This window comes from Petromyzon marinus, chromosome 16 (assembly GCF_048934315.1).
Source record: "Petromyzon marinus isolate PM22_M1 ecotype Great Lakes invasive population chromosome 16, UKy_Petmar_22M1.pri1.0, whole genome shotgun sequence".
NCBI lineage: Eukaryota > Metazoa > Chordata > Hyperoartia > Petromyzontiformes > Petromyzontidae > Petromyzon > Petromyzon marinus.
In genome coordinates, this window is record NC_133682.1 from 6,041,321 (window position 1) to 6,329,678 (window position 288,358).

Sequence of the window (288,358 nt, forward strand, 5' to 3'; positions counted from 1 at the left end):
GATTCCTTGCACCAGAGTCCGTGGCAAACACGCCACGCCACCCCTGGGATCTTTTTTACAAGGGCGATTTGGGTTTATGAAGCATCTCTACGTGGCCACATCTCAAGGCGCTGCAGAAATAGGCAAAGCGTGCAGACATGAGACGAATTGAAGATTTGTTTCGAATTCGTAGTCGTATGCCAGAGAGGAGAGAGCGAGGGTTAAAATGCTGACGGGGGGGGGGGGGGGGGCGCTGAGAAAGTGACGAGACGGCTGTTTGGCAAGAGTGTGATACACGGAGACACTTCACAGGGAGAGTGGGCTTGAGGCATTCACTCAGAGCCCGCGGAGAAGACGAAGGCACTTTGCGAGTCTGGAGTTAATCTCGCGGAGCGATCGCCAGTGAGGATGGGCGCACGAGGGGAGTTCCAGACATTCGGCCCAGCGGCAGGGAACGAGGAGTGACTTCCCGTTGAGCGTTGTTTGACGGAGGGCCTTGATTGCTGGGCCAGAGAGAAGAGAGAGCGTGGGAGTAGAGCGAGGTGAGAGGGGCCGAGGTGGGTGGGGGTGAGTCCATGGAGAGTCTTAAAAAAGGGCAATCTTGCAGCTGATCCAGTATTGCGATTGCGAACCAAGTGCAAGGCTCGGAGTTTTGGGGTGTCGTGGCATCATTTTCAAGTGCTGGTGGGGAGGCTGGTGGGCACGTTTAGACACGCTGATTAAATGTTTGCATTGAAAAAAAACATGACTAACTCACCGGCGTGGTGGCCCGAGTCAACATGATAGGGGCACGTGCCCCGGCAGAAATGAGCACCACCAGTGTCGATAAGACTCTTCACGGTGTCAATTTTGTTTTATACGGTCAATAAAAAAAACTAATTTGTCGGGCGTGGTGACACACGCCTGTCATCCACACGAGGGTTGACGAATCACCTAGATTGGTGAAGCTCTCTGACTTGCTGCGCTGTAAGGTGGCTGGGAGACCGTGGCACAGGAAGTGGGTTTGTGAACCACACTGTCTTAAAGTATTATCTCCTTAGCACGCACCGCTTTTCTCAGGGTACTCCAGTTTCCTTCCACTTTTTAAATGGGCGACATATATCGTGGGCCCATGGGGTATGACGGACTAAATGCTCGGGGTGCAAGTGACGCTCACCAAACCCCGTGGCAAAGTGATACATTTTCATGATTGGGGGGACGTGATTTTCGATTTCGAGAATTTATTCTCCCTTTTACGTTGCGATGAACACAGAATCATGGGTAACACGATCCTATGAAATAAACGGCATGTATGCGAATCGAACAGAAGGACTCTAACGGAAGAGATTCCACGTAGAAAGGCATCGGAGTAAAAAATATGCACACGTGTTGTTCAGCATAATGATCAATGTCCACAAATCGACGCTTTGATACACCGAGTAAACGCCTTGATATCGTACATTGCTGTGCTATAGATGGGTCTACAAGAATTCACACCGGCATTTTGTAATGTAATAAAACAACCCACAATGACCTTTATTGAAAGACATGAAAGCCCCGTTGAGACTCATTATCTGTTTACACAAGAGATGAGCAATTGCGCTTCCGCAATTGCTTCCAGTTTACAACGATATGTTTGCGTCATTGAGTTGGGAGCTCAGTCACATAATGACATTGGTCAGAAATACGAACGTCGTTTCATAGTATTAATAATACTCATTGTTTATTTTACCCAGGAAAGCCACGATTTGGTCCGCAGACTCATTTCCAGGTGGGTCCTGCATTGAAATGTGTTGGCCAATGCCAGTTACATTGTATAGTTTTTTTTTAGTTGTGGGAGAAAACTGGAGAACCCGGAGGAAACCCCATGCAGAACAGGGGAAGAATCGACAACAAACTAGTCAGGAATCGAACCCAGGAACTTGTTTGCCGTGAGGCACAAGTGTTACCGCTGCGCCACCCTTGCCAGGCCCACAACGCGTCTCATTCCGTTGAAGGGATGGCCTCACTCCACTCGGCTCGCGAATTCCGCCGGCGCCGACCAACATCCAAAGCTCTTCCCACCCCCTCTCCTCCCTCGCTTGGCAGGCAGCGGCAGTGCGTGGCTGGGCTTGGTGTCGGAGCTGTCGGAGCGAGACTCGCGCCGCCTCGCCGGCTCCCTGCGCCTGCGCCGCGCCACCCTGCAGTCCCGGGGACGCTCGGCGCAGCGCGCCCGTTCCTTCGACACCGACCCCGGCGGCACCGCCGCCGCCGGCGGCGAGCCGACCCCGTCCTCGTCTTCGTCCGCCGCCACGGAGGGGATGATGGCGGCCCTCGCGCACTGGCGGGGCGGCCTGCCCGCCTGGGCGGACAAGCGGGCGCTGCTCGCCGAGCACCTGGCGCGCGCCGGTCGCTGGGACCTGGCCGCTTCGCTGCAGAGGGGCGAGCTGCTGCCCGGGGTCGTGGCGAGGGGGATCGCCGGCCGCGCCGTTTCGGCGGACAGGGTCCTGGGTCACGGCGTTGCGCTCGATCGCGTGTAGCCGCGGCGTGTGGGTGGGTCGCTCGCGTGTAGTCGCGGTGGGTGGGTGGGTCGCTCCGGCCGCAGAGATTTTAAAAGAGGTGGAAGAACAGTCGGTCGCGCGCGTAGATTCCGTACCGCTTTGCAACACGCATTCGTCCTCGGAAGTATTTGGTTAGGGATGACGATGCTTTATAAAGCCGCTGCTCAACGAGACGATGTGATGTGGTGCTTGGCGTGTGCAGCCGCACGATCATGTCGCACGTAACTATGCCATGGGGTATAGACGAGGCCCACGCATGACGTGTGAAGTCATGTTCGCTCTGGCTTGTAGCTCTCCAGATTTATCGCCAAGTTTTGGGCAACCCTTTGATCAATGTGTTTTTCCTGCAGGTGAAGTCCCTGATAGCAGCGCAACTTTACACTCAAATTTTCGTTCAGGTTGGATCATCTTTGCGAAGAGTACCGCGACCGCCCCGCATTACACAGAGAGACGCACACGCAAAGGTCATAGCTAATGCATTCACACTCGCACCGTGGGTAGTGCGCTCAGTGTCGCCCCAACGGGTCTTTGGAAGCCAGGGGCGAAATGCCAGATGAGGCCTCTTCTGCTAAGGCCCTCCTGGCGCCTTTTTCGAGACCCCATTGGGAATCCATGGCCTCGATTCCACCGGCAGTTGCGAGTGGTACGTCTATTATGACTGAACCTGCAACAATTCCCCTAACCCCCCCCCCAGCCCAGAGTGATTTGATGAGTTGTCATTTTCCGGGGTTGTGATTCGATTAAATGAATCGGCTTCGTTTGTCTCGTCTTACTGGTATAGTTCCCAATTTGCGCCGAGAGCCCAGATGTAAAACGAGTGCGTTTTCATTCGTGATGATTTACAACACTTTTAACGATCTACGAACGGTATTCCCACGCGCTTGCTTGCCATGCACGTATCGCGAGCATAGAAAGAGATTTAAATCGATCAATTGGTGCATCGTTATCTACATGATTCGCAGCCTGGCTTTTGATGGCTAAGGTGTCACAGCACTGAGATGTAATGCAATGTAGAGAGTCAGTGAAGAAGCACATCAAGATGCTGGGAGCATCTCGAATGCGCAGTGCCTTCGCATCACGCTGTGCACTTAAATGCATGTGGAGGTCTCGCCTAAAGCGATAAGATGGCATCGCAGAGATCCTGGGTTTGAGATCCGGGTAAATACCCACGGTTAGACTGGGTTCTCAAGTGTAGTCCGTTAATGGTCTTCGCAGGTTGCATTTAGATACTGATATGACTCGAAATTGTAAAGTGTTAGATGAATAAATTATTTTCATGACCCTTCTGAAAAATCGTGAGACTCAGCGAGGACTTCCTGGGTGAATACATTTTGAGTTGTTTCACAAAAAATAATAAGATTAACTTGCTTATCTGAGCTCGAAAACAAAATCTGGCTAATGATCAGCATCATCATATGTAGTCAATATTATGATTTAATGTGATACTAAAATGCATTTGCTCACAAATGAATGTGTGGACTTTTGATGACACTGTGAATGTGTACGTTCTGGTGCATCGCTGGCAGTCGGTGTCTCAACCTGCCCACGGACCTATTCCTGGTCGACTGGGCACAGAGATAATTGTACGTTGCGAAAAGACGGCACTAGGCGAACAAAGGTGGCCACACGGACATGGTACCGAATATACCAGCCCCCCCCTCCCCCCCCATCATTGTCAGATAAACAGAATCAGAATATGTATTTATACCGGAGGAGTCCGATGAGCTATAAAGCTCTTTCACAGATGTCCAGTCGGGGCGGGTAAGAACGTTACAACAACAAACAGTACAAACACACGCTAGGAGTGCAAAGTGCAAGAAAAGTAAACAAATCGCCCGAACACGTGCAAATACAACACTAAACACAATCCCCATCTTACCAGGCAAATCCCACTGACCTATGCTTCTCTTAACAGGAGCTCGCAAAGAAGCACCCTGGCAATTTGGGGTGGGGGGCGGGGGCCACGTGAGAGAGACATTTGATCCACGCACTTTCAAACTTGGTTTCCAATTATGATTAAAAAAAACGACTCCGCTCGCACGAGTTAAAGTAAAATTTTGCTTTCTCATTCACCGTCACCGTTTGTGAACGCGCTGTGTTTTGTTTGTTTGTTTTAAATGTCGACAGTAACGTGGGGACGCGCGCGATTGCTGCCCCGTCGCGATGGGGTGAAAGGCTTTTCGGTTGCGCCATCTGCCGCCTGGTATGAGACTCGGGGCCCTATGAGCAACGAGCGAAACCGCTCGCTCGCTCTCTGTCTCTCTGTGTGTGTGTGCGCGCTTCGCGAAGCAAGGAGGAAAAACCACGCGTACGCATGTGCCTATTGAACGCTTTCCAGCGCGTGCGCGCGCGTGTGTGTTTCTCTTCGGACGTGCTTTTTCTTGAGCCGTATGTAAGGAAGCTGACTAGTAGCTGTATAGTTTGTAAATAGTCTCTTCCTCCGAAAATGCATTACACGGTCGTTGTGGAGAATACATAATTGACGACGGTAGAGTGTGTCGCTGTCGCACGTCGGATTCCTCGAGTAAAATGAAAAGTTCTTCTCATTCTGATATCCGTCTCTCCACACACGCAACACACAAACGTTATTTTTCCACAACCCATCGGCTCTATTGGCTCGCGGGAGCGCATCATTTTCGGCGGGCGTCGTTTCAGTGCAAGCAAACTCGCGTCAGCACCACGGCGTTGTTGTACCAAGCTTACCGATGAGACACGCTTTGCCGTACGTTGAAACGGGTCCCAGAAAGTGTGCTCTTTGTAAACAAACGCGACTGGGGTAATGCGCCGCTAGCAGGCTATGCGACCAGTGGGTTTTTTGTTTGTTTGTTTTTGTAATGTGGAGGGACAGACATGTATGAAGGAGACATTGCCTCATTATCGGTATTGCTCTGCCATGGTTCGCTTTGTTCAAGCTAGGGGGCAAACCTTTTTGATCCATTTGGCAGAATTTGTATTGGGGTCAGTCGAATAGCGGCGCAAGTTACGAATCGAACAAAACAACTTCTTACACCAGCGCGGCGATGGGCTTATGGGCGCAGATTCCACTACGCCTGTTGTATCAGTCACGTGACAGATTCTGAAGGCTGAAGTGGAATGCCTCTCAAAACTACCCACGGGTTCATTCGGACCAACAGTTACACACGAAAGTAAATGGCGCCTCATTTTTTTTGTACGCGCCTGGAATGGTGCACCGCAATAAAATCTCGCATCGGCGCGTGCCGTCCAATTGCACAAATGAGTGCCTTGAGTGTTGACATCCCACCGCACAAAGTGTTTTTTTTATTTTCTTTCCGGGCACTCCACTTTCCTCTCGTACGCAACATAACGGGTTAAGTAACTGGGCGAACATCCCAAGGTGCATGCAGCACCATCCTGAGATGTCCAGATGTGTTGGGACCCACCCGCCGCTTTAATTCTGTAACACTTAAAAAAAAACATTTTTTTGAAAGGTTTGTTTAAAACATACATTATTTTGCAAAGGGGAAAAAATGTATTAGGCTTCAATGAATAATTGGGGGGGGGTCACAATACATTTGGACCATTACCCTGTACATGGGCTTGGGCTGCACACGTCGCTCGAAGGGAGTTTATGGTCGAGACTTGCGACGGAGCGGCAGCAAAAGGGAGGAGAGCGACACGACTGAGAGGGCGGTTCCACCGCGGAGATGGAGTGATGAAAGCAGCTCTCGCGTGCAGGTGGCACGTGAGTTAATGCGTCACGAGACCACGATCGAGGACGCACAGCTCATGTGAATGTCTTAATCAGAAAGGGTTTTATTCGCCATGAAAGTTCACACAGACACGGAATTTACTTTGGCAGGATGGTGCATACATTCAACATGTAGGAATCTGTTTAACACGTAGGCTTTCGCGACCAATATTATTAATAATAAAGGTTTTTGGGTTAGATCGCGTTATTTATAAATGTGTCGTAACCCTCCACCATCCGACACGGCCAATCAGCAAAAAAGTGTCACGTTGACAAAAGACAAATAATTCACTACTTTAGCCTACCGGTGTGTTGAGGAGTGAATCCACAACATTTACAGTTTGAGTACGACGTTTCGCTGGTAAATACATCCAGCATCATCGGGCAATTCGCCAGAATGGTAAAGCCCTCACTTGCTCCCGGTCTTAAATAGAGCAGCAGGGTGACGTCATCATTTAACTCATATCAGGTGCAGTGATTAGAGGCGGAGGGGGGAGGTATTGTAATTATATAATCGATTAGTAATCAGTCATTGGTTATGATTAGTAATGAGTTGTAGATTAGTAATTAGTTGTAATGTGTGTTAGTGATTATATGCTATGTTAGTAATCCGTTAATTAGTATGTGTTTCCCCTATAAGGAATTGTAATGTGCATTCATATTCTTAGCTTCCTCGGCAAAGCCACGCCGAAGGGAAACAACAAAACAACAAACATATATATTCTATTATTTTATTGCTTCCCCCCCAACGTGACTCCACCGAAAGAGCCAAGAACATGAATCACTGCAGTCACGAAAGCTTTAACTCAAAATGTAATGTGTATTATTTAATAATACGCTTCCAGGCCGCACTAAGCCTGTAGCTGTCAGAGCGATTAAAGTTATTCTTATTCCTCTCAATTTCAATGGATTCTCTTATTAGTCTTTGCCAGTAATAATTAGTTTTACACAACACTGCAACATTGTCAAAATCAATTGAGTGTCCTTGTTGACAAGCATGTTCTGCCACTGCCGACAGTTGTGTTTGAGATAATTTAATATTTCTCTGATGTTCTTTTAGTCTTACGCTGATGTTACGTCCTGTCTGTCCAATATAGCATCTGCCACATAAACAATTAATCCGATATACACCTTCTGTTGATAATTTAGGTAATGCGTCTTTAGTGCAAGATACTAGTTTTTGAATTTTGTGTACTGCACCAAATCTTACTGTAATGTTTTGCTTTTGCAAAACACGGGCTAATTTGTCAGTTACTCCTGAGATATATGAAATTTTTATTGTTTTAACAACTTTCGTCGCTTTTCGCAAAGCAATACTGCTGAAAGCGACCAGATTGTTAAAACAATAAAAATTTCATATATCTCAGGAGTAACTGACAAATTAGCCCGTGTTTTGCAAAAGCAAAAAATTACAGTAAGATTTGGTACAGTACACAAAATTCAAAAACTAGTATATTGCACTAAAGACGCATTACCTAAATTATCAACAGAAGGTGTATATCGTATTAATTGTTTATGTGGCAGATGCTATATTGGACAGACGGGACGTAACATCAGCATAAGACTAAAAGAACATCAGAGAAATATTAAATTATCTCAAACACAACTGTCGGCAGTGGCAGAACATGCTTGTCAACAAGGACACTCAATTGATTTTGACAATGTTGCAGTGTTGTGTAAAACTAATTATTACTGGCAAAGACTAATTAGAGAATCCATTGAAATTGAGAGGAATAAGAATAACTTTAATCGCTCTGACAGCTACAGGCTTAGTGCGGCCTGGAAGCGTATTATTAAATAATACACATTACATTTTGATTTAAAGCTTTCGTGACTGCAGTGATTCATGTTCTTGGCTCTTTCGGTGGAGTCACGTTGGGGGGGAAGCAATAAAATAATAGAATATATATGTTTGTTGTTTTGTTGTTTCCCTTCGGCGTGGCTTTGCCGAGGAAGCTAAGAATATGAATGCACATTACAATTCCTTATAAGGGAAACACATACTAATTAACGGATTACTAACATAGCATATAATCACTAACACACATTACAACTAATTACTAATCTACAACTCATTACTAATCATAACCAATGACTGATTACTAATCGATTATATAATTACAATACCTCCCCCCCTCCGCCTCTAATCACTGCACCTGATATGAGTTAAATGATGACGTCACCCTGATGCTCTATTTAAAACCGGGAGCAAGCGAGGGCTTTACCATTCTGGCGAATTGCCCGATGATGCTGGATGAATTTACCAGCGAAACGTCGTACTCAAACTGTAAATGTTGTGGATTCACTCTTCAACACACCGGTGGGCTAAAGTAGTGAATTATTTGTCTTTTGTCAACGTGACACTTTTTTTTGCTGATTGGCCGTGTCGGGTGGTGGAGGGTTACGACACATTTATAAATAACGTGATCTAACCCAAAAACCTTTATTATGAATGTAGGAATCTAAAATCTTAAATAAGTGGTAAACAAGTCTTACTATAATAAGGGTTCAAAGTCTAACTAACACCAAGGGGCTCAAGTATATTAAATTTAATAAATATCGAAATTAAAAAAAATCAAATAGGGTAACATACTTAATATTGGCAAGGTGTAATTTTGTAGATAAAATGTTAAAGTCCGTGTAAGCCCTTGGCCTTGTTTAAGAGGCCAGCAGCGGATGGGAAGAAACTGTTTTTGTGGCGTGAGGTTTTAGTCCTGATGGACCGCAGCCTTCTGCCGGAGGGTAGTAGCTGAAACAGGGAGTGTCCAGGGTTGGAGTAATCGGCCACAATCTTCCTCGCTCGCCTCATGGTCCTCGTGGTGTGCAGGTCTTCGAGGGTTGGTAGATTTCAGGCAATCACCTTCTCAGCAGTGTGGATGATACGCTGCAGTCTGCTCTTGTCCTTGGCAGTGGCAGCAGCGTACCAGACGGTTATGGAGGAGGTGAGGATGGATTCAATGATTGCTGTATAGAATTGCACCATCATTGTCTTTGGCAGGTTGAATTTCTTCAGCTGCCGTAGGAAGTACATCCTCTGTTGTGCTCTCTTGGTGAGGGAGCTGATGTTCAGTTCCCACTTGAGGTCCCGGGAGAGAATAGTGCCCAGGAAGCGGATTGATTACGGTTAATGATGATGATTCTGATCCCTGGGGAGGAGGGGGGGGGGGCTATTCTTCCACGAAGCTCATGGTCCACCCTAAATCGCATTCGCACAAACTATGGCGGTAGATGCGGATACCTGATGGTGCACAAATAGAAAATGTAATAAAAAAAAACTCTCCAGCAGTGGTGCGACTGTGGTCACCGAGAACAGAGGCCGTCAACAACGCCCCGAATCCACAAACACCGTAGGTGGCACTAATCCGCGACTCCTGACGCGGTTATCTGTGCTTAACCACCTGGAATGTGAAAATGTAAAGTTGTTTTGCTCTGCATCTACGCCAGCGGCCGCTGCGATATGAGACGATTCTGCAAGTGGGCGAGCGGTGGTGGAGCAGTCCGTGGCTTGCGCTCGGCGCTATGAACCCCGTGACCAGAGTATGTTTCAAAACTGCGGTGAACATCAGTGGCGAGTGACATGCGACGGTCGTGCGTCTCACTCTCCGTCACCAAGCCACGCACACCAGCGTGGTGAAGTATGGCAAAGCAATACCTCGATGACCCACACGGAGAGGGGAGGATCTCGAGTGAAGTGTATTTATTTAAGCAGGTGAGAACTCAAGAGACCAGGACGAGCCTCATTTTCAAGGAGTGTCCTGGGCCTCATCCAGCAGTGGATTGACAAAAGGGCTGTACAGGTAACACGTGTAAATTCTGACTACAATCTACTCTCTCGTGATGAATTAAAGGCTGGCGATTAGCGAGTAAAAAGCCTCACGTTGTACGGATCTATAATTGGTTTGATGAAATCACGCGTCGATTCACACCACTCGACCGCGCTGCAATAATGCGCGTGCCTAATTTAAGCCTAATTGTGGTTCTATACCTTCACGACGGGGGTTGTTTGTTGTTGTTATTGTTGTTTATTTGGACTAATCTTTTTTTACGAATGATCGGTTATTGCAAAGGACGAGGCTCTAATCACCCCAGTGTTTAAAAGCCACACTCACAATTAGCCTCTTATCAGTTAACGATAATTCTTGGGAAACTAGCCTTTTGCCCGTCCAAGGACGGGTGTATTGCAGTAAATCTGAAACTTGCAAGCGAAAATCAGACCGCAACGTGATATATTCATTGCATCAATGAGTGTGCAATTTGTAAGGCCGCGGTGATACAGACTTATTTTATTTTAAGGTTATAATCCCTTGTTTATCACGACGTCCTTTTTACTTCTATGTCTCAACAGCATTACGGAGATCACGTGACGTGAGGGTTCTGCCTTTGTAGTGAGGGTTGTCAGTTGACGCTGAGGAGGGGGGAGGAGGCGCCTCGCCTCCCCATATGGAATGACGTCACCCGCGAATTATTATGAATGGGGGGGGGGTGTTAATTTGGAGGACGTCACCTTATAATGATTATTAATGAGGGGGGCTGTTCTATGTGGAGTGACGTCACCAGCTCATGATTATTATGAATGAGGGGGGGGGGTCCATTTGGAGGACGTCACCTGCTCATGAATATTAATGATGGGGGCTGGTCGATGTGGAATGACGTCACGAGCGTTAAGGACAGACATTCCTGGGTGATTATAGTAGGTATGTGCAGTCCACTGTAGGCTATATGGGGGCAAGTGCTATTAGCGAACACCTATTAAAGCCGGGACGGGACACGAGGGGGTGGGTGGTCAACACCATGCCCGGCCATCTTCGTCTCCCGATTGCTTATTTCTCTTTTACAAATCGTACCAGATACTCATTTGTGGTTGAGTTGACCTAGGGGAGTCCCAGGACCGGTTCAGATAATCGTCGCTGGTGTTGGTGGCCGTGAGCGAGTATCAAACTCTGGCCGCCGGGTTCGTAGCGCAGTGCGCTCACCGCTACAGTACCACCCACATCCCTCCACCCACCCACCCACCACCCACACGGACGGACACCATCCACTCGCTGTCGCGCATTACGCAAGGCGCTACGGGGGCGTTTAATTAGATCGGCGGCATCCTTCGGACTCGAGCAAAACCGCAGGATGAGAGGCGAGGCGTGAGACATCGTCGAGGAGCGGCGCGCCGAGGATCGCGTAACAAACAGCGTCTTCACGGCACATCCGGGAAGACGCTGGAGCGGTCGCTGCACGCGTAAAGCGATAACGCGCAGTGAGGGGGGGGGGGGAGAGGAGCGAACACAACCCACGCGTGCACACGCGCGCAGCCCTAACACGCCAATTGCAGTCTCAGGGGGAGGCGGTTGTCACAGAATCACCCTCATCACGATTGCGTAATCGCTCGTCTTCGGTCGGGTCCGGGGGTTGTGTGGAGGTGTGGAGGTGGGGGTCCCTGGCCAATTCCACCGACGAAGAGACGGAGGCGTCAAAATGCGTGCGCGCGCGTGTGTCTCTATGTACATGGTTGTTGTTTATTGTGGGATTGTGGTGGAGTAAGGGTTAACGGGATACGCTACCAACCCGGCGATCCGAGTTCCATTTCCGCTCTCGAACCAATAACAGTGGTAATTATATTAACCAGTTCCGGCCTTCCCCTAGGTTGACTCAGACTTGAGTGAGTACCTGATGAGACGTGTAAACATCAGCACTGGGGAGACAAAGGTGGCCGGAAGTAGCGCTGGTCACCCACCCCCTCGAGTGCCGTGCCGGCCTTCATAGTTGCTACTCGCTAACAGCACTTGCCCCAACAGTCTGTTCAGGCTATACGGGGGATCTTGGTCTTTGCACGCGTGCACCCAGCCAGTGCACATATAGTGTTTGCGTCCACACACACACACACACACGTGCTCAACGCACGCGCACACATACACACGCACGTGCCTTACGCACGCACACACTGACACACGTACCCCACGCGCACACACACACGCGTACCGCACGCACACACACACACACGTGCCTGACGCGCACACACGCACAAACACGTGCCGAACGCGCACACACGCCCCGTGCACGAATAAAAAGCGCGCGACAAGACGCGCCCCATCTCGCTCGCCCGCAGTCCCCCAGCGGTGGCGCACAGGCTCAGAGCGGCGGCGATGAACCACGCATCTCTGCTGCCGCTACTGGGAGCGCTCTGACTGGCAGCCCGCCGTTAAATAATAACACTTGATTCATCGTCACCATAATAATATTAATATATACTGTGCTCTCGATATATTTCCGTGAGCGAGAGGGAGAGCAAGGCAGAGAGGGTAGAGAGATCGGGATGGGGCAAGCGTGCGGACATTCCCTGCTCTGTCGAAGCCATCACTACCACCAGACGGACGAGGCGTGAGTGAGATTTATGTCCCCTCGTAAATGTCTCCGGTTGTGTCTGCGCGCGTGTGTGTCTTAACGCACAACCGCGCGTGCGTCTGTGTGTGTTACGCTTTATCGTGTGTGTGTGTGTGTCAGTGTATGCGTGCGCTTGGCACACGCGCACACGCGTGCATGCATACACGTGGACGAGCACATGATGCACATACGCACGTGCGTACACGAACGTTTCTTGGTACACGTACATACAGACACACGCATACTCACGCACGCACGCATGCACACACGCGCATATATATACGCACTCGATGTAAATGCCATGCACTTGTGTTCATGCCCCCAACAGTCTGTTATTCGTGCATGCAGACACACAGACACACACACACGCCTGCGTGAACACATAAACGCTCGCTCGCGCGCGCGCGCAGACGTTACCGTCTAATTTATACACGGAGACACACACACGCGCGCGTTTATAACGCACACGTGCATCCCGCTCACAATGCAAATGCATAAACACGCACACGCAAACGAGCAATGTCCACGCGCTCGCCGGCACCCTTGCGCGCGGGAACACCACCGTGCGGTGAAGTGCAGCCAGGAATCCGTGCAAGTGCGGCCAGCGCGGTGCCGTACACGCGCGAACGTGCATGTAATAGACCTGTCAGCTGTGAAAGCACAAAGCCGCGCGTGCACAAATACACACGCATCGAGACACAGCCCACGGTGGCAATGCGACGGCACAGCGTAGATAGGGGGGGGGAGGGACGTTTGTCGAGAACTAATGACATCGCTCGCTCACGCTACGAGTCGAACCCGGGCGTGCGCGCGGTGGGGTAAGCGGAACAGCGTCGGCGGCTGTGAACGTGCGTGGCGGGGTCTCGGTGCGAGCAGTCAGACACCGCTTGCCGTGGCGTTGACACGCGGGCGCGCTTATTGCGGCGCGTAATTGAGGCGATGCGCTCGGAGTGGGGACAGTGTGTCTGCGGTGTGTGTGCGTCTGTGCGTGTTGTCAGTGTGTGTATGTGTAGCGATTTGTAATCATTGCCACTCGGGAGACAAATGCGGCCGGGTGTGGTGCTGGCCAACCCCCTCCCCCCTCACCGTGCGCTGTGTCGGCCTTAATAGGTGCTCGCTAACAGCACTTGTCCCAACAGTCTGTTCAAGCTATACGGGGGATCTTTGTTAATGTTTAGTATGTGTATGTGGGGAGCGGTGTCGCAGTGGTTAGCGCACTGCGCTACGAACCCGGCGACGCCGGGTTTTACGATTCGCGCGCTCACGGCCAACACCGGTGACGAATATCCGAACCGGTCCTGGTTCGGACTTAGGGGAGGCCCAGTACCAAACCCCCTCGTGTGCCGTGGCAGCCTTAACGAGTACTCGCTAATAGCACTTGCCCCAACAGTCTGTTGAGGCTATAGGGGGAGGGATCTTTGTCTTTGTACCAGTATGTCGGTACGCATGTGTATATGTTGGCCTTAATAGCGAGGTAATGGGGGAGTTGCGATGCTTTCGTTACAAAGCGGCCACCTGGTTACAATACCCGGCCACGAATGACACCCGATTGGCAAGTGATATGTGAACGTGTGGCATGGCCTCCCCTAGGGTGGCCTCAGACTAAAAACGAACACGAGGGCCGTGCGTAAACATCGATAACAATACAGGAACTCAATCTAATTACCTCAGCCGCTCCTAACACACGCGTCGTAAACAAAGACGGGGCCAAGGTGGTAATTAGCGAAGACCTATTCAGAGTCGGCACGGTGTGCGAGCGTATGGTGTGACGAGCACCACGCCCGACCGCCTTTACCTTCCCCAGTGCTGTCTACCGTATTTACACACGACGCCAGACACTCATTTAAGGCTAGGTAGACTTAGAGCGGGTGGGGGGGGGGGGAGGTTCGGACAAGTTCATAAGAGATCACTTGCCAGACACGATCAGACTCACTCCCGCAAGTTTTGTAGTTCCGGTGCTAATAATAACCACTGCGCCACCGCTCCCTACAGTGATTACGAATGCAGAGAATCATTTCAGCCGCGTCTGTCCGGGGTAGGCAATCCGGAGCAAATTTACGCTCCCGGCACACCACAGCCGGTAGACCTCTCGCTTTGGCGGTGGCCGCTAGTTACGTGCCTCCTGCATGCTCTGACTGATCTTGAATATATTGAGTGAGAAATCCCGTTGCCCGGGTGATTGCGCAGGAAGAGTGGCGTCGCTGTCATCCTGCAATCGCTTGCATCGCAGGATCGTGAGAGATGGCTGCTGCTTGGGGAGGAGGGGGCCTTCATCCAGCAGTGGATTGCCCATGGTTGAAATTTGTTCAATTGCGGCGATGAGAGCGCCCGTGTCGCACTTCGATGTTGGGGGAAGCGAGCGAGCCGTGCCTGGTGGTTGTCCGGCTCAAAGAGGCCTGCACTGCGGGTAATGGAGCGATGTGCATTTACGTGCCTAATGCTGGAGTATAATGTATCGGAGGGATCGATACACACGCATGCACACACACACATACTGTGTAGACAAAGATCCTCTGTATAGCCTGCAAGTGCTGTTACCACCAGACACTCAATGTCATGCTCAGTCGATTGAGGGCTCAGAAAGAAAAACTATTGGATAATCACCACCGATGTTAGCCGTGGTCGGGAATCGAACTCGGATAGCGAGGGTCTGTATGCCACTGCCGCTCCCCACATCTATCGTTGCATGCATGTGTGGGAGTGAGTGAGCGGGCAGTGGTAACATCGTGGTTAGTGCACTACGCTACAAACCCGTCCACCTAGATTAGACTGCTGGCCACGACTAACAGCAGTGGCGAGTGATAGTCAAAACGATCCCCGTGCTCCCTCGGATCGACTAAATAAGTACGCACTGTGGTGTGTAAAACAAAAAAAATCTCAACACTGGGAAGACAAAGGCGGCCGGGGCGTGAGTGTTGACCTGCGCGGTGTTTCGGGCTGCGCGGTGTTTCGGGCTACGTAGTGGCGGGGGTCTTTGTGTTCCTTGGACACATCACGTGGCCTCAACGCGCACCTAGCCTGGCATGAGAGCTGCGGTGATGTCACTGTTACTTTGTTTTTTGCTTGCGCACTTTGCCCCTGCAGCAGTTTGGCAAAAGTGCACCGCAACTTGCAACCCCAGTGCTTTGCTCAAGTCCATTAAAGGGAATTTCCAGGATTAAAATTGTTTATTATTTTTTTAATTCTTTCGTAATAATTTTTGTCAAGTTATTATATCTTCTTTGGTTCTTTCGGTAAAGTCACGTAGAATGAGAATAAAATAATAAAATAACACAATAAAATTCTCACAACGTTTCGGCCACAACGCAAGCGGCCGTCTTGTGGCCGAAACGTCGTGAGAATTTTATTGTGTTATTTTATTATTTTATTCTCATTCTACGTGACTTTACCGAAAGAACCAAAGAAGATGAATCCTTGCAGTCACGAAAGCTTTAAATCGAAAAGTGATTATAAGGCGAGATTTAAATATTTTTTTAAAGATTAAATATTGCAATTTAATATTTTAAAATGGAAGCGTGAGGGCAGTGGTTGTTGCACTGTGAATCCAGAAAGCTAAATTCGATTCCGGGTCATGGCTAACATCAGGGGCGCGTGAAATATCTGAACAGGTCCTGCCTCCACCTTTCCAATCTCTTCAACTCGCACTGGCTAGCGTGGTGAAGCATGGTCAAACAACTTCGGTATAAGGAGGCCCTCATCCAGCAGTGTATTGACTGCACGTGTACACAAGCCAAAGACAAAATTCCCCGTATAGCCTGAACACAGTCTTGGGGCAAGTGCTGTTACCGAGCACCTACAGTATGAAGGCCGGCACGGTACACGATGGGGTGGGTTTCCAGCACCACGCCCGATTGGCTTTAGTCTCCAAAGTGGAAATGTGGCGATGTATTTACACACCGCACCAGGTACTCATTTTATGCTGAGTCGACCTAGGGGAGGCCCATGACCGGTTCAGATAATCGTCACCGGTGTTGGTGGTCGTGAACGAGAATCGAACTCGGAGTCGCCGGGTTTGTAGCACAGCGAGCTAACCGCTCCCCATTCTTCTCACGCACGCACGCACGCACCTTTGGTCATGTGACGCGCGTTGCACGCCAGACCGTGGGATTGGTGGCCGAGACGGCAACGCGGCGAGAAAGTTTCCTTGCGAGTTGACAGAGAACGCACAGCGGGGAACCACCAGGCAGCTCTGCCACGCTCATTTTATATTCCGGCTGGAAACGTAGAGGCCCATTATTGACAGCCAAATTGCTCCCTGCATCCAGATTTTCCCTCCACGTTAAAATTGGGACCGCTCTGCTCGGCGCGATGTGATAGATTTGACGTTTCACGCAATGCCCCCTTTGCAGTGAATGTTGTGAGTCGGGAACAGGCTGCCCTGCCACCCATGTGGCGCAAGCTGATTCGCTGGAATCTTCACGCAAACGCCTCCATGAGATTCTAAACTCGATCTGCCACTAACAACCGAAGGAGCTAGATGGACCGAATTCCCGTCTCTTCTAGATTTAAAGCTTTCGTGACTGCTAGGATCCATACTCTTTGGTTCTATTGGGTAAAGTCACGTAGGTGAAAATAAAATAACAAAAAATCACGACGTTTCGGCCACAACACAAGCGGCCTTCATCAGGTGAAGGGACGAGCCTGTCTGGAGGACAGCGCTGGAGTGGAAGAAGCCACGCTTAGATCACGACCTTTAAGCTGTGTGAGAAGATAAAGAAGACCAAGCGCCTTGACAAAGGAATTAGCATATAATTTAGCATTGAAATGGCTCATTGAAATAGCTAAGTTAAAGTATACACATCCGCAGAGGTGCCCCTTGACAAAGGAATTAGCATCGAATTTAGCATTGAAATAGCTGAGTGATTAGCTAGTAACTGGTCACAGAAATAGCTATGTTAAAGTTAGAGTATATACATTCACCGAGGCACCTAGTACTCATCAAACAGGAGAATTTAGCAAAACACAACCACGCTCAGACATCGGACCTGTGTGCGAGCAAACAAGGTGTTTTGACAAAGAAATTAGCATAAAAATTAGCATTTGATTGGCGTCTCTTGTTTATTAATATTGCTCACGTTCTTATGTTCTTACATTTGCCAAGGAATGCATCACCGAATCTCGGCGCACTTTTTCAGGAGGGATGTTTGTCCGTAAGTGGGAAGAAATCGGAGGCAGAGACACTCAGCACTGCCATCTCCTGACAACACTTCCACAGCCCTGCACCTACAACACCGGGCAAGCTCTGGCCACCACCCATTCAAGTACCAGTCGCGGTCAATCCAACTTAGCGTGAATATATCTGACAAGATCACGTGCATTTCAGGGTAATTCGAGTAACACACTTTTAAAACAATTTCACACAAGCACGAAACGCGCAATGACTTAAACTGATATGATATTATGTCGTCAAGTCTACTGCCGGATGAAGGCCTCGCAGTGGTGTCCGTAACGGCAATTCAACAGCCAGAAGCAGAAGAAAGAAGGAAACTCTCAAACACATTTAAATGCAATTCTAGATTTGAAGCTTTCGTGACTGCAAGGATCCATACTCTTTGGTTCTATTCGGCAAAGTCACGTAGGTAAAAAAATAAAACAATAAAAAATCACGACGTTTCGGCCACAACACAAGTGGCCTTCATCAGGTGAAGGGACCGGACTGTCCAGAGGACAGCGTTGGAGTGAAAACAGCCAAGCCCAGGTCGCGTCCTTTAAATGCACTTACACCTTGCGTTGGAGTGGGCAGATTGGCGGACGGCGACTTGGGCGCCACACACGCACGCAACCTCGATTGGTGCGTCTCATTTAACCCATGATGATGATGATCCATAATACAGATAGGTTTTTTGTCGGTTAGATCGCGTAAATATACATTTGTCTTTAAACCCGCCACCACCCGACACAGCCAATTAGTAAGGGTTGTCACGTAAACGGAACATGCCAATTCGTTACTAGTACAGCAGCACCGGTGTGTTGGAGAGCCAATCCACAACATTTGCAATCTGAGTACGACGTTTCGCCAGATTTGTGGAGAAATCCTCCTGTTTCGTTCCTTATCATCATACATGTTCCTCATCCGTTCCTCGTCGTCATAAATGATGATGGTAATGATGTTGTTATTGTCGCTTTGAACAGGGGGATTTTAATGTTGACACACATAGCAACGACATATGCACACTCAAAGACAAAGATCCCCCGCATAGCCTGTAACAGACTGTTGGGGCAAGCGTTGTTAGCGAGTCAGCACCTACGAAGGCCGGCACGGCGCCACGATGGGGTGGGGTGTCCAGCGACTCGCCCAGGCCGTCTTCGGCTCACTCGGGGCGACGTTTACGCACCGCGCGAGGCCGAGTCGAGCCTAGGGGGAGGCCCAGGACCGGTTCGCACTGAGTCACACGGGCAACGAGGCTCGCTGCATCGCCACCCAACCCCCACCCCCACTGCTCCAGTCGCGCTGTTGTTCAATTTTCACTGCGCGCGCGCGCGGGCGGTGGCAAATTCGCGCAACTTCCACTCCACCAGCCCCCTTGTTTAGTCGGGAATCCATGATGAGTTCGTCATCATCCAGACGGGACACGGCCACCCGTTGTGGTGGTGGGGGGGGGAATAGAGGGGGGGTAGTGAGTGTGGGAGGGATGGGAAGGTGGGCAACAGAGATGCAATTATTTAAAAAAAGGTGTTAATTGGGAAACGCACGTGCGGAATATTTCGTTATCAATCCGGGACGTGGTTGAGTTAAAATAAAAAAATACAGCGCAAGGAAGAAGAATAGGAAGATGCGCGCGTGGTGTGCGAGAGGGGGGGGGGATCAGTGTCAGCATTGGCCATCGCGTGGGTGGGTTGCGCGCGACAAGGTGAAAATGACACCCGTTGTTGAATTTTAGTTCCAGGACGAAATCACCACCGCGGCGAGGAGTTTGGGGGCGGGGGGGGGGGTGCACTGCCATGTGGGCTTCGTTGTAATCGCCCGGGAGAGCGCCCGTCCTAAGCCGAAAGGTCTGGAGAAGGTCTGTCAAAAAAATAAGAACCGTTGGAGCCTCCGCTAACGTGTCTGCACGGACGACGTCTACGCACCGATACCACCACCACCAACCAACCACCACCAACCACCACCAACAACAACGACAACAACCAAAAGGCACAGGTGTCGTAGGCGATGTGAGCATCAGAGGGCACTGCAGCATAACCCGTTCCGTAACTCTCCACCGTCTTCACCAACCAGCACTGACCAGCGTGGTGAAGTATGGTCGGATAACCTTCGTGTGGCGGAGCCGCCCCCGACCCCCTGCCTTCATCTAGCAGTGGATTGGCAAACGTGATGTCTGCACGTCCCACGTGGTGAGGGTAAAGCTTCGCACTACACGGCGCACAGTTTTCCCGAACTTGTTCATCTGTCTTGTCCCGTAAAGTACGAACCACATCGTTACGCGCTTGCACGCGCCCGATGATAGATACGGAAGTAATTCTTAAATCAGCAGTGGCAGAATCGATTGGTTATGACTCAAGTGTCGGCGGTTCAGTTGGCGTAACACATGGGACGCAATGTTATCCGTCAGTTGGCAAAATGCGAATCAGTGTGAACCCTTTGAGGAGTCCATACTCTTTGCTTCTTTCGGTAAAGTCACGTAGGTAAAAATAATAATAGATTTGTTCTACCTACGTGACATTACCGAAAGAACCCACAAGTATGGATTCCTGCAGTCACGAAAGCTTCAAATCAACTTTGAGGAGTCATTTCACTCACGGACTTTGATGCTGGCCACTGGCGTTCAACAGCAACGTGCCAACAAACCACGCAATGACAGCACGCGCGACGTGCGGTAAGAAAAACAAACAACACTCACAGCCTCAAGAAATATGCGAAACCACCACAACCACCAGTTCCCGAAGAACTGCACCGTGGTCATCTTGTTGGAAGCCGCCATCGATACGCATTGAGCAAGGGTGACTTAACCAACAAAGGCAACAGAGAGACACGGAGAGAGCGAGATTAATGCAGGCCGGGCTCGCGTGACGGATAACGTTCAGCTCGACCTCGGATTGAGCTCGGGCTCTTCCTGCAAGATAAAAAAAAAACACGTATAATACTCCCAGCCTCAAGAAATATGCGAAACCACCACAAGCACCACTTCCTGAAGAACTGCACTGTGGTCATCTTTGTTTGAAGCCACCGTCGATACACATTGAGCGCATTGGTGACTTAACCAACACACGGAGAGAGCGAGACGAACTCTCGGCCGGGTTCGCGTGACGGATGCCTTTCAGCTCGTCGTCGGATTGAGCTCGGGTTGCTGCTCATGCAACTTCCCGCACGGTTCAATAGGTGGCGATTGCTCGCCTCTGTCTTGAGCAGAGGGTGCACGGAGCTCTCGTCCACTGGCCCACCCCCAACATCGATCATTCGCTGACCGCTTGAGAGACATTCGTCAAGTTACGCCTGGGAGGTTACCGATCAACTCTCGAACTAGGAAAAGGAACGGAGAAGTTGACGGAGCAGAGGAGGCAGCCAGTTCGCGTGAGCGGTTCACGTCCGTCGCGGCCCTGCATGAGCACCCACGTGCCAGGGACGAGGCGGTGTTCATTCCTGACACGGACTAATCCCGTTGTCAAGCCACTGTTGTATGAGGGCGTTCCCAACTCGTTCTGGGCCGTGGCGTTTTATACTTCACCCCGCTGGTCAGTATGGGCTGTTGAAAGCGGTGTTTATTTATTGATAGGCCAATATTAATAATAAAATACAATCAAAATATTGTTTTGTTTTGTGTAGACAAGCCGAATATTTGCAAATCAACAGCAATTAGATTACACCCATGCGTCTTACTTTGTGGAAATAAAATAATCAATCAATAGGGTGTGCATTAAGAAGGAAGTCGCGCAACACGTGCTCATGTGTGAGTATTCCGATCTCATATCATCATCATCACCATCATCACCATCATTGCCAGCCGTGATCTATCCACTGCTGCAATAAGGCATTAAAAAACATGGGAGCGCTAAATTTGACGTTCGTCGCGAGGATCAATGGGACTCGACTAATGGGATCAATTAGAGGATACGCGAGCACGTGGACAATCCGGGTTGAGTAAATATTTTATTCTACCGTCGACCACGCGCGTTAGATAAAAAAAATATATAAAGGAATCGGATAAACATCCCGAACACTCCTCAAATTAGTCTCGAGGCTCTGCGAGGCTTTTCAGGGTAAAGACCATTACGACTTATGCGTACACACATATATTCAACGACGACTCTTTTATTTGGTGAGGTTGCGGATGGACCGCTTGATGCCTTGCGCCGTATATATCACATCACGTACGCCAGGAAACTCACCCCACAGCTCATACATCTCACGTCTTTTTCGGTATAGTCTTGTGGATAAGGCTATGCATATTAACAGCTTTACAATAACCGATGCTATGAGATGAAATTAACGCTGCTGCTTCTGCTGCTGCGTATCTGCGGCGATAATCGCGCTCATGTCTGCGTGGTGTCCGAGGGTAACATGTCCCTTCGGTCGAATTCTCACAAGGGAAGGCTCTATTAATGGCCTGGCTTAGCAGCTTGTTTAAATTATTTTAGCTGCGTGGGGGACATGGCGGGGGGTCGGGGGGGGAGGTCATACGGTCAACGTCAGTTCAGAGCTGAGCGTAGGGACACCAACGCTGTGACAGAAGCTACGCAGCGGTTGAGCCAGGGGGAGAAGTGGCTCATGCTGGTTGTGTTGGGGGAACAGGATACCTACACCCGCCCCCTACCACCACGAGGTTTATATTTAACATCAATGAAGCGAGCCGCGCGCAGTCCCCTAGAAGGACGCGACTGCGCCTCGATCCTCTTCCCGTGGCACTGCGGAATTCTCGCACCCTCGCTTCACTCCACCGCAAGCTACCCTCAGCAGGTTTCCAATGCCCCCCTCCGCCCCGCCTGCATGTGAGCGATTATCACCATCGTCATCAACAACGACAATTTGTCTATGCAATGATCAATACTTTGCCACGCTTGTGAGTACAGATGGGTGTTGGGGTGGTGAGGGGAGGTGGTTACGACCGGTTCAGATATCACTCGCTGCTGATGTTATCTGCAGCCAGGAATCAAATTTCAGGCGGTCGGTTTCGTAACGCAGTGCGCTAACCGCTGCGCCACTGCTCTATCCCACCGCCGAATGCATCTTCATCATCGTCACGCTCCACGGGCCGATAGCCCGTTAGGTGTCCACTGCACATTCCGTTATTTGTTTTCACTTTCCTCTGCCTCGTGCCAACACGCGCGAGTCGTGGCCACATCTTTCTGGCACCAATCTCTCGTGATGTCGTCAGGCCATTCCCTGTGAGGGTCTTCCTCTCACAGATGTATACATCGCGTCCGAAGACCTTAGAGCGTCTCAGGCCTCCGCGTAGCTTAAGCTCGAGATGCGTGGACGTCGCTGTGCAAACAGCGCGAGCTGAGCAGCGGTGTGACACCGCGCGCAAGAAGCCACCACCGCCACCCGCCTCGAGTCCCACGCGCACGCCGAGTGCTCACCATCATCGTCGGCGCTATGGGTTTTCCGTTCTGATCGCGAGATGCTCGCACTTCGCCCCGGGAGAGTCCCTCGATGTTCAGTTGGAGGGTCCTTGTCCCAGGGCCTATATCTGGCACGTCGCTCTTTGGCCCTGGAGAGGAGCCGTTGGCGTGGCTTTGTGTTGTTGTTGTTGTTGTCGCTCTGGAGACCCGGAGATCGATTATCGATGATCGATGTTCGGTCCCCGCGTTGATGGCATTCGTCGTGATTTCTCACCGAGCAGAGTGGGGCCCAGTGATGGCTGCTATCTTCTGCTCCAAATGTTAACTGCGATGCGTCGTGATTGAGGTAGCGATTGGGATGGAGGTGGAAAAGCAACGAGAGTTTGTGGGAATTTTAAAATATATATTTTAAGAGTGTTATTGGGACGTGACTAGTCAACGGCACAAGAGAGAAGTAAGGTCTCAAGTTTGGCATTGAATGGGAACGAGGAAGATTCGTCCACCGCTGTTGAGGAAGCGGGTAGAGATGGAGTGAGTGTGCGCGGGTGAGACGCACACACATAGGCGCGGCTGCGCGTGAATCCACCCTTCCTTTCGGAGCAAGGTCGCGCACCCTACAATTAAATTAGGTTGTGTCCCACGCAATGGCCGACCGCTCGCTACCCCGCAAATGTAATATTTTTGGGGAAGTTATTTGCCAATTCACGAGGAGACAAAGGCGGCCGGGCGTGGTGCTGGCCACCCACCCCCTCGTGTGCCGTGCCTCCCTTCGCAGGCGCTCGCGAACAGCACTTGCCCCAACAGTCTGTTAATGGCTATACGACCACGGACTATGAATGAAGCATGGCTTCATTTGCAGGGTGCTCGCGACTCCATTGAATGCTGCGCTCAGTGGAATCGCACACAGTTGAGACGTTGTGTTGTTAATTAATGACATCATAAGCGCGTACGCCTCGCCTTAAAACTCAGATTCTTTTTAGCTTTTCCTCCCTTTAGGCATGGATTTATGAATTTATTTTGGCGCGATGCACAGCGCCTTGAGTGCCTCGTAGAAGAGGCGCTTGTTGAGTGGAAATTATTATTATTATTCGTGTTTTGCAGAAAAGGGAAATGTCGTATCAGTGGGAATTCCACCCTAAGGCATCTAATAAAGGATGACGCGCGTGTGTATGTGTATGTACACGTGCGCACTGCTGTACGAAGGACCTCTCACGCCGCGCAGCTTGTGGGTGTGTATTTGACCACGCTACACCAAGTGGGGGTGATGAGTGCGGGGAGCATAGACGCTGGAGTCATATAATACAGTACAACGATGGAACATGCTGCACTGCCCTCTGCTGCCCACAACGTGGTGACTCAGCAGCCTACAGCGACCTGTTCAGGCGATAGTCAGGCTCAACAACCCCCCACCCCCAACCCCCGGCTTAGCATCGGAGATCTGATGGGATCCGAGAGCAATAGCTGCGGGTGATTTGGTCACGGGCGCGCATTAATTGCACCGCAAGTACAAAGTGCGATCTTCTTGCTCGTGAATGTGAGAAGCGGGGCGTGGCTAGGATCACACCGGAGGATGGGTGAGCACGGTGGTGTGAATACGAGCACCGTGGGAGACAAAAGCGGCCGGGCGAGTGACTGGTCCGGCCGCCGTAACCACCAATCCTTGCGCAAGCAAGTTCTAGGCCACATCAGGTGCTCCGCTAACGACGCTTAGCAAATAATCCGAATATTTGTTGAGACTTGAGGAGGAATCCGATGAGCTCTGAAGCTCTTTTCCCAAAGATTTCTAGAAGGGTGGGGGTGGGTGGGGGGGTCAGAACGTTACAACAACAAAGCAGTCTGTATGACTGGATATATAGGGGATCTTTGTATATTGGTTTGTGTATACTAGTCAGGACACAGGGGTTATTTAATTTATTTTAACACTGACATTAAACCACTGTAATTGTTTATTCGTAATGTTTTATTATCTATTATCATTATTAATATATTTTTTTCTTCTTCCCTTTCACATGACATTTCAAAATGGAAAGAAAATTGACAAAAGACGAACGAGTTGAATTAGACTTGTTTAACGTCTGTTTAAGTAGATTTTTTTTTAATGTATGCTAAAGTAGGCAGCTGTAATCTCACAAAAGTCATCAATTCATTGAAAAATGAGAATGGAAGTCAGTTTGAACATTTGTTAAAATAAATTGGATAAACCTTTGTGATTTTTTTTTCTTTCAAATAAAATATAATAACCACGTGTGTCCCGACTTATGGGCCACCCTGTTATATTTAAACTCAATGGTCACCGCTGGATGAAGGCCACCTAGGCGAGTCGTAGATATCACCCACCCTCCTGCGATGTAATAATCCGCACATAGCCGCTGCACTTCGGCTGATTTAATCGCTCCATCTCCGCGGAGAGCGTGTGACTTCCGGCGCGTTTCTATCCCTTGGCTGTCACTCCATCATCATTGTCCACAACCGGCCATCATCCCTTCTAGCGACGTGTCCTGCCCAAACGCTTTCAATTTTTTTTCTCAACAGTCAAAATAACGAACATTCTTTGGACCACGTTCTTTCGTATGCAATATATGGATGTTGGACTTTTTTCGCACCGTACGTAGCCAAACCCTGTCAATCTAAATCTCCCCAATGGTAGGTAAGTATTGTTTAAAACTCCCTCCGCCCTGTGCTATTGAACGTTATTCTCTCCATTTCTTTGGACACCTCTATCACCTTCCTTCCTTCTCTCCAGCCGTTACACCGCATCTTTCTTTATCTGCTGCTTGGCCTCTTGCCCGGCCTCCTTCCTGGCATGAGTTCCTTCATCGATTATTGGCCTCTGAGAATTGCGTGATCCCCGCTCTGGATTGTTCTAACGATACGGCAACATTCGACATACCATTGGGACCTCCTTTTGCCAGTAGCAAAATATGAGAATTGTTTTTTTACCCTTTTAACTGGAAACAAAACTGACACCTTTTTTTTCAGTGCGCCTTTTGGCGTCATCTGGTCCAACACCATGTGAGACAAGGCTTTAAGGAAAGCTGTCTCGGGTGTGGACCAATACATTTCAAGGACAGTGCATACATTATCAGAGTTATGTTTTTTGTTTGCATTCCGACCGCAGGTATTGTGGTCAATGCAAACATGACTCCTTGTAAACAAGGTGTCAGTTTTGTTGCCAGAGAAAAAGGTAAAAAAAACAATTCTAACATTCAACACGTTCGTTAATCACACTTTGGTGGAATTAAATAAAGCATATAATACGTGACGTTTTGGGCAATGGCCCTTCTGCATTGCACATACACGCTATATCATTACTATACACACTTCTTCTCTCATCCTTAAATTGCTCTGGAATTTGACTCGTTTTTCTGTCTCGCCATCTCTATGCATCATGTTTAACTTCAGCCGGGACACTCCGGATCGCTGTCCCGGGAATTAGTTTGCCACACCACATCCATCTCTCCTTATTTGGGCGTCATAATTTTTCGTATAAATCTGTTTATAGACCAATAAGAATACAGAGCACAATAATTAAGCATTATTATGGACACGCATAGCTTGCACTCTCGTGGTAGTGCCTTACGCCGACAATTAAACTAAACTAAAGCTATTTTTTTATTTTACCAAGTAAGGCCCACTGAGCTACATAGCTCTGTTCAAGAAGCGACCTGGCCACAAAAGAAAGCTCAACGAAGTGGCTTATCACGTGAAATTTTATAGCAGCCAGATACTGTCAACGCGTGTTGATTCTAAATGTAGAGGGAAAGCCGGAGGACCCGGAGAGAAATCCACGCGACCACGGCGAGAACGTGCAAACTCCAAATATAAAGGTGTCAGGATCGGGATCGAACCCACGGACCTCCTGCATACCATGCGGGGTCAGTTAACATATCCTACTCTAAGCCAGCCTATAGTAGTGTAACGACGACTTAACACACTTCTTTTGAGATGGCACTTTATTGAAGACACGTTCATTTGACATCAGGCGGAGACCCCCACTGCGACAGCCCCGAGTCTCCTGCACATCTCCCTAATATATATCAACACGAGGCCACGCCCCCCTTCTAGATCATTCTCGCTGACTCTGGAAGCTCGCTCCACCGGCAGACTCCACCGTTCTCTTCCGTCACCTGACCACACTCCCTTCTCGAAAATTCCCGTAGCCACCAATTCCTTCGCACTCACAACTGATACCCCTGCTGTCATTACCTCCCGTGGCCACTAGTGCACTCGTACTGAAGGCTGACTCCTCTGTCATTACCTCCCGTGGCCACTAGTGCACTCGTACTGAAGAAGGCTGACTCCTCTGTCATTATCTCCCGTGGCCACTAGTGCACTCGTACTGAAGGCTGACTCCTCTGTCATTACCTCCCGTAGCCACTAGTGCACTCGTACTGAAGGCTGACTCCTCTGTCATTACCTCCCTTGGCCACTAGTCCCCACACACCGCATGCAGGCTCTATTGTCATTATAGTGGCATTCCGGTGGGTGAGAAATGTAATCCCTGTGTATACAAATGTGCAACACGTATTGGGCTGTGAAATGGAATTGGAGGGAGGGGGGGGGCATGCCTGGCACTATTTAAAATACCCCGCCCCTCCCGCCCCTGCTCTTTGCAAGCCTCTTCCCGCAGCTGCCCTACGACAGCGCTGTGAGTGAGTGGACGTGAGCACCTGTCGACACGAGGATTAGGAGAAGCTTCGTGGCGGTTGTAAGAAGTGGGGCGACCGCGCGCGTGGCAACATTTTTTTGCACACACACACGTGGTAGCGTTAGGGCAGCGGTGACGCAGTGGTTAGCACATTGCGCTGTGAACCCAACGACCTGCGTTCGACTTCCATCCACGGCACACACCGTTGGCGAGTGACGATCTGAAACGCACCGACCAGCGTGGTGAAGCATGGTCAAACCCCCGCCCCCCCCCCCGCCGCCGTTGCCGACACGATGCAAGGGAGGCCTTCGTCCATTGTTGTACCGAGAGTGACTGGAGATAGATTTGTTTTCCTCCATGTGATGAAATGTTGCAATATCCCTGCATTGGGGCAATTGGCCGGCGGAGTGATTTGACGGTATCAAGCTGAATTTTTCAAGAGGGCCCTGGCTCCCTTTGTGGGTTTGGGGGGTGGGGGGGGGGCAGTCGCTGAATTTGTCGTCGTGAGCGCCAGGAACCTGGAGGGCCCCCAAGAAGGAACCTTCCCCCCGAAGGGAATAAGAACACTCGAGCAAATCATTGTGTTTCGTTTTGTTCTCGCAGACAGGCCCCCCAAAGATCCAAGGCGCCAAACAGCCAGCAATGAACGTGACTTGACATGACGCTGGATAAAGAGTTAATACGTTTCTTCGATTGAGCACGATTACAAGGACATTTTAAAATACAGCAGGAAAATAACAAGATGCTGTCTTCGTGTGCCCGTCTTACGACGCGGGGAGCGGTAGTGTAGTGGTTAACGCGATGCGCTAACGGAACCAGCGACCCGAGTTCGATTCCCGCTCACGGCCACCAAGACCAGTGACAATGACCTGAAACCGGTCCTGGGCCTCTCCTAGGCCGACTCGGCATTAAATGAGTACCTGGTGCGGTGTGTAAACATCGCCACTCGAGAGACAAAGGCGGCTGGGCGTGGTGCTGTCCACCCACACCCCCTCGTGTGCCCGTGCCGGCCTTCATAGGTGCTTACTATCAGCACTTCCCCCAACAGCCTTCTTAAGGCTATATGGGGGGAGGGGCACCTTTGTCTGTGTGTCTAATTTATGATACCCGATGTTTAAAAATGAGAAGTCAATTGGTGTACTTCCACATTTTAATCAGCAGGAACTTACGGGTGTTTTTTATGTTGAGGAAATTCCACTTCAGTCTTTTGCAGTCTGCCGCGTGAATGATAAAAACACACACACACAAATACTCACCACGTGACCCCCCCAAGCGTTCCCCGCAGACCTCGCAGTGAGACGCGCACATGCGCGAGTGACAACGTTTCGGGCAATGGCCTTCTGCATTGCACATACATGCTATACAATTACTGTACACACGTCTTCACGCGTCATTAAATGTGCACTGCTGCCTATTCATGTCTCTGCCTCCCCGTCACTGTGCACAATGTTTAACTTGAGCACTATAATTAAGGATTATTATGGACAGGCATAGATTGCACTCTCGTGGAGTGCCTCACGCCGATAATTAAACTAAAGCTATTTAAATTTTACATGGCAAGACCCACTGAGGTGTATAGCTCTTTTTCAAAAGCAATCTGGACACAAATGATAGCTCAACGAAGTGGTTTATCACGTGGAATGTTATAGGAGCCAAATTACTCTAAACGCGCGTTTTTTTTTTTACGTGGAGGGAAAAACCGGAGGAACCGGAGAAAAATCCACGCGACCACAGGGAGAGAGACACGCAAACTCCCAATATGCAGCGGACATCATGGTCGGGATCAAACCCACGACCTCCCTGCATACCAGGCGAGGTAGTCAACATCTCGCCACCGTGGCTCCCCTGTGTTTTGCGTACCCGGTAACGCTTTGGGTAAACAGCGGCACCGGGAAGACAAAAGCGGCCGGGCGTTATTGCTGGGGGGGGGGGGGGACAAGTGAAGCCGAGGCGACAGGCACGGTGGGATGGGTGGGGCAGTGAGGCGTGAAGCGAGGCGTGGATTGCCACGTGTCGATGCGACTTGGACCACGTGGGTTTGGATCGCTGCACGCAAAATATTAGTTTTTACAGGAATTAGTGGTTGCTTTCTACAGTTCATGCAGGTTCATCTTTCGCTTGTAAAACGCGTATTCATTTCCCGATAGCATCTCACTATACAGAGGATTGCAGAGCTTGGGCAATTGTTGGCGTGGGATAACCGTATGACTGCTGCTTCCCTCCTGTCTGTGATTTCTCGACACGCATCCCCATTTCATAACCATACGCAGACAACGCGCACAGACACAAACACGCACACACACGTGGATCAGCAAATCGAGAAACGCAGGCAAAGGCATGTCGAGAGAAGAGCGCGTGCTAACGTGTTTCTGGATGCTGTCCACGGAGACTTGCGGTGGATAAATAATTATTGGTTTATTGATTTAATCCTGATCGCTTCATTGATCGTCGTGATTTATGTTATGCATGTAGTGGTGCAAAAAGCTGATGATTATTTTGATGATTATGCTGTTAATAAATTGTGGTAGTCGTGGATTTATTTATTTCACATATGAGCATGTCAATGGAATATCGTAGATTTTTTTCCCCATTGGATGATGATGGTAATGATGGCTGATTGATTCATTCGATGATGAAAATTATTTATTGATTTGTTAATGCTCAATAAAAAAGAGATTTTACCAAAAATTTCCCGTAGATTGTTGATGCTGTTGGTTGTTTGATCCATTGAATGATTATTACTCATTCATGTATTGATTATCATAGCAATGATAGTTTATTTTGTAATATGATGATGTCATTTATGAAGATGATCATTATTGATTTAATAATTTTAAAATTATTATTACAGCCATTAAGATTCCCTAACAACAGCTGCATCCACTCATTCACCACTCCCTCCCCCGTGGAAACTTCTGGGTGAATCGCGAAAGGCGGCTTTGCATTGGCGCGCCTCTCTGTGTGAATGCGTGTGCGAGTGTGTGTATTTTTGTGTGTGTGTGTCTGTGTGTGTGTGTCTGTATCTGAGAGTGTGTGTCTGTGTCTGAGAGTGTGTATCTGTGTCTGAGAGTGTGTGTCATCATCGCTTGCGGCTGGGATTGGCATCGTCCCCGACTCCTCCTGATGTCGAGGGTAAATGGACGAGGTTTAGGACTGTGACTCATGCAGCTGCAATGGCTGCTTTGGGTACGCGGTCCAGACCTCCCCAGAGACCCTGGCTGACAGAGGAGGTGTTCAGGATGGTTGAGAAAAAGCGACAGGCCCACTGTCATCGGTTACAGAATCCCACGTCAGAGAATGAGGAGGCTTACCACAGCCTTCGCTCGGAGGTTCGGAGAGCCGTGAGGCGCTGCAAGGATGGGTGGTGGTCGCGGGTTGCTGAGAAGATGGAGTCTGGCTCAGTGGCCCGCGAATACAAATCTCTATTTAACTCCATCAAAAAAGTAGCCTGCAGCGCCACACCTATTACCATCATTAGGGGAAAAAACGGTGATCCAATCTCCGACCCCCAGGAACAGGTTTGCAGATGTGCTGAGCATTTCTGTGAGGTCCTGGGGGAGGGAAAATCACCCAGCCAGGAAAACATCGTGGCACAAAGTGAGGATGACTCTGCTGAGGCTGCGGTGCCTCAAATATTGGAAGAAGTCACCCCCTGTGAGTGGCTGGCTGAGGTGCCATCTGTTGAGGAAGTACTGAAGGCAATCTGGAGTATGAGACCAGGAAAGGCAGTGGGCAGAGATGATCTCCCAAGCGAATTGCTGAGGGAGGGTGGCGTTTGTGCACAGACTGCCCTATATGACATCATAACAACAGTCTGGACCACTGGACGGGTTCCGCAGGATTGGAAGGATGCCCTGGTGGTCCCCTTCTTTAAGAAGGGGGACCGCACAGACTGTAACAACTACAGGGTCATCTCACTCCTCAGTGTGCCGGGAAAGAACCTGGTGAGGATTATTCAACATCGCCTTGCCAGGCACGCTGAGGAGAGGCTTCCGGAGCCCCAATGCGGTTTCAGGAAAGGGCGGTCCTGCACAGATGCCATATTTTCTGTCCGCCTGCTACAGCAGAGGTGTAGGGAATTCCAGCAAGACCTACATCTCTGCTTTATTGACCTGGTCAAGGCCTATGATACCATCAGTAGGCCTGGGCTCTGGGTTGTTCTTCGTGCTTTTGGAGTACCTGACCCTCTGCTCACGATCATTAAGGACCTTCATGATGGTGAGCGGGCCCGGGTAAAACTACGTGGCCGGGAGTCTGAGCCATTCCCTGTACACCTTGGGGTGCGACAGGGATGTCCTCTGGCTCACACATTATTTAACATCTATTTTGACCACGTAGTTCGTGAAGCCTTCAATAGCTGTACCGGGAGAATCTCCATATGGTACAGATATAATGGGAGGCTGATCGATGCCCGGGTGCGGTCAAGGGATGGCTCCCTATTGCTCAACCACGTTATGTTTGCCGATGATTTGGTAATAGCTGCTTATTCAGAGCAGGAGTTGGAGACGCTTCTGCTGAGACTGGAGTGTGCCACTAAGAGATGGGCCTTACCATCAGCCCCACCAAAACGAAGCACCTGCCTTGGTATTTTGTACCATTGGACACTCCACCCCCACAACTCCCAATCGGTGATGGGGCAGTTGTGGAGAGAGTGGAGAGTTTCCCATACATGGGCAGCGTGCTTATGACCGGCTCCAGTTTAACAGCAGAGGTCTCACTCCGAATCAGTCGAGCGGCAATATATTTTCATCGGTTGCGTAACGCTGTGTGGAAGCTACCTGGTCTGTCGCTCCGCACTAAGCTTCAGGTCTTCTCGGCCACGGTCATTCCCTCCCTTCTCTACGCTTGCGAAACGTGGACCCCCCTAATGGAACATCTTTGCCGGTTAGAAACATTTAGGCTGGCCTGCCTACGATCCATTCTGGGTTTAACCAGGCTGGATTGTGTCAGGATCTCACAAATCCTTGAAAGATCTGGGCACGGTTCCATCGGTGAGCTCCTCCGGCAGGCAAGGCTGCGTTGGCTGGGTCATGTAGCCCGCATGCCCAGCCACCGCATGCCTAAACAGCTTTTGTTCGGCCGGATCGAGGGGGCTAGACGGGCGAGGCACGGGCTAGAGAAGAGATGGAGTGATGTGGTACAGGAGGACGTGGAGCTGAGTGGACTTGCCGATGACTGGTACCAGCGGTGTCAAGATCGGCCTCTATGGAGGAGGCTCGTGAAGGACGCTATTCGGCAGTTGGAGGCAGTCGCCCTCCAACAACAACGGAGGGCGGAGGAGCGACGCTCACAACAACGAGCGGAGCGCCGGGTGGCTAAAGCACAGCAGGTTGGCACAGTAGGGGGCACAGGTGGTGCATCAGCCAGTCATGTCAGTCAGTCGACCCGTGGCACCTGGGTCTGCCCCGTGACCTCCTGTCAGCGGGCGTTCGACACTTCACGTGGCCTCAAGGTGCACATGGCCTGGCACAAGCGTCGTGGTGACGTCACCGCCACTTAGTGGCGAATGGCGGTTGTTGTTGTGTCTGTGTCTGAGAGTGTGTCTGTGTCTGAGCGTGTGTGGGGAGTGGGAGTGCAACGGTTAGCGTGCTGCGCTACGAACCCGGCGACCCGAACTAGACACCAGTGACGATTATCTGAACCGGTCCTGGGCCTCCGCTAGGTTTATTCAGCCTCAAATGAGTACCTGGTACTGTGTATAAACATCGTAACTCGGGAGACAAAGTCGGCCGGGCGTGATGCTGGCCACCCACCCCTTCGTGTACTGTTCCAGCCTTCATAGGTGCTACTCGCTAACAGCACTTGCCCCCGAGAGTCTGTTAAGGCCACACGGGGGACCTTCGTCTTTTGCGCGTGCGATTAGCGCGTCTGTCCGTCTGCACGCTCGCGTGCCTGTGTGTCTGTCGGCGCGCGGTTCACGCGCCCGCCGCGAGCTGAGCGCTTCAGAGGGGAGAGACGGAGCGAAGGGATGGATGGTGGGGAACATATGGAATGGAGTGGAGGAGCGGCGGGTTGGGTGGGGTTGAAGAGATTGAGTGAAGGGATGGGGGTAGGAGGTGGTGAGGAGATAGTGAGGGGTTTGGAGGAGGGGGGTGGTATTGATGGATGCAGTGAAGTGAGGTTTGGAGAGATGGAGTGAAGGTGGAGTGAGGAGGTAGGGTGCAGAGGTGGAGAGACATGCGAAGGTGGGGGAGGAGGAGAAGGAGTGGTTTTTACGACGAGTCTCGCCCTGACTCGCCCGGCCCAGCAGTGACGTCAGCACATTTCGTATTTAACCGGGACCGAGACGCGAAAATGAAACTCGACCTCACTCACACCGAACCATGCGCGCTGCTGCTGCTCCCGCGTCTCCTCTCCGCTGTCCAACCTCCTCGGCGTAGCTCAGCGAGCGCCTGCCGCTCTTACCCACTGCGCACAGCGAGGGGGTAGCGGGGTGTCTTCGAGGGATGAGGAGGGTTGGTAAGGGGGTATCGTAGAGACGTTCACTGAAGGCGGTGGTGGTGTTGGGGGGGGGTGTCAGCAGGAATATAAAAATAGTGGCAGGAGGAAGAGGCGGCGGTGGTGGATAGCACACCACACCACACCAACCCCCACCACCACCACCACCCTCCCCATCCGTACGTAGCGAGCCGGGGGCCAGTCTGCGCACGAGACGCGCAGTACCCCTCCGCTTGGCGGGCGGCGTCGTGCGCGCACGGAGCGCGTGGGGGGTGGCCACGGAGCGCGGACAGCCATGGTGCTGGTGCTCCACCACTTGCTCATCGCCGCCGTGCATTGTTTCAGGAGGGGGCGGCAAGCGTTCGCTGCAGCGGCTGCGGCGGCTGCGGCGGCGGCGGCTTCTGGAGAGAGGAGAGCGGTGGAGGCTGCCGAGGGGGATGCCGAGCCGCACCTGCCCGACTGCCTGCAGGTGAGCCTCCACCTCGATCCCATTGTCGCGTGCGCGCGCACGTGCGCGCGTGTGCGCGCGTGTCTGTGTTCGTGAGCCGTATGTGGGCGTGTATACGCGTCGCACGAGGTGCTCGTTTTGAGGCTGAGGCGACCTAGGGGAGGCCCAGCACCGGTTTGAGATAAATCGTCACTGGCGTCGGTGGCCGTGAGCGGAAATCGAGCTCGGGTTCGTGGCGCAAGCAACGCACCGCTACACTACCACTTCTCACATCAGCACCGAGAAGACAAAGGCGGTCGGGCGTTGTGATGGCAAACCCCCTCACCCCCCCCCCCCACCCTCGTCGTGTGCCGTGCCGGCCTTTATAGGTGCTACTCGCTAACAGCACTTGCCCCAAAAGTATGTTAAGGCTATGCGGGGGATCTTTGTCTTGCTGTGTGCGTGTGAGCTGCGCGTCCAGGTGCTGCGCGTCGCGGTGCAAGAGCGCACTTGAAAATCATTCACAAACTCGTCAGCCACTTAGAGGCAGGTGTTGCGGCTCGAACAAGTGTGTTTGTGTGTGTGCAGACACAGGCTTGAGTTGTGCTAATAGTGCGTTTGATTTCGTTGGTTCGTGAGCCCTAAACGGGTTTCGTCAGTACTCGCCACACGGCCGACACGCTTCGTCTCTAGCGGGTTCTTTTTTAAGCAATCCACGTCTGTGTTGCACGCGCCTGATGATCGCTAAACGCGTCCCACGTGAGAGTAGGCGCTGTTTCGTGGCGTGTATGTACGTGTGTACATGATCATCGACAAGTAGGTGCCCGATTACTGGACATCTGTGGAAAAAACGAGCTTTACAGCTCATCGGATTCCTCCAACCTCAATAATTACTCTGATTCTGACCCTGGTGCGATGCGTAAAAGATCAGCACTGGGAGACAAAAGCGGTCGGGCGTGGTGTTGGCCACCCGCCCCCTGTGTCTGCTGTGCCGGCCTTCACAGGTGCTCGCCAATGGCACTTGCCCCAACAGTCTGTCGGAGGCTACACGGAAGATCTTTGTCTTGTGTGTCTGCGCGTGCGGACCGCGTGACGCAGGTGGCACAGATTTAAATGAAGACTGACAGCTGTAGTCGCGTCTTCGATACTACGCGTATAGCGATCATCAGGCGCGTGTAGCGCATCACGTACATTCCATCTCGTTTCTACAATGGCGTTGCCCAAATGCAAACATCATCACGCATTTGCATACTATTTTCAAATATCAAACATGTGTGTGTATCGTAAGCCTTAAGTGTGGATGTTAATCGCATTTAACCGATGAGTTATTTACACCCTTAACTACAAATGGATGTTACACCACCTCAGACCAGTGAGTACCGAGTCCAAGGTTAGATTCCGTGTTGCAGTCGATCGGCGTTGAAGTGAAATGATTGCAGTGGGTTGCAAATTAAAGAGGTGCATTGTCTGCGGCAAAGTGGCAAGGCACTGTCAACAAAAGATGGCCGTCGCGAACCAACTTTTGAATGCAACGCATTGTAAAGACATTGCCCAAATACTCTTTTGTTTTTTCGGTAAAGTCACGTATGTGACTTTGTGACTTTACCGAAAAAACCAAATAGTATGAATCCTTGCAGCCACGAAAGCTTCAAATCTAGAATTGCCCAAATACCCCAAGTGCAACGGAGGCCACTCATGAAAAGGGGAGTATTTTCCTGATATTGTTTTGAAATACAGATACCCGGGCTGACCTTGACAAATCATAATAAACAACATCATCATCATCGGCGTCAGCCACTGCGGGGGATGAAGGCCGCTCAAAGCCGTTACCTTGAAACAGCCGTCGACCTTGACAGATAGAGATTCAATATTCCAGTAATTGGGTTCCACCTCGAGAAAGTAAAGACATCGGGGTCCGATTCAAGTGTCGTTGGCCAATATCCCCTTTCCATCGGGATTACATTTTTATTTTGGCGAACTCCGCGACCTCTGGTGTGCTTTTCATCAACTGGCTCGGGACCCTGCTGCTGGATGAGCGCTCGCAAGCGGTGTAGATTTCTACCTGCGGGGTGGGGGGGGGGTGCTTCTCCTGGTCTAATGGTTAACACACGCTCACACACTGGGGTCGTCGGTTTGATCTCCATGCGCGGCAGTTGAATAGGTGGGCAATTTTCTTAATTCCGCACCCCGCTCTTCCCCCCCCCCCCACACACACCTTCCCGCCCCCCCCCCCCACACACACCTTCCCGCCCCACACACACACACACCTTCCCGCCCCACACACACACACACATCTGTCCACCAAGCAGCATGAGTAGGAACACCGCAGTTAGTCGATGGACAGGTCGCTTGTGATTGGTAAAAGTCTGGGTACTCTGACCTCTTCCAAGACGTCTGCCCACCATGCATGGAGGAATAGGCCAAATGCTCTCGAAAGAGTCTTAAAGGGCTATCCAAAGCGCTGCTCTATCGGAGGCCCTTCAACCGGCAGAAATAAGTTGTGGGACCGCAGCTTAACTTGTGTGAAGTCGTATGGTGATTTGCCCATAAGTGTGCCACCCCCCCCCCCCCCCCCCTATGCAGCTTGGCATGAAGTTAATTGAGCCACGCATATTGCATGGTTCGTTATCACTCGGACGCAATGAGTGATCAATCCCTTTTTGATGAAATCGGGTTCTCCGGTGAAACGAGTTGGTTGTCTCAGTCAGTCGTTGCTGCACAAGAACAAACCTTCGTGATAAATTAGATTCTTAACTTTGCAAAAAAAGATACAGTCCAGCTCTCAGAATAAAAACACATCGGTTCGTCTGCCATGCGATGGACGTTGTATTGCAGGGGATGTATAACTATGCACCGCCCCTCGTGTTCATAAGAGGTCTCGGAAGTAGTTCTACGATATCTGCTTCCACAAGCCGTTCTCAAACACATGGGCTGTTGCATCACTCTGCTAGAGTTCTAAAGTGACCCTTTGTTTCGCAGGGCGATGCCAAATGAGCCTTGATTGGTGGTGAGTGTATGATACGATCGTTTGAGAGAATCAATGGTCGAGTCAGCGTACGAGATGTCAATTCAATGCATTTCCCGACTCCACCCACGGGCATATAGACAAAACACACGGGCGACACACCCACACACTCGTACACTCAACCAAACGACCATTTCATCAGCACACCCACCTACACACGGACTCGCAAACTCACCAACACACGGACATCCATACATACTCGTACAAAGACAAAGATCCCCCGTATAGCCTTAACAGACGGTAGGGGCAAGTGCTGTTAGCGAGCACCTATGAAGGCCGGAACGGTACACGAGGGGGTGGGTGGCCAGCATCACGCTCAACTGCCTTTGCCTCCCCAGTGGCGATGTTGACACATCGCACCAGGTACTACTTTGAGGCTGAGTCGACCTAGGGGAGGCCCAGGACCGGTTCAGATAATCGTCACCGGTGTTGGCCGTGAGCGGGACTCAAACCCGGGTCGCCGGGTGCATAGCGCAGCGCGCTAACCGCTACACTACCGCTCCCCACCCAACCATACATACTTGTACGTACACACACACAGAGTCATGCGGCCAACCCATCCACTCGCACACACTCGCCTTGCACACTCATCCCACCAACACGCCCACACACTAAATCAAGCAACCAGGCCCCCACACACACGAACGTACTCATCCACTCAACCCACTCACGAACGTACACACAAAGACAAAGATCCCCCGTGTAGCCTTAACATACGTTCGGGGCAAGTGCTGTTAGCGAGTATCTATGATAGCTGAAACGGCACACGAGGGGGTAGGTGGCAAGTACCACGCGCGGCAGACTTTGTCTCCCTCGTGGCCATGTTTACACACCGCACCAGGTACTCATTTGAAGCTGAGTCGACCCATGGGAGGCCCAAGACCGGTTCAGATAATCGCCACTGGGTGTTGTCCGTGAGCGGGATTCGACCTCGGGTACCCGGGGGTTTGTAGCAAAGCGCGCCAACCGCTAAACTACCGCTGCCCACACCCACACATCGACACCCACCACCAAAATATCATTAACGCATCTGTGCGAAATACATTCATTACTCAAGGCCACGTTACGTAAATTCAGAGCTACAGCATACAAGTCAATGGATCGCATTGTCGAATATTTGACCACTTTTATCAATAGCTATATTATATATATTTATTGAAGTGCTTTCACTGCATACTTTTAAATATATAAATGAAACATGCCAGTTCATGGTTTTGGACAAAGGAGCCACTTCTTTTACAGAGACAATCCGTACCGAATGAGGCTCCTCGTGACTTTAAGTTTAAACCCTGACTGCGGGTGAAGTCACGACGAAGTGCAATTTAAATAAATACACACAACTTGCATCAGTCGATTCAACAAAGTAACACATGCGGGGTTTTGTTGTTGTTGTTGTTGACCATCAGCCAATCAACTTTCAACACCGGTAATGCCCAGTAGCCTTTTTAGCGGCAAACTCTGAACTGGCCCCCGACGTTAAGGGTTTCATCAGCCGAGTCAAGCTTAGTCCACGAATGCTGCCGGGTTTCCAGATGTTGTCTGTTCAATTTAACACAAACCATAATGTGTCTCAAAAAGAAGAAGCAACTACCTGTTTGTTGTGGCACAAGATGGGTAAGTAAGGCCACTATTCCTCAACGATACTTACTGGATGTCTATAAAGCACAGCGCTTACAAACCTCTTCTGAAAAAGGGCCTTGGCCCGAAACAGCGGCCCCTTGCATTGACACGCGTGTACGACCGAGTCGCAGGGGAATGCGCTCGATCTCGTCAGATAGCAGAGAGCTAAGCAGCGTTGAGCCCGGATAATGCTTTGATGGGTGACCGCCTCTATACGCAAAAGACAGATGTGTAGTGGGCAGTGTGTGTGGAAGTGGGGGGGGAGAGACGGTGCAGAAACATGCATCGTCATTCCGTACTCCAAACCTTTCTTGAGCAACCTGCACCGACCAGCGTGGTCGGTCATGGGTCGAAATAACTCCTCACGGACCCGCAAGGCGCCGGGAAGGCCCTCGTCCAGCAGTGGATCGACAACATCAATATTTCTGGCCGTGAGCAGCCACGCATTTACTTCCAGTCCAAAACCCAGCGTGGGCCAATCGCAGTGGTCGCAAGGGGCTTTTATTTTCTGGCCTAGCAACGGCGCAAATAAACGCTGTGATGAATGCGCAGGAAAGCCCTCGTGCATCATGTTCATGTTCTGCACAATACGGCATGTGTTGTTCCGTGCCGCCCGCGCGTGCCTGTTGTAACTTGCCGTGCACCTGGTGTGTATGCTTTATTATAATATATATTTTGGAAGGGGGTGCCGTCCGTGGCCCGTGTCTGGTAATCCTTGATGTCCATCAGAGGTTTTTTTTTCGGTTAGATCACGTAAATATATGTGTCGTTAAACCCACCACCACCCGACACAGCCAACTAGTAAGGGTTGTCACGTAAACAGAACGTGGCCAATTCGTCACTAGTACAGCACTAACCGGTTGCGTGTTGGAGAGCCAAGCCACAATCCTAGATGTGGCTACGGTGCCGCGCGGTTAAATTAAACAGCGCTTGATTTGCAGTGGAAAGGTTGCGGAATCCAAATGGCCCGGTCGAAGATAGACTCTGTGTTTTAACCACAATCTCCCCGTCCGGCTATTCCCCAAAGGGAGTAACCACTTTGTGGGAAGTCGTCCAAATGTGGTTGTCTACTTGAAACACTCGTCTTAGTCGTGGGAATGTGGAATGTCCACTTGTTTTTTTTGGATGCCACGTCTGGAGGAGATAGTTTCATAGTTTCATAGTTCATAGTTTAATTGATTTGGTATAGCCCTGTGAGCCATTCGGCTCTTGAATCGGGTGCAACCGCAACAAACTAAAAAACTAAACCATGAACAAGAAAACATCTTAAAGTGACTTTGTGCATGTGCAAACAGAAAATCCAGGAAAAAACATCAAAATATTCCTGAAATAGCACCGTACACCAACGCTGTGTGCAAAAATCCCAGTGGGATGCAAGTCAAACAACAAGAAAACTTCGATTAAGGCCATCAGTCTAACTCCGTACTACAATAAACAAAAACATGGCCAAACCAAAAAACTTTTAGAAATCACCAAAATAAAGACATAAATGCAATGTAACAGTGATCATAGGAACTGTCACCGAATTTTTAACAATAAACTACATAAATAACATGTAACACCAAACCCTAGAGCCACAGCTGGGTGCATGAGTCACTCCATAAACAACAGGAGCATCAGTCGGAGTATCACATTTTTCAATGCACCTTTAAGATCAGCACACTAAATCAAAATACAGATAATACTTTGCAGCCGTCATCCGGAGCGAAACATTTTATTTTATTTTAGGCCACTGAATAGCAGTGGCAGCTAGGAGTGTACAACTCCTCTAGAGCAGTTTTGAGTGACGATCTCATAGGTAGTGATTCAAGTTGCAGTTTATTGGCAATAGCATTCCAGACCCTGGGGGCATCAATAGCAAAGGCCCTTCCTCCGGTTTTTGTACGGCAATAGGGAATGTGAAGCTGGTAGATGAGCAAAGACCTGAGGTCAAATTTGTTCTTTGAAACAGAGAGGAGATCCAGCAGGTAGTCTGCGGATTTTTTTGTAAGTACATCGTGAATAAATAAGATCTGGTGTACAAGCCGTCGAAAATTAAGAGATGTTAAGTTTGACCCAATGTAGAGATCACAGTGGTGAGTCCTATATGGGCAGTTCAATGCAAATGTTAAGGCCGAGTGATAGATGGAATCAAGCTTCTTCAGTACAGTACTTGGGGCTGATTTATACACGATATCACAGTAATCAAGTAGAGGCAGTATGGTAGCTTTTATCAATTCCAAACGGAACATAGGGGGGAAGCAGTGCTTGTGTCGATACAGAAAACCCATTTTTATTTTTGTCTTTTTACCAATATAATCAATGTGATCTTCAAAATTAAGTTTTGAATCCAGGATGACCCCAAGATACTTATAGATCTTGACTTGCTCTATTTGATAATTATTTAAGGAATGTAATTTGGGAAAAATAACTTCCTGCTTTAGTCCCGGTGAGAAGCATAGCACCTTGGTTTTGGAGGTATTTAGGACTAGTTTAAGAGCAACTAGCTGATATTGTAGTTTGTTGAAATCACCCTGGAGCTTAGCAATCACGTCATCTGGAGAGCGGCCAGCAGTAATCAGTATCGTGTCATCTGCAAAAAGATTTACCCTGGAATGATCCAGGTCAGTGCCCAAGTCATTGACATAAAGAGAGAACAAGAGGGGGCCGAGGATGGAACCCTGTGGAACCCCTTTTGTTATCTTAACACTGTTTGACCTCCAACCATCTGTGAATACAGTTTGGGTGCGAGAAAAGAGGTAATTTTTTAACCATTTTACTGTGTTTTTGGAAAAACCGAGGCAACTTAGTTTACTAAGCAGGGTGTTGTGGTCTACTGTATCAAAAGCTTTGGACAGGTCAAGAAAAAGACAGGCACAGTACTGCTTATTATCAAGGCTACTGTAAATTTGATTCAGAGAGTCTAATGCAGCAGATGTGGTGATGTATTTTTTTCGGAACCCAGATTGTTTTAGATGTAGTAGATTGTTGGTGGACAGGAAACTGCTAATTTGGTAGTTCAATAATTTTTCAAAAATTTTCATCAATGGGGACAAAATTGAGATAGGTCGGTAGTTTTTGGGATCATCTTTAGGGCCCCCTTTGTGAAGTTGACGGACATAGGAATGTTTCCCTTCTAGAGGAACTGATGCTTCTTTGATGGACAGGTTGAAAATATGAGCTATAGGTTTGTATATTAGGTGACCAACAGTTAGTAGAGCAAAGACGGGAATACTATCTGCTCCGGTAGAGGATGACCCTTTGAGGTAGGACAGCTGTTTCAGACCATTACTTTCATGGATTGGCTGGAAACTAAATTCGTTTAATGTTTGGACAGGGGTGTAGGAATTTGCATGAGCAGGGGTGACTCCCAATGCATTATCAAAAAGATTACCAGCTTCAGAAAAATGAAGGTTAAAATTGTCAACAATTTTTTGGGGATCTGAAAAATATTCCCCATTTCGGTTTAGCTCAACGGGCAGATTGTCTGTTTTAGATGCTTTTTCGATACATTTGATTGTTTTCCAAAAAATCCTGGCATTTCCATGTGATTCCAGGAGAGTGGAGGAAAAGTAGGCATTTTTTGCATGCCGTATTTTTTTGACGCATCTATTCCTTAAAATCCTGTACTCTAGCCAGTCATTTACTAAACTACTTTTCTGAGCACATGCCCAAGCCTTGTCCCTAGTTTTCATGAGCTTTGTAATCAAAGGATCATACCATGGTGGGCGGTTGCCTTTAGTTTTAAATCTAACCAACGGAGCATGTTTGTTAAGAATTTGGAGAAACGTGCACCTCAAAGTCTCCCAAGCCGTAGTCAGGTTGGGGATATCACAGACCTTGTCAATATCCGAGTGAAGCACATCATTAGTAAATGCCTGAGTGCTGAAGTGCCTCAAAGAGTGCTTCTCAACAATTTTAGGGGGGGCTTTGGGTCTGGCTGATGATCTCACCCCAAAAATAAAGGAGTGATCACTAAGGTTATTACCCAGAACACCAGTCAGTGCGAAATTGTGAGGGGCATTTGTCAATAGGACGTCAAGCAGAGTTGACTGTTCCGGATTTTTTAGGTTGGGTCTTGTGGGGACATTTATTAATTGAAACAGGTTAAATTCATCTGTAAAATTTGTGGCCACGGCCGGCAGGTTTAGCCAATTCCAATTTAGATCACCCACTAAAACTATTTCACCTTTTGGGAGGCCCTCAAAAAGCTCTCTCAGTGCAGATACAGCTTCAACATCCTTCCCACTAGGCGGTCTATAGCAGCACACTACCAAAATCTGTTGATTATTTGGGAGAGTTATTCTGAGAGCTAAACCTTCAAAGCAACATTTTTTAAACAAGGTGAGCTGGTGAACATGCAATAGTATTACGAACATAGATGGCAATTCCACCTCCTTTAGATCCTCGGTCAAGCCGAAAAAGGTTGTAGTTGTCAATCGTAATCTGCAAGTCATTGACGGTAGGAGTGAGAAATGTTTCTGTTAGGCAAAAAATGTCCGGGTCAAGATTTGCCACTTCTAGTTTTAGTTGACATAATTTAGTCACAAGCCCTCTGATGTTGACGTAGAACACCAACACCTTTTCTGCCAGAAAAAATCTGCAGAATTATACGAGTTCTTTACATTTGGGCCAGGATGAAGCTCAATACCACCCAGAAATAAGAAAAGTTGAATTAATAGTTTGCACAAGTACTTTCTGTGAAGAGCAGCGAACCTTGGACGAATAGCAGCAGCTCGCAGATGGTGTTATTTTTAAGATGAGAGCCGCCTCACCAAATCTTACGTTGCATTGCAACATTATCTACCGAGCAAGGTCAGTCTCAAGACTATTTTGTGGGAAGGTTCTGCTTGCATTGGGACGTGTGTTTTGGCCAGTTCCATTGATGGTGGCAGGATGTTAACTCCATCATGAAAACAAAGCGGTGACCCTCATCACTGCCATCTGCCGGCCACTTTGCAGTCTCGGGCCTACAACGCCTGTCGAGCCATGATGGTTGTCCACCCATCCGAGTACTAACCAGGCTCAACTCTATCATAGCTTATGGGATCCGACATGCTCGTTGATCACTGTACGGCCAATGAGTGCAAACCAGGCGTCCCTGATGCCCACAAACATTTTCCTTCCGCGTTTTCGTTGAAGTAGCGCAGGTTAAAATTGTGTGTGTGTGTGGGGGGGTCAACTTGCGTTGCTCGTCGACGTGTTTTCAAGTTGCGCCGCGCGTTCTTTCGGAACGATGTCCGACGTTTCGCTGCTTCCCCAAGGCTTGCGCACCCAGCCCCGTGGAGCGTTTGCTACACGCAAAGGGCATCGTGCTGAGAGCGACGCGCAGGGTGGTGGGTGGGTGGGTGGGGAGGGGGCAAGCTGAAATTATATATTTTTAAAAAACTTAAAACCGCGACAATCTGACGCCCAGGTAAAATAACAACACCCTTGTGACGTTGCTCCCTCCTCCTCCCCGGCCCCTTGTGGCCCCGCGGGTGATGTAAGGCGTCTGCCGACGGTCTGGTTGAGCGTGTTTTGGCGAGCGCGACTTACCTAACACTCCCAGAGTCGTCTCGTCGCTGTGTGTTTCACCTCCCCACCTCGCCCGATGTCACGTTCCATCTTGTTTTGTTCGTTTCTGCGTGTCTCTCTCGCCGTTGTTTATGTTTGCGTTCAAGGGTCGAATTCCAAAACGGACACGTACTAGTTGAGCACAATATATTTTTTTTTAATAGATGAATAGGTAGGTAGCTTACGCGTTATACGCTATGTACTAGTTGAGCACAGTAATTTTTTTTAATAGATGCATCTGTGAATAGGGACGTAGCTTACTCCCCGACATCTCGAGCCAGGGTAGCTATTGAAGTGCGCAGGCTCTGCAACTGCACCCGGAACCACGGGGCCAGAGGGGAGCTCAGGCGCCAAGCTACAATGTATTTATGTTGGACTTCTTTCGCACCGTACCTAGCCAACCTGTGATAATCGGAGGTGCGCGCGCGGGGGGTGGGGGCAACAGCAATAAACAATTATGCAATAATGACCGGCCTTTAAACCCCACTCCGAGAAGGAGGCCTCTTAATGGTTGCACTTCACGCTAAGCTTAGCATTCACTGATGTAACAAAACAAAAACCTGTGCTGTTTACACGTGCGGCACACTCTGCAGCATTGACATCTCACGCTCCAGACCACCGCCGCCGCCGCCCACACCCTACCACGAGTCCCACCCTCTCTATCCATCATCCCTCCTCTCCCTGCCCACTCTCGTCCTCCACACAATTTTTTTGGCACCTGTCCTGCGCCGCCGCGATTCTGTGCGGTTATTCGTGTGGGAGGTGCAGGTTTGCTCGTACATGTTGTGTGTGTCGTTTATTGTTAAATTTGAATCAAGGTTCCCATGATTACTGTTGTTGCATTGTATTCTATAGCTTTATTTTGGTGATTTCGAAAACACATGGTTAAGCTATGTTTCTTGCGGAAGTGCGGAGTTGGCCTGATAGCTTGAATCTAAATTGTCTTATGGTTGTTTTTGTTGTTGTTTGACTTGCATCACACTGGGATTTTTTTGCACACAGCGTTGTAATACGGTGTTTTTTTTCTAGAATATTTGCTGGTTTATTCCAGGATGTTTCTGTTGCGTGTCGTCGCTTTAAGATATTCTGTGTTCAAATTTTGTTTGTTGCAGTTGCACCCGACTCAAGAGCCGCATGGCTCACAGGGCTATACCTAATAAATGAAACTTGAAACTTAAAACCCGGCTTGTTTGGCGCCACAGGAGTGGGGGTTGGGGGGGGAGTCAATCAATGAGGGGAGTTCAAGCGGGTGGCGTGGCTATCCAAGTGTGCAGGGCATAGGTGCATCTGCACAGGGTGCCCCAAGTCCAATTACACACATACATGTACAAATGGAACATTATCAATTCCTCCACGGTCCACTTAAATGCACGTATCACGAGAAATAGACAGTCGGTTTACGTGGATGAATCATTGCGTCATTACTTGGGTACTAAACACGCACGCACACACACGCGCAGTGGCATAGCTAACGAGTGTGAAGGCGGTGCAACTGCGCTGAGGCTCAGGGCTGAATCGACCCCCACCCCCATCTCATTCCTTGCTGCTACGGGCCTCGAGCCAGCCACGCTACGTCACCTGAGGTTGAGCTCCACAGTAATGGCACGCACGAGAACTCATTATTAAACACGGAACGTCGCCGGGTCTGTCGCGACCGTAAATGCAGTTTGACAATTTGCAAAGAACACAATGCAACGGGTACAATGCAACGAGCACAATGCAAAGAGCACAATGCAAAGAGCACAATGCAAAGAGCACAATGCAAAGAACACAATGCAACGGGCACAATGCAAAGAGCACAATGCAAAGAGCACAATGCAAAGAGCACAATGCAAAGAGCACAATGCAAAGAACACAATGCAAAGAGCACAATGCAAAGAGCACAATGCAAAGAGCACAATGCAAAGAGCACAATGCAAAGAGCACAATGCAAAGAGCACAATGCAAAGAACACAATGCAAAGAGCACAATGCAAAGAGCACAATACAAAGAACACAATGCAAAGAGCACAATGCAAAGAGCACAATGCAAAGAGCACAATGCAAAGAGCACAATGCAAATAGCACAATGCAACGGGCACAATGCAACGGGCACAATGCAAAGAGCACAATGCAAAGAGCACAATGCAAAGAGCACAATGCAAAGAACACAATGCAAAGAGCACAATGCAAAGAGCACAATGCAAAGAGCACAATGCAAAGAGCACAATGCAAAGAGCACAATGCAGCGAGCATAATGCAGCGAGCATAATGCACGAGCACTTTACGTGGCGTGCACGTGCAGCCAACCGCATCGCGAAAGTCGACGGGCGGGGCGTGTATCGCGTCGAACAATCGGAATCAGAATTTGTATTCATGCCGGAGGAATCCGATGAGCTATGAAGCTCTTTTTGCACAGATGTCCGGTAGGGGGCACGGGGTAAGAACGTTCCAACAACAAACAATTAAAAAACACGATAGGAGTGTAAAGTATAGAAAGGTAAACAAATCACTTTAGAAATAAAACTAGACAAAAATAGTTTTTTATCTTACCAAGTAAAGCCCTCTGAGCTATTAGATTATTTTTCAGAAGCGACCTGGTCACAAATAATAGCTCAGCAAAGTGGGTTATGTGCAAATGTATAGCAGCAGAGTAATAGAAATAATCTAAATGCATGTTTCCAAATGTGCAGGCGTATGCACTCTTGTGTGTGTTGATATAATGCACGGTATGTAGTGCGTGTGTGTGTGTGTGTATATTAAGAGATGAGATCGTCAGCCATACGCATGGAAGATTGAGGAAGGTCCTTGAGCCTGGCCTTGAACTGGAGCATGGAGCAGAGAGCACGGATGGCTGGGTGGAGGGAGGGCTGTTTCAAGCTATGTAGGAGCACGCGACCTCACACTGCGTGATCGATTGAACGGCGTTTGGCCGGTAGTGCCTGGACTGCTTCCTTTCCATAGCTCAAGTGGTATATTATTGCAATGATACGAGCCAAGACCGTATGGGCCGTTGCTTCCCCCTCCCACGTTGCCGTTACTTGTAAATAGGTGCGAATGCAAAGGGGATTAAGGTGATGAAAAACAGGAATCTGGAAAGTACATTGAGGTGGTTTACACAGAGATGTACTCCATGGTCAGTCTACTGATACACTGAGGTATCTCATGGCCATCGGGGTTCTTTGACTTTACTTTACCATGCCAGGTTCATCGGCAGCGCAGTGCGCTAACCTCTGTCCCACCGCTCCATGCAGGCACACAAAGACAAATATCCCTCGTGTGGCCTCAACAGATTGCTGGGGCAAGTTCTGCTAGCGAGCACCTAATGAAGGCCGGCACGATACACGAGGGGGTGGGGTGGCCAGCACCACGCCCGGCCGTGTTTGTCTCCCCAGTGGTGATGTTTACACACCGTACCAGCAGCTCATTTGAGACTGAGTCGACCTCGGGGAGGCCCAGGACCGATTCAGATAATCGTCACCGGTGTTGGCCGCGAGTAGGAATCGAACACAAACGCACGCACGTGCTGAAAAATTACGACAATAAACTGTTGACCCGCGTGTAGTCACAGACGTGTAACAAGGGCAGGCCGTCTCTGAGCAACCTACTTGCGTATGAAACGTGCATGCCACGTTTTATTGTGTGTGAGATGGTGCACTCAGCGTGCTCGGAGAACTCAATTAAATCTAAAACACCCACGTCCGTGCGTGTGTGTGTATGAAAACAAAGGCAAAGACAAAGATCCCCCGTATAGCCTTAACAGACCCTAGGGGCAAGTGCTGCTAGCGAGCACCTATGAAGGCCGGCACGGCACACGAGGGGGTGGGTGGCCAGCATCACGCCCGGCCGCCTTTGTCTCCCCAGTGGCGATGTTTACACATCGTACCAGGTACTCATTTGAGGCTGAGTCGACCTAAGGGAGGCCCAGTACCGGTTCAGATAATCGTCACTGGGTGTTGGCCGTCATGGTTAACACACCCGCAGTGGATTCCAACTGCGAACTCCAGAATGTGTATTTGTACTGAAGGAATGAGCTATAAAGCTCCTTTTGACAGGTGAGCTTGGGCGGGGCCATGTCACCGCGCCACCCCAACTGGTTGGGCACTCGATCGTTCACGCGTGAACCTGGCTTTCTAACCATTGAAGCGCTGGAATTTTTCGACTGCATAACTTTACCAAGCAATCCCAAACCATGCAGTCAGATCAACCAAACCCTTCCCCGGCCACACTCATGACAGCACAGGCTCTGCGGCGAACCTTTTAACCCCCGAATAAAAAAAAAATATTTTTTTTTATTTCTACGTGACTTTACAGAAAAAAACAGAATAATTCCTGCAGTCACGAAAGCTCCAAATTCAAGTTTCAATATATTGTTTAAAGTTAGCGGCTTCACTGGCGCGAGAAGGCAATACATCACACACACTCGCTCGCACGTGTGTTTATATACATATACAAGGACAAAGACACCCCATATAACGTCAACAGACTATAGGGGTAAATGCTTTTGGCGAGCACCTATGAAGGCCGGCAAGGCACGCGAGGGGGTGGGTGGCCAGCATCACGCCCGGCCGCCTCTGTCTCCGTAGCGGCGCTGTTTATGCACCGGATCAGGTAGTCGCTTGAGCCTGAGTGGACCTAGGGGAGGCCCAGGACCGGTTCGGATATCCGCAACTGATATTGGTAACGAGCGGGAATGGAACTCGGTTCGCCGGGTTCATAGCACAGCACGCTAACCACGGCGCTATCACCCCCCTCCCCACACACACACACACCTACACACGCAAACAGAAGGGATCCCGCTCGTAGATGCAATCATTGCAGGCAAGATATATGTGCATGGCTGCGCTATTAAAATGCCTGTGTTTCATTTCTATGACAACAATACCATCCCATCCTGTGACTCATATCCTTGCAAGTCAGAAGGCTCTGCAGCGCAGTTCCCTCCAGTCAAATAAGCTGTGGGTTTGACTGAATATTGCAAAAAATAAAGCACCCCTCCCCCCCTTCTCAAGAGTCGCACATTTACGACAACGATCCCCTGTGTAGCCTTAACAGGCTGTTGGGGCAAGTGCTTTTAGCGAGCACCTATAAAGTTCGGCACAGCACACGAGGAGGTGGGTGGCCAATACCACGCCTGGCCGCTTCTGTCTCCACAGAGTCGACCTAGGGGATGCCCAGGACTGATTAGGATAATCGTCACTGGTGTTGGCCGTGAACGGGAATTGATCTCGGGTCACCGGGTTCGGTGCGCAGCGTGCTGTCACGCTATACACACGCACACACACACACAATATTTAAGCCAATTCATCCTAAATGTGCCCGATCTCAGAAGCCAAGCAGGTTTGAGTCTGATCGGTTATTTGGGTTTGGTGATCAAAGTGGCTTGTCAGGTGTCGCAAGTAGTTGGTGCCAGTGTTGAGTTGCAACCTGTTCGAGCACGTGGTGGTGGTTTTTCTCCAATCCCCGGCACTTGGGTTAACTTCTCACGAAGCCGAAACCTCAGTCGTGGCATTTTCCCAAAGTCCCAAAGTAGCGGGATCCACCTTGAAGAAAATCGTCTCGAAGGATTCCCTGGGTAAATAATTAACGTATCCACCGGTGTAGTCCGTTCCGTGGTAACGAACGCACATGGCGAGATACTGAACCTGAAAATCCTAAAGATTTAACACGATCGTCATCATTTTTTTATAGTAGTTTAAAATTGTTCTTACACAGCAGGTAGTGCAATGCAGTGAAGATCCGATTTCATCAACTCTGTCTTGCATGCCTGCATTGGTCTTGTATTTCCATTCCCGTGGAATTACCTTTGTGTGTATGTCTGTAAAAAAATGTGTGTGTGTGTGTGCGAGCGAGCGGGCGTTCGACACTTCACGTGGCCTCAAGGTGCACATAGCCTGGCACAGGCGTCGTGGTGACGTCACCGCCACTTAGTGGCGAATGACGGTTGTTGTTGTTTATGCAGTATAAGCGGTATGTTTAAGGGGTCTATGTCACACTGCTTCGGGGGTCGATTGGAAAAATGACTGCGCTTGGATGAATAAATCCGGATGTGCAAACATAGAGCATGATGTTGTGACCCGGGAGTAATCGTTTAAACACGTGTGTGCACACGCTCGTGCGCACGTACATATGTGAGCGTGCATGCACATAGACGCACACACACACGTGTACATGTGTGTGCATGTGTGGAGTGGGTGGCGCAGTGATTAGTGCACCGCACTACGAACCCAGCGACCCGGGTTCAATTCCCCCTTCTGGCCAACACCAGTGACGATTATCTGAACCGGTCCTGAGCCTCCCTAATGTCGACTCGGCCTCCAACAGGTACCTGGTGCGGTGTGTAAACTTCGGCACAAGGGAGACAAAGGCGGCCGAGCGTTGTGCTGGCCACCCACCCTCTTGTGTGCCGTTCCGGCCTTCATGGGTGCTCGCTAACAGCACTTGCCCCAACAGTTGGTTAAGGCTACACGGGGGATCTATGTCTTTGTCACGTACATGCACAAATGCACAGACATGCATGGGTATCACCTTGTTCTGTTGGGTTAAGTGCATTGAGTGAGCGTCTTTTGAAGACCGCTACAGCACACAAGAGAGTTGTATGGCCAGCATCACACTTGGCCACCTTTATCTCCCCTTGTGCTGATGTTTACATGGGAAATCATTTAAGGCTGAGTCAACCTAGGGGATGCACACGACTGGTTCAGACATTCGTCACTGATGTTGGCCGTGATCGGGAATAGAACCACTGCACTACTGCTCCCAACCACACTAAAGACAAAGATCCCCCGTATAGCCTTAACCAGACTGTTGGGGCAAGTGCTGTTAGCGAGCACCAATTAAGGCCGGCATGGCACACGAGGGGGTGGGTAAGCGGCCAGCACAACGCTCGGCCGCCTTTGTCTCCCCAGTGGCGATGTTTACACACCTGCACCAGGTATTCATTTGAGACTGAGTAAACCTAGGGGAGGCCCAGGATCGGTTCAGATAATCGTGACTGGTGTTGACCGTGAGCAGGAATCAAACTCGGATCGCCAGATTCGTAGCGCAGCGCGCAAACCGCTACACGACCGCTCTCCACCATACTACACGCACACACATACGTGTATGCATTGACATACACACGACAGACACGCACACACACAGTGCCTCAGGACACCACCAATGAGTGCTCATAACATCCTGGGGTTAACGCAAGATGATGCTGCAGTCTCCGCCGTATCTCACCCAGGGTTTGAGTGTCTCATTTGAGTACAAATGCAGGCTGACTTATTAGAACATTGCATTTCCATTCTATTGGGAGCAGGTCTGCTTATGCAAGCAACGTTGAACAATAACATTGATAGCCGTGCAGTGCAAGCAGTTTCAGGCAGTTGCACCTTTCAGCATAAAAAAATATTCATATTTGCAAAATCGCCAAATCATCCGGGATGGGCCCTATCTCTTCAGACCTCAGAAGCTAAGCAGGATTTAGCCTGCAGAGTACGTTGATGAGCGACCACCAAATTATTGCGATAGATTGCCGCGGGCCTACATGACGGTTGGCAGAGGACAGTGTAGGGGGAAAAAAACAACATAGTTGTACTTTACTTCTATGCTCCACTGCCTTCATCAACCCGTGGTGCAGCCTTGTCAAACGACCTCCACGACCTGCATGGCATTTGCAGGGGGGGGGGGGGGAATGTGGAGGGGGGTGGTGGTGGTGCGGCGGGGGGGGGGGTGGAGGCCACCATCGAGCAGTGGATTGACAAGATAGCCAATTTCGCACGGAAGCGTCTTTGCAAATTTGCACGGAATCGCATTTGCAAATTTGCGTCGGTGAAACATTGCTTTTTGAGTTTACGACAAAACGTGGGTCGCCGTTGATTATATATCGCAAGGGCGGGCGGGCGGGCGGGGGGGAGTAAAAAGAAATCCGCACAGCTAGAGGGCGACAGTCAACGCACACTTATTTTGACTGGGAGGTGGAACCCGAGACGTTATCCGCCCGAGATCAAACGGACGCATAGGGCAGCGGTGACGGCAGTGGCAGCTGGCAGCTGGCGTGCGTCCGTCCGTTGCTGGTGGAGTGGCTGGGCCCCCGTCTCTTCCGTGGACATTGGTGGCTGTCATCGCGCGACTTAATTTGACTCCCGCTGACGTCAATACCTGGGTCCGGCCCCAATGTCATAAAGGGGAAACGAGGGGGCAATGCTTTTGTCCGGTTTAACACGTGGCAGGCTTTCGCGACCGATATCATTCATAATGAAGGGTTTTGGGGGGTTGATCGCGTAAATATACATGTGTCGTAACCCTCCACCACCCGACACGGCCAATTAGTAAGGGATGCGTCAGGTAAACAAAACGCCAATTAGTTACCACTGTTGGAATGTAAATCCACAACATTTACCATTTGAGGAGAACGACGTTTCGCCGGTAATTACATCGAGCACCACCCAGGGGTCGGCAAAAACATGCAGGTTCCGGAGCCACGTGCTGCTCTTTTAACTGAATGCTTTGTGACGTTTATTTTATTGAGGACCCAACCGTCTCACATTCACCCACAGTGCATTGCAGTTCTTGCAATGTAGAGGGGGGTTTTTTTGTTTGTTACCGAATTCGAAAAAAAAATACTCTTTTTGTTATTTTGGTTCGACCCGACCCCCTGGGGTCTCACAGCCGCTGTTGTTTCTCAGTCGAGGGATGCAAGTATCTTCCAGCTGTGGGCGATTCGCTGAATTGTAGCGGTTCGAAGAGTCGCGATTCGATTTACCAAACGAATGCCCGGCGTCTCGTATTTTTTAAATCTCTTATCATTTGTACAGTTTTGTTCGCGCTATTCGCCGATACGTGACTTCTCATGGATCATTTGTATGCAGTTTAGCTTTGTCGAAATAATTGATTACAATTACATATCGCGCGATGGTTTGAATGGATGTCCTTCGGCTGTATAAAATTGGCAGTAATCGACGAATCAATGCGTCCCTGCTAAACTTGTCACGGTTTATCGAGGCCACATTGGTGACTCTTTGCAAGGCTGCCACTGCTGCTGTTGTTCACTCAAAAAACACCTGGGCGCACGCTTCCTTGCAATGCTGCTCATCCATCTGATTTCATCCCATGGACGTGCACCCATAGCCATTAACCACTCAGACGACAACAAGAACAGATAAATCATGAAGGGAGGCTCCCGCATTAGTTCCAGCCACGTGCTCTACTTTGTTGAGCGTGACATGTTAATGCTCGCTGCATCCTGTAATGATTCATGTTTATTTTATTTTTGTGAGATGCATCTATAATTTATCATCTCTAAAAGCTTGGCTTTTTTCTTCTCGGTGGTGTTCAACCATGAGGCTGTGCTCCTGATAGGCGAAGAAATGAATTAGTTTTTTTTTGCGCAAATTTTTAAAATCGTTACCCTCTTGTCCTGGTGAAATGGTGATGGCCTTTGTAACAATGCCTTGAAGATGCGCGCACCCGTCTGCCTGGATGATGGCTCCTTGATTACTTGATGATATGCAGACTCGCCTTGTCGTTCGGCGTGCCTTGTTAGGCATGCTGCGTAGACGGACGTTTACAATTAATTTACCTCGCAGATCGACTGCTGATCAAGCCATTTGTTGGGCGGCGGGGGGTTGGCCGGGTGGTGCCACGGGTCAGAGCGTTGAGCCGGCATCGTATGTCTGAACCACCAGCGATTAAACCGGGTTCTCAAGTGTAACGGGTTGAAGGGTCACCAATGACCACAGAAAATCCCGCAAATGTGGGCTTCCACTTAGTTTGCCTACAGTCCGTCTCTTACATCTCAAACACGTTTTTGCTTTGCCATGAGCTGAGCGCAACTCTGTGGCGGTAGCGCACGAGAAAGCGCACGTGTGGATAAACGAGGCCACTGCAAAAGGTCTGAGAAGTAGTTCTGCAATATCTGCTTCCGCAGGCCGTCCTCTCCAAACGCACAGGGCTGGCTCACGGCCATGCGCTTATTGCGCCGTGGGCGCTCCGTCCCGTGGCGCCAATGCCAACGGCAAGCAAACGGATGAGCGGAGTTGCCATGTGTTCCACTTCATTTTTCTCAAGTAGTTTTGAAGGTGAACTTGTTTAAATGGTTTAGGCAACAGAAGCTCAAGCAGTGGCGCGTGTTGCGCATGCTTCTCGATGGGAGATCGCTTCTTCTCCGCTCTTGCTCCCGGGGTCTGGAATTGCCATGTCTGCGGCCAGCTGCTTCGCCGAAAGCCTAGCTCAAGAACTTCCTCCGCTCCGCTCTCCCTATACAGCATACATACACACATATATACACACACATACACACATATACATACACACACATACACACACACATATACACACACATACACACATATATACACACACACACATACACACATATACATACACACACATATACACCCACATACACACATATGCATACATACACACATATACACAACAACAACCGCCAGTTGCAACTAAGTGGCGGTGACGTCACCACGACGCTTGTGCCAGGCCATGCGCACCTTGAGGCCATGTGAAGTGTCGAACGCCTGCTGGCAGGAGGTCACGGGGCAGACCCAGGTGCCACGGGTCGACTGACTGAGATGACTGGCTGATGCACCACCTGTGCCCCCTACTGTGCCAACCTGCTGTGCTTTAGCCACTCGGCGCTCCACTCGTTGTTGTGAGCGTCGCTCCTCCGCCCTCCGTTGTTGTTGGAGGGCGACTGCCTCCAACTGCCCAGTCGCGTCCTTCACGAGCCTCCTCCACAGAGGCCGATCTTGGTACCGCTGGTACCGGTCATCGGCAAGTCCACTCAGCTCCACGTCCTCCTGTACCACATCACTCCATCTCTTCTTTAGCCCGTGCCGCGCCCGTTTAGCCCCCTCGATCCGGCCGAACAAAAGCTGTTTTGGCATGCGGTGGCTGGGCATGCGGGCTACATGATCCAGCCAACGCAGCCTTGGCTGTCGGAGGAGCTCACCGATGGGACCTTGCCCACATACACACACACATATACACACATACACACAGAATACACACACACGTCTCTCTCTGGGTGTCAATTTTGTCACCGTACAATCATCTCCATTCTCTGCCTGAAAACCCCTGCCATTGTTCATCTACCATCTGGAGATAATTTAACGAGCACCCTTCTCCCAACTCTCATTAATAGGTTCAAAACATCTCACCGTATCTTCTTTGGTTCTTTCGGTAAAGTCACGTAGAATGAGAATAAAATAATAAATTGATAATTTATTGATCAATTTATTATTTTATTCTCATTCTACGTGACTTTACCGAAAGAACCAAAGAAGATGAATCATTGCAGTCACGAAAGCTTTAAATCGAAATCTCACCGTATGTCGAGGACAGCAGAATCTGGGCAATTGTTGGTAGCTCAGGCTGCTGCCTTCCCGCTCGTCTGTGATTCCTCGGCAATTGTGAAATACACTTAGCATGAACGGTGCAAATATACTAAACTAAACATTCTCATCATTCTTTTTTTATATATATTTTATTGAGGCCCATTACATCACGTTGTGACGCAGGTACACACCATCAGCTAAAGCCAGGGGATGTAAAGATGGGGAATGGACTCGCTGCCTCTTATTATTATTAATTATCGCTGCTAAGAGTAGCATGTCCCCCAGATTATACATCAATCTGAGATAATGCAGCCGGGGAGAGTACCCACACTTTACCCCGCCGCACATGACCTCATAATTGACCAACTGGAATTTAGTAACGAACTGATTGCGAGTCTCTTTGGAGCAAACGCTGGCTCTCGAGGTAGACAGAAGGCTTCTGTGATCTCACTGTTTGCCTTGCGATGTTGTTGTTTACCTTTACGAGGTGAATGCTTTCGGTTATCTAGACTCTCAAATCGCTATTTTGAGGCCTCTGTCAATCCACTGCCAGATGAAAACCTCCTCGCTCGCAGCGTTGTCGGCCGCGGGGTTTGTTGGACCATACCTCACCCGCACTGCTCAGCGTGGGTAGATCTGTTTTCAACTGTGGCCGGGAGTCGAAATTCGCGCAATTTACGATTCGTAGCGATAACCACTGCACGTGTCGTCCTTCATTGCTATCGCCTGCAGTGATTAATCCACTGCTCGATGAAGGCCTCTTTAAGCCTTCTCCATCCCCCGGCCGTCCCGCGGAGCAAAGGATACACGTGGCGCCTGCGTACGCGCGGATCCCGTCGCTCTTTCCCTGGGCTGGAGGGCCTTCTTGAGGGCTGTTCCCCTCGCCCACGGCCAAGATGGCCTTCTAGCAGCGTGTCGACGAACAGAGACAAAGATCCCCCGTATAGCCGAAACAGGCTTTCGGGGAAAGTGCTGTTGATGAGCATCTACGAAGGACAGGCATGGCACACGGGGGCATGGGTGGTCAGCACCACGCCTGGCCGCCTTTGTTTCCCCGGTGGCAATGTTTACACACCGCACTGGGTACTAATTTGAAGCGGAGTCAACCTAGGTGTAGGCCGTGAGCGGGAATCGAAGGCGGGTTGCCAGTTTCGCAGAGCCGCATGCTAACCGCTACACTACTACACCGTGTCACACATACATCCTGCACGAAGATCACAGGGAGCTGAAGACCAAGCTACCATGTGGAGCAGGCAGTGTTTTGGAAACGCTTCTCTACCATCTCATCACAAGGGCCTTTAAATAGAATCAGTCCCAGATGGATATTTTAATAGCAACATCTGCAAGATGTTCCATTTCTTTATTTATCAAATTATGTAACAAAAACTATTTCCAATGAAGAGCCTCACTGAGTCTCATGATTTTTTTTCAGGAAGGTCCTGCTACGTCTTTGTATGTTTGGCCAAATTTGTAAATTTGATCGAGCACTTTGAGGATAGTCCGACGGCCGTAGGCTCAAACGAAAAAAAAACTAAATATGAGAATGAACAATAAAAGTGTACAAACGCAGCCGTGACATTGTACCACCGTGTGTCTGTTTACCTTCTTGAGAGTGAGCTCGCCTCGAGCAAATACTGGCTGACTGATGGTCTGAAACGCCGAAGCGGCATCAAAGGTTTCAAATCCTCGCAGCCTTCCCCGAACATAGTTCACTTGATGGGCACGTCTCTGGGTGTTTTTACATTTCCCTTGATGTGGTAATTCAAATATAAAAGCATGCCTCCCATTTGAATGGAGTGCCTCCATCTGTGTGTAAAGTCGAGCGAGCATTTTATTTGCCTGCTTGTGTGACCAAGGTGCCAGTTGCCACAGGACTTTGTCAATCCTTGTGTGGGGGTGGGGGGGAGGGGGGGGCTCTCGGATCCATACTTGTGATCAGCGATGGGATTATCTGTCGGGAGCAGAAAGTTCAAATGGTGCCTGCACCATTTTAGCAAAGCATTCAATTTTCGTCTTTAATTGCCCAGCGCTAATTTCCTTCGAGTTCCACCCCCCCTCGCCCGCACCTCCGATTTGAGCACGGTTGCCCACGTGCGGTGCGAAAGAAGTTCAACGTACACATATACAAATCGACCATTGTGTGTTTTTTTTTCAAAGTCAGCCTCGTGTTTAATCGGGTGAAATATAGGGTAGGTGGGGGGTGGAGGATGGGGGCAAGAGTTTCTCTCTTCCGGTCCGGTAGGAGAATTGATTGATCGATCCGTTACGACGACGTGCTTCAGTAGTGAGGGGGGGGGGGCTGACACGATATGCTCACATCATCACCCCTTAACTGAAAAGCGCGGGTTTGTAATTCCGCCGATGGGTCCCCAGAGGTCGGGGTACAAGCGACCGATGTGCGCGCTGGACCGTGCACGTGAGTGCGCACGCTCCCACGAGGTGACATGAGAGGAGGCCTTGGCGTAGTTGGGCACGAGCGAATACATTTTTTTTTTACACGGCCCTCGTGAGAGAGAGAGAGAGTGAGAGAGCGCAGAACTGATTGATTTTTTTTCTAATCATCTTGCCGGCCGTTAGCTATTGATTAACTGAACGATGCTAATGTGTAATAGTCCTTAAGCCCAGACGAAGTTATTTCACTCCTAATACAACCTGAGGTGGCAAGAACATTTTTTTGCAGTAATCTTATATTCACATTCTGCTGAGATTGGCACAAAAAAAATCTCATTAAGTTTATGGGATTCCATCGACATTATCTGCAGCAGCTGGATCTTCAGCATGAGAGTCTATTCCGTGTTGATTTGTGTGACTTGCATGTCGTATTGCTGCCTGTCACATCTCAATTCCAGAGTATGTTTTGGATTTCTCGAGCGCCATTCGAATGATTCTGACAGATCGAGGATGAACATTGACTCAAATGGTATTCTAATACCATAAGGCTATTTATTGTAACTTCTCCCACTGGCTGTGTGACAGATAAAGTATAATGTTGACTGATGCTCTCTACTGGTCATCAGCAATAATGCCACTGCCTCTCAAGGCTTATGTAATCTTCAGGAAATCACTACGGAAGGCTCTTATCAATTGGGGATGTGTGGGTGGAAACTGGAGCATTTGTAGGAAATGCACACTTACCGGGGATAACGCACTCGCACATCTACGCAGACAGCTTCATGAAGCCACGCATTGCATCGCCATCGCCTGGCCACCTTGCAGCCAAAGCGGGTTTGGGAGTTTCACAAATGTGCATGTGATCCACCAACCCTTGCCTCCAAAGTGCTGGGTCAAAGGTGTACATCGTAATATTCAGCTGATAAATTCAAAATGTGTACAAATGCACCATACTAATTATGTAAACTCCCCTCTCCCTCCCCCCCCCGCGCCGGTCCATCATGTACCTCCCCGCGCCGGTCCATCATGTACCTTCCACGTACATCATGCTCATTTTTATGCTAATTCCTTTGTCAAGGCGCTTTTGTTTCCTCCCACACAGCTCAAAGGACGCGACCTGGGCTTGGCTGTTTTGACTCCAACGCTGTCCGGTCCGGTCCCTTCACCTGATGAAGGCCACTTGTGTTGTGGCCGAAACGTCGTGATTTTTTGTTGTTTTATTTTTTACCTACGTAATTTTACCAAATAGAACCAAAGAGTATGGATTCTTGCAGTCACGAAAGCTTCAAATCTAAAAAAGATGACGCCAATGTTGACGAAATGCATTCTTGTGCCATCCTCCTGAGGGAGGATGGCCACGGGGGGGGGGGGGGGGGCGTACGTGGGTTTCTTGGGACTGCCGTGATCGCAGGGATTGAGGTCGAGCGCTGCGATTGGAATGGACAGGAAGCGATTTGCTTCAGAATGAGGTCGCCTTTGGTAATCGGGCAGGTCTTGCTTTAACCTTTGGAATCTGCACATGATGAGCCGTTTATGCATCACCGATTGTTTGCAGGCCAGCTGTGAACGCAAGATGGCTCTTGAGTTGGCAAATGCGCTGTGTCGATGTTCTATGTCCCCTTCGTTGTCTTCGCGGCTTCATGCCAGGCAGGACCTCCTTTGAGCTGGGGCTGGATGGCTCATTTTCAATGGGTCCATTTGGAATGGGTCTATCCCACACCTCCGATTTAGTACGGTTGGTTACCTACGGTGCGAAAGGAGTTCTACATACATACATCTGCAACTGTCGAATGGGGCACCTTGACAGCTAGGAGGTAAATTTAAAGTGAAGGAATGTCCTCTTCTCTTACAAAAAATACCGCAGGGTCAATTGTGTCCCAGTTGCTGGATTGTATCACAGAGGTGAGGCTATGATAATTAAGATGTGAATCATAACAATAAAAAAGCCCTATGCCAATTCACTGCTGGATGACGTCCATCCACACTAAGTTAATCATGGGAGTTGTTTGATCATACGACACTACATTGGTCAGTTTGGGTTGGTGAAGTGGGGGCGGGGGGGGGCGGCCTAGGGCTGGTTCAGGTAACACTGGCCCCCCGATGACAAAGACCCACCTCTCGTATGGCCTGATGGACTGTCGAGACAAGAGCCGTTTGCGAGCCTTTATATGTTTCTAAAATCCAGCACTGTACACGAAGGGGTGGTGTGACCAGCGGTACTCGTGTTTATACTCACTCCACCAGGTACTCATTTAAAGCTGACTGACCTCACCTGGGGTGGGAGGCCCAGGACCGATTCAGATGTTAGCCGTAGCTGACAGCAAATCTCGGGTCGCCGGGTGCAGCACGCTAACCACTGCACCGCAGCTCCACTCCAGATGGAATCGCCACCACCCCCCGCCCCCAGAATATGCGGTACGCTTATTCAATTTTGCTCCCACAGCACTATGCCCTTAGGGCAGCCAGAGATGATGGCTACAACTGGGTTATGGACCAGAAAACATCCAGGCTTGACCTTTTTGACCTCTGGGTCGCTTTGTTTGCCACCCTTTGTTTTTTTGGCTAATAATGCGACGCCTAACCTTTGATTGTTCACAAAGAGGATCTGTAGCGATAGATTGTTGGGGTAGAGATTGAATTCACAGTGGCTTTTGTGGCTGTATATTGGGTTTGGTGATGCTCAACCCTTTGGTCCCGCACTTTGGATATGCGGGTATTGGGGGTCGAGCAGAGTCCTGAAATTGCACCCTAAGTCCATGAGCCGCAGACCAATTATTTCGCTCGTGGGTGCCACCTGAGGTGGCAAAACTTTAGTGGTTCCAATATTTTATTTCTGTGACAATGATGATAATAATCATCATCACAATTTGTATTTTACGCAGCACCTCTCTCATCGATAGGTCACAAAGCGCTCTGAGTGGGATAATGTCAACTCTCCATACGAAATAAGGGTCGACCAAAGGCAGAGAAACGAAGAGTGCCATACAAGACGATGAATGTCAGAGTGGAGGGTGAACAGACTGCACGCAGTCATCGGACTCCTGCTCCACGAGCGATCATATAAGAAGTGAGTTGTCCATGAATTTTTCGTGAAAACCCAGCTCCGTTCAAATAGTTACATTGCATAATAATTAGCCGTATAATGCATTGGCACTGCTGAGGTTTTTACTACCTCAAGGTAGACAGACATCACTGTAGAAAAGTTGATTTAATCCATCTGTGCAGTGCTGTAAGTGTTATCCCATTTGTATGCATGGCTGTCTCTCTGGGTAATCTGTCTTCATACCCTTGCTTTTTAGTAGGGTCTATGAAAAAAATTTGGTGCATTTGACCAATTCATTTTGGAGACGAACATTTTTTTACATCTGGAAGGAAACCTGAGCACCCGGATAGAATGCTCGCACACATCGAAATATATATATACTCAAACTTCCAAAACGATCGCTTCAAGAAGCACACTTGCTGGACAACAACCTCCAGGCCACCTTGCAGCCTCGCGTGTTAGAGTGGGGGTTTGTACGTACGTCTGCTGAACTTTTTTCGCCCGCCGTACGTAGCCGACCGTGCCAATCGGAGGTGCGGGTTTCACAAATCTGCACGATCCACCAACTCTCGTCGCTCTCTCAATGCCCGCCGTATCACAGACGTGCGTCACCGTGAAAGCCTGGACACATGTTCTCGCATACGCCTAGTTTAGCGCGGGTGAATGGGCAAAGGACTAAAATATCCGCAACGGCCGTGCCAGTTAATGTTCTGGAAAACAAAAAATCTGCTCGATTTTATAGCGGAGCAGATGCTGGCGGATTCGTTAGGGCCGGAATTTATCAGCGGTTCATTCCCCACAAATGCGTCGCGGGCCCGACTTGAGTTACATAAATCTCGTGACCAGCGAAGGGGAGTGATGACTCCGCTCACCTCTCCTCCTTGTCGCTTCGGGGGCGGTGGGGGGGGGTTAAGGGACTCAATGGCACCGACGAGGGTTCAAACCCTTTGGGATTTTTCAGCCGTGGCAAATGTTCCACAGAGCCCGCCCCCACCCCCCCACCCCCCGAACTGCTGCTTTGCTGGAACTGCTGAGGACATTGCATCCGTGCGTGCGTGAGCGTACAGCCCATTGTGAACTCGCCGCTTGATGAGGGCATTATCCATGTAATAATTCAGCCCCCGCCACCCTGCAGTGAATTCGTGAATGATCGTATTTGGGTCGTTTGGTGGAATAATCGTTTGCTGTTTGTAATACTCTCTTACCATCTTATTCGTATTGTTAGTAGTTATTTTTAGGTGTTGTCGCATCTGTGAAGTTTTATTAGCTCACGTGTGACATTGGCACCTCATTGGCTTAACGTTTGCATCCATCGCACGTTATTGATTTGTCACGTGCGTCGATCGGCGCTCGTAACGTGAGCGTGACAATTTGATTCTAATCGCCGGAGCGAAGCGCCGTGAGCACTCGGCGAGGAGGGCATGGCCTCATTACCACTGATGCCAGGCTTCGCTGCCACCGTCGGTCGAAACCGCCAATGCCGAGGAGGCTCTGTGTACCTGGTGTGAATTTTAAACGACTGCCTACGTTGGTGCTGCCAACCGGTTACGCTAACCTTGAGAGCGACCGACAATACGAGAGGGAAGTTGTGAGCGACTGTGTTCATCATGGACTCTGAGAAAAAATAAATTATTAATCGAGGCACAGCTGGAAATGCTTAATATCCATAAATATTTTGTCTGTAGGGATTTTATTTTTTACTTCTCTCTCTCTCTCTTCCTTTCTTTTATAAACAATTGCCGGGTAACAGAGACCAGATATTCCACTCGAATATTACGACCCCACACCTCGAGGTCCAAGACCGGCGGAACAAATTTGTTTTCAGCAGATGCGGACATGGGGACCCCTGCAGCATTGTAGGGCTCGCTGCACTTACAGGGACTCGCGCAGGAAATGGGACACACTCGTACGGAAGAGATGATTTCTTTGAGTTTACACTTTTCGGCAAACGTAATTTTGAACACGTAAAACCAACAAGCCACTCTCTCCGCGTTTTCACCGAAGGGCCAACGGCGGCCCTTCGCGCATGCTCGCATCGTTCCTAGTTTCCACGGCGAGCAGTCTGTGTTGGTGGCACGGGGACTCTCGGTTACGTAACATCGCCGCGATGTGGGCCAGTCAGAACACGAGGCTGCGCACTGCAGCGGTGCCAAACGATCGCTCTCCTCCATTGCTCCGTAAGCCGATGTAATCCGCAGTTTGTGGGGGTGTGCGTATGTCCGTGTGTGCGTGGGTGAGGGGGATGGAGCGCTAGTGTGTGTGTGTGTGCGCAGCGCACTCCGCTGCCATCTCGTTTCGGATCCCGGCCATGGTAAAGACCCAGTGGTAAATATTTGAAATGGTCCTGGGGCACCCCTAGGTCAACTCGGCCTTACATTAGTACCCGGTGCTGTGTGTAAACATCAGAATTGGGGAGATGAAGGCGGCCGGGCGTGGTTGCTGGCCATTCACTCTCTTCGTGCGTTGTGCCGGCCTTTATAAGTGCTCGCGAACAGCACATGCCCCCCCCCCCCCCCGTAGTCTGTTGAAGGCTATATAGGGCATCTTTGAATTTTAAGGGGGTGCATTAGGACCGAGTCACAGTTGGTGACGTCACGCAGAAGAGCCGTCTCGGCCCATCCTGAGCATCGCTATGGTTGGTTGCGGCGATGGCGGTGTTGGTGATCGACAGGAGGTGACTGTGTGGGTCATGTGCTCGATTACCTGCGCTCAAGATTTGTTCGATTCGTTGCTCTTTTGGCAGTCTCACTCCGAGGGGGCATGCATACCATCGCACGCGGGGACGAAAATGTGGCCTGGTTGTATCAGGATTGTTATGTATTTATTGGCAAATTGACGTCTGAAGTGATGACGAATCACCAGTTTCTGCCATCCAAACACGCGCCTGGGAGTTAGGGAGAAAGAATTGCCTTATTGTGGCAACGGTGGAATATTACTCATAAATCAATGGCTCTCCAACTGTGCCTCCCTTTGCTGTACATGGTTCTTTCTCCAATATTCCCACTTCTGATGTTAATTAGGTATTGACACATTAAGCAGAGACGTTGAGTTAAGAATGTTAAAATGACTGCGTGGGAGGACTGCCATGTGGCAGCTGCTGGCGCGCACTGATTGGTCAACCCAAGAAAGACCCTTAATGTCACGATATGCGCTCGGGGAGAATTTTGGGGTGATTGTTTGCCGGGCAATATATGTTTTCGGAAACACGTGCTCCCCGATTATGGACAAATCTGATCGCCTATTGGAATCGGTTCCTCCAGTAACATCACTGATAGGTGTCAGATGGCTGCCTGAGATTGCATTCCCCGTAGGCCAATCGCTGCTCATCAAAGGCACGTCGCAACAAGCTTGCGTCCGTCCATGTGCCAAGTTGCCATCGTTTCTCATCGCGGATGTATTGCCGTTAAAATGTCCCCTGCGCATCGTGGCGTTCGAGAACATCAGACAGATATGCAAGGTTTGTGTCCCGACTGAAGCGAATTGAACACTTTAAGGCCCACAGCCAACTCCACGTCGTGCTATTCGAATGCTGACGCGGTGCATTCCGAGACTAAACTGAACTGCTCTGGAATGTAAGAATGAATGAAACACAGACACGGAAACAACATAGGCAGACACACATGCAGAGACACAACGAGCGAGACACACACCAAGATGTGTCTCTGCATGTGTGTAGCTGGGAGCATGAGTCACTCCATACCAGCAGGAGTATCAGTGGGAGTATCAACATTTTTCAATAACGGTTCGCACACTTCACCTACGATGCGTAAGTTTCGCCGGTTCCATTCGATCTCCCTTCGCTCGCCGGGGGGGGGGGGGGGGTTGGGGGTGCGATTGAAATTACGGGGCCGGGTTTCTTCCATCGCTCACCATATCGGTGCGCGCGCCACTGCGGCACAAACGTTCAGCAGCCTCAGCGGGCTGCACCTGGATATTCCCACCGCCCCTTCTAACAAAAATGTTTGGCCAGGGGTGGAAGTGTAGGCCAAATACACTCTATGGAGGGGGTCCCCCGCGAGAGCTCCCCGCAGTGGAGGCCATTCTGCCAACAGCGGCATGAGAGTGATGCCACCGCCTACGAGACCGGGAGAATTTTGCCCGACATCGAAAGCCGCCCTCGTCCATGGCCCCGTGAAGCGGCTTTGCGGCAAGGGCGACAGCATTGCCACAATGCCGCGCGGTGGTCACATGACATGCATGCAAGGCACGACGGGAGTCGTCGTCGGCATGCTGTTAAACCTACGGCGGGGGGGAGTGGTGGGGTTTGGAGACCTCGAAGGCGAACGCCGCCGGTTTTGTGTTGGTTTTTTTCCATGGGGCTCATTCTCAGAGCCGGTTGTTCCCTCCAGAGGCGAGAGCGGGCGGTCCCGCAAAAGCGCCGAACAAATAAACGTTTGGTGGGGGGGATGGGGGCGGGTTTAGGGGACAAGGAGGCAAGGTGGAGCGTCGTCCTGAGTGACACCCCGTTAAAATTAAGTGGATTTCCTGAGCACACAAAGTGCTGCGAGGGGCTAAATTGCATGCCGGGCGCGTACCGCGTCGGCTCAAAGGAAAAAATTGTAAGGAACAGGGTTTTGGAATTGAGTCGTTTCCACGACTCGCAAGCGGTAGCAAATGCTGCGTCGATACGCAGCCCTAACCCTCAAACCGTGGACGTTATTTCATTTCCTTTCTCGCCTCCTCGGTGGCGATACGCCCCGGGACGTTTCCAGCGAAACGAGGAATTTTGTGTGATGTGTGTGTGGTGTGTTTCTTTTTTCTCCCCCTGTCGTGATAATTGACGTTGGCGTGAGCGCGGTTGCCGTGTGTGTTTGTCGAGTGTCGTCGCCGCGAGGCCCCCGGTGCTGCCTTGTCGTAATTTAACTCCTTCCCTGTTGCTCGGCGAACTATATTTGGCGAGCGCGCGAAGAGATTCCTTCCCGTCCTCTCGTTATCGCCGCCTTCGTCCGTCCGCAGAGAGCAAATGCGACGCTGGGGGGTGTAACGTCGAACAAGAACAACAACGAGGACCCCGTAACCTCGTCGGCGCCAGTGAAGCTGCATTAGCGGGGCGGCCAATCGCGGCGGCTGAGCTACGTTGCACATTTTTGAAATGTAATTCCTGAATTGATGAGTTTGTTCGTTTAAAAATATTTTTGGAAAAAATATATATTGAATGATTCCACCTTTCTCGGCAATATGAAATAACAAACAGACGAAGATGCCCCCTCCGTGTAGCCTTCACAGAGTGCTGTTTGCGAGCACCTATGAAGGCCGGCACGGCACACGAGGGGGTGGGTGGCCAGCACCACGCCCAGCCGCCTTTGTCCCCTAGTGGTGACGTTTACACACCGCAAGAGGTACTCACTTTGAGACTGAGCCGACCTAGGAGAGTCCCGGAACCGGGTCGGATAATTGTCGCTGGTATCGGCCGTGAGCGGGAATCAAACTTGGGTGACCGGGATCGTAGCATAGCACGCTAACCGCTACACTACGGCTCCCCTACATAAATAAAACATACACATAAACCACTGGGATATTTTGCACGATTCTGCTGTTGCATTTTACATCCCACAAATGTCATTGCCTCCGCTGGCAAATATAACAAGCGCCGAATGACATTGTTTACAAAACACATTGGAGAACACGTGCAAGTTTGGATACATCTTATTGCCTGTTAAGAAGAGTACATTGGGCTTAGTCGGAACACGTCACTAACAAGAGTTGATGGCCGGTGGTCGAGAGACCAACGAAACAATGGCAGCCAAAGAGGGAAGACCCGACAGCACGTCCTCCGCACAGATGGAACGTTGACATCTGCTCATGTGCGGGGAGCTAGATGGATTGCTGCATCGCAAGACCGTGAGAGATGAAGACAGCACGGGGGGCAGGCCTTCATCCAGCATTGGATTGATCATGGCAGCCGGTGTTGCCGATGCACACAGCCACGTGTACAATACGGCGACGTGCACCGGGTTGGAGTTACTTGCGGCTGAGAACTAATGGTGACCAGTAAAAGCCGGCAATTACGCCGCTCATCTTTGTTTGCCCTGTAGGGCTAATGGCCTCAAAAAGTACACTCTCTCGCTGTGCTTCATTAACCCCGGGGAAGGGGAAATGCTTCATAAAGCGCGGATTGTCACCAAATGGACGGCGCTGCCTGCGAGCAGATGCTGGAGGAGGCAATCCGAGTTTATTCCGCAGCTTTATGGGCGGGTTCGTAGAGCAGCAGGGCTCACAAATTGCGAGGGCGTGAGTTTGAATCCGAGCCAGGTCAATCGTGTTTAGTTTTATATCGCGGCAGCGTTCGTGCGAGTTGCATCGCACGATCGGAACTGCCGGAAGCCAACAATTGGCCAAGCTCTGCGGTCCTCTATATATCAAGATGTTTTCAGCCGATGAATGCGTGTTTCATACATGTGCGAGGAAACCGGAGAGCACCCGGAGACAACCCACGTGTGCGAGTGGGGGGGCAACACTCCGTCCCATACAGAGAGGCATATATGGTATGAGTAGTGTAAGCACTTTTGCTCGACTGCCTTCACCTGATAAGCTAGGGTATGGGCACCTCTCGACGCCCACGGGAAGGGAGTTTGGCAACATTTGTGCGATCCACTTACCCTCGCTGCTGCCTCGCCCGGCTCGGGAAGTCTCGCTCGTACGGTTTTCATCGTCAGTGACAAACACCATTCGTTGTCGCTTATGACCTCTCCCTCCCCTGGTCTGCCATTCCATAACCCATCTCCTCGTTCGGCCATCAATACCTTCCAGCCATGAAGTGTCCTTTAAACTATTAAACTATTTTTTTTTTAATTTTATTTTACCAGGTAAGGACCGCTGAGCGATACAGTTTATTTTTTTTTCGAAGCGACCTGACCACAAATGATAGCCCAACGAAGTGGCTTATCACGTGGAAATTTTTTTATAGCAGCCGAATACTCAAAACGCGTGCGTTCTAAACATGCCTTAAGGCACACGGCGCCCTGCCCAAGCCCGCAGAGACGAGATGTTACTGTGACCTTCCTCGGAGCAGCAGCTTTGGTGGGCGACGCCGCCGCCGATGACGCAGAGCGTTACACGCGCTCACATGCGTCACGAGGCTGGCGGAAGGGCTTCCATTCGAAAAAAAAGCTCTTTGAGGAGCTCCTACAGATGGACTTTTGGCCTACTCTTCCACGCTGGCCTAGAAGTACTTGGAAGAGGCGGATGTACTGACACTCTACTCCACTCCGTGCAATACTGCCGATTTGAGTAATTGGTTTATAGATGTCGAGTGGGGGGGGGGGGGGGGGTTGTGAAGATTTAAGATACTTGCCCCATTGTATCAACCGCCACGCCGAGGAGATGGATATGGAACGGGCGATCTCTGGTTTGCGAATCCAGCGTGCTAACCGTTACAACATGGCGGCTGCATCCGTTACGTATATTATCAAGAGTAGTAAAAAAATAACTTTTATATAAGCAAACAATGGTTCTGATTTGATATTCCAAACGCGATGCTGGAAAAAGCAATCATCCGAGCATTTAATTGCTCAAATTTCTAATAATAACACTATACGTTCGTTTACCCAACTCCTCGTTCTGATTAGATCGCTTAAGATCGTGGAATTTTTGCGGATTGGGTTGCCCACGAGTGAAGTTGCCTCCGGCACATGGTGTCATGAGCTTGCAAGTCGCTCCACGAGATGCATCTTGCGTCTTGCACCACATGCTCCAGCCGCACATATCTCCCTGACGGACATAGGCAGGTGGGATGGAGCCAGGTGGGATAGACGCAGGTGGGATAGAGCCAGGTGGGATGGAGCCATGTGGAATAGTGGCAGGTGGGATGGAGCAGGTGGGATAGATGCAGGTGGGATGGAGCCAGGTGGGATAGAGACTGGTGGGATGGAGCCAGGTGGGATGGAGGCAAGTGGGATGGAGCCAGGTGGGATAGTGGAAGGTGGGATGGAGCAGGTGGGATAGACGCAGGTGGGATAGAGCCAGGTGGGATGGAGCCATGTGGAATAGTGGCAGGTGGGATGGAGCAGGTGGGATAGATGCAGGTGGGATGGAGCCAGGTGGGATAGAGACAGGTGGGATGGAGGCAGGTGGGATAGAGGCAAGTGGGATGGAGGCAGGTGGGATAGTGGAAGGTGGGATGGGGCCAGGTGGGATAGTGGAAGGTGGGATGGAGCAGGTGGGATAGATGCAGGTGGGATGGAGCCAGGTGGGATAGAGGCAAGTGGGATGGAGCCAGGTGGGATGGAGCAGGTGGGATAGAGGCAAGTGGGATGGAGCCAGGTGGGATAGTGGAAGGTGGGATGGAGCCAGGTGGGATAGAGGCAAGTGGGATGGAGCCAGGTGGGATGGAGGCAGTTGAGATGGAGCCAGGTGGGATGGAGGCAGGTGGGATGGAGCCAGGTGGGATGGAGCCAAGTGGGATAGAGGCAGGTCGCACCACTGACTGTCCAGCTGTGGACAACTGAATGCATGTATGCCGAACTTCTTTCGCACCGTACATCGACAACCGTGCTAATGGGTGGTGCGAACCAGTCGACGATGGTCACTGGGCAGTGAAAGGGGATGTTGTGTGACGTTGCTGCGGTGAATAGTAGGCCGCATGCAACATCTGCAAGGGCGTGTTGACAGTGCGTATCCATGCGTTTGTGACCTGGTTGCGCCCTTCTGCCCGTCAAGTCATATTTTCTTTGCCCTGGTTGATGCCCATTTCAGAATCTACCTCTAACCTATAAATTCATCAAAATAATAATAAAACAATCACTATAAATTACAGCCTCCAATCCACTGCATCTACATCTCTGTCGCAAGCTCGCACATCCCAATACACCGTGAGCTCCTTTTCCCCCTGGCACTTTTCGCCCTCTGCCTGCCTTGCTCGTGAAGATGCCAAGTTTCGCCCCTCTTAAGCTGTGGGTTCTACCCTATTCTGACCCTTGACTTGTCCAATCAGAGTGTCCGGGGTCGGTGTAGGCTAAAACCCAGGCTGTACAACCCAGCGTGAAGACTCGTGACCCCTGCCAGCGGGTCCAACACCCACACCGGTGCCCCGATCCCCCCAAGCCTTAACCAGCGACGTGTCGCGTGTTCGTCGGCGCTCGCAGAGTGGTCGGATGGTCCGTCCGGCACCCGGTCGTGCAGCTGGTGAGTCGGTCTTTCAATTCGGTCAGTGACGAAATCAATTTAGGTTGTCAGATAGCCAGTAGAGTGTCAGTCAAACAGTCAGTGTATCAGTAGGTCGATTGGCTAGTCTTTAAGTCGGTCAGATGATAAGTCAATCATTTTTCTTCTTTGGTTCTTTCGGTAAAGTCACGTAGAATGAGAATAAAATAATAAATTGATAAAATAAAATAACACAATAATATTCTCACGACGTTTCGGCCACAACACAAGCGGCCTTCATCAGGTGAAGGGAGCGAGACTGTCTCTGAAGGGAGCGAGACAGTCTCGCTCCCTTCACCTGATGAAGGCCGCTTGTGTTGTGGCCGAAACGTCGTGAGAATATTATTGTGTTATTTTATTTTATCAATTTATTATTTTATTCTCATTCTACGTGACTTTACCGAAAGAACCAAAGAAGATGAATCATTGCAGTCACGAAAGCTTTAAATCGAAAAGTCAATCATTTTGTTGGTCTGTTTGGTCAGTCAGCTAGGCAGCCAAACCAAAGGACATACAATCAATAACCTTTATAACCAATAACAAGCTGAGAGCCCATTGGGACAAGAATGATCTTTTGAACGGGAGACCTGGGGAAACCTCTTTATAAGTGTTCACCATATTTGTGGCCGTATATCAGCAAGCAGCTTCAGTCTGTGAGTGTACCCGAAGTGTAGATTAAACCCTGCATTGTGTTGAACTTTTTTGTTCATATCGCCAATGTACTCTGTAGGTCATAGTACATCGGCGATATCCATCTGTACAAATAGCATCTGAAGCTCTCCGTGTCGCGCACTCGAAGAAACTTTAGCTGGGAAAACGAGGCGGAGACCGAGTGCTGAATAATGCAGCGAGAGGCATGCCGATGAGACGCGGGTTAAACAGAATGGGCCGGTGACGCAGGGTGAACATTACGTAGGCTTTAATAAACACGCAGCCGTGAAAAATGCATTGCGGTTTCCCAGTGTGTTCATTGCTTTATTTTTATGCGTAACCAATTTCCCCATTCCTGCAATAGCTCGCCCTTCCTTCATTCCACTGAAATGTTCATGACATTCCAGTGGGTCGCAACGCAGAGCGTTCTTCACGACAGAGAAAATTATGGGACGGCTCGAAAAATTTGCCCAAACTCGAAAAGCACCGCAGCGCGCCAATGGATTTGGACGATTTTCGTGAGCGAGAGGCTATTGATTCGGCGATACTCGACAAATGTTTTTTTTTTTCACGGAAAAAAATCACTACTTGTTTCACCGACGTCGTGGTGCAATCTCGGCGACGATCGCGCGGAGACGGATTGTCCTTCCACGCATCCCGGACATCGCCGCGTGCGCCGAGTGCGGCCGAATTGTGGGAACAACCTTGAGCGTAAGCGAGATATCCACCCCGCCACCCACCCCCCGCCCCCCGCCCCCCGGATTCTCACCGTGACATTTCGCCTTCTGTGATGTCGTAAGCTCCGCTTGCGTCATTCGGGCCGCGGCCCGCGACCTCCGCGCGTGTGCGCAAGATGCCTCGGCCCTGCTGACCCGCGCACGCGGGCGCTAAATGATAAAACCGTGGAACGATGATGATAAAGAATGAAAAAAAGAAATAAAAATGACATCAAATCCCCTGCCCCCCCCCCCCCCCCAAACCGTGGCGTCGTGGCGTGTCCATCTCACGTCCCCCGCGTGTTGCCCGGCAGAGATATTCATGGCGAGCAAGCAGTGACGGCGTAAATCGCTGCAAATTCGCGCAGGCATCGCGTTTCCTTCCTAATCGTTTGGGGCAATCCAAATCGTGCGAGGCGGGCGGCCCTTCCGTGTTGTGCCTGCACGCTTCGTCGCCACGACGCGCTGTCAGTCGAGGAACGGAGGCACCGAGCGGGAGCGTTTCGTTTTGTTTTCCCGCGGACGCGAGCGGCAAACGAGAAGCGGAGCGGACCCGCAAGCAACATCACCAACGTTGTCCCTTCGCCTGCGATTTTAGCACGGTTGGCTACGTGCGGTGCAAAATAAGTTCAACGTGTGTTAATACGTGCGTCCGTGCCCTGCCAATGTGCCAAGCAAACCTCTCTCGTGTGCTCGGAATCTTCCGATCTCCAGGCGTGGTCGTAGTCAAAGGTGTTGCAATTAACCATCATGGGGCCGTGGTCCCAACGACCAGAGTTCCATTCCTGGTCGTGCTCCGCTACGTTAGAAATTGCTGCCCAAAACCAAGCATATGGGCCTCTCTCCGTGGTCCAATCGGCCTAAAAACAAGTGCCCGATGTGATGTGACAACATCGGTTACTCGGAGAATAATAGCCCATGGGCCTGACTCAAATATTGTACTTGGTGGCACCGCGTGACACGGCAACACTTGAGCTGAACCATGGTCCATGATTACCAGTAAAAATGAATTGTGCAGTTAACCTTGTTCAATACGTATGCTATCACATAAACCATTCATACTGGCCATATGTATTGACTAGTATATGGTAATATCTGCAACCTCTTGGTGTTTAGTCGTGGCTATTTTGCGCCGGACCACGGACGATATCAGCCAAAGGGCATGTAGAATGTTCGCCTTGTCGCCATGCGGTGTACAGCACTGACATTAATAGGTATTTGCTAACAGCGCTTTGTGGTTAAGTGGAGGATCTTTATCTCGGACGGTGAGCAGAATGCAGATGGCCATCTGAAACGCCATCGGCTAAAATGAATGTTGAGCGATCCAGCGAATTCCACACTCGTGGACGATGTCAGCGAGACTTTCAACAGCAACGCCCTGTCGTGTAAAGACTAGTGAGTCACAGTGCTTTATTATGCATGATTTAATTACATAAAAAAACCTAAATGGTGTTGGTAATTATTTCGTTATCCAGCTTGGCATAGTAATTGGATTAGAGACTAATTAATTATAGATAAGCAAATATTCTCTATGTTTTGATGGAAGGAATATTTGAATAGCATGCACAGGAGGAAATTGTAGCACATTTAATGTGTTTGTAATTAATATTCATTGCTGTGGGCGGGCGTGCGAAAGTGCGCGTGCGATGCCATACAAATTATTTCGCAGATAATCCGAAGAAAAATAATCTAGAGAAAAGGATAGTTGTGCCAGCCGGATATGAAAACCCTTCGTTACTGATGCAGAGCCGATATTACATATTGCTACCGAATGGACGAAATGGCAATTATTATTATTATTACGTAAGCATGATTCAAGGGTGGTGCTCAGACACTTAACAGTTAAGATGGATAATCTGTTTAATATGGCAAGCATTCATATGGGCAAGGCATAATGGCAAGGAACTAAGTAAACGAGCGCTGATTAGCCTGTTTAGCATCCGCGAGTTTGTCGGTCAGATATTTTCGGGTGAGGCCTATTGAGCTCAGAAGCACATTTTTAATGGTGACCCAAGAAGGGATGATTTACAGGGATTGCTTAGAAACAAAAGCAGGCACATTTTATAAACAAGCCTAATGAATATTTATTAATCCTAAACCACCAGATCTGTGTACAATCTAAATCTAGGAAGCAATTCAAAATAACATTGGACGTGACGCTGGTGGCAGAGACTCGCATATGGAATTTGAAATGTCATTTATAACAGTACAGGGGGGATTTAGATTTGTTTGCATTTGTTTTATTTATGCAAACAAAAAAACGTTTGGCCATTCTTGGAGTTGGTGACAACTTAACGATGCAGCAGGACCCTCCTGGAAAGAGTGTCTTGAGACTCGGTGGTGCATCTTACATGGAAGTAAATCATAAACAGGCTGGCGTGGTCCAACGCGTCGTAATGGGCACGGTTGTCATTAACCAGAGCCGTGCGGGGACTGGCAATGCAAATGAGACGCAAACAAACTTCTACTTTCTGGGTCAATGTCAGTCACCAGTAGATCACACGTGGACGTATGGGCTACTACACATTTAAGGGTTCACTATAATCTATCTAAAGTTGTCGTTATTCTTAATTCAACAACAACAATTGGGTTTTAATATCATTCAGGGTTGCAGGGTTGTCAAATGTCGACCTTCAGGCCCAAGTGTAATTCACAGTAAAACATAAAAAGTCCAAGGAAATCAAAAATGTGGATTCATTTTCTTTTTATGCAGCCTTCAGCAATGCTTATGCCCCCGGAGTGTGGGATGAATGGGAAATTATGGCGTGAGTTTAACCCTGGGAAAAACAATGCCTCGGGCCCAGCTTTGTGGCCTCTTTATCTCAGAGTCTTCCATCTGCCTCTCTGTAGAAAACACTCCACCCAAGCCCTTTTGTTTCAAAGGTCCTTAAGCTTCCTTTAAAATATGCAATTTCGTTGTTCCTATTATGTACGCAATTATGTAAGCATGTTACAGTATTTTTTTGGCTCCTTTAAAATATTTTAAAAAGGCATTCTTGAAAGTGAAGCGGGCGTCTGAAGGCTATTCCTCTTTCTCTTTCACGCCCTTTCTCCGCACTTCACGTGGCCCTCTAGACGAGACAGCGTCTGGCTCTGCTCCACATTTTTGAAGTGGGAGACATCCGTTTCCTTCCGTGCTCGGAGATGCGACCAAAGGAAGGAATGGCTACCGCGGGAAGACGAAGATTTTCATCTGTCAATTACACTTGGGCCTGAAGGTCGACATTTTCATCTCCGTCTTCCCGAAGAATCCCGTGGCCTCGACGCGCACGCGATCGCGTCGGCCCGAGCCGGGTTTCTCGCAACTCGCCGCCGTAAATTCCATCGGCGATTCGTATTTTCAAATGGGCTCGCGTTTTGGGGAAACCTCTGGCAGCTTATTAACTCGGTCATTAAAGCTGCCGCGGCGGTTTGTGTAAGTTTCGCTGATGGGATCGAATCTCCACCAGCCCCCTCCCCCCCCCCAGCCCCTGTTTAACAAATTAGCGCGCTAACCCGCGACTTCTCAATCCGTGTCGTGGGCCGCACGTGAACCGTGTGGATGAATAACGAACGAAGAATCGTTGGCCAACGTGGCCGTTTATGAATTTGTCGGCCTGGCGGTCCCGCGCGTTGCACTTATCTCATCCGCATGTGACGACGTGACCGAACGGAGGTGAGCGTGCGCTCGTACTATAGCCCTGGCAGCGTCGCGCGTCCTGTATGTGTGTGTGTTTAGGATATGGGTTGCGCACGGCTCATTAGTGAGTGTATTGAGAGGCTCTGTCAGCCCGACTAATGCGGCCCTTGGGGCGGCGAGGGGGGGGGGCAGAATCATTTTCTTTGTGTGGATTAATGGTGTTGCAAGTCCCACCGGCTCGGATATATATGCAACGCGTGAGCAAACACACGGGTGCGTGCACCTAGCGTGATTGTTTATGTATATGTGCACTCATATGCGCTGTTTGTCAATCCGCTACTGGACAGATAAGGGTCTTGCCATGCCGTGCGGGTCGTGCGGGATGTTTGACCATACAACCACCACGCTGGCCAGTGAATGAGGGGGGCATGAATGTGGGAACATAGCAGTACAGTACAACAATGGATTTCGCTGTGCTGGCTGGCCTCTGCTGCCCACCTCAGAGCCCCGCATCGGTCTACAGCAACCAGCGATGCATGTTGGTTGGTCTCCTGTCCAAGCAATGGACAGGTTCAATACCTGCTTGGCTTCCGAGATCTGACGTAATCATCGGACACCTGCCAGGTGATATTCAGGACCAGTTCAGGTGTCACTCACCACTTGAATTTAGCCATGGTCCGGAATTCCGGTCACCGAGTGCGGAGCACTAACCACTGCACCACTACTCCACCCTTTGTTGAACCTGTGTTTATTAATGAATACCATTGCCATGCTTGCCTGATTGTGCTCATGTTTAGTCAATTAGGAGAATATACTCCCGTTTGTTTGATTTCTACGCTTCAAAAGCCACGACATCATATTGCAATGCCTTGCATAACTATGATATCATATCTATGAATGCATGTCGAAGTTTTTTTGCGCCGTACGTAGCCACCCGTGCTAATCGGAGGTGCGACAAAGGACAACATATGCACATATATATAGTATTCATGAGATACACGTGCAATGGTGTGGATGGTTCGTGCATTATGTTTAGTGCCGGATTATCCTAATATTAAAAGTAGCTACATATGCTACGGGCCCCGCGCTAAATGCTTTCAAGCGATCAATTCCGGTTTTATTGATTCTGCACTTGCTCTATTATTATAGTACTATACCGTCTTCAACTTTTATGAACGGCTGGGTGTTTAAGGTTAGCGATGTCGTATTATCTGGCTGTATAGGAAATCTAAAAATTAAATTACTTAACTGTGCAAGTTGAAAATTTGTGTTTTAATATTTACGTGTTTTTCTTATTTATTTAGGGCAAATTTATAACATATGCTACAGGCCCCGCACTTAGCTTAATCCGCCATTGCCCCTGCACCAACTTGCACTGACCAAACCGGAGAGGTACAGGGCAACCCCCACGACCGACACAGCCGTGGCGGTTGGTCTTCATCCAGCGGCAGATTGACAAAGTCCTTGAACGTTTTGATGAGCAGGCAACGTCTGGGGTTTCAAACTGTTTGTTTAAACAATTCATGTTAATGATGCCTTTGCTGGCGTGCGTTCCCTTGAATGCCCCTATGTTTGTATGTGGTGACCTACTTTTCCACTCGCCACCTCACAATGGTGTGGTGCTGATTTATTTCATCCATAAAATAAACAAGACGTCGTCACGATATCCTTCGTGCTGACACCAAGAGGACGGCGCTGAGAGACGGACAATCCCCTTTGACGACGCGTCGCGTGTCTGACGTGTCGGATAGACACTCGCAATCTCTCGCGGTAACACCCGGGCCAAGGTGAGCATCTTTTAAAAATAAAAATTCCGCACAAGCGAAACCAAAACAACAACAACAACAACCCACGATTCTGGGTTCATGCGGGCCACGCGTCTGAAATAATGAGCACGCTTTAAGCCCGGTTATGGCTGGGTGAAGAAAAAAAAAACCTCGATAAGCATACATTGCACCGTTTGCTTGTTTTGATGTATGGACCGTCTAAATGAGCACGGTTTGTATGCCGCGTCAAAGTGAAAAAAAATGACGCTCTGACAAATTCAATAAACACTGTCGTTTCTGTGCGATCGAGCCAACGACTGTTTAATCTTCAACATTGCGCTTGAGCGGTGGCCGATTTGTTGGTATCGGCGCGTCCCGTTGGCTGTGACGCTCGCGCACGAGAGCGTCGACTTTGTGCCGTCCGTGGGAGCTTGTAATGAGACGCACGCTCGTGGAGAATCATCCCACGTCGGCGCGCGGAACTCCGCGGACGCCTGACGATCACCGTGGTTCACAGCGGTGACCGTCACGCTCCCTGGGGGGGGGGGCCTCTCTGCGTCGCCGTCTCGTCCACGGCCCAATCCGTCGGCCCGCTTAGATTTTGCCTCCATCGCCCTCTCGCGTGTGCGTATGCACGTTGAACTTCTTTCGCGCCGTGCGTAACCAACCGTGCCGATTGGAGGTGCGGGGGAAGGACAACAAGCTGAATACACAAAAGAGCGAGGACGCGGCACGTGCGCCAGAGACGACAGGTGCTGTGGGTGTCGCGTGTGTCCAGACAACTTAAATCTCTATCCACACTGTGGGCGCTGCACCTTTATTCACACGCACCGTGCTACTCGCGTGTTCCTTAAATGGCAGCTGAGCGAACATTGTAACTTTGCAGAGCTGCAATTTTAGCAAACTAAGTGAAAATAATAATTTCAAATTAGGTTTATTATTTTTTTTTTCGCCTAATCGTGAGTGACTCGCCAGAGGCTGTGAACTCGCTAGAATTCAGAAGCCGGTGCAATCACACAGAGATCTAAATCAATTTCAAACCGAGCATCTCGGCCGTGCCAGCTTGACGCTTTGACCCCCGAGCCACCCGGCCACCTCCATCGTTCTAACTTACACTTACAAGTCACTCGCTCAGATGTCTCTTTTACACGGTTCCCTTTTGTCCTTGGTCAAATTGGTACCAACTTGTGCTCTGGCCCCATGACTTTGTGCGAGGGAGCTTGTCTGACCTTGGCTGCGGTGCACAAAGAGCCGAGGCTGCCTATCTCAACTTCCTCCTGCAACGACAATGACATTCGCAAGTTTTGTCTTCCGAATGTCTTCCCTTTTTGAGGATTCCACAATTATGGAGCGGGTAAAACACAAGTTTAAATATCTCTCTCCTCCTCCTTGAGTTCACTTTTTTTAAGGGCAGGTTCCTGGGTTCAAGGCCTCTCTGTACTCGCCAACCGTGGCCTTTCCTCTTCATTCATCATAGAGTGGCCCCCCTTTGTGTCACGTTGTTAATCAGTGCCTTCCTTTCTCTATCCCCTTTCCCATTGCCACATCTTTCCCTTCTCGATCTTCCTTCTGCAAACCTTACCCTCTGACAGTGTGCCACATTCACCCGGATTTGACTGCTGTGGATCGTTCCTATTAAATGTCTGCTTACAATGCCTTTGTCTTTTGGATGTGTCCGGGCACGACCGTTTTCTTCACTCGAATCTCCTGGCAATGGCCTCTTCACTTCTCTGTCTGCCGTTGCATCATTCGACTCACTCGAGCGTCAATTATTCCTTGTTACTATTTATTTTCGTCGGACTGAATTCCTTCATTCGACGCCGCTCCCACACATCGAAACGTTCCAGCCTCCTTGCGACGACTCGAATTCAATTAAAGGTTCTTCGGCTGAACATCAGAGACCGCGGAATTCACTGTAATGTTGTCGGCATGCATCTGACATTTGCATTATCAGAGGTTGAGGCTGGAGGGCCCCTAGAGGATGGGGTCCCACGTTGGGTACGACCGTGCTGTGGTTCCTATATCGCTGATCATCGGGCAGGAAATGGGGTCATTACGCCCACTCGGCAGACGGGTCAGCCACAGAGCCTGCTCGCGGGAGAGGAACCCAGGTGACTTGTGGGAAAGAGCGACGACTGACGGAGCAGCTGAGAAGCAAAAGAGCAAAAAAGCAAACACGAGAGAAACCTCAAAACCTTTCTTCAGCGGCGATTTAAGTCGGCCTCTCCTGTTTCATGCGGCCCATGTGAAGCATGGCTATTATATGCAATGTGGTTTGCGTGTATATCTTATCAATCATTCAATTAAGTGTATTGGACATGCCTGACGTGGGCAGTGCCATTTCCAGAATTCGGAGTGACGGCCTCCGTGGGGGAACAATCTACTTCTATTAGGTTTTGCAGAATTAACTAAACCGTGTTGGGCCGTTAGACGTAATTGAGGTATGCGGTCTGCCTCGCGCTTACAAAACGTGAACGTGACAGCAGAGGCGATCGAACGAGTAAGCCCAATTCAGGCAACGAGTAGTAACGATTAATCCTTGTTTCTACTTATTTTTTTGTCGAGCGCTAATTATCCCTGGTGGGGCCCCAAATGCCTTGCAGTGCCCAGTTGTTCCTGGTTTGTGATATATAAATATATATTTTGGTACCAAGAATATTGACATAAGGGAGGTGGGAGAGGTTAAAGCCGCTCCGCTATGGACCCGGCAACCTGAGTTCGATTCCTGGCTCTGGCTAACATTCCACCACTGTAGCAAGATGCTAACTACCTCGCCTGGTATACAGGAGGTAGTTAGCAAGATGTTAGCAAGATGCTAACTACCTCGCCTGGTATACACGAGGTAGTGGTTTTGATCCAGACCCTGACGCTTGTATATTTCAGGGTTTGCGTGTCTCTCTCCCCGTGGCCGCGTGAATTTCTCTCTGGGTCCTCCGGTTTTTCCCTCCACATTTAGAAACATGCATTTGGAGTATTTGGCTGTTATAAATTTCCACGTGATAATCCACTTCGTTGAGCTATCATTTGTAGCCAGGTCGCTTCTTAAAAAGAGCTAAATAGCTCAGTGGGCCTTATTTGGTAAAATAAAAAAAAGTTTATAGTTTAGTTTTTAGCCGTCTTGAGCGATTATATCCACTGGTGTTCTTGGCCACCTGGGTAAACCAACCCGCATTGACCATTGTGCGGTGAAGTATGGTCAAACAACCCCCGTGACCGGCACAGCCTGGTAGAGTCATCATCCAGCATTGGATCGACAAAGATTGTAAATGGTGTGGATTTGCTCTCCAACTCACCGGTGTGCTGTACTAGTAACGAATTTGCATGTTCTGTTTACTGGACAAACCTTACTAATTGGCGGTGTCGGGTGGTGGCGCGTTTCACGACACATTCATATTTATGCGATCTAACCCAAAAAAACCTATATCACGGATAAAAAAAAATTGTTCGATGAAAATCTTTAATTTAATCAATGATAGCACTTCTATAGCCACAGTGGAATAGATGCAAGTTATTAATTACGTACAACTTGACATACATTACGTATTCTCCCCATGCTTACAAATAGTGACTTGTGCAATCTTTTGGAAACTTCAGCTATCTCGCGCAACTCAACCGCGATATTTTTTTTTTGTTAAAGCAGGAAGTGAGTAGAATTGGTTTATACTGGTAGGAACGAAGTTGTAAACTGAGTGTACCAGCCTGCAATATATTAATGTGTCCGTCCGTCCGTCCCCTTTCAATACTTTAACGAAGTGAAATCTCGTGCTGTTGGGTGTAAAATCAGCAATAGACAGCGCAGAGACTTGTCCTACCAGCCCACCCCGCAGGGACCTGTTTTATTCTCTCCACCTCTCGGCGTCGTCGCGCTGGCCGGCTTTCCTCCAGAGATGACTGGATATCTGTGGGAAAAAAAATAAAGAACTTCGTAGCTTATCGGATTCCCCCATGTCGAAATTAACACATCTGATTTCACCCCAAGCAGGAAAACAATGTGCGGCGATGACGGAGGGCGAGAGAGCGCGTGCCGTGCGCGAGCGCTCGCGTGAGTCACCGACAAACGGCGAAGGCTCGAGGCCCGTCAAAATCCACACAATGAGCGAAGCCGTTATTCATTTTTTTATGTTATTGCTCGAGAAGCATTCGTGAGCCGTGACTCACGGACGGTGTCGAGCGGACGTTGGGAGGGTTTTTTTTGCTGCTGCTGCTGCCGCTGCTGCAAACGGGCGACCTTAAAAGGAATCCGCAGAAGAAGATTCACCTCGCCCTACCTCTCACTCCCACCGACGTCACCTCGATGGTATCGGGGCAGAGGGATTGTGCGATCGAGACAGTCGGCATTCGCAAGCAAGGGTGAAGCTATTGACACAATACATGTATGTTATTGGGTATTACAGGGTTTGGAAGCTTAGGCGGTGTTTGGCTTTCATTTTTTTCTTTCGGGGGGGGGGGGGAGGTAGGGGTTCGCTTTGTCCCTCACATTAGGAATCGCGAGTGCATATAATTAATTACTTCACTTTTTTATCTTAATTGTAAACTACTGAAAATAAGTTAATAAAGGTGTCCAGTTTTTGGAAGGGGGTTACTCCACCCCCCCGCGTGCCCCCCCCCCCCCACAAACTCTGTCCATGTTTGCAAGATACACGCACGTTGGGTGAAGAATCAAAATTCACAACGGAAACCGTCGGTCCACAACAATATTATTATGATGCTTATAGCAGAAGAAACAAAAATGAGATTCTGATGCGTTTGTCCCTTTTCCCTTCCCCCTAGTGCTTTGGCGTCGTTTTGATCAGCCGAAGTGCCCACCTGGGATTCAGCAGCGGTGCATTACCCCCCCCCCCCTCCCGTTGTAGGGAATGGCCCACAGACGTGGGGGTTGCCGCACTTCCCCCCCCCCTCCTTACAGCGCTCCTCGCTCACCGCCCTGAAACCCCGAGCAAGGCGACCAACACGCATTGACAGTTTCTTGATCGCAAAATACTGCGGCGGCGACGAAGGAGGGCCGTTGCCCGAAACGTCGCCTTTTCTATTCATTGACAAGCGAGGCGAGTCCGTTCGTTGTTAAGCGGTTGTGCACCACTGCCGATGAGTGATTCAACTGTGAGACGGGATTTCGCGGTCTGTTAAGGGCTTTCATGAAATCCTTAGACGCTGAGGTGGGCATGTGACTCGGAGGGTCAGTGTGCAGGGCCAGAAACCGCTGGGAATCCTGGATTTGAGTCTGGGCGTGAGCCACCCGTGATTCTAGCTGGGTTGTCAGGTAGAGCAAGCGCCGATGGTCTCATAATGAACTTGCTTCTTTGGGTTAGATCGCGTAAATGTAAATGTGTCGAATTTTACGCGATCTAACCCAAAAAAAAACCTTTATTATGGATAATATTGGTCGCGGAAGCCTACCTGTTAAACTATATACAATTACCTTTTGTACATCATTTGCCTAACTTCCATGCACAGGAAGGGAAATATAGGTCTGATTTTAAAAAGTGATCATCTCAGAGCTGAGCTTTGTTTAATATGGGAAAGTGTGGTCCCTACGACTGTGAAGGAGCAAGAGTGTACTTGAAGAGGTTTTTTTTTTTACAGAAGTGCTCTCAACAATCTCGGCCTCTTCCGTTCTCTAACGAGATTTCCAAATGGATCTGTTTTCTCATTTTTCTTCCTCCTGAGAGAACAATTTGTACGGGGTTCTGGGGGGGGGGCGTTGGGAAAAGACTCCACAAAATTAAATATAACAATAACCCTTAGCTCTCTACCTCTCTATCAAAGGACGTGTTTCTGCAAAGGTCACGCTGAACAAAGTGCGAATGTAGCATTGTTTGCCTTACGACCCGCGGTGTCAACGTGCGATTTATTTTTGTATTAGCTTCGCGATTTGTTTTTGTTTACATCATTATATTTTAAAATCATTACCAAGCTGGCATTGCTGCTGACCAGGATCACTTTTTTACCTTCAGAATTCATAGGGTTTCCTCTTCCTGGGAGGAGCGGTAGTGTAGCGGGTAGCGGTAATGTAGCGGGTAGTGCGCTGCGTCACAAACACGTTCGACCCAGGTTCGATTACCACTCGTGGCCAATACCAGTGACGATTATCTTAACCGGTCCTGGGCCTCCCCTAGGTCGACTCAGCCTCGAATGAGTACCTCGTGCGGTGTGTAAACATCGCCACTCGGGAGACAAAGGCGGTCAGGCGCGGTGCTGGCCACCCACCCCCTCGTGTGCAGTTCCAGCCTTCATAGGCGCTCGCTAACAGCACTTGCCCCAATAGTATGTTAGAGGCTATACGGGGATCTTTGTCTTTGTTGTGTAACATCTATATGAACTTGTTTAGAATCGGGTCACCGTAGGGAAACGATGATCTCGGCACACTCTTACGTGGTAAAAAACAACGGTCATCATGGTGCGAGCAACTGGAGGTCTCGAGCGAGCCCAACTCGGGACCCCTTTTGGCTTCTCTTCTCCCTATTGGTGCCGCGGGTGTTGTGACCGCTGGAGCAACGGGCCTGCGAAATCCAGGGGTCGCCAGTTGCGCTACGATCTCCCGTCGTGGCAGTTTGGAACAAGGGCGCGCAAGCTTTCCTGCGTTTGCCCCCCCCCCCCTCTTCCACCCGAGCGGTGTTGCCACACTTTTAAAATCTCAATTGCTTTGTTTCGTTTGTCCTTCCTCTCCGCACCTCCCCATTAGCACGCTTGGCTACGTGCTGCGCGACAGACGTTCAACATATACACCGCGACCCCCCCCCTTTACTGGTGACATTCACGTGGGTGATACTTGCCGAACACTACGCGCTCAATGGGCACCGCCGTGTGTAGGCCCCGCTAAAATAAGAACATTTTCGAGCGATCTCTGTGCACACGCTGACACTTATTACAGTAATCAGGTTCGAGGCGTACACCTAATTGGGTCAAATTGAGCAGATAATCTCAACAAATGTACCAGGCACATGCACCAACATGCGCGCCTCCGTCGGCGCAGCCTGTGAAGGGTTTAAATTCGTACCGCTGACGCCGTTGCGGCCTCGCCTGATGCCTGCAGCTCTGTTAAAAATACGCGGTAATGTAACAACAACAACTACAAAAAAAACACACGCGCGGATAAAAATATCAGCGCTCGTTTGAAAAATAAAAACGCGCCTTTAAATATTACTCAGCAATTTAGACTTCGAATGCTTTTGTAAAAAAAAATCCTCTTTTTATGATGTCGATTGCAATGGTAATCGAGTATCAGGATGTGTAATTATGCCTGCTGTCTATACTTCTTCATACCATTCGTCAACCGTCGAGCTTTCATTACAGCTGGAAGTAATACCCGGGACCGTAGCTGCATTAATAGATTGCTTTGCTTAATCGTTATATATACATATCGGGGAAATATTACACGGTCAAAACACGTGGATTAATGGGAACGTCATACTTAATTTCGATACGTGCATCTCCTCCCGTGTATAGCTTATCGACGTTTTGCTGGATCCTCTCAAATGTTATTAAGTCTCGTGTCCTCCACCCGCATTGTTATTTATCGTGATGCTGTGCCCTCCTGTGTCGTTTCGTGTCGTTCTCTGTTTAGATATTGCACGCTCACTACGTCACGGGGATGCGAGAGATGTCAATAGTTGGGGGGGGGAGGGGTTGGGGGGGAGGTTTTCGCCCAGCAGTGGATTGATCATGGCTCATGATGGTGATGATGATTCCACATTGTGTTGCTGGGATTGTACCACACACCCAGCCTGTTCTTGTTGGATATGAGAACTGTACCTGGGCCGAGTCCTTTGTCTGTGTCGGCGGTCTCATGGGTGAAATGCGCGGCCTCGTCGGATCTCGGAAGCTGAGCGAGCTTGAGCCTGGTGAATACTTCTTCGTTAAGACTGCCTGGGGATACCGAGTATTGTTGGCTTGGGCCGCGAGGTGTCCGTAAGATAACAGCACGGTGATGGATTCTTGAATCTGTCCCGTGCAGGATTCGGAGTGCGTTACTCCTTCCTCGGTGGCACGCCGGTCCCGTGCAGGATTCGGAGTGCGTTACTCCTTCCTCGGTGGCACGCCGATCCCGTGCAGGATTCGGAGTGCGTTACTCCTTCCTCGGTGGCACGCCGATGCGCTTTACTGGTTTTTGCGGCGCGTCGCTCGGCACGATGTTCCGCTCCGCGTGCCGGGGAGCTTGTACAGGAAGAAAAGCGTCGGACATCGTGGCGACCGACGTGTGGGACAACTCTCCAAAACACATCGGAGAGCTGTACAGCACAACTGCAAAACACATACGCAGCAGTAATAAGTAAACAAATCATCTTTTTTTTTTCAGCTCCCCAACGCTGTTTTTTCACATTTAATGGAGAAGCCACACAATTCCGTTGAGAGTGCTTGCTGGATATTGCATGTGAACAGACGCACAACCACGCGTGTTTCGTATCCAGGCGGCACTATTAATCAGTTTTATACGTGAAAAAAAAAGCCGAGACTGAGAACACTAATGTGATGGGTGGCATAGTGCGGCGGGTGGCCAGTGCTGACGGGGCTTGGCTCTCGCAAAGCTGTTCCCCGGCGCTCGCACGCAAACGCGGACTCGGCGAGAAGAGCAGAAGGTGTGGTGGCGGTCACTTGCAAGAGCGCGTGGGTGAGCGGACACAGGGGTTGGAGAACCCGTTCCCCTCGGGGGGACATTGGCCTCGCTGCGCGTGCCGCTCAACGAGCACCTCTCTTGTTTTCAGACATGAATGTTCTGAATAAGCAAATAAAAAAACGGATCGATTTCATTTATTTTTGCAAATAATTGAGCCCGATTATGAAAAAAATATATTTTGGTGCCCTCTCCTCACCAACCCCCCCCCCCTCCACCCACTACGACCACCGATGCCCGATTGCCAAATCCCCCTGGCATTTCGGATGCGAGCCTCGCTGCCGCGCACACTATTTACATGCCGTTCCGATCTGCCAGTTTAAATTAGTGGCGACGGAACTGCCCAGGAAGCATGCAGTGAAGTCGAGCCCTTGCCGCGCGCCCCATTCTCTCGGAGGCTAATGACGTCTGACAAGTCGCTGCTAATGTTTCTCGGAGGTTAAAGTTTGCGGGGCAGCGATATTAGTCGTGGCGCATCGACGTCGCGGGTATTAACGGTAACGCGGGTGGACAGGCATGCGCTGCTGTCGTGAGGACGAGATGCAGACTGTCTCTCCTACGGGGATCGCAGCCCCCTTATCTCGCCTGTGAAGCCACGGATAACAATTATAACAACAACAACAACAAAAACGAGAAATCGGAGGGAGAGAAAAAAAATCAAAATACTTAACAGCGGGAGACAATGAGAAGTGGCATCAAGTTCGAAATGCTTACGACTCGAGCCGAAACTTTTCCCGTAATAATCCGTTCGCAGAGGGCGTCGCCATCCATCTGTTTTCAAGTCGGCAAAGATTCGCTCCTCCGCCGAACGCTTTTAAAGGAACATTATTTTACTTTTCCCCCGACGGAAACTCGAGCGAGTTTAGTGCCGTTTTGCCCTCGTCCCCCGGAATGTCTGCCGGCGCCGCCGCAGAGGAAGACGGCTCCGTGATTTTTGGGGAAAATTGAGGAGCGGCGGGGCTGCACGCGTCATCTGCTTCCAGAGTTGGCAGTTGAAGAAAAGTAACTCCGGAGAAGGACTAACAATTTACTCGGGCAAATTGGCGCAAACCCACGCGCGCGCACTCTCACTCGGCTGCTTGGCCCGGCGGTCTTTGCTTGCCGATTTTAATCTTGGGGTGGTGAGATCGGAAACCAAATTAAGAGTAGCAGTTTGTTCCAAAAGGATTACAGCTGTTCATCAATCCACTGCTTCGACGAGGGCTGCCCGTGCTGTGGCTGTGTCATGGTTGTTGGACCATACTTTACCACGCCGAATTAATGTGTAGGTTTGATGAAGGGGGGAACGCAGGGCCAACTGATGTTACTCGCCACCGATGTTAGCCACGGGTGGAAATTCAACTCGGGGCGCCACGTTCACAATGACTGTCTCCTCAGCTACATCCCATACACCTGTTCACCGACAGATGGTTGAATAGGCCGGCATTTCCATTCGCATACTAAACGCAGGCAGCCAACGAGGTCTACGATGCAAGCGCAAAGAAATGAATCAGAATATATATTTTTTTAATCGGAGGAATCCGATGAGCTATAAAGGCTTTTTTTTCCAACAGATGGTCCAGTTACAACAAGTTCTGGTCAAGGAACACACAGGTCGCACGAGTCTAATGTCAATCACGAGCACAATACGTTACATTAAACGGGGCGCAATAATTCGATGAAGTCAATTCGACTTGCGATTTAGATAAACATTTTTTATACTTAAACCGTTTCCAAGCAGACGATCTCGTTGGTCGTAAACAAACCGATTTTTACACGCAACGGACTTTATTCGCGACCCATCGGGCGGGATGCTTGATCCCAGGTGAGCGCGGCATTGTGGGGGTGATAAATCGTGAAAAGCCAAATCCGGTATCATATCTCTCGGTAATAAAACATGAAAAATAAGCAATTAGGAAATGAAGACAATGTCGGTGTGTAAATAGTGTAAGCAAGGCGCGCGTGGCATTTCCGAGCATAAGCCGAGGAGCCAGCGATGAGGATTTTGAGCATTTGTCAAGCAAGGAGTGACGCATGTCTATACATCGCGGGGGGGGGGGGGGGTGGGGGGGGGCGTGAATGTCAATGTGAAGCATGGAAAGGGAACGCGGTGAGTCATTATGTCCACTCCTCTGATTTGTCATCTAAAGACAAATTACAATAACACAAAGCGCACTCCCGCGATAATCCACGGCAATGCGTTGGTGCTCGCCGGCCCTTTTTATTGATCAAGGCCGATGTTTTGACCGCCAGCATCTCTCAGCCGTCTCCCACGCAGCAATCTTTTGGAACAACAACAACAACAATTGCTAATCCCGCTTGCATTGCTGCGGCGACTGCCAAACGCACGTGTGCACGCGTTTATCTCTGGGCCAGAGAGTCGGGGACGTCCGCCGTCCCTTGCGAGATTGCGTTAGAAATTGAGGTGTGTGTGTGCGCTCAACAGTTCCACCCTGTTACCAACCTCCTCCTCCTCCTCTCTCTCTCCCCGTGGTGGGCTCTGCGCCTGCTTATTAAGCCGGTCGCGCTGGTGGGGAATTTCTGTCTCGCAGCGGCGACTAACAACATCACTGCTGTGGTGGTCGAACCGTCTCGCTTTAATCATTAGTTCGTTGCTGTGCCCCAGGTTTTTTTTTTAAATGAATATCCACGGTCCCGGCTACCCACACGGTGTTACCCCCCCCCACAACCCACCCACCCACCACCGCATCGTGTGAGTGCTGCATAAAAAGAGGTGAATTTCAGCATCTGCGCGTTTGGGTTATGATGGTCGGGATGGACCACATCGTTCGTCGTCACACGCAGCATCAAATCTGCCCTACTCGTGCCTTGTTTTTATTTTTCTTTCGCGTTCGTCGTGTCTGTATGTTCCGATTTACATTCGGATGCTTACCCTATACTGGGTATGTACATTTTAAATGATTGCTATTACTCAATGTTGTGTGCCAGACACGGAAATTACTCAAACGAAACTATTTTTAGTTTGCCAGGTAAGGCCCACTGAGCTATATGGCTCTTTTTCAGAAGCCTGGCCACAAATGATAGCTCAATGAAGTGGTTTGTCACGTGGAAATTTATAGCAGCCAAATGCTCTAAATGCATGTTTCTAAATGTGCAGGGAAAAACCGGAGGACCCGGAGAAAAATCATCGTGATCACAGGGAGAGAGACACGAAAACTCCAAATATACAGGTTTCAGGGTTCGGGAGCGAACTCGCTACTTCCTGTATATGAGGCGAGGGTGTTAACATCTCGCCAACGCGGCACCCCTGACACATTTCATGAGTGGCTGACCTGACCCAAGCTAGTTCGAAATTAAGCCTCTGCAGTTACTCACATTCAATGGAATTGGGCAAACATCCCAATGCAGGAACCTCCTGAAAAAAAGCATTTGGACTCGTTGAAGCCTTCCTGGATAAATGGAGGTCAACGATAACACGCAGTGATTTCCTGATCAAATAGGCATCGAGGTATTCCCCCCCCCATCTCCTGTTTACAAATCTGGGCCAACAGTGATGGAAATTCCACATTCCCATGACGAGGACAATTTTACCCATGTGCCGACCACTGTTGACTTCCCCCACAAAGTTGTTCTCAATTATGGAATGATGATCCAAGCCAACTCCCCCTCAAGGATTTTAACTCGCAATCCACTTGCTCTACCCCTAGAGACACCTGGGTCAGACGTTACATAAAGAGCATTTTTATCATTATTATTCTTCCTACAAACACATTTGTGAGAGTGATGCAGCCAAAAAGTTTTACACGCATCCCAGCAGCACCTACTTTCACGACATGGCCATTATCATGCAAATTCCGTCTTTCAATTCATTTCCGCAAACTTCCTAATGGCACAGACGTCGCTGGCGGCGGTCCAGAGATAGAGGTCGTAGCACGGAGGGCAGGGTGCGGAGGTGGGGGGGGTGGCATCAGTGGTTCTGGCAACGGATGCATTTCACTCGCGCCCCCCCCCCCGTTCCACACTTTGACGGAGGAGCCCAGCCTCTTTCCCCAAACCCCTGCCCTCCCCTCCCTGCCCACCCCCTTCCCGTGCCAAGTCGCTCCCGTCTCTCGTTGTCTCGTTTTGTCGCTCGGCCCGACGTGCCCGCTTGGCGGAATGCAAAGCGAGCGGCTCCTGCTGCTCCTGCTGCTGCTGCTGCGTGGAGATTTCGCCCGCCCCAGCCACCTCCTCCCCGGCGCTCTGAGTGATGCTGCGCTGAAGTTCCCACGAGAATCGGCCACCGTTGCCGCACCGTGTCATTTCGGGCTGATTGGCCGTTTGGTATTTTCTGGAGGGACCCGTCTTGACGGTCACACAATCTCAAAGCGCCATTCCGGACCTGACATATTCTCAAGGCTGCTGTGCCCTGTCAATACCCGCCAACATCCGCCCTCGCCCTTCGAAAAAAAAAGCCCTTTGTCCGAGGCAATGAAAATGATTCATACCTGCTTACCGCTGAGAGGGAAAGTGTATTTTTCTTTCGGGAATAAATTGCAGGAAACACTGTGTGTGTGTGTGCGTGCATAGTGGGGTCCCATTGCCCGCCGTGGAAATGGACTGGTGAAATTGGCGGTCGCGCCGCGGGCGGCTTTATTGCACCGCGACACCACGAGAGATGACAATGCCTTCGATGACGCCCTCATCCAGCAGTGAACAGATCATGGCAGATGCTGGTGATCCCATTGTCCAAAGATATTTTTTAGCATCAAATCCTGTAATGATCCCCCCCCCCCCCCCCCCCACATGCACGCCATTTTCCCACCAGCTCGGTCGCTCGCTCTAAATATTTCACTTTTACATTGCAATCATGATTTAGTAAACGTGAACACGTGGGGGGGTGGGGGGGGGGGGGGGTGGCGCCGCGCGGTGGCCTTGTGGCCCGTTGCCTGTTCCCGTGAGGCGTCGCCTTTGCTCGGCGCACGCTCCGTTTCACGGCGAGCGCTCGCTTTTCCGTATGGCTCCGATAACGCCGAGGGTGAAAAATTGCTGCGGGAGTCGTTGGGGGGGGGGGGGGGATTGGCGATGGGTTCTCGGTGGTTATAGGCTACATTACAGATAGCATCCGTGAAGTTGACCCCCCCCCCCATCCACTCCACCGCCAAAAACTTCATCACGGATAAGAGGAGTTTTGCTGGCGACTGGCTCGGTACTAAGCCTCCTGTTCATGCGCTAACGTGTATTTAAAGCATCGTCAGCACGTGTCACCTTGTCGAAGGGAGAACAACACGGACTGAAAAATAGCACGATTTGGTGAGGTCCTTGGAGAATGGTGATTTTCTGGAAAAAATGTTGCTGCTGTTGTTGTTTTGGAAAACGTATACGTATACGTGTGTGTGTGTGCCACATGACAGCGAAATTGTAAGATTTTCATGTTTTTATTGTGCTAGTTGTGTATTGCCCTCTGCAAACCCGTCGCGTATTTGAGCCGTGCTTCTCATCTCCCGGCGAGCCTCTCCGCTCTCTCTTTCTCGCTTTCACGGTAAATTCATCACGCGCGGCTGCTCCTGTCTCATTGAAATATGCTGCGCGTGAGCTTCGCGCGGTTAAACGTTATTATTGATGATGCCCATGATGATGATGATGATGTTCGCTGCCTCCGTGTTAATGCCGGCTCTTGCGCGGCGTGCAAGCTCACAGCGCTCCGTCATAACGCCGTGCCACTTCGGAAAGCAGGGGCTGGGTTCGATTTCCGACCTCGGCCGCCTTTTCTCCTTAGAGTTTGTGCATTCTCCTTTTTTTATGCATGGAGTTTCCTCCTGGGTTCTACGGTTAACTGCTATGGTTAACAAAAAAAAACAACCAACAATGTAATCGTTGTTGGCCGGACAAGATTGCATTGCTGAAATGTTACCTGCAAATTATTCACTCGTGAGCACACGCAGTGAAGTGTGCCCCGACTGCGAAAAATTGGCAGGACCCTCCTAAAAAAAGTCTTGAGCCTCGGTGAGGGCTCTCCTGAGTAAGCAAGTAGTACGGTAAAAAAATAATAATGATAAAAATTGATACAGCCAATTTTCAAACTTTAACTCACTGGGCTGAAAGCACATTTCACTGACCACTGTGCCAACACTTCAACCCCCAGCTCTAGAATAACCGATGGTGAATAACTCCAACCAGAAATGTCGATTATCTCATTCTTTGGTTCTTTCGGTAAAGTCACGTAGATAGGAAATAAAACACAAAATAATGAAAATACAAATCAATAAACACAAGCGATCCTGATGACGATCGAGTTTTTGTTATTTTATTTTATTTTTACTTTTTCATTTAATTTTGTATCTACGTGGCTTTACAGAAAGAACCAAAGAAAATTAATTCCTGCAGTCACGAAAGTTTAAAGTCAAAATTTGTCGATTATCTTGTGTTTTTTTTAAATGATGTCCAAGGTAACCTTGCAATCCTGCAATCGCTTGCTCGCTTACGCCACCAGAGTACGAGACGTAAGGACCTGCACTGGACGAGGCACCTGGTGGGTTATTTGATCTTCTGTCCCACACTTGGAAAGGCCTGCGAGTCACCCACACTCTAACCCCACGACACGTGGTCTGCCCATCGACCTCGCCGTGGTGTTAACAAATTTGTAGCGCTGCGTCGACGGAGGCTTGGGCCGGGGGGGGGGTCAAGAAACCTGCCCCCCCCCCCGTTGTTTCAGTCTCCCTCGTCGGGAGACCGAATTGGACTGGCGACATCTGGATTTGCAAGTCCAGTGCGCTGCTAACCATTGCACACACGGCATGTTTCAAAAAAGGGAACGCGGAGTGTATTTATTGTTGTAAAACGTTCCGTGGGCTTTTGCGAGTATCGAGTGCCTTCACAATACGATCGTTTCAGGCTTTGCTAACCATGTGAGGGGGGGGGTGGGGGTAGGAGGGACCTCACAGGGAACCGGAGCCAATTATAAAGTCTTTTGAATATTTCGGCAGGGTTGCCAACTTTTTAAATCGTTCACGTCTTCACTCGGTTTAAAAAAAAAACACTGCAATTTAAAAAGTAAATCTATAGCGCGAGGAGTGAAATTTATTGCAACGGTGACCGTAGATTTATTTACTTTCCGAGCCAACGTTGACGGGTTTTTTTTTCTTTTACTAACGAGAGCGATACAAAAACACGCCCTGTTTCATTGCCCTTCAGAATGGGGGGGGCGGGGGGGTGGGGGGGTGGGAGATGCATTGGGAATTCTATGAAGTAAAAGGAGAAATAAACACGTGAGATTACAACGCCTCTCAAATGGACACACATTCTCGAGAATAAGTCAGCGCCTGGCGCTCAAGTCAATGCAGGCAAAAAGTATTACACTTCTGTTTTGCAAGGCGTTTAGCGAATGGAGTCTTCTGCGTTTATAGAAGGAGGTGCTTGGGCAGCCTGTCCGCACATTACCCGGGCCGCAAGCCAAGTCTGTCAGCTGCATTGCGTCCCTGGACCTGTGTAATGCTCCACAGCAGTCTGGGGGGTTACGGCCCGCACCAATTCGCAACATTTATTTCGAGGCTTGTAATCGACGGACGTGTGAGCTGCGGTGATTTTGAGTCAAAGTGATTTATTTCCCCAATGAGCGCTGATGCGGCGCTAATCTCCCGTTTACAGCACTCAGCAAGTAGCAGAAATTCCACATTCCCATGGCGGGGACGAGTCCATGTGAAAACCATGTTGACTCCTCCACAAAGCGGGTAATGGTTGTGAAGAGGAGTCGGAGAATGGATAAAGCACTTCTTTATTTCTCCAACGCACAGCAACACTCGTTCCAAGACCAACCCCGAAAACACATCCCACAGCCCCTTTTAACCCCTCCATCTCCGCTCCCAATACGCACGCCTGGTCTGAGTGACGTCACTGCCCTTTAACCCCTGACCCCCCTCCAGCACATTCCCATGCGTGTGATTGGTACGTGTTATCGTGAGAGCGGAGATGTCGTGTCTGCATGGTGCGTGTGCGTGAGGGTGGCTCGCAGATCCCTTACATCACCCCCCCCCCCTTCCTTGAGACCAAGCCGTCCTCGGCTCAACAAATGTATGCCTCGGCCGTTCAAAGCCAACTGCGGCCGGGCGCATGCAATCCAAACGACAACAAAAAAGTGCAATAAGCAAAAGTAACACAACACAATTCGCCCTCCGTCTCCTTGTTAACAAGAGTGCCACCTCTGTCGCCGACTTCCCCCACGATCCGATTCCTCGACCGAATACAACAGGGTTGCAGGGATGTTCGTGTACACAGCTGCGACTAGGCGGCGTGAGCATGAGCGGGCTAAGGGGCCCCGTCCTGTGGCCAAGTCCTCTGCTGCGGCTGCGTCTTCAGCCACGGACGGTGACGGGTCCAGTGCTGGCGTTCCGGTCACCTGTAGTCCTGCAGGATGGACCGTGTCTGCATTGTCAGTCAGTCGCGTAGTAGGCCGTGAGTGTGACAACCTCTTCCCACCCGGCCGAACTGATGATGAAGGGGTGTGAAGGTAACGATGCTCGTATGGGCAGCTCGGCCGTGACGTAACGTTTTAGCCTCGATGGGTGAACGTACCACCTACGCTTTCCCATCTGAATGCGAACACACTGAGGTCGCAATACCTGCAGCACTGTGACCGGGCTCTGCCAGGGCCGGTGCAGCTTTGCTGATGTCTGCAACGGTACCTGCGGGCAGTGCAGCCAAGCCAGGTCACCCACTGCAAAGGGATCCGCGACCGGCGGCTGGCCAATCTCCCACATGCGGCGGCTGGCCAATCTCCCGCATTCGATGGGACAGGGCGCAACTGTGCCTCAATTGGAGGGCTCGGCTCGCGTCCATACATCAAGAAAAATGATGAATATCCCGTTGATGTATGCGGAGCCGAGCGATGAGCCGTCAAAACCCCATGGATGTGCAAATCCAAGTCTGTCTGCTGGTCATTGACCAAGTGACACAGCATCCTCGAGATGGTGCGGTTAAAGCATCCCACCATCCCGTCCGTTTGTAGGTGGTCCGTCAGCAGCCGCTCCGGAGCCCCCTTGTCAGCGACATAGCCATTTACAAAGGTCGTCCGCTATGGACGCCGCCGTCTGGTCGGGCAACGGGCAGGCAAAGGGTCATCGTGTAAAGTACTCCATCCCCACCAGTAAGTATCTACACCCTCGAGGGGTGGCGGGGAAGGGGCCCAAGATACCGAGGCCCACGAGCTCGTTTACCCGGGAAACTTTAATGGACTGCAGGGGAGTGGTTTGCACGACCGGTGGGGGCTTCCTGCGCGCACAGTCCGGGCACGCCACTACCCAACGGTGGATATCGGTGGACATGCCCGGCCAAAAATAGCGAAGGCGTAGCTCAGCCTCGGTCTTATGGCTACCTAGATGGAGCAACTGTCGGACGTGAACATCGGAGCATAGCTGGCTCCGCAGGAAAGAGGGCACCACCAGAACTTTACGGTTCAAAGTCGCGTCCCAGCGCATCAACAAACCTTCCCACGAGGAAGAACTTCCCTGACGTGGGAAGATCGTCAGCGCGTGCCGTCTCCGCCAGCCGGCAAAACGGTGCCAAAGACACGTCTGCCTGCTGCCGATCCCTCCATTCCCGTAGGGTGAGCCCTAAGTCGCTATCAAGTGATACCGGTGGCCCCGCCCGGCCCGTGTCCCCGGCAGAAACCGGCGCCACGATCTTTGGTTGCGCCCCGGCCGGCGGTCTACAGCGCGTGGATCCGTCGCCACAAGCGCACTTAACGGGGGCTGCCAGTCTGGACAAAGCATCGGCGTTCGTATGCCCTGATACCTTTCCGATGCACCACTCGATATGTGTACTCCTGCAGCCGCTCCAACCATCGGGCCATCTGACCGGTCTCTTGCTCGATGCGGAGCAAGTACAGCAATGCCGCATGATCCGTCCGAACAGTGAATTCGCGGCCGTACAGGTAGGCCTGAAACTGCTGCACAAAGTGGAGGACGGCAAGCAGCTCGCGGTGCGTGACGCAATACCGCTGCTCGGCCTGTGACAAGACGCGACTTCCGTAGGCAATGAAAACCTCTCTCCCCTTCTGAATCTAGGAGAGAACGGCCCCGATACCCACATCACTCGCATCCGTGTCCAACAGGAAGGGAATAGAAAAATCGGGGTATGCCAGGCTGATTCCTGCGCACGAGGGTGTCAGCTGCTGCTAAGCAATGGCGACCCACCACCGACGATACTGCGGAGACAATAAGCGGTGCATCCGACCAGGAAGTGATAAGCGGGGTGCAATATCGGAGCGGCACCAAGGCCTGCACACCAGGCGGGATCGAGACCGTAGTCCTGACCAGCGCCTGAACTCGCGGAAGCTGCTTCGGTTCCCCGTCTGGGCGCAAGATATACAAGCGACCCCCCCCCCCCCAACGGGGTCTCGTTCTTCTGTCAGAATGCGCAGGGGCATGAGACCCAACAGGTCCGTGCCCAGCATGCAGGGAACCGTGAGAACACTGGAGACCAGTACCGGAGCATGTACCTCCAGCTCCCCGATGCGGACCGGCAATACCACTTGGCCCACTATCCCCATACTTCCCAGATTTGCGGCTATGTACCTGGCCTGCACCGGCGTGAGATGACGCTGTCCCTCCGGTAACAAGTTGAAGATACGCAGGGATATTACGCTGGCCGTCGCACCCGTGTCGACCAACACGCGGACGCTAACCCCTGCCACCGAGCCTACCAACACGAACGTCCCCCTCGTGGCCGCCACCACCATTCTGGCCAACCGAGGGCCCGGACCGTCAGTGGGAATCCTAGCCGCCACCCCCGATGAATGAGATGCGTGATGGGGTGAGTCGGAACGGCCGCGGACCGAGGCTTACGATCCTGGCTGGTCATCTCCGGTGCACTCGTCCTGCTGCGGCATCCGCAGGCGATGTGTCCCTCCCGCCTGCAGAGAAGGCGTTAGCAGTTCCACATGTGCCGCTCAAAGCTGCCTCGCAAACATAAATATAAACGAGTGTACAGAAGTAGGGCTAGAGGCTTTCGGGCTGCTCATTTTGTCAATTCGTAACCGTGCATTGGTCAACTTTTGTTACATTTTCCAGTTTTCTGCGGGCCCAACGGTGGAAAATGAGATCTGGAGCTGCAAGTCGGCCAATCTATCTCTCTCTCTCTCTGCTCTGTACTCGGAGGTAGGATCGTGGCTGAGAAGTCAGCCTGCAATATATATTTTTGTTGTCATGAGCTGTGCTTAATTTAATCAGGAACGGTCTGGAACGCTGTTCCGGGAATTTATTTTGGTATGCCACATCCGTGTGACCTTATTTTCTCCAGCGGATTGTTTTTAACATGAACGTGTTCATAGGATTATGGAAATATAAGGTTCAACAATATAAGATTGTCGTGCATAGGCGTAACTCGTATTGCCGTGGTCGTGCCTTATTCCAAAAACCGGGCAGCGGTAGTACACACCAATAACCAGATAGCTGTGGTACACACCAATAACCAGGTGGCTGTGGTACACACCAATAACCATGTAGCTGTGGTACACACCAATAACCAGGTAGCTGTGGTACACACCAATAACCAGGTAGCTGTGGTACACACCAATAACCAGGTAGCTGTGGTACACACCAATAACCAGGTAGCTGTGGTACACACCAATAACCAGGCAGCTGTGGTACACACCAATAACCAGGCAGCTGTGGTACACGTCAATAATTTTGCTTTTGTGTCCTGGTCACAAAAGCACAGTTAATAATCCACTCGATTAAGAACACTGTGTAACAAATTTATTTATTTTTTGTTTCCAATTGCGTATACCTCAAAAGTACAGAATATGGCTATTCCCCACAATCTTTGCTTTTGTGACCAGGACAGTGATATTTTGAAATGTACATATTTCCAATGAGAAAACGTGGTGTGCATTTGTCTCATTCCTTTACATAAAGGCCTGGTCACAAAAGCAAAGTTTGCGGGGAATAATAGACATTTTCTATACTTCAGAGGCATAACCAATTAGAAAATAACACTTACTACCCCGGAACAAAAATCGTGTTGCAGCGCTGTGACTCTCTGTTCCTTCGGCAGATTCCTGCATCATCATCATCATCATCCTCTCCCCTCCGAGGAAACAAATCCCAACAACCAAATTTACGCCTTGCATCTCTGCGCACTGCGGGAGTAGACAAATGAGCCAATAAATGTATTTAATACCACTTTACTCTCAACCCCCGTTGCAACGGCCGTAATCTCTCGTCGGGAGAGGAATTGTTGCCACGGTGAACATTCGCCGACCTTTCATTATTGCCTTTTCCAATTCGGCCGAGCAAAGGCGAAGGCGGGGGGGGGGGGGGGGGGCTTGTACTCTTTGAATGCACGGAGGTTGGAAAAACTGATGACTAATGTGCGACTCGTAAAGGACACAGGAGGTGTGTGTCGAGGGAGGGTAACGGGGGGGGGGGGGGGGGGGGCAGGAGGCTGGCCGGGGAGGAAAGGGGAGCGCTCGGAGAGAGAACAGTGGGGATGGAATTGAAAGGGAACCACTTTATTGGCCCTGCAAAATGAATCCAATTTAGCAGAGTGGCTGCCGCCGAGTGGCCACGGCGGCTGATGTAAATAAGTGCAATAAATAATGGTTGGAGGTGGCAGGTTATTAACGTGATGGGACCTCAGAACGTGGCATTGTTGGCCCTGGGTGATCGATTCTGCGTAGCCTTGGTGATGGAAATGTCTCCGGGTTGATGGTCGTCGTGGTGGTGGAGGGGGGGGGGGGTCGTTGGTGGCTGATACAAAAAAAAAAGACGCCACGAGTTTAGTGGGAGGGGAGTCGTTGGGTTAGTGGGCGGGCATAGCTATGGATTGGGCATTGTCTTGGATGAGATTTCAGGATTGATGAGAGGGGGGAAATCCATTCCATTAGACCCGAGAAAGGTGAGTGGTAATGAAAAGCGGCCTAGCAATGTGCCCGTAAAGGAGAAAGTTTTCAATCACTGCGTATGCTGCTAGCCGTGGCGCATTGATCGGAAACATGGCTGCTTAGTGGAGGAAAATGAAAATAAAAATGTGAAAAATGTGCAAAGAAACACGGAGAGATGCATGCTGGGAGTTACACCTGCGCGACAGAGAAGAGGAAACACGTTGACCGGGTGTGGGGGGGGGGAAGAAACATTAACTAAGATATCCTGTACATATTGACGGGAAAAGTAAGCGGGCTTGGGTAGGACACGCGGTAGCTCAAAGGGACGACAACCGATGGAGGAGACTCGTGAAGGAATGGCAGCCAAAGGCGGCAATGCGCTCACGTGGGAGGCCATCGTGCAGACGGGAGCGGGTGAGATCAGCGCAGGAGTGCGATGGATTGTGGCACGGCAGAACCATTAATTATGGACAGAGCCTGGGGAGTCATTCATCCATCAGCGGATTGATCATAGATGATGATGATGATGATCATACAGATGATGATGACAATTGACCAAGAAAAGTACAATGTTTCCGAAAATAAATTGTGAGCTGTCCGGCTCGGGCGTCGTTGGAAGTCTGTGCCGTGTTCGCCGCTGTCATGACAGCGGCGAGCGGCCGGCTCACGGCTCCTTCTCCCCCGTCTCACCATGTCTGTTCCAGATCGGTCGCTGGCACACCACACCGATCCCGTAGGAGTGTCAAAGGCAAGATTCTGCTCAATTCCTCAGGCTCGCCAAGCGACGAAAACAAAAAAAAAACCTGTCACAACACCACTGCGACAATGTTTTTTTGTGAGTGCCTGCCATTGTCAAACAATGCGTAAAAAAATATATATATGACCGGTTGCTGTAGCATTATTTTTGTGTTGTTTACAAGAGGCAGCGTATGTTGATGTGAATTGATGTCTGTGTTGTAGAATGATGTTCATGATGGATTGTGTCATTAAGTTCCCGATGAAATATCATCATCAGCAGCCATTGTCTCTCCACCACTAAATGAAGTCCATCAAGCTGCTGAACGGAAGCTGATCTCATTGTTCCATCTCCGTGGTGGATGTATTCTCGAGCGTCCGTCCCTCCTTTGGCTGCCTCTCCATTGCTAGTCTCGACCACTTGCCATTATTCCTTCTCGGGGCATGTCCTGCTCAAGGTCAAATCACTGCATTGGGATTATAAAGGACGTAAAAATCATCGCCCCCCTACTGGAAGATTAATACCCCAGGTCACTCTTGTGAATTAGACTCATCCTGGCCTCTTAATTTCTCACGTGGTGAAACTAATTAAATTTGAGACTTTAAACAAGCCCACTGACTTTTCTGAACAGTACATGATGTCTCTAACTTGCGTTTTTTCTCTAAATCCATGTGTTGGAAGATATCTATTTAGATGATTTAGCGATAACGTTTGGTGGGTGTTTATAGATTAATTCATTGTTTGAGATATGATGTCATGCAGTGACCAAAGACGGTCACCGCATTGCACGGCGCCTTCAGATGCCCTTCTGCAGCCGTCTGGAACGCTCTTCCCTCCGATATTCGGAAGCCACTGGAGCTATGCATTTATTTTAAAGTCTAAATTGAAAACGAATATCTTTAGAACTGCTTTTTGTGTTCAGTTTGTTGTCCTTCCCCCGCACCTCCGATTAGTACGGTCGGCTACGTACGGTGCGAAAGAAGTTCAATGTGCATAAGATATCATAACCGTAAAGTAAAACGAACGCGGTGACAATTATGGTATTATACAAGCGACAAGCCCGTTTTTCCATGGAAAAATTGCCCGGGGAGACGTTTTTTTTTATTTATTCGCAATCGGGACGCAATATTATCCCACGTGTGAGGTGCGCACCCTGGTAGCTATATAACGATTTCCATATTTAGTGTTTTTACCCTTGAGGCCATAATGCATAAATAATGTACATGCACGATGTATCGAACACACGTACATGTATATAGCCACCACCACCACCATCATCATCTTCACAAAACGACGGGGGGAGGGAGGGGGGGTACGGGGGGCTTAAATGCAGGCCACGCTGCAGGAGGCAGGTGACAAGGCTTGTGGACCACAGTCCCATAATTGAATGCCCCCATGTCTTCGGCTGCGGTGGTTAGCAGTTTGTCATTATTTTTTTTTTATCCCCGTCGCGTTTGTTTTAAACACGGCTCTCCGAGCCACGGAATTTTCCACAACCCCCCGCAATCGCCTTAATTTACGTTGAGAAGCCCAACGATGGGAGACGGCGGGGTGAGGGGGCTGGCGGTCATTTATTGGACGCGTAACGATCTCGCGTAATGAGTGTGGTGATGGCTGTGGCCTAAAAACAATCGCCCAGCTGGCATTTGGTTGTGGCCGAAGGAGGAGGGAGGGGGGTGGGAGGGCACCGGCCGTCATTATCCCGCTCCCCTCTCCCCCTTCCTGTGCTCCCAACGTCCCCCGGACGTCAGCCGCTGCTCCGCTCGGCGTCCCGTGCGCGGAGAGGTCTGACATTCGCAGGGACCTGCGCGCCCGTCACACTCGGCCGGCTGGCTTTGCCAGTGAATTCGTTGACATTTTGAGCGCTATCTGCTCGGAAGATTTAGCCACTTTGGCGGTGACACTCACTCTTTAATTCCCCGCATGGAATCCTTTATTATTATTACTTCCACTGCGTTTTCTTAATCCGTCGGGGAGTTCTACATTAATTATCTTTAGCATCATCGACGTGGGGAAGGGAGTGAGCTGGAGTATTAGAGCAAGCAGCAGCACAATTTCTCACCGCGCTGTGAGTCCAAACGACCCTGAGTTCGTCTGAGCCGTGGATAAAACCAGTGGCGAGTTGATATCAGCACCATTCCTGCCCCCCCCCCCCCTCCCTAGGCCAACCCGGCCTAAAAAAACGGGAACTTGGTTGTATGTCTGTTGAACATCTTTCGTGCCGTACGTAGACAATCGTGGTATTCAGAGGTGCGAAGTGTGTGACGTGTGGACATCACCACCGAGGGAGACAAAGGTGGCTGTGAAAGATGACCCGGCCACAACTCTCCCTCGTGCTGGCGCTAATAGGTGCTCGCAGGCACGGAGCAGCATGGCGAAACATGGTCACAAGCGACCCTCACCACCAACGCGCAGAGCCTTGGTTTACATCGCTTTCTGCCCCAAAATTATCTCTGTGCGGATTGAATTCACTCCGCACGCTGGCTATGCGGTCGCACGTGGGAAGCAATTTTGTGTACTGTGTGTGTACTGTTTGTGTGTCTTTACTGTGTGTGTGTACTGTGTGTGTACTGTGTGTGTGTACTGTGTGTACTGTGTGTGTGTACTGTGTGCGTGTACTGTGTGTGTGTGTGTACTGTGTGTGTGTACTGTGTGTGTGTACTGTGTGTGTAGTGTGTGTGTGTTTACTGTGTGTGTGTACTGTGTGTGTACTGTGTGTGTTTACTGTGTGTTTACTGTGTGTTTACTGTGTGTGTACTGTGGGTGTGTACTGTGGGTGTGTACTGTGTGTGTACTGTGTGTGTGTATACTGTGTGTACTGTGTGTGTACTGTGTGTGTGTGTACTGTGTGTGTGTGTACTGTGTGTGTTTACTGTGTGTGTACTGTGTGTGTACTGTGTGTGTTTACTGTGTTTACTGTGTGTGTACTGTGTGTGTACTGTGGGTGTGTACTGTGTGTGTGCACTGTGTGTGTACCGTGAGCAGAGCTACTCGACAGCAGCTGTCTCCTCGTGCGGTTTCGCTTTGTGCGCCCCTTATTTTTGGAACGCAGCTACTACTGTACTATTACATCTACTATACTACATCTACTACTACATCTACTATACTACATCTACTACTACTACATCTACTACTACTCCTACCACATAGAGCGAGGCAAACCTGTGGGAGAAATGACCCCCCCCCCCCCCCCCACGACCAGCACAGGATATCGGGAGGCCTTCCTGCGCCAATTAATTGACCAAAGGGATGTAGATTCGGTCATGATCATAATTCTTTGCTGTTGTTTGAATGTATCGGGGAGATGTTTGTAATGGAACGATTTGCAAGCTGTCCCTGGTTAAGCTCGTTAAAGGATGGCGTGCAATGTCACGTTTCATTTTGTGGAGTCGGGCCACGCGAATTGACCGAATTGGGGGTGGGGGGGATGTCTCAACGGCACAATGCTGCTGTATTGTCTGTACTACCTCGCTATTAAAGCAGGCGGATTTGCTCGAATACTGCCAGTAGTGTTAGCGGAGCTGAACAAATATTGTTCACTCTTCGGGTCATGCAGGAACTTTGATTGGTTGCAGGCATTTCCACTCAGTTACTTTTTTTTTGCCTGATGCATAAAAGTGTGTTTTGGTCAATGAGTTGTGCCAAATTTCGATTTAAAGCTTTCGTGACTGCAAGGATTCATCTTCTTTGGTTCTTTCGGTAAAGTCACGACTGTCGTCCCGACAGTTTTTTGTTCCTTCACCTGAAGAAGGCCGCTTATGTTGTGGCCGAAACGTCGTGAGAATTTTCTTTTTTAATTTTATTATTTTATTCTCATTCTACGTGACTTTACCGAAAGAACCAAAGAAGATGAGTTGTGCCAACTTTAAGAACGTGCATTTGCAGCTGGACAGTGAACTTGAAAAAAAAACCTTTTAACTTTTATAACTCTGTATTTTTTTGTATTTATCGCTTGGTGTTATAGAGAGCATAGTGGTGACGTAGTTTTCAGAGTTGTTGGTTCAATACCCACTGCCACCCATTCACTTCTGGGGAAATGGCCAAAAGCACACTTGGTGTTTTCAGGTAGACAAAGTGGAAATGAAAACGAGCGTAGCGATGTTCACGCAAAATAACGTTTTTTTTTTAAACCGAGGCATATTTCCGGCGATGACATGTGGAAGAGAAACGTGGACCTAATGAGGAAGGAACATGTAACAGTGGCTGAAAAGTGTGCAATGGAGCAAGCTTGAAATTGCACAGAAACAGAACCTGGAACACGCGATCAACCTTTTAAACCGTGGCACGCCACGGGAAGGGGAGCAAAGTCGAGGATGTAACGGATGGGAAAGAGAGAAGAGACAGAATGGGAAATAAGAGTTAAAGGATGGAAAATGGAGATATGGCACCAAATGGTCAGGAAAGATGAGGATATTTCGGACGCTACGACACAGAGCAGTGTCTGCTGTTACAGAGGGCGGGAAGATGGAAAGGATTCAGAATGGGTGCGTCCACACAGAAGCCACGTGATTTACAGGAAGCTTGAACTGATTTAGATACGTAGATGAATTGGAGAAAAATCACGAATTAGAGACATCATCTAGAAGTGGGTAGACCCTGGATGATGATGATGAACGTCAATTGCAACAGCGGGAATTGCCTCTACATAATGTCGGTTATAGATTTCCAATAATATATCTGCTTACATGATTTACATGAACAACTTTATTAATATAGAGGCAATTATACCATTCTGTAGCAGGCATAATGCTGTATTGATAAAATGGGCTGTAACATTACAAACTCGTCCCAAGCGTTTACATGAAATTGTAATGATTTAAGAATATGATTCTGTTAACGAACCAATTCTCTTTTGTCCTGTGTACAGTTTATATTGCTCCATTAGCTTATTTGCAATATTTGCATGCACTTAGCATACATCCTCATCAATTAGGACCATGCTGCAGAGCACTTTAACCCGTTCAGCCAAATTTCGATTCAAGGCCAAAGTGATGTATTTTTTTTTTATATAATAACCTGGTCAGCCTTTCTCTCTCTGTCACTTTCTCTCATTTTATGTCAGTCTCTGCGTGTCTTTCTTTCCCTGTGTCTCTCACCTGTTGTCTTCTCCACCCCCCTTTTCTTCCTCTATTTTCTGTCTTCTCTCTCATAGTCTCTGTCTGTCCGTGTCTCTCTCCCTTGCACGTGCGTCTGGTTGGAGTCGCAAGTTGCTCTCCCTGGCTCTCTCCACTCCTCCCTTCCCCGTCCCAATATCTGTGAAAAATTGCTTTATAGCTCATCTGATTCCTCCAAAATAAATCAATATTTTGATTCTGAATCACCTTGGGCAGTCGAAGTCATGACACTACAGCCGCCCACGATGCTCAATGCTCTGTCGTCTGATTTTCAGCCGAATTGGAAGGTGATGTTAATATTTGGTGCACCCCGATGAATAATAATAGCAACAGCAACAGATTTGCCATCCTCCTATGATTAAACACGTCTAAGTTGTGAGCATGATAATCAATTTAAATCTATAATTCAATCCGTCCGAGAGGACGTCAACCGGGGAGACTGAGCGATGAAAAATAATTTATTGTGTAGGCATTCGGCGGATTGTTACATCACAGATGGGTTATGGCTTGGGGGGGGGGGAGAGGTAAGCCTTCAATCCAGCAGTGGATTGAACATGGCTGCTGACGACGACGGCGATGATGATGATTCAACGCATCATTACATGCCAGCCGAGTACAAGCCGCGCCTCCGATTAGCACTGTTGGCGAAGTGCGGCGCAATAGAAGCTCAAAGTACACGCGCACAAATCCGCGAAATATATTTTTTTTAAATCCCACGAGCGATATCGCTCACGCGCGCGCGTCTCACGGTGCGCATGCAGCCCGAGTTTTGTCGTTCAGCGTCGGTGAGTCACGGGGCAACGGGCGCCGGAGAGCGGTGACCCACGCCTCTCCAGACTTTGACAGGTTGCAACGACCTCTGCCCCGAGTCGAGCCTAAGTTCTGACTTCCAGTGTCACGAGCCGGCGGGCGGGCGGGCGACGCCACGGGATGGGATGGGATACGACAGGCCACTTCTTTCTCTCTATGTGGATACTGGTCTCCACCACGGATTTCTCCAGTGTAAAGAAAATATGCGAATCTGAATCTCATTGTGATTCTTATTTTTCCCTTGATGTGTACCAATTTAGAAAGCAACGCTGCTCCTTTGTGTGCACGTGTGTGTGTGTGAATGTGGGTCTTTTAAGAAATAATGCTGCTTTGTTAAGCTTTTAACATTTCAACTACCTCTCCCCCCCCTACTCCCATCCATCCCAAGCAAACATTTTCACAAATATGGCGATGCAGTTAGATATAATCCTTCTCTTTCGATTTAAAGCTTTCGTGACTGCAGGGATTAATATTCTTGGTTCTTTCGGTAAAGTCACGTAGAAGGGAAATAAATAATTATATTATGTTTTATTTTTATTATATCCCTTCTACGTGACTTTACCGAAAGAACCAAGAACATAATCCTTTTCGTTTATTTTTTATTTTTGCCGTCATGATTGGGGATTGTTATTTAAATAATGGGTACTTTTTTGCTATTTTTCGTATCGCTTTTTTGTTTCATTGTTATCCTTGTTCGTTCTGTTGGCACAATTTCGACACGCCCCTCCCCCCCCCCCCCCCCCCCCCATTAACCGCAATATGACATTTTCCATACGATTTACAAATGTGCATGCAACTTGCATAGCGTGTAAATACTCTTTGGTTCTTTCGGTAAAGTCACGTAGGTATAAAATAAAATAAAGTCACGTAGGTATAAAATGAAATATTATTCTACCTACATAACTTTACCGAAAGAACCAAAGAGTATGGATTCCTGCAGTCACGAAAGCTTCATATTGAGCGTGTAAATAATCAATTCCCATGCGCGCACAATTATAGGCTCGTATCTAGGGCTTAATTTCACACCGAGCATTGTACGGGTCCCTTCTGCTCTCTCTTCTCTCGTACGGCTGCTGTAGATGGCAGAGCATCAACTACAATTTCACATTCAGGCGGTCAAGGCAGACAACCGCATCAGGATGTATATATGTACATAGCGGTCATTCATGCTGCTGGAAGTGGCCTCGGCCAAAGTGAGAGATTATACTGGATGCGGTGTGCCGGGTGTGAGAAATTTATTTTCTGGGTCGCTGACTCGGACGTTTAAGACCCGGCTGAAATTAAGTCGTGCGTGTGTCGTGTTACAATGGATGTGAATTGTTACGTCGTCAGCCGTGCAATGCTGATTGTGGCTTTGTCGTTGTTGTTGTTAAGAGCTGAGGACAGCGATGCATTCATGACGCGGACCCCACCGTGATGCGCCGACCAAGGGGATACGTGTGGTTGCGGGATCGCGTGAGACCTACAAAGCGCTTCGGTGGCACAACGAGGGGAGTGCGATAGGAGCGGCGCTCTCTCTCTCTCTCTCAAGGGCCGCTTTTAAATCCGTTCACTAACGTAGAATGAAATCAATTGCAGCTTCATTTAATAATGGAATGGAGGCCATACTCTTTGGTTCTGTCGGTAAAGCCACCTACGTCGCCTACGTGACTTTACCGATAAAGCCACGTAGGGCCGTCCATAAATGACGTCACGCACCTGGGGGGGTCAGACATTTGTGACGATGTGTGACGATGGGGGGGGGGGGGGTTGATAAATGTGACGTCACATCAAAATGTACAACTTTAAATAAATATACGGTCTACTTAATGAAATAGACTTTTTAATAAATGTTTTCTCCTACAATATCAGAGTGCAGCGCCACATTAAATACACACTACAATGACAATAGTTTAAAGCGATTTGAACCATGTTTTATATTTTTTTTGGGGGGGGGGGTGGGGCAGAGCTTTGTGACGTCATATTTGAGGGGGGTCTGACTTTTTGTGACGCTGTGTGACGAAGGGGGGGGGGGGTCAAAAATCGTCCAAAATCGCGAAATCGCGTGACGTCATTTATGGACGGCCTCTTTACCGGAAGAACCAAAGAGTATGGATTCCTGCAGTCACGCAAGCTTCAAATCAAGATTGGGATGGAGCCCGTTGAGAATTAACAAAAAAAAACCTCTTTTTGCATGAGGGACGTGACTAAGATTGCTTAACAGTGACAGAAATCGCGGTTTCAAAGCGTGCGCCCTCTCCACCCTGGAGCTTTCGTTGACACATTTTCACGAAGTTGATTACTCGACAATTGAAAGCGGTGCCAAGAACGCCGGAGGAAAATGAAACCGCGCTTCTTGACGAGACCGCCACTGCCAAGCCACCCACCGCTGCAGGAGGATTCGAGATGGGCGCGCGGGGTTTCCCGCCCCCCTCCAGCGGCGCAGGGCTTTTGAGTCACGGCTCATTTCAGAGGCGCTATCGCAACGTTGTCGTTAAAATTAGGAAGAATCCGAAGGGGGAGGGGTGGGGTTTGAAGGGTACGGAGGCACGTGAGAGGTGCAGCAGCAGCAACAGCAGCAGCAGCAACGTGAGCGCAGTTCTCCACGAAGCTTAACGCACGGCGGCCGGCAGTTTAAATATTTGATATATGCACTCTCTCGTCCCTGATGAAGCGCAGCGAGATTTACAATGCCGCTTGGCGCTTCGCATTTTAGCCCCCCCTCCCTCCACCACCCCCGCCCCCCCCCCCCCCTATCTTGGAGGTGCAGATTGCGCCGCTGATGGAGGAATACCCCGGAGGACACAGCGGGGTTATTCCTACTTGCTGTGCTACACCCCCCGAGGCAGATTTTTTTTAACTGTTTCACATGAACTATGGGGCATGGACGGGGGAGGTAATTGTTTCGAGGAGACGGAGTTGAGAGTTGGAGTTGGCTTCATGTGCGGCTGAAGCGTTGCCTTGAAAGGACCGCGAGAGATGACGGGATGAAGGCTGCTTGGGAAAGGCCGTCATCCAGCAGTGCATTGATCATGGCTAATGACGACGATTGTCATCATCGACAACTTAATTTTGATGATGATAATTATCATCAACCAATCGTGACTGTAATTCAGATAGAAACAATTTGTCATTTGTCCACCCTTCTTGAAATGCTCCGGGTCCGACGTTTATGGACAACACTACTTTTTTCATCCGCGTTCGGATTGCGATGGCGCATTTAGTTGCGTGTCAAACCGCTAACGTATTCCCTGTAAGAAGCCGCAACTTTTAAACATGTTACGTAATTAGCTGCGATGTGTGACAACCCATTATTATGATGATTATTGTAGAGTTGACATTGAAATTGAGAAGTTGCCTATTTTTTTTGTAACTATGCTGACGTTTACGAATGCTCAAGGCTGTGCACGGATCTGCTTTGAACCGTCTGATCTCCCCTCCCTCCGCCTCACTAATGTAGGGCACTTTTAAACTTTTGACAGATTGCCTCAGTTTATCGCTGATAATATGAGCAATCCAATGTTGATCGGCTGAAACAATTTAAGCCTCCTGGGCTGTTAAAGATGTGTCTGTGTGTCTGCGTGCGCGTGTGCTGTGGGGAGCAGTGGTGCTGCGGTTAGCGCTACGCTGCGCTACGAACCTGGCGACCCGGGTTCGATTCCCGCTAACGGCCAACACCAGTGACGATTATCAGAACCGGCCCTGGTCCTCCCCTAGGTCGACTCAGCCTCAAATGACTACCTGGTGTGGTGTGTAAAATCATTGCCACTGGGGAGACAAAGGCGGTCGGGTATGGTGCTGGCCACCCACTCCCTCGTGTGCTGGGCCGGCTTTCACAGGTGCTCGCTAACAGCACTTACCCCAACAGTCTGTTAAGGCTACACGGGGGATCTTTATCTATTTTGGGAAGTTGTGTTAGCTTGCTGCATCATCATCATCTCTGGTGACCCATGTTTGATTTTGTGATAATGATGATGATAATTACAATAGTAATAATGCCCTTCATTGACCTCGGAAAGTCGATCTGGATCCTAAGATTATTTTTTCAGGAGGGTCCTGCCAGATTGGGATGCCATATAGGAGAAAATCGTAACACCCACACAAAGAACACGCGAGAGAGGGAACGTTCAGAAGCTCCATACAGGTGGATCGAGAATCCACTGCTGTTCTGCCATCTTCTGACCACCGTGTAATCTAGGTCACACGCAAACAACGGTACCAAAATGGATTGTCTGAACCTGTCATGGACCATCCCGTTGGTCAACTCAGCCTTAAATAAATACTTGGTGCTGTGTGTGTACAAAAAAAACAACAACATAAGCCTGTTTAAGGCTATACGGGAAATCTTTGTCTTTGTGCCCATGTTATTCTGCTATTCTCTCCCTGCAGGAGGCTTTGCTGCGCCTGGGCGGGGTGGTGGATGAACGTTCTCTGCGGAGCGCGGTTGTCGAGATCGTCCGTCTCGTGATTCCACACACGGTGAGAGGGGCGACGGAGAGATAGGGAGAGACAGCACTCGCATGCGGCTCTGTCGTTAACAAAGATTCCCCGTGTAGCCTGAGCAGACTGTTAGGGCAAGTGCTGTTAGTAAACACCGATGAAGGCCGACATGGCACACGAGGGGGTGGGTGGCCAGTACCACGCCCGGCCGTCTTTGTCTCCCCAGTGGCGACGTTTACACACCGCACCAGGTAGTCATTTGAGGCTGAGTCGACCTAAGGGAGGCCCCGGACCGGTCCAGATAATCGTCACTGGGTGTTGGCCGTGAGCGGGAATCGAACTCGGGTGGCCGGGTTCGTAGCGCAGTGCATTAACCACTACACTACCGCTCCCCGCTAACAAAGACAAAGATCCCCCATATAGCCTTAACAGACTGTAGGGGCAAGTGCTGTTAGCGAGCACCTATGAAGGCCGGAACGGTACACGAGGGGGTGGGTGGCCAGCACCACGCCCGACCGCCTTTGTCTCCCTAGTGGCAATGTTTACACACCGCACCAGGTACTCATTTGAGGCTGAGTCGACCTAGGGGAGGCCCGGGACCGGTTAAGATAATCGTCACTGATGTTGGCCGTACACACACCCACACGAGAACCACCCCCCTCCCTTCCCTTCAGAGATAAATTAAATCAGACGTCGTACAAACATCCTTCATTCAAATCTAACACAGTTTTCGGGAAATGAGGCCCATTCCTTCATGGACGAGCGGTCACTTGGCGCGTGACCTATTTCACGAGCGTCTCGGTGCGCGATGTCGGCGTGCTATGCCCCTAACAGCCTCCTCTGTTGCTGTAACGTTCTGACCCGCCCGAAGTGGACATCTCTGAAAAAGGGAGCGTTACAGCTCATCGGATTCCTCCAGTCGTGAATAAATACAGGGTGTTTCAAACAGACGGACCCGATTTGAAATCGTTATATCTCTGCAACCACGAACCGCCCGCGAATGAAACTCTTCCCGTTTGAACATCCGATGACTTCATTTTTCAGCAAGACGGAGCACCGCCACGTTGGCACCTGCGGGTTCGACGTTTTCTGAATGACGCGCTGCCTCAATGTTGGATAGGTCACACGCGACCCCAAGACTCGGCGGTACACTCTGGGCCCCCAAGATCCACAGACATCACCACACCCAACGACGTTTTCTTGTGGGGATACGTCAACGACCCGTGGTGTTTTTGTGCCACCATTAGCGACTAATCTGGATGACCTCAAAAACAGAATCGCGGCAGCGGTGACTTCAGTGGAAGAAGACACTTTGAGAGGCGTTTAGGACGAATTCAACTATTGTCTCGATGTTGTCCGTAAAGCAGGTGGAGGGCACATAGGACATTTATAAAATGGTTCGTAAAACTCGATAACTCATTAAACCGTTTGTCACTTTTTGTGTAATTGTAACATGTTGCCATAGTGAAATATACTGCTTTGAAATTGGTCCATCTTTTTAAGACACCCTGTATTCTGATTCTGGCAAAGTTCCTCCGAGCGTTGCTGCCGCGCACGGCGGAGAGTTTAACCGCAACGTGGGAGCTGTACGCTCTCCGGGTCTGCCTGCCAATACGCATTGATTTTTTCATCACGCGAAACATATCAGGGGTAAATTTGTATTGACTATCATTTATTAATTTCATATATCCGACTGGGTGGCTCTTTGGTAGAGCGGGCGGCTTGCAATTGCAAGGTTGAGAGTTCAAATCTTGGTTTTGGTGCTTCACTCAGACTATCATCCCTCGGGGGTCAATACAACAAGTACCGCTTTGTGGGGAAATCAACGGAGGCTGTCCTATAGCAGCACTCTTCCCTGCCACAGAACTGATGAATTTACAGCACCGGCTCAGGTCTGTAAATGGGAGATTCTCCATCACCCCACTTAAGACTCTATTATTTCACTAAAATATATTTTCCAGAAACAAATAGAATTGTTTTTCTACCTATGACGACAACGGTGACGACCCGAACTGTCCACGTGACTTCATCTCTCGTCGTCCGATTTGGGAGCGGAGCGTTCGATGCGGAAGAGATGAACCGCAGCGAGCCGTTTAATTCCGGTCGTGAAGTTGAACTCTCACAGAGGCCGCCAGGGGATTTCTCAATTACCTTCTGCATGTCAAAGGTCATGGTGGATAACCCCTATTAAGGAGCTAGTTTAAGCACAATGATTACCTCATTTAATTCTCGAACATTTTCAGCTCCCCCCGTCCCGCATCCACTCCTCGCTACAAGGAATCTGCGATCGCGGCTTGCATTCAAGTTGCTTACAGCTTGGCACACGAGATGATCGAAGGGATATAATTGAATGTCATGTCCATGTGCCAGAGCATTGTAAGCGAGAACATGAATGCACCGCTACACTTCAGCTGGCCTTGTGCGCGTGTGTGTGTGTGTGCACTCCGCTGTGATCATCTTCTGTGCCATTTCGTCGAATATACGCACCCTGTACGGACACTCGCAATGCTCCAACGCAGTCGTGCCGGCGGGGGGGGGAATGCGGACGCTGCAAACATTGCTGCGGATTGCCGGAATATTTCCCGAGTGCTTTGCGGTTGAAAAATGTTTGCAGGTTACTTTGTCTGCGAGTTATTTAATTAACCTAAAGCTCACTTGCTTGGGAGTTTGGAATTCCAGGGGGGTTATTGAGGTCAAATCGCTTCACTGTAAATAAAGAAAATACTGCGCAGTGTTTGTCAGGACAATTGCAGACAAATTGTGCAGCCAATCAAAAAGTGCTGCTGCTGCCCACGAAGGCATCGTCCATTATTAAAGAATCATAAATGGGCAGCCATTTGAACTGTGCGGTTCAAATGTTGGCAACGTCTTCCGTCGGTGGTCACGTGTTTTTGTGTTTGTTTTAAGCGTGAGTGAACTTGAACAGCTCGTAAGAGGAGCATTTGAAGTTTCGAGATGCTGGTGAACTCCTGAACATCTCCCAAAATCATCTCCAATGCGATGCGCGTCACCAACGTGGGCGTGCGAAGTTTAAGAGGGATGAGACCCGCCCAATGGTATCTACTTGCCACCCTGTGTGCATGCACCTGGATAGTTCTGTCGTGTTGGCCACCCACCCCATCGTGTGCCGTGCCGGCCTTCATAGGTGTTAGATAACAGTCTGTTAAGGCTTTACGGATGGACCTTGGCTTTGCGACCTGAGTTCGATTCCCGCTCATGGCAAACACAAGTGACGAATATCTGAACCGATCCTGGGCCTCCCCTAGGTCATCCCAGCCTCAAACGAGAAACTGAGTAACATCGCCGATAGGTGACAAAGGCAGCCGGGCGTGTTGCTGGCCACCCACCCCCTCGTGTGCCGTGTCAGCCTTCATAGGTGCTCGCCAACAGCACTTGCTCCAACAGTCTGTTAAGGCTATGGGGGAGGGGGGATCTTCGTCTTGTCTTTGCATAGTTATTTTGGCATACGTAATTATAAATAGTTGATTATCGATGAGTCCTCTATGAACGCCCTGTGTTCCCCATGGGCTCGCGTTTGACTTTAAATAAAATATGAAACATATGGCTCACAGCGATCTGTCACCAGGTGCTCCTAATCCCCAGTGATGTGATATCTACAGAAATAATCAGATGTACGTTAAAATGAAATGGCTGAAACGCATTGTGTTGCCTTTGTCATTTGCCCAATTATCATTTTCTTTGTGACATAGTTATCGATATGTTTTCACCAAAAATCAGACCGCAAAAAAACATTGGCCAAACAGGACTCCACTGCCTCTCTCTCTCTGTCTGTCTCCATGTGTCTGTCTCCCTGTCTGTCTCTGTCTCCCTGTCTCACTGTCTCTAATGATTGTTTCTCTTTGCCTGCCTCTCTGTGTCTACCGCCTGTCTCTGTATCCCTTCATTTCTGTTTCCACAATGTGATTTTGTCTTCCTTTCTCTGTGCCTCCACTGCCTGTCTCTATGTCTCCCTGTCTCTCTGTCTCCAACTGCCTGTCTCTATGTCTCCCCGTCCCACTCTCTCCACTGCCTCTCTCTCTCTGTTGTCTCCTTGTTCCTCGATATCGCTGCCTCTCCGTCTCCCTGACCCCTCAGCCTCTATAGTCCTACTGCCCATCTCTCTCTCTGTCTCTCCATGTCTCTCAAGTCTGTGTCTGCATGGTCTGTCTCTTTACCCAGCCCATTGCATGGGAGTATTGTATGCCTGGGGGGGGGGGGGGGGGGGGGGGGCGATTTGGTCAATCTTTTTTCACGCTTAATATTAAACAGTGTTGCGTGTTTTTCATGGCCACGCACACACGCATGCACACGCACGCACGCACGCACGAACACGCACGCACGCACACACACACGCACACGCGGGAGTTCAAAAACACGACGGCGAACGTCGTTCGGGCCACTTCAATGCCACGGCGACTGATCTCGGCGTGTCACCGTGCGTGCTGCGCATATTCGCGCGCGTGAATCGCAAAGATCAAAATTCACTCCATCACGACAGACTGGAGGCGGCAACCAAAGACATCTCACGGATGGAACAATGGACGCGAATGCACCCGCACCCACAATGCACCCTTTTATCTATATTAGAATCCGAGTTGTCTTTGTGATAGGAATTGGTTGGCGCAAATCAAATATTTGCAACGTGAAAAGCCTCATAATCTTGAGTTATTTATCACCTTTGCTGAGTCTTTTTATTTATTTATCATTTCTGTTGGATACCGAACACTATTCCCCACCACAGCACAATGGAACATCCTTTGTGTTTAATAATTGGTTTAACCGAGGATTGACTCGGCTCATTAAGTTCTTTGAAGTCTCCGTGAGGTGGCTGGGCTGCTCTGAAGTCAGTGTACCGAGCCAGCTCTGCTGAAATTCTGGGTTTGATTCAAGCTGGGTTTCGGCCACTACATATGGCTTAAACCAGGTTCTCAATTGGATTGCGCTGATGGTCTCTGTTCGGTCACCAATGGCTGCACACACACACAAAAAAAACATGCAATGTTAATTTATAGTCTTTGGTTCGTTCGGTAAAGTCACGTCGATAGAAAAATAATGGATCACCACGTTTCGATCGCAACACCAGCAATCGTCATCAGGTGGGACAACCACCGCAAGAAAAAAAACTGCTGAAGTAGGCGAGAGATCTGCAGTGGCACAAGGTTATATAGTAGGCCTCGGCAGTAGAGGGGGAGAGAGAAGGGGGGGTGAGGAGGCGGGGCAGAAAGTGGACCCCGCAGCAGCATCCGAGTCACTGGAGTAAAGTGGACCACCGCGGCAGCACTGGAGAGATTGGCTGCGGGGGATGAGAGAGAACGAGGGGGGGCGGGGGAAACGTTGTGATCTATTATTTTTCTACCTACGTGACTTTACCGAAAGAACCAAAGAGTATGGATTCCTGCAGTCACGAAAGCCTCAAATCAAAAATGTTCATTTAGTTACATTTTTACTTAATTTGACCAAATTCCAGCGCTGAGATCCACATGTTGGGTTCTATTGGCACGTCTAAATAAACTTGTTTTAAATTAACGTGACAAACACTCTTTGCAGGAGCATATAACAGGCGTGCTTTTTTCCGTCATCAAAGGTGGCCATTTGCAGCGAATTCGGAAGCAGTTTCGCGATGTCAATTTTTACAGGGTCGTTCTATGACGGGGGAGGGGGGGGGGTGATGCACTGCTAGCTTCGGGGGTGTGTGACCGTAATCATTGTCAGCGAGAGAGGGCGAGCAAATAGTCATGGCGATAGAATGAATCTCGAGCGCAGAGCGACGGAAAACGAGTGAAAATAAAAGTTGAAGTCACAGCGTCGACGAAACCCGGTGAACCCTCCTCCTTCCACCGTACGTTTCTTTTTTACGTGTCATCACGTGACCTTCGCTGCAAACGCAAATGCCAATAATTACCGCACGTCGCACGGACTTTAATCGACGCGCCTCCTCTGATACACGACGATGATTCCGACTTCAAAGTGAGAATGGTAAACGGCTGTAAAGATGTACAACACACAAGGTTTATAGCATTTATATCTATACGGAATTCGTAAGCATGTGCTTGCATGCGTCTTTACATGTCATATATATAACATGGGGAGCGGTAGTGCAGTGGTTATCAACTAGAGCTACAATTTAAAGCATTCACGGCCACAAATATAAAAAAAATTACCGCAGATTTTCGGTACAGCCGTGTAGTATAAAAAGAGAAAACTTAATTGTGGACTGAACCCCACCACCACCACTTATCTGAAAATTGACAATCAGTCACCGCAGAAAGAAATTAATGGAAGTGTTAGTCGACCAGTCTTTAAATTAGCCTCACATATGTTAAGTTTCTAGAGCAGTCCAGCTCTCATCCTCGGCCATAGTAACGTGGACAAGCCTAGCACTGGCTCTGCGTCCCCCCCCCCCGCCTCCCAAACAACCTTGTGGCTCGTTCTGGTGTGGCCTGAATTTAATGGGCGAATTTGGAGGATGACATCACACCCCCGAGAGAGAGAGAAGGGAGTGCTGTCATAAATGAATATCATTGTACAAAAATCGAGGGGCGTCTGCACGCTGCTGTGAAGACCTGTTGCGGTCACAACTCACCGGGGAGTGTGAGACACATGGCAGGCACCGCCGATGGCACGACCTCCGTCCACCAACCGCACAGCAAACGCGCTCGCACGCATTGGCACCTTCCACGCGTTGTGATGAAATGGGAGAGGGGAAAAACACCACGAGCCGGTAAGCCGCAAGCAATTTCGGTCCACGGCGCAGCTTGGGGTGGCAAGGGCTTCTGGTTGCTGGGAACGATATGGGGGTCCCCTGTCCAATTCCTGCCTCCCCCCCCCTCCCCAAACTCATACTTCGTCCCTCCAGCCCGTGAGCCCTGGTGCAATTACACCGCCTGCATACTCAATAGCTACTCCACCGAGAGAATGAAAGCGGCTCGCTAAAAGCCACTTGTGGCAATTGAGACCGAAATCGCTCTGAATGTGGCTGAACTCGTTGGATCTTTGAAGCACAATCAGGCGTGAGCCTGGTTAATACTCGGATTGGAGACTGCCTGGGTATGCCATGCACTCTATGTATGGGCTGCAAGGTGGCCAGAAGATGGCAGCGTGGGTTATTCTTCAACTTCTCCGGCTTCCTCCCACGTTGAGCCAAAAAAACTTCTCGTGATGGAATTGGCCAAACATCTTGCTGCAGCTGGACCTTCCGGAAAATACATCTTGAGACTCATTGCAGCTTTCCTACATACATTTCTAGATAATTGGGGGAGACTTGTGACTCCATGAAAAGGTTAATCGTTGACCCCCCATTTCCACACTCTCAGCAGCAGACGTGCATTGCAGAACGTCCGCTTGCCGAGGGCTAAACGTGGTCCCGTTTGCAGCTCTGCTGCATACTAATAGACTGCAACAAAAGCCCTGGATTTCATGAGTTAAAGAAAAAAATATAATTCCATATCTAGGCAGCGTTATCTACGAGTGGACGTGGATTGTCGTCCCCTGCACAGTTCATCCCTGCTAACCCCCATCAACGTCCTCATTCGGAGCTCAATCCAACCACTCGTGCCGTTTCCCCGTTTGTTGGAGATTTCTTTTTTCGCAGGTGCATTTCAACTGGCCCGATTTCGTATATCCTTGTACATTATTCATGCGTGCTTTTCGGCATTTTTCTTGTCCAAATTGAAATTTCCCCACAATCTTCCAATCCACTGCAGGTTTCAGCAGGGCTTGCCGTCTACCTAATGTGGAGAATATTTTGTCGTTGCGTTGATATAATTTTTCTCTTATTCTGCAACTTTCACTCTCCCTCCCCCTCTCCCTTCCTGCCTCTTCGCTCTCCCACGTTCCCTCCCTTTCCCCACACTCAATTCTCACCCACTATCTCCGTCGCGCGATCTCTCTCGCGCCCTCTCACTGCCAATCTCTTCCTCCCTGAGCCTGCTCATATTTAAAAAAAAAAATCTGTGCTCTCTCTCTCTCTACGATCTCTCCCCCTCCGTTCGCCCCCCTCCCCCGCCCCCCAACCCAATCTCGCACAGGAAAAAGTATTTGTTTACCTCCGAGACCCCGACACCGGCGAGCTGCGCTGCTGCGACCCACCTCACCGGCTCCCAGACGATGTCTCCGTCAGGTGCGCACGAGGAATTTAAATCGCGCGTTCGCGAGAGTGCCGTACCGGTCGCGATGCGGCCACGGTGGCCGCGGTCTCTCGTTTCACCTCTCGCCATCGAACCCAGGGCCAGATTATCGCGGGAGGTTTTAGGGGGCCCAGCGTCCCCCACCACCCCCCCCCCCCCTCATATATACTGCTGTATGATGGTTCAAATACAAGACTGTAGCATGATGATAAAGCCAATCATGAAATAAATGATGCCTCGCTCTTCCCATATTTGTGTCTCCACGTAAAATAAATGCGCGTTTGGATACAACCAATCGGCGACACTGACTTCTGTGAGTGCATCTTGTTTTGCAGCCTTAGTTCAATTGCCAGGGAACTCTGGGCCCGCTTTGACATTGAGTGTCTCATCAGTCAGATCTGCCTGAAACAACGCAGGTGAACTGCCCTATTTTATGTAAGGAACGGGTCCTAGTTTGATGCGGAACGATAGAATGCTTGACACGAATCGATCGTTGGTAATGTCAGGGCCACGGCTCACACCGGGTACTACTGGCAGTCATGTGGCGACGATGGGATAGTCTCCTTCATTTCAGCGTCATTTACAAAAAAAAGCTGGAAGTGAAATAACGAAGGCAAACAACAATCATGTGTTGGGCATTGGGCCGTGGGTGGAGGCGGGGGGGGGGGGGGAATTGAGTAGGCAATGAGGGGCGTCCTGATTGTACACAAAGCGTTGGTCTATATCACAGGGGTAGAGGAGTCGGGCTCACTTGCTCTCTCGCTCGCCTCATCGCTCGCTTGCCCGCAGGTAACGATGGCAGGAACCCCAATTTTGAGCGTGCGAATTGACGGCAACTTAAAATGTGCTCCATATTGCCCCATTGTCCGTATTTGGAATTGCTTAGTGGATGTAGTGCTCACGTTGCGTGTGAGCCTTATACGTTTGAGCTGTGTGGACCGAGCGTACAATTATTTATAGTAAACAAAAAACATCTCACAACTTGCGACAATTGATTTTCTCAAACCAGGGCGCAGTGGTGAGGTGCATTTGGGCCCCCAAGCCCGTTTTTCTTGGCTCAATTCCTGGCCACGTACTGACTGCCCCAACACCACCATCCCCCCAACCCACCTCTTTCACTAACCCACACTGACCAGCGTGGTGAAGTGTGGTCTCACAATCCTCATGACTGACGTGTCTTGCGAAGGCAATTTTTTTGTTACTGCAGTGAATTGACTTAGGGCTTTGCATTATTGATGACCAAAAACAAAATAGATAATTGAGTTGCGACATTGTGCAGCTATAAATAAAAGCCATTTACTTTCAACCACCGGAGTAAACTTACCAGCATAGCACACATTGCTTTGCATGCATGCATGCATGTTGAACTTCTTTCGCACCGTACGTAGACAACCGCGCTAATCGGAGGCGTGGCTTTGTCCTAGGCGTCCACCTATCGCGTTTGCAGGCACTGGTTGTCGTGACGAAGCGCGGTCAAAGAGTGCTCGTGAACCGACAACGTCACGAGGGGCTTTTCATCCAGCAGTGGATCGATCAAGTTAAACCGTGAATAAAATATAATTGCCAAACAACAGTGGCTTCTACGGCACAAGAGCTGTGAGGGCCTACAAACGGGGATTCCATCGTTCTTATTTCTGCATCTTTCTTATCGCAGGCACTCTTCGGGTGACTGTGTCCCAACAGCTGTTTCATAAGTTTATCTCTAAGTCGCACTTTAACGTCAATGGGGATCATGGTCGCGTTCCCGCAGTGATGGCTGATTAAATCGTAGCCGGTCAGTGCAGAACGCCAGAGCTTTTGGTTATGCGTTATGACAAACTTAAAGCAAACATTTTCATTTTTCCATCACTGCTCCTGCCGTGGTAATGGTTATTGAGATTCGTTTTTTTCTTCTTCTAAAATAATTCAATTCCAAGTTTTTCTTCCATGTACAGCATCATCCTCCACAGCAGGCAGATTACTCGGTTCGCTCGTGGTAACCAATGATGGTGTTTGTATATTTGCAGGCGTTTAGCACAAGATGTACAAGCCTTGTCGCGGCTTCGGCTTACTGAACTCTGGGCGAAACCAATCAACCTCTTCACCGTAATTTTTGGAGACCCAAATTCACGTGCTCAACCTTTTTGAAGCTTCCCAGATGTAGTAATAGAACCAGAAAAATATATTGCAAAACATAGCTTATATCCCTCTTCTTGTGGCTAATTCGAATTTACAGCAATTAAAGTCACAGCCATCAACATTAGATAACGCGTTCTTATAGGGATAGCCTACGATGGAACTTGGGAGAGATGGAGATTGTTCATGTTTCTACATTGTCGGGGGGGGTCATCGATTGAAATCGCTTTTGTTGACCTCTGACTGCAGTGTCTCGTTCAGGAAATTATTGACGACACCCTGTGAGTGGCACCCACCCTGTTTCCGTCGTCCGCAACCGAGAAACAATTCTCCCGACCCACACCGTCCCTTGAACAGCGAGGGAGATTCTTAGTTGCCCCAACCCTCCGCAGCAGTGCACAGCAAGGACATGTCGTCCCCCCCCTCCCCACGTTTAATGTGCATCGACACACAAGGGTCAACAAACATTCATTGGGAAATCGGCTCGTGAGGCTAAAAATCACTCATCTCGCTAATGTAGGGGGGGGGTGTCAGCTGGCCAACGCCAAGCAAGATTGGTCGTCCGCCTGTCTCCGCTCCGCGCAGGCTGGGCATTCCGTCTTGATACGGGAGGCGGAGGGCGGGGGGGGGGGAGCAAACAAGAAGGGGCTGGAAATTTCGTCGCAGCGGTGGCCCGGGCGGGGGGGGGGCGAGGGCTTTTTGAAAGTCGTGGGGCGCTCACGAGCAGATTGAAGTGCGTGGCACCGGGGCACACCACCCCCCCCGCCCCCCCCCCCCGACCCTGCACACGCGATTTTTGTTAGATGGGAGGGCGGCGCGTGCGGGAATATTTTCTCCGCCACTTCCAACAATGCGATGCTCGGAGCGGTCGTCCCCGGCGATGATCAGGGAGATGGGGTGGAATTACGGAGTTTGTTCTTTTTTGTTTTTGCTTACCGCACGACGAGAGAGATTTTCTCCACAAGGATTCCCCTCCTGCGGAAACACGTGGGGCATTTGCCCCGCGCTAATTTAGCTTCGTGCTTCCCGTGGTTCTGGGACTGGCACATGGATTGTATTGCATTGGGGGTGCGGGATAAATAATTGATGATGATGATGATGTTTATTGTCGCTCTGCCCACCTCGTTAAAGGTCCCCCGAACAAATTGATGACAACAACTCTTGTTATACTACGAGTGAATATATAGCAATGAGGTGGAGTGGTGGTGCGTTGGTTAGCACACTGCGCTGTAAAACCGATGAGCTGAATTTCATTTCCGGTCAACGCTAACTTCGGTGACGAGTGATGTCTTAAAACTGGTCCTGGATTTTCACCCTCATCCCACCTTACCAACCCACACTCTGACCAGCATGTTAAAGTATGGTCATGCAACGCTTATGACTGACATAGCATCGGGATAGCCTTCAATCAGCAGTGGATCGACTGCTGTATGAATGTTTGTCCAGCTCCTCGAGATGCAGCGGCAGTTAATCGCAAAGTAGCTCCGTACTCGTACTGTACTGTGCAAGGAATAAATCTAATATATATTGACTAAAAATGTTAACAAAATAGCAAATGGATTTTAAAAATGACATTTCATTGTTATTTTTGTTGGCGCAGAAGTAATAAACCACCATCAACCAAGTTAGAGTTTACTATTTCAATATTACAACCCTGAATATTTGAAAAATTGCTTTTGTGTTTACAGACTGAAAGAGCAGAAACTGATTGGCTCTTAAAAGTAATGACATTCCATTGTGGCTTTCAATATTAAACATCTCTATATAATCTAAAATAGAGGGCTTTTTACGGTGAAGCTAAACGGAGCATTTTTTATTGCACAAAATCACATATGGACCCGATTGAATATTATTTGTTTGTGTCATGTCATTGTGAATCAAATCAAATCATAAGCACATTTGGAATTTGTGCCGTTTTAATAGCGGCAAGTTTCTATGTAGTCTGCATTAAGATGCACCGAAGGGGGCGATGTTTTTTTTGTTATCCCAATGAAATAATTTGTGGACAATTCTTTTTTAAATTGAAGATATTTTTCGGACCACGACTGTGGCTCACAAATGTACTCTTTTTTTCCCTTCGTCGAATGACGTCACGCGATCTTCACCATAATGTCACGGGATTTGTTCACCCGTCAGTGCTGCGGGAGTTAATGCACGCACAGCGTTAACCAGAGCAGCCGCGTGGGGTTTGAACCGCAAACCTCTGCAACGTGCGGCAAATGCGCTACAGCTCGGCCACGGTACCACAACCCCCCACACCCCCCCACCAAATGCGAGATGCAAAACAATGACGTGTTGTAAACATCCTGTAATGAATGTTTTGTTTTTAAGCCTTCCGATAAGTTAACCTTGTTACGGAGTGATAGATGAAAGCAATGTGTTCCGTATAAGCCAGCTGCACTGGCCCAGAGTAAAGGGCTTCACACGGATACTGCTTCTCTTTCACAGAGATAGACATTTTATCACGAATAATTGCAAAATGCAGGATTGCATTTCTTTGCATTAAATATGCAGGGGAAAATCAATTCTAATGATGGGACCTTGGTGCAACACAAGCTGCGGTCGACCACTTTGTTTAAACTAGAACACCACGAAACTTATTTTGTCTTTCTACCCTGATCTGCGCTTGCATTATGTGTGGGTTTTTTTACCTAAATTAGGTCCATGCAATTAGTCCCGCAATGTTAACACTACAAACACGGAGACGCCATTATCTGCACAAGCGAATGCTTGCCCTGAGCTTCTGGCACACAACCGAAATGCTCTCTATCCAACCCATAAGATCCTCTGAAACCAATTGGCTCCAAACAGTGTCTTATTGGTACCTTCGAGAGGGGCAAATGTTCACGATGATTTTCTTCCAGTATTTTATCTGCAGACGACAAATATACACGATAGCAAGGCGCATTGGGGCAGCCTCCTTTAGGATAAAAATTCTATGAAAGAAGGGTACTATAAATATCTCCTTTGGGAAAATAACATTTAATAAAGGTGACATCAATCGTACTGTACATATGTAGTGTTTGCCAGACACTTAACAATTGCCACCCCAAGTGGTAGCAACCACAACCCTCTCGGCTCATGGCCCACCGAGGCGCTGGTGCCAGATGGCTGCCTGGCTGGCTGATCAGCCGGCCGTGAATGTGGCTCGATTTTAGCCGGCGGGGGTTCTTCGCCGACGATGCCTTTGCCCGTGGGAGGCATGCCGCAGCGTGAGCAACGCCCGCGGCCTTCGCGCCCTGCACAAATGTGAGAAACGAAAACTCAAAACCCGAGGTTCCCTCTCGAGAGCTTGCGCGACCGTCGCGAGCACCCGCGGCCTCGCGATCGTCGCGACCAAATTGGGGCCCGCGACCTTCGAGCGAAGTTGAGTGGTGCTCGCGTAGCGAGCGTGCACGTGGCGGTGGAGCGACACCCCGAAACAAGTTCGTTGTGCTCGTCTCCCCGCTGTCGGTCGGTATTGTGTAGCCCATTTCGAGCATCCGCACGCATCCAGCGAATAACCTTGCATGCTCGATGGCGGAGTGCGGGGCTGTTTGCCATTTCAGTTTAATGCATTTTACAAGAGATTATTTAAGAGGCGCCTATCACGGGAAGCAATTTTGAAGCTGTCCGATCGCATTTTTTAATCGCGCGCTCTGATGGAGAATTAAACGTCCATGTCAACTGCTGAGAGGGTATCCAAGCACTTGCAATAATGGACAGTCTACATAGTCTTCAAACAAGCCAACCCGGCCTAATTCATACACACACACACAAAGATATAGGTCCCCCGTAGAGGCTTTGCAGACGTTTGGGGCAAGTGCTGTTCACGAACACCTGTGAAGGTCGGAACGACCCACAAGGCGGTGGGTGGCCAGCACCATTCCCGACCGTCTTTGTCTCCCCAGTAGCAATGTTTACACACCACACCGGCTACTCGTTTTAGGCTGAGTCGACCTAGGGGCAGCCCAGGACCGGATCACATAATCACCACCGGTGTTGGCCGTGAGCGGGAATCGAACTCGGGTCGCTGAGTTCATTAGGACAGCGCGATAATTGCTGCACTACCGCTCCCCCACGTGCGCACACGCACACACATACACAATGACGTCGGCCTTTCGATGCGTTATGTCGATTGCTTGATGCGCTGCTCTAAAGTGCTCTGGGGGGTACCAACACGTGCTTGGTAGCAGGTGAGGGGTCGCGCCGCCCAGCAGCGGCGAGCGGAAAGGCCTGGGCGCTCCCCCTGTGTTATTGTCATCGAAGCCACGCTTCAAACTCTCAGCATGGGATTGTTTTTTGTTGTTATCCGCTGACTTTGTTTATTCACTCCGTAGGCGCGTTGCCTGGGGGTGGAGAGGTGGCGCAGTGGTTATCGCACTGTGCTACGAACCTCGCGACCTCGCGACCCGAGTTCGGTGGTGGTTACCATTGGTGGCGAGTAGTATCTAAACCCAGTCCCGGGTTCCAACTCTCTTTTGACCAGCACTGACCGGCCGCCCTGCGAAGCACGGCCAAACCACCTCCACGACCGACACGACGCGCGGAGGCCTTCGTCCAGCGGTCGGCTGACGTGGGGCTGGGCATTCCTTATTTTCGCAACTCCCCACGTCGCGCATTATTGCACGACGTGGAGGAGGGGGGTAGAGGGGCGCGCAGCCAAAGGAGAGGGACAGGCATCGAAGAGAGGACGTCCACCACATTGACCGAGCGGTGTGCAGGTGCTGGACGGATCGTTACATCGCAGAGCCATGGTAGATGGTGACAGCTTGGGGCGCCCGTCGTCCGGCTGTGGATTGATCGCGTGTGATAATAACGACGATCAATGACGATGGGCTGCTTGCCCCCCCCCCCTCGACCGTTGTTTTTGAACTCGCAACGCCTCCGATTGCGGGTCGAGACGTCTGCCACAGCGGTGATGTAATCATCGTGACGCGAGTTCCGCGATGGATCGCCCTGAGCGAGAGAGGAATCTGCTCCGTTCAGATCTCCGCGCCGAAGTTCACAACTACGATGCCCATCTTTGCACCACCCCTCCCCAACCCCACCCTCCCTGCTCGCTCTATCGTGCCGAAATCCCCTTTCTCGCCGGGTGCGCAATGAGCAATAGGGCAATGAGTCTGCATACGGCGCTCGTGACCTGGCCAGCAGTGGCTGCAGCGGTTAAAGGAGGTTAACGTCGCCCGTCAGATTTGTTTTTGTCCATCTCGTTTGCCGAACGACCGCCATATAACAGCCGCCGCATTTGGCGGCTTTAATGATTCGTTAACCTTTGGCTTCTTTTTCATTTTTTTCACCACCTTTGAGACAAAAAAATGGGCTTTTCGCATTTCATTCACAAAACGAAAGTCTAAGGCAGAAGGACCGTGGAGCTACGATGACAAATGGTGGCTTCTTGGATGAGCGATCTGCCGTTCAGACCGTTTGCAAACAAGGGAAGGGAGCAATAAGGAGCGGGGGGGTAACCCCGGTATTGGAAAGAGTCGGGCGTGCATTTCCAGGTTATGAAATATTAATGATCTTTTTATGGTGCAGGGCTCATTAATCTAATATCCACTCAGACTTGTAATGGCTTTCTGTCCTTCGCACAAAAAAGAATCTTAATGAGATTTGGGGGACCTGTTAATGCAGCCTGCACCATGCGTTACTTGCGTCTCGCGTGAAGTATTATTTTTTGTTTAGTTATTTAAGACGCGCTGTGAAAAATGGACTCGGTGACTTTTAAAACGATGCTCGGCAAATACACACGAGTTGATCTTCGGCTGCCGCATGAATCATTGTGAATCGGAGGAGAGACCCTCCGTGCATGCTTAATGCGGGGACGTCGAGCAGCCATCGGATATGCGCTGACCTTCTGTGACCTGGCAGTGGCACGCTCTTGCGAGCAGCAACAGCGTTGTGCCGAGGCGCAACCGCAGACTGCTCCCTGCTTTATTAAAGTTTAGGTCAAAGCGACTTCCTGCGCAAATGAGCATCGTCACGACAATGTTCGTCACCTGCTTACAGCCGTGAGCCAGCTATAGAAATTCTCCATCTTTATAGCGGGGGTGAGACTCTTACAGGACAACCACTGGTCACTTCCCCACAATGCGGCACTTATTTGGCTGACCCCAGGTGGATGACGAGCTCCAAAACCGCGATTCGAACTCGCAACTTTCCTTATGGCAACACTCCAAATGTTGAGCTGCTTGCTCTACCACTGAGCCGCCAGTGTATCCGCCCCAATGAAATCATCAAAGCAATATCGATCGATGGCGAAACGCAGTTTAAATATGCTGCTGTAAATAACAATGTTGATACATCTCTCCGGTCGTGGCGGCTAATGGCTGCGTGGTCACGTTTCGCGAACTCTACTTTCACGTTGTCCTCCGCGCGCCCGGCTCCACGGACAAACGTGGCAGTGATTCCCACCGCGTGGCCCACACGGCAGGGTCGTTACAGGCCTCCCGTTAAAGATTGGCAGTAATAATCATAATACATATTTTAGGTTATTCAGCGTCTATCATAAAATTTCAAGGAATGGAGCCGAGCGCACCGAGAAGGATTTGAAAACAACAACGAGGTTCGAGCTCAAGTTTATTTTTCTCGAAGTGACTTTCATCGGCTATGTTGAATCGTAAAACATATCTTCAGCCTTGCGTCACACAGTCTACGAAGCTGGCCTTAGGTGTCCAAAATAAACTCTGTGCTTTTTTTTCCTTCTCATACAAATGCAATATTAATCAGATTTAATGGACAATTGATATTATATGTTTAAGACCAATAAGTAGGCTCACGTAGAATGAGAATAAAATAATGAATTGATAAAATAAAATAACACAATAATATTCTCACGACGTTTCGGCCACAACACAAGCGGCCTTCATGTGTTGTGGTCGAAACGTCGTGAGAATATTATTGTGTTATTTTATTTTATCAATTAATTATTTTATTCTCATTCTACGTGACTTTACCGAAATAACCAAAGAAGATGAATCCTTGCAGTCACGAAAGCTTTAAATCGAAAAATAAGTAGGCTGTAGAGTTCAGGCCCTTGGCTGAATCGGAGGGCAGTTGTCTGGCATTGGTGGGTGCATCGCGGTCAATATTAATCTGTTTTGGTCGTCACGCCATTTCTGTGCCGTATTTCTGCCATCACCCTTCAATTAATTTTGCCCGGCCTAACTGACAACTTATAACGAGCTGAGGCCGTGAGATGTCGATCCTCTGCTGAGATTCTTAAAGTTAAAAATAAATCCAATTTAATTCCGAGCGATAAATGCGCGCGGGCCGAAGGCTTGCTTTGATAACGCCTCACAGCTATATATCATTTTACATCTATATATTTTTTAAAGATCAATCACATTTCAACTTCTAGCTTCCATTTAAAGGATGGCAGCATGGGCTTATTGAATTTAGGTTTGTCAGTGGTTCTCCGTGAGACTCGCTGCGTTCCTTTGTGGCTGAGCTTAATTAATACGACGAGCCGGTTACTTGGCCACAACTTGACTCTCGCGTCCAGCGGCGTTCACGGGCTTCGCCGATTCTTCTTTGACGCTTAACAGTGGCCGTGGTAATCAGTGAGCGTCCACGATATTATCACGCCCGTGCTTATTGGGGCCCCTTCGCCAGCCTGCTGTAGACGTGAATTACAGATTCGTTGAGAATACTAACTTTTTTGCTATTGCTACCGTGTGGGAATGAAATATCTCGACGTTTTGGCCGGCCGGATGATCTTGAGAGATATCGCAGATGATGAGGTCACCCCAAAACGACTGCAGTGGCCACGAGTTCTCTTGAAACTGCCATGCTGAGATTAATTATCGTCGCGGTGGCGAGATGTTAACTCCCTCGCCTGGCACGTAGGAGTGCGTGGGTTCGATCCCGACCTTGATGTCTATATATTTGGAGTTTTCATGTTCTCCCCTTGGTCGTGTGGAATTTTTCTCAAGGTCCTCCGGTTTTTCCCTCCACATTTAGAAACATGCGTTTAGAGTATTCGGCTGCTATACATTTCCATGTGATAAACCACTTCGTTGAGCTTATCATTTGTGGCGAGGTTGCTTCTGGAAAAGAGCTTTATAGCTCAGTGGGCCTTACCTGGTAAAAGAAAATGAGTTGAGTTTTTCCACTGAAAACCCGAGCCACATCAGGACCATGTCGAGCCAACCTGTCACGGTTCAGACGGCACAAGCTGAGCTGTGCCGCTGACACGCAACGGACGATTCAAGACGTGCGTAGATGACGCAATGGCACTGCGTCCTCGCAGTGTTACGATTGAACACACCGTTCGCCCCACCCCTGGCCCTGCTTGGCCACATGGCATATTCAGATTAGCACGGTTGGTTACGTTACGGTGCGACAGAAGTTCAACATGCGTACGTTGTGAGGCCAGCGCTGTAGCTGGTGGAAAACTACTCGGATGTCCCGGTCGATTACGGAAGCATTAACATTCCACGGGGGGACGCCTCCACTTTTGCAAAGAGGCGAAGGAAACCAACACATCACCTGTTGGCCCGGCGTCGGGCGGACCGATGGCGACGGAGCGGGGGGCGCGGTCGCGACGACGCGTGGCATGGGTCGGTTCGCTCACCTTTCCCGAAACCGCGCCGCGCGTTTTGCTGTCGCAGGGAGGCGGTGGACAGGGGAAGCCGCACCGAGTGCCGCGGCCTCGATCACGCCGACCGGAGGAGGGACGCGGCTCCCTCCCTCCTGTCAGAGCCTCTGCCCGACGGCAAGAGAGGTGCGTCTCACGATGGGAGCCCCAGCGGGGTTAGGGTGAGCGGATATTGGTGGAGAGCGGCACTCGATTTGCAGACCTCGGGGAGATGTGACGAGCCGAGTAGAACCACTGCTGGGTGTTTGGCTCGCGACCTTCTGACCTGCAACACAAACAATGCTACTGGCGTGGCACTCGGGACTGCCGATTTCTCCGACCAGCTCGCAGACCCCCCCCCCCCCCCCATGCGTACAACGAAGGCCAGGTTGTCACCCACGCAAGTGGCTGACCAGGCTCAGCTCTGCTTCGCTTTCGAGATGCAATCACCTCATCGGGGGTGCACGTTTGTGTTTACGGGCAGCAGATTTGCATCGCGGCGCAAAATTGAATGCCTTTTGAATTGATGCCCTCCCTTGGCAGCGGAGGTGCCACTATAATATTTATTGCATGGAACTTTCATTAATGATTGAGTTGACATTTGCTTACACAACACGCTGCCATCTGTGCCACACATGTCCTCTGTGCGTCTTATGGCACATGCCATGATTGCTTTAACAGGGTAAATTTTTAAATATTAATAATTGATGTCATCTTTATCTTCCTCTCCCCACCCCACCTCCCCCCTCCCCGCCATTTCTTTCCCTCTCCCCGCACTCCTTAAATGCCACCTTCCCTTCTCATCCTGTTCGTCTCTATCTCTCTCTCTCTCATCACTCTCGCTATCACGATCCTTCTTGCTGCACGTGTGCCCGCTATCCATTGGGCAGTGATCATCGTGCCAGTGATGGACAGCTCCGATCAAGTGGCCCTCGTGGTGCTGGTGAGTACGAACATTGTTTTCCCCCGCCGCTCGCCACACATCTTGACACCATTTGAAACTTCATTGTGCCCTTCCCTCACTTAGGCCCGAACAAGGCCCTACAAACTCACTCCCCCCCCCCCCCACCAATCGAAGTGTGGCGGGCAACAGCACCTGCATGTGAATAATAGGGCACTTTGTCATTTGCGGCAATGGCTCTCAGCCCCGGTCACGGCAGTCTGCACTCCGCTTGAAAAGCTCCCCACTGTGCCTCTCCAATTCTCGGTTCCAAGGTAAATTCGGAACGGGAATGTCAGCCGAGCTCCTCGGCTAGACCCACGCTACGAGTGTGACGATTCATCCCCCGCACCTGCCCAGCGCCCATCCCCCCCCCATCACCACGAGCTCGTGGTTGTGATTCGAGTTCAGGATCAATTTTGTGTGTCTTTCATTTGTACAGTCACGGCACCTCGACAGCCCTCAAGTCAAATGTAAACTCAAAGTGATTCCTGCTTTAAAAAAAGCATTTAAGTCTTGATTTGAAGCTTTCGTGACTGCAGGAATCCATACTCTTTGGTTCTTTCGGTGAAGTCACGTAGGTAGAAAATTAATGGATCACGACGTTTCGATCGCAACACAAGCAATCGTCATCAGGTGGGACAACCACAGCAAGAAAAAAACTGCTGAAGTGCTGAACCACAGCACGTGGAAATTCCACATTCCTATGGCCAGGGCCAGGTCTGTCTATCGGACAACCACCGTTGACTTTCCCCGACAGCGTGGGATTCAGTCGATCCCCCCGAACAGGATTTGAACTCCCGACCTATCCCACTGCGAGCCTCCCACGCTTCACCGCTGGGCCACCGGGGCGCAGATTCACTTCACTGCACGAGCCACAGTGCAGCATTGGCGTGGCGCAGTGCTTGACGCGCCGCAGCAACCCGAGTCTGGTTGTCACGCAAGGTTAACTAACGTCAGTGACGAGTGATATCTCAACCGGTCCTGCCCCCCCCCACTCTTCACCAACCAGCACTGACCGTTAGGGTGATGTATGGGACTCTATTGGCAAAGGGATGTACAAGCCAACGTTGTTATTGTTTTCCACCGTCATCACCGACACAGCCTTACAACAGAACCGGTATGCTGTTAATGCTGACTCGTAATGGAAATGTTTATGTTGTTAGGTGGTACGTTTAATTCATTTCCGTGCATGAATGTATAATTCAAAACCGTTTGCCAACGCATTGCTGATTGAAGGGAGGCCTCCCCACGCGTCCACCCGGTCGTGGGAGTCGATTGACCATACTTCACCACTGTGATTAACTTGTTCTAAGGACCCGGATCGGGAAGCACATTCACTTAAGGTCTAAAGCTGCAACCGCCAGCGACACATCGTGTATAACAAACCGGTTGTGCTCCTGAAACAAATACCAATTGGCACGCCCTTCCCCACGTGACAACTCAATTTGTTTGGCTGTGTCGGGTGGTGGAGGTGCGGTGAGTAGCTCCCATTGCTATTCGACTCACGCGACCTAATCCAACAGACGAATCGTGAATCACAGTCAGTGTGTCTGTGTGTGTTTTAGCCAAAGAGCGGTAGCGTAGTGGTTGGCGCCTTGCGCTACAAACCCCACAACCCAGGTTCGTTTCCCGCTCACGGCCCAACACCATCGACGATTGTTTGAACCAGTCCTGGGCCTCCCCTAGGCCGACTCAACCTGAAATTAGTCCCTGGCGTGGCGTGTAAACATCGCCACGAGGGAGACAAAGGCGGCCGGGTATGGTGTTTGCCAGCTAACAACACTTGCCCCAACAGTCTGTTAAGGCTATACGGGGGGGGAGGAAGCGGGGATGTTTGTAATTGCCAGTATACATATGCGTGGCGTGAATGCAGTTAATTAATAAACGCAATGACATTCAACCAAATCCCACAAAGGTGAAGCCAGCCCTGCGTGCAACAGTGCGCGTCCGGGACGTGCGACTGGATCGGAACGTTCACGCCGCGCTGTCCTTCCGCAGGCGCTCTGCGAGCAGCTGTCGCCCATGGAAGACGCGTCGCTTTCGTTCCTGGAGAAGCACGTAAGCAACTTTCACCTCCTCGTTCAGACGCGAACGGAGGACGCCGTAATCTCTCCTCGGTCGAGGCGTTCAGCTCGCCCTGCGCTCGGCGCACTCGTGGTGCCGTTTTTGTCGTCCGTCGCTGGCCGTGCGTCGCCCGTGACGGATGGGTGACACGCGCGCAGTTGCGTGCAAATGACGATTCCGCGTGAACTGCGCGGTCGCGAGTGCCCGCGCGGGAAAACGACGAAAATTTTGGCGGTCGAAAAAGAAAAAAAGGGAGAACGTACGCGAATTGGTCGATGAAAAGCCTACGGTCCTGCACGCCGGTTGCGAAGGAGTCTGTCCGTTGCGGGAGGTGACTGCTAATGTTTACGTCCGGTTAGATTTGCCGCTTTGCAATGTTATTTCGGCCTTTCCGTCAATGACAAAGTGACGACACCTTCAATGGGCAGAGTGGTGTCCAAGGGGAGTGAATTGTTGTTGTTGTTGTTGTCGTGGGTTTTTTTTATAGCGAGAGAGAGAAATGAGCAAGAGCAACTTCAGAAGAATCCCACGTTGCGTTTTTAAACAGTCCATTATCACAATTTATCTGTAGGACCCTCGGGGGGGGGGGCGGGGCGGGGGGGGGTCGGCACAAAGGTCAACATATTTCAACGGTTGCTGCTCGTGTCTTGAAAGATTCGCGCTCTCCGCTGTTGCACCTAATGACGAACGCACTTTTGTCCACGATCCATCCTAATGAGATCCTCGCATCTGTGCCGTGGACCCCTTGCCTTTGTATTATTTTCCCACTTTATGGTTTTTGCTGAACCAATGTGGCTTAAGAAGAGAGCCGTGGGGGGCGTATGGGGGGGTGGTGTATTTCGCGATCCCCCTCCGTGTAGGCGTCGAACGCCGCTAATGAATGGAAGGAGGTGTTTTGCTTCGTTATGCTCACGCACGCAGTGCTTTGAAAATGTGATTAATGGAACGCGCCAGCGTCATGTTTGTATTACCCCCCCCTTCCACTTCGTCTGCTTGCGTGCTAATGAGCTGTTGATGATGTACTTATCGCAGGCACTGTTCAATCCTATAATTTGCTTCTATTACCGTATTCTCCAGGTTATAAGACAACTGCAGAAAGTAACGAAAAAAAACGCACTCAAATACTTGCGTCCGATGCCTGATGTTATTTTATTTTTTGCTGAGAGCCTGCATCTCACTGCGCTTAAACAAAGTTAGAAAACCCCTTCTGCAACTTTTTGCTCTCAAAAGACAGGGGTAGGTGGGGATGGGGAAATTGCATCGTAGAATCTGAATATTTACGTAATTTGTATTATTATTATAATTCAGCATTGCGAAACTAATCATTGCAGATTATACGTGCGGTGATGACAGCGGGTTGCGTTTGCTCACCAAATTTAAAGAGTGACATACATCATGCACAGATACAGTGCATTTTGTCAATCGACCGCTTGATGAGGGTCGCGGGGGTTATTTGCCCATCTTTCACCATGCTGGCTGTTTGGTGAAGGAAGGGAGCATAGTACAACAGTGAATGTTGCTGTGCTACCCTCTGCTGCCCACAATGTAGGCCCACCCGACAGCAAGCCTGAGTTTTTGCGGATGGTGTCCGCCCATCCAAGGACTATCCCTGCGTAGTTTCCAAGACGTGATGAGATTCGGAAAAGTCCAGGTGATCATCCTGGAGGTTAAATATCTGTATATATCTGCTAACAATTAACCTCTTTTGTGCGTCGTTAACAAAAAATACCACGTCTGATCTTATAGTATAAGATAAGTGAGGTGGTCGTACAACTTGAATAAAGAAATGTTGTGAATGTTGTCTTCATTATGAATTTTAAAGAATATTTTTTTTGCATTTCCCCATCAGGTTGCCGTTTGCTACAATCGGATGGCCGCGGTTCCTCGCCCCTCAGCGCATTCCCACAAGGGCCTCCCTTGTACCCAGAATTCTCTGCCAAAAGCCAGACTGACCAATCGGTGCCAGGCAGGGGACGACAATGACTCGGCAGACCACAAGATCTTGCAGCTCTGCGGTGAGTTGACTCAACTGACTTATTAGTCTTTCGGGATACTGCGTTTGGCAGTGAAGCACACGCAGAATTCAACACGTTGATCAATAATATCGCCCCCTTCAAAGAGGGAAAACGTAATATGGAATGTTTATGACATGTTGGGCAATCGCTCTTCTTCGTGTCAGAGAGAGAGAGAGATACTCTGCTATGAAAAATGTTTTGTAAACAAACTCATTACACGTTTTTTTGTATCGCAAAATGCGTAACAACGTATCTAAACAGACCTCCGATCTTCGTCGTCACACGCAAAATAAAGCAGCTGGCATTCATCAGCCTATTGGCTTCCCAGACAAATATCAATCCAGCAACTTTTGTTAAAGGCAGCAAACTCTCATTGACCACTTTTGACCATCTGGATGTCATCGGCAGAGTTCAGGCTTGTTGAACAAATGCTGCAGGTCTGTCGTGCGCTATATGCTAGAGAACTCCGTCTAAATGATTGGGACCTGTTCAACGTAACAACAACAACAAAAACAAGCTATGTCGTACACAACCGCTCTTGCGCGTTGTTGCACAGTGTTATGGGTGATAGAAGAAATATATATACAAGCAGACCTCCGTTCAGTGTCTGAATATGAATACGTTCTGTTTTAGTCATCGGCCTATTGTCAGACTGATCGTCAGTCGTAGCGCTAAAGCAGACAGACGCAGAGTAACTCGTGCAGCTATGACAGCAGGAGTATTTGTCTGCTATATTTTTCCACGTGGTTAAGCCACTTCGTCGAGTGACCAAGTCGCTTCTGAAAAACAGCTGTACAGCTCAGTGGGCCTTACCTGGTAAAATAATCAAAACGTTGTTGAAATAGTTGAATGTCATTTAGGCCTGGGGGCGGGTGGGGGGGGCTGTGCTTATTACAACCAAAGTGCTGTCATATAGCTCTTAAGATATGCCCACACGTGTCTGTGTTTCCACTAGAGATACACAGGGAACCACTGGAATGCCCTTCAGCATTTTGGATCTCGTCAGTGATGAACAGCTGTGCTGGGACTAAACAACAGCCAAAAACAATAAAAACGTATAAACCCTAAATTTTGATTTAAAGCTTTCGTGACTGCAGTAATTCATATTCTTAGTTCTTTCGGTAAAGTCACGTTGAAGGGAAACAATAAAATAATAAAAAATATATAAAACAATAAAAAAAATTCTCACGACGTTTCGACCATGACACAAACGGTCAAGGGAAACAATAAAATAATAAAATATATATAAAACAATAAAAAAAAATTCTCACGACGTTTCGACCATAACACAAACGGTCGTCATCATTTGACCGTTTGTGTTATGGTCGAAACGTCGTGAGAATTTTTTTATTGTTTTATATATATTTTATTATTTTATTGTTTCCCTTCAACGTGACTTTACCGACAGAACTAAGAATACGTATAAACCCTGTCACACGTTTCCCAACCGAAAAGACAAACAATTGCAATGTTTTTATTTAAAGCTTTCGTGACTGCAGTAATTCATATTCTTAGTTTTTTCGGTAAAGTCACGTTGAAGAGAAACAACAAAATAACAAAATATATATAAAACAATAAAAATTGTTTTATATATATTTTGTTATTTAATAACAAAATATATATAAAACAATAAAAATTGTTTTATATATATTTTGTTATTTTGTTGTTTCTCTTCAACGTGACTTTACCGAAAAAACTAAGAATATGAATTGCAATGTTATCCAGTCGCTTGACGCAGTGAAAAGGGCCAGGGCTTAATATTTTGTGAGTAGCTGGTAGGTGCTGCATAAATATCAGCACTGGGGAGACAAAGGTGGCCGGGTGTGGTGCTGGCCGCACTACCCCTTCGTGTGCCGCTCCGGCCTTCATTGGTGATCGCTTTACCAGACAAAGATCCCCCCACATATAGCCTCGAACAGACTTTTTTGGGGAAAGCGTTGTTCGCGAGCGCCTATGAAGGCTGGCAAGGCACACGAGGGTGTGTTGGTGTACAACATCGCGCCTGGCCGCCTTTGTCTCCCCCAGTGCCAGTATTTTGCACACACACCACACCAGGTACTTTGGGGAGGCCCAGGACCGTTTGGGATAATTCTCACCGGTGTTGGCCGCGAGCGGGAATCGAACTCGGGTCCGCCGGGGTTCGCAGCGCTAACCGCTGCACCACCGCTCCGCTCCCCACACCGAGCTAAGACAAAGGCGCGGACACGCGGGCAAAATGAGCGCATCGCAAGTGAGGTGTCGGTGGAGGTGTGTCTCGGACACGGTTCACGTCGTTCTGAACCGACTCCACGGGCAGGGGGTGGGGGCGGCGGCGGCGGTTGGCACGGGGGCCACCGTCTCGGTCGTGAAGCCCTCTGAACGACGGACAGTGACGGGGGGAGGGGGTGGCGGGGCGAAAGGTGGCAGAGGGGTGGAGAACAGAGAGGGTCAACAGATGCAGGCAGGGGAGGGGGTGACAGCACCTTTAGCAAACCCCCTTCACCCCCCCTCCCCCCTAGGTGGGATATTAATTACCCGGGAGCTGTAGAAGCTTTGCAGATGCCGACAACCGCAAATGTCAGTTCGGGCGCTCGGGGGAGAGGTGTCTGTGTGTGTGTAGATCAGGTGATAAGGATCTGCTAGCGGGGAAGCACCCTATCGTGTGTGCCATCTAAATAACAAAGCTTCTGTCCGTGGACGTGAAGGCTTTGCCCAGGGCTCATTACGCATTCCGTGTAGTGGCCATGGTCGCTCATATAATTTTTTTTGTGTGGCGTTGTTTGTTTTGGTTTATGCATGCACGCACCACCCTCCCACAAACAAACACTCGCGCGGGCACACAAATGACAAAGATCCCTCGCGTAGCCTTGACAGATTATTGGGGCAAGTGCTGTTCGGGAGCACCTATGAAGGTCGGATCGGGACACGAGAGGGTGGGTGGCCAGCACCACGCCTGACCGCCTTTGTCTCCCTAGTGGCGATGTTTACTACAAACCGCACAAGCTACTCATTTGAGGCTGAGTCTACCTATGGGAGGCCCAGGACCGGTTGAGATAATCGTTACTGGTGTTTGCCGTGAGCGGGAATCTAACCCGGATAAAAGGGTTCGTAGCGCAGCGCTAATCGCTGCACTACCGCTCCCCACAACAACAACAACCGCCATTCGCCACTAAGTGGCGATGACATCACCACGACGCTTGTGCCAGGCTATGTGCACCTTGAGGCCACGTGAAGTGTCGAACACCCGCTGGCAGGAGGTCACGGAACAGACCCAGGTGCCACGGGTCGACTGACTGAGATGACTGCTCCCCACATACACAGACACACAACACACACACACACATCCACACTGCCCGTTGCCTCCAAAGATTTAAAATGTCACCGCATCTGAAATTGTGATATTATTTATTCATGTATTGATTTCTTATTTATTTTCTTGCGTTTTATTAATTTATTATGTAAGGCTCTAAAGCGTTGCATTTTAACGTAACTTTGCATCGGCAAAACGAGAGAAGGGGCCCAACTTTTGGAGTGCGTTGCCACTGTTGATTTTATGTTGGTTAACTGAGTCTGTTAAATTACTTTTCTTTAAATAAAATTGGCTTTTAATGTATTTTCTTAAGCAGTTTCAAAGTCTCAAAAGCAATTGTCGATCGGCCATCTGAATTTTTTTATTGCATTATATTTTTCCTTTCCTTACTGTTTGTTAAAATATATATTATTTGGTTGGCGAGGCGATGTTTTAAACATATTGCCCATAAAAAATATATATTCTAAGATTTATACGTATGTAAAAAATAAAACGTTATTTTACATTCCTATGATCCAGGTAACACTTTAACAAATGTCACACAGGAAAATTAGATAGTCGGTGAGGATAACTCATTAAAAACCAGCAAACAACACCTGGCAAGATATATAAAATAAAATAAATAATGAGAATACATCACATATCTCTCAACAGTTCCATTAGGTTTCAGTGGCATAATATCTGATAAGTATTTTTTTCCTCATTCTTTTATTTTCCTCTCGGTGCAGTGGTAATTACGGCATGTGTCGGATGGAGAGATGCGCTGAGGGGCATTACGGAGTCCAACATCGAGTCGCCTTTGATGGGGCTAATCTAAAGGGGCCACAAGCATTTTCAGGCTTTTCCGTGGCACATTAGCGGAGCCTGGAGGATGCTGACATTAAAATGGCTTTTCTTGTCACCTTTTGTGAGACTGTTCCGCGCTCTAAGTGTCGAAGATAATACAAGCTCGTCAGCCCAGAAGCCACTTATGCATATGAATGGGAACGTTCGATACGGCACTCTGCGAATGGAGACTACATTTCAGTGGTATAAATAATAATGATGCAAAATTCGAAGTGGCTAAGGAGCACTTTTACTTTAGTAGTTTAATGCCAACGATGAAATATTAAACCACAAGAATTACGGGGGGAATGGTAAACACATGAAAATTGAGATGCATTTTTTGTTTGCATGGAATGCTAAGTGCAGTTGCAAGATTACTTTTTTGTTCGATTTTTTTTTGGGGGGGAGGGCGGGGGGTGGGAATTAGTGGAGTTGTTTGCACACTGCGCTATGTACCTGGTAACCTGAGTTCGATTCCTGGCCACTGCTAACATCGGTAGCACGTTATATATGAAACAGTCATAGGTGTACCCTCTTTCACCAACCTACACTGACCATTGCGGTGAAGTATGGTCAAGTGACCTCCTTGACCAACAAAGCATGGGGGGAGAGAGGGGGGTCCTTCGTCCAGAAGTGGATTGGTAATGACTGAAAAACACTTGCGATATATTTGTACATAACAAGGGGTAAATATGTTTCGGCATTGAAGGTATGCGCCGTTATTCTGCTTAATAACAGCGATCTTTTACACCAATTTAAGTAAAATAATTAGCTGATAAACATCAAACTTCAAAATAGGTCTCACACTATATTGACGCGACTTGCTTTAGTGTCATTTATGCGATATGTAGATCATCACATCTCATGTAAGCCTGCAATTAATTTTAGCCGAATCTGTCTTTGTCGGCGAAAAATATTTATTCACACGGCACATTACATCCAGTATACCTTGCGCTATGGCTGTGGCTACTAGTTGCACGCTGACTTCAGTCTACCAGCGATGCAGAAGTTATTGAGAAATTGAGTCGTGCATACAAATATTGGGGGGGGGGGGGGGTTGACGCACGGTACTTCCCCCCACCCCACCCCCAAAGAGAAATGTAACGTTTCGTATGAATAATCCTGCAGTTGTGTGACTTTCAAGGGATCAGTTTATCGATAAAATCCAAGGCGTCCAGTTTATCAACAGGCATCACCGACGCCTTCACGTTTTATGGCTCTCATGTCTGTCTGCTAACCTTTAGAAGCGAGCACATGGGTAGCCCCTGAATGTATTATTATTGGCACTGTTCAGTCTGTCTCTCATCACTTTACCAATTACATGGATATTGGTTGATGCTGTAGATGACATTAAGGGATAAAGGATTAGTCCGTAGTCGTTGCACCTGCTGCCTCTTCTGTCTGGCCAATTTTATTATAACGCTGAGGATGAGACAAATTGCTCTCACCTGCTTCGAAGTGTAAAGATTCATGACTGCTGGTGGAGACCTGTGATGAATTTAAAAACAACGCAACGCATTCGTCAATAGCACTGTGGCCTTAAAAGGGGAAAGTATAGAATAGGCAACATTTTGACCCAGTGGTCCTTCTTCTCAGTACATTTAGAGGCCAGAACGGTCACCAGACTTCATCAGAGGTCATCTCTCTGCACTTTTGAATGTATAGAAAAAAAGTCTTTTACCATGTGAAACTAAAACGAACGAACCGTTTTTGCCTATTTTTCGTTTTTCTGCCCAGGAAAGTGGTGGCATTACTGCATAGAGATGTGTTTTGCGCTTGTGCTGTATCGCTCTCCTCAATGTTATTTTGTTGTTTGGGATCGTACTGCGTGTTGCTTGCAGTGAAGTGCGACGTTTCGCTCCACGTGCCGGAAACTTGAATTAATTTCCTTAAGTAGCTCCCAGCACTGTAAGCGAAACGTCGGACATCATGCCAAACGACAGGTGCGGTACTACCCGAAAGCACTTCAGAGAGCGAAAAACACTGCTTCTGGATACAAGCCCCAGTGACCTCCCCTCACGGTACAGATTTCCGTGATTCACTGTGTAAGAAAACAATGTTGTTCCTGGGTAGTAAGTGTTATTTTCTAATTGCTTATGCCTCAAAAGTACAGAATGTGGCTATTGTTCCCCACAAACTTTGCTTTTGTGACCAGGACAGTGATGAAGGCCGCTTGTGTTGATGAAGGCTGCTTGTGTTGTGGCCGAAACGTCGTGAGAATTTTATTGTGTTATTTTATTTTATCAATTTATTATTTTATGCTCATTCCACGTGACTTTACCGAAAGAACCAAAGAACAGGACAGTGATATTTTTTTTATTTACCTATTTTCAATGAGAAAACGTGGTGTGCATTTGTGTCATTCCTTCACGTGAAGTCCCGGTCACAAAAGCAACGTTTGTGGGGAATAATATCCATTTCCTGTACTTTGGAGGCATAAGCAATTAGAAAATAACACTTACTACCCAGGAACAAAAATCGTGTTACATAGTTACCAACCATCAGGTGCGTGCAGTGTGCAGGGGGGCTCCGTGTGCATTTGTAAATTGACAATCAGCAAGAGGCGGGACCGTGGAGGCATCGCGAGGGCTGAACTTTAGAAATGTTGGCCTAGAAAGTCCCAAGGCTTTGTGGCAGCGGTCTTCATTGCAAAGCCCGCGAGCCACTGGTGGCCTTTACTGCGGCCCCTGACGCACCCCATCGTGCCGCTGTCAAACCCAGCGGTTTCAAATGTGTCGCCGCCCTCACGCCGGTGATCTTTTCGGCGACAGTGGCCCCCCTCTGAAAATGAGTAAAGAACTCTGCTTTATGGTCGAAACATTTTTTTTCTTCTAAATTTTTCAATGTCGATATTGTCCGGTTGTTATATGATTATTCTTTTATCAGCAGAAACACACTTGTAAAATTAACAACCGCGCTTATAATTTAATGGTTTTGCATTTCTGTTCGGCACACGTAACATCGTGCGTCTTCATCGTTGACATCTGCACATCCTTATCGGGCTATTACGACGAAGTTATACGATTACAATTCCCATTAATGTTGCATTTAAATGCAACTGCACTGTACAAAACAGTGCGGCACGTACAAAACAATGCGGCACGTTCATCATGGGGACAGAGAGGCATATATTTAAAATATAAGTTTACGATAAAAGACAAATATTTCAGTCCGTTTTCACTCCACTGCTGGACCAATGGCTCCTCACGTAGTGTCAATAATGGGATGCTTGTATGAACCAAATTTTGCCTCGCTGGTCAATGCTGGTTGGTGGACGCAATGGACATACACTTGGGAGCATAGCGGAGTTACAACAACAGTCCTCTCGGCCCTCAACGCGGCACAGCCCAACAGCGGCCTATAACACCCGTTGTATGCACAGTGAGCAACCGACCAAAGCCCTGTCGCGGCTCAAATCCACGCTGAGCTTCGCGAACAGCAAAGCAACAACCACGGTGAAAGTGCAACGTTGGGCCAACGTTGGCTCGTGGTCGGAGCCGTCGGACCAAAGTTGGCCCAACGTTCCGTGTTTACCGAGACGGCGTGATGAATTCCTGAAGCTGGAACGAAGCGTCTTTCTGTTCCTTGTGTGATTTGGAAGTTCAAAGTGGTGGTGTCGATGCTTTCTACTTTGGTTGCATCTCGTCCTGTTCTCTCTTCACAGGGGAACTTTATGACCTCGACGCGGCCTCCCTTCAGCTGAAGGTCATTCAGTTTGTAAGTACGCGTGCGATGAGAAGTAAAACCCAAAACACATGGACCTTGGCACAGATAGCACACCCATACCCAGCCGGGGTGTCAATTCAATGCTTACATTTCGCGTTTTAAAGGGTGTTCTTTTTTTTGTGTTAAATCTGTCTCGAAATCATCGTGATTATTTCTTATTCTAAAAAAATCCAAAACACTTTGTCAGTAAAATGACGGGAACGCCTCGTTGCAGCGGGAACACACGTGGAGGAGGCTGGCAACGATCAGACTGAACAACACTTTGAGGGTGTGCCGCTCGCAAGCAGCTGGAAGGCGCGATCCGCTGTCGTGGCTTTCCTCCCACGCCGTGTGGCCACCACGTTGTGTGCGCCACGCTCTTGGTGGGGGCGAGACGTAATCTCCCTCGCATGCTGTAAAAGGAGGTCGTGGTTTCGATCCCGAACCTCTGTATATTTGGAGTTTGCATGCTCTCCACGTGGTCAGAGTGCATTTTTTTTTAATCCGGGTCCTCCGGTTTTTCCCTCCACAATTAGAATAAAACGTGCGCTTAGAGCATTTGGCTGCTATCAATTTCCGCACGAAAAGCCACTTTCGTTGAGCCATCATTTGTGGGCAGCTCGCTTCTGAAAACTAGCTCTGTAGCTCAGTGGCCCTTACCCAGTAAAATAAAAAAATGTGTTTAATCGTAGTTTAGCTTAGCTTTGCCTAAGCCACAGAGCTCAAATAAGCTGAATGTGTGGTCATGTTGATTGGGTCAGAATGTGGCCGTGTCAACAGGCATGTTTTTTTCTTTTCTCTGCTTACCACTCTGGAGGGGGGGGGGGGGGGGGGCTTGCGAGGGGAACAAGAAAAAAATGCTGAATATTTTGCGCAATAAATCCGCCTGCAAACATTACGCGTGTAATTTGAGCAAACAGAATGTGTTGGGTGTCTAATGAGAACCAAATGAAAAGAGGGTAGTGGTGGAATAACGGAGGGTGATGTTTAATGTGCCTATTTCTTTTGGGATACGGAGTAGATGTGCCTTTGAGGCTTAAACAGAGGCCCTAATATAAACATCAGAAATGCAATTATCCGCTGCCGAGTAGGACCATATTACCCAGTTATAAATTCATGATAATAATATGATGTTGCATTAAAATAGGTGGATCGAGCAAACACCTGTGTTTTATATATAATTCTGGTAAAAAACGAAATTCTTAATTCAGTATTAGAATTCCACCAAAATAATGTAATATTTGTGCATAGATTATCGTCACTTTGCTAATTAATTATATTTGTATTGGCCGATGAAATAGATAAACAAGTAACTGCAGTATTTCAAGAGACAAAGACACAGTCACACATTGCGATCCGGACTCCCAACAGTTTCCAGCAGTGTCTTTGAACTCAGTTCATTTCTGTAACCAGGAACGACGAAAAACATTCCACGAGCCACTCTTCCAATTAGGCAGTAATTTCTCTTCCTCTGCAATAATGGCACTAATTTAATAAAACCAGAACAGTGTGCACATTTCGCTGAACGTGAATATGCCCAACCATAGCTTTTATAATCTTTTCCTTCTTCCGAGCCACAAATTACATTACTCCGCAGGCTTGGCTGCTCGGATTTATCTCTCCGTGTGAGTCTATTACTGTGCCTCTTCGTAAGTCGCATCCACTGTGAAAACTTACAAGACTCATAGACGCAAATATACTGCCATGATCCATAGCCTTGCATAGACATTCATAGCCTGCTATAGAGACTCATAGACGCACATGCATCGAAATAATTCACAATCTTACATTGAGACTCATAGACACACATACACTGACATGATCAATAGCCTTACATAGATATTCATAGCCTTGCATAGAGATTCATAGATGCACATACACTGACATGATCCATAGCCTTACACGGAGATTCATAGAATTACATAGAGACCCAGAGATTTCCATTTTCTTCTCAGCAAAAATGTCCCATTATCTGGGTTTGGCTGTGCCAAGTACTCCCTGTCTCTCTAGTCGTGTCCACTATCATCGTGTCTCGTTCCACCCCATCCTTGCATTACCCTCGGTCTCAATCTATACCTCCTGCCCTGCGCTGGTATCTCATTGTATTACAGAGCTACGTCTCAAAATACCGACACGGTAAGCTTTTTTTTTATATATATAGTTTCTTAAAATCCAAGTGAAAATCCGGTCCCCTTCGTATGGACTGTTGAATCCGTAGTTTATTCCCCGGGCAGGATAGCAGTCGACTCATCGTTGCACGGAGGTCTGCGGACAAGCTTGCGTCGTTATCGCAAAATCGATCGTTGCGGAGCGAAGCAACGCCGGGCTCTCCTTTAGTAAAACTCCCATCACGTCGTCGTCGGTGGTGGAGCCCTCCTGTAAATGCCGCAGCCTAAACAAACGCCACTGAAGCGTGCGGCGGATGAACGAACACGCAAGGGCAGAGGCGGGGGTGGGTGCAGGGTCGGGTGAGTAAGGGGGGGGGGGGTGTGTGGAGGGTTACTGCGAAATCTTTTGAGATTTACGGGGTTTCTTCACGGACGGCGGTGTGTGTGTGCGTGCGTGCGCGCGCTGGCTCTCCGTGCTGGAATAGCGGCCAGGGTGGGAGTGGTGGACGCCGGTTGTGTGTGTGTGTCTGTGTGTCATACTGTGTGGGGAGCGGTAGTGTAGCGGTTAGCGCGCTGCGCTATGAACCCGGCGATCCGGGTTCGATTCCCGCTTACGGCCAACACCCAGTGACGATTATCTGAACCGGTCCCGGGCCTCCCCTAGGTCGACTAAGCCTCAAATGAGTACCTGGAGCGGTGTGTAAACATCACCACTAGGGAGACAAAGGCGGTCGGACGTGGTGCTGGCCACCCACCCCCTCGTGTACCGTTCCGGCCTTCGGAGGTGCTCGCTAACAGCACTTGCCCCTACAGTCTGTTAAGGCTATATGGGGGATCTTTGTCTTTGTCATACTCCTATGACCACCGTGGACCGTGATCCCCGTGTCCCCCACAGAGTCACGCTTGGGAGCGCCCCCGTGACTCGAGCGCAATCATTGGGCCACGGTTTTCTTGAAACGTGGTGGCGGATTCGCGAGCAAAATCGATGGTTGGAGGCGCTCCGGCATGGGCACGAGATTTGCGCTGAGCTACAAGCTCAGAGGGGCGATTGTCAAAAACTTAAGGGCCTTTATCCCCCACCTGCTCTTCAGCTTCCGCTCTCGTGTTGGATATTTCTTTTATAGATTTGTGACCGAATTGTTTAATGTCCCCACTTTCGTCGCCGTCGTTACTGTGGATTCTGTTTTTTTTAATGAATCACCAAAAAAAGATAAAAGTCATTTTAACGAAGTGGGGTTAATGGCAGTAACATTCAACTGAAAATAAACTGAACATTTGTCTTGATTTGAAGCTTTCGTGACTGCAGGAATCCATACTCTTTGGTTCTTTCGGTAAAGTCACGTAGGTAGAAAATAAAAGAAATCACGACGTTTCGGGCACAACACAAGCGTCCATCATCAGGTGGTCTGCTGCTGAGACTTTACCGATAGAACCAAAGAGTATGAACATTTGTCATTTAACTTTTTTTTACTTGCTACTCTCCTAAAACTCCTGTTTTTACCCCACTATAGTCATTCCCACTGTAAATGCTGCTGCAATTCGGATATCGCTGCACAGACACCACCTCTGTTTAAGTCGAGGCTCAATTCCATCCTCTTATCCCCTGGCTACGAGTGACTTTCTCTTCTCTCTGAAGTATCTTAAACTGTGCCTTCATCAAAGCATCATCATCTCCTTACCCCACTCTGACCCGCAGCTCTCCACTCCCTCCCATTCTAATTTGAACTCCTCCTCTCTTCCCAAGCCTTGTCAATGTGCATGTCTCGCCTATTCTGGAGGATTCTTGCGATATCGTCAAAATGCTACGCTTTGTAAATCTGTATTGTTGCCCTCTGTGCACGCGTGTTGTTTTGCCACTGTACTTTTGAGTCGCCAAAACCTTTCTCGCACAATCGCAGACGGCCGATGACATTTATCGGCCGATGCACGTTGCTCACCACCGAGTAGCATTGTTAGCACACAAAAACACAAGCACAAACAAAAACACAAGCGCACACAAAAACACAAGCACACACAAACACACAAAAACACAAGCGCACACAAAAACACGAGCGCACACAAAAACACAAGCGCACACAAAAACACAAGCGCACACAAAAACACAAGTGCACACAAAAACACAAGCGCACACAAAAACACAAGCACACACAAACACACAAAAACACAAGCAAACACAAAAACACAAGTGCACACAAAAACAAGCGCACACAAAAACACAAGCGCACACAAAAACACAAGCGTACACAAAAACACAAGCGCACACAAAAACACAAGCACACACAAAAACACAAGCGCACACAAAAACACAAGCACACAAAAAAACACAAGCGCACACAAAAACACAAGCGCACACAAAAACACAAGCGCACACAAACACACAAAAACACAAGCGCACACAAAAACACAAGCACACACGAAAACACAAGCGCACACAAAAACACAAGCACACACAAAAACACAAGCGTACACAAAAACACAAGCGCACACAAAAACACAAGCGCACACAAAAACACAAGCACACAAAAACACAAGTGCACACAAAAACACAAGCGCACACAAAAACACAAGCACATACAAACACACAAAAAAAGCAAACACAAAAACACAAGCGCACACAAAAACAAGCGCACACAAAAACACAAGCGCACACAAAAACACAAGCGCACACAAAAACACAAGCGCACACAAAAACACAAGCACACACAAAAACACAAGCGCACACAAAAACACAAGCGCACACAAAAACACAAGCGCACACAAAAACACAAGCACACACAAACTCACAAAAACACAAGCAAACACAAAAACACAAGCGCACACAAAAACACAAGCACACACGAAAACACAAGCGCACACAAAAACACAAGCGCACACAAAAACACAAGCATACACAAAAACACAAGCGCACACAAAAACACAAGCGCACACAAAAACACAAGCGCACACAAAAACACAAGCGCACACAAAAACACAAGCGCACACAAAAACACAAGCACACACAAAAACACAAGCGTACACACAAAACACAAGCGCACACAAAAACACAAGCGCACACAAAAACACAAGCACACACAAAAACACAAGCACACACAAAAACACAAGCACACACAAAAACACAAGCACACACAAAAACACAAGCACACACAAAAACACAAGCACACACAAAAACACAAGCACACACAAAAACACAAGCACACACAAACTCACAAAAACACAAGCAAACACAAAAACACAAGCGCACACAAAAACACAAGCACACACAAAAACACAAGCGCACACAAAAACACAAGCGCACACAAAAACACAAGCAAACACAAAAACACAAGCACACAAAAAACACAAGCGCACACAAAAACACACGCGCACACAAACACACAAAAACACAAGCGCACACAAAAACACAAGCGTACACAAAAACACAAGCACACACAAACACACAAAAACACAAGCGCACACAAAAACACAAGCACACACGAAAACACAAGCGCACACAAAAACACACAAAAACACAAGCGCACACAATAACACAAGCACACACAAGCGCACACAAAAACACAAGCACACACAAAAACACAAGCGCACACAAAAACACAAGCACACACAAAAACACAAGCGCACACAAAAACACAAGCGTACACAAAAACACAAGCACACACAAACACACAAAAACACAAGCGCACACAAAAACACAAGCACACACGAAAACACAAGCGCACACAAAAACACAAGCACACACAAAAACACACAAAAACACAAGCGCACACAAAAACACAAGCACACACAAGCGCACACAAAAACACAAGCACACACAAAAACACAAGCGCACACAAAAACACAAGCACACACAAAAACACAAGCGCACACAAAAACACAAGCGCACACAAAAACACAAGCACACACAAAAACACAAGCGCACACAAAAACACAAGCGCACACAAAAACACAAGCACACACAAAAACACAAAAACACAAGCGCACACAAAAACACAAGCGTACACGAAAACACAAGCGCACACAAAAACACAAGCGCACACAAAAACACTAGTGCATACAAAAACACAAGCACACACAAAAACACACAAAAACACAAGCGCACACAAAAACACAAGCGCACACAAAAACACAAACGCACACAAAAAAACGCAAGCACACACAAAAACACAAGCGCACACAAAAACACAAGCGCAGTGATGGAACTCAGATGTGCACAATCGATGAGAGGATAGAGCTGAGAACCAGTCGCTTGCCTACGATGAAATTGCTGCGATGTATCTCAGAAGGTTTGAGCCTCGTTAGCAATTGGACGGAAAAAATTGCCTGAGAATACTGGGTATTGTAGACGTGGGCTTTTGGGAGGGCAGGTGACAAAAGCATGACAGTCCAGCTGTGGATTCTGTCATCCCATCCGTGCAGTACTTTAAAGTGACATCATTGTGCAAGCTTATGTTTTCTCCAGCTTCTTCATTTTCCACCCGCATGAGGTCGAACATCCCGATGTAGCAGCACCCTCGTGAAACACATTTTTCCGACTCACGATTTGGCATGCACCACGGAACAAACAAAAAAATAAATGTTCCCCTCAACATCTACCCGACGCGATTTCGGATCGTACCGCGCGCCGTTCGCCACCGTTTCCGCGTGCTGGGAGCTTCTTCAGCCAACTGCGTCCGAGTTGCTGATGAAGCTCCCGGCGAACGGAGTGGAACGTCGGACGTCGTTCCGAACAGCACGCGGGGAGGTGGCGACCCGACAACGGAGGGGAGAGCTGAGCGGCAGCTCAACGGCGATGGCGCTCACGCCCGCGCACGGTGGTAACGTCCTCCCCGTGTCCGCGGTGTTGCTTCCTCCCCCCCCCCCACAGCTGCAGCAGGAGACGCAGTCCGAGTGCTGCTGCCTGCTGCTCGTCTCGGAGGATGCCAACCAGCTCTTCTGCCAGGTGCGGATGGCGCAGGAGGCACCACCACATGCTGTGGGGCGTGGGGGGAGGGGGTGGAGTGGTAATTTATCAAATTTGACAAATTTGGACAGTGAGCCCCGGCACGTGATGGCCTACTCTTACTTGCGAATGACATCTCCCAACGTCTGCCGCGAAGCAGACGACACGTCACTTTGCGGACGGTTACGCACCCGCGGTCGTGTTCAGCCCCCAGAGAGTGCAACCTCTCGAAGCCAGGTCACGGTGAGGCAGCGCAAGGTCGTCATTAGCGCGGGCGCGTGTGGCAAGCGGCGGGTGCTGGGCTGGGCCCCGCACCACCAGATGTCCCTTTGACACCACCCGAGTTCGCCGTCGGTGACTCGCTGCGATGGTCGCCCCCACACACAACAGCTTTACTGCCCCCTCCACCACTCTCCGTGAGAAGTTGGAGCCGGGCCTTGGCCCGTGCCCATGGGCACGTCCAGCACGTGCTCTACTGGTGGCGACCTTGCGACATGTGTATTTTTACGCGGATTATTTAAAGCCAATTATTTCATTGATTAAATTCATTTTGAAATGTGGTGATGTTTTTCGCTGGCCGCCCGTTTGCCTCCCGGTCGCCCTTGAGCGAGAGGCGCCGGGGCGTCATTCGCCGTGGGCCATGTTTCAGCCGTGCCGGCCAGGCCTGTTGGTGCAGCAGGTTTGACTCTCGCGCGCGCGGGGTGGTTTTTAGTTTCGCTTTGAGAGGTCGCCGCTTGTTCACATCGCGGCGATTCGCACGTTCGGCGCAGCGACTTCTCGACCCTTTGTGCCGGAACGGGCGCACAAATCCATGGCCGTCTGGCTGCGGCCGTTTTGTTGCAAAGAACTGGGGAGAGAGCGACGTTACGGTTGGGTGCAGGATGGAGGTGGAGGAGGGCACATTTAGATTGTCTAATTTCCAAACGATGCGACGAGGTTATGTTTCAGAGACGTTTTCTTTGGCGGTAGCCGCTGCCGACATTTTTCCGTTGGTTTCCTTTCAGAACGGGAATTCTGGAGCCTCACAACCTCGGGGATATGAATGACGGGAGTTCGTTTCTTGTACAAACAAATGCATTAATGTTGTTGTTATTAATAGGTTAACTTACACTTAGTGAACTTATTGGTGTTCTGTACGCAAAGGACAAAAATAGTAAGGGATAAAAAGAAAATTAAGACATTGTATTGTTGTTTGTGGCACGCAGACGCAACTCATAATACACCCACAACATTAATCAATAAGTTGGACTGCGTGAGGTGGACGTTTCAGGCAATGGTCCTTCAGAGTGAAGGACAAACACCACGCCGAGTTTGTATACCTTTAGACTAATGCGATGAATAGACAAAATAAACAACACGCAACACAAACACACACACACGCCGATTTAATGAGACAGTACAAACGAGACAGAACAGTGACAATGCATAACTGATTAAGTGATGCTTTGGGGGGGGGGGTAGTATGTGTGTGAAATTAAATCTTTTAAGCCTCGCTAGTAATGTTTGTAAACATCATTAAGCCAACTCTTTTGTATTTATCCTCGGACTCTCTGATGTTCTCTTCATCGTTATTTCGCCCCATCCTTTGTTGTAGGATACGACTTAAATAAACACCCTGTCGTTCCTATTCAGATGCTGGCTACGGCTTTAAAGGGCGGGGGAAAAAAAACACTCTCAATCGAACCGTGGGCTGAGAAATATATATTTTTTTAGCCTTTGACCCGGAGTTTGTTGTTTAGTGAGCGGAGTGTGAGCGTGCATCGTGTACCAATAGCCGCGAGCTTGTCTTCTCCCTCTTCAGGTTGTTGGCGACAAAGTTCTGGAGGAAGAAATCAGCATTCCGGTAAGTTCCGGTCGCCGCCGGCGCAGAAATTTGCCCCCATGCACGGTGACCGGGACGTTCGCTTCGTTTGCGAAACGTGCGTCTTGCTTCGGCGACACATTGGTGTGCGTTCATCGCGGAGCGTGAGACACATTCATCGGTGTGCGTTCATCGCGGAGCGTACGAGGCAAACGCGATTGTGAAGCGCATCTCTTCGGCAGCATTGTGTCAACCGCAAGCCCAAACTCTGGATCGGCTTTGACATTCAGCGTGACGTCCACCAACAGGTGTCGGGCTTGCTTGAAACAATGCTGGCCGACGGGCCGAGCTTCAAAGGCGAGGGATCTTTCCGTTAGAAATCGGTCACCGTGGATAGAATTAGCTACAAAATAAACAAATTATTGGAGGGGCAGTGGTGCAGTGGTTAAGCGCCGCCCCCACCAACTCACCTACCCCACCCTCGCACCATGAACCCGATGCCCTGAGTTTAATTCCCGGACACAGTTAACATCACTGGGGAGCGATATCTGAACCAGTCCTGAGCCCTTACCACCTCCCCAACCGCATTCCTTCACCGACCTGCACTGACCAGCATGATGAAACATGGTGCAATAACCCCCACCATGACTTACGTATCACGGGGAAGCCTAAATCGAGCAGTAGATTGTCAAAGGGCTGTATGTTACTTTTAACTCTGGGGCCTTTTGATACTGGCAAAAAAGGTCCCATGTATAACTGCTCAACCACAGCTATTACTAATTTGATACTTGCATTGCCTTTCTTACTGTTTGCCTTTTGGTGTTCTCTGGCCTAACACCGGTGAGACTAGGTCATGAAGAAGGCTGTCGCTGGTGTAGACCAATCCGTGCCAAAGACAAAGCATATATTACATTTTAATTTAAAGCTTTCGTGACTGCAGGGATTCATATTCTTGGTTCTTTCGGTAAAGTCACGTAGAAGGGAAACAATACAGCAATAACTTATTTGATGTTATTGTTTCCCTTCTACGTGACTTTACCGAAAGAACCAAGAATATAAAACATGTATTATCAGAGCATTTTTGTTGGCACGTTTTGCCCCAAGTATGTCTGCTTAATGCAGACTTGATGCCCTGAAATAGGGGTCTATTTGGTGTATGAATGTCTCAACACCCCCCGTTTATTTTGCCAGAAAGGGTAAAGCCTTTTCTTATATGTTTATGTTCACATTTTAACTTAAGTTTGTTATTGCTATCGCACAAACTGCAGAGTGTAAAGACAACGGGAACGCAATTACAAATCTGTCTTGGGGAAAAACAAAGTTCGGGCGCTGCCAAACCACAGAGGAGAGAAACATAGAAACTTAAAAGCTGCCGCAGTGTGTCCCTTAAAGAACTGCCGCACACATTTCCTCGGTGGATCTACGGCTTACAAGTCCTTAAACCTACAAACCAAAAGCACATGCGTCTCTGGGGGACCTGTTTGAAAATCCGGTTTCGGGGAGGATCAATTTGCGGCCAATTCCATTCCGTTGACTTTTGAAATTCCTTATTGCGCAAGTAAAACGTTGATTGCGTCTTAAGGGTAGCAACGGTGGAATCGAATCATTGACGCATCGAATAGCGTCTATGAGCGTCGATGTGTTTATTTGTATACGCTGTATGTACGTATGTTGAACTTTTCTCTCACCGTACCTTGCCAACTGTGCTAATCGGAGGTGTGGAAAAGAACAACCAACCAAACACAAAAAAGTAGTTTTAAAGAAATGTATGGAATGAATTCATCTAATCCCCTTCAGCCACATTCAGAATCAGAATCTTTATTTAGACTGGAGGAATGAAAAAAAGGTACTGATCCTGAATGAAATTACAACCGTGAATCACTAAGTGGAGGACGGGGGTGGGGAGTGATTTCTTCCTCCTATAATGCAGTCAACATTGTTATCAGCAATGATCGAACTTCTTGACGAAGGTTTTCCCAAGCCGTCACCATCTCTCACCGTCTCGCGATGCAATGATCCGTCTCGTGCTCTTGCGCAAAGGGCCACTTGCATCAGAATCACCTTGGCGATGAGCTCATGATTGCTCGAGATCGAGCAGGCACACAGGGGCACCTGAGCAAGGGAGAGCAAGCACGGAAAGCAGCATTGAATTGCCGGTCCCCTACATAAACAGTCAATCAGGGCCAGGCCAGATATTGAGAAAAATAATATGTATTTATACTGGAGGAATCCGATGAGCTAGAAAGCAATTTTTCACGGATACCCAGTAGGGCCGCATCAGAAAGTTACATTGCTCCATCCTCATCTCTTCTCGCGACGCATCCTGCCCAACCCCGTTGAATTTCATAAAGAGTCAATATGATGGTCTTCGATCTGCGTTTGTTCTCCAAACCCATGTGTTCGTCTTTGTGTCTCTCGATGTAATTCCAAGCGTCCATCCCTCCACGCTTCTCTGTGCACTTCCCAGTTTCCGTTCCATTTGCTTTGTCGTTGCGAACGTTCCTGACCCAAATTTGGTCCAGAGCAGGCAATATAATTCGTATTTCATTGGCGCCAAAACTGCTCTCAAATATGTTTTCCCATTTGTCACTTCATCTCGTGGGGTTTCACTGAGTAATGGGGACACATGCGATGTTGACCGATCGAAGATAGGGATGGGTCTCTCGCGTTACGCGCTGGCAAAAACGAAATCCTTCCCTCCGTCGCCGCTCTGCAGTACCCGGTGGTCCCACGCTTTGGCACCGGTGACGCTACCCCGAGATTGAAGGCGTTTGATTGCTGTTTACCTGCGGCTAATTACGGACAACAATAAAGACAAGTGACACCAAAAAAAAAACCCAAGTAGGAAGAGAAAGGCCAATTGAGCTTTCAGTTTTTTTTTGAAAGCTGAGCGCTTCACCATCAAGTAAAACAACACACTTTCGAAGGCGAGCGCTGCAATCTTCCTTTCCGTGACACATTTGCCTCGATTTCTTTTTTGTCCCGTGCAGCTCAACTTCGGTCGTCTGGGAGTGGCGGTGGAAAACAAGAAATCCATCACGCTGAGAGACATTAGTCAGGTGAGGGTCACGAAGCCCCGCATCAGCTCCTCGCCACCCGTTCGTCTCTTGGGGAATTTTTGTTTTGTTTTTCAATTACCGGCAAAGTCGTCTCCACCCCCCCCCCCGACTTCATGATGTCTCCGTTTAATGGCACCCAATTAAACATCGGCTGTGCGAGGTAATTCCGGGGTGTGTGAGCTATAATTGCCTCTCCTGGCGTCTACCGGCGTCGGTAGAGGGGGGGGGGGGGCGGGCGAGGGTGGTGCGTGAGCCGCGACTTCGCCACCGTCTCTCTCCCGGTGTTTTTGAGTTAACGCCACCACCACCACCACCGCCGGCGTTGTTGTTGTTGTTCTTGTTGTTGTTCTTGTTGTTGCGTGGTGAGCGCGGTGGCGCTGCGAATCGAGAGACGTTTCTAAGAGGCTCCACCACCACCACCACCACCCCCCCGTTTCTTGGCACCATTCTCTCTTCTGTTACTCTGGGGAGAAATGAGATCTCGTGAAAAGTGATCTCTTTTAAAGTGCACGGCTGACAGCAGCAACAGCAGCGGCAGCAGGCAGTAAACCTTCCCCCGGATGGACCGATATTGTTTATTTCTGTTCCACAACTTATCCCTCCCTCTTTCTCTCGCTACAATTACAAAATGTCTCTGTGCCAATGTCTCCTTGCTTCCTCGCCCTGTTCTCTCTGTGCGTCTCGGTCTTTGTCTGCCCCATCCATCGATGTGTCTTGTCACCACTCCTCTTTGTCGCTCTCCGCCTCTCGTCGTTCCCCCCCCCCCCACTCCTCCCCGAAGACCTCAGGCTTGACGCAAAGTCACACCTTGATACCAAATCTATTCTCAGTTTTCTCAAAAAACTGAGATGTCTGGGGAGCCCTCGCTGCTTTCAAACGTGTAAATTCTCTTCTCCGAGCTGATCATTGTCCCGCAGTGTTCCTGCTCATCCTGCAATGAATCAAGTAACGAATACATGTCGTGTTACTCGCGTAGGCTTGTTGTGGCTCTAAAGCGGCGCAGTGGCGACCTAGGTTTGATTCGCAGCCACGGGTGACGTCAACGGTGAGAGGAATCTGAATCGGAATCAGAATTTGTATTGATGCTGGAGGAATCCCATGAGCTATGAAGAACACTTTGACAGATGTCCCGTATATATGAACCGCTCCTGAGCACCTTGCCCCTAAACCCGCTTCACCAACGCACACTGACCAGGGTGGTGAAGTATGCTCAACAACCCCAATGACCGACAATGGCAAGAGGAGGCCTTCATTCAACAGTGAATTCCCCCCAAAATACTCAATAAAATGTAATGTTATCATAAGTACAAGCGGTGCTAAAGACATTAAAATATGCATATTTTGTATAGTTAATTGAAAAAAAGTTTCAAGGTTAATAAAAATGGAGCCAAGCTATTGCACATCTGATCCTTCGACATTTGAACATTGAAATGATTTCCACTCAGCCTGGTAAAACAAGGCCAAATTGATTTTTTTACATTTATATGCGACGCATATTGTGGAAATCATTGCAGACTTCCTGAGAGATTGGTGTATGAAATTAGCCCACCTTCTAAATGTGTGTGTACGTGTGTTTATGTGTGTGCATGGGGTGGGGAGCGGTAGTGTAGCGGTTAGCACTACGCTGCGCTACGAACCCCACCACCCGAGTTCGATTCACGCTCATGGCCAACACCAGCGGCGATTTTCTGAACCAGTACTGGGCCTCCCCTAAGTCGACTCAACCTCAAATGAATACCCGGTGCGGTGCCTAAAAACATCGCCGCTGGGGAGACAAAGGCGGCCGAGCGTGGTGTTGATCTCCCACCCCCTCGTGGACCGTTCCGGCCTTCATAGCTGCTCGCTAACAGCACTTTCCCCAACAGTCTGTTAAGGCTATACGGGGGATCTTTGTCTTTGTTTTTTGAGTGCGTGGGAAGCTATGCCTTAGTGGTTAGTGGCAGCTTGAATCTACCCCGATTCTCAGCCTCCCCTAGGTCAACTCAATCAGCAATGTGTACGTGGTGTCTCATTCAACCATCGCAACTGGGGACACAAGGGCCACTGGACGAGGTGCTGGCCACACCACCTCTCCGTGTGCTCGCTAACAGCACTTGCCCCAACAGTCTGTATGACTATATGGGGGATCGATATCTTAACGTACAATACACAGCAGGGAGCTGTTGCAGAGAGATGGTTTATTCACCGGTTTATTCACCGGTTTATTCACCGATTTATTCACTGGTTTATTCACCGGTTTATTCACCGGTTTAGTCACCGGTTTAGTCACTGGTTTATTCACCAGTTTAGTCACCGGTTTATTCACCGGTTTAGTCACTGGTTTATTCACCGGTTTAGTCACTGGTTTATTCTCTGATTTATTCACTGGTTTATTCACCGGTTTATTCGTCGGTTTATTCGCCGGTTTATTCACCGGTTTATTCACTGGTGAATCCCCAGCGACCTGGCTTTACTTCCTGCGTATACATCCCATCGGTGACAAGTGAACTTTATGGTGGTACCCTGGGGTACCATAGTACCCCGGCTCTCGCATAAAGTCCGTGATGCAGTCATTTTTATCTGTCGATGGTCGGCGATGCGGCAATCGACTCGTCTCGACGAGCTGTACTCACGATGCACCACCACGGTGCGTACCGCGAGCGTTCAGGGTTTCGGCACAATCGTCCTCGCTGCATTTCGACATCGCGGAGTGGCACTGATTTCAAAATGGATTGGTACCCCAGTCGCGGAGTTCAGTACACCCCTGGAAAAAATAGTGTCCCAGAAATAAAATATTTAATTGCCTCGGCTATTTTGTATTATTTGGTACCCCGGGGTACTGCCATAAGGATCAAGTGGTGTCTGTACCTATCCACGTTACCCACCCCCGCGAGTCATACTCAACATTTTGGAATGGAGGCACACGTGGTTTGTGTACATCACCACGAAGTGCCCCGCCAGCACTTGAATTGCCTTGCCAGCCTCGATGGGAGGTCACTAGCAGCCACAAGCAGCATATCGGGGCACTAAACGGTTGCCTCTCCGTTTTCGGTGCGAGTTTGTTTGCGCGGACACATACACACACACACGCGAGCGCTCTTGGTTACACGTTTTTGTTAACGCGTATACGGCGCCGCGATAATATTCGGCGTGTCTCTACAGCCCAGCGTCATGGCATTGCGATGCCCCCCCACCACCACCAGCCACCTATCACCCCCCCCCCCCACACTCAACTCGGCCGGTGCATTAACCCCCCACCCCTCTCCATCTGGCCTCCGTGTCACACCCAAATTGCACGCCAGCGATTCCATCCACGCCACGTGCTCGAGTGATGGGCCGCGCGTTCGCGGGAGCGCAGAGGCACGCGAGCGTTTTAAATTCACTCGCTCGTCCAGCCATTAGCACCGGCGGCTGTGAACGTTTTGCCGTTGTTGTCGTTGTTGTCGTTGTTGTTTTGTGACTGCATGAATTCATATTCTTTGGTTCTTTCGGTAAAGTCACGTGGATAGAAAAAAATGAAAGCAAATAAAAACAAGCGATCGCTTGCGTTGTCATCGAAACGTCGTAGTTTTTTTGTCCCCTATCTTTTATTTTTTTCTATCTGCGTGACTTTACTGAAGGAAACAAATCATGTGAGTTGTTGTTCTTGTTACCGTGGTGGGAGAGCGCGCGCCTCCGCTGGTCTCGCGCTTTCGCCCTATCGTGCTGGGGAGACCTTTGGTGGTCCACGAGTACCTCGAACATTTCGTACGGATCACCCTGGTGGACTTGGAGCCACGTGAGCGGGCGTGTTTTTTGGTGGGCCGCTCAGGAACCCACCTGGACGCGTGTCATCGCGCACGTTCTACGTTTGTCACGTGCAGCATGCTCGAGTGAGTGAGAGTGGGTGCTCGCTAACAGCACTTGACCCCAACAGTTCAACAGTCTATTAAGGCTATACGGGGGATCTCTGTTCTCTGTGTGTGCGAGAAAAGGTAGTTGTAGTGGTTAGCTCACTGCGTTATGATCCGGGCAACCCAAAGTCGATTCGCACTCGTGGCTAACATCAGCCAAGAATATCTGACCTGATGCTGGGCCTCCCGCTAGGTCGACTCGACCTTGAACGAGTATCTGGTTAGGTGTGTAAACATCATCACTGGGGAGATGAAGGCTTCCGGGCTGGTTGCTGGCCACCCACCGCCTCATCTTCTATTCCTGCCTCAATTTCATTCACACTAACAGCACGTGCCAGAACGGCGTACTGAAGTCGATATGGGGGGGGATTCTTTGTTTTTGTTTTGTGTGGAACAACAGGAAGAGCAAAACCACCTCAACTCACTGTTGGGCTTCCGTGTGAACTCCATGCTCTCGGTGCCCATCGTAGCCCGAGCCACATCCCAGGTTGTCACCCTCGCTTGCGTCTTCAACAAGCTCCATGGGCAGAGGTACGAGCTGGCACTCTCGCACACACAATGACAAAGATCCCCCGTGTAACTTCAACAGACTGTTAGGGGAAGTGCTGTTAGCGAGCACCTATGAAGGCCGGCGCAGCACACGAGGGGTGGGTGGCCAGCAAAACGCCCGGTCACCTTTGTGTCTCTATTAGCGACATGTACACATGGCCGTGAGTGGGAACCGAACTCCGGTTGCCGGGTTCGTAGTGCTGCGCACTAACCACTCCGCCACCGCTCCCCACAATCGCACACACATGCACGCACACTTGCACATGTACGCATGCGTCTACATGCGCACAGTAATGTCCCAGCGCGGAAGCGATCATTGCTGCCTCAATCCCAGGATGATCCTGAGAATTTTCATGGTATGGATTACAAGGGAGGTGGAAGGCAGTGGGGGAGATGGTGTTGATGGCTTGGGGAAAGCTGTTAAGTTGTTATTAAATATATATATTTTTTACTTGGGAATGGCCATGCAATTTGATGTCCAATTTCGTGAGAGGTGAAGGCGGGGGGCATGAATGACAATTTTTTCTGTACGTACGCATTGCATTTAAAACTATCGGGGTGCAGCGTCAGTGCGGTGGTTAGCGCACCGCGCTATGAAGCAGGCGGCCCGAGTTCAATTCCTGGCCACAGCTAATTCCAGCGGTGAGTGAGATCTGAACTGGTGCTGGCCTTGTTCACCAACCTGGACTGACCTGTGTGGTGAAGTATGGTCAGTGAGTGACTCGGCTTGTGCAGGCCATCAATAAATGGATTTACAATGGTTCAATTTTTGTTATAATTATACAAATATAGGGATGAGCCAAGTGCATTGTCCATTATTAATTTGTTTCGACATAGATGATAGATTTTTTGTTTTTTTCTTTGTTTGGCAGGACGAGTCTTCCCACTCAGTAATGTTTGAATCACCGACTCTTTCCGGCATGTGTCAGTATCGCGGTAATCATGTTTTGTTCTCGCCACAATTCTCTCCTTTCAGAAATCCCAAGCTGTGACAGGTGCTAATGTGCAGGCCCACAATCCGAATGCAGCGCTGGAAGCCCTTTAGCACTGTCGGAGCCCCGGTATCTTGGAACTGTGCCACCTACCTGCCAGGGAGGGAGGAGGGGGGGTAACACCACTTCAGAGATGGCACATTGTATGATCTTTTTCAGTGGCAAATCAATGGGCCTCCTTCTTTGTTATCCTCAGAGTACCCCCCCCCCCCCCACTGTTGGGGTCAAATGTCACGCTTATTATTATTATATGATCGGTCACCTTAATGTTTGTACCTGTGAACAGATTGTACAAAATCCAAACTCGTTTTCCCCTCAATGAATTTATATTCCAAAAATGTGCGATCGGCAAACGCCTCACGGAGGTTGAGGACATTTCAATTCGGAGAGAATGTCTCTGGAAGACGATGTCACCACAAACTACTTCAGAAATCGCTCCGATTGGCCTTTTTATCCATACCAGGGGGGCACGCCTTTTAATGCCCTGGAAAGAGTGTTCGTTGTATGTCAAACCAAAACATTTTAGGACTCGGATCTGGAATAAGCCAAATGAATTATCTTTGGTTCTTTCGGTAAAGTCACGTAGACTTTTATTTTCTACCTACGTGACTTTACCGAAAGAACCAAAGAGTATGGATCCCTGCAGTCACGAAAATTTCAAATCTAGATGAAGCCAAATTAAGTTTAAAAACATTTGATGGGGGGCCTGGGATTAAGTCAATGGTGACCAGGCTGAGACCATCAACTTACTGTACTTGAGAACCCAGTTGAATCACCAGGTGGCTGGAATCAGGGTTTGAACCCAGGATCTCAGCAGTGCCAGGCGAAGTGATTCCTGATCCACCAGAGTTATCTCAATATTTGATAACTTAGTATGGTCGTAATGACTTGCATCCACAGTTTATAGAATGTTGCACTGAGCGCCGTTTGTGGGCACCTACTAAGGACGGCACAGACATCTTAAGGGGGTCCTTGTCAACGCGCACCTCGCCACAAATTCTCTACTTCCCCCCCCCCACGTTGGCAATTCACCACCAGGTATTGACTTTTGGGGCTGAGTCAACCTAGCGGAGAACCAGGCCAGGTTTCGATAACCAAACTCACCGTTTTGTCATTGTGCGAGGAATCAGAGCGAGTGCTCTTGAGGTCACGGCACAGCGACGTCGCACATTGTGCCCCAGCCGCGTTCAACAACGTTGGGCGTTGAGAGCGCCCAGCATTGCGAACTGCGCAAAGGGGAATGGAGATGCGCAACTGTCTTGAGGCAAACGTATCGATGTGTTTTAATTATATATGTCTTAATTTACTTCTTATTTGTTAATAATATATTTTTATAATTAGCAATACGCTTCCCCCGCCGCCGCCGCCGCCGCCCAGTCCGTGTATGTGATCTATGTTTATTCTGTGCTCACGCTCTATGACATTAATTACGAAAGAGCTCCTGCGAATTTTCAATTTCATAAAGCTGACATTTGTTCGCTCTCTCATGTGTGTCGCGCCAAGGCTTTCTTCAGTGTAGTCGAGACGCAAAATCTATTAATCGATTTTTTTACTTCTTTCCTTCACATTTCACTTGCCCCCGCCCCCCCCCCTCACCCTCCCCCTGATGTGTCATCACCGGGACTCGCACACGCTGCCGGCAGCACTTGATTATTGTCGAGCGTTTCGTGTGTTTGCTCCGTCCCCGTGGGTGCGAGTGACTCAGCCTTGTCCTCCTGCCCGAAGATCTTATTAATACAATACGAACCATAAAAAAACACACCCCACACAACGCCCACGTTCCGAAACGCCTGGCTCTTCAGATAAGTCACGGCGGTCGAAATCATCGGTGGTCATGGTTATTTAGTCAGGCCCTGCTTTCCTCCAAAACATTGCACATGTGTGACGACTCCGACGACAAGTTACAAGAAGAGCCACTTTTATTTAAAGATTTCCACAATACGGAACCCCACTATGTACTTTCACGATGAGGGACCCTCGGATTCGTGCTTGTTTTCCTTCTTGTATCTTCCTCCGAGCCTCCCCACTCCTCGTGCACTCCCCTAAAATCTCCCTCGGCCCCGTTTCTCGAAAATTCTTCTCCTTGTTTTTACCTCTAGCCAATCCCTCTCCTTTCCCTTTAACGGATCCTTTCTGTTTTCCCGTTCAACCCCTTATTCTCCAATCCCTTTTAAAGTCTGCCTCCCGACCAATCAGCGTGGATGTCTCTTTCCTACAATCGAAGACCTTTGTTTATACTGGTAGGAACGAAGTTGTAAACTGAGTGTACCAGCCTGCAATAGATTAATGTGTCCGTCCGTCTGTCCGTCCCCTTTCAATACTTTAACGAAGTGAAATCTCGTGCTGTTGGGTGTAAAATCAGCAATAGACAGCGCAGAGACTTGTCCTACCAGCCCACCCTGCAGGGACCTGTTTTTTTAAATAGCCGTTAGGCTGCATTTGGCTTGGGGTCATTTTTCGGTAATTTCGCATGCTTTAGTCCTCCTGGACGACTGCAGTGAGGTTCGGGCCTAGCACACGCCTTTGTGACTAATTGGAAAGAATGTAAAAAAAAGTCCACGCTCTGTTAATGTTCAACTGGTTCCCTCGCCCCTCCCCCCCTAGAAAATTAAAAGACCAACTTGTGAAAATGTCACCAGCTCACCTGTGGTGGGGCCAGAGTTTGATGTGCAGCTGTAAATCCGGTTTGTGCCGCTTGCCCATCTGCAGCCTCTCGGGCCACGAACAGCCAATTACCGGCGCGCTGTAGGTGCGGCCTCTGAGGAAAATGTCACCTCTCCTGCCAGGAACGCAGCCCCGAGTCTCTCCCGCCGAGATAATCCCAGAGCTTAAGACCTGGCAAGGACACTAAAGAGATGAGTGGCATGTGGGGTGTGTGGTGGTGGGGGGGGACTCTGTCGGAGGGGGGCTTACGGCGAGGACATTGCTGCGGGTGAAATAAAATGAAGGGGGAAGACGGTGAATAAGCAAAGTTCAAACATGCATAATTCATAGGCAATACAGCACAGATGAATTTTTCATTTCACCTTCATTTATACCCTCTGTCTTCCGAGGTGAAACTCACAACCCCCTGTGTTTATGATGTAAATGCTAAATTTGACGTATTATGTTGTCGGGACCACGGAGTCAAATTTCATCCCACAACAAAGTGACATAATCAGACTTGATGGGGCATTTGAAACTTGTCTGTGGCTTTATTGCGGTACAAAAAGAAAACTAATTATGAAGGGTTTTTTTGTCACGTAATAAAACAAATTTCCGTAGGCCACTGTAGGCACAGTTAATTTGTTGCATTAACAATTAACTCCATGGAACTAAATTAATTTGGCGTCTGTCATGGGCAGTTGCCGTTCCACAGGGACCAAGCCACACGGAGGAAGTTGACGTTTTCCTAAAGGTTAGATTACAGATAAGATTCGGGAAATCACCCCACACTTGGTCATGGATAAAGAGTGTCTACTGCAATACAATTTTTTTTTACGTTAAAACCTACACACTGGCTACCCAGTACTGAGCCTTGTGTGCCCTTGCGCTATTGTGTATTTAAACATTCCGTCGTCCGCATGAATGACATTTATGAAGAAAAGCTCAGACTCAAATACCAAAAATTCTCACCAAAGTTTTGGACAAAAAATCATCACACCCACGACACCCACAGTGGCCGCTCCCTTGGCCTTGGTCTCTGCTCCACAGCCTCGCTCCGCAGCGCAAGACGCGACGGAGGGATGTCAACGGGGCCCGCGAAATGGTCAACGGGGCCCGCGAAATGGTCAACGGGGCCCGCGAAATGGTCAACGGGGCCCGCGAAATGGGCAGCGGGCGCGAGATGGTGGAGACGGTGTCTCTTAGACGGTCTCCGGAAAAGCCGGACACCGGCTAAGGAACAAAGTGCGGACACAGTGTCCCGTATCCGTGTCCAAGAATTCCGTGTGTGTCCAGACAGCCGGACACCGGCTAAGGAACAAGGTGCGGACACAGTGTCCCGTATCCGTGTCCAAGAATTCCGTGTGTGTCCAGACAGCTGGACACCGGCTAAGGAACAAAGTGCGGACACAGTGTCCCGTATCCGTGTCCAAGAATTCCGTGTGTGTCCAGACAGCCGGACACCGGCTAAGGAACAAGGTGCGGACACAGTGTCCCGTATCCGTGTCCAAGAATTCCGTGTGTGTCCAGACAGCTGGACACCGGCTAAGGAACAAAGTGCGGACACAGTGTCCCGTATCGATGTCCAAGAATCCCGTGTGTGTCCAGACAGCTGGACACCGGCTAAGGAACAAAGTGCGGACACAGTGTCCCGTATCGATGTCCAAGAATCCCGTGTGTCCAAACAGCTGGACACCGGCTACGGAACAAAGTGCGGACACAGTGTCCCGTATCGATGTCCAAGAATCCCGTGTGTGTCCAGACAGCTGGACACCGGCTAAGGAACAAAGTGCGGACACAGTGTCCCGTATCGATGTCCAAGAATTCCGTGTGTGTCCAGACAGCCGGATACCGGCTAAGGAACAAAGTGCGGACACAGTGTCCCGTATCCGTGTCCAAGAATCCCGTGTGTGTCCAGACAGCCGGACACCGGCTAAGGAACAAAGTGCGGACACAGTGTCCCGTATCCGTGTCCGTACAGCAGTTGTTGCGCCCCTGGCCTCCACTGCATCGCTCGGCTCCCGCGTCCCTGAAACGCGGTGGTGACCGCGCGCGCTGACCGTGATGCCTTGTGGGTTGGAGCGACTCCTGGTCGAGTGGATTCACACCGTGTCTAGAGGAAATCGTTTATAGCGAGTGGGGCCGCTACGGAACCCAGTGAGCTCAATACAATACAATCGGATTGATCGTCATCAAATTTACCTGTGATCTATTCAATGCTAGAAGAAGGCCTTCCCATGCTACATCGGGTGTGGGGGTTGTTTGATCTTTTGAAGTATGCCTCGCTAGCGCTTATTGGTGCAGTCTTTGCGACTCGCCAGAGCAAGCCTCTCCGTGATGACCAATCTCCATTTAATTACAATGCAAGTTGTTAAGCGACCCACGCACCTGATGATTGGTAAACACCTGATGATTGGTAAACACCTTCGACACTGTGCAGAGAGTGCTTATTCAAATCAGATGGCTCTTGATTTGAATCAATGCTCACAAGTCACCTGGACTGTTTAACAATCATCAGGCACGTGCAACAATTAGGCGCATGTAGCATATAACTACGTACATATGTTATATAACTGACAAAGATTGGAATACATGAAAAGGTTGGACCGTGTTAGGGTATATTTGGGAACACCTGACTCATAATACACGCATCTCTCCGCCAACTCCTATTCCTTTTAAGTACAGGGTAGTTTTAACAGTTAAATAAATAATGGCTATGAAGATGCTTTTGTTACCTCTACGCTTTGTAGGTATCTGGCTGCACGTGTGTGCATTGTTTTCCCGCCTTCAAAGTGTTTATTTTTTTTCTTTCCGACACCGACACAACAAACACTTATCCCAGGTGTCACGTTTGGCCAACAATGGCCCGCACGAGCGATTGCTTCGCGGCCACTTTTGACCCGAATTTGCGTTACCCGTTGCGGCACTCCCCGCCACCGCAGGAATCCCGCCGCCCGTGAGCAGCCTCGGCTCGCGGAGTGCCCGTGAAGCAAATTGACGTCTCCCCCGTGAAACAGGGCGCAGTGAGCGAGGAGCCCTCGTGGAGCACGATGGCAATTTGTTTTTTTTTTTACAAATCTGCTCAATTTGAACGACCGTTATGCGTCGTGCGCGAGTCTGTCCGTCCGTGTGTCTACGTGTGTGTGTTTATTCGTAGTGAGCGGTTCGTGTCGTGGCTTAGCACGCTTAATGGCCTGCAAAGTGATAGCGCATCCATCGCTGCAAGCATTTTAGCCACCCGAAGCGGGTACGAGAGGGGTATATGTTTGGAATGGCGACACTGCTGTGTTTTTTTTAATTGCATCAAACTCGGTCGCTTCTGTCCCTGGAGACTGTCACTGCAGAAGAGCCTCTTGCAGTAACAATTGCCCGAGGTGTGTGTGTGTGTGCTAATGTGTGACTGCCCGCCAAAGGTTTTTCAAAGTAAAGGAAAATGGTTACGTTACTCACCCACCACCTACCCTATGTTCTAAAAGACGAAACAGAACGTATTTCCCGTTGCGTGTGAGTGTGTGAATGCATTCACACACGTGTGAGACAAATGCAGGCTGAGCGTGCTGCTGGCCCACCAGTCACTCTCGTGTGCCGTGCCGACATTCGTAGGTGCTCGCTAACAGCACCTGCCCCAACAATCTGTTGAGCCTATACGGGGTGTGTGATCATTGTCTTTGTACGCAGACGCCAAATTTAACTTCGCCTTGCCGTTGATGTTCATCGCCGCCACTGTGTGTGTTTTAGCCGCATTCGTTGGTCGAAGTCTCTCTAGCCTGGAAACGTAACGCTTCCTCCACCAAAGCGACCGATCGATCAACGGCTGGAGCGTTGTCACGGCTCGTTCTTGGCTCTGCCCCCACCCGCCGCCTTCCCTCTTGCAGCTACACGGAGACGGACGAGCGCAAGATCCAACACTGCTTCTGCTTCACGTCCACCGTGCTCACCAGCACCATCGCCTTCCAGAAGGAGCAAAAGCTCAAGTTCGAGTGCCAGGTAACTGCAACTGCTCCCTGCTGCTGGACTCTAGGCCTCCAAAAAATGCTATTTCCCCCCCCCCCCCCCCTCATTTTAAACGCGGGCGGCTGATGATGCCTCATCGGGCGGTGGGGGACTAAGGGGGAGGGAACGGTGGCGCGGTGGTAAGCACGCTGATGTTGATTGCCGGCTACGGCTAACGATAGTGGCGAGCGATATCGGAGCTGCTTCTGCCCCGCCAAACAAGCACTGGCCAATGCGGTTGAAGTGTGGTTAGACAACTCGCGATCAACACAATAGCGGATTCACAGAATGCTGTGCCCGATAGCTCGTCTCCGTCGTCGCGAACAAGGTGTGGCAAAGGAGAAGACAGGGCAACAAACACCCCCGCTTGTTTCCGTCTGAATGCATCATTTAAGAGTTTGCCCCCGTCGTACGTGATGGTCGTCTCTGGACACCCGTTCATGGAATTGGCCAAACATTCCAATGCAATGCCCTTCATGCGTTTGGATGCTAATTATAACTGCAATGCAGGGAGCGCAACGGTTAAACTTTTTTTTCTTCCAGGTAAGCCCCATTGGGTTACATCAATTTTCCATGTCGGTGTCCATGTATTCCCGATCCATGCGTTTAGATCACAGCCGATAATGGGCACCGAGTGTGGGCATTCTTTTGTCATGCTGACACTGGTACACTCCTTCAACCATCATCAATTTCAGATTCAACAAAAGACTGCTCATATTCTTAGTTTATATTTTGTTATTTTGTTGTTTCTCTTCAACGTGACTTTACCGAAAAAACTAAGAATATGAATGACTGCAGTCACGAAAGCTTTAAATCAAAAAAAGACTGCTCATTAACCCGTTCTTGCTTTTTGCCTCTTTAAAGTAAAGCCGCACGCTTCAGCGTTTTAGAGATATATAACGGTTGCTTTAGACCCCTTTGGGAATTAAGGAAGAAGCAGAGACTGAAAACTTAGTTTTACCTTGTCCTAAATTACATTGAGGGGGGCGGGGGGGAGGGGCAGTGGGAGCTTCATTTTGTTATATAAATTCCCTTTGCGGGGCTGCTGATCGCGCTGCGTTCAAGTGCGAAAGCCATTATCCCGGCCCCGTGGACCCTCAATGAAAGCGCCGCGTTGCGAGCATAGCGCATGAAACGAGCAACTTTTTGTATCCTACCCTTTGGTTCTTTCGGTAAAGTCACGTAGGTGGAAAAAATAATAATAAATCACGACGTTTCGATCGCAACACCAGCGGTCGTCCTCAGGCGTAAAAAAATAATCCAGCAGTGGAACTGCCCAAATCAATTTTTTTTGTATCCTATCCTGTCAAATTGGCTCGGATTGCTCTCAAGATTTGTTGAGCCGCCGATGAGCATTTGTTGAGCCCACAGTGCGAGCATCCCCCACGGTACATTGCCCCAGCCCCGCGTTAAAGAAATGGGCTCTCGCCTTGCGTTCGTTTTTGCAATGTTTAGCGGTGATTTTCTGCCAAGCCTCAAAGTGGCAGCAATTAACCTTCACACATGTTGAATTGTTTTCATTTCTTAACCGGTTAAACAAAAAAAATGATTGGAAATGGAGAGAACATGCCTGAGAGGAATGACCACAGCAGAGGTGGAAGGATGACATCACCTCGTGCATAGAGTGAGATGGATTGTGGGCATCGTGGGGACTATCTATCATAGTGCTCCGTTCCGCATTGGGATTGTGATTATCATCCAAACGTAGGAGGAGAGTACTGCATTGGGATGTTTGTCCACTGCCATAAAGTGGGTGTCCCGAGAAAAATCAAACCATCGTTTCACCTGTGTATAGGACATTGGCATTAAAATGCCCTTTTGTTGGCTTCGGCCGAACGCCTTCCGCTCTCGCTCGTCTCGATAATTCGGTTTGGTATTTTTTCGTGCGTGGTTGCTCTCCGTATTGCGGCCAAAGGTTACGAAACTGCCGCTCTCCGCACATCGGGCAAGGGACTGCGGCAGGACGTCTTTACGCACTCGAATTTTAATTCCCTCGCTGGCAGGTTTGTCGGAAAGAAAATTGGCTCATTATCTGCGTGTCACAGAATCCCTTTCCAGGGGGGCGGGGGCGGAGGGGGTAGAAAAGGAGAAACATTTATAACTCGGCCCGCCGTTCGTTCGCGCGGCGAATTTATGCGGCGGGGATCGATGTTTTCCGAGTCCTGGGAGTGGATCCGTACGGCATTAAAGCGACGGCCGGCTTTGGGGGGAGGGGGAACAAGTGAGGGGAAAGAAAAAACCCTGCGTCGTTATAATTCCCTTCTCTTTCCCCTGGAATTGCAGGTGAAGTGGTTAAGTCTCTCATCATCCCCGAGCTCGACCGAGGGTTTTTGTTTCAAAGCGAAGACCAATCATCTAAGCGGCGCCGTGGCTTTAGCAGGCGTGCACTGAAGCCCCTCGGCATTGCTGCTCTTGATATCGCCGCAGGCCAAGGGCTCCGGCCTCGACAGACCGACCGTCCGTTCCACGGAGTTTTTGCGACGCGTCCCCAATTCGGGGCGTTGGAGTCTTCTGACACAGCCCCGGGACGAGAGTGCAGTGGCTGTTGTGATAGAAAGGTTCATGGGAGTGGGGGGCAGAGGGTCAGAGGGCAGGCCAGGGGGGTTTCAATACAGGTAGCATTGCCTTTGTATCATTATTATTATTAGTCAGTGTGTCAATCTGTGTATCGATCTGTGATCGTGTTGTCTCGCTGTCCGTCAGTTTGTCCTGTCTGCCTGTGCATCTGTCTGTTAGCGTTGTCAGTCTGTGTGTCTGTCTGTGAAGGTATCTGTCAAATCAGCCTGCCTGTCTGCCAGGTTGTCTGCCTGCCAATTTTGTCTTGTCTCTCACTGCGTTTGACCAGCCTGTCTTCACCCCATCAAACTATGCTTCACGTGCATGATCAGTCAGTGACAGCCAACGTCAACGTATGCGTATATTATCACGACGGTGACGCTTCCGAATCTGCGGGTATACAGATAATATCAAATACATGCGCCTGTCCGTGAACCGAAACTTGCATTGCTCACCAAATTGTCTGCAAGCACTTGAGGACACGTTACACCTGGGGTGGAGTGTGACCCCCCCCCGCCGCCGCCGTGGCACGAGGGATGAATCGCCTCTGCGTTGGCGCTTCTCCGAATTCGTCTCAGCCGGAATTTGTCCCCTTGCTGTCGTTCGCGCGCGGCTGCAATTGCGCAAGCCAGACCTGAACGCTCGCCAGTTGCCAAGGCAGCCTTGGTGCACACTTGTCGCACAACGTGCTGACGGGTAGCTTGGGATGATAGCTTTGAGAGGGAGAGATAGGGCAAAAGCGTTAGCTGTCAACGGCAGCCAGTGATTTTTGATGGCTCGAAATTGGATTCAGCATGGCCTGCCCTAATTTATTGCTTGAAATCTACCCTCGGGATTTTTTGTTGTTATTTTGTTGTTGTTGTTGTTGGAACAAAAAAAAACAAATCGTGGTGATAGCGTCAACAACAGCGTCAACACAAACTGGTTGTAATGAGTGTTGTTGTTGTCGCAATTATTCAAGTGGCAACAGAAAAGAAACAACAGCGAAAAGTGAGCAATTTTTTTTCGTTGGCGACAATGACACGGCTAATTTATACGAAACCCCCATACGCTTTGTGTAAATAATGAAAAAGCCCCACCCCTCCGTCCTCTACATCGCGAGACGGGGGAGCAAATGCGCGCAGCCTGGAAACGAATAGCGATGGCAACAGGCAGAGGTGGCGACGGTAATACAGCCACACAATTTCAGCTCCTTCGGGCCAGTGACGATTTGGTGATCACATGACATGCATGCAAGGCATGATGGGAATCATGCGTCCCTGGCGTTTGTGTGCCGCGCACCTAAAATTAATATTGATTAATATTGATTATTTGGTGCCATTATTATAGCGCAAGGCTATTGTGAAAAAAATACGCTGCGTTTCACATAGCCTGCAGCAGTTTCACAATAGGGGGCGATGTCACTATGTGTAATCCCAATTGAGTACTTTGCTGGTGAATTAGCAAATTTGGAACCATTGACGCCGTGTCACGATAACCTACTCGTATCGAATGACGTCCGGTGACCCGTCACATCCAGCGTGAGGCAGACGTCGCATATTTTACGGTCCATACACAGCACCGCGGTAATCGCCAGGGTGCCCTACTGGATTCGAACCGCCAACCTCTGCAGCCGGGGGGCAGGCGGGGGGGTGGGGGGGTGCCATGCCACCGCCACCTTAGCGCGCCGTTTCCTTCCGTAACGTCAATTCCCGTGCTTTGCGTGGTGGAAACGGCTGTGGCTGGCCGCTCGCGCACTGCGACGCCAATGACCGTGCGGATTGAGGGCGAGCGCTGGGCAGCGATCCCCGGCGATAGCGAACGTCGTGGTCGAAAAATATCGCCGATCGTCGACGAACCCGGCGGCACATTCTCTGGGTCTGGCAGGGGGAGCTCACCTGGCGGCGTGCAATGTGAGCCTCGAGGTCACGTTGATTTGTCCACCCCCATCCCCCCCCACTCCGCCCCCCCCCACTCCGCACCCTCCCCTCCCACCCCCCCCATCCTCCCCCCATCTTCCCCCCATTCCCCCCATCCCCCCCCATCCTCCCCCTCCCCATTATCCCCCCCATCTCCCCACCCCCCCCCCCCAAACCAGGCAGTCTGTTTTTTGAGTGTGCGCACAATTGTCCAAAATTTTGACGAACTCAACAAGGGCCTCCTCTCGCGTTGATGAAACACAATGAGCCCCCGGGTCACCCACGAGTGACCGATACCGGCAACCGCGGGGCTTTCTGTCCGTCGCACTCAGTCCGTGTTGAATTGACTCAATTAGAAACTGCCAAACGCGGATACTCGGAATTGGTTCTGGCGAGGAGAGGAATGCTTTTTTTTTTGTCGTGTCTGAATCGCACGCGCGGCGGAAACCAGGCTGAGTTGTCAAATTCTGAGCCGAGCAGGAGGGGGGCAGGTGTTTCAAATTGGCGTAACAAAAGCAAAATATTTCTGGTTTATCAACACTATCCACTTCCACCCTCCCCCCCCCCCCCCCATACACACACATCCCTGCTGATTGGAAATGCCTTTCTGGATCAAACATTTATTTTGACTGGCCCGCCACGCTAATGAATCGCACATGAGAGTTGGTAAAAGGAAAAACGAAAAAAAGCCTCCCAATTGCTGGAGCGAGCGGATTGCTATGCACACGTGTGGTACTGAAAGGGCACACGTGTGGCACACGTGTGGTACTGAAAGGGCAGACATGGCAGGTGGATTCCAGTGTCGCCAAATGGTCTAATTTCAAATAGTAATTTACATCCGTTTTGTGCTATGCTGGCCTTAATAGGCGCTCGCTAACAGCGCTCGCCCTAAAGTCTTTTGGTCTAAATCTGTAATTGTTGTCCTTGTATGTATGAATGTAAAGTGCTTGCAAATAGCATTTCTCCCTTTAGTTTATACGGCTAAATATATATAGGTCCATATATGCGGAATACATATGTCAAATCGACTGCTGGTTGCAGGCCTCCAGACACGGGGTGTTGTTTGACCATACTTCACCACTCTGGTCGGTGTGTGGATTGGGGAAGGGGGAGGGTTGCCGAGGGACTGGTTCGTATACAAGTCGTCACGTACGTGCTAGCTTTGGCCCGGATTTGAACTCGGGTAACTCTATTCAAACCGCCAATTATTCAGTGTAAAACAAAAAAAAATTGTTCCTGGGTAGTAAGTGTTATTTTGTAATTGATTATGCCTCAAAAGTACAGAATTTGGCTATTATTCCCCACAATCTTTGCTTTTGTGACCAGGACAGTGATATTTTTTTTATTTACTTATATTCAATGAGAAAACGTGGTGTGCATTTGTGTCATTTGTTCGCATAAAGTCCTGGTCACAAAAGCAAAGTTTGTGGGGAACAATAGCCATTTCCTGTACCTTTGAGGCATAAGCAATTAGAAAATAACACTACCCAGGAACAAAAATCTCGTTACATAATTTTAACCACTTGCACCCCCTCACCCCCCACTGCTTAGTCCAACAATTCGGTTGTTTTAGTGGACAAGGGGAATGGTGATTTATTTTGAGCGTGAAAGAGAGATTGCTGGATTTACATCAAATACGGAATTATTATTTAATTTCCCATTTGATGAGCAGTGAAAGTGAAGTTTTATATTTTAAAAATTGGCTTTTTTTATCAAGAGGTGGCTAGAGCAACGGAAGAAAAATCATTGTTAATAAAGAGCAAAGAAAAGCAAAATCTGGCCCCGTTTAAAATTGCAATACGAGAAAGGGGCGGGAGAAATATCATCGTTCAGCATTATAAAACATTAATGCATTTTCAAACATTGAAATACAATTCAACTGTCGAATATAAAGTAGGGGGTGGAGTAGGAATGTCACGAGTTGGTTCCGTTGTTTAATCCTGGGCCTCACAAACTTTTTCTCTCATTCCCTTACAGGCTCTGCTGCAAGTTGCCAAAAACCTGTTCACTCATTTAGGTAAGTTTAAATTAAGTTTATGTTTAAGATCATACTCGTTTCCTTTGGACAATCTCGTAAAATAACAAATCTGTTGAGGTTTTTTTTTTAACGTAAAGTTAGCAAATTCTGTTGAACATCACATCATGCCGCGGTGGCGAGATGTTAACTCCCTCGCCTGGTGTGCAGGAGGTCGTGGGTTGGATCCCAACCCTGATGCCTGTATATTTGGAGTTTGCATGTCTCTTTCCCTATGGTCACGTGGATGTTTCTCCAGGTCCTCCGTTTTTTTCTCTCCATACTTGTAATCAACGTGCGTTTAGAGTATTTGGCTGCTTTAAATTTCCACATAAGCCACTTTGTTGAGCTATCATTTGTGGCCAGGTCCCTTCTACAATCCACTACCACCCAACACAGCCAAATTGGACATGTTGTGGGTTTACTCTCCAACGCACCGCGGTGCTGAAGTAGTAACTAATTGGCACGTTTTGTTTACGTGACAAACCTTACTGATTAACTGTGTCGGGTGGTGGTGGTGGTGGGTTAACGACACACTTATATTCACGCGCTCTACCACAAAACAACTTTTGTCTTGAATAACATCGGTCGCGAAAGCCTACGCGTTAAATAGGGAAAAAATAATTGTTTATTTTAAAGTAAAATTACCGACGCCACGCGTAATGTGCCACGATTTTTCCCCACCTGCTGCGGAAATTCACGTTGCCCCCTAATTTGTTTTTCTTTCTCCCTCCGATCCTTGGGTGCCCCTTGTTCTCATTGGGAACAATACGTTTACGCAATCGCAAACAACGCGCAGCCGCTTCGAGAATTACCTTTTGCGTAACTCGGCGCTCCCGTCGTGATTGTGTGTTGTTCGTTTGTTGTAACGTTCTGACCCCGTGGCGCCCCGACTGGGCATCTGCGACGAAGGGCTTTGCAGCTCATCGGATTCCTCCAGCACATCAACAAATATTCTAATTCTGAATAAACTGTTCCCCTCCCGTCTTGCGATCTCAGACGACGTGTCCGTTCTGCTGCACGAGATCATTCAAGAGGCGAGGAATCTGAGCAATGCCGAAAGGTACCGGTGGGCAGCTGGAGGTTCGCGCTGCCGCACGGCTCGCCGGACACCCGTGAAAAAAAAGAGCCTTCGCAGCTCATCGCATTCCTCCAGTCTAAAATCGAGATTCTGATTCTGACATACTTTGTCCATAGGTGGCAGGTGGCTCGGAGTCAACAGGACTTTCCGGGGGGGTGCCCCCCTCAAACCCAGTAGTTATCGTTGTGCACTCACACAGAGCCTCATGCAATAAAACCTCTCAGTTTTACTGCATGATAATAAAACCCGAGAGGGCGGGGTCAAGCCAACGAGAGAAAGGTCACCACTGCCAAAGCACGTGGCAGGCTGATCCAATCGGCGTGCACCCTTTGGGGGCATGCGAGTCTTACGGTGACAACCCCTGCATGTATAACAACACGCAACATTACTTCATTAATTAAACTAAATTCAGCTGGCCAAACTTTTTTTTCAACCCTCCCCAAAATGGCACCTTTTGACCTTTCGCCCGTGCACTTGACCTCCCCAATTCTCACGCGAGCTCTGGGCAGTGCCCGGCGACAATACCACCCTTGAGTCATCGTTGGGATTCCCAGATTCGCATCGCTGGGATGTTGCCCGAATCAGAAACCTTTTGTGACCCGTCTTACTCTTTGGAGAGCACCAGTCCTCCGATGGCTAAAGAGGCAAAAGTCAAGTCAAAGCGATTTCCTTTCTCAAATAAGCATTAAGACAGTACTCATATCCTGTATGTATATTTGACTACTTTTGCACCATACATAGCCAACCATGCTAATCGGAGGTGCGGGGGAAGGGACAACAAACAAAACACAACAAGCAGTTTTAAAGAAATGAGTTTTACATCTGGATGATTTTAAAGTGCATAGCTCCAGTGGCTTCCTAATATCGGAAGGAAGAGCGTTCCAGACAGCCGCAGAAACGCATCCAAAAGCGCATGATGCAGTGACCGAATTAGTTCGATGGCGAGCCGAAAGACGTTGCTGCTACAAGGTTGACCGGAGTTGTGTGTGACGGCTTATGCTCCTTGACGAGATCGCCAAAGCATTGTGGTTCATTTGTGGCAAGCACTCTGTGTGTTATGAATGCGACCTCATAATGTATTCGTCCAGCAACCGGAAGCCAATGCAGCTCAGCGGGCAATGGACGGATGTAGCCTGGCCCACCACCGACTGTTTATGTAGAGGACTGCTAATGCAATGCTGCTCTACCCGCTTGCTCTCCCTTGCTCAGGTGCTCCGTGTTCCTGCTCGATCGCAGCAGCCATGAGCTCGTGGCCAAGGTGTTCGATGGCGGCGTCGTGAGCGACGAGGTACGTCTTCGGGCGCGGCTGGTGCTCCCTCGCTTGATGCTCGCACATCACAGAAAGGCGATTGTTCGCTGTCAAAAATCTGGAGTCGACCGTTCAGTCGATCTGCTCCTGGCGTGCTTGCGTGCTTGATGTTGCCCCGATGTTATGAGTTGTTTGGGAGTTCATTGCCTCAGGTCTACTTTATAGTTGCCATTGCTGTTCTCAAGTCCAGGCTCAAGACTTTCCTTTTTTTTACCCTCAGACTCGCTGACTGGACCCCGCGCTCTTAGGCTCTTTAAAATAAATGTGCCCACTGTTTCTGTACTACGGTGCCTTGAGATTGCGGTCGCGTTGAGATGTTGTACGAATCCCCACGTTGAATTGTGCTCGAGTTAGTCGAGTCTCCGTGACCCAATGCAATCTGGAGTTTTTCCCACCAAGGCAATTTCCCCTGTGTGTGGTAAATCAACTGCTCTCTTCACACCGTGGATCCATCTCAATCCGTTCTCCTAGACCTCATGTTGCTCTTGACACAAAAGATCACTCAATCTTCCTTAAGTATCTCCATAACTATGCTGCTGTCCACAGTACGCTTATATCCTGGTTCCACTCTTGCCTCTGGAATCGCTCTCTACTTACGTTTCCACGCAAGGACTGCATTCCTCACCTCACATTAGCACGGTTGGCTCCGTATGGTGTAAAAGAAGTTCTGCATATCACGGTGACGTTTTTTCCAGTATTTAAGTATGAAAAATAAGAATAGGTTTCACCCTTTCTGGAAATCAAACAGGAGGTGTTCAGATGTTCAAACACCAGATGGATACCTTTTGCAAGGGAATCAAGTCTGCATTGACCACACGTACTTGTGGTGATCATGCAAACAAACATGCTCTCATAATAATATATGCATTGGTTTTTAAACTAATTCGCCTACACTCGAGGCGGCCTTCTTAAAGAAGGTACAAATAAGCTCCATGTTTTAGTCTTAACGGTGGCATTAAACGCACGCGAATCTAAAAAAAAAATGCAAACATGTCGTAACAAGAGGTGCCAGAATAAAGTTAGGCACATGTGCAATTATGCTACGTGTGTTGGTTGGCCTCATCGGGACATACAGATGGGGCAGAAAAAGGAGGGTACCAAGCTGTAGATGAGCAGCAAGTGTAAATTCGAAATCCGCAGCTCCATTGAATCCCTTTTTTTCGTTTTACCAAACTCAGTTTGACAAAACGTAGGCGAAACACATCCCACGGCGGGGAAGAGAGAGGGCCCTTGCGGAGGTGACTCATGATAGCGGATCTGGAGAATGGTGGGGTGGGTGGCGAGTGGCGACGCAAATCTCACGGAGCACGGCGAAGCGAGTGGGTGGGGAAGGGGGCCCCTTTTTTTCCCATTGCCGCGTTACTCGAGCGGAATGTCGTCTTGTGCCGTCGGCTCCGGGCAGCTCATCCGTAATTGGCTTGCTGGTGGTGACAGCGCAAATGTACACGCTTTAGTAAATTAGTGGTAAAAATTTATATATATATAAGCTGCGAACGGGTTACTTGACGATGAGAACACTGCATGGGCTGGCCCTGCCCGAGCAAGACCAGCGAAGTGGAAACAGTCGAGGCCTCTGGGATTGACTCTGCACCTGATCTCCATCTCTGGAGCAGAAGTGGCATCAAATTATGTAATTAATTAATATTTGAATGTATTAATTTGTACATTCATTAATGAGGCTACAAAAGATTGGCGGTTAACTGGCCTGCCAACAGATCCGTTTTTATGGATTTGTAGGTTCAATTCACGGACGCATCTGCTCGGTAATTCCCTTGTGGAATTACCAAAGCCGTAAGGTGGTCATTAAAAAAAAAAACCTCCGGAACGTTCTTCGCCCATGACATAGCCCAGAACTCATCCTCTTCATAATTACATGCACCTTAATCACAATAGCATAATTATTGTCCCTGTGCGGCCATGAATAAATTAAACAGGGCTGATTGACGCTGCTGATGTGGCCCTGAAAGTCAAAGCCGGTCCAGAGTTTGCTCTCTCTAAACAAACCCTGCTGGACACTATCGTTCTGGAAAGCCTATAAGCTGATGGACAAAACAATATATATGGGGAGAGGAATGGCTGGGACGTTCATTTATTTAACGAAAAAATAGGTCACCCTTCTAAAAGATATAATGAACCTCTGTAGGCTCTCATTTTGTTAAATACAGATGTTAATGTATGAATCTCATTACCCTCAGGCAGAATGAAGATTCCCCAAATACACTCCACCTCTGTGTCACGAGAGGCTGGAGCAGCGCCATTGTATGCGAATGCATAGGGAATATTTTGCGCTCAGAATATACAGCGGTGGGAATCAATGTATTAATGAACGCAGGTAAAACATCAATATGCTGGCTAGCAGCAGCATCGTTAACAATATGAATTAATATAAATTCAATGTAAAAGATGAAAATGTCCAAGTGAATCTAACGTGACAGTATTTTGTGAATACAATCACTGTGAAAACGTAAAGATGCATAGATTGAATTTCGATTGAAAGCTTTCGTGACTGCAGGGATTCATATGCTTGGTTCTTTCGGTAAAGTCGCGTAGAAGGGAAATAACAAAATAATACAAATAAAACATAATTAAATTCTCACGACGTTTCGGCCACAACGCAAGCAGCACTTGTTCCTATTGTGTACACTATCTGCAGTATATCATCCTCATGAGATCTTTCGGTCGTGGAGTTTATTTGAACTTACTTCACCCATGCTGGTCAGTGTGCGGTCTAGGCCACGTGACGACGCTTCACGTGCCCTCAAATTGCACCTGGCCTAGCACAGGCGTCGTGGTGACGTCACCGTCACTGAGTGGCGATTGGCGAGGTATTGGTATTGTGTGCAGCGAGGGGAGAACAATTGACTGATGGGGTAATCACTCGCTGCTGATGTTGAATTCAAATGGACGGATGCATTGTTCGCAAGCCCCATCATACCACCATTCCACTTTATGTAATTAAAACAAATAAACTCAACACATGCGGCAATAAATGAATTCATAAACGAACACATGCGTTCAAAATTAACATACAATTTTCAATGTGGAAATGTGGAAAATTGTAAAGAATTAACGTTGGCACTTTAAATAGTTATTGAAGTGCCTAAACATGCAGCAGACTTAAACAGCACTACCCATGATGACAAAATACAGACTTTTTCCAGCCTCAGTAATGGTGCGTCAACAGTAGAACAGGAAACCGATAAAGCATGTATTGTCAACTTAATGGGATATCACGGTGGCGAGATGTTAACTACCTCGCCTGGTATGCAGGAGATTGTGGGATCGATCCCGACCCCTGAAGCCTGTATATTTGGAGTTTGCATATTCGCCCCGTGGTCGCGTGGATTTTTCTCCAGGTCCTCCAGCTTTTGCTCTCGAAATTTAGAATCATCGTGCGTGAAGAGTATTTGGCTGCTATAAATTTCCGTATGCTAAGCCACTTCGTTGAGCCATCATTTGTGGCCAGGTCTCTTCTAAAAAAAAGAGCGAAATAGCTCAGTGGGCCTTAGCTGTTTAACCGCATGTCATGGTATGAAGTGGAGAGTGCATTAATCGAAATGCAGGCGATGTAGGAATTTGGCTTGAGCAGGACGTGTGGCTTGAAAGGAGAGTGGCCGGTGTTCGAGACGATTGTCGGAATCTAAGCCAAACGATGGACCACACTGAAAAGGGCATGCCACTGGGATGGAGCGGTGAGGGCCCTACTACATATACTTGCATCGTGTGACCCTGAGGGAGGGTGACGGCTCGGGGAAGGCCTTCATCTAGCCATGGATAAAGCATGGATGGTTATGATGATGATGATGTTAACTACGATAATTAAATTGCGGATACTCAGACGCCGGTTTCCACGAAGCGATGCAGGAATCCACACGAACGAGTCTGCTGCGTGCAACAAACTCGCAAGTTGCCGCGATGGGTTAACCTCGGAGGCACCCGTGTTGCCAAGGCTGACAGCGATGCAATTGGTAAAGCATGCGAACTGGCGCAAGTGGCTAGTTTAATAAATAATGAACGTATTACCATAAGTGGCAGCGATAATACTAATGTATTTCTTTTTAATCCGAAAAATATTTTTTTTTGCTAATTGTACCCACACATTTGGACGTTTCCTGAGTAACGGCTGCTCTAATTCATCACATTCAGATACTCACGCGAGCACACGTGCACGCACTAATGCGCGTGTGCATCATCATCGGCACGAGCGTCCGCTTTCGCAATCGGCAGGCGCACAATCGGGGGGGCTTTTATTCGTGCAGCATAACGGCACGCGATATTGCCCCGCGTTATCGCACGCAAAGGGGGGTGTGCTTGTATTAAATTTAATAAGGCTTGCTGCTCGCGCGCGCTCGCGTGCACGCGTGCACGCGCACACGAAGCGACGCCCACGCTCACGCACGCCCGCTCCGCTCGCTCCGCCCGCAACGCGCAACTCCTCCAGCGGCGACGTGGGAGCACAACGCTGCGCCGTTACTCGTCGGCCGTAGTATTCGCCGCACGCCCACGCGGATTTTTTTTTTAAATAAAATGTCCTGACGAGCACGTGGTCGTAAAGAAAAAAAATACGCGGCGACAAATGAGCGAATTTTTCGATTTAAAGCTTTCGTGACTGCAATGATTCATCTTTTATTCTCATTCTCATTCTACGTGACTTTACCGAAAGAACCAAAGAAAATGAGCGAATGTTTGCGTGTTGGGGAGGGGGGCCGGTTGGTTTGTTGGATTTTGACGTAAATAAAAAGAAATGTGTGCATTGCCCGATTTTCTTCCTCGGCGCCAGCGATAAAGGCGGACAAACCCCTCAGTGTTATTGATTGATTTTGGGGTTGAGTTGACCCGCAAGAAGTCCACACCGCAGATGTGCACACACACACGCCGCTTGTCGCCGATGCAAGTCTGTTATTGCTTGTCCAGGAAAGCTTCGGTGCGTTTCTTCAGGTCTTGGGCATCCCGCTTAGGATGGTGTTTGCTGCTTCATTTAGTTATCTGTATGTTTGTCTTTTCGCCGCAAAATTGTTCTAGTATTCCTATTGGGCTGACGGGCAAATTTGGCAATCCATTAAATATCTACCATGGTGGGGTAATGAGGAGGAGCTTGTTTAAAAACCTGCACTGGCAGTTTTGGATAACACACAATAATAAAGTACAATGCATTTATATAAAGTCTAAATGTGGCCATACCTTGAGGTGCTGCTCAGAAAGAGTAGGCGTATTTAGTTTATGGCCAGAGACAGTCAAGGGCAGATGACTAAAGGGAGATCTTGAGCCTGGACATGAACAGGGCTTGACAGCGCAAGATGGCTGGGAGAAGGCAGTTCCAGACAGTAGTGGAGAATGAGTGACCTAATGAGTAAATGTTTACTTTGGGGGGGGGGGGGGCTGGCTTCGATGGATGACCTTGGTTGTTGGAGCAGAGAGTGTGTGGAGGAGAGAAGTCGTCAGAAAATTTCATGAAGGGGAGTAGAGGAAGAGAGAGAGGCAGGAGGCAAGTTCATGGAGGATCTTGAAGATGATAATGAACGATCTTGATATTGATCTGGGATTGGATTGGTAGCCTTTGAAACGCTTGCAGTCATGGTTTGATGGCTGCATATTCATGATTAAATGGATCACAAGCAGATCCATGTGAACGCATGCCACGTGAACATGCTCGGCATTCATACATCACAAGACAAAGCAAAGACAAATATCCCACATGTAGCCTTTAACAAACTGTTGGGGCAAGTGCTGTTGAGCGAGCGCCTACGAAGGCGGGCACAGCACACGAGGGGTGGGTGACCAATAACACGCCCGGACGCCTTTGTCTCCCTCGTGGCGATGTTTGCACATTCTACCAGGACCGGTATATATTCGTCACTGTTGTTGTTCATGAGCAAGCATCGAACTCGGTTCGCCAGGTGCGCTCACAGCGACACCGCTGCTCCCCATATCGCGCGCACGCAAACGCATGCGTGCGCGTGCGCGAGAGAGAGAGAGAAATCTAAACTTCGTGCTCTCGACATTCTTCCTCCCCCTTTGCACCCCTTCCCACCCACCGCCTTGATGCGCTCGGCCCGCAGAGCTATGAGGTCCGCATCCCGGCCGACCAGGGCATCGCGGGCCACGTGGCCACCACCGGGGAGGTCCTCAACATCAAGGACGCGTACTCGCACCCCCTGTTCTACCGCGGCGTCGACGACAGCACGGGTTTCCGTACGCGCAGCATCCTCTGCTTCCCCATCAAGGACGAGAACGAGGGTGAGCACCCGTCTCGCCCACCCGTCGTCCGAGCGTCGCTCCCTCTCTCCTCCTCCTCGTCCACGCGTTCCCTCGGCAGCTGTTGTGCACGGTTACCGGTGGCGCCGAGCGCTTAGTGGGGGCGTGTGGGGGCGGGGGGGGGGGGTCTGAGTATGAAGTGTTAAGTTTTGGGGTGAGAAGCGGAGTGGGATGACGACACGCGCCTTTTCACGATTCATAAAATGCGAGCGAGATGGCGGAAGAGATGTGGACAATGAATGGGTGCAGTGCGATAAGGCAAATGGTGAGTGGGGTCCTTGGGCAGCCGCACGTCGCGACAAAAGGGATGATGGCCCGTTGGTCACGGATTATGACGGAGCGGCAGCCGAGGGATGGGATGCATCCGAGAGGATGTGCCGAGGAAATTGAGCGATGAAGTTGGCCGTCTGTGTGCGGGCGGTAGGTGGATTGTTTACATTGCGGAATCCGGAGCGGTGGCTGCAGCTTCGTGGAGGCCTTCATTCAACCGTGGATTGACCACGGGTGATGATGATAATGATAACGTTGAATTTAAATAAAACTACAGATGTCGTGAGATGAGAGGAGAGTCGGATAAGATGGAGATGAGAGTTATGAAATAACTTTTTTGTAATGTTGATTAAGCTTGTTGTGTTTATTATGATTGAATTTTAAGCTGATATTTTATGCTCCTCTTGGTCTACTTGGTGCCTCACGATTTTTATTTTGGTTTGCTTGGGCCGAGCGCTGCCGCTGGTTTAATACGGTTGAAGAAGTACCGCGTAGGCGTTCATGATCATACAGCTCTCTGATATGTGTGTTTGGCACGACGCTCGATATGACGCTCCACATGCTGGGAGCTTCTTCAGCAACTGAACACCTTTAACAACTGAACAGTCACTCTCGTAGATCAGTGAAATTGACAAATTTGGTCAATGACGCTGGAAAACAATGGCCTACGCATTTCTAATTACACCAATGGATCGTTATCGTCCTACTCCGAAGCAGACTGTGTATACTTTAGAGTAAATACACATGCGGTGTTAAACAGGGCGGCCTACTGGATTCGAACCGCGCACCTCTGCAATAAGCTGGGAAAAGTGCAATCCCTGGGCTTTTGTCATTGCCCGCCGGGCCATTAACATTTGGCTACAAAATAACTGTTGTATAAAAGGCACTGAGATGCCACATACTTGTAGAAGCGTCCACTACTTTGTTACAGCCGAATATTGTTGTTGTTTTTAAGAAGCTTCTGCACCAGATGGAATAACCGTGAAGATCAGCAAAGAATGTTGGGTCAGAAAATGATCAAACTTAGTTACAAAATGATTGCGGGGAAAGGAAAAATACCTCAATTGTGGACCGATGCCTCAATAATTATTGTATTCACAATGGAAGATAGGACTAGTTTGAAGAATTACAGTGCCATCAACCCCTTATCGCGCATATTTAAATTGTTCACAAAAACAATAAAGAAATGATTAATGGATATTTAAAAGGCCGAATAACAGAGTGAACAAGCAAGGGTTTGTTTGTCCTTTTACCTTAATTCATACCATCAATTAATTTCTATAAAAAAATATAAGTGAGCTTCAAACGGCGTTAAGCCTCTCTTTTGCATACTTTTAAAGGAAATTTGAGTTGGCAACAATAATTGATGGCAGTCGTTTAAAAAAATAAATGTTGAAATTATCAACAGCATTCATGAAGATGGGACTGAAGTTTACCTAAAGGCATTGGTTTGGTCGACACAAAGGGCTTGAGCACACGGATGAATTATTCACGATTTCAGATTTTCTGGTGACATAGTCATGATAACAACAAATGGTAATGAACCCACAAGAAATTATTGAATAGCTTAACAGAGAGAAGGCTGCAATGTTGGGCTCGGCCGGGCACAGCTTGTTCTCTGAACAAAACGACTATAATTACTTTTGGAAGGACATATCTGGAAATAAAAAACAGTGTGTGTGTGTACAGTATATCGAAGGCAATTACGGAAGGGAAAATTGTGTTGGTGACGCTGTGTTGGCAGTGGTGCATACGCGGAATTAACACAAAACCTAGCACACTCATCAGCACCACTGTAAGCTTCACATAACACAATATATATAGAACAGGTTGACATATTGGGCATGGAGAAGGGCGATTACCCGAAGCATCAACTATGAAATGTATTTCCTTTTACAGCAGTGTTATTGTTTTTTGTATGTAAAAATATTACATATGAAACACTACACTCTGTTTTTGTTTCATTCGCCACTGCCTTGATATGGCAAAGCAAGAAAAGCTGGCGAGCGTGGTAAGACCTGAGCGGCTATACCGGACAGCAGCACCCACGCCAGTCGGGAAGTCCACAGCATGACGCGAGACGAAATGTGCTCCATTCACCAACCCACACCACACAAATCGCAATTATATATACACACACATAGTACATACACATAGTACATACACAGTGTACATACACAGAGTACATACACAGAGTACATACACAGAGTACATACACAGAGTACATACACATAGTACATACACATAGTACATACACAGAGTACATACACATAGTACATACACAGAGTACATACACAGAGTACATACACAGAGTACATACACAGAGTACATACACATAGTACATACACATAGTACATACACATAGTACATACACATAGTACATACACATAGTACATACACATAGTACATACACATAGTTCATACACATAGTACATACACAGTACATACACATAGTACATACACATAGTACATACACAGGGTGTTCATAAAAGTATAGATATATAACCAACAGAAGCTCATTCATGCTAATCTCCCTCCCTAATCCCTCTCCCCCTAATCTCCCCCATTAACACAACTGACGTGCTTACGTCCGTGGATGGAATTTTTTTTTCCAGCACAGACCCCGCTTGCTTGCCCATCGCCACGTATATAACCTTGATTTGAAGCTTTCGTGACTGCAGGAATCCATACTCTTTGGTTATTTCGGTAAAGTCATGTAGGCAGAAAATGAAATAAATCACGACGTTTTGGGTGCAACACAAGCGTCCATCATCAGGTGGGAAAGCATGGTCTGCTGCTGAGGCAGACCATAAAAACAGTCTGCCTCAGCAGCAGAAGTTGATCATGCAAAGCAACATATACAGCATGTACGCCGTGTTCCAATATAGGATCATTTGCAATCGGTGCATATTTTCTGCAATGACACATGGATTCGGAAAACAGGGGGATGCTGATGACACTAAAGCTGAAAAGTACACAGAGAAGCATGGATGTGTTCTCGAAGTTCCACAGGCCATGAGAAAGAGGAATACATTGATCACAGAACAAATAAAAATGAGAACAGTAAACGGGTTAGTACAGGTTACAGGGCACGTCTCTAGAGAGGGTGATGGCCGATGGAGTGGCAGCCAAAGGAATGAAAGTTGCCAAGACGAGCGATGAGATTGGATCGTGCGCCGGGGTGAGGTGCGTTCTGGCATAGCAAGAATGTACGGCGAAGGCAGCGACGTTGGGGAGGCTCTCACTCAGCGGTGGATCGATCATGGCTCTCGGATGAACACGCTCTTTCACATCCACTATTGCACACACTCTAGGCAAGTTGTCTCTTCTCCAAAAAGCACATACGGACGGCTATGAGACGAAATATGGGCACATCAAAAGAGGTGGAGCAGACGGCCAAAAAATGTTGGCCGTGTTCCTGTGCATCTATCTACCTGTGGCGTGGCTTAATTTAATTTCGCACGAAATCTGCTTGGAGACCCGCAATCTGCGCTCCGGCACCTGCGCTTTGTTCCACGGCGAAAACCAATGAGGCAGTAAAGTTCTACCTGCTCCGAAGCCATTGCGTGGCTACCAAGCATTAACTCGCAAACGGTTTCGCTCGTCTTGCGTCCGTTAATGGCCCTGCGCTTGGAGACGTAATTGTTTCTTTTTTACTGCCGCTTTGCGTCACGGCGGAAGTGAGCGTGCAGGGGAGATGTGGCCTTCGATTTCAACGAGGCGGTTGCATCACGAATCGGTCTGGAAAGCAAAAACGCCAATATTCGCATGATGTTGTTGTGACCTTCCAAACATTATTTACGCTTGCGGATTCGATCGTTGGCATCATCATCGTCATCTATTTTTTTCAACCTTTGCATCTTGCCATTCATATTTCAATATTTCAAACGTAAAAAAAAGCTATGGAGACATTCTGCTTGCGTATAGCATTTAAGAAATGGAAAGGACACGCTATTACTGAAATAAATTGTTTTTTGTGGTCATAAATGGCACAATACACCTGTATAATGCCAATTTTAGTTATTTACAGCTGGTTTATTTGTGATGTGCAAGTCCACTGTGCATCCAACTTTACTCAGTTTCAAATATCAACAGATATTTTTTTTGTCCTCAGACTCTTATCTTGCTTTCCATTTCTCTCACAAAACACATGTAAATATAAAACATGTGTTGGCTGGGTTATCCATCGGTGGTACTGTGTGGTTTTTTTCTCGTCTCAATAAAATATTTTCGCCAGCATATTCCAATTGTGCCGTGAGATGAACAGTTCGTTTGTAAATCTCACACAGCGGTATGTCACAGAAAGACAGAGATCTGTCAAAGGTTGTCTCCAAACAGTTCCTTCAAGTGACCTTTTTCAGTCCTGTACAGAGTCTAGGGGACACTATCGTGTACACTTCGCTGTCACCCGATAGTCAACAACCTCCATTCTAAATCCTCGGTGCTGGATTTTAAACAAATTAAGTGAATGCATACATTTTATTAAACGATAGCTCTTTTGCCCAGTCATTGGTGTGGCCGAGCTGCAACTCGAGAGCCCTGCTTGTAATCACGGGTGGCTGAAACGAGAAATGATAACCAAGCTTTCCACAGTGAACAGCTTAGTGTCCATGACCTTGGTGCCATCTGACCACTTGGTGCTGTGTGGTTCTTAAAACTGATAGTGCTGGTTCCGTTTTCCAATTCCATAATCTGCCTCCACCCGCTTCATCCCTCTCGGCATGAACTTTCTTTGCGAGAATGTGCCCATTTTCTTCTTCACTGCAGTAAAAGGTCCCACGAGAGAGCTGTGCTGCAGATATGGCATCTGCTGCATTATCTATTTAGTTGCTTGGCATTTATTTGATTTATGGAGCTGCCGTGGAAGCTGTTGCGGGGACGACGAACAACCGGTGATTCTAAACGCTGCAAGTTTAGCATTTAATAAATTATTCTTCTTCTGGTGTATGGCTTAGATTATCTGAAAAGTTAAACTTGAATATCGCTTTAATAAATGATGCTGCCCAACAACAAATGCAACACACCTTCTATCAAAATGTAGGCCTAATTCGGGGGTGGCATGCCCCCCAGTATATCCGTTTCCTTTTCAAAACCAGACCATCTCCGTGAAGACCAGGTGTATCTCATGTACAGCTCGTAATGGGAATTATATTGCGTATATTACTATTATATTTGTAATTAAAATAAAAACACTGACATTGAAACCATCGCAAGCCAATTCTGGAGTGCACAATCCACTGTTACGGTAGTTGCTGTACGATACTGTGCTGTGCTGCCTGGCATGTGACGTTTTGAGCAGCAGGTCAGCGTTGCTGTGCATTGCTGCTTAGTTGTTTGGGGGGTTTGGGAGTGCGATTTTTGCATTTCTTTCCGATTTTTTTAATGTCTTAAATTTTTAAGGGACCACCCGCAATAAGAGGCCCATTCTAAATACGAGACAACGGTATCTTACGCACTGCGGTGTATGTGATGTTATTTCGAAGACGCATCGCAAGCCGGCTCGTTGATTAGCATCCCGTTGCCTCTCCTCTCTGATTTTCACTCTTAATTGGAGAACCCTAGAACCTCGCCGCTTCTACCCTCGAGTGTTTTCCGGTAGCACTCTATTCCACAGCCGCCTGGCAACAAGGGATGAGCATTCTATCCATTGACGTCACGAGGAAAATCTGTCGGCAAAAATTGTGCTCATCATAGGTGAGTCAAATTCCCCACTCGACCGACCGTGGAACAGGGTCATTTTGTAAACAGTCCATCAGCAGCCAGTGTAAACAGTTTGCGAACGTAATTGGCTGCTTATAAAGCAGATAACTTATTTTGACAATTTTTTTGTTGCTCTAATTCCCCTGTCACTTGGCACATCAGAAGTCATCTGGAAGCTGCTACTTTAAGCAGTGGTGAAGTTTTTTTTTTTTTACGGTCTGGCCAAGTGGCTCGAGAGGATAGTTCTCCTGGTCACAGTGCTCAGCCGGCGTGGCTAAGATGCCTGGGTTCGAATCTGGGCAGTCGCCCATGAATACACTCAGCTCGGTTGCAATTTGGTTTCAGTCTGGTTGCCAATGAAAGTGCAAAAAAAAAAAACGTAACATGAAATTCTCTTTTTAACTTCATTAAACCCTTTGCAGTTCTGAGAATTAAACAGTTCGGCTTGTTGACTTAATAAACTGTTTGCAGGGAACATATGGTAAGAAGTGCTCCTCAAGTTTGATAAAGATATCTACAGAAGTGACCTGAAAATAGTTTGGTTATGTAATGTCTGTCTCACTGAAAGCATTCCAATTGGAAATGTATCCTCTTGACATGATGCTTAAATGAACCTTATGGCGTTGCGACGTCATTTTATGTCTGTCGAAGGCGAACGATACGGTAATTTATTCCTCTCGACGAGCTCTGCACAATGCACTAATCAACGTTTAAACGTTTTATATTCTTTGGGTCTTTTGGTAAAGTGACGTAGATAGAAAAAATTAGAACAATAAAATATTTGAAAAAATGAGAATAAAGTGAATAAAAGTAATAAAAAAATATCACGAAGTTTCGATTGTAACATAAGCAATTGTCCAGGAGGGGGAAATCTGCTGAAGCAGGCTGTTTTAGAGGTTTGAAATGGGTGTAGCCCAAGGGTCATAAACGAAGTGGGCGGGGCTTGTTATGTTAATGTGAGAAATTAGCATGTCAATGCAAGATCGGAGAGCCACCTCCATGACAAGGGCGCGGAAGTGGCCATTGTACCGTGAGAGATTAGCATGTCAATGTAAGGTCGCAGAGCCACCGCCACCTCGAGGACACGAGCAACGGCGGCTGTGTTAGTGTTAACCTGTTCATGTAAAATCAGAGAGTCGAAAATAACTGCTAACATCGGAAACATCACATCCACTTATGACTTAAACTGGTTAATAACGTCCTTCCAATTATTGCTCAGTTTGTGCCCATCTCGGTTGTAATTGTGTCTGTGTTTATATATCTGGATGGCATCATGAACGAATCTTTGTTGATAGCCAGTGGGTTTGCAGAGTACCTTCGTCTTGGAGAAATCAATTTCGTGTGAGCCCACCACATTAAAACAATAATCAGCCATGGCCGAGGTATTGGTCCTATCTTGTTTCAGATCTGCCTTATGTTCACGAACACGGTCCGAGAAATGTCGCTTAGTTTCCCCAATGTAACTACTGCCGCAGCCACAGCTTAGTTTGTAGACACCGGGGTATTGCATGTCAGGGATCAACATCTATCTACGTGACTTACTGAAAGACCCAAAGCATATTAATTTCTGCAGTCACGAAAGCTTTAAGTCAAGATTGCAAAGTTTTGTTTATGACTACGGCAATTTTGGCAACGACGGGTGCTTGGTGAAGAAACGAGAGGATTGATTTCTGGTACGTCGCGGCGTTTATGTGCGTGGTTGGACGGAGTTGCCAAAAAGAAATGCATTAATTACGATTTTTACTTTCGTTTATTCGGGACCCTGGGATCCCGCCATAAGGTTCATTATAACGATCGCCATATAATTGCAATCATTCGTGAATATAAACCAAACCTACGAACAAGTTTACCAGTCGCGGTATTTTCTTGTATAACATTTCTATGCTGATGAAAAATAGGTATTACTTGCAAGTGTAGGAACAAGTTAGGTTTCGCAGCAAGCTAGAATTTTGTTTGTTGCGAGGCACTTTACTTCCTGTTAAGTCGCATTGGGATGTTTCGCATCCATTTGTCACTGTAATTCTTCCCTCTCGTTTGATCTGTTGATGCTCACACAGCGGTAAGTGCTTTGAGATGGTGTTACCATGCCAACTGGGTCTCGTGAGCACGGTGGAATTTGGCAGCAGCGCTTCTCAGCAGCATCCACCTTGGTGCTCCGATGGCAAAGTACAATTTTGAACTGAAAATGTTGACCCTGAAGTTTCCACTAGCGTAATGAGTTGGGGGGGGGGGGATAATGTACAAAGTTTAATTTGAAATCAGCGTAATTGTACAACCGTAAATTCCATCCTTATGATTTAATCGCCATGCAACTAAGTTGCAAACAGATGTTTAAACGAAAAAAAAAACAGCCACTTAGCTTAATTTGCCCGCGTCACAAACATCAGTCGGGCCTCTTAATGTTGAGGAAAATACAGTCATTAATTTTTGCACGAAATTCCGGCGGGTGGAATAAGTGAGCCCGAATAGTTGTCGAGGTGAATGGGGGAAAACGTTTTGGAAATTGCCGGCTGCTAATTTTTGCGGCCAAGACAAAATCCCCGGTGGTTTCCCAAATGCGGCTCTTCAGATGGCACACCGATAATGTGTTTCAGAGACCATTTCACGAACGAGTATGGCCTGACGTGTCCCCTTATTCGCATATATAAAGCAACATTCCGTTTTGTGCCTCTGCATATCATCAACATTATTTGTTCTCAGTTTATCAGCCTATTGGGTTTCCAGACCAATATTTATCAAGCAGTGTTCACGCAAGGATACCCTTATCGGTTTTGACTTCATGGGTGCTGCTTAAATGTGAAGTTCAATTCTGTAATTTTTAAAAAATGTACTCACATTTAATTATTAATCGAGTAATGGACACAATTTGGTTTGCAAATTGGATAAATGTATTTATCATACAATTTTTAAATGGTCAATAACAGGTTAGTCCAAAATAATACTCTTTTATTTTCCCTGAAGTACGTCAGTTGCCAACAATATAAATCTTCATTTCCTTCCAGTGACGTAAAAACAAACCCTGGAATTATTTCTCTTTAAATTAGCCTTGTTACTTTAAATGCATCTTGAAATACATTTTAACGGTAACGTGAGCAACTATCAACCCTGCTTACTCTGTGACCGGGTCAATGCTAGCCTCCCGGACAACACCATGCTGAAGTATGGTGACATGTTAGCGGCACTTAAACGGGGGCAGGGAGTCAACAACACAGACGACTGGGGTAAGGAATTTCTGGGCCGTGGTATGAACGACTTTCCGCTGAGCCAAGATTGACCGGCTGCTTTGAATGGAAATCCTCGGTCGCTGGAGGTGAGAGTGCGCTAGAGAGGAGTTAGAGGTGGATGAGAGGAGATAGGTAGGAGAGTATATGAGGCGAGTGTGCGATGAGAGGAGACAAGTAGGATAGTGTATGGAGGGGAGTTGAGTAGAGTGATATGAGAGGCAGAGCGGTAGGCGAGTGCATGGATGGTATTGGAGTAAACAGGCTCTTTGACGACGATGATGCTGATGATGATGATGCACAATTACAGCACGAGCTCTCCTCCAATTTAGCCCAAAACAACCTCATAATCATTCCTGTCAGTTGCTGGGCCTCATTGCGAATAAGCATTATTGTAAATTCTGCCCACCTTTCGTGCCAGCTGTTCTCTTGTAAAGGCCATTAATATTAATGTCCGCGCTTCAAGGCAGACATCACCCAGGCCGGCCCCCGCAAGGTGGCCGAGATTAATCGGTGGTGATGCACGCTCGTTCGTTTGGGTTGCGCTGCACTCTGTGCTGCTGTGACAACATGATGGATGTCTCGCCACCGCTGCGAGACTTTATTCAGTTTCTCTGTGCGAAATTGTACAGTCGGAGGCTACGAGCTTTTATTGTCGTGTTTTAGAGTTATGGCGGTGGAGGAAGAGCAATAGGAGCGGGTGTGAGAGGACGGAGTTCACGTGATGGCTGGATACGATAATGTCACTACCCTGACGCCCCCGTTTGACCGTAGCTAGATTGATCGTGAATCGTCACCATTATCATCGGCCATGTTCCATCCACTGCTGAATGGAAGCCTTTGACAGGCCGCGGCCATCTCTCGCGGTCTCGCGATGTGACAACACTCCAAATTGGGTGGTGCCAAAGGGACATTTGGTGATGTGGGGCCCAGCTCAGCACGCGGCCCCCCTCTCCCCACCTTCCCCCCAAGCACCGGCTATGACTGTGGCCCTGAATCGTGAAACAATCATCTCACTGGAGTTGTGGTAGTGATTTGCTGTGCACGTGCACAGCCCTCTTTGTCGGTACGTTGTTGGATGACGGCCCTCCCCGCACCACGGAACGGGCCGCTGGGGATTGTTCGAACGAAATTCTCCTCCCCTTCCCCCTACTCCCCCCGCTGTGTGAAATTCTTTCATGGCCATTAAACACATCGAATGGTTAACGCAGGGGTTCCTTCGGCTCATTGCGTTCTCGCGGAAACGGTCGTGCGCAATTGCCAGGCAGGTTTTGTAAATCAGGCGGTGCAGGCCGTCCACCGACGCAGCGTTAACCCCGGCTTAACTGCCACTGTGCTGGGGGATGTACGATGCCTAGAAACCCGGCGTCCCCCTCGTCTCAAGGCGAAACGCTGATGAACTGCGCCTCTTCTCAACGGAAGCGCCTCTTAATTGACGTATTTTTACCCGAATGCGTGAACTCGGAGCGATTAACGAGCGCATCTTCCGCCCTTTACGTTTTTGCCGTCGGGGCGCGAGCGAGCGCCGCCGGATTCAAGCGAGACGTCAAGTAAGCCGCTCGTTCCGCAGCCTCTCGTGCGTCGTACCCCGTTGCGTGCGTGCACGTGTGCACGTTGAACTTGTTTCACACCGCACATAGCCAACCGTGCTGGTCGGAGGTGCGAAATCGAGGGCCGCGTGCCGGTGCGGCATCTCGATGGGTTTTTCGGTTCCTTTCTTTGTCGCCATTGGTGGGTTCGCTTGCCTGTGAATCTGCGCAGCGCCAGGAGACAACAGCTGATGGTGAGGTCTGACGTCCACCACCACCGCCCTCGCTAGGCAGGTGGGGCGCGACATCCGCCCGTTCCGCTCCCTCCTCCTCCGCGTGGGCTTGGCTCCCGCTGGACCCCCGCCGACCGAGCGACGGGCCCCCCCCCCGCGCTAGCGCCCTCTCTGAGGGACGTCCTCGTGCTGCTGGCCTTGGAGCCACACGGAGTTGTACCACACGCCCGTGCACACCGCAGCTATCGCTAACACGGGGCGGCACGAACGCGCTCGCGCCTGCGGGCGATTGGCTCTTAACGCGCGCACACGCTGCCGCTACGTGTTCACTCTCGCTGCGCGTTCCCCCACGCAGTCGCTCCACACAGAAATCACAGACACCACGCCTGTGCTCTAATGCTGGCTTTTATTCTCGGCGCAACTACGCACTACCCGGGGGAATATTTTGCGAGAAGGGCCGAGCCTACTGCTGCCTAAGTCCCCAGTCACTCAAAAGCCCTACCATCGTACCTCGAAGCTGTACGCACGGCGTCGCACGGACGCTGTGAGAGTCGGAGGGAGGTTGACGAAAAAACCTATCGCCGTCTCGTAGCAGCACTCGCTGGCATCACACGGATGCTGCGAGTGGCTCGAGAAGGCAGAGTCCTTCTTGAACGGCCTCAGGCTCCCCTTTTATCCCCCTGACTTCAACAGCCCGGGGTCGCGTTGTCCCACGCGGCCAATCATGCGCCTACCTGTGATTACAGCCCGTTGTTTTTTTGCTTACATGGAGCGTTGCGGCGGATGCTTCTGTGACCCATTGTCTGTCTGTCCGTACTCCTTCATTTATTACTCACCCTTGTTAATCCGGAATGACGCCCGACTGGCGAATACACATCCTGCGAGTGTGTATTCGGTATTGGGGTCGGGGGAGGTCGTGGAGCTGCGATCCCGTGATCTCATGGTCTGCCCTTCTCACTTAATATTCCACCCCAGCCCCTCCTCATGTCGTGAATGACTCATTGCGGCTGGCCCCGTAAACCTTTTTGCGCCAATACAATATAAAGCCAACTCAGGGACACCACAACCTGCCCTGCGAGGGTCGGCCAATCTCCTGGCATCGGGAAACCCGTGGGATTTTCCTCCTAGGGACGCTTCAGATTAAAACCCGTTGTGCCAGGTGATCCCCCATCAGGACACTACGTGTGTGCGCTGCGTGCGTGTGTGTGTGTGCTCAGTGTGGGTGCCAGGGTGGGGGGGGTCTCAGCGCTTGCAGAGTTGCTTCGAGGCCGTGGCACCACACTGGGCACCGCGTCAGGCATTCCGTTCCCGCTGCCTGCCGGCGGACGTTCCACATCCACGGATTAATGTTTCCCGCTGCCCCGTCGCACGGCGCGGGAGTCTTCTGTTGTAATATCTGCCCCTGTGTTTTCAGCCCTCCATTATTTGTCAGCAGCAGCGTTAGTGTCATCAACGGCCCGTTGTTAATCTGCTACTAGGCGAAGGGGTTGCGTTGCGTCGTCACCGCCTAATTGAGGATGCGCGACACAACGATCAGTTTGCTCGTGCTCACGAGCTAATGCCATCGCTCCGTGAGGACGACACGGAGGCATCCTGTTTTTAGCGTGTTTTCTCCTTTGCCATTCCGTCACTTTTCTCATTCAATCGGTCATCATCCCTTTTAACCGTGTCTCCTGCCACTGTCCACTCCTCTTAACAGACAATACGTTAACAGAACGTGCCAATTCGTCACGAGTACAGCAACACCGTTGTATTGGAGAGCCAAGCCACAACATTTACAATCCGAGTACGACGTTTCGCCAGTAATTACAAGAAGCTTCATCAGGCGACGGCCAAACCTGTGTGCTGTACCAGCAACGAATTGGCACGTTCTGTTTACGTGACAAACCCGACTAATTGGCTGTCGGGTGGTGGCAGGTTTAACGACACATTTATATATTTATGCGATCTAACCCAAAAAACCCTGTTATGAATGATATTGGTCGCGAAAGCCTAAGTGTTAAACAGACAATGTCTCTGAAATAAATTAGAAATTGCTCATGAATCAATGGGTTCTTCTTTATGTCTCTCTGCCATTTCTAAACGTTTCCATCTCCGCAATTTGCATTTCCGTTGTTATGCTTTCACATTTGACACCATATTAGCTATATGCACAGTTACCCTACAAACCCATTGGCGGTGCTAACCCATTGGGGGAGCTAAGCACTCATAATTTTTTGTACGTGTTAAGTAACCATAAACATTCTACATGAGACAAACTGCGTAACTTAATTACATCAAAGTTGAATTATTAGTTAATGGGATACAGACATTCTAATTATTTTACACGTGGTAATGGAATTATGAGCTTTATAAAATTGCATAAAAAATTTTGGTTCTCCCGTTTTTTTCAAATCTTCAATCCAAGCCCCCCCTTGAGGTAGTTGGGGCCCTGTGCTTGTGCTTAGTTTGCCTCATGCCACCACCATATGTTCTGGTATGTAACTACCTTAAGTGAGTACTTGCATCATGATGTGCTTCCTACGGCTGTCTCGTAAGTTCCTGCACACTTGCAAGTGGTCTCCGTTCAATACCAGACTTGCTTCCCACGTACCTCACAAGCTCCCATCGCGAAAACGAAAGCTGCATCTCCCAAGCTTTGCAATCCTCGGCATGACATGAAGCTCACCGCTGATCTGGCTCTCAGTTGGAGGGATCGGTCGAGGATGAAAGCAGAGAAGCACTGCACTCTACCAAGTGCTCCGCCAATGCACCTGCTCCAGTAATCCGAAGATTGTGTGGGTTTTTTTTTTAATGTCCCATCCTGTGCTATGGGGCAGGAAGAATTGCACGAAAGTCAGGGTACAAGCATGTGTGAGCTGAGTTTATCCCTGTCATCTCTACATCTCGGTGGTGAAATATTAACTACCTCATCTGGTATGTAGGAGGGCATGGGTTCGATCCCGACCCTGATGCCTGTATATTTGGAGTTTGCATGTGCTCCCTGTGGTGGTGTGGATTTTTCTCTGGGTCCTCCGTTTTTTCCCTCCACATTTAGAATCAATGTGCGTTTAGAGTATTTGGCTGTTATAAATATCCACATGATGAGCCACTTCATTGCATCAGGTGACTTCTGAAAAGTGCTATTTAGCTGTGGGCCTTTCCTGGTAAAATAAAAAAGTGGCGAATAGCTTAATGCCTGGGCCCCTCTTCAATTGCATCCTTTAACTCCACCCACCCCCCCCCCCATTAACCACTCCATGCTGCACTCCAGTCTCACTCTCTTCCCACCCTCCCTGTTTCCCATGCCTCCCTCCTCGTTGTCGCTTGCCATGCCACCAGAAGTGATCGGGGTTGCGGAGCTCTGCAACAAGATCAACGGGCCGTGGTTCTCCAAGTTTGACGAGGACCTGGCCACGGCTTTCTCCATCTACTGCGGCATCAGTATCGCCAACGTGAGTGTGCAAAGAAGCCACCGAGATGCACGTTTCCTTCCGTCAGCTACCCTCTGCGATACGTGCGCAGGACTTGAACCGCGAAACAAAAAAGTAAATCGCAGTTGTGGCCCTGCAATTTCCTGCTCCATGTCACTGTGTTGGCGGAGGGGAGCCTTCGCTCGAGAGAGCTGCTCTCGAGAGCCCCTCAAACACAGGGTATGTTCACATCATGCCCTCTCACGCTGGCCAGGCATCTTGGAAAGCGGTGGGCGTACCCACACTCTACCCCACTGCACAACACACGACCCGCCAATTGGCTGTCTGGAAGGTGTCACGGACGGAAGTTCGATCTCGGTGAATACAACCACACACACGCACGGGGCAGTGTGAGGATTTTCATGGTACGAGTTTCATCGCTCCAAATGTTGTCCACATTTCATGTCCAGCGTGACGTTGGCGACTCGCATCGCACGGAGGTTTGAGAGAGGCCCAGGCGTTCGCCAGCTTCTCAGCTGAGATCGTTTTTAATACTTATGTTGCTGTTGTTGTGTGCTGTTGAAGACCACTGGAAGCTTTAAAAAAAAATGTTGGCATTCACTTTAGCTTTCAAATTTTTTAGTGACGGTTTTAGGCTTTAAGAAGTTCAGATGTGACCAGGAATCAAACTCTACTCGCCGAGTGTGTAGCACGATGCACTCGCCACTACGCGTCCGCTCCTGCACCACGATGTCGATTCTTAAGTGCCACGATGCAGGCATCAAATCACACGAGAAAGAATGAGTTGTGTTCAACTCACGCATGTTCCACGTAAGGGGTTAAAAACGACCCCTACCGCAGCCACTAGTGGCCGCTACATTTACCACAATGAGAAAAGAACGAGTCAAATTTTGAATAACAGCGCAACCCTTAATTTGTGACAAATTCCCCACATCGCTGGGAGAGTGAATCGTTTTTGCCTCAACAATAGACTTTGCTTTTATTTTTTCACTTGGAACTGAAGAGGCAGTCGGTCAGAGCCAGAGGAAGAGTCTCTCATATTGTGTTCCTACAACAATCGCTGTGCCCCGCCACTGCTTACCCCGGAGGGAGCAACAGCGCATACTCCATACCGGTGTTGCGGGATGATAGATTCTAGAAGGAAAGTGTCATTTAAAAAGGGGGCGGTTTTTTTGGACTTATCGCTCTCAGCTGCTGCCACTGCTCGGCTCTCCCTATAAACCCCATGTCTGAATCGACTCCCACTGGTTGAACGGACCCCTCCGGGCTAGGAGACAATCACAAGGCGCGCAGTGGGCCCTGTTCGCTGGGTTGGGTTTGAGTTCGACTCCTACAGCCGTGCGGCCCCCGAATGTGCACGATGAGCCCTTCTGTTTCGGTGTCGTAAACAAATGACGATTGTAAACAAATGTGGCGGACGCTGCCGCGTCGTCGCGGCTGGCGGCGCACTGACCTCACCATCGAGAGGTCGCATGGCAGAGCCTTCCCCCGGGGGTACGGCGAATCGGGGCGACCTGCCGCGGGGCCCCGCGCTTTGGGGGGGCAGATGTAATACTTTTGGTTTAGTTTGATGGTGTCGGGGGGGACCTGCAGTCGGGGGGGGGGGGGTGGATTTGGCCTGGGCCCTGACACCCACCTACGGACGGCCCTGGTCGCCGGTTCGATTCGACCTCACACGTCGCGGCAGTTTCAATGATGGGGGCAAGTTTCTTAAATCCCACCCACGCAGCAGTGTGAATGGGTGTATCACAGCTGGGTCAAGCTGGTTAGCGTACACTGTGGGGTAAAGTGTGGGTACTCCCACCTCTCTCCGAGACGTCTGGCTAGCGTGGAAGAGGAGGGCGAATGCCCTCTGAGAGGGGTTTTGAGGGCTCCTCCTCGTTGTCTCGTTAGTAACATAAACCATTAATAGTACTTAAATAATAAAATGAGAACACACTTGAATTAAACTCTGCCGTCTCTCCACAACCTCAAATGTAACGTACTTCCATATTATGAAAGGATATAAATTGCGTGTCACACCACTGCCCTCAAAGAACCAGGATATATTTTGATTTATAGCTTTCGTGACTGCAGGGATTCATATTCTTGGTTCTTTCGGTAAAGTCACGTAGAAGGGAAACAATAAAATAATAAAAATATCAAACAATAAAATTCTCACGACGTTTCGACTGCAACACTAGCAATCATCATCAGGTGTGAAAACCACAGTAAGAAATTTTGAAAAATGTGGCGTTTTTTTTTACGTTAGCACCACGGAGAGCGATTTGACAGTTTGTTCAGATGGACGAGTCCATCTATTTTGATTTAAAGCTTTCGTGACTGCAGTAATTCATATTCTTAGTTTTTTCGGTAAAGTCACGTTGAAGAGAAACAACAAAATAACAAAATATATATAAAACAATAAAAAAAAATTCTCACGACGTTTCGACCATAACTCAAACGGTCATCATCAGGTGTGTCGGTTTGCATAAATTTATTTTGAAAACGGCATATTTATTTATATATATAAAAATAACGTTTGCGTCACGCGCAACGATGGCAGTTTGCCAGGACTAGTCCATCTATTTTTTGAAAAGAGGAGGGGGGAGACGAAATTTGTTTTTATGTATGCTGTCTGAAAGGTACTGTAAGCGTGAACAATCAATCAAGAACTGAAATGATTTATCAAATCTTTCCAATGATTGCTAAGATAAAATCCATCTTCTCGGTTGAAATTGTCTCTGTGTTTGTATATGTGGATAGCCTCATGAACGAATCTCTCATGGAAGCCAGATGGCTTACAAAGAACCTCCGTCTTGGAAAAGTCAATGGCATGTGAGCCTACTGAATTAGAACAATGATCTGCTACGGCCGAGGTGTTGGTCCTACCGTGTTTAAGGTCTGCTTTATGTTCACGAATGCGGTCCGAGATATGGCGTTTGGTTTCTCCAATGTAACTACTACCACAGAGGCAACTTAGTTTGTAGACACCAGGGTATTGTATGTCCGGAATCACATCTTTTACAGACGGAACCAGATCACGGATTTTATGTAATGTGTTGAAACGGACCTGGATCTTGTGTTTATTCAAGATTTTGGAGATCTTTTTTGTGATCCCAGCAATGTAGGGTAAAGTGATGGTTTTGAAAGGCTCCTCAAGAGGGTTCTTCTTCATGGTTTGAGTGATAGCTTTGCGGATTGTATAGTCGGAGTAACCATTAGCCCTAAGAGCCTGGTGTACGTGCTTGAGTTCACTGCTTATGTGTTCCTGGTCGGATATGCATTGGGCTCTATGATACAGAGTCTTGATGAGAGAATTCTTCTGTGATGGATGGTGGTGGGAATCCGGTTTCAGATAAGCATCCGTATGGGTAGCTTTCCTGTAGACAGAGTGGCTCATTGAACCATCAGGTCTCTTTTTAATTAGGACATCCAAAAAAGGTATCTTGCCATCTATTTCGACTTCCATGGTAAATCTGATGGCTGGGTGTATGGAATTGATGTGGTCGAAGAATTGGTCTAGAGCAGGCCGGCCATGTGGCCAGATGACAAAAGTGTCATCCACGTACCTCTTCCACAAGGTTGGGCGCAGAGTGGCAGTCTGGATGGCGTCAGTCTCAAATTTCTCCATGAAAATGTTAGCTATAACTGGAGAAAGGGGGGAGCCCATTGGGGTGCCCTCAGTTTGTTTGTAGAAAGTTCCATTCCAAGTGAAGTATGTATTGGTTAAACAGTGTCTCACCAGGGGGGGTACCTCAGCGTTTAGTCCTTGATGAACCAAGTCTTCAATGATTGCAATGGTGTCAGGTACAGGAACCTTGGTGAACAAGGAAACTACATCAAAACTGACAAGCAGGTCGTCTGGGGACAGGGAAATACCCTTGATTGTTGATACCAGGTGAGTAGAATTTTGTACCGCAGAGGTGGTCTTTCCAGTGAAAGGACGCAGGATTTCAGACAAAAAACGAGCTAGTTTGTAGGTGGGGGAGCTGATAGTAGAGACTATGGGACGAAGAGGTGTATCAACTTTATGTATTTTTGGTAAGCCGTATAATCTTGGTGGCCTGGCAGCAGAAGGTTTCAACGAAAACCGTTTAGATTGATCAATTAATGCGGTTGAATCAGAAATTATTTTGTTGGTTTGTGTGACGAGGCTGTTGGTGGGATCTCTTTTTATTTTTGTATAACTACCATCGTCGAGTAATTCTTTAATTTTGTTGTTGTATTCTATTTTATCCATGATAACAGTAGCATTGCCTTTGTCAGCTGAGAGAACTACAATATCATTCCTCTTTTTAATTTATATAATTCAAAACGCTCATCTTTGCTGAGGTTGCTAGCTGGCATCTTAGCGTTTTTGAGGGTTGCAGCGATTTCAGATCTTGCTACGTCTGCAGCGATGTGACCCAGGCCCCTGAGAGCAACGTCTACTTGGGCAATTATATCTTAGCAATCATTGGAAAGATTTGATAAATCATTTCAGTTCTTGATTGATTGTTCACGCTTACAGTGCCTTTCAGACAGCATACATAAAAACAAATTTCGTCTCCCCCCTCCTCTTTTCAAAAAATAGATGGACTAGTCCTGGCAAACTGCCATCGTTGCGCGTGACGCAAACGTTATTTTTATATATATAAATAAATATGCCGTTTTCAAAATAAATTTATGCAAACCGACACACCTGATGATGACCGTTTGAGTTATGGTCGAAACGTCGTGAGAATTTTTTTATTGTTTTATATATATTTTGTTATTTTGTTGTTTCTCTTCAACGTGACTTTACCGAAAAAACTAAGAATAAGAACTAGATCAGTTAGACAAGACACTCTACAAATCACACTTATCATTGACGGCAATAATGTCCACATCGGATTGGGAACATGTAGACAATATGACTGCCTCTTCAGCTGCTACTATGTCGACCAAATGTAAGGAAAACCTGATTTCCAAATTTAACCTCCTTTTCAACAAAAGACCGGACCCACACACCAAAAAGTTAGACGTTAATAAAGTCGTAATTAATCGCAGTAACAGTTCTATTTCCGATGGTCTGAAATCCGTTTTAGCTAAAGGTCTAAACTTTGCAGTCACACCTAAACACATACCAGTTAATGATATAATTGCCCAAGTAGACGTTGCTCTCAGGGGCCTGGGTCACATCGCTGCAGACGTAGCAAGATCTGAAATCGCTGCAACCCTCAAAAACGCTAAGATGCCAGCTAGCAACCTCAGCAAAGATGAGCGTTTTGAATTATATAAATTAAAAAAGAGGAATGATATTGTAGTTCTCTCAGCTGACAAAGGCAATGCTACTGTTATCATGGATAAAATAGAATACAACAACAAAATTAAAGAATTACTCGACGATGGTAGTTATACAAACATAAAAAGAGATCCCACCAACAGCCTCGTCACACAAACCAACAAAATAATTTCTGATTCAACCGCATTAATTGATCAATCTAAACGGTTTTCGTTGAAACCTTCTGCTGCCAGGCCACCAAGATTATACGGCTTACCAAAAATACATAAAGTTGATACACCTCTTCGTCCCATAGTCTCTACTATCAGCTCCCCCACCTACAAACTAGCTCGTTTTTTGTCTGAAATCCTGCGTCCTTTCACTGGAAAGACCACCTCTGCGGTACAAAATTCTACTCACCTGGTATCAACAATCAAGGGTATTTCCCTGTCCCCAGACGACCTGCTTGTCAGTTTTGATGTAGTTTCCTTGTTCACCAAGGTTCCTGTACCTGACACCATTGCAATCATTGAAGACTTGGTTCATCAAGGACTAAACGCTGAGGTACCCCCCCTGGTGAGACACTGTTTAACCAATACATACTTCACTTGGAATGGAACTTTCTACAAACAAACTGAGGGCACCCCAATGGGCTCCCCCCTTTCTCCAGTTATAGCTAACATTTTCATGGAGAAATTTGAGACTGACGCCATCCAGACTGCCACTCTGCGCCCAACCTTGTGGAAGAGGTACGTGGATGACACTTTTGTCATCTGGCCACATGGCCGGCCTGCTCTAGACCAATTCTTCGACCACATCAATTCCATACACCCAGCCATCAGATTTACCATGGAAGTCGAAATAGATGGCAAGATACCTTTTTTGGATGTCCTAATTAAAAAGAGACCTGATGGTTCAATGAGCCACTCTGTCTACAGGAAAGCTACCCATACGGATGCTTATCTGAAACCGGATTCCCACCACCATCCATCACAGAAGAATTCTCTCATCAAGACTCTGTATCATAGAGCCCAATGCATATCCGACCAGGAACACATAAGCAGTGAACTCAAGCACGTACACCAGGCTCTTAGGGCTAATGGTTACTCCGACTATACAATCCGCAAAGCTATCACTCAAACCATGAAGAAGAACCCTCTTGAGGAGCCTTTCAAAACCATCACTTTACCCTACATTGCTGGGATCACAAAAAAGATCTCCAAAATCTTGAATAAACACAAGATCCAGGTCCGTTTCAACACATTACATAAAATCCGTGATCTGGTTCCGTCTGTAAAAGATGTGATTCCGGACATACAATACCCTGGTGTCTACAAACTAAGTTGCCTCTGTGGTAGTAGTTACATTGGAGAAACCAAACGCCATATCTCGGACCGCATTCGTGAACATAAAGCAGACCTTAAACACGGTAGGACCAACACCTCGGCCGTAGCAGATCATTGTTCTAATTCAGTAGGCTCACATGCCATTGACTTTTCCAAGACGGAGGTTCTTTGTAAGCCATCTGGCTTCCATGAGAGATTCGTTCATGAGGCTATCCACATATACAAACACAGAGACAATTTCAACCGAGAAGATGGATTTTATCTTAGCAATCATTGGAAAGATTTGATAAATCATTTCAGTTCTTGATTGATTGTTCACGCTTACAGTACCTTTCAGACAGCATACATAAAAACAAATTTCGTCTCCCCCCTCCTCTTTTCAAAAAATAGATGGACTAGTCCTGGCAAACAGCCAATCGTTGCGCGTGACGCAAACGTTATTTTTATATATATAAATAAATAAATATGCCGTTTTCAAAATAAATTTATGCAAACCGACACACCTGATGATGACCGTTTGAGTTATGGTCGAAACGTCGTGAGAATTTTTTATTGTTTTATATATATTTTGTTATTTTGTTGTTTCTCTTCAACGTGACTTTACCGAAAAAACTAAGAATATGAGTCCATCTATGTTCGGAAAAGAGGAGGGGGGATACGAAAATAATGGATGCAGTCTGAAAGCCACTGTAAGCGTGAACAATCAATTAAGACCCGAAATGGTTTATCAAATCCTTCCAATGATTGCTAAGCCAGAATCCATCTTCTCGGTTGAAATTGTCTTTGTGTTTGTATATGTGGATAGCCTCGTCCATTTGAATAACTGCCAAATCGCTCTCCGTGGTGCTAACGTTAAAAAAAACCCGCCACTTTTTTCAAATTGTATTGCTGTGGTTTTCACACCTGATGATGATTGCTTGTGTTGCAGTCGAAACGTCGTGAGAATTTTATTGTTTTATATTTTTATTATTTTATTGTTTCCCTTCTATGTGACTTTACCAAAAGAACCAAGAATATGAACCAGGCTATAGTCTACATTAGACTGCCAGTACACTCACCCAGCTTAATAACCATTGCTACAGTCTACATTATAGATTGCCAGTACACTCACCAAACTTAATAATCAGGCTACAGTCTACATTATAGACTGCCAGTACACTCACTCCGATTAAGAACCAGGCTATAGTCTACATTAGTGTTTTTTTGTTTTGTATTACTATTTTTAATTCACTTTCTTTCTTATTATAATTTTGCTATCTACGTGACTTTACCGAAAGAAACAAAGAATATGAGCTAACCATTTCAATGTTTTTTTAACACTGCACATTACAGTCTAATGTGATTTTTTTTGATAAATTTGCGGACGCCGAAACAAACAAAAGTCCCATATTTCACACCCCTCCCCCCCCCCGTTTTCGTTCCTCCGGTGTGATTACATCAGCATTTTTCTAGTCTCCGTAGGATCCTGACGATGGCTTAGAAATGTCATGGGCGCATGGGGCCCTCAGCCGGCTCGGACCTCTTAGTGGCCGATGGCACGCTTCAGCGGCTTAGATAAAAAAATTTACCGCGATGATGTATGGAAGTTTTTTTTGTGTGAAGGCGGGTGGATGCATTGACACCCTCGTGAAGACGGGTGTTTCGGCGCCACGATTGTTCATTGTAAAAATTGTGCACGTTTTATTTACGGCGTTGACACATTATGTGCTTTTTGTCGTCGTTATATATTTATTTACTCGTGCCGTATTGGCAATAAATCAAGCTGGGCCACACTTGCTTGTATAAGAACATTACAAACCACTGGGCAAACACAAACATCGTTGGATATCCCATATCCAGTTACACTCTGCGGATTTTTTTTTGTATAATACAGATGAGACATTATCAATCTGTGAAAAGTCACATTTTCCACCATTCGATATTTTAATGTAGAAATGTCTTAAATTGCTACAAAAAAGTCAGGCTTCTGAAATATGTTGACATTGCAAATGACTCTTGAGTTTGTCTCACGATTACAGGCTTATGGGTTTTCATCGGATATTTTACACGGTCTCGCGGTGTTTCAGTTGATTAACTCCATGTTGCAATTTTTACATTCGTACTTCTGTAATTTGAAAACATTTCCAATTAAGAAACAATTGCTCTTTTCCGTTCTGAACGTGGGTGTAAACCCGTATTGCGTTACCAATCGTTTCACATTGATGCCGTGCACGTAATCTGCCACTAATTCACCAGAAAATCCAACGGTACTGCCGACACGCACATTCCACATTTGGTCATGTTCTCATTTTCAATACACCGACGTGAACATGGCAGCTCTTGCCACTTATTTGGCCGAGCCGGCCACGAGAAAGGATTGATTGAAGCAAGACCACCAAATGTTTTTGTTAAATGACTTCTTTCCCCCGCTGTGCGCTAACACACACACACACGTGTAATGCGGCGGTTAATAAAGCAGCATTCAAGTGCTCCGGAAGTGGGTCGTATTACGCAGCTGCAATAATTAATAATAAATATTCAGGGATTTTTTTGCACCAATAATAATAATATTGTATGTCTCCCCAAAAGCACTTTGGGGCTGACACAAACACGGGAGGCTTGCTTGAGTGTCGCCCGCCGGACTTTTGGGTATTTTGAGAATTTCGGCGGTTTCACAAAGCCCGTGCGTCAGGGCCGAAATGTATCTTGGCAGTGCGGCAAAGCGAGATCGCCTGTAACGAGGTTGCCCTGACCGTCACACGAAACCCCTAGTGGAGTTGCCCAATTTTCTGGGTTCTCACCACCGTCTCTCACTCTTCCCCCCCCCCCCCTTTATCCCTCCCGCTCTCTCTATCTCTCTCTATCCCCAGTCACTGCTGTACAAGAAGGTGGCAGAGGCACAGCAGCGGAGTCAGCTCTCCAATGAGATGATGATGTACCACATGAAGGTAGGTGTGCTGCTACATCGAAGGGGTCCTGAGAACACTGCGCGAGGCTCGCTCGCGCTCCGCAAGCTGTCACGCGCATGTAAAGTGTCAACGCGATGATGTGTAGCTTATGAAATAGGTCTACTGAATAGGCTCCATATTCTCCAAATACAAAAATGTACCCGATATCCTTAACACACTGTTGGGGCAAGTGCTTTTAGAGAGCACCTACGAAGGCCAGCATGGAAACACGAGGGGTTGGGTGGCCAGCACCATGCCCGGCCACCTTTGTCTCCCCAGTGGCAATGTTTCCACATTGCATCATTTGAAGCTGAGTGGAATTAGGAGATGCCCCGGACCGGTTCAGCTAATCACGTCACTGGGTGTTGGCCGTGAGAGGGAATCGAAATCGAAATCGCAGCGCAGCGCCCTAACTGTTGCACCGCCGCTCCCCACATGCTTTAAAATTCTGCGTCACATACACATTCGTAAAATTATATATTATAATCATAATTAAATCATTATAATACTCTATGTTACAATAACATATTCACTGCAAATCTGTGAAATGAAATAATACTACAATAAGCTCCATTCTATGATAAAGTGTATGTTGTAGAAACTATTATGAAATCATAACCTTCATTAATGCAATAACATATATGTTTTACTTGTGTTTAATCATAAATCTATGATAACAAACTCGTGACCTTCATAATACGATCACATATACACGCTGTGCTTATGTAAAATGATAATAAAATAATAATCTCCAGAATTATAATATGTACACTGTACTTCTACAGAATATAATAGCCTACGCTGATTCCAATTAACATAACCATTGATAATCGCTTACATCGTGAGACATGAACCCTGCTACTGGGGTAACAAAGCAATATCAGGACCTATTCACTACTCAATTGCTCATATCAACAATTCATATGAGTGTATGTGTGTCTTTGTTAGTGTAGACACGTATGGCTTTACACAAAATAAAATTATAATATGCTTTATCATAAAACAACATGTACACTATACGGTACGTATGTGGACTATAACAACAATAATTGGTAACTAATTCACATGGCAATTTGAAACTGATAATCGGCATTTTTTTACTTATTAAATTTTTATCAAGCCCCAAGGTGGCAAGTGAAGTCTCCAACTCGTTTCTAGATTTAAAGCTTTCGTGACTGCTAGGATCCATACTCTTTGGTTCTATTGGGTAAAGTCACGTAGGTAAACAATAAAATAAACGTCGTGATGAAGGCCGCTTGTGTTGTGGCCGAAACGTCGTGATTTTTGTTATTTTATCTCCAACTCGTATTTAACTTATCTCTCTTACCTCTGTGTGCTATGGGGAATGAAGCCATTGCCTGAAACGTCGCCTTTTAGAGTTGTTTTTTTTCCATTTAAGGCCACTTATTGATGAACGTGTTAGGGTTTTTTTTTTCTTTTTGTGGTGCAGCTATAAGCTGCCCATGTTTGGAGCCACTGTCGTCGTCGACTGCGGGACACATATTTGTATGATTTGTTGCGCATTTAGTGACTCCGCATAAGCCGGCAACCCACTCAGGGCGGTGTAGAACTATACGCTTGCACCTCATGGGATTTCGAGAGAAACGCAAATGCGTTGGACGACAAATGTCAAGGGTGTTCGTCGAGGCAGACGTAGCACGCGTTCCATTGATGGACGGAATGAAACTACGGCACCATCACGAGGCTGCGTCTTTGTGCACCACTGGCTGAGCGGCGTTCGCATTAGGGCGGCAAGAATGTGTAGATTCGTGCACACGCGTACAGCCCCGGTGTAATTCCCCTGCGAGAGGAAGGCCCTCTCCCCACGTCGTGTGGGTTGACACATTCCACCATTCTGGCCATTGCAGCGCAACGGTTACTGCTGCACCGCCCTCGGCGGACGACCGTGGCGCCGAGGCGGCCGACGACACGTGTTGTTTTGGTCACATTGCTCACCGATCCAATCATTATCCAGGCTTAAAACGCCGCTGAGCTTCTGAGCGCTCACGAGATTTAGCGCAACGCGGGTGATTCTTGGGCGATTTGGTCACAGGGACAGCAACTCTTGCATCGATTCGTTTATTTAAAAAAAAAATCGATTATCATGCCCGTCATACACCCATCAAACCGTTGGTGTAAACATCACTTGTTGTAATGGTTTTACATTATGCAAATGATACGCTAATTATATATTTTTGATGCAAACCGAGCACTCAAATCTATGCAAACGAGAAACAATGCAAAGGAAAGGGTAAAAAGAGGATGGGGGAAAAACAACTAAAAACGAATTAATCAAATCAACACCTACGGTTGTGACAATTCATCAAATAACCCGGGTAGGCAAGTCGTTACATGCTTTGTACACACACACACACACGCGCGTGCACACGTGGTAGCATGAGCGGTTGATGTGTGTGCACCCACGCAGCCTATAAGCGGAGCTCAGCTGTATGAACCCTCAGCGCCTACATTATCTCGGCAGTTAAACATACCATGGTGCCAATACGCCTGGGTCATCATTGTCGTCGTCTTACGAAAGGGTTTTTTGTTCGCATTCAAGTGGAACAAAAAAGGGAATTGGGGCTTATGCTGATGAAGAAAAAAAAGAGTAAGAAGAGCCTTTAGCCTTTTCTAATAATAACAACAATAAAAAAAGGTTTTGATTGAAAGCGTTCGTGACTGCAGGGATTCATATTCTTGGTTCTTTCGGCAAAGTCACGTAGAAGGGAAACAGTAAAATAATAAAAATATAAAACAATAAAATTCTCACGACGTTTCGACTGAAACACAAGCAATCATCATCAGGTGTGAAAACCACAACAAGGTTAAGATGTTCAAACACCAAGTAGATAATCTATTGCCAGGCATCAAATCTGCATTAGACATACATACTTGTGGCAAAAAAACATGTACGCAAGCATGCTCTGATAATATACGCATTGTCTTCAAAACTCATTGGCCTGCACCAAAGACAGCCTTCTTCATGGCCTTGTCTCTGCACCGGTGCTAGACCAGAGAACGCCAAAAGGCGAACAGTCCAAAGGCAACGCAAGTATCAAAGTGTGACTAGCTCGGGTTGAGCAGGCACAGATCTATGGGACCTTTTTTGGTGGTATAAAAATGATGGAAAAAAAAACAAGAATATATGTTTTATCCTAGGAACTTATCCTCCTCTCTAAACGACGGCACACTGACGCACAATGCCCTCCACACAGAGCCAAGAGTAGAACTTGGCCATTCATTTGGTAGAAACTGCTTCGGGGTGGGGGGGGGTCCCGGGGGGGGGGGGGGGGTGGCGAGTGATAACTTTTCCATCAGCTCAATGGACACCTCATTCAATGCCCCGCGAGAGATTGTATGGATTTTAATTCCGTGGCGATGTTTATATATCCATGGAACACGACCCGATTAAAGGGAGGGCTGGGTTAGAGTCAGACTGCTCAAAGCTCCACAACTTGTTTCTGCCGTTTTTGCTCTGCGAGCTGAAATGAGTTAAAATAATTCTATCATGACAATCACTCGCAGACAGATTTTTTTTATTCCCGTATATTTTTTTTAAATAAATGAACAGGAAATTATCTCATATGTCCGGAGAGTCTTACGGTGCATTTTTTGTCATTGGGGGGGGGGGGGTGGTGGGTTATTTGACTGTTACTGCACCACGCTAGCCAGTGCGGGTTGGTGAATGGCGCCAACAGGACCGGTTGAGATATCGCTCGGCACCGATACGTGCCATAGCTGCCAGTCGAACTCGTGCCGTCGGGTTCACAGCGCAGTAACCTCACCCACCGCAACACCGCTCCAACCGTCAATTTAATAAGAATAATTCCTCACTCGGGGAAATGCATGTTTTGTACCTTTTGATAACGTTCAGAGAGGTGTCTGCGGTGCCTGTAACGTATAATTCCATTCGAATGGCTAAACGTGTGACAATGACAGCTCACACTTTCATTTGCCGCCTCAATTGAGCGATTGCCTCACGCGATGCGGTCATATCATTTCCAGTGATAAACAACTCATTCCACGGTCCATATGATTGCACAACAATCGATATCTCATTGCAGCTGCTGGATTGCCAGCTCAGCATATTAAGCACGAACCTATCTATACATTCAGCATGTATGTATAGATATGTTGAACTTCTTTCGCACCCTACGCAGCCAACTGTGTTAATCGGAGATGCTGTGGAGGGACAACAAACAGCGAATGGGCAGAAGTAATTTTCTGGCCATGCCCCCAACATCGGAGAGAGTTCAAATCGTGATAGTAATAATTTCCATGTGTTTGTCCATCCCAAACATTGTGATGTTGGTCCACTTCCATTTACGAGTGTGTGACGTGTGGGAGGAATCTCAAAGGTCTGCACGGATGGATTCAAGAATCCAAATCTCTACATGAACCACTCAACCTTTCCTCACATAAGTGCTGGATTAAAATAATGGGGCGATGTGCCTGCTCAGCCAGATTTGGTCCCATTTAGGTTGACTCAGCATTAATTATTTATACAGACGGTAAAAAAAACAAGCAAATAGAATATACACCAAATAAGTGATTACACCCAAGATAACGTCCACCATAGAGATGGAGTGATAAAATCGATTCGGATAGATTGTTGCAACGCAAAACCGTGATAGGTGGCACAACAGCTTTTAGAGGCCTCAATTCAGCAGTGGATAAAGCGCGGCTGCTGATGCTTTCGGTGATTATGACGGCAATGATGAAATACATTCTGGGCCTTTTATTTACCCCCCCCCCCAAAAAAAAAATGTAACAAAGCAGAGCTTGGATTGCCCTTGACGATTGCATCAGCAATGGACGTGTGGCAACTGCTGACGTGGGCATCCGATGTGGCCTGTGGGATTGTAGGCAATGTTTATGGCAAAATTAGCCGGAGCCCAGGTGATAACGGCACTTACACCCACACAGAGAAGGACCTTGTTCATAGGTAATGCGCTTCCCCATTGTTGAGCTAAGGCCAATTGTTGCGCTCTACGTGAAAGGATGATGAGGTAAGTGGAGGAGAATTGTGTGGATGGTGGGGGGGGGGGGGGGAGGTTTGCGTGGCTTAAAAAATCCACGTGGATTAGGGGATCTCGTCCTGAATAAATTAAATTACAGCTCGTCAATCTGTTTGCCCCTGTAGAAGCCACTGAGGGCCGAAAATCAAAAGAATTATGAAGAGAATGATGTTTAACTTGATTGAATTATACGACTCGATTTACTGCATAATTGTGTGTATCAGGCGAGAGTCTGAATACGCGTGTGTGCATGGTTTGCATGGGCAGGAGCGGAGGTACAGTGGGGCTAGCATGCTGCCCACATGAACCTGGAAACCCCCAAGTTCGATTCCCCCCACCGCAGCCGAAATCAGTCGTGCGTGATAATATGAGCTGATCATGTCCTCCCCCTCATTCACCAACCCAAATGATAAAACACGATGTGGGGAAGCCTTCATCGATTGGTGGATTGAGAATGGTCCAAATTTATTTCACGGTGTTGAATGTTTCCATTTACTGCATGTCCATCTTGTAAAATTACCCCAGTAAGAATGCCAACGTTGGGCCAACGTTGGCATTCGGTTGCGACCGTTTTGATCGCCGTTGACGCAACGTTCCGTGTTTTATTGGACTGTGTTCACTGACAGACTTCTCGAGGAGGCCTCCTCACGGTTTTGCCTACATTGCGATTCAGTGACATGTTATGATTGGAAGTTGTAAAAGGCTATTCGAGAGTCAATTATTGTTGTATTTTGCCTTGTGGTGATTGTAGCCGTCTCCCGTGGCAGCACGGTGCTCATGGGAGAACCATTGAACGCAATATAAATTGATTGAGAGTACCGTAGAGTTATCGACTCTTGCGTGCACGGTCCGATGCATGCGTATGGACGTAACAATGGATTGTAATCGATTAATTAAAAAAAAAAATGTTATACCCTTCCTACTGGAAGATAAGTCATTTTTTTTTCTCTCAGAGGATTAATCTTAAAAAGGGAGAAAAAAAAAACAGTTTTCCTCTTTATTATTTATTTTATGCGGATGCCTGATACACAAATGGAAAACTCTGCAGCCGTGGTGCGACTGTGGTCATCCAGAACAGAGACCGTGCAACGTGAAACGACGCAATGCCCCGGTCCACAAATACGAAGGAGACGTCACAGCGATAAGCTCCGCCCCTCCTGACGCGGCTATCTCGCTAGACCACCTGAATGTGTAACTGTTGCTCTGCATCTACATCAGCAGCCATACGAAAGAAGAAGATATTTTATGACACATTGTTTACTACTCGCATTTCTCATGCTATTCGTTGCGCGTGGTTGCAGTTTACTCTCTTAGTTGGTGTTCACGGCTGAGGGTATATGATGGGTCTCTTTTTTCATTCCTGTTGTTCCGTGCTCCACCTGTACCGTTCCCGTTCTGCTGTAATGTGCACCGATGCCTTGCTTGAGGGCTATATTGGCACGGAGGATAAAGATTGATTGATTTTCATCGATTCAACAGTTTGGCCCGAGTGCCTTTTAACTTCTACATCTGCCACGAACCCAGGTGTCGCCAGAGGAGATGAACAAGGTGCTCAACTCCAGGATCCAGACGGTGACGGACATCCACCCAGACTTTGCCAAGTTCACCTACACTCCACGCTCCCTGGGCGAGGACCAGACCATTACGGTAAACTAAGCGCGGGCCACCCTGGCGCGAGGCTGGCGGGTATACCGGTCGAGAACGATACGGCCGTTCCTCCTCCTCTGTTCCCCCTCCTCCTTTGTTCCTTCTCCTCGTGCTCAGTCGATGCTTTAGCTCCTTTTTCTCTTCTCGACCCCCTTCTTCACCGGAATAAACGTCCTCCTCCGCATGAAACGGTCACCTTCGCTCATCCCTTTACGCTCTGCTCTCAAAACTCACTCGTATGTTCCCGAGTTCACCGCACAACCCCTCAATCTCCACCTCATATCCGCCGCCTTGACTTTTCCCTCTTCATATTCTCATTGTATGACCCTCACTCATTCCCCATTCATTCAATGCATTCACCATCATTTATCGCTTTCACCGAATTCACGCAGCACAGATTTTCCCATTACTTCCTCTCACCTATTTCGCTCACCTCATCTCCGCCATTACATTCGCGCGTGCTATTGTTATAAATTCCGCGTAAAGCGCCTTGCCGCTATATACGTTCTTTTAAGGTAAGATAATAACCGTGCGCGGTAGCCACGTGACTCGTGCCAACGGCGATGCCGCTGTCAAGGGTGGCGTGGGGCGATCGGCATGGGTCCCGAAGCAGGCGGTCGGGCAACCCGCGGCTCCGGCGCCGTGGCACGCGGCCCTCTCAGCGGCTGCTTCGTCACCGTCATTTATCAAGGACCCACCACCGTTCTCGTATTCCCCCACAGTGCATTGCGGCGGCTCTTGAAAATTTGAATTTTTGGTACCGAATGTGAAACAGAAATAGCTCTTGTTATTTTGGTTGCCCTGACCCCTGCCCTGGAGCAAGGACTGAAATTGCCCCCCCCCCCCACCCACCCCATTCCCGTGCCTTCAACCCCGTGTTTGCGCACCAATCCGGCCCATGGGGCTCGGTGAAGTTTCACTGCCCGCACACCAGAGAGCCGCGCCGCTGTACTTTTACCACGGCAGTGCACCGAGCCAGCACTGCCGAGGTCCTGGGTTCGAAATGGAGTTTCAGCCTCTCCCTTTCTCTCCAACCCTTCAAACTTTACTGCATAACTTGCTCTGATTCTTATTAATAGTCGCCTCTTTCCGGAGTGTAAATTACAATACATCTCCGGATCCTCCCGTGCCAGGTCAAAGTCTTAAGTTCCACGAAACTCTCTGGCAGTCCAATCCTCCTGGGTCATCAATGCACTTCCTTTTCTGTATCTACGTATGTATATTGAACTTCTTTTGCACCGTACGTGCCTTCCTAGACCTCTTTTAACTTCTATAATTTTTGTTAATTAAAGAGCACCCTTTCCATATGATCTCATCATATGAACTGGGTTCTGAAATTGTGAGATTACGGTGTCAGCCTAGTCACCAAAAACTGCACACACACACACACCAAATATACATGAATATTAGGTGTGTCCCTTAATTCAGGAAATTACACCTCCTGAGAATGAAAATATTGGTTTGAGTGGCATGTTGTAAACACTCTGCAGGGAATACTAAATATGTGTACCTGGTGTGGCTAGAGGCCAAATGTAGTTCTATGACATCGTCTTCCAACGCTATTCTAGGACAGCATGGGGCACTTTTGTGTGCCATGAATCGGAATGTAAGTTTCTTCACCTCGTGACATAAAGTTTCAAATTTAACTCGGTGAGAACTCAAAGAGACGAGGATGGGTCTCATTTAGTCTGCCAGGGGGTGATGATTCCTGCGTACATTCCTAATTGAGTAATTTGTGGTTAAAGCGTAATTTTTAATATTTCGACCCTGACATGGCAGCGATAACACAATGGAAATAGAAATGGATATTCCTCTAGACATTCCATTATATACTATGGTATCGGCTCTATTGCAGAACAAAAAATAAAATTTCTGACTCGCCACTGTATGATTATTTAATTTTTTCTGTACCATGCGCCACGCCAGCTGAGAGGTGGGGGGGGTGGGGGGGGGGGTGGGGGGGGGAGCAGGCCGAGGGGTTCCCGCGTGGAGCTTTGTGAAGTTCAGAGCGGAGTGCATGAGGTTGCGGTGACCAGTCGCTTCGAGGGAATGTGCTCCAGCTGAACTTTTGAGTGTCAGGAGCATTGCCAGTTTGGCAGCCAAACGCCAGCAGAAAGCGTAAAGTTTCAAACCATGGACTTGAAAAGCCTGAAGCTATGTAATGTTATTTTCATCTTATCATTAATTATGCAAGGTCTCCTTTGTAAAAAGAGATCATGATATCTCAATATGGTCCTTCCTGCTCATTAATAAAGGATGTACGATTTTTTTTACACAAGTCAAGAGACTTTTAATAATTTGGTAATCTACGTGGAATTTTGGTCAAAATTGCATGGTGAGTAGTGCATGACTTTAAGAATCGTGAAGACATTATTAGAAGATATTCCACGTGACTACCGCAGTTGTCACCACATTGTGGCCTCATTCTTCAACTTAATTTCACCCTGAGTGGCAAACAAAAAAAGTGCTCCGCTCTTCTTATTTGCTGCTCTACAAGGGCACTCGTATCTTTAATCACACGGTGTGGGTCTGCCATGAAATGGAAACATCTGCATTTGGGTGTCGCGGTCATTGCCCCGTTTCCAATGCAGTTGTTTTCTTTACCACGATAAGATAATTGTCCACAACCTATTTACTTCCTGAAACTCTCTTGCATGTTTGTATATTCAATTTGTGGTCAGCGTCCTCCACATCTCCCGGCAGTGTCCTGGACCCTGTGCTCACACAACTGTTTGACACTTGTATTAGAGCGACTTCTCCGCTCATGTCCACACACTCCATTCCGGCACAACACCGCTCGACTGTTATCCCTGGATTCCAATCACGCGGTTGCTGGCTTAGGGAGGGTCGGCACTGCTCGGATACATCTCAAGCCCCCGGCTGCCTTCACGCGTGCGCCAGTCGGCCCTGGCTTTGGTGTTGGCATGGAGTGCCGGTAAACGCACGCCACCGAAAGCTGTAGCTGGCTCCCACTTCTCCCCCCCCCCCCCCCCCTCCTCCCGCGCAACAGCTTAGCTCGTTCGTCACGTTATTTCTTTTACAAAAAAAACCAAACTAAAACTATTTCAACCAAGTAAGGGCCCCACTGAGCTGTATAGCTCTTTTTTACAGAAGCGACCTGGCTATTACAAATCATAGCTCAACGAAGTGGTTTATCACGTGGACATTTCTGGCAGCCAAATACTCCAAACACGTCATATTGATTCTTCATGTGGAGGGAAAAACCGGAGCAGCTGGAGAAAAATCCAACGCAACCAAAGGGTGAGAGACACGCAAACTCCGCATATCCAATAGGCGTCAGGGTCAGGATCGAACACACGACCTCCTGCATACCGGGCGAGGTAGTTAACCTCACACCACCACGGCGCCACTAATTATCAAAGACTGGCGAGCACACGTGCGGCACGCTGGCCCCGAGCCGTCACGCCTACGATGAGCAAATAAAAAAAAAACATTCTCATGGATCCGCTGCAGCCAAACGTGGTCACAGTTGAACTACCCTCCCTCGAGCAACCGGCCAAATCTGATGCATGAAGTATCCACACCTGGATCATCGCGGGGCTCTGTTGACTACATTGCTAATGGTTACTGGGAAGACGTTGGTCCCATTATGTCTACTCATTCCGAACTTGAGCATCTCATCACATCTTTCCACCTACCGCCTGTCACTCGCTTCCTTTAACTTTTTATCTCTCTCTTCTTTTTTCTACTGTCCCCCCCCCCTTTCCTTTTTCTTGCTCCTCTATCGATTCCTAAACCATAACTAGAGGCCCTCTATCATTACGCTTGTTTTATGCCAGTGGTCTGGACACCGTCTATCCCGATCCTTTGCTTTTCTATACTTGTTGTTGCTGTTGAAAATACAAACAACTAAAAAAACACAACAAAGATGGCCACGGTTTTACACGATGACCGGGCGGTTTTTTTTTTTCCCCTGTGGTGAACAGGCCATCCTGGGCATGGTTGAGGACATGGGTTTCATCAACAACTACAAGCTGGACCTGCGGACTCTGACCAGGTCTCTCTACGCAGTGCAGTACAAATGCCATTTGCAAGCACATTCGCGAACGCACGCTAATTTGACGGCGAAGGTGCTCTGGAGAACCCCTTGAGATGCTCGTGCGGGTACTCCCCCCTCTCCCTGTCGTCTTGTAAGAGTTGGGAGTACCCACACTTCACCCCACCACACCACCACATGGCACGTACCAATCACTATAAAAAACGATTTTACCAGGTAAGTACTCTTTGGTTATTTCGGTAAAGTCACGTAGGTGAAAAAATAATATAAATAAAAAATAAAATAAAAAATTAAAATAGATGTAAATAAATCACGACGTTTCGATTGCAACACAAACAATCGTCATCAGGTGTGACAACCACAGCAATAAATGTTTTTTACTGAAGTGGGAGAGATGCCGGGTAAGGTCCACTGAGCTATATAGCTGTTTTTCAGAAGCAACCTGGCCACAAATGATAGATGAACGAAGTGACTTATCATGTGGAAATTTAAGCAGCCAAATACTCGAAACGCATGATCATTCTAAATGTGGAGGAAAAAACTTGAGGACCCTGAGTAAAATCCACATTACCACGGGGACAGAGACATGCAAACTCCAAATAAGCAGGGGTCATGGTCGGGATTAAACCCACGACCTCCTCCATACGAGGCGAAGGAGTCAACATCTCAAATATAATGTACCCATTTGTACTGCTGGGTGGGTAGGCGGGGTTTAAGAAACTTGCCCATTGTCTCACAGCTGTGGTGCTTGGACATTGAACCGGTGACCTCTGGATTGCCAGTCCCGTGTGCTAAACATTACACCGTGGCAACATGATAATTAACCTTTGCGATTTACAGCAGGGGGTCAGATGGCTCAGAGGTCAGAGCACGGAGATGACACCATTGAGAATCCTGAATTTCAACCTGGGTTTCAGCTGTGCATCGTTAATAAGTGTTCTATGGTAGAGAAAGTTAATTGAGCCTCTTCACCAGTGATTTCACACATTTGACCATCACGTAACATCTTTTTTAACTAGATTTTGTAGAAATTACAGCTCTGAGATTTTTGGAATGGCACTTTGGCTGCCAAGTGATGATCCGCATAGCAGGGACATATCAGAGCATGTAGAGCTAATTTAATGGGATGCCAGAAGCCGTTCTGGAATATTACCTTCCTCGGTCTTTTCTCAAAACATCGAGTTATGTACCGCTTTGCCAGATTTCCAAATAGACGCACATTGTCTCATGACTTTACCCGGAGTACAACTGCAAAAAAGACCAGCAAATTTGTGGAGGAGTGGGGAATCTGAAATCATGCTAATATCTTTAATAGTTGAATGGGTTTTTTTATGGTGTGTAGTGTATGTGTACTTCAATCCAGCGGTGGACTGACCACAACTGACGGCGATGTAGTTAAACATAGTTATTGTACGTAGCCAACTTTTTATCACAATAAGGAATGTCTTATTATTCGTATGGAATACATGAAATGTGTTGACAAGTTACCGACAGAGTAATTTTTTGTAAACTCACGGCCTACAAAATCGTGTTTTCCTTTTTTAGTCGTGTTTTTCAGCGGTATTTATTTAACGGTGTTCGACCGCACAATGCATAATATATAAATATTTTCCGTACTCCGCGATGTTTCACATCACGTTGAGACAAGTGTGTGCGTGCATCGCCCCAGTGCGCTACGAGCTCGAACATAATGCCTCATGCCACATTTAACAAGGATGTGCAGGGCCATCTAAAAGGAGGGCCGCTTTGAAGAGTGCGTTTGGATTGGAGGGCTAAGTGGCACACTGCCACGTAATACATGGGTTCGAGAGATGGCACGACAGCTGCATTAAAAAAAAATTCAAAATCGACTTCAATGTAAAAAAAAAAGTGATATTTAAGTCATTCGCCGTCATGATTCACATCGCTTGGTGAGAACGGTTGTTTAAGGGCGCTTTATAAGTTAAAATTATTATATCTGAACAAGTCCCCTGGGTCCTGCCTCCACCTTCACTCGCCACCCCTGATGAGCAGCGTGGTGAAGTATGGTCAATAACACTGCATTGGTCGAGGCCTTCATTTCAGGAGTGAATCGGCTGTAAAAAAAAACTTTTAATCCATATGATAAGTGATTACTCAACTCAGAACCTGCCCAGGTGTGTGATTTATTTTTTCTTAAAACCAGTTAAGCAAGGTTTTATTAAACAAATAATAATATCATGTAAATGTTTAAAAAGGAAAAAAACCCAGTGTATTTGACGAGCAAAAACGCTCTGAATGTTTAAAAAGAAAAACATGCATCTTACCACCTACTCCCTCCATTGAGCCCTGTGGTGTCATGTGAAGTGAAATAGACTATGGCACGTGTCTGTTTTGTATATTTATAAATCACCACGCATTAAATATTCATCTTCTTCGCTTTCGCTGGGGTATTTGCTACGCGCAAACGGTGCCTTTGAAGTACTCCTGCAGTATTTACATTTTATTTAGTGTTCACATAATTGCATTCTTTGACACTCCACAGCTTCTTGCTTTTCCATATCTTGGCAGTGGCGAATGAAACAAAAACAGAGTGTAGTGTTTAATATGTAATTTTTGTTACATACAAAAAACAATAACACTGCTGTAAAAGGAAATACATTTCATAGTTGATGCTTCGGGTAATGGCCCTTCTCCATGCCCAATATGTCACCTGTTCTATATATATTGTGTTATGTGAAGCTTTAAGTGGTGCTGATGAGTGTGTTAAGTTTCGTGTTCATATATATTTTAAACATTTCGTCGATAATACTGCCGTAAAAGGAAAAACATGTTATAGTTGATACTTCGAGCAATGGCTCTTTTTCATGCCCGAAATGTCACCTGTTGTATAATTTTTCCTCTTAAGAACGCAGCATCATTGACACATTTGTTGTGCAACACTGCGAATGCAGTAGGACCAAATAATTAGTAGTACTTGTATATTTAACGTGATTTAGTTTACGCCAAATCTTAAAAAATAATAATCACTTGTACTTCCTTTCTTAACCCTCCACCCCCCCTCCCAACTTCCCTCTGGGATTTCACGCCCCCGACCTTTGCAGATGGTGCCTGATGGTCCGCAAGGGATACCGCGATCCTCCCTATCACAACTGGATGCACGCCTACTCGGTCTCCCACTTCTGCTACCTTCTCTACAAAAACCTCGATCTGGGAAAATACCTTCAGTCAGTACCATTGTTACCATCACCGCCACGACCGCAACCGCCATTCCCCCTAGAACCACAATGCCACCGCGATCGTGTCTGCGTTGACAAGTGTGTGCTTTGGCGTGCTGGTACACGCGTTGTAAAGTTTGTTTACAATCTGTTAGACCCTGCTGACGAGAAAACGTATGGTCTGTGTACAGAAAAGCCTGTCCCGAGTGTAATGTAGAGCCCTGCTGTCACCATTTTGTTTTTTTACGAAGCCAAGGGAAAGCCAATTCCTTCCCTCGTTATGGCTTTAGAACCTGAGTACAGCGAGCGGTGTTGTGAAGTCACGGGGTGAGGGGAGAGGCGGGATCGGATGGAGATGGAGGGAACTTGAGCCGTGGGCCTGCCCTTGGCTTGAGAGAAAACAAAAAGCAGAGAAGCGGGAACGTGATAGAGAGGAAAGTCTGAATGATGAGACGCGACGTTTTAAGTTTAAAACATATGATTAGTATTTTATCGTTTAGCGTTCTATGTGAGTCTAATCATATAAGTGCACAAGTATTTGGCAGCAATGACATTTTTACAGTTTGCTGTTACACTGACTTCCCCCCCCCCCCCATTTAAAGGATTTTGTTTGGCTCTTCTTTTACTTTTAGGGACATGGAAATCTTTGCTCTGTTTGTTTCGTGTCTCTGCCATGACCTGGACCATCGCGGAACAAACAATTCCTTCCAAGTGGACTCGGTAAGAACAGCCGTGGGCATTATTTGGTCATGTTTTTCCAAAGGAAACACGCCGTGTGACTGTACGACTACGACTTCTGACATTTTCTGTTCTTGTTGTAGCGAAGTAATTGCCTCTGAGCTGCACCGCTGATGTTTAAATCTGTAGGCGCAGTCTTTTGGGTAAGAAATGCAACTCGCAGGAGACGGCCAGGTGACTCGGGTGGCCGGAGCGCTGAGCCAGCAACAGCCGCGTTGAATCCTGGGTTCGAACCCAGGTTCCGGACCAGTCGTGTCCAAACTGGGTTTTCGAGCCTTGCTTTTTCATGAAGCCTATATCTAGTCTAGAAGTGATCATTGTGAGTGTGAATGTTTTTTTTTTCTTTTTGCACAATCAACGGCAATGTTTTAACCGCTTCGATCCGCTGCTCGATGAACGTCTCCGCATGTTTGTCACCATCTCTCACGGTGCCGCGATGCCACGATCCATCTCGCGCCCGCGCACGAGCTCATCTCGTCGCTCCATCTCCGCGGTTGCCGGCAAGCCGGCGTCGTTCTTCTCCCTTTGGTTGCCGTGCTGTCGCGGGCCTTGCCCATTGGCCATCATCTCTTCGAGCAGTGTGTCCTGGCGAAAGCCCACTTAGCTTCCTGAAGTCAATGCGATGTCTCTTGATTTTCATTTGTTCCCTGACCCGTGTGCTCTTCCTTGAATCTCTCGGTGTAATCTGGAGCGCGCATATCTCGATGCTTCTCTGAGCACATTCCCACTTTTGTTCCGTTTTCTTTGTCGGTGTCGACGTTTTTCTTATCCAAAGGTCATTGAAAACTTTCCTCTTTGAGCACATTGGTATGTTTATTTTGTCATGATCAAAGCTCTCAGACTTCTGCTCTTGCTCACCTCAATTTTTCATAATTTTGGTCCCTACCTGCCTTCAACGCACATGGCTGTGTAAATCAATTTCAACCTCTGTTTAGCACGGTTGGCTATGTATGGTGTGAAAGAAGTTCAACTTGCATGCAACACAATAATAATTGTATACCGGGGATGCTGCTGCCGTGGTTGAATGTTTGGCACGCCGGACTTGCAGTTCAGATGTTGCCGATTCAATCTCCCGGCGTAGCAGTTGCTAGAAGGTTCTTAAATCCCCCCCCCTCCCCCCCAGCGCCTCTGGCCACTCAGCAGTATGCATGGTAGTTATTCGATCGGCAGGTATTGTGTGGTGAGGTGAAGTGTGGATACCCCCACCTCTTCCAATATGTGTGGCCAGTGTGGAAGAGTAGGCCAATATACCCTCTAGTAGGGGATCTGTACAGCCATGGCCCACTGCTACTGGCCTAGCTACTGCTATTTTTCTTTTTACCAGGTAAGGCCCACTGAGCTACGTAGCTCTTTTTTAGAAGTGACCTGTGGGGAAATGATAGCTCAACAAAGAGGCTTATGACGTGTAAATTTATAGCAGCCAAATACTCTAGACGCGTGATGTTGATTCTAAATGTGGAGGGGAAAACCGTAAGACCCGGACAAAAATCCACACGACCACAGAAAAAAATAATGAAAACTCCAAATATACAGGCGTCAGGGTCGGGATCGAACCCATCACTTTCAAGATATCAGGCGAGGAAGTTAATATCTCGCCATCGCCTTTTACCTTTTACCATCTTTTATGTACCCACGTGACATTTCTGAGAAAATGATCGCACATTTTACGAACATCATACACAACCACTAACGAAAGGGGGTTCAGAGTTATGATATGAAATCTTCCAAGGTCAGCAAAACAATTTGGGGCAATTTCATCTGGCCTTGTTTTTGTTTTATTACGCTTTGTTAAATCACGCTGCATGCTCCTGTCCTGCGCATGAGGTTCATTTATTGTCAATGCATGTTTACAAGGACATTCATTACAGGCAATTAATTGCCTTCATCTTGAACGTGGCGCTGCTCTAAAGTGTGCTGCCTCATATTTCCCTTGCGTGGCAGAAGCGCCTGCGTGTTATTTTCTGGTGTCACTTTTGAGGATAAAGTCCAGTCCAGTGTTACATTTTTTTTAAAATAAATTGTGTTTGAGGTATTCTTAGCTCTTTCGGTAAAGTCACGTTGATGGGAAACAATAAAATATATAAAAATATATTGTTGTTATATATATTTTATTGTTTCCCTTCAACGTGACTTTACCGAAAGAGCTAAGAATATGAATTACTGCAGTCACGAAAGCTTTGAATCAAAATTTGTGTTTGAGGTAGTTTATTATTATCATTATTATCATGAGCACTGCCTTAAATTCTTGCCTTGTCTTGGGTTTTGTTCCTTGCAGAAATCAGTCCTTGCTGCTTTGTACAGCTCCGAAGGCTCCGTGATGGAGGTACGGAGCAATTTTGTGTCGCGAAAATATTATTTCCTCACGCGTCGCAATGGTGCTGGGTTTTATTACCCTGACGGTGATGCGTCTGACACACCTCTTTGTCCTATTGCGTGCAATTTATCGCAGAGGCATCATTTCGCTCAGGCTATCGCCATTATCAACTCGGCTGGATGCAATATACTTGAGAATCTTTCCAGAAAGGTGAGAATTATTACGCTGCACTTTACCGTTTCCCCCAGCTGCACGCCTATCACTCGGCTACGCTTTTGATGCCCCGACACAAACACACACACACACTTTCACAGGGACACGGCGACAATCAGCATGCGCATAAGACACCCAAACATCGGGGCTGTTAGTCAATAAGCCAGCGGTCTGTGCAATCCATTGTTGCCAAGCGTACAACTCGCACCTGCACGGCTCTTTTGATAAAATGTCACGGGCACGAGCAAGTACAAGAATCGTTGTGTTTTGTGTGCGCAAGTGTGTGCGTTAGTGTGTCTTTGTTTTTTTGTTGGTGGAGCGGTGGTGTAGCGGTTAGCGCTATGCTGCGCTACGAACCCGGTGACCCGAGTTCGATTCCCGCTCACGGCCTACACCAGTGACGATTACCTGAACCGGTCGCGGGCCTCCCCTAGGTCGACTCGGCCTCAAATGAGTACCTGGTGCGGTGTGTAAATATCGTCACTTGGAAGACAAATGCGGTCGGGCGTGGTGCTGGCACCCACCCCCTCGTGTGCCACAGTGCCGGCCTTCATAGGTGCTCGCTAACAGCACTTGCCCCAACAGCCTGTGAAGGCTATACGGGGGGGATCTTTGTCTTTTGTACGTTCGCAATTTTTGGGCGGAGCAGTTGTGCATTAGTTTGGCGTATTGCGAACCTGGGTTAGATTTCGGGCCACGGCCAACATCAGCGGTGAATATCTGAACCTGATTGACTTAAATCTTAAAGACAAAAATTGCACCTGGCGCAGTGTGGGAAAAAAAAAATCGTCACTGGGTTAACGAAGGTGGCGGCAGGGCACGCACGACACTGGCCACACCATGAATGATACGTTCTCATTTATCATTGAAACCGCACCTCCTGCGAAATACATCTCGAGCGATTACTACTCAATGTGGCGCGGCGACCTTAATAGGCGCTCGCAAATCAGCCTTTGCCCCGACAGTCTCTGCAGGCTATTCGGGCGATATTTGTCTTTTTTGTGTGCGGGGAAAGGCGTTTGTAGTGATTAGCGCACGGTGTTATGAACACAGCAACTCATGGCTAACGTCAGCCCGTAATTTTTGTTGAATGTTTCTTTAATTAATTAATTGCTTGCTTGCTTTATGCACACAACGTTGCAGCGGAGGCCGGAAACGATTTCGCCATATTTTTTCCAGTGCGGTCGTAGAAAGTGCGCCCAGGCTGCAGTAAAAGCATCGCTTCACGGAATGATGACCCGTCCAGTGGCGAGGCTTTGCGGAAGCCGCGCACGCTCACTCGGCGACGGCCTCACGGCCGACGCGCGGACTCTGGGGTTTGGCAGTGCGCCCTCCCGCGAGCTTTAATTCTCGCGCCCGGCGCTCGGCCTAATGCAGTCGGACAATTTTTTTTTTGTTTAAATGCCTCGCTCCGCCCAAATCGTCGGCTAGAATCAACAGCAATGATTATTTCTTCACGTTTTGCACACTTCCCCCCCACCACCACCACCCCCCGTCCTCACATCCCTCAGAGTGCTCTCGTTACTAAAGCTGCTTCTAGAAGTTAATGTCACGACACGCTAACGATGAGGAGACGTTTCGCAGCAGCCCTCTTTATGAACGCGTCTGTGGAAAATGTTGCTTGCACGTGTCACTTGAACGTTGCGAATTAAAGCTTCGGTGATGGTACGGGTGGGGGGGGGAGAATATGGCCTGGTGGCTCAGAAGTCAGAGGGCTGAGCTGGCACCGCTGAGATTATGGATTCATATCCAGGCAACCACCTGTGACTAAACCAGGTTCTTAAATGCATTGAGGTGATGGGCCCCAGCCTGATCACCAATAACAATGTGCACACACACACACACAACAACAAAAAAAATTTCACTTTAAATATGGTTCTGCACTAAGGTTGGATAGATTCCAGTTCTGAGCCGTAATTTTACATTTTTCAATGTTCTACGATGATCATTGCTCTCTGCAGCAAGGCTACAGTGCCACTCTCTAACGTGTAGACCAGAAGTCACTTAACAGGGTTTCAGAAGTAGTTCCATAATACATCGGGTTCTGTGTTCAGTTTCTCTAACGGAGAGCATTGTGCTGTTCTGAGCGACATGATAATGGATTCTTCCTCTCATCATGACGTGATATTGCAGCACAATAATCATAAAATTAGAAAAAAGACAAAAATTACAGAATTGTCTGAAATATAAATGTATCCTGTTGTTGATTCACGAAAAAAGATAGTTAAACGATTGTAAACTTAGAAAAAAATGTATGTAGGTGGAATATTAGATTTGGGGCAACAATTATTCTCACTTTAAAAATAGTACTTTCCCAAAGGATGGTATTATTGAATAATAAATTAATTACTTAGATCTCAGTGTGGATTTTTCAGCATACCTTGTGGCAGTTCACTACATGACATGTTATCTGTCCATGATATTTATATTTATACATAGGGTGGCCCAAAAGTCAGAACACATCGAGTTATTTAATTTATTTTAACACTGGCATTAAAACATCGATTATTCTTTAAGTAAATCTTTCATGTATCATTATTAATAAAGATTGTTCTTCTTCCTGTGGAGTAACCACAAAATCCGTGATTTACAAAACTCCACCTAGAACCCTGAATGAATTGAGACAAAAATTAATTGATGAATAAAAAACAAGTCCTAAATTCATTTAAAACAATAACTCATGCGTGCATTAATGTTAATATGAGTCTGTTTGAACATTTGTTCAAACAAATATAACCCTATGTGTCGTGACTTTTGGATCACCCTCATATATGTGTAGTATCTACCGGCACAGCTCTAGAAATATAATGCTGGATATGCCATATTGATTCATAGCTTCTCCTCTCTGCCAATGCGAATAGGACGTGATCAACTGTGTGCCTGTGCACCCGTTAGCACCTTCCGCAATCATTGGCCCAATCTTAGATGAAATCCACACTGATAGGCCCGTGACCACCGTGTCTCATCTGGGATAACTTTTCAAGTCAAAAGGTCAGTCACCAAGGTCCACGCTTTTAAATCTTGTCAATTCCTACACGATCTGCTCTTTGAAATTATTGGCTGATGCTGGAGAATGTTTTTTTTTTTAATCAGAAATAATCATTTGGCCGTTTTGTACGTGTTCTGGAAATGCGTTTGAGATTAAAAGATCAGAGATCAAGTGAAATGCTCTCGGTGAAAAAAAAAGGTTCGAGTGATATTCACAGATATAACCTCTCACGATCCGGCATAATAAACAGACTAGTTGGATAGATTTATATAATAAACAGACTAGTTGGATATATTTATATATTGCTACGTTCCATTATTGTGTTTTCTATTGATGTATGATCCACTTAAGTTCAAGTTATTAAAATATACAACCTGAAAGTTTTGATTGCAGCCAAGGCAATAAGCTCACACTTTTTTTTTATGGAAGAGTGTGGAGTGTATTTATTACCTGATTAAAATTCATTCTTGTAAACTCAAGTGATATACGTTTGTTATCGTTTTTAAAAGCAATGGAGCAATGTAATATGTGTAATGGCAATACTTTATTCAGAATGTATTGCAATGTGACCTTTTGAGAAAGTTTTCCGCTGACTTCTGTGGGTTTGTTTTTGTATTCCCTTTCATATTTTAACCTATTTTGCGTACACGTAAAAACGCCCTTAAAAATTGCTCAATTTTCCAACAATTTAAAAAAATGTTTCACCCGGTTGGGCAAAACGTCCTTCCAAATGCATGCCACTCGGTATTCACATCGCCCTATGGCCTCTGCACCTTTAACCTTTGACCCTAAAACACAGGAGTACCAGAGGATGCTGGACCTTATGAGGGACATAATCTTGGCTACAGACCTCGCTCACCACCTCCGCATCTTCAAGGACCTGAGGAAAATAGCCGATGGTATCGTGACGGGAAGAGCGATGCACCTTTTTTTTTGTTTTGCAGATGTTCCATATAGAACATCGAGATACTTGGATTCCAAGTACAATTCAGCAGTTTGCCACAGATATACTAATCTGGCATTGCCATCCAGCAGTATCTTCATATGCAACCGTAATTAGATGCTGTAGAACTACCAAAGACGATTAATTTCATAGCATTGAATTTGTATGGGTGTTTTTTAGCATTATGAAGTCTATTTAAATTTGGATTGAACAAATAATTGTAACGATTTTAATGGTAAGAACCAGCAACTGATAAGCATTTTTGGAGTATGGTCAAAAAATCCCCAAAGTCAACAGCACATTGAGGCCTTCATCGAGCAGTGAGTTGACAGGGGGCTGTAAATTATTTTATTGTTTGTCGACAATAATAAACTGGTCCAGTAATTCACCAGAAACGTTTCACTGAGTGCTCAATGCTCTTTACTTATGAGAGTCCTGCATTCGGATGTTTGGCCAATCCCATGCATGATCATTTCGCATTAAACTTTAACCGTAAGTGCACATTCAGTGGGGTCATGGGTAATTGATGTTTGTTTTTGTTTTACAAGCTGTTACGCAATACCAGCATGAAGGATATTCAAACGTCAACAACCTGGTGCCACACATGTGACTGCGGGCTCATGTGGCAGCCATGTCTTACAATTCTCACGTGGCAACTTCTGCCGAGTTGTAACTCAGAGACACAGTGGATTGCTGATTGTTTTAGGCACAACCCCAGCGAAGGGCCTATATATCTCCAGGGACCCACAAAACTCTGACGTGACCCATATACCGGGGCCCACTGAGCCTTTAGCCAGTGCAGACAGTTGGCCACAGATCCTCCGGGCACATAGATTTTGGGCCTCAAAATATCGTCGTGTATTATAGCAAACGTGCGTCGATATAATAGTTTAGTGTGTTCGGTATTCGCGCCATTCCTGTATCGCAAATCTATCACAAAAGTTGCTTTGTTTTAACATTCAGTCTGCAGTAGTTTCACAATCGATTGCTTTATTTAATCCCAACGGGGAGTACTTTTTGCGAGGTTTACTTCGAATTTTGATGCGTAGCCGATGAACAGATAATCATGCTCACAACTATGCACAGCATGTAGACTTTGTTTAACATGCACGTTCCTCTACAACGCATTCACGTCGATGTTTTCTGTGTCCACAGCCGGGTACAATCCGGACAACGGTCACCAGCACAGCTTGCTGCTCTGCCTGCTCATGACCTCGTGTGACCTTTCCGACCAAACCAAAGGCTGGAAGACCACGAGGAAAATCGCTGTGAGGCCTCCCCGCTAATGAACACGTCAACGACGCACACCTGCACAATTCACGTGAACTTTTCGATAGCCACCGTGCGCCGTTCACTCACTCGTGATGATGTCGTGTGTGTGTGTGTCTTTTTTGTCTTTTTTTTAGGAGTTGATTTACAAGGAGTTTTTCTCACAAGGAGATCTGGTGGGTTACACGACGCATCGATCACGTTCCCTTTGCGAGTGAATCAATTGCATAATGTGGACGTCGGGTCGAATTGATTGACCGTTTGTCTGGTGCCCCCCCCCCCCCGCCCCCCGCGGCAGGAGAAAGCCATGGGCAATCGGCCGAGCGAGATGATGGACAGGGAGAAGGCCTACATCCCTGAGCTACAGATCAGCTTCATGGAGCACATCGCCATGCCTCTCTTTAAGTACGTATTGTCATCCATAATAGATGGGGGTTTTTTTTAGATAGATGGTGAAAAAATATAAATGTGTCGTTAAACCCTCCACCACCCGACACAGCCAATTAGTAAGGTTTGTCACGTAAACAGAACATGCCAATTCGTTACTGGTAGAGCAGCACCGGTGTGTTGGAGAGCAAAGCAACAACATTTGCCATCTGAGTGCGTATTATCAGCCAACTGGCTCGGAGTTCCTCGGAGAGTCGGGGGAGGTTGAGGCTCCTCCTGCCTTGTCAAGCACTCGGCCGGCAACCGCTGAGATCCTTGGATATGGATCCGGTTTTCAAGCGTGGCGTGGTCTCCTCTAGTCTGGCGACTGACAGGGTAAGACCTCTAAGGCCTGGTTGTGTGGATGCTGTTAGGAGCTTCGCGTGCTTTACCGTGCAGAAGCCGTCAGGTCTGGCAGAGGATATGTATGAATGTTCAACTTCTTTCTTACAGTACGTAGCCAACCGTGGTCATCGGAGGTGCGGGATAGAAGGCGTTGGCGGGATGTGGAGCTATCAACTGCTTTGGCCATGATGACGTCTTGATCGTGCAAGTTGATGGTCTCAGACCGATTACCAATCACTGCACACAATTTGTACGAATAATTAATTGGGTTTCGTCTATTATTTAACTTTGGGCAGCTCTGAGGGCACATTGGGAAGATCAGCTGAGTAGCGGACTACCCGTCTGCCTGTGCGGATGGGTAGGAACAATGGCGAGTCCAGGACCAAGCCCTACATGCATTATTGTTGTTGTTCTTTGAAAATGCGAGCTCAGTGCGCCAAGGTAGATGTGGACAAAGTGCGGAATGTTCAGGAATCCTGTGTCAACCGGATTGACATGCATGTCTAGGAAAATGGTGCGCTCACTGATCAGGCATCTGCTCCGATTTACTCCAAACGCGTAATTGTTCCTGCCTGTTTCCCACACCCAGTGCACGGCAGAGCATTCTAAGAAGAAGGGAATATGGTGTCACGCGTGGGTCTCTATAAATAAACATCGCCTGTGCCTATGCTTGTTGTGCGGGGTTGATGGAGGAAAACGACTGTGATTCGACTGTTGTCCAGGTGCCAACGGGACAATCAGATTACAATTGGTGTAAATAACGTAGAGCAGTAAAACAAAAAGAGCAGGGATAACTGAAAAAAAAACGCTCCACAGAATGTCATTGTAATTTCATAGACGTATCATAGTCTTCATCATCGGCCATGATCTGCATGAAAGCCTCCCCAAGGAATGCAACATTTCACCGGCTGGATGCAGGTAAAAGATAAGTGGACTGATACAAAGCACGTTTGAAATGTTTTGATGCTCAAGTTTGAATGAGAGACCAACGAAAATCGTACAGTGCTGTTGGTACGGTGGAGAATCCACACCATCTTCTGGGAGTGGTTCAGAACTACAGCTTGTAAGGGCAGATGAAAGGGACTGGACAGCAAGGGTGATGGGAGAGCGTGTAGAGTATTGGAGAGCAAGGGTGATGGAAGAGTGTGTGGAGTACTGTAGAGCAATGGTTATGGGAGAGCGCGTGGAGGACAGGAGAGCAAGGGTGATGGGACAAATTGTGGGGTTACCGTGTGGAGATTTCAATTTCGTCGTTATTTCCCAACGATGTAAACGAAAAAATGACTCCACATGGTAAGTAGTGTGAGTCGGAGAAAATTAGTTAAATACCAAATGACCAATTTTTTTTTTAAGTTATCCGTGGAAAATAACTGTATTTGATAACGCGGGTTCCTTGCGTGGGAAAGCTGATGTGCCCAGGGCAAATTGGCGAAACGTGATGTGTGTTGTTTACCGCGTTCTTGACAGATGCCATTTTTTTTAAGCTTTCACGCTCCCTCTGGGTCTCGGCGTCACACAATTAACGTGCCATGGGAAACGCCATGACAATAGCCCCGCTTGATTAATGAAACCACTTTTCGGCAATTTTATCGATCCCATTCTATTGTTCTCAAGTTGCAAGTGCCATGCGTGCGTACGACGCTCACACAAACCTCTCAATGCACCGCGGCTCGCTTGCTCAAATTTTTTTTATATTTCACCAAGCGCACCATCCATCATGCCCCCAACCCCAGCAGTGGTAACTATTACCACGCCCCCGGGGGGGGGGGGGTCCCTCCATGTGTCACTTCACTTGGCAGCCTGAACTCTGAAATCGTAGCCGCACCAGGACCCCGGGGTGTTTGATCGCAGAAGCAGCCCAAAGGTCGATTTCCCTGGGGCACGTCCGGCACACACTTGCAACGCGAACTCGTCGCCATTTAGAACTGATTTTTTTGTGTGTGTTTAGTTTGTTGTCCTTCCCCTGCACTTAAGATTTGGTACGGTTGGCTACGTACGGCGCGAAAGAAGTTCAACACACAGTACAAAGATCCCCCCCCCCCCCCGTACAGCCTCAACAGACTGTTGGGGCAAGTGCTGTTAGCGAGCACCCTGTGGATGTTGGAACGGCACACGAGAGGGGGGTGCGGTGGGCCAGCACGACGCCCGGCCGCCTTTGTCTCCCCGAGCGTCGACGTTTCCGCAGACGTTGAAAGAGGAGCCGACCGCGAGGGTGTGGCGTGTGTGGTGTGTGTCGCGGTTTTGCAGGCTGCTCAAGGACATGCTGCCGGGCGCCGCCGAGCTGTACGAGCGCGTGGCCGCCAACAAGGAGCACTGGATGCGCGTGTCGCACAAGTTCACGATCCGCGGGCTGCCCAGCGACAACTCGCTGGACTTCCTCGACGAGGACCTCGAGGGCATCTTCGACAGCGGCGCCGAGGACGCCGGCGAGCAGGCGTCGAGCAGCCCCGTGCCAAAGCGGAGCCACAACGGCGTGGCGGCGGCGGCGGCGACTGCGACGGAGGAGGAGGAGGAGGAGGAGCGGGGGGATGAGGAGGCGGTGCGCGGGCCTCGGGGCGGACCGCCGGGCAGCGTCAACGGCACGAGGGCCGGGGCCAGGGTCGAGGTGCCCCCCCATCACCACCACCAGACGGGCAGAGAAAGTTGAACGGGGCAGCGTCGTAGAGCGGTGAAGACAGAAGAAGAAGAAAAATGAAGAAAGTGTTACAACAGCAGCAACAGCAAAAGAGAGACATTGTTCCGTGCGGGTGTTTTTTTTTTTAACATGTAAAAATATAAGGAAATATCAAAAAGGACAAATTACAAAGATATAATATATTACGATATTAATTCACAAAAAAATATAGCCCGGTTTCTCCACCCCCCCCCCCCCCCCCCACCACATTTCGTTCTCACTGCTGGAAAGGTGAAACGTCTTTCATGCTTGTTGTCATCGTTGTTTGGTCACGGTCGTGAATATCCCAGTGCTTTTCTTGCCATGCCTTTATATAGATTTTATCGAGTGTGTGTGTGGGGGGGGAGGGGTTTAAAACACGTTTGAAAAGGACACATTTTGTGAACGATGCACATATTTTTATTTATTTTCTAAATTGCACACACGTCGCTACTCAAAGCAAAATGTTGCGAGCTGGAATTTGGGATTTGTCTTTTGTGCTGATATGATGCTTACATGTATCCGTGTACGTGTCTTTGAACATTTTTAAACAAAGATTTTTGGGAAAACAATTCTCATTTAAAATATAAAAAATATATATAAAAAAACACGAAAAACACTACCTATGCAATGTGATAATTTGTCAATTGAGTGGCACCTAGGGACGACATCCCATAACACAGTAGGCATCCCCCGAAACACGTCATGGAATTAGTGAAGGTGTTAATGAGATTGAATCACAATCAGAAGAATATGCGTGTAAATACGTGTGTGTGTGGGTGGGTGCGGCGTGTATTTGTGTAAATTATTGTGACAGGTCCGACCAATATTACATCTCCCCCGTATACCGGTTTCCCTCGCTTTATGCGGTAGTCGTAGATGCGTTCCAACAAAAGGACCGCACAAAGCGAGACCCCACAAGGAGACGGCTCTGCCGAGTAGCGCGCACAGTACACACACACACATTACACACACACACAGTACACGCACAACGTTGTCCCACATCCGCACCGCATAGCGAATTTTGGGTATAAATGGGTTCGCCGCATATCCAGCGCGAAATCGCACAAACCGAACCCGCATAGAGGGGGAGGGTGAACATGTACTACTTTAAAGACTGTGGGAAGCTGCGGCAACGTGATTCGTGCTACAAACGAGCCGCGTTCATCGACTCTTAGCCATGGCTTACATCGGTGGCGAGTGGTGTCTCAACCAATCCATGGGCTCGGGCCTTAAGTGCGCATCTTGTACCACGCGTGAACATCAACACTGGGGAGACAAGAGCAGCGGGCCATACTGCTGACCACACCACCCACATATGCACCATGCCGAATATAAGTACCTTGATAGGCACTTGCGAACAGCACTTGCCCCTACACTCTGTATGGCTATGCGGGTGATATTTGTATATACATTACATTTACTATACAAGAACAATGTGTATACTTAAAATTCAACTACGTAGATTGTAAAGCTATGGAGAAATTCTGAATCTGCAATTATTGACGTTAAATTACATATTGATAATTTAAAACGAAAAACCAGACTTTCCATTAAGGGTTGACTTTTCAGTTGTTAAATTATCTTTATATAGCATTGTTTTTGCTGAACGTTAATGTTTTAATTCTATCCGTTGAAGCCTGAAGTGGATTAACCTGGTCAGGAAGGGGGTCCTCTTCAAGGGAGTGGCCTTTGGTGAGGGAGTGATGTACTGGACATCTGTGAACAAACTGGTTTATAACCCATCGGATTCCTCCAGTTTGAATAAATATTCTGATTCTGAATTCTTCGGTGGGGGGGGGGGGGGCTTCAGTGAGTGAGGGGCTCCTTGCAGAGGGACGGGTCCTCGGATGATGGAGGGGTCTTTGGTGAGGGAGGTTTCCTCAGTGTTTCTGATCAACGTGTTCACCAAGTGCCACTGCAGGCATTTATCCACTGAAAAAATAAAAATACGAAATTGACTCGGATTGCGCTGCTTTAACATCACGTTTTTAAATTCTGAGTTTCAGAATCGTTGGGCATGATCTTGCGATTCTGGAACGCAGATGCGATCTTAAACGTGCTTATAGCTGTATATAAATATGGGCTAAATATTTTTAAAGTACATTTCACGTGGCCATGTGGAAGCTTTATTTCGCATTTTTTTCCCAAAACTCTAGTTCTGTGTAGATGACTGCTGCTTTACCTTTGATGTTTTCTTTACCTTCATGGACATTAAACTCTTGTTTATGGGATTTGATTTTTGCTTTCAGAATGTAAGAACTGGCACCGGTGTTTGGCGGCATGGGCATTAGCAATGCCAAGCGCGATGTGACATTTCTGCAGCAGCAATTGAAAAGGAAATGGGTTGGCGAAAAAAAATCTACCTTAACTTGAGACATTGACAAGCATCTGACAGTTATTGCATCCAGAGACTTTTGTACCATGCAGCGACATTTGTAGTTGTGCATGTTTCCTTTCTACCTTGAGCCCAAAGCTTTCCTCTTAATGTCCCTGTACGGAAGAAATATGCTCAGAGTAAGTATGTTGCAATTATGATTGATTGCCCGACGATCTGGTTTTAGTTTTAGAATACAAATTTGTAAAATGAATAATGACAACCCATACAAATGTACTGACGTGCTTTTGTGGAGAATTATGACGTAATGCATTCAATAAACAAACATCTGCTTGCCTCTCAACACAAAACAAATACCTTTTAGTCCATCAGACCATTGGATTTCTGAGCTAATGTTGTTCAGCATAATACATTTTAAAAGTCGAACTCTGCTGATGAGTAACCACAAGGTCAAAGCCAGTTAAAATTTGGCGTATTTTAAACAAATGCTGCTGGATAATATTGTATCGAAAAGGCCAGCAGGCTATCAATCGATGTTTATTTTGTCACGCAGTAAGTCCCGTTTAGCCATTTATCCCGTTAGTTTGCAAGGGAGATCCCCCGTTTATCACAACAATAACATAAACATCAACCCGATGTTAATGTGGCTACAAGGCTAATGCGACTAAAACGTATTTGTTTTAATTGTGCCAACATTGATCAGAGAGTCTGTTTTCACAATAAATATTGATGTTGGATATCCCTTCGTGACAGGTTGAAGAAGATGGCCTCTACCGACAAACCCGCAACGCAATTGCATACAATTCGGAAAACTCCACCGAAGAGCAACGACTTTTGCTGCTGACGTGACAACCGCGTGCCCTTGGCAAAAACACTAAACTAAAACTTTGAGATAAATGAATATTCATCACGTGGCCAGATTCGGCACAGCTTCCATATTTGCGCGTCTGAAATGGAGAGTGCGACGTGATGCCTCCTCCCCCAGTCTTGTTGTTTCTGCCTTCCTCACTGCACGAGCTGTGGCACTGCTGCACGTGATTAGAATGTTGGCGAATAATTCCCCCGGATAGATACATTTTTTTTGGCATCGTACGTTTAAAAAAAAAAGAATCTGCAATAATCCGCAGAGTTGCGTCGTCGCCCGAGTCAGCCCGTCGAGGTTTGATGGCAATGCGTGCGACAATAACAACAAAAAAAACCGGTGTTGAGATAGCAAAAAAAAAATCACGATAGGGAGTCCCAGCATGCTTTGCATGTCAAGGTGACATCTCGATGACAATGATGACGATGATGCCTTGACATGAAACGCAAGCGTGGGGTTCCTGCCTAAATACACACATGTGCATATATTATCACAAATTTTAGCTTGCACGCATATGTATATATATATTTCCCCCTCTGGCTGATGGTGTTTTCTCTGGCACACCGGGTAAGTCTTTAAATGTGCAGTCAACAGCAGCAACAGAGACGACGAAAGTGGAGCCAGAACGATGCCTTTTTTCTCTCTCGCCACTGTTCGTGCCATCGGGCGTGCATTGCAGTGTCGCGTTATGTAAGCCAGTCGATTGAGATCCATAACACGAGGAGTGAAACGAATTCTGCTCTTCATATTTAGTACGCGCTCTGTCGCTCTCTAAACAGAAGATGATACTTCATTATTTCACCATTGGCTGCGGTCGTGATATGTACAGAATATTTACATAGTGTACATAAAGCAAAGCAGATCTATACCTTCGGTTTGTAGGATTACACGCTTTTAATTGATAGTTTTCCTATTTTGGACTATTGTTTAAGAGTTAAAATTCCTACAGTGTTATGACACAACTTGCTGGGAGTATATATAATTTTTGGTGATTGGTATGCTTGTTCTTGATGCTTTGCGTTATATATTTTTTACTCGGTTTTAATTATTTGTCTATATGTACGGGGGGGGGGGGGGAACAAGCTACGTTTGCACCTGCTCGTTAAGTTATGGTGATGGATCTGTACATAACTAAATACTGTATTAAAGTGTGGGGCCTTACACCGGATTTTGTCTAAAATCCTTTTGCCTATTTTTCTCACTCTGCGTCGCTCTTCCTTTGCGCGCCGCAGCATTCCTTATGAATATCAGCGCTCGCTGCGTTCAATGTCCTTTTGGCAAACCTTTATCTATTCCACGGGTCGCATTTATTCTTTCTTCTTCTTCGCTGCCAGCGACACGATCGATCGTGATAATCTCCGCTCGGGCCTGGGGATCGCAGCTCTTGGCCTCGCAGCAGCGGCCCGGAGATTGGCATAAACATTTTTCTTTTTTAAGCCAGCGTTGATTTATGCCGCTTGTCGAACTGTCACCGGTGCGAGCTCTCTGTAGATTAAATTTAACGCCGATATTCTGGCAATTAGTAGGCGAAGGGCTTGAAAGTCATTGGGCTGATTGAGGCGGGTGTCCTCATGGCCGTATTGTCCACATTGACTTTGCTCCCACCCAGTAAATATATTTGACAGCAATGCACCTTTAGCTCACGTGCCGTGTTGTTTGGCTCCCGATTTATTGTTTTTAGCAAGGCTTAAGGTCAGCTGGGTCTGTCCGGGTCAGCGACTGGGAAAAAAATATTTCCACACCCAGCAAAGCTCATTCAGTCAACCTCTCGCTAAGGCTGTAAGCTTATGGGTTTCGCGCCTATTCCAGTCTACCAGTGGCTCGGAAAATATTCGGTGAAAAATTAAGCCCTGGTTTGTAGTCTCTAGCCAAACCTCGGCCCGTTGGCATAGTGACTCCGATGTTAAGTCGAAACTGAACATACATAAAAAAAAATTAAAGTTGCCAAAAGGAAGAGGAAACAGAAATACACTGCACAAGCAACAGAATGGCACCTCGGGGCATGATATCATAACAAAGTAGGTATCCCTCCAATCATGTATTGGCATTAATCAAGGTAAAGTCACGTAGGTAAAAAAATAAATAAATGAAAACTAAATTAAATCACGACGTTTCGGGAGCTTGTGTTGCGACGTGACTTTACCTGTCCTACCTGTCCTACCAGACAGTCTCGCCCCCCTTCACCTGATGAAGGCCGCTTGTGTTGTGGCCGAAACGTCGTGAGAATATTATTGTGTTATTTTATTTTATCAATTTATTATTTTATTATCATTCTACGTGACTTTACCGAAAGAACCAAAGAATATGAATCATTGCAGTCACGAAAGCTTTAAATCGAAAAGAGTATGAATCCTTGCAGTCACGAAAGCTTCAAATCTAGAATTAATAGGGGTGTTTGGTCTCGTATGAGCAAAACCAGAGAACACCCGTGCATATACAAGGCGGCAAACACATTCTCTCTTCACAGAAAGATTCAGAAAATCCATTATCTTACGGTCACATCACAACCCAAGCCGACAACACCTGGGCAGTTTCCCATCGAAGTACTAACCACGGTTTTACTCTGCTTCGCCACCGAGATCTTAAGAGATTGGGTGCATTCAGGGAGAGATTGTTACGGTGCTATTAGCGGGTGGCCGCCGTGCGTGACAGGCCGCTGGGCCTTGGCTCAGCATCTGTGATCCTGAACCATACGCGGGCAGTGGTTCTCAATCTTATAAGTATGGCAGCCCCCCCCCTCCCATCACGATCACTGGTCCTCATGCCCGCCCCCCCCCCACCCACTCATGAACCCCCACAACCCCCCACCGCCCCCTTCCCTAGCAACTAAAGCTGCATCACTAGAGATCAACTGCCCATGCCTCGAAATCAACGCGGTGTTCGTGAGGCATTTTGTATCATGTTGTGTGCGAGTGTGCGTTTTCGAGATATCGTCCTGCACCGTATTCATGCCGCAGCCTTGCGCCCCTCCCCCTCCGCCCCCCTTAGCTCACTACGGTGTGATTAGGCCGTCGGTAGAGCGCACACACGGGGAACGTGGCCGCATCATTAATCTGTGCATCAATGTTTATTTGCCTATCATCGCATAGCAGCTCTGCACCTGTGTAAGAGAGGCAGACGCCCCGATTGTCGCGAGCTTGTTTATTTCACTTACAGTGAGGGAAAAAAAGTATTTGATCGCCTGCTGGTTTTGTACGTTTGCCCACTGACAAATAAATGATCAGTCTATAATTTTAATGGTAGGTTTATTTGAACAGTGAGAGACAGTATAACAACAAAATCCAGAAAAACGCATGTCAAAAATGTTATCAATTGATTTGCATTTTAATTAGGGAAATAAGTATTTGACCCCTCTGCAAAACATGACTTAGTACTTGGTGGCAAAACCCTTGTTGGCAATCACAGAGGTCAGACGTTTATTTTAGTTGGCCACCAGGTTTGCACACATCTCAGGAGGGATTTTGTCCCACTCCTCTTTACAGATCTTCTCTAAGTCATTAAGGTTTCGAGGCTGACGTTTGGCAACTCGAACCTTCAGCTCCCTCCACAGATTTTCTATGGGATTAAGGTCTGGAGACTGGCTAGGCCACTCCAGGACCTTAATGTGCTTCTTCTTGAGCCACTCCTTTGTTGCCTTGGCCATGTGTTTTGGGTCATTGTCATGCTGGAATACCCATCCACGGCCCATTTTCAATGCCCTGGCTGAGGGAGGGAGGTTCTCACCCAAGATTTGACGGTACATGGCCCCGTACATCGTCCCTTTGATGCGGTGAAGTTGTCCTGTCCCCTTAGCAGAAAAACACCCCCAAAGCATGTTTCCACCTCCATGTTTGATCTTGGGGATGGTGTTCTTGGGGTCATAGGCAGCATTCCTCCTCCAAACACGGCGAGTTGAGTTGATGCCAAAGAGCTCCATTTTGGTCTCATCTGACCACAACATTTCACCCAGTTGTCCTCTGAATCATTCAGATGTTCATTGGCAAACTTCAGACGGGCATGTATATGTGCTTTCTTGAGCAGGGGGACCTTGCGGGCGCTTCAGGATTTCAGTCCTTCACGGCGTAGTGTGTTACCAATTGTTTTCTTGGTGACTATGGTCCCAGCTGCCTTGAGATCATTGACAAGATCCTCCCGTTTAGTTCTGGGCTGATTCCTCACCGTTCTCATAATCATTGCAACTCCACGAGGTGAGATCTTGCATGGGGCCCTAGGCCGAGGGAGATTGACAGTTCTTTTGTGCTTCTTCCATTTGCGAATAATCGCACCAAATGTTGTCACCTTCTCACCAAGCTGCTTGGCAATGGTGTTGTAGCCCATTCCAGCCTTGTGTAGGTCTACAATCTTGTCCCTGACATCCTTGGAGAGCTCTTTGGTCTTGGCCATGGTGGAGAGTTTGGAATCTGATTGATTGATTGCTTCTGTGGACAGGTGTCTTTTATATAGGTAACAAGCTGAGATTAGGAGCACTCCCTTTAAGAGTGTGCTCCTAATCTCAGCTCGTTACCTATATAAAAGACACCTGGGAGCCAGAAATCTTTCTGATTGAGAGAGGGTCAAATACTTATTTCCCTCATTAAAATGCAAATCAATTTATAACATTTTTGACATGCGTTTTTCTGGATTTTTTTGTTGTTATTCTGTCTCTCACTGTTCAAATACACCTATCATAACAATTATAGACTGATCATTTCTTTGTCAGTGGGCAAACGTACAAAATCAGCACGGGATCAAATATTTTTTTCCTCACAGTATCGATGCACGTTGGCATCATAAGAGCTTATTGAGGAGCAGCCTAATGTGTTATTCGCATTCGATATTCCGGCCAGAACTTAATTCACGGAATTCAACGTGATATATAATTGAACAACGGGTCGTATGTATGTCGTAGAGTGTTGAATGATGTAACATGGATCTGCACTCAATTTCCCAGCACGCATGAACAATTGTATCTGTATGTATATATGTTAAAGTCATGTCGGTTAGTAACAGCTATGTGACCTGTTCTCAGGAGCAGAGCAAGGATTTTGACTTTGGGGGGGCTGACTTCAATATTGTGAGATATCCAGTGTAATGTTTTCCAATGGGCGCCACAAATGTATAAAACAAATTTTATTGGATTTGAACGCGGAGTTTATTAATATGTCGGAGCCCCTAATGTGGCTAATAAGTTCGATAAGTTCGAAAGGCTGCCGCTCAAGCAGCCTGCAGGGCAGCACAAGGTGGCAGTCTGCAGGGCAGCACAAGGTGGCAGTCTGCAGCATTTTTCAGCAGCCGGATATCCGGTTATCCCGATTACCGACTTTCCCAAAATTTCAGGGGGGGCTATGCCCCCCTCCAGCCCCCCCCTGTGGCTCCGCCCCTGCCTGTTCTTATATGGTAGGCCGTTTTTTTTTTACCAAGGGAGACCAACATGTTTCGGGAGCGCTGAATGCCTAGTGATGACAAATTAGTGTTTGGTGGAACATGAGCCTTGTGTTCGCTGCATGGTGTAGGGCGCACGTGGAGCCATGACCCTTACCACTGATTCTCAATTAAACACGCGCGTGCATGCGGCTCCCTTGATCAAACGGACACAGAAGCTCGCGTAGAGATTATATTATTTTTTTTGGCTCTACTAGGGCTTGGCAGTAAAAAGAATTACGTATACTTGTATTGAAGAACAGAGTTTTACAGTTTATTTTGGGTTTTTTTTGCGGCAGAATGTAACCGAGTACATTTTTCAGACTGGAGAGATTTTTTTTTATTTTCTCTCGAAATTGCTGCCTATATTTTAACGCTCTATACTCGCTTGTGTAAATATTGCCATAAGATAAATGTATTCTCATTTTCGTATAATTTGATTTCGTAAAGGACACGGCTATCGTCTTCTCTCACACATTCCCCGCTTCGTAGCGATAATAAGTCCAGCTTCTCGTCAACCCACTGGCAGGTGAAGGTCTCTGCGCGTCACGTCGGCGGTCGTGGTGTTGGGGGGGGGTGTTGTTTGACCATAATTCACCAAACCCGGTCAGAGTGTGGCCTGCTGAAGGAGTGGAAGTCACATGACCGGTACCACTCTCACGAGGCACTGATGTTAGCCGTGGCAAAGGAATCAATTTAAGTGTAGGATATATTTAAGTGCAGTTACAGTACCGTAAAATAACGACCCGCTGAGACGGGGGGGGGGGGGAATTTTTTATCCTTTGTGAAGGAGACTTGGAAGGAAGGCTTTGAAATGCAAATCGAAAAATTCAGGTGGAAATATATTGACATGAAAAAAATCTAAACGAGTTCAAGCTTGAAGAGAGATAAAGAAAAAAACGAGATATACCCACCCATAATATCACCGTGAGAATTTCTCAACATAATTAAAACAGATGTGAAACTCAAGTAACACAAACCCAGCTTCATTTCTTGCATTTCCACCCGAGCCAATTTTTTCCAAAACAATAACAGCCACTGTAATAGAAAAAGCAATAACGCGTTTTCACCGGGACATGATCAACGGTGCAATGGGAATATCATCGATGACCGATCCATCACGTTTGACAGGCAGTCAATAGACTCGCTGTCTCTTTTGCTTTCCTTGTGATGCTGAAGAAGTCCCAGTGCTCTCCAGCCAAGCGTCTGCAACCCGCGCTCCGGCACGTTCAGATGTCAGTTTAACACGTAGACTTTAGCGACCAATATCCATAATAGCGTTGTTGTTTTTAGGTTAGATCGCGTAAATATATAAATGTGTCGTTGAACCCGCCACCACCCGACACAGCCAACTTGTAAGGGTCGTCACTTAAACAGAACGTGGCCAATTCGTCACCAGTACAGCACACCGGTGTGTTGGAGAGCCAAGCCACATTTACAATCTGAGTCCGACGTTTCGCCAGCAATTACAACTAGCTTTATCAGGCGACAGGCAGATTTGTGGAGAAGTCCACCTGTTTCGTTCCTTATATAGAGGCGTAGATCTCGAAGTAAAAAAAACGTTCAGATGTGTCCACGCCATCCCAAACCCCCACTGGAAGGTTTGAGACGAGGCATTTTTTTTCCTCTCACGAAGGTGCATGCAGATTAATGAAGATGCCCTGCCTCCCAGAGACCACCCAATTCATCACACGTGAAATCACAGAATTAAGTAACGCAATGTACAGGGAGTCCGTAAATATATCATCCCATTATTAAATAATTATATACAATTAGACAGCAGTTTGAACTGTGAAGTCTTTTTTTTTAATGATGGCAATATATTGCTCGTATGTAAGATAAATGTAAAATATTGAATGACCTTCAAGAGTACACAACAGAAGCGTTGGGAAGCGAGATCATAGCTGCGATGCCGTGAACATGTGGGATTCTCTCAATTATTGATACGATGTGTGTCGTCAACAGCACAGTGGCTTGTTTAACACGGAGGCTTTCACGACCAATATCATCCACAATAGAGGTGTCTTTGAGTTAGATCTCGTAAATATATAAATGTGTCGCTAAAACCCACCACCACCCGACACAGCCAACTAGTAAGGGCTGTCATGTAAACAGAACGTGGCCAATTAATGACTAGTACAGCACACCGGTGTGTTGCAGAGCCAAGCCACAACATTTGCATTCTTGAGTACACGACGTTTCCTCGTGGACGTTTGGGGCACGATGACGCCTCGTACAAAAATATCGGTGTCTTCACAGGAGTGGACGCGTGGCGCGTGTGTGTAAGCGTTAACCCGGCTCGTGCCGACATCAAATTGCGGTACCCTCACAAACGGTTGATACGTATACACTGTGTAACACAATTTTTGTTCCTGGGTGGTAAGTGTTATTTCCTAATTGCTTATGCCTAAAAAGTATAGAAAATGGCTATTAAATCCCCACAAACTTTGCTTTTGGGACCAGGACAATGATATTTTAAAATATGTTAAAATATACCTATTTTCAATGAGAAAACGGGCGAATGTGTGTCTTTTTGTTCTCATAAAGTACGAAAAAAAACAACATATGAATGAAAATTAACATGCATTTATACTAAAGTAATACAAAAAGTGAGTAGTTTTTCGAGATTTACGATTATACTGTAAATCACTTTCACGAATCAACCCCCAAATGTCGTCTCTCATCATGTTCTCGTTATACTGCCCTTGGTGGCGGCGTTCAAAGTCCAGTATATCCTTGTGGAAGTGCTCGCCTTGCTCCTCCGAGTATGCTCCCATGTTCTCCTTTAATTTATCGAGATGAGCATCAAGGATATGGACTTTGAGGGACATCCTGCAGCCCATTGTACCGTAGTTTTTCACCAGTCTCAACCAGCTCCACATAGTTTTCGACCTTGTGATTGCCCAGGAAGCCACGAACCACTGCGACAAAGCTGTCCCAAGCCGCTTTCTCCTTACTAGTGAGCTTCTAGGGGAATTCATTGCACTCCAGGATCTTCTTTATCTGTGGTCCGATGAAAACACCGGCTTTGACCTTTGCCTCAGACCGCTTAGGGAAGAAGCCCTGAAGGTACTTGAAGGCTGCCGACTCCTTATCTACAGCTCTGACAAATTGTTTCATAAGACCCAATTTGATGTACAGTGGTGGCATCAGCACCTTCCGGGGGTCCACCAGTGGCTCCCACTTAACGTTGTTCCTCCCCACAGAGAACTCGGTCCGCTGTGGCCAGTTCCGCCTGTTGTAGTTTTCCTTTGGTATCCCTGCTGTCCCGAAGGCTAAGATAGCAGGGAAACGTGGTAAAACCGCCTTGGAGAACCATCAGGAATACCACCATTTTGAAGTCTCCGATGACCTCCCAGCCGTACTCATCATACTTCAAGGCATCCAGCAAGGTCTTGATGCTGTTGTAATCCTCTTTGAGGTGCACCGAGTGAGCAAGGGGAAGAGACGGGTACTTGTTACCATTATGGAGCAGCACGGCTTTGAGCCTCCTGGATGAGCTGCCAATGAAGAGGTGCCACTCATTCTGGTTACAGGCAATTCCGATTGCCTCGAACAGACTGGTCACATTGTAGCAGAAGCAGAGCCCATCTTGACGGGTGAAGAAGCTGCAAAATGGTTGGTGACGCTTCCTCTGATCCGCAACTTGCACAATTTAATCCTACAAGTTCCACTGATTGAGCCGAGACGTCAAAAGCTCAGCATTGGACTTGGTGAGACCAAGATCTCAGATCAAGTCGTTGAGGTCTTTTTGGTTGAGGTTGTATGGGTTTCTCTCCTCAGCTCCACCTCTGAAATTGTCATCTGGATCTACAACGTCTTCCTCGCTCTCTGACTTGCTGCTCTCTTCTAAAGACGGCTGCTCTCTCTCCGGAGGAGTGGGTACAGGGAGCTCATGGCAGTGTGGCACCGGGGCGATGGATGAAGGTCCGGATATGTGATAGTAGGTGCATTCTTGCCAGTCCGACGTTTGTCAGGGTCCACCATGCAGAAGTAGCTGTTGCTTGAATGGTCAGTGGGTTCCCACCAAATTCTTGGGATAGCGAACTTCACGGCTCTCTTTTCCCCTCAATACCATCCTACAAAAACACATTTATTTCACCCATGACTAATGTGTAAGAGATTCTGGCAACATTTTTCATATATGATATATTTTTCAATAACATTGAAAATAGTAAAAAAAAAATGACTTTCATAATAATTTTTTTTTCAAATTTTATAACATTAAATTCCGAGCAAAAATTGTACACCTTACCTTTCAGAGTTTTTTTGCATTGCTCGCAGGTGAAATTATGTGCGCAGGGTTTGTCTTGATCCCCGACAGGCATACCAAAATATGCCTTGTAGGCCTCACACATCTTCGCAGATGCTTCCACAGAGTAATTTTTCGCTCTTGTCTTGATAAATTGGCCGCAGACAAAGCAAAATGCATCTGCCGGATGCTTTCAGCCTTAGGCAGCTGGAACAAAACTTAACTGGTGGGCTTGAGGCCCCTGTATTTATACTACTATTTATGTTACTGGAAAATTCTCGAATGTTCTAGAAGTTACTCCAAGTTTACTCTGCATTGAATCTATCTGGAATGTTCTGTAAAATAGGTGAATTTCAAAATATCACTGTCCTGGTCACAAAAGCAAAGTTTGTGAGGAATAATAGCCATTTTCTGTACTTTTGAGGCATAAGCAATTAGGAAAAAAACACTTACTACGCTTGTCTTTTAAACGAAACAAACAAGCACCGGTGAGTGTGTGTGTGTGGATGCGTTGGGGTGGATAGATGTGTAATCCTCCTGTCCGCGTGCTGCGTCGGGGCTCGTCTTACGAATCACGCGTCAGGGTGACCGTCGCGTTCAAGCAAAGGAAGAGAGCTAAGTGGGATTACATCACCAAAGAGGAATTCATAAAACTGGACGCTGCAATTGTCAACCAGGTCAATGAAGTTTAACCTAGAAATAAAATATATTTTGAAAACTTCGCTAAACTGCTGCTATACCGGTTTCCATTGACAAAATACGTTTTCGGTCCAAGTTCAATGTTTTTTTTTGCACTTTACATTTTTAACATTGCACGTTAACCAGGACATATTATTTGAACTGACGAGTGAATGCCAGTATTTTCTTACCCGATGATTTGGGTAGAGCTGCGATACAACTGCACGCTGAGCCTCACAATATTGGCACACCACCCCCTCCCTTGGTGCACCGTGCAGGCCTTTAATGGGCGCTCACCCGGCTGTACTTGCCTAAACAGTCCGTGGTTTGTTTTTTTCCTCCCCGGTTCATATACACTTTATTGTATTCTCCCTGGTGTACTTGGATGGCGGTGTGAGTCGCGTGGGAAGGTCCCTCGCTGGTCCTGTAGCTCAGGGGTCCCCAACCCCCGGGCCGCGGACTGGTACCGGTCCGTGGCCTGTTAGGAACTGGGACGCACAGCAGGAGGTGAGCGGTGAGTCCGCACGTGGCCCGCCCATTATTTTATTTACCACTAAAATTGTCTTCCACGAAACCGGTCCCTGGTGCCAAAAAGGTTGGGGACCGCTGCTCTAGCCCACGCAGGCGGTGGATGTCAGACCTCAGCGTGAAGGCCGAGGCCGTGTTGGTGGTCCCTGGCACCTCCCGCCACTGTCATCACGCGCGAGCCGCAGTGACAGATGCCCACCGCCGCCCTCCTCTTCACCTTGGTCCTGCCGCGAAAGGAGCAAGTGGACTGGGCGTGCTGGCCGATCTCGATTTTCTTCAGCATCTTACGCGAGGGACGCACGCGCCGTGACCGCGTGCCATACTCAGTGCCGGATTAAGCTAGTGCGGGGCCTGTAGCATATGTTATAAAGGGGCCCTAAATAAAAATACACAAATATTAAAACACACATTTTTTTTTACCTGCATAGTAAAGTAATTGTATTTTTCCATTTGCTATACAGCCAGATAATACGACAAATCGCTAACCTTAAACACCCAGTCGTTCATAAAAGTTGAAGGCGGTATAGTACTATAGTAATAGAGCAGGTGCAGAATCACTGAACCGGAATCTATAGCTTGAAAGCATTTAGCGCGGGGCCCTTGAAAGTGCAGGACCCGTAGCTACATTTGTAGCTACTTTTGCTACTAGGATAATGCAGCACTGGCCACACTTGCCCACAATGCCATCCTCCTGTCGTGCGCTTTGCCATGGTGGGCGGCTGCAGCGGAAAGAAGCGCGCCTCGACAGTCTGTTAGAGGCAGTGTGCGGCGGTGATGGGCAATGCAGACTTTAGTTTGTGGGCCACGTGGAGCGAGCGGTTCCCTCCTTCACCTCCAAGTGGACCGCAAGCTCGAAATCGCGCTTGTGCACTCATCATGACCCCACGCATCGCCCCGAAAGCAGTGATTCTTCATTGCAAGGCTCCCGCGAGCCACTGGCGGCCCACCTGGTGGCCTTTAGTGCGACCCCTGACGTGGGGAAGGTCAACAAATTAAACACAAAAAGCGGTTCTAAAGAAATGCGTTTTTAATCTCGATGACTGAAAAGTGCATAATTCCCAGTGGCTTCCAAATCTCGGAAATAAGAGCGTTCCAGACGGCCGCAGGAGCGCATCTGTTCGATGGCCAGCCAGAAGCAGCCGCTGCTGCGAGGATGACCGAAGTTCGCGTGATGGTTTATGCTCCTTGTCGAGATCAACAAGGCATTGTGGTTCATTCGTGGCAAGCATTTTGTGTGTGTGATGAGTGCGACCTTACAATGTATTCGTTCGGCATACGGAAGCCAATGCAGGCTCATTCGCTTGTAAGAGAGATAAGGTATCGGTGGTGCGGTTGGTTTGCAGGGGGTTCGTGACATGTTCTACGATCTCCGCGTTTGCTTCCCGGTTACGATGGCCATCAGTTGGCGAGGAATATCTGAACCGGTCCACTGTGCCCATCACAGAACAACACTCACACTGGGCCACCATGAAGTATTATTAAATAACCCCCATGATCAACACAGCATTGGGAGGGGGGGGGGATGCCTTCCTCCAGTAGTGGAATCGAGAACGGACTGTCAATTATTTCTTCTTATTATAATTATGATGAACTTTCCTTCGGTTTTAAAACAATTTGCGGCATTTCATGGGGTGTCACGCACCCGTAGGAACAAACAACGTTACAGGTCCAACGTCCACACGAGCCAAAGGGGCTGTGTTGCCTTTAAAAATTGGTAATAGAACGGAGGGCGGAGCGGTGTCCCGCCTGGAATGATTATCCCCGCTTCTCCAGCACGTTCAGACGAGAACACGTGATACGCACACAACGAAGCAATCGCCGCAGGAAAATAAGAGTCGCCCAGAAATATGACCGCCAGCTGTGGCGGCAAGCCGCAAAGTCATCTCTCGAAGCCTCAGAGGACTCGGTTTTTTTTGCATACATCTTTGTCTGTGCGTAGTAGGCCCGGGGGGGGGGGGTGGTTGAGAGACACGGCTTGCCAAAGCCCTTACATTTGCATGTTACAGCCAAGCGCGCGTGTGTGTGTGTCAGACACTCATTTAAACTGTTCGTGTTTACATGAAGTCGTACACCGGTCCAACTCTCCCATGTGTTTTCGGGTCGTGCCGCTTCGACGTTCGGCACGACGTCCGACGTTTCGCTCCACGCGCTGGGCGGGAGCTTCTTCGGTAATTCACAAGTTTCGGGAGTGGTGCGAAATGTCGGACACCGCGGTGCCGAACAACAGGGAAGTACGGCACGAAAACCCCTGCCGGAGAGACTACACAGGAGATTTGCGAAAATCTATGCAGTGTTCGCACGCCGTTGAAACTGAAGACCACACATGTATATACAGCATCTACTTGTTATTATGCTTGTTTACCCAGGAGAGCCTCACTGAGTCTCAGGACCCATTTCCAGGAAGGTCCTGCCAGGTTTTTTTTTGCAGTAGGGAGCAACGTTGCCGCGTGCACTTCAAATTGAGTAGTTTGCAGCGGATCTCTCAGTATTGAGATGTTTGGCCAATACCAGTTGTTATCGTATGTACTGTGCATGTTTTTTAGCCATATGGGATGATTACCAGAGAACCAGGAGGAAAACCCATGGGGAGAACAGACACTGCCCACAGAAAGGCGCCCTGAGTCAGGACTCGAACCCAGGCACTGCTTTCTACAAGGCACACAAGCGTTACTACTGTACCATTTGCCATCTCACGTTTATAGCCCCGGCAGTGCCTTTTTGAGTCCAGTCCTCGCAAAACCCACCCACCGTGCAGCTTTTCATAATTGCCAACCATCAGGTAGGTGCGGTGTGCAAGGGGCTTAATTCGCATGCGAGTAACACATTTTGGTGATCGTGAAACGGTGGATGCGGGAGGAAGGTTACGCGGACTGGAGCTGAGGAATAGTGCACAAGAGTCAGGTGTGTTGATTCATTGATACTATATCGATTGGAAGCTCACGATACACTCATAGAATCATGCATGGAAGAATCGATGTTTTGCAATACGTCTACGCTGAATGTTGTTGGTCCATATGACCCATTGCAGTCACAAGTGGCTATTACATTTACCATAATATTAAACATAGCATTGATTCCTGAGTCTAATCATTACCCTGAATCGCAACAATCCATCAAATTGCGAAATCATTACACCGCACGTATCTATAATCTTGAACCATTCCATATGCAAATACGTACAGTAAATTGGAATTCTATAGACACCAAACTATCACTTGCTAAAGACTAATTGGGGCATCGAAATTACCAGCTTTATGCACTTAAAAACCACAACTGTGCACCTTTTGTTTTAATAAATTAAACACAAAACTGCAGTTTTTTTCCCTTGAGCCAACGGAACACTGTCATCGTTTGCAAAGCACCGAGGAAATCAAATTGCAAACCGTTTTGTCCACCGACATGCCTATTTCACAGCAATTTCATTAAAAATCTGACACTTGATCGTATCGGCGGTAGACCGATGGTGCGCGGTATCAAAAAGAAACCCCTGATTTTTTGCAATAATTTCTTTTCCCTCGATTCGGTGGGGTGGGTGGTGCATCAAAATGAGTCACTCGTGATGTCGAAGCGGTCGGAAGACGAACGTTCCGAGCGTCTGAACACGAAGCCTCGCCGTTTGTTGCCGTACAAGCAGCAGCCAGCCTGATGGCGGTTTGGCCGCTCCGTGTTGCAAAGGCAAATATTTGACTCCTCGTGCCCCAGACTTGGTCGGACGGTTCCTCGATTGAACGGACCCAAATCAACGGTCAATTTTCACCTTTTTTTTGTTAGCACGTCTCGGTATAATGAAATAAACCATCGAATGGCGTCAAACTTGGCGACAGGGTCAACTAAAGACTGATAAACAGATTTGCTGATTAAAATTTCTATTTTGGACAGTTTTATGAGGACCGGTGTGTTATGCTTCACCAGTGTACCGCCGGTACATCAAGGTTGGGGCGCGGTCCCCGGAGACTTGTCTCGTCGAAGCCACGTGGTTACGAACATTTATCATGCTAATCACCAACAGACGGCTTGCTACCGACAGCACCCACAGGGAAAACGCTGAGAGCTCTTATCGCTATAACTCAGCCGCATCTGCTCAATGATGTTCTCAAAAGGGTTACACAGATGCGACAGAGGCTATATATATATTTTTAATACCGTTTATCTTTACATCTTTCCATGTACTGGGTGGTCCGGGCCCCTGTTTTTATTTTAATTCCTCCCGCCTGGTCTGCTCACTAGTTTTGTGACGTCACAGGGGAATCTGCCGCCACGTGGAGTCGAGTGTGCACGATCAAGCCGCGTCGCCAATGATGTCTGCTAAAGATACATTACAGATCTGGCCCGTTGAATACGAGATTTTTCCAGCCTACAAACAAAAGGGTTTTTTTTGTTAAACAACATCTGTTTTTGATAAATACGGTATAAAAAAATAAACTGTCCAGGGCTGGGCTTCATATCTCTGAATGCACGTGCCTTTTACGAGTCAAATGTCTACACGCGTAATTGTCAATGTTCTCTTAATGTGTTTTATGCTTCTGGTCAAAAGTTATCGCGACTGTTTGTTGTTGTTGGTGAGTGCACCTGCGTGTGAGCGTGCTACACGCGGCTGTGATATGTGCGGGCGATGGTACACACCTGTGATCAAAGCCTGTAGTGTAACCTTGCGTGAAGGGGGTGGGTGAGGTGGCAGACAAACACTTAAGGGGGACAACGTGCGTATGTACAGTATGTACGTTGAACTTCTTTCGCACCGTATGTAGCCAACCGTGCTAATCGGAGGTGCAGGGCGGGGGGGTGGGGGCGTAATAACAAAAGTTTAAGAGCAGTTCTTAAAGAAATGAGTTTTCAATCTAGATTTAAAATTGCATAGCTTCAGTGGCTTCCTCATATCGGAAGGAAGTGCGTTCCAGACGGCCGCCGGAACGGACCTGAAAGCGCACGATGTTAAATGCTTCTGTCAATCGTGCATTCTGCTCTGGCTCTCACCAACTTTGTGTGTATGGGAAAAGGCCTTTCACACCCTTTATAAAGATCTCAACATGTAGCGTGACACACAGCATTCGCTCAAATCACGTCGAGAGAGGGAGAACGACTCAGAGGCGCCAGGAGGAATTGCAGACAAGCAGGAAGGCAGCCACGCAATGAGCCGGCGCCAACAATTGTTCAAGCTCTGCGGTCCTCTATGTATATGTCAAGCTGTTATCGGCCAATTGATGTGTGTTTGCATGCGGGAGTAAAACTGGAGCATCCGGAGAAAGCCCACGCATGCGAGGGAGAAACACTCTATCCCCATACAGATGGAACAGATGGAAGTTGACATTTTTGCTGTACCGCCTTCTACTTTGCAAGCGGGAGTACGGCACCTCGCCGCCCACGGGAGCGGAGTCTCGCAACATTTGTGCGATCCACCAAGCACCGCCTCCACAGTGCTGGATTACAGGCCACGTGCATGACCACCACCGGCACATTGCTACTTTTGTACCAACATGTTTTAACTTGGCGATAACAATAATACTAATTTAGCGATGTAATTAGTCATTTAAGATTTGCAATGTCATGTCAAAAGCGTCTATCATGTGCAAGGGGGCAGAGCCTTCAACAAGGGGTGCTCAGCCCTCTTCATCCCCCCCCCCGCCCCCTTGCTATGGGGCTGCCTGTGAGCCATCACTTTAGAAGCAATGGTTGGCGGACCGCACAGATTTGTTACTCTCAAAATCTCTCGGCTTTGTGAATGCCAGGAGATGGCAGTACCACAAGTGAGTCCTTGAACCCGTCTGTGTTGACCTTTTGAGTTAATCCCTTGAAAATTTAGCACGTCATGTCTGCGTCTTGCCACCAATTTCTATCCCAATTATATTAGCGGCATCATGTCACGATACAAATAATTCACAATCCATTGCGACCTTTTGGCGATCTGTGTGGCACGTTAGCTTTAAACCCTCGTGGCGTCACTTAAACGAGGCTTAAGGCACCATTGGTCTCGTTATACGCGTTAAGCAATCCTGTGTGAACCCAGCCCTACATACATAAATCATAAGGATAATAATCAATTAGAATTTACATCTCTTTGACAATCCATACTAGTTGGAGCCCCCATGTATTGGGGGTTGTTGGGCCATACTTCACCACGCTGGTCAGTGGGGGGTTGGGGAATGGTGTGCCCAAGGACCTATTCAGGCATCACTCACCACTGATGCTCGCCATAGCTGGAAATTTAATTCAAATCGCCAGGTTCATAGTATGCGAATCACTGCACCATCACTTCCTACCGAATCATATTCATTATTATCATTCTGATAATCATCATCGTTGTAAAACAAGATGGATCAAAACGCAACAAGAATCCAACTCCCTGACTTAAAACTTTCGTGACTGCAGGAATTCACATTCTTGGTTCTTTCGGTAAAGTCACGTAGATAGAAAACACACAGCGGTCTTCTCCACCTGTTGCGATCGAAACGTCGTGGGTTTTTTTGCTTATATTTTTTATTTTTGTTTTCTTTCTACGTGACTTTACCGAAAGAACCAAGAAAATGAATCCCAACTCCATAAAAAAACAGTATTTTAAAATTTCGTCTCCCCCCTCCTCTTTTCAGAATATAGATGGACTAGTCCTAAATAAACTGCCAAATCGTTGCGCGTGGCGCTAACGTTTTTATAAATAAATAAATGCGCCGTTTCAAAATAAATTTATGCAAACCAACACACCTGAAGACGACCGTTTGAGTTATGGTCGAAACGTCGTGAGAAATGTTATTGTTTTATATATATTTTATTATTTTGTTGTTTCCCTTCAACGTGACTTTACCGAAAAAACTAAGAATATGAATTACTGCAGTCACGAAAGCTTTAAATCAAAAGTATTTTATTTGTTGAACTTGTGCAGGATTCAGAGAAAGATAATCTCTGAACTGTGAATTCGCCAACAAAATCCATCGTTGTGGCCTTGTTTCAGCTTGAGCCTTCAAAGCCAGTGGGCAGCTGCCCTCCCTCCATTGAAAAGGTCTCGCCACCCTCTGTGGTGTCTCTCCGCGAGTGATTTAACTCGTAGTGTTTACAGGTAAAGGGCAATGGGTCGTGCCTGCAAAACCCCTCCCAGCGCATTCTATGATGAATGGATATGATTTTCTCCGGATTTTCCTCTCACTCAGGGCTATCACGTGCTTTAACCTCGAAATCGAGTGTTGTGTGTTTGGTGGCGGGGGGGTGATTTTGTGTTAATATGTACGGAGACATATACAGTATGTTCACTGTGCAGTGTGAAAAAAAGTTAAATGTGTTACTCCCACACAAAGCAACATTTGGCCTTCCATTAAAATGAAGGTTCGGTTAAGTTTTTGTGATTTACATTTTAAAGGTCCCTAAAGTTTGGCGGTTTCTCATTAGCAGTCCCAATAAGCAGTTGTGTGGGTGGCTCAGAGGGCTGGTATCATCGTGTCGGAGCAAGTGAGTGAGCACCACTGAGATCCTGGGAATCTCGACAACCACCCGTGATTAAACACCACAGTAGCAGGACAAGAGAGAGAGAGAGTAACAAGACTCCTAGTGCGTATAAGAAGACAATTAATAGACCTCAAAGGAAGCACAGTGCTGCGATGTCCCCGAGGCGTACCAAGTTGAACGCCACTTCATCATTGTGACGTGTCACCGATGAGGTGTCACCGATGAGCGCAATGGAACACAATTTGAAAAAAAAACGCCGAAGTAAAATGTTAAAGAGTGGGGGGGGGGGGGGAATAAGGGCCGATTTCCATTTTCTTTTTTTGTTTTACCACGCCACGTTTTCCGGCGCATCAACTTATTTGGAACTGGATGAACGCGCGCACAAAGGAACCCGCACGTAAACAAATCAATGTATTATACCCAGCGCACTTTAAAGCACTGCAGGTGAAAGGTTTTAATCTCGGGGGGGGGAGGCCGCTGGATGGATTTTCTCCACTGCCCCTACTGTCGATCGATGGCAGGCGATGGGAGCAATGTGCTAATAATGCTGTGGATTGAGGCGGTCGGTCGGAGGGAGCAATCTGCCGCGCCGCACCTACTGCTACCAAAACCCGCTCGGCTTCGGAGTCACCGCTGAAAGGGAAAAATGAAGGAAAGGTCGGATGTCTCGCAGTTGGAGACGCACAAAACGACAGCTGCAGGTGGAAACTAACGCGCGTAACGCTGAACTTGGTTTATCCATAGATGTGTTTTTTTACATATATATCGATTTGCACTTCAGTCAAATACCCACATTAATGGTGGATGAAGCGACTGTGTTTGCAGGTCTTTTTGATCATATAAAATTTTATTTGAACAAAAAAAAAAGCTGAGTAGAGTATTTTCAAACGTCACCGACGGCAGCGGCCGTTGACAGATGCAGACAGATGGGAATCGGAATTTCAATGAGTGTCCTATAACATGTGACCAACCCCATACCTGAATAATGCCCCGTTTTGGTAGATAAACACTTGAAGGGGCAGTGCAAGTGTGAAGCAGTCAGTAGGGAATTTCAGTTTGGTCACATTCCATATCCGTACACTGCCAATGTGCACGGTAAATTAAATTTTACTTTAAGGCAAAACATTTTCCTTCAAACAAGTGCACCCTAAATGCCTGAGATCTAATCATATTTCAGAAGCTAAGCAAAGTTGAGCCTGGTTAGTATTTGGATGGGTAACCACCAGGTGGTGGAGGTTTGGTCATCCTCGCAGGGGTTTTTGGGTTGCCATCGAGCAAAAGCGGCCACTGCACCGCGCGCTTTCAGATGCGCTGCTGTGGCCGTCTGGGACACACTTCCTTCCGATGTTAGGAAGCCACTGGAGCTGTTGACTTTTAAATCTAGATTGCAAACTCATGTCTTTAGAAATGTTTTTTTTGTATTTAGTTTGCTGTCCTTCCCCCGCACCTCCAATTAACCTACGGTTGGCTACGTACGGTGTAAAAGAAGTTCAGAAGTGCAGGTGACCAGGAGATGGCAGTGCCCTTGTGTGCTCCAGTTTCCTCCAAAACATCCCCAATGTAGCAAGATCCTCCTGACACAAATATACGTAGCCTTTCCTGGGTAAATTATTGACGTAAATATGTTTAAGCAAATATAAACTGCTATTTATTGTCATTAAATTTGCATTATATATTTGCAACATTCTGTTGTAATTTACGCATCATTTAGTTTTCATCTATCAATACCAGATTATCTAGCATTAACATAGCATTTAAATACTCTAAATATGCGTTCAATAATACATATTTCAGAAATAGTCTTTGTATTGCAGTCAGTGTTCTTGAATGTCTGCGTGAGGATCGACAAATACATGCAAGGTCTGTGAAAGTCCCTTTGTTCGTACAATTATCGCAATAGAATGGTTTGAAGATCGTGCATCGGAGAAGAGCTTTTGCAGCCAACGACCAATCTGGGTCACACGTGCGCGCCACTTTGTCAACGCGGCGCCACTAGCGATGATTTGCGATTGGAAATGAATTGCAGGCTGATTGCAAAAATACAACGCAGATAAGAGGAATCGGGGAACAAAACAATGACCACGTTAGTGATGCTCCGATACAACTGACGTGACCACGTAATCATCCACGAGATGACTCGAGGCTGTTTTAATGTGGAGGCGGTGCGGGAAGGGGGAAAGACGTGAACCTGGAACCATCCACACGACTAAATCATCAGTGGCAAGTGATAACCTGAACCAGTTCTACCCCTCTCCCCCCTCAAACAACAACAAAACTAAACCATTTTTTTTTATCTTACCAGGTAAGACCCACTGAGCTATGTCGTTCTTTTTCAGAAGCGAACTGGCCACAAATGATAGCTCAACTAAGTGCCTTATCTCGTGAAAATGTATAACAGCCAAATACTCTAAACGTATGTTGCTAAATGTGGAGGGAAAAAATCGGAGGATCCGGAGAAAAATCCACGCAACCACGGGGAGAGAGAGAGACACGCAAACTCCAAATATACAGGCGCCGGGGTCGGGATCGAACCCACGACCCCTTTTACACCATGCGAGGAAGGTGACATCTCGCCTTATGACTGACAAGGCGTGAAGATACCTCCATCCAGCAGTGAGTGGGTTGACAGAGGGATTTTACATTTATATCACATCATTGTGTGCGCTTTATGTGGACTTTAAAAGGCTATGGCTGCCTAAGGCCACATTATCTTCCGTTCGTGTAAATGTCACAATGACAAATGACTCACGGTAAATATGCAGAAAGACAAATGTCGTTGGACAATACCATTGACCTGACCGTATACATTGCGCATTCTGATGATTGTTTAATATTTTTAATTTACATACTTAAAAAAATGTTGTAATACGGTATTTACTGCATGGAATAATCACGCGTCGATTCATGAATATTGATTATCTAAGCTCACATTATTACCATCGAGTGGTGTATGTAAGAAGCAATGTTTTTCGATTCAGTTCAGTTCAGTTTATTTTGATATAGCCCTGTGAGCCATTCGGCTCTTGAATCGGGTGCAACCACAACAAACAAAAAAACACGAACAAGAAAAACATCTTAAAGTGACTTTGTGCATGTGCAATATTCCTGAAAAAAAGCACCGTACACCAAACGCTTTGTCTCACCAGTGCTCGAGCAGAGAACGCCAATACGCTTCAAAGACAATGCATATAATATCAGAGCATGTTTGTTTGCATGTTTTGCCACAAGTATCTGTGGCTCATGCAGACTTTAGGCTTTGTAACATGCATCTAATTGGTGTTTTAACGTCTTAACACCTCCTGTCTTATTGAGAGCAAGGGTAAACCCTATTCTTATTTTTTTCTTCACTTTTTAAGGAGATGGTAACACTGAGGTGGATTGCAGGCTCCGTTCCCCTTGCCTGGTTGAGGAGAGCTCTGATTAAGAAGCAAATGACATCCGCATGGCATTTATTCAAATAAAAACCTCCACACTCGTTAAATTGTTGAGCCAATATTTGGGAAACCCTAGATTGAGTCGTTTGTTGGCCAGACCTAATGGATCTAAGTCGCTGCCACTGTATTATTGCAACAATTGCAAGAATAATGCAGTGTGTGTGTGTTGCCTCAATGCTGACGATCAAAGCACTGGAGAGTGTGTGCCTTGGGGCTTACATCCATAGTTAAGGCGAGAAAGAGTAATGGAATAATCTTCTCGGGCGGATGTCTCATGTTTTCACAAGTAACGGCGTCAAAGAATACAATTTTCATCTCTCTTGCTGAGTGGAAGCAGAGTGTTGTAATGTATCCAGAACAAGCAGATCAGGAGGTGTTTGAGAGAAGGTGTTAGAGAGTGGGTGAGGTGTTTTGGCAGGAGAAGGGGTGTTTTAGAAAAGAGGATGTCTTTGAGAGGAGGTGTGGTATTTGAGACGGCACTGGCGGCGTTGAAAGGAAAAAAGGTGTGCCTGAGAGTGTATGAGGTCATTGAGAGTGGAGGAGGTGTTTGAGAGAGGGTGAGGTGTTTGATAAAGTATTCAATCCATCATTAACGACTGTTTTCACAATAAGACGGTGGTAAATAAACGCACCAGGCGGGTAATGTTGCTACCAATGCTTTGAAAAGAGGAAACCATTGAGACCATCCTCCGACTTGGACATAAACAATTGATCATGTTCGGCACTTTCGTTACATCGTATGCGACTGTGGCAGAGCATAAAAAAGCAGGGGTAAGATTAATAATTTAACAAGGAGATGTCATGATCCCAGACAGTCTCTTGCGGTATTGCCTGCATCGGATTTCTTAATGGTTACAGTGAGGGAAAAAACGTATTTGATCCCCTGCTGATTTTGTACGTTTGCCCACTGACAAAGAAATGATCAGTCTATACTTTTAATGGTAGGTTTATTTGAACAGTGAGAGACAGAATAACAACAACAAAATCCAGAAAAACGCATGTCAAAAATGTTATAAATTGATTTGCATTTTAATGAGGGAAATAAGTATTTGACCCCCTCTCAATCAGAATGATTTCTGGCTCCCAGATCGCTTTTATACAGGTAACGAGCTGAGATTAGGAGCACACTCTTAAAGGGAGTGCTCCTAATCTCAGCTTGTTACCTGTATAAAAGGCACCTGTCCACAGAAGCAATTAATCAATCAGATTCCAAACTCTCCACCATGGCCAAGACCAAAGAGCTCTCCAAGGATGTCAGGGACAAGATTGTAGACCTACACAAGGCTGGAATGGGCTACAAGACCATGCCAAGCAGCTTGGTGAGAAGGTGACAATAGTTGGTGCGATTATTCGCAAATGGAAGAAACACAAAAGAGCTGTCAATCTCCCTCGGCCTGGGGCTCCATGCAAGATCTCACCTCGTGGAGTTGCAATGATCATGAGAACGGTGAGAAACTACACGGGAGGATTTTGTCAATGATCTCAAGACAGCTGGGACCATAATCACCAAGAAAACAATTGGTAACACACTACGCCGTGAAGGACTGAAATCCTGCAGCGCCCGCAAGGTCCGCCTGCTCTGAAGTTTGCCAATGAACATCTGAATGATTCAGAGGACAACTGGGTGAAAGTGTTGTGTCAAATGAGACCAAAATGGGGCTCTTTGGCATCAACTCAACTCGCCGCGTTTGGAGGAGGAGGAATGCTGCCTATGACCCCAAGAACACCATCCCCACCGTCAAACATGGAGGTGGAAACATTATGCTTTGGGGGTATTTTTCTGCTAAGGGGACAGTACAACTTCACCGCATCAAAGGGACGATGGACGGGGCCATGTACCGTCAAATCTTGGGTGAGAACCTCCTTCCCTCAGCCAGGGCATTGAAAATGGGTCGTGGATAGGTATTCCAGCATGACAATGACCCAAAACACACGGCCAAGGCAACAAAGGAGTGGCTCAAGAAGAAGCACATTAAGGTCCTGGAGTGGCCTAGCCAGTCTCCAGACCTTAATCCCATAGAAAATCTGTGGAGGGAGCTGAAGGTTCGAGTTGCCAAACGTCAGCCTCGAAACCTTAATGACTTGGAGAAGATCTGCAAAGAGGAGTGGGACAAAATCCCTCCTGAGATGTGTGCAAACCTGGTGGCCAACTACAAGAAACGTCTGACCTCTGTGATTGCCAACAAGGGTTATAGCACCAAGTACTAAATCATGTTTTGCAGAGAGGTTAAATACTTATTTCCCTCATTAAAATGCCAATCAATTTATAACATTTTTGACATGCGTTTTTCTGGATTTTTTTGTTGTTATTCTGTCTCTCACTGTTCAAATAAACCTACCATTAAAATTATAGACTGATCATTTCTTTGTCAGTGGGCAAACGTATAAAATCAGCAGGGGATCAAATACTTTTTTCCCTCACTGTACATCGATTATAAAAAAGACTACTCACTGTACATGTAGCACAGTAGTCATTGTGCCCTTTTCGAAAAAAGAAGGCCTGAGTTAAATCCTAGTTAAACTCTAAACTATTTTATTTATTTTACTAGGTAAGGCCCACTGGGCTACATAGCTCTTTTCCAGAAGCGACCTTGCCACAAAATATAGCTCAACAAAGTGGCTTATCACGTGGAAATTTGTAGCAGCCAAATACTCTAAACGCGCGTTTATAAATGTGGAGGGAAAAACGGGAGGACCTGGAGAAAAATACATGCGACCACGGGGAGAACATGCAGACTCCACATATACATGGGGCAGGGTTTGGATCGAACCCATGCCCTCCTGTATACGAGGCGAGGCAGTTAACATCTCGCCACTACGGCGCCCATCCAGGGTCGATCAAATTAGTACCTTTTTTTAAAGACGTGCAGCTCAAAGTGGTGACGAGTTAAATCACAGTCTTAATGAGAAGTGTTTTGTTAATGATTTTTCCACACAGCAAGCATCTACCATTTGCCGAACTTGAACTAATGCTTCACAAGTAGCGTTGGGGGGTCCTTAATTCCCCACTTTACTTAATAATGGGGGGATTTAAATTATAGTAATTGTGGCACTTTTCTGAATGGTGCTTCAGATAGCATGCGGTACAGTAATGACAATTCACAGCCCTTTGTCAAGCCTCTGCTGGAAGATGGACTCCCCACGCCATGTTTGTCGTGGTGGCTTTTTAACCGTACGTCACCGTCCAAAGTAAACATGGAACGTTGGGCTAACGTTGGTCCATCAGTTCCAACCACATGCCCAACGTTGCCTCAACGTTGGGCATGTTTACTGGGATGCTGGTCAGTGTGGCCTGGTAAAGCTCGGATTCAGGACCCGTTCAGATATATCACTCAACTCTGAAATTAGCCGTGGTTTGACAAATGGCTGTCGATATTGCATTCTTGTTAATTCAATTCATAGTGCAAGGCCAGCTGCTTGTCTTGCGCAGAGTGGATCCTGGGTCATTTCCACGTTTGACACAAAAGTTCGTGGTATTTTTTTATCGTAGCTGACATCAGGTGTGCAACTTTGCATCGTCAGTGTTTGTCGTCGACCAAATCGCGCCCGAAATACTTTCCAGATCTCATAAGCCGAGTGAGGTTTATTCTGGGGAGCCCTGTGCTTGGGATGAGTGGCCACCGGGGGCTTGCCACGTGTCGTAGCCGTAGTAGGGCTGCAGATGGCCCAGGGGAGATGGCGGTAATTCGCGTCCCCCTTTTGTATGTGTGGGTCCTTCCGAATCCAAACGCTTCATTCGTGCAATTGCCCAAACATTCCAATTGCAGCAGGACCATCCTGAAAAAGTCTTGAGACTCAGGATTTATTGGAGTAAATTATTGACGCTATGAATGCACTCCGTAAAAAATGTATGTGGTCTCAAATGCTTAAATCAGCACGAGGAAACTCTCATCTTGTTTACAGCCCTGAGCCAAGTGATGGAAATTCCACACTCCAAAGACAAGGACGAGGTTATCTGCAGGACGTCCACGATTGACTTCCTTTGGAATCTGCTGTGTGCTCTTGCAATAATGCTGTCCTACTCGTGGTAAATTTGTGGTTAGGTCCAGGCCCCTCATACGAATGTCGGATGCCATCTAGAGGTCATACTGTGCTACAACATCATCTCTGTAAAACAATATTGTCGGTTGAACATGTGCGGTGATACATAGTATATGATTGACCAATGTGTTGAATGTTGCTGGTTTGTTCGGTCAGTAACCAAAACTGCAAGAGAATTGTGCTTTATAGATTAACATCCCTGCTGCTGCATTTATACTCCAATTCGCTTGTATTTCCAATCTTTTTTGTGTTATTCTCCAATTTCTGTTTACCAAATTTCTAATACACAGATATCAAGTATTTTCAATCATTCTATCCATAAAGGGAGACAGTGATTTGAAAAATTGCAGACAAATTTGCCTTCGTATCCTTATCAATCATTATTGGGCGAATTCGTGTTTTATAAACGCAGCGTGCGTTCCTGTTGGTTGGCCTCTGAATTGCCCATTACAGTATTCGGTTCTCCATTATCTTTTGATATACATTTCATAAACATGGAGTGGCGTGTGCTTGGAATTGCAATGAGGGACAGATGAACACAGGAACCGGAGACCATACGCAAGTTATAGACCACGTATTGACTGGTAAGATATCGCAGGACACGTCGCTTGCAGATATGATGGCCAAGACTAATAACGGAGTGGCAGGCAAAGGGATACTCCCCGACAGTTGATCCACTACGAAGACGGAGTCATGACATCAGCTCGTGTTCGGTCGCTTACAGAGATCGTTGCATTAAAGACCATTTAGAGATGGCAATGGCTAGGTGAGGCCGATACACAATAAGCGGATTTTTTATAGCTGACGATGAAAGGTGTTGTAGCTTTGAGGCCGACAATTAAAAAAAAATCCATACTCGCTTTTTTTGACAATTGTATTCCAGGTTGTTGATAAAGACGGCGCAATTATCACATTGACGAACACTGAAGTCCACTTTATAAAATTTAATTGTGTGTAGTCCACCTCCGTTTGTGTTCACAAGATGAATGTTTGTTTCTTTAAAGTAATTGTTTTCAATATAATTGTACATTTTGATCGATTCCCAGCTATAATTTGTTGATTAATACAAAAATATTTAATAGAATTGCAATATCCCGGGAAGTATATTGTAAACGCAACAGCGGCATTCGGCTCCAAACCATGGCAATGCACACTGCAAGCATTATTAAAGACCGCGCTCTTGCTGTTGACACGGAGTATCAGCTATGATAACGTGCTGCAGGGTGTGTGTGTGTAGATACAGTACTGTATATATTCCACACAAATTGCACACGAGGCATGATTTCACCTTTGATAATTTTATTGCATTTGAAGGAGCCGCTGTCACTAATTTCAGTGTTGGCACGGGTAATGTATAACAAGCAAGGCCCTCAAAAAAAGAGTTTTTGTTCAGTTGTGAGGCTGTAAATTACTACGCAGTATTGTAATCCGACGATAAATACTTGGTAAGTAACCATTCCGCGTCCTCTCCCCACCCCATTGCGTTATTCGGTGAATTGCAACAATTTGGTCTCAAATCGAATGTGTTGGCATGATGGTGAACGGTAGTGGCCTCTAATGACTGCAGGGTCATCACGTGAACACGTTTACCTACAGTATGGATGAACAATTGAACGTACGTGCGATTACATATAATAATAATAAAAAAATCGCAATACACGCAGAATAAAAAAACGCGTACTCATTCGTGGATTAAACAAACCACTGGTTACTTTTTCAGAAAACAATCGACGAAACCTGAGTAAAAAACAACCGATCGTGAACATAAGTGCTGTGCCACGCTGTGGTGGTGCGGTGGATGACGGTAGAGAAGTAGCGAATGCTACGCCACTACATTCGTACAAATAATTCCATCGACGATTTTAGTTTCTACTCACGACAAACTGATTTTTTTCTCACTGTACCCCTTTACAAACCTTGACACAATACACTTTTACAAAGTATTCCAGTTTCATTACTTCATCGAAGAATGTTACATTTGCTCATTCAAATTCATCTCTGTTTAATACAAACTATAGAATTACATTGTTTTGTAGATTTCTATCTACAGGCACTTTCACAGAAAACTATTCACCGGACATATATTCGTGTAAATCCAATTACAACAGTGGCAAACGGTGGTACTATTGCAGTAATATTTTAGGCGAGTGAATGAATCTGCCTGCTATTTTAACTTAACCTAAACCATAAAATAAAACATTAGGTTACGTCATCCGATGCATTAATGTGTCATGAAATTATTAACCACATGCTTAACCTCCATTTTTATAATACTGCAAATCAAATCACGCTTCAGCAAATTACAAACTGTAGCCAAACACAAAGTATTTATGTCCGGCCTCTTCTATAACGCCACGTGTTCAAATAACGCGAATTTGATATAACGCAAATTTGATATAACGCGATCAGAACGTCGCCTCGGCGTAGCGTCACAAGGCAGGATGCTACCCACGTGCCTCCGTCTTTTTCAGTCTGCATACCTCACGTGTTTTTGCCTACCGTGCTTTACAATATAATATAACGCGGTGTTCTTCGGACTGTATGTTGAACTTCTTTCGCACCGTACGTAGTCAAGCGTGCTAATCGGAGGTGCGAATGTATGATTAACACCCATTGATTTCATTCAATAACGCACTGAGCACAACCAGCACACCATATAATTGTATCTTTCTCTTGCGACTGCATAGGTTTTTGCAGGTATGCTGTACAGTTTTCCCCCCGTTATTCACGAACTTACTATCCGTGATTTTGGCTATCCGTGAATCTTATCTGGAACTCTACACGACTACACCGAGAAAGTGATGAGATAAAGTGATGAGATAATTTTCATCTATTTATTTAAGGTATAATTATCCGCGAAATTTGCTATTCACGAGCATCTCCGGAACGTATCCCTCGCGGATAACGAGGGAATACTGTATTGTAGCTCTCCACTGTGTGTGTGGGTTGTTCCGCATCATCTTTGTTGGGCGCGATGCCCGACATCGAATTGATTTCAGTTCCTGCACTATTCAGCCCCTGACAAAGCTCCCACCCAGCACGTGCGGCGAAACATCAGACATCACGCCGTAGAACGCGCAGTAACAACCCGAAAACACAACGTGGGGGAGGTTGCAACCTTTCCCATCTTCTACCAAACCCGAATTTGTTGAAATGAAATTTTAATTCGCACAGCCTTGATGCACCAGGGTGGCGACGAGAGTGAGTGAGAGCATCACCGCGATGTTTGGGCGATCACGACCGGCGTTGCCCATTTGGCTGGCGTAATAACGAGCCACCTCCACGTTCGGGTTTTCATCGGTGAACCACATCTGGATACAGCGATCACTCCCACGATCGTCCTCCGTGTACTTATAGGAGCTGCTCCAGATGCGCTCGCACAGGTCCTTTGGTGTGGGGAAGATCACGCCGAACATCTGGCACTGGGAATCAGGTGGGCAAAGGTTGGTACCTGCCAGGGGGGAATGACAATAATTGAAAGGTAAGATATTGGAAGGCAATGATACAATTGTGTCATTTAATAATGATTGCAGAGCACAGCATGGGAAATATATTGATATACGATGGCTATAAGATTGTTTTTAATTGTCACTTTTCCAAATTTACTCAAATTGTATTCTCGGCCTCGTGTCATGTGATGATGAGTTCATTTTGAATTTTAGAGAGCCACGCACCCATGTGACAGAGCACGGCCAACGGAATAGATTTTTCACAGCATTTGTTCCATCAACTCCACTAAGTGTGTGTTTTTGTCCACGCACTCTGCAATAAGACTGTGTATTACATGACAGTAAAACTGACATTTGAACGTATTGGCGGTACACCGATGGACAGTATAAAAACACATGTTACTCAATAATTATTTATTTTCCCGTGATTCGCAACCCCTGACAGAAAATATTGCAGGGTGATGCGTCAAAATCAGTTCTCATGATGTCGAAGCAGTCGGAAGGCGAATGCCAGTTTAAATGTTTTATCATAAATTGTTTTAGAAGGACCGTTGTGTTGTGCTCCACTAGTGTACCGCCAAAACGTCAACATTTTTTTTTCAAAGCTGGACTTTACCAAACTGAGTAACACACCAAATTTAATAAAGTTTCTTTTTCGTGAAATCACAGGGCTGAAATCATCAACTCGCTACACATGAGAAGCTGATTTTGATCAAGGCGGAAGTGCCAATTCAAACCCAGGATTCCCAGTGGTGCGAACACGACGTGTTACAGAGGGCGGGGAGCAATCACTCACCGGCCCGGGGAATCGAATTCCAATCGGTCCGGTGCAGTGCGTTAACCACCGAGCATCACCTCACCAAAATGAAGTCAATGTTCGACCATGCTTAGGTTTGTCTGTGATTATATTGTGCAATGGTGGATATTACTAAGTGGCATTGAGAGTTCGTGGTGTTTTACAAGTAGCTTACCATTTATCCATTCCCAACCGCTGTGCCAGTTTTCCTTGCAGGTGTAGTCATTTCGACAGTCATTCCACCAACTCTGGCAGTCACTTTTGCAGAGTGGAACATTTAAGATTCTCTCCTTTCTCCAGCTGCTGTCAGTCTGTTGCCCATAAGGCCAAAGATACAAATATAACAAACAATTAGTTTAATTATGGAGTCATGTGTTCCCATATTCTTTTAACAAATACGTATTTTTCCACAATGTTATCCCGACTGCAGTTTGAGAGTTGAATCATGAGACATAATCTCTCGCAATGCAGTACCACCTTCCGTGTTTAAAGAAAGTCTCATGAAGCGGATAATGTATAACTAACGTTGAGATCCCGTCAAGTGATCTATATTCTGCACAGTAAGGGGCATCAGTTTCCCTTGCCACCCAGCCAGAGTCATGTTTGTCACGAGTTAACCCAATATTTTGAATTGTCAGTGTTAAAATGTATCTAGATTTATTGCAGAACTAAATGTTATGTTTATTTATATTGCAGTCATTGGTAACCAGGCTGAGGCAATCAACACACAACACTTAAGAACCCATATTCTTGGTTCTTTCGGTAAATTCACGTAGAAGGGAAATAATAAAATACAAATAAAACAATTACATTATCACGTTTCCATTGCAACACAAGCAATCATCATCAGGTGTGAAAACCACAGCAAGAACATTTTCTTGTGAAAACCACAGCAAGAACATTTTCTTGCTGTGGTTTTCACACCTGATGATGATTGCTTGTGTTGCAATCGAAACGCCGTGAGAATTTTATTGTTTAATTTTTATTATTTTATTATTTCCCTTCTACGTGACTTTACCGAAAGAACCAAGAATACGAATCCCTGCAGTCACGAAAGCTTTAAATCGAAACTTAAGAACCCAGTTTACTCACAATTTCACGCATTCGAGCGGTGATAACAAAATGATATCAATGACCACGAACCCCATGTTTTTCATAATTGTGTTAACAGCCGACTTTGTGGATTCCGCCACCAGCATCTAATACATGGTATTTGTAGTATAAATTAGAAACCAATGCATATGTGAAACTAAGAGCTGTTCCATGACCATAAAATGTATCTAGCACATTTAAAACAATGAGCACATCACACGTATTGTTCGTTCCCTGTGTTGGCGTCTAGTGAAATACAGGGATCGAATTTCAAGTTCTTGTATTGGCTTTCAATGCCCTGAAAGGGTTAGTGCCATTATATCTCGGTGATCCGCTGAAATCGTATGCCCCTGTCCGGCAACTTCGATCCACCGACTCCGGGCACCTGAGTGTACCACAGACAAATCTGTGTTCAATGGGTGATAGAGGGTTCCGTAGTCAGGCGCCTCGTTTGTGGAACGCCTTGCCCCAGACCGTTAGGGATGCTCCGTCAGTCGAGGTTTTTAGGGCTCGTCTAAAAACACATTTTCTCTTTTGTTATCCGTTTTGTTGAGGGTTATTTTCGCTCTTAATTTTAGTGTCAAGGGTTTTTACTGGGATTCTGTTGTAAAGCGCTGTGAAGCCTTGTGTGAATTACGCTATGTAAAACTAAGTTTAACTTACTATTTACTTAGTGTGGCTGTGTTACGGTGCGCCATTGTGTCACCCTAATGTATACTCGAAGCCAGTGAAAATTACAAATGTGGTGAAGTTTTGCTGACTATGCTTTGGAATTCCACAATCGCTTGTTCAATGTTGGACTATTGCTCGTTGCACGTGGTGCAAATTTGACTTCTCCTCGTGTCAGGTCTCCGACACTATTTTTTTTTTATAATTTAGGATGCAGATAGCACATTTCAAGTTTAACCATCAATACGCTTCAAGGAAGCATGGCAGATGCAGCTATCTCCTACACAAAGGACATGTAAAAATGGCCCACAGTGGGACATTGGTCACCAATCTCCAACTGTGGAACACAGGAGAATCTCAGGTAATCATCCCGGCTACTCCTGAAGCACATCCACCACCTTAACAACCTTGACACAAACGTATATACATTGCTGATTAACTTTTCGCCAGAGGAAATAATAAGACGTTAGATCGGTGAAGTACCTTCTGGATCCAGGGTCCCAGATTTGGCGAGCACTCGTACAAACAGGTGTCCTGCACAAAGTGCTTCTTGCATTTATCCGACAGTTTAGGCTGGCCCAGAGACCAGCAGTGGTTCCAGTTGAAGTTGTACAGATACGATTGATCCTCATGAGCTTGTTCTGTAGTGTTGGCATTGCAACATGCATTGTCCTTCCATGGTTCACACTTTGGGTTTCACATTGACACACACACAAAGACAGAGATCATCCTTATGGCCTTAACCAACATTTGGAGCAAGTGCAGTTAGCGAGCACGTATGAAAGCCGGCACGGTACACGACGGGGTGGGTTACCAACACCACGCTCGACCACCTTTGTCTTCCCGGTGGCGATGTTTATACACCGCACCACGTACTCATTTGAGGCTGAGTCGACCTAAGACCGGTTCGGATAATCTTCACAGCTGTTTGTAGCCAAAAGCAGGAATCGAACTCGGGTCGTGGGGTTCGTAGCACTCCCAGCTAACTGATACACTACCGCTCCCCTATAAGTTAACACAAAAGATAACAAAGATCCCCTCTATAGCCTTAACAGACTGTTGGGGAAAGTGCTGTTAGCGAGCACCTATGAAGGCCGGCACGGCACACGAGGAGGTGGGTGGCCAGCACCGTGCCCGACCGCCTTTGTCTCCCCAGTGGCGATGTTTACACACCGCACCAGGTACTCACTTGAGGCTGAGTCGACCTAGGGGAGGCCCCCAACCAGTTCAGATAATCGTCATTGGTGTTGGCCGTGAGCGGGAATCGAACTCGGGTCGCCGGGTTAACACACACACATATACACACACACATATATACACACACACACACCACACACATATATACACACACACCACACACACATATATATACACACACACCACACACACATATATACACACACACACCACACACACATATAAACACACACCACACACACATACACCACACACACATATATACACACACCAGACACATATACATACACACATATATACATACACACACCACACACATACAGTGAGGTAAAAAAGTATTTAATCCCCTGTTGATTTTGTACATTTGCCCACTGACAAAGAAATGATCAGTCTATAATTTTAATGGTAGGTTTATTTGAACAGTGAGAGACAGAATAACAACAAAATCCAGAAAAACGCATGTCAAAAATGTTATAAATTGATTTGCATTTTGAGGGAAATAAGTATTTTATCCCTCTCAATCAGAAATATTTCTGGCTCCCAGGTGTCTTTTATACAGGTAACGAGCTGAGATTAGGAGCACACTCTTAAAGGGAGAGCTCCTAATCTCAGCTTGTTACCTGTATAAAAAGCACCTGTCCACAGAAGCAATCAATCAATCAGATTCCAAACTCTCCACCATGGCCAAGACCAAAGAGCTCTCCAAGGATGTCAGGGACAAGATTGTAGACCTACACAAGGCTGGAATGGGCTCCAAGACCATTGCCAAGCAGCTTGGTGAGAAGGTGACAACAGTTGATGCGATTATTCGCAAATGGAAGAAACACAATAGAACTGTAAATCTTCCTCGGCCTGGGGCTCCATGTAAGATCTCACCTCGTGGAGTTGCAATGATCATGAGAATGGTGAGGAATCAGCCCAGAACTACACGGGAGGATCTTGGCAATGATCTCAAGGCAGCTGGGACCATAGCCACCAAGAAAACAATTGGTAACACACTATGCCGTGAAGGACTGAAATCCTGCAGCGCCCACAAGGTCCCCCTGCTCAAGAAAGCACATATACATGCCCGTCTGAAGTTTGCCAATGAACATCTGAATGATTCAGAGGACAACTGGGTGAAAGTGTTGTGGTCAGATGAGACCAAAATGGAGGTCTTTGGCATCAACTCAACTCGCTGTGTTTGGAGGAGGAGGAATGCTGCCTATGACCCCAAGAACACCATCCCCACCGTCAAACATGGAGGTGGAAACATCATGCTTTGGGGGTGATTTTCTGCTAAGGGGACAGGACAACTTCACCGCATCAAAAGGATGATGGACGGGGCCATGCACCGTCAAATCTTGGGTGAGAACCTCCTTCCCTAAGCCAGGGCATTGAAAATGGGTCGTGGATGGGTATTCCAGCATGACAATGACCCAAAATACACGGTCAAGGCAACAAAGGAGTGGCTCAAGAAGAAGCACATTAAGGTCCTGGAGTGGCCTAGCCAGTCTCCAGACCTTAATCCCATAGAAAATCTGTGGAGGGAGCTGAAGGTTCGAGTTGCCAAACGTCAGCCTCGAAACCTTCATGACTCGGAGAAGATCTGCAAAGAGGAGTGGGATAAAATCCCTCCTGAGATGTGTGCAAACCTGGTGGCCAACTACAAGAAACGTCTGACCTCTGTGATTGCCAACAAGGGTTTTACCACCAAGTACTAAGTCATGTTTTGCAGAGGGGTCAAATACTTATTTCCCTCATTAAATGCAAATCAATTTATAACATTTTTGACATGCGTTTTTCTGGATTTTTTTTGTTATTATTCTGTCTCTCACTGTTCAAATAAACCTACCATTAAAATTATAAACTAATAATTTCTTTGTCAGTGGGCAAACGTACAAAATCAGCAGGGGATCAAATACTTTTTCCTCACTGTATCTCTATACCCCCTTGTCTTTCTGTCTCACTTCGATTAAAAAAATCTACATCTACTCCTGAACTCCACCTTCACCAACCAGCACTGACCAGTGTGGTGAAGTATGGCCAAAGTAACCCCCACGACTCGCACAGTGTGGGGAGGTCCTCATCCAGCAGCGGACTGACAAAAGGGTTGTACACGTACAATGTGCTAATGGATTATTGTTTAAATAAAAATCTGGTCTATTAGCATCGATCTATTCTGAGCATTAACTGCATATTTATCTCACTAATAGCAGTGTATTAACCAGGGTTAATAGTCATGCGAACTCTCTATCGCACTGAATTCCACACAGTCTTGGGAAAGTCGTGCAGAAACTCTTACCCTCTCTATGACCAACCTTTTAGACTCGTGACCTTTGAGCGACTTTTTAATGTTCAAGCAAACTCATCATGAGATACGTTTCGGATGAAGTGGGTCAATATTGCATGAAAGATTGAGAGCGGATAAATATTTGTACAATGTAGACAAATATATTTACGAGATATTATACAAGTGACCCCGACTAGGAACTGAGACACAGCTGTATCTGAGATAATCAAGAGTCTGAACAGAAGTATGTACTTGAGATGAAACTGCATAATTAACATTGATTTTGTGTTTGTGCAGTATTTTCAAATTCTCGCGTGGCGGTTGCTTTTTTGTTTGTTTAGATTTGTATTTGCTTCATTGCTGTACTTTTTTTATTGTTTTGCTTCATTATCTTGGTGACCCAGGTGATTTTTCAAATTATACTTTCCTGGTCTCTTGAGTTCTCATCTAGTTAAACAAAACTCGAAACTACACTGCAATTGTAACACATATTGCACTTTCAATGGCAAATGCGTTTTGTAAACATATACCGCATTTTAGGCATTTAGCAATTCACTCCCTCCGTGCCTGTGATTTGAGCCGTCACTACCGCATTCTAGGTTGATTCAGTGACTTAGCATGATTCAGATTAACAACTCATTGAATTAACACACATACACACACAGAATACACGCACACAGAGGAAATTCAATTTCACAATGAATGTCACAATTCAGATTCACAATTCGAAACAAGAAATTGTATTTAAAAAATCACACCATCAGCCTAAATATAAATTCAGAACATGGATTTACGCAAGTAATCAAGTAAATCCATGTTAATTCTCACACGCAAATTTGATGCACGTTCGTGGCCAGGTCGCTTCTGAAAAAGGAGCTACTGTATATAACTCAGTGGGCCTTACCTGGTAATATAAAAAAAATAGTTAATAGTCTTTAATAGTAATACTTCACACAGGTCAGTGCCGGTTGGTGAAGGTTTACCAGGATAAATTGAGAGATCACTCGCCACTGATGTAAACCGTTAACAGTGGACACCCCTTCCCCCCTTCCAATTGCAAATCACAATTAATCGATTCTGACATGTGCGTGCTTTTCGATGCATGTAACGCGAGCGTGCGAATCGATTTCAATCAAAGATGCGCCATATCGTTACACTGCAGGGTAAAAGGAGACGCACGCGCATTAAGCTGCGAAAAAGCACGGAAGCATCACACGACGCGGCGACCAACAAAACTTACCTGTCCGTAAAGTAACCCCTCGGGCCCCGGCTTGGTCTTGTGGTGCTTGGCGTCCATGCAAATGTTCAGCAGCTCCGTGGCCATGGCATTCGATGCCCACATGGCCAGGAGAAACACCAACTTAGTCTGTGGCATGGCTGCTCCTGTCTCTCCCTGATGCCCCTCCACCAAGCAGCTGCAGACACTGGCTGAGGAATCTGTTGGCCCTGAAACAAACGCAGGTGGGCTTTTATAGGGTTTCCGATAAATACATCAAGAGCAAAGATCACACGATGGTAACCAGGTTACCCATAAACTGCTTGGAAGTGCTTTAATATATTTATATATTTCTTGTCTGTAGCAAGGCACTAAAGGTTTGAATATTCACAAAATGTTGAAATTTGAATTGCCTGTCATTTAACTGCCAAGCTCAACTGGATTGGTATAACTTTAAATGCAACTGTGAAGTGCTACGCATATATTAAAGTGACCCGCAATAATTTTTGGCGTTAAGAGTTTCAAATATTTTGGGGCTCATTTACTTTTTAAACCATCCCATGAAAAAAACCTTGCACCTGTGACTTTATTCAATGTGATTGTCAACAAGCTAATATAATTTTTGAAAAAGTTACTAATAAGTACTTATAGTGGAAGAAGTTACATTGTTGTTTTACTCATGAGGCACACCGTAGCAATAGAACTTTCAACTCTTCCGTCCCACTTTTCGGCCAATATCTTTTCATCTTCCTGCCTCATCTTTTACCCTTCATTTATTTTGTTAGGTTTTTGAAATGCTAGGCTGTCCCTTTACATAGATGAAATGTTTTTGATATATAACTTTTTTTTTGTATCGGGTCACCGTTGTAAAAGCTCATGTAGCCTCATTGAGAACTCACCTGGTAAAATAAAGGTGATTGTAATTAGCATTTGCTGGAATTCAGAGACCTTTGTTTAATTCAGAACCACGGCTAACATCAGTGGCCGATTATCTCCGAACCCTCCTCCACCAACCTACACTGACCAGTGCGCAGAAGTATGGACAAAGCAACTGCCATGCCTCATGTGGCTTGAGAAGGCTTTGCATGAAGGCTGTAAATTATTATTATGACTACCACATGATTAACTTGGATAGATTAAAGAACCGCTGACATAAACAACTTTTACAATCAAGGACAAAGACCCTAGCACATTCCAGAAAAGCTGTAGATGAACCATAGGAGGGTATTAAATAGGCTTAAACAATACCAATGTGATTAAAGATTAATAAGTCACGGGGTGGAGCAATGGTGCGGTGGTTAACGTGCTGCCCTATGAACTGCGTGACCCTAGTTCAATACCCAGCCACGGCCAACATCAGTGACTCGTAATATCAGAACCGATCTTTGTCCCGTTATACTACCACTCATTCATTCGTAAACCTGCACGGACCAGCCTGGTGGAGTCTTGTAAAAACAAAAATCCCCAATATGTACCGATGTGTCTTGGCCTTCATCCAACGGCAGATTGTGAATGGCTGAATTCGTTTTTTTGTGCCACGTCAGTGCTGTGGGACCACCAGCGTTGATCACCAGCATTGGCGAAGAGCTCGTGACTCTGGTTAGCGTCTAATCCATTCCTTTGAGTCAGGCATCACGTGGAGATGGTGCCATTAAATTGAACGTGATACTGTTGAGAAATTAAAGAATGAATGGCGCTATGTTTGTAAAACAGCAGACCCTTGAGGCAATCTGGACCCCGACCAACTCAAGTCACGAGTTGCTATTGTAGGAAACTATTTTGAGGTCTGTGCTAAAATCTAAACCTTCGCAGAATAAACAGCCACACTGATGAGCGTGAAGATGCGAGCGTGATCACGAAACGCTCACGTCTGACACAGGCGTCGGGAGGCATGTATCCAGCAGTGGATTGATAAAAGGAGGCTGTAAAGATATCTCAGAAGCACTTCAAACTCATGGCCACAGTTTTAATAATTATTAATAATAATTTACATTTTTAAGGTGCGTTTCATCCAAGGATCCCAATGTGCCGTAAATATATTTCTGTGTGTAGCTTGATCTGTGTATTAGAAAAAATCGAACCATTCAGCAGCAGCTAAGGTGGTGTATTAAACCTGTTACGTTTTAAATACCTTATGAAGCACAACCCATAGGTACGTATTCATTCCACCTGAAACCATCAGTCTGTAACCAAATCATCTGATACATGCCCGATCTCATCAGATCTTGGAAGCTAAGCAGGATTTGAGGCTGGATGAGTGCTTGGTTGGATGTTTGTTGTGCCTTGCTTGCTCGCAGAATAAGCGGAACAGTCACGGATCTGTCATGGCTTTCGATCTGCTGACCTCGCCAAATGTCGATTTAAACTTTGAATGAAACACGCACGCGGTGCTTTGCCGGGTCCAAAAATTGCACAATGGGAGGTTTTGTTGATTTCCAATGTTTGGGGGGGGGGGGTTACCAATGTCCAGACAAACAGCCAGCCCACCCATGGTGACCATCAGCCTTTGGCAGTTCTGGCCGTCCTGCGAAATTTTTGGCACTCATCCCGCACACCGTAACAAATCGATGAGTGGCTCAAATATATATGCGCGATTTAACAACCCTGTCGTGACATTTAGCCTTCAAAGGATATCAAAGGATCAATGATTAACAAGCGATAGCAGCACCAACTACTACTCCTGCTGCAAGATGGAACACTGGATTGGACTGCAGTAAACTTCTCGATTTAAAGCTTTCGTGACTGCAAGGATCCATACTCTTTGGTTCTATTGGGTAAAGTCACGTAGGTAAAAAAATAAAATAACAAAAATCACGACGTTTCAGCCACAATACAAGCTAGTTTCTCTTAAACTAGTCCTGAATACCTCCAAAACCAAGGTGCTATGCTTCTCTCCGGGATTAAAGCAGGAAGTTATTTTTCCCCAATTACATTCCTTGAATAATTATCAAATAGAGCAAGTCAAGATCTATAAGTATCTTGGGGTCATCCTGGATTCAAAACTTCGTTTTGAAGATCACATTGATTATATTGGTAAAAAGACAAAAATAAAAATTGGTTTTCTGTATCGACACAAGCACTGCTTCCCCCCAATGTTCCGTTTGGAATTGATAAAAGCTACCATACTGCCTCTACTTGACTACTGTGACATCGTGTATAAATCAGCCCCAAGTACTGTACTGAAGAAGCTTGATTCCATCTATCACTCGGCCTTAAAATTTGCATTGAACTGCCCATATAGGACTCACCACTGTGATCTCTACATTGGGTCAAACTTAACATCTCTTAATGTTCGACGGCTTGTGCACCAGATCTTATTTATTCACGATGTACTTACAAAAAATTCCGCAGACTACCTACTGGATCTCCTCTCTGTTTCAAAGAACAAATTTGACCTCAGGTCTTCGCTCATTTACCAGCTTCACATTCCCTATTGCCGTACTAAAACTGGAGGAAGGGCCTTTGCTATTGATGCCCCTAGGGTCTGGAATGCTATTGCCAATAAACTGCAACTTGAATCACTACCTATGAGATCTTCACTCAAAACTGCTCTAGAGGAGTTGTACAACCCTAGCTGCCACTGCTATTCAGTGGCCGAAAATATGGCTCTAGATTTTGGTGTTATAATTAATTTATGTAGTTTATTGTAAAAAATTAGGTCACAGTCCCTATGATCACTGTTAAATTGGATTTATGGCTTTTATTTTGGTGATTTCGAAAAGTTATTTGTGTTTTGGCCATATTTTTGTTTATTGTAGTACGGAGTTGACTGATGGCCTTAATCTTAGTTGTCTTGTGGTTGTTGTTATTTTGACTTGCATCCCACTGGGATTTTTGCGCACAGCGTTGGTGTACGGTGCTATTTCAGGAATATTTTGATATTTTTTTCCTGTATTTTCTGTTTGCACAGTCACATAATCACTTTAAGACGTTTTCTTGTTGATGTTTTTTGTTTGTTGCGGTTGCACCAGATTCAAGAGCCGAATGGCTCACAGGGCTATACCAAATAAATGAACTATGAACTATCAGGTGAAGGGACGAGACTGTCTGGAGGACAGCGCTGGAGTGAGAGACTGTCCTCCAGACAGTCTCGTCCCTCCTGATGAAGGCCGCTTGTGTTGTGGCCGAAACGTCGTGATTTTTCTTATTTTATTTTTTACCTACGTGACTTTACCCAATAGAACCAAAGAGTATGCAGTAAACTTACAAATCGCGCTTCCCTTGTGCGCAATAAGCAATTCGTCTAGCTGGGCGTCAATCAACTTTCAAAACGGATACGTTTATAGATATCTTATCGGTTTTTAAGACGTACATATCTGATCAGTTTTGATAAGGTATGATTGCCAGAATGTATTACAAAGGGGTCCCATAAATGACGTCACGCGATGTTGGAAGATTTCTGACACCCCCCCCCCCTCGTCACACGGCGTCACAAAAAGTCAGACCCCCCTCAAATATGACGTCACAAAGCTCTTCCCCCCCCCACAAAAAAAACCCATATTTACATTTTGAAAGATAAAACATGCTTCAAATCGCTTTAAACTATTGTCATTGTAGTGCGTATTCAATGTGGCGCTGCAATCTGATGTTGTAGGAGTGTTGTTATAACAATTATGTGACGTCACATTTCTCAACTCTCCCCCTTAGGTGCGTGACGTCATTTATGGACGGCCCCAAAGCAGGCACACCGATGTTACGTCCAATTCCTTTTTCTCGTCGCGCGTGTCTCAATAGCCGCGTGTTGTGTGCACTTTCTTACGCCTGTGAGCGCGTGTTAACACGGCGGTGCGACACCCACAGTGAAACCTAGAACACCCACAACAGCTTTACTGGACATTACAACTGTTGCATTGTAGCCCGTGCCAAAGTCGTAAGCAACCGAGCACTTCCATGCACTATACACACGCACGCCAACTGCGATCTTCCACGCTTGTATGGTGTACGGTACTGCACACGATAACATACACGCAATGGGCACGTTATATATACACACACACACAAAGTCTCTACAAATGCTACAGGTCAATACGTACAATTCAGTACTTACGTGACGCTGAGCCGTAAACAGCATATACATAGCATACACGTATTATCTAAATATGCAGAGCAGAGTATATGCTTATGCGTAGTGTACACCGAATACATACGTGTCTATTAGAACGTCTATTTTCTGAGTCTGTGGCACATGCACGTGGACTGTACGTGCTGTGCGTACTGCGTGTACTTTATGTACTGCGTGTACTGTATGAAATGTTCGCAATGTTTACTGTGAACTGTATGGACTGTATATATGTAACGTGTATGAACCGTGTGTACTGCGTGTATGAACAGTATATATGTGATGTGCATATGTAATGTATGAACTGTACGTACTGCATGTACTATGTATATATAATCTACGTACTGTGTGTATGTACGGTTTGTACTGCATTGCCCGTGTGCCCTGTATGCACCGCTGTGTATGTTTATTGCCCGTACGCGTCGAAGTTGTGGAGCAGCACCACCACCGCCACCCACGTGCTGCGTGTCCAGACGCACGCTGCTCCCACGTGGCCGCGCTTCCGGGTCACGTCTGAATGCAAACGGACGCGATCCAGACAGAGCACGTACTGAGCAACGCCGCCCCTTGTTGTGCGGCGACGTCACACGCCTGTGCGGCCGTGAGACGCACAGGCGCTCTCTCACGCCGGCACAACGTATTGTAACATCGCGCAGTTTCGCGTGTGTAATGCGTGTGAAAAATTGTGTATTCAATATAGCTATACCATCATTAGATCATTCCTCATCATACACCACCACCCCCCCCGCCCGCCCTGTTTGCTGGCCTCGCGCTGATGGTAGCGATCTTACGCCACTCGCTGGTCGTTCTCACTCATTGAACGTACGGCGTTTCCGTGCACCCCTTACACCACCGAGTGTCGCACACAGGGCACCGCCTGTCACGTCTCGCGCATCAAACCGCGAGACTTACCGCTGGCACAACGTAACAGATTATATTCTGGGTTCTTCTTTGGGGAAGGGTGGGTTCTTCCGTTAGATATGTCAGTAGTTACATCATCCCATCACGCCGATTAAGGCAAACTCACGCCACTCGCTGGCTGCTCTTAAGCATTGCACGTCGAGATATGTGAACCAGTCGTAATCGTACCATGTAAATTGTTGCTGCATGTATAATATAATTTATACGGTACAGTACGTCCTTCCTAAGTCATACCGGTTACCCGTATTCTTGTATAGGGGAATTTAGTTTTAAAAACCACGTTTTTGTGTTTCTCCCTTGTGATGGGACTTTGTAGGATGAACGTTGAGATTTATAAGGGCACGGGGTGATCAATAAGGTCTGTATTGGTCTGTAATAAGTTGGCACTTAGAATGGGTTGACAGGTTTGCTAAGTATAATCAGACAACCCCCATGGCGGACACGGAGCTGGAGAGGCCTTCGTTCTGCGGGGGATTGATAACGTAAAAAAAACACCCAAGCTCCCCATCTTGGGAATGTGGAATGTCCACCACTGTCTCAGAACAGTAAAGAAGACTTCAGCTCCACGTGCTAACTCGAAACTTTGCATATATACAGAAATGCGTGTGCCTTTGCTAAGTTAGAAGGGCACCATCTGGATGAAACTACATTACTCCAGGGAAATGCAAACATGTCCGTTTTTATTCTCACTTTTTATGAGGATGCTGTTGCTATTCTTGTATAGGCTACACAATCAAAGCTATTGAAAGTTTCAAAAATGTGCCTTGGCCTATATTTATTATTGTATTCATGTACGTTATATACCGATGTATTATGGTATGTCTAATATGCAGCTAATATAACTACTCTATCTGTTTTTTTAAGGGTGAATGTGCATGTTACATAATAGTTGAACATGTATTTTCGTTTTAATCATTAACCCACTTTAAAAAAATCCTCCACTCTCTAGGTATACAGTGACCATGGAATGTCAGACATCTCTGCATGACCCCATCCACCGTTGTGTGGGTCACGCTCCAGGAGAATGTAAAAAGAAAAGTTTCACGAGAAATCTCACTGCAAGTGATGACAGAGTAAAGATTCCAAAATTTCTGGTAGGCTTTACCGGGATACGTGTGAGCTAGCAGCCCCCTCGACATCTCATCAGCCTACTTTTGCATAGCCATGCCCACTCAACCACCAGAACCGTATTTAGCCTTCTCTTGAGTCATGCCAGATATATTTAAACCAGGGTCAAAATTCGGACTTTTTCAAGTTTTTCAGGACACCGAGAACCTCGTAATGAAACCGGGACTGTCCTGACCAAACTGGAATGTGTGGTGGCGTTACAATTAGTATGCTTGTCTGTCCAGGAAGGCCTAACTTGATCTCAAGGCCTTTTTTTCAGGAGGGCCCTGCCAAGTTTTCTCAGTAGAGGGGAATATTGCTACGTATAATCTCAAGTAAGTATTTTTGCGGGAAATGTTTGAGCATTGGAAGGCAACCAGAGAACCCGGAGGAAACCCATGTAGAACAGGGGGGGGGGGGGGGGACATACACACTTCACGCAGAAAGGCGGGAATGAAACTTAAGTACTTTTTGCTGTTGAGACGCAACAGTTACCATAGTCTTACAACCGTAGAGTGGAGGGTAGAGTAGCAATAACAACTTTACTACATTTGGTATTTCTACCGTTTTTATAGCGCTGGGTTATCATGATGATGCTATGTTCTACAGAGGGATATTGTCTGCGAGTAGGGAGTGATGTTGCTATATGTAACCCAGTTGAGAATTTGGAATGTATACATAACACCAACTTACCTGTCTATAGTGTTGGCAAATACTGTATGTTATAGCCCAAGGAAATGAAATTAACATGGTAATGCGTCATGGTGTTAGTCACCAATATGCCACCAGAACATCGCGGAGGCATGCCTCGACTTGCTGACCAAGCCATGCGTCCTGTTATTTTGGCACGTCTAGTTATTCATCATCATCATCACCACCACCATCATGAAAGCTAATCAAAGTTTTATTTCATGTGGATCTGTCATTATCATGACTGTATCACGAGTCATTATCATGATGTGTATGTATCATCGTCATTATTACTGTCAATTAGCATCAGTATCTTCATCACTTCATTATCTCCATCAGCTGCTATCTATTCAGTCACGTACATATATTAGTAGTGATCCCGTGACTTTCAGCTGTGTACCAGCTTCATCATCTTTATAGATCATCAGCACTGCTTCGTGTGAGCACCCAGGTCCCTTGCAAATTAGACTGCCCTGGTCTCGAGTTATCACCTGGTTAAACAATATAAACTTGAGTTCATTCCACTACTTCAATGCGTGCACATTGGTCAATTGCTTTCACAGGAAATATATAATAGGCGACGTTTTAGGCAGTGGCCCTTCTTCATAGCACATAAATACTCTTCATACCACAGCACATAAGGGACTCCTCTATTTACGAACGAGTTAGGTTCCAGAGTCTAACACTGTTTGAGACTAGGCTCGAATGAAAGCTGTCTCTGGTTTGGACCAATCAGTTTCAAAGACAATGCACATACTATCAGAGCATATATTTTTTGTTGGCATGTTCACCACAAGTGTATGTGGTTAATGCAGACATGATTCAGTTTGGTGTTTAAACATCTTGACACCTGTTTTATTGCCAGAAAGAATAAAACCTATTCTTATACGTTCCAGAGATCTGTCCACAAGTGGATTTTTTCGTAAGTCCAACTTTACACCTGTCGATTCCAAACATGTACGGCATGCACACTAAACACGGGGAATGGCTTTAAAAGTTGTATAATATCCTGTAGATGTAGATTCCACTAGTTATTCCTGTTCCACAGATGTAGATGCCACTCCCTCCATCTATTGCGCTGCGGTTGAACTTACGACTCTCCATCCGAACAGGCAAACTGGGCATACGGACAGGTTTGTTCGTATTCTTAGCTCTTTCGGTAAAATCACGTTGAAGGGAAACAATAAAATAATAAAATATATAAAACAATAAAACATTCTCACGACGTTTCGACCATAACACAAATGGTCGTCATCATGTGTTTCTGTTTGCATTAATTTATTTATTTTTAGACGATGTATTTATTTATTAAAAAAAACGTCAGCGCCACGCGCAGCGATTTGTCAGTTTATTTAGAAGGACTAGTCCATCTATGTTCTGAAAAGAGGAGGGGGGAGACGAAAAATTAATGTATGCTGTCTGAAAGACACCGTAAGCGTGAACAATCAATTAAGACCTGAAGTGGTTTATTACATCCTTCCATTGATTGCTAAGCCAGAATCCATCTTCTCGGTTGAAATTGTCTCTGTGCTTGTATATGTGGATAGCCTCATGAACGAATCTCTCGTGGTAGCCAGATGGCTTACAAAGAACCTCTGTCTTGGAAAAGTCAATGTCATGTGAGCTTACTGAATCATAACAATGATCTGCCACAGCCGAGGTGTTGGTCCTACCGTGTTTAAGGTCTGCTTTGTTCGTGTCTCTAAAAGTTCATAAGTCGAGTGTTCGTAAGTAGAGGAGTCCGTTGACACGATTATTCAGAGGACGTGCTATGCAGAAGGGCTACTTACATTTTTTCCCTTTTAAGGCCACAGTGTTATTGACAAATGTGTTGAGTTGGTTTGTTATTTGTGTTTCTGCACCTCTGCCAACGCAGTGGCATCACCGAATAAATCATACACATTTGACAGCTTTATTCAAATCAAGTCTCTCCTATCTCATCATTGTTTCCTGTTATTACAAAGCAACCCAGCAGGGGGCTTTACTGGTACAAGTCACCGCGGGCCCCATTGTGTTAGAGTTTATTTCACACTGCCATCGCTGGCATTCGTGGCGAGTGAAATTTTATCTGGTCAGGGACGACCACGTCCCCCCCCCCTACCTTTTTCACCAACATTGCACTGACAAGCGTGGTGAAGTATGGTCAAAGAACCCCAGCGTGGGGAGATCTTCATCCAGCAGGGAATTGACAAATGGTTGTTCTGTACATAATAACCAAGCAGCATTGACTTAACAGACAAACCTCTACTGATGAGGCTATATGAAGGTGAAATTGGTCCAGATTTGGCATTCTTAAACAAATATTAATGAGCTGATGAACAACGCACTACTTTACAGGTGTGCTCCGGATAAATGTTTTAAATATGAGCGAAGCAAAGGTCATGTACAAACATTCACGGAACAATTCTCTAAACTATTTTAATTGTCTTCCAGAGTGACTGCAGGTGGAGCGAAGTAAGAATGATGACATAAATAAGCAGACAAAGGCAGGTTGGAGTAAATTTGGAAAGCTGAACTTTACAATAAGTAACATACCGATGTGCCCACATAAGTGCATAAGGCATTAGAATACCGAAATCAGTGCGTACTACTCATGAAATATGCTAGGAAACATGGTTATTATTAACATCAAGACTGAGCAGTGTGTAAAGAAGCACACATATGCTTCCTGGAATTACATCGAGAGACAAAAAGAGGAATTAGAATACCAAAATCAGTGCATACTACCTGCTATGAGATATACTCAGAAACATCGTTTTTAACAACAAGACTGAACAGGGCGTAAAGTAGCATAGATCTGTTTACCTGGAATTACATCTTGAGACAAAAAGGGGAAAAACACGTGGATTAGAGAGCATGAGGACGTCAATTACAAGTCAAACTTAAAAAAAAGTGGGCTTGGACAGGACATGTCACGGCTAGAAGGACGATGGCAGATGGCCAAGAAAAATAAGAGTGGCAGCCAAGGAATAGAACACGACTGAGAGTACATTACAGCTAGGAGATGGGGCGATGAAAACAGCTCATGTGACGGTGCAAGGTGGAACGTTCCATCTCAGCACCGAGAGAGGTGGCCGGAGCACGGAAAGTGGATTGTCCATGGTTTGTTGATGACGGTGAATTTTGTGGGTTTTCGTAACCAATAAGATTCATATTTGTTGGGTTAGGCCACGCGATAGCTTTACGACAACTTTCTTGACATTAACCCCTCGCATCACCCAACAATTGGATTGTCACTTTGCAAACAATATTTGCCGTGAAAATCTTAAGCCACCGGTGAGAAGTGTTATTGGTCAGGATTTGATCAATAGAGTACATTGATTGGCACGTTTGAATAATTATTTGTGTGGGCTTGACAATCCTGTCGGGTGGTGGAGGGTTATTGACAAGCATTTTGTGCTGCTGCGTTGGCAGTGGTGCACACGCAGTTAACAACAAAAAAAACGTCAATATGCTATAAGGGTCATTGCCCGAAACGTCGTTTATCATGTCTTTTTTCTTCTTTTTCGGCCACGGTGTCATCGACGAATGGTGTGAAATTGTTGTCCGACCCAATAAACAAACATTGTGTCGGACAACACCAGCACGTACAGCTGTCACGTCTGTACGATAAATGTTAATCGAAATCGTCATTGATGGTGCAAGCGGAAAAATAAAATCAACCCCAGCAGCGTTACGCGTCGCTTAGCAACACGAGAGGGGGTGTGGGGCGCTGTGTGTTGGGGGCGACGTGTGCGTCGTGACGTCACCGCGCACGGACGTCACGGCGCGCGCGCTGACGTCAGGGCTCCTAGGCGCGCCACTGATTTAGGGTGGAGGATGAGGCGTTTCGGCGTCCGAGGAGGAGGTCTATGGGATAAAGTTTTCTACGACCGCCGTACATTTTGGCCGCGCCAGTCTCTCTCGCCGCAACTGGAATTTTCTGTGCGCGTGCGTGCAAATACGGAGGTACACTCGCTCTGCGTGATTCGTAACTTAACCCGGAGCGCGCTAGTCGACCCGTGCAACTGGGTGGACCAGGCGTTTTTGTTTGCTCGCCATGGTGGACGTGGTGGTGATGATGGGGGGGGAGGAGACGGAGGATGCCTCGACGATGACGACGGCGACGACGGTGGTGGTGGTGAACAGCAGCAACGGCAACAGCGTCGATGGCGGCGGTGGCGGCGATGACGACGACGGTGACGACCACGACGGCGGCGGCGGCCGTCGGCAGCGGCTTGCGGCATCTGCGCAGCGCAGGGGAGACTCGCCCGAAGTGGCCCAGCTGCAGGAGCTCGTGAGGAAGCTCGAGCGGCAGAACGAGCAGCTGCGCCGGGCGAGGAGGACGGGCGCGAAAAGGCGGCAGATGAGCGACGACCATCGACAACTCCTCGACTTCCAGCTCCTCCACCAGCAGCAGCAGCAACAGCAGCAACAACCAAATGCTGAAGAGCACAGAGGTTCGCTGGACCCCGCCGGATTAACGTCTCCGTTGCTAGGGCCGCCGTGCCGTGGTTGCGCGGACTTTCAGCCACTGTCGCCGATGTCACCGATGTCGCCCACGTCGCCCACGTCGCCGATGTCCTCGGGCCTCCAAAGTCCCTCTTCGGACCTCCAGACCGTGATGTCTGATGCAGGGTCGGGACGCCTCCACCACCGTCATCACCACCAGCACCATCGTCACCACCGTCGACACCGTCAGCAACAGCTACAACAACAACAATTTGGGCCTTCGGATCATTATCCCGTGTCATCAAACTTTCAGGTGGCCTCGGATCTCCAGTTGTCTTCGGATCTTCATCCCATTTCGCCGGATCTCCATGTGCCCTCAGATCGCCAAGTGTCCCCGAACCTGCATACCATTTCCTCGGACCTTCACGTGTCCTCAGACCTTCACCCCGTGTCCTCGGACCTTCATCCCATGCCCTCGCACCTCCACGTGTCTTCGCGCCATCATTCCGTTCCCACTGACCGTCGTGTGTCCTCAGACCTCCAGGTTTCTTCTCACCGGCAAGTCCATGCCGTCTCGTCGGATGGCCACGCCACTTTCCCAGGCCCCCAGCCACCAAGTTCAGTTCGAGTGGAGGAGACCTTAAGGGAGCCGGGAGGACACGGCGAGGGAACCCTGAATACCGTGGCCTTAGTTGATCTTGAAGAGTGCGTACGTTGGCAAGATGAGAGCTGGCAAGTGCAAATTGCTTGTCTCTTCTGGCTGCTTCACAATGTGTAACATCATGGTTATCCAGTACTTTTCGTTACACTGTGTAACACTATACTGTTGTTATGCATGTGTTATTTTTTTACTGTATTTTATGTAAGGTTACCTCGCCCACTCAGAACGTCTGTGAATCATGGATTTAGAACGAGGTTTCATTTTTTTACCAGATTTAAATGTCTTGGTTTGCCTGCACGTTGCTGACCCATGCCTGTTTCCTGTCTGCTTCGTTCCTGCGAAGTTATCCGACTCATCTTTTATGCGGTACATTTTCAGGCTAACAATAACAAGTGCAGCAGTTTAATAATAATGAAAACATGTCTAAGCTGCTTAGGTATAGCTGTTTTCCTTACTGGGGAATGTGCCCATAAAAGCAACTGTTAATTATTAACAGAGCCCATTTTCCACATAGATAATTTTAGGTTAAGTAAGCCAGTATATATAAGCCTTGGTGCTATCATTAAGTAATATCAGTATCATCAATGATGCAAAGTTTATCAAGTAATTTCCTTCAACCTGCACTAATCTGGGGTCATTAGTGCACTTTTTACATCAATAGCTATTTTTTTCTCATCCACTTAGCAGTTGGCACTCTCCCATCCGTCATCCTTTCAGACCTTTTTTGAGTTTGCAGAATGCATTAGCTGGTTTGTTTAATGCTGCCAGGGAAAACGTAAACTGTTTGGTTTTGATGTCTCCAGATAACCTTCCAGCGCCCACCACAATCCCACCCCAAGCTTATTGATTTTTTTCCCCCCTTCTCTTTCGGTGCGCTCCTTCCTGCCCGCAGGCTGTACACGTCTTCTCGCCAGTGCAGCACCCCTGACGGGACGACGCCGAGCTGGTACGAGTGGAGCCGTCGAGTCCTGGACAACCCGAGCCCCGAGATCGAGGCGGCTCGCCGGTCCCTCATGTCGCGCCTCAGCAGCACAATGCTTGGTATGGGGTGCAGCACTTACCCACTTGCCCCACAATCGAGCAACCCTCGAACTAAGGGCAAGGAGATGTGTATGGTCGTGTGGTATGAGTCTTTAGTCTTAAGACTCATATCACACCATCATACAGACTCGGCAATATATTCTTATTTCATATGGAACAATAGCAGAAGATTAAGAAGAAGACTTGGCTGTACAAAAATACATTTCATAGCCTCTAGGTTTAAGGTCGCAGAACCAGGGCTGAAGTTATTATAGGGATCACTTGCAGATTTAAAGAGCAAGAAGATGCAGGAGCTGCTGCGACGTGAATATGTAAGTCTTCTGGGTTGTCTGGTGATTATAAATAGACTAAATTAAAAATAACATTTTTTTTATAACCCCTAAATTAAGGTGGCAAGTGCCATTGCTCAAATAATTTTAGAGGGCACCTGCAGCAATGAGCAAGGAGATACAGAGGGTAGTGCGCCAAGAATCTGTAGTCTACAGGCTTGGCTGGTGATTAAAGACGGACTATATATGTTGGTTTAATCTGCCATGACTCAAATAATCTTTAGGGGTACCTGCCTGTGATCAAATTTACTCTGCCACCTCTACCCACAGCACTCATAAGATTTTCATCCCTGCTTACTCTGCTCTTCACCTATAGTCAGTGTTCTTGGCTTCAAGGAAAAGCGTATTGACAGATGATACGAGCATATCGTTTTCTTGCATAATGTCATTATCAACCTCTTATGCATGTCAAGTGAAATGTCCCATTGTAAATATGGCGAAGAATCAATGTGAATTTTGATATCAGCACTGGGATACCACTTTAGTGTGCTGTATGGTTTTGAGATTCGTTTAGCACATTTGGGACCCACTCTAAGTGACATAAGGGGAATTGCAGGATATACGATAGTTTAAAACGGTAGCAGGACTGTGGAGTGAGTAACGTGGTGATGCAGTGGTTAGTGCATTGTGCTACAATGCACAATGCACTAACCTAGATTTGATTTCCAGCCAAAGCTAACATCAGTGGAAAGGGATACCTGAAAGAGGCCTTCCCTTCACCATCCGCACTCACCCACGTGGGGAAATTTGGTCACATAACCCACGTAACCGACACGGCGTAGGATGACCTTTCATCCAGCAGTGGATTGACAAAGGACTCTCAACCATACAAACATGGCTGTATATTTGCACACATTATATACACATCACACAATTTCCCATTTGTTTCCCTCTTGCAATTTAACCTTATTTTACATTTCATCCACAATATACAGTGCTTATTATATGGTACGAAACTGCCATTGTGGCACAGAAGGGAACACTGGTGAATAGATATTGTGGCCATCACTGCTATAGCATGATCATAAAAGGCAATGTATTGTGCTGGCACAAACACGCGACACAAAACTCTTGTTTCAGCTAAATGGTCAAAGGGGGCCACGGGACGTGAGCAGTTTCTGGAATTTGGCAGCCGTAGTGGAAGCGCAGCAGAGCCCCATTGTGCCGTGACCGATTAGGTCCGTGGCCCCGTCCCATGTTCTTGCTGTCTTGTAGGCAGTTCTACAGTGTTCCTTTTATATACAGCTTGGCCTAAGCTGTGGAAGGTCAGTGACAGCAGTTATGCATGCCACTTGTTTCACTGAATGATTGAAAGTCATAACTATGCTTGCACGATACAGCAATAACGTTTTTTACGTTATGGCAGATACGATATAAATTTAATAATTGAGGATTATTGCCGTATCAATATTCCACTACTTTATTATTGTAATTTTACTTTTTATTCTATAATATCTATGCTTTTCTGTATTTCCAGGACACACAGAAATTACTTAAGTTATTTAACTGCAGTTCAGTACAACCTGCCATAAGTCTTCTAAACGTTGGAAAGTTACAATTTATAATGCTTACAAGGCAGTGCTGTCAGCCATGCAAGGAACAATTAAGTAGTTAATTAAATGACGAAGATGACGATATCACGTTAACCACCATGCTGTCAATGACTCCAGAAAACATTTTACAAAGTGGTCATTAAATGGATATCTGTTATTTACAACTTGAATAGTTTTTGGCATTTCATATTTTTTCAATCGCAAAATATAAAAAAAAACACAATGAGCAACGGTAATCAGGATTTAGCAATATTTAAAAAACAGATTTTTTTTAAATTGTGGAGCTTATCATGTACAATTAACTATTATATCGTGGTAGCCCTACTAATAACCTTGTATGTTTATGAAGATATGTTAATACAAACTTTTCAGTGATTGGCAGATGTGGGTACATAGCATCTTGCACAGCTTTTAAGTTGTTGCAAGCAGCGTTAATATTATCATGAAATCAACATCTACCTCGTTCATGCATCAACTGAAGCTGAATGCATTCAATTTGATCCACTTTTGTATATGGTGAAATCACCCTGAATGCACCCGATCATGTCAAAACGTGGAAACTAATCAGAGTTCAGCCTGATTAGTACTTGAATTGGAGACTCCCTGGGAATACCAGGTGTTGTTGGCTTGGGCTTCATGTTGACCAGGTAGATGGCAGTGCAAAAATGGGTACACCAGTCAATCAGCAGGTCACGTGTGGTGGGGTAAAGTGGGTACTGCCACCTTTTCCAATATGTCTGGCCAGTGTGAAAGAGTAGGCCAAATCCCCTCTAGAGGGGCTCCCCAGAGCTCCCTCTAGCGGAGGCCCTTCCCCCAGAAGTGGCATGCGCAAGCAATTGTAGAGCTGCATCTTCTTTTACTTGTCTGAGCTATGGCTACTAGCTTGGACAGGCTCTGACAAGTTTGGTGGTTAAATTTCGCGTGTGCATTTGTGCCGAGCCAGGCCACGGATGCATCATTTGCAGAATGCACTGTGCCTCAAACCCGCTAAGCTTGGTTAGCGGACAGTTCTTAAACAATACGTCATCCTCTTGTCTTGTACCACAGCTACAGTTCAGGTTGTCATATCGGCCCCACCTGTGCAGGCTTGATGCACACAGGCCTTGGCCAGTTCAGAACCTGTTGAGCAGGGCCCAGTCACGGTGGGCGGATCGTAGCGTCGTCCACCACGGGGAATTGGTTCCTTGTTGATGATGAGCCACTCCTCACACCACATTGACTCTGCTGACACATCCTTGCATGGCATATTGGCCCACAGTGGGTGCCGTGATGATAGATAGACAGACAGTAGGCAGGCAAAAAAGATTTGACGTCAGCGGAAGACTTAGGTTGGCGCAAATCTTCTCCAGTAGCTCGCCAGTGGCATTCTCCGAACGGATGTGTCGAATTGCTCAGAACTGGAATCCAATGGAGTAGCCTGTCGAAGAGCTGCTGAGATGATGAGCATTATCTAATGTAAATTCCTGTCGGCAAGCTTGGTGTGCGAGTGCACATCAAGATTGTAATTTCTATAATCGATAATAAGTGTCTGAAGCCACATAGACACTACAAACTATTACATGATATATAATTGCCAATAAAAACCTACTCCTTATAAATGTTGCCTTGGTGTCTCTGTGCGTGCAACCTTATTTGAAAATCCTATTATCTGAAATATTTACCGGGTGTGCAGGGTGGTGCATGACCCTTATCCAGTACATTGGAAGCAGGGGTCAGTGCATCCTATAGATTCTATAAACTCTAAAACCTGCTGAGCTGTGTGATAAGATGGCAGTAGAGATATGTTTGTGAACCTGTTGGAGTAAATCTTTCAGCTTCATTCCCTTAGTTGTGTGGGTTTTCTTTGGGTACTCTGGTTTGTTCTGACATGCTAAAACGCTTCTCATAAAGGAATGTGCCAAATATTTCAATGCAGGACTCTCCTGAAAATCCACAAGTCTTGATACACCTTGAGACTTTCACAGCTACGTACATGGAATCCTACACATGGTGTGTGATTAGTCATACAATACCAATGTGTCCAGTGGTGTCTTAAGTACTAAACCTGGTGTTTACAAATGGCTATACATAATGTATTGTTTGTAATTGTCTTTTGGTTCGACCAGTTTGAGTCTACTGTACACACGCATACAAAAGGTGAGTGACACGCAATACGCCCAACTCAGATTCATCCACGGCGGGACAGTCATAGATTTCCTGCAGGGGATTTAGCTAAATCGCAGGCTACCTGCCAAGCCCATACACCTGCATTTCAAAACCCTACAGCCATATCACACGAGCATTCAGACAGGAACCGGCACGATCAGTTTGCGAGTTCAGGGATTTTTAGGCAATGTTTTTTTTTCACCCCCCTCCAGCCCCACCCCCCCCCCCCCCGAACTTTAATTGTGTTTTATATGTGTGGTTCTTGTTGTAGCTAATACATTACATGCACAATTTATATTAATAGTGAAAAGAATTGGTGCCAGAATGATATATTAAAACAAATAAGTTGCGTGTTGTTTTTAAGTTGGTTGTGCTTTTCCTCTAATTTCACGGTGTGTTTCCTGTGCTTGATAGAGAAGCGAGCGATGCTGAAAGTTCCATAACACGTTTTTGCCTGCTGGATAATTTACGCTCGCGTGCCTATGTTTTTTTTCCTCTTTCTTCCCTCGGGCTTTGCTCTGTATATTTATACAAAATGGAGCAGTCCAGC

The 288,358-nt window shown here is 47.6% G+C and overlaps 4 protein-coding genes across 9 annotated transcripts in view; 3 read left to right on the top strand and 1 right to left on the bottom strand.

The window, feature by feature from the left end:
- LOC116942932 (uncharacterized) overlaps positions 1-6,382 on the top strand; it is a 26,807-nt gene extending 20,425 nt beyond the window's left edge. The window contains exon 9 of the mRNA XM_076067344.1: positions 2,047-6,382. Coding sequence (XP_075923459.1) covers positions 2,047-2,477 — 431 coding nt within the window. The 3' untranslated portion in view covers positions 2,478-6,382. The remainder of the gene's footprint in view (positions 1-2,046) is intronic.
- Positions 6,383-12,248: 5,866 nt separating this feature from the next.
- On the top strand, positions 12,249-234,584 carry PDE2A (phosphodiesterase 2A). The gene is made up of 31 exons (XM_032955406.2): positions 12,249-12,576; positions 34,511-34,634; positions 109,849-109,938; positions 117,927-118,018; positions 128,732-128,844; positions 129,588-129,640; positions 131,639-131,698; positions 133,554-133,719; positions 141,498-141,550; positions 148,508-148,582; positions 150,384-150,425; positions 153,374-153,442; positions 157,715-157,845; positions 165,374-165,485; positions 171,923-171,962; positions 172,959-173,022; positions 174,250-174,328; positions 180,409-180,586; positions 194,879-194,991; positions 204,390-204,467; positions 211,010-211,132; positions 215,080-215,150; positions 218,213-218,335; positions 218,959-219,046; positions 221,340-221,387; positions 221,514-221,588; positions 225,380-225,479; positions 226,679-226,791; positions 226,930-226,968; positions 227,091-227,197; positions 229,811-234,584. Exons 1-31 carry the CDS (start codon positions 12,512-12,514, stop codon positions 230,208-230,210), a joined length of 3,084 nt encoding a protein of 1,027 aa, XP_032811297.2. The 5' UTR covers positions 12,249-12,511; the 3' UTR covers positions 230,211-234,584.
- Positions 234,585-260,462: 25,878 nt separating this feature from the next.
- LOC116942929 (folate receptor gamma-like) lies at positions 260,463-275,960 on the bottom strand. Of its 5 annotated transcripts, none has more exons than XM_032955403.2 (6): positions 275,843-275,960; positions 275,350-275,443; positions 269,896-270,092; positions 265,670-265,873; positions 263,601-263,736; positions 260,463-262,631 (listed from the first exon to the last, which is right to left on the bottom strand). In XM_032955403.2, exons 3-6 carry the CDS (start codon positions 270,028-270,030, stop codon positions 262,342-262,344), a joined length of 765 nt encoding a protein of 254 aa, XP_032811294.2. In that variant the 5' UTR covers positions 270,031-270,092; positions 275,350-275,443; positions 275,843-275,960; the 3' UTR covers positions 260,463-262,341. The 5 variants fall into 5 exon arrangements, with proteins under 5 accessions (XP_032811294.2, XP_032811292.2, XP_032811293.2 ...); XM_032955401.2 differs by having other exon boundaries at positions 269,896-270,101; XM_032955402.2 differs by lacking the exon at positions 275,843-275,960 and adding an exon at positions 275,637-275,651 and having other exon boundaries at positions 269,896-270,101.
- A 5,430-nt stretch (positions 275,961-281,390) lies between these two features.
- LOC116942928 (uncharacterized) overlaps positions 281,391-288,358 on the top strand; it is a 17,559-nt gene continuing 10,591 nt past the window's right edge. Inside the window, exons 1-2 of one of the 2 annotated variants that reach the window (XM_032955399.2) lie at positions 281,391-282,811; positions 283,633-283,781. In XM_032955399.2, coding sequence (XP_032811290.2) covers positions 281,688-282,811; positions 283,633-283,781 — 1,273 coding nt within the window. In that variant the 5' untranslated portion in view covers positions 281,391-281,687. The remainder of the gene's footprint in view (positions 282,812-283,632; positions 283,782-288,358) is intronic. The other variant, XM_032955398.2, reaches the window with a different exon arrangement.

Bases quoted from the DNA above. Each gene is read 5' to 3' on its own strand.
- LOC116942929 (XM_032955400.2), bottom strand. From the start codon at position 270,801: ATGCTAATTACAATCACCTTTATTTTACCAG. The intron at 270,102-270,770 runs GTGAGTTCTCAA...CGTTTGTTTCAG, and splicing joins AATCACCTTTATTTTACCAG to GGCCAACAGATTCCTCAGCC. The intron at 263,737-265,669 runs GTACTTCACCGA...TATGGGCAACAG, and splicing joins TGGGACCCTGGATCCAGAAG to ACTGACAGCAGCTGGAGAAA.
- PDE2A (XM_032955406.2), top strand. From the start codon at position 12,512: ATGGGGCAAGCGTGCGGACATTCCCTGCTCTGTCGAAGCCATCACTAC. The intron at 171,963-172,958 runs GTAAGTTTAAAT...TTGCGATCTCAG, and splicing joins AAACCTGTTCACTCATTTAG to ACGACGTGTCCGTTCTGCTG. The intron at 204,468-211,009 runs GTAGGTGTGCTG...CCACGAACCCAG, and splicing joins TGATGATGTACCACATGAAG to GTGTCGCCAGAGGAGATGAA.